Source organism: Setaria viridis, chromosome 2 (genome assembly GCF_005286985.2).
Source record: "Setaria viridis chromosome 2, Setaria_viridis_v4.0, whole genome shotgun sequence".
Classification (NCBI taxonomy): domain Eukaryota; kingdom Viridiplantae; phylum Streptophyta; class Magnoliopsida; order Poales; family Poaceae; genus Setaria; species Setaria viridis.
In genome coordinates, this window is record NC_048264.2 from 8,160,062 (window position 1) to 8,438,026 (window position 277,965).

General features: G+C 46.6%; 27 protein-coding genes, 3 long non-coding RNA genes and 4 pseudogenes across 45 annotated transcripts; 16 read left to right on the top strand and 18 right to left on the bottom strand.

Annotated features, from left to right (window-relative positions):
* Positions 1-9,846: 9,846 nt before the first annotated feature.
* On the top strand, positions 9,847-13,277 carry LOC117846231 (cadmium/zinc-transporting ATPase HMA3). The gene is made up of 6 exons (XM_034727359.2): positions 9,847-10,099; positions 10,200-10,814; positions 10,915-11,052; positions 11,140-11,467; positions 11,655-11,857; positions 11,963-13,277. The coding sequence occupies exons 1-6, from the start codon at positions 9,847-9,849 to the stop codon at positions 13,081-13,083; spliced, it is 2,658 nt and encodes an 885-aa protein (XP_034583250.1). The 3' UTR covers positions 13,084-13,277.
* Positions 13,278-14,414: 1,137 nt separating this feature from the next.
* LOC117842693 (zinc transporter 8) lies at positions 14,415-17,452 on the bottom strand. Its single transcript, XM_034723193.2, has 3 exons — positions 16,581-17,452; positions 16,053-16,202; positions 14,415-14,909 (listed from the first exon to the last, which is right to left on the bottom strand). Exons 1-3 carry the CDS (start codon positions 17,304-17,306, stop codon positions 14,604-14,606), a joined length of 1,182 nt encoding a protein of 393 aa, XP_034579084.1. The 5' UTR covers positions 17,307-17,452; the 3' UTR covers positions 14,415-14,603.
* Positions 17,453-26,694: 9,242 nt separating this feature from the next.
* LOC117846337 (cytochrome b5 domain-containing protein RLF) lies at positions 26,695-30,590 on the bottom strand. Its single transcript, XM_034727481.2, has 6 exons — positions 30,299-30,590; positions 29,935-30,022; positions 28,672-29,014; positions 27,486-27,620; positions 27,301-27,351; positions 26,695-27,013 (listed from the first exon to the last, which is right to left on the bottom strand). Exons 2-6 carry the CDS (start codon positions 29,971-29,973, stop codon positions 26,937-26,939), a joined length of 645 nt encoding a protein of 214 aa, XP_034583372.1. The 5' UTR covers positions 29,974-30,022; positions 30,299-30,590; the 3' UTR covers positions 26,695-26,936.
* Positions 30,591-34,050: 3,460 nt separating this feature from the next.
* LOC140221807 (uncharacterized) lies at positions 34,051-36,106 on the bottom strand (annotated as a pseudogene).
* On the bottom strand, positions 35,842-39,485 carry LOC117845718 (PHD finger protein ALFIN-LIKE 2). The gene is made up of 5 exons (XM_034726783.2): positions 39,284-39,485; positions 39,125-39,157; positions 38,794-39,016; positions 36,615-36,735; positions 35,842-36,513 (listed from the first exon to the last, which is right to left on the bottom strand). The coding sequence occupies exons 1-5, from the start codon at positions 39,384-39,386 to the stop codon at positions 36,268-36,270; spliced, it is 726 nt and encodes a 241-aa protein (XP_034582674.1). The 5' UTR covers positions 39,387-39,485; the 3' UTR covers positions 35,842-36,267.
* Positions 39,486-44,565: 5,080 nt separating this feature from the next.
* On the bottom strand, positions 44,566-47,186 carry LOC117845377 (MEIOTIC F-BOX protein MOF). Of its 3 annotated transcripts, none has more exons than XR_011897556.1 (4): positions 46,973-47,185; positions 46,181-46,364; positions 45,008-46,016; positions 44,566-44,758 (listed from the first exon to the last, which is right to left on the bottom strand). XR_011897556.1 is itself a non-coding variant. In XM_072292079.1 (3 exons), exon 3 carries the CDS (start codon positions 45,814-45,816, stop codon positions 45,103-45,105), a length of 714 nt encoding a protein of 237 aa, XP_072148180.1. In that variant the 5' UTR covers positions 45,817-46,016; positions 46,181-46,364; positions 46,973-47,186; the 3' UTR covers positions 44,788-45,102. The 3 variants fall into 3 exon arrangements, 1 of the variants encoding a protein (XP_072148180.1); XR_011897557.1 differs by having other exon boundaries at positions 45,008-46,042; XM_072292079.1 differs by lacking the exon at positions 44,566-44,758 and having other exon boundaries at positions 44,788-46,016; positions 46,973-47,186.
* Positions 47,187-53,252: 6,066 nt separating this feature from the next.
* On the top strand, positions 53,253-64,694 carry LOC117845694 (uncharacterized). 6 transcript variants are annotated; one of them, XR_011897562.1, is made up of 5 exons: positions 53,253-53,994; positions 54,174-55,610; positions 56,569-61,182; positions 62,375-62,464; positions 63,423-64,694. It is a non-coding gene; the product is annotated as an uncharacterized lncRNA (long non-coding RNA). The 6 variants fall into 6 exon arrangements; XR_011897561.1 differs by having other exon boundaries at positions 54,174-54,328; positions 55,521-55,610; positions 56,569-62,464; XR_004638116.2 differs by having other exon boundaries at positions 53,258-53,994; positions 56,569-62,464; positions 63,423-63,551; positions 63,724-64,694.
* Positions 64,695-73,337: 8,643 nt separating this feature from the next.
* On the top strand, positions 73,338-78,610 carry LOC117845263 (APETALA2-like protein 3). 2 transcript variants are annotated; one of them, XM_034726235.2, is made up of 10 exons: positions 73,338-73,957; positions 74,067-74,092; positions 74,188-74,218; positions 74,301-74,388; positions 74,512-74,657; positions 76,069-76,113; positions 76,208-76,317; positions 76,413-76,552; positions 77,025-77,126; positions 78,052-78,610. In XM_034726235.2, exons 1-10 carry the CDS (start codon positions 73,353-73,355, stop codon positions 78,283-78,285), a joined length of 1,527 nt encoding a protein of 508 aa, XP_034582126.1. In that variant the 5' UTR covers positions 73,338-73,352; the 3' UTR covers positions 78,286-78,610. The 2 variants fall into 2 exon arrangements, with proteins under 2 accessions (XP_034582126.1, XP_034582127.1); XM_034726236.2 differs by having other exon boundaries at positions 76,416-76,552.
* A 17,641-nt stretch (positions 78,611-96,251) lies between these two features.
* LOC117841973 (vacuolar protein sorting-associated protein 2 homolog 1) lies at positions 96,252-99,327 on the top strand. The gene is made up of 5 exons (XM_034722302.2): positions 96,252-96,470; positions 96,972-97,102; positions 97,551-97,655; positions 98,140-98,400; positions 99,021-99,327. Exons 1-5 carry the CDS (start codon positions 96,434-96,436, stop codon positions 99,156-99,158), a joined length of 672 nt encoding a protein of 223 aa, XP_034578193.1. The 5' UTR covers positions 96,252-96,433; the 3' UTR covers positions 99,159-99,327.
* Positions 99,328-100,566: 1,239 nt separating this feature from the next.
* LOC117846490 (cucumisin) lies at positions 100,567-103,604 on the top strand. Its single transcript, XM_072291782.1, has 5 exons — positions 100,567-100,617; positions 100,671-100,774; positions 100,894-100,988; positions 101,177-102,324; positions 102,414-103,604. The coding sequence occupies exons 1-5, from the start codon at positions 100,567-100,569 to the stop codon at positions 103,176-103,178; spliced, it is 2,163 nt and encodes a 720-aa protein (XP_072147883.1). The 3' UTR covers positions 103,179-103,604.
* Positions 103,605-103,986: 382 nt separating this feature from the next.
* LOC117846493 (THO complex subunit 4B) lies at positions 103,987-108,414 on the bottom strand. Its single transcript, XM_034727682.2, has 5 exons — positions 108,097-108,414; positions 107,811-107,978; positions 106,445-106,513; positions 106,164-106,348; positions 103,987-104,455 (listed from the first exon to the last, which is right to left on the bottom strand). The coding sequence occupies exons 1-5, from the start codon at positions 108,241-108,243 to the stop codon at positions 104,260-104,262; spliced, it is 765 nt and encodes a 254-aa protein (XP_034583573.1). The 5' UTR covers positions 108,244-108,414; the 3' UTR covers positions 103,987-104,259.
* A 2,677-nt stretch (positions 108,415-111,091) lies between these two features.
* Positions 111,092-129,702, bottom strand: LOC117846494 (ras-related protein RAB1BV). Its single transcript, XM_034727684.2, has 8 exons — positions 129,348-129,702; positions 112,583-112,655; positions 112,367-112,467; positions 112,211-112,276; positions 112,044-112,141; positions 111,753-111,815; positions 111,523-111,618; positions 111,092-111,439 (listed from the first exon to the last, which is right to left on the bottom strand). The coding sequence occupies exons 1-8, from the start codon at positions 129,424-129,426 to the stop codon at positions 111,350-111,352; spliced, it is 666 nt and encodes a 221-aa protein (XP_034583575.1). The 5' UTR covers positions 129,427-129,702; the 3' UTR covers positions 111,092-111,349.
* A 1,047-nt stretch (positions 129,703-130,749) lies between these two features.
* Positions 130,750-134,487, bottom strand: LOC140222039 (uncharacterized). 2 transcript variants are annotated; one of them, XR_011897563.1, is made up of 3 exons: positions 134,236-134,370; positions 131,414-131,700; positions 130,750-131,133 (listed from the first exon to the last, which is right to left on the bottom strand). XR_011897563.1 is itself a non-coding variant. In XM_072292080.1 (2 exons), the coding sequence occupies exon 2, from the start codon at positions 131,687-131,689 to the stop codon at positions 131,522-131,524; it is 168 nt and encodes a 55-aa protein (XP_072148181.1). In that variant the 5' UTR covers positions 131,690-131,700; positions 134,236-134,487; the 3' UTR covers positions 131,183-131,521. The 2 variants fall into 2 exon arrangements, 1 of the variants encoding a protein (XP_072148181.1); XM_072292080.1 differs by lacking the exon at positions 130,750-131,133 and having other exon boundaries at positions 131,183-131,700; positions 134,236-134,487.
* A 196-nt stretch (positions 134,488-134,683) lies between these two features.
* Positions 134,684-138,348, bottom strand: LOC117846492 (pentatricopeptide repeat-containing protein At5g04780, mitochondrial). Of its 2 annotated transcripts, XM_034727681.2 has the most exons (4): positions 135,603-138,348; positions 135,307-135,440; positions 135,120-135,217; positions 134,684-134,968 (listed from the first exon to the last, which is right to left on the bottom strand). In XM_034727681.2, exon 1 carries the CDS (start codon positions 137,959-137,961, stop codon positions 135,778-135,780), a length of 2,184 nt encoding a protein of 727 aa, XP_034583572.1. In that variant the 5' UTR covers positions 137,962-138,348; the 3' UTR covers positions 134,684-134,968; positions 135,120-135,217; positions 135,307-135,440; positions 135,603-135,777. The 2 variants fall into 2 exon arrangements, with proteins under 2 accessions (XP_034583572.1, XP_034583571.1); XM_034727680.2 differs by having other exon boundaries at positions 135,307-138,348.
* Positions 138,349-142,319: 3,971 nt separating this feature from the next.
* On the top strand, positions 142,320-144,131 carry LOC117845384 (glucan endo-1,3-beta-glucosidase). Its single transcript, XM_072292081.1, has 2 exons — positions 142,320-143,756; positions 143,843-144,131. Exons 1-2 carry the CDS (start codon positions 142,428-142,430, stop codon positions 143,930-143,932), a joined length of 1,419 nt encoding a protein of 472 aa, XP_072148182.1. The 5' UTR covers positions 142,320-142,427; the 3' UTR covers positions 143,933-144,131.
* Positions 144,132-145,033: 902 nt separating this feature from the next.
* Positions 145,034-150,071, top strand: LOC117845385 (protein RETICULATA, chloroplastic). The gene is made up of 9 exons (XM_034726412.2): positions 145,034-145,219; positions 145,315-145,924; positions 146,008-146,106; positions 146,202-146,422; positions 146,607-146,676; positions 146,773-146,852; positions 148,584-148,648; positions 149,414-149,631; positions 149,763-150,071. Exons 2-8 carry the CDS (start codon positions 145,349-145,351, stop codon positions 149,605-149,607), a joined length of 1,305 nt encoding a protein of 434 aa, XP_034582303.1. The 5' UTR covers positions 145,034-145,219; positions 145,315-145,348; the 3' UTR covers positions 149,608-149,631; positions 149,763-150,071.
* Positions 150,072-156,147: 6,076 nt separating this feature from the next.
* On the bottom strand, positions 156,148-157,151 carry LOC117842748 (uncharacterized). Its single transcript, XM_034723257.2, has one exon. The coding sequence runs from the start codon at positions 156,978-156,980 to the stop codon at positions 156,357-156,359; it is 624 nt and encodes a 207-aa protein (XP_034579148.1). The 5' UTR covers positions 156,981-157,151; the 3' UTR covers positions 156,148-156,356.
* Positions 157,152-160,116: 2,965 nt separating this feature from the next.
* Positions 160,117-163,448, top strand: LOC117842229 (UDP-glycosyltransferase 76B1). Its single transcript, XM_034722605.2, has 2 exons — positions 160,117-160,921; positions 162,472-163,448. Exons 1-2 carry the CDS (start codon positions 160,375-160,377, stop codon positions 163,347-163,349), a joined length of 1,425 nt encoding a protein of 474 aa, XP_034578496.1. The 5' UTR covers positions 160,117-160,374; the 3' UTR covers positions 163,350-163,448.
* A 7,246-nt stretch (positions 163,449-170,694) lies between these two features.
* Positions 170,695-185,660, top strand: LOC117844682 (DIMBOA UDP-glucosyltransferase BX8-like). Of its 2 annotated transcripts, none has more exons than XM_034725433.2 (3): positions 170,695-171,454; positions 171,561-171,627; positions 184,647-185,660. In XM_034725433.2, exons 1-3 carry the CDS (start codon positions 170,959-170,961, stop codon positions 185,464-185,466), a joined length of 1,383 nt encoding a protein of 460 aa, XP_034581324.1. In that variant the 5' UTR covers positions 170,695-170,958; the 3' UTR covers positions 185,467-185,660. The 2 variants fall into 2 exon arrangements, with proteins under 2 accessions (XP_034581324.1, XP_034581326.1); XM_034725435.1 differs by having other exon boundaries at positions 170,696-171,454; positions 184,650-185,660.
* Positions 185,661-187,935: 2,275 nt separating this feature from the next.
* On the top strand, positions 187,936-190,253 carry LOC117844681 (DIMBOA UDP-glucosyltransferase BX8). The gene has a single exon (XM_034725432.2). It carries the CDS (start codon positions 188,266-188,268, stop codon positions 189,691-189,693), a length of 1,428 nt encoding a protein of 475 aa, XP_034581323.1. The 5' UTR covers positions 187,936-188,265; the 3' UTR covers positions 189,694-190,253.
* Positions 190,254-192,664: 2,411 nt separating this feature from the next.
* LOC117843127 (DIMBOA UDP-glucosyltransferase BX9) lies at positions 192,665-197,323 on the bottom strand. The gene is made up of 2 exons (XM_034723688.2): positions 196,711-197,323; positions 192,665-194,141 (listed from the first exon to the last, which is right to left on the bottom strand). The coding sequence occupies exons 1-2, from the start codon at positions 197,237-197,239 to the stop codon at positions 193,159-193,161; spliced, it is 1,512 nt and encodes a 503-aa protein (XP_034579579.1). The 5' UTR covers positions 197,240-197,323; the 3' UTR covers positions 192,665-193,158.
* A 10,815-nt stretch (positions 197,324-208,138) lies between these two features.
* On the bottom strand, positions 208,139-210,136 carry LOC117846338 (UDP-glycosyltransferase 76B1). 2 transcript variants are annotated; one of them, XM_034727483.2, is made up of 2 exons: positions 209,447-210,136; positions 208,139-209,137 (listed from the first exon to the last, which is right to left on the bottom strand). In XM_034727483.2, the coding sequence occupies exons 1-2, from the start codon at positions 209,928-209,930 to the stop codon at positions 208,263-208,265; spliced, it is 1,359 nt and encodes a 452-aa protein (XP_034583374.1). In that variant the 5' UTR covers positions 209,931-210,136; the 3' UTR covers positions 208,139-208,262. The 2 variants fall into 2 exon arrangements, with proteins under 2 accessions (XP_034583374.1, XP_034583373.1); XM_034727482.2 differs by having other exon boundaries at positions 208,139-209,143; positions 209,447-210,133.
* Positions 210,137-213,250: 3,114 nt separating this feature from the next.
* On the bottom strand, positions 213,251-219,507 carry LOC117846226 (uncharacterized). 3 transcript variants are annotated; one of them, XR_004638258.2, is made up of 6 exons: positions 218,793-219,504; positions 218,522-218,652; positions 218,005-218,149; positions 213,870-215,581; positions 213,603-213,701; positions 213,251-213,481 (listed from the first exon to the last, which is right to left on the bottom strand). It is a non-coding gene; the product is annotated as an uncharacterized lncRNA (long non-coding RNA). The 3 variants fall into 3 exon arrangements; XR_004638256.2 differs by having other exon boundaries at positions 213,603-215,581; positions 218,793-219,507; XR_004638257.2 differs by having other exon boundaries at positions 213,251-213,701; positions 218,793-219,500.
* A 1,698-nt stretch (positions 219,508-221,205) lies between these two features.
* LOC117846424 (DIMBOA UDP-glucosyltransferase BX8-like) lies at positions 221,206-223,279 on the bottom strand (annotated as a pseudogene).
* Positions 223,280-226,467: 3,188 nt separating this feature from the next.
* On the top strand, positions 226,468-228,361 carry LOC117842762 (DIMBOA UDP-glucosyltransferase BX9). Its single transcript, XM_034723269.2, has 2 exons — positions 226,468-227,248; positions 227,418-228,361. Exons 1-2 carry the CDS (start codon positions 226,714-226,716, stop codon positions 228,299-228,301), a joined length of 1,419 nt encoding a protein of 472 aa, XP_034579160.1. The 5' UTR covers positions 226,468-226,713; the 3' UTR covers positions 228,302-228,361.
* Positions 228,362-228,870: 509 nt separating this feature from the next.
* On the top strand, positions 228,871-232,503 carry LOC117845765 (UDP-glycosyltransferase 76C2-like; annotated as a pseudogene).
* A 208-nt stretch (positions 232,504-232,711) lies between these two features.
* On the top strand, positions 232,712-234,866 carry LOC117843423 (DIMBOA UDP-glucosyltransferase BX8). Its single transcript, XM_034724011.2, has 2 exons — positions 232,712-233,743; positions 233,824-234,866. The coding sequence occupies exons 1-2, from the start codon at positions 233,110-233,112 to the stop codon at positions 234,708-234,710; spliced, it is 1,521 nt and encodes a 506-aa protein (XP_034579902.1). The 5' UTR covers positions 232,712-233,109; the 3' UTR covers positions 234,711-234,866.
* Positions 234,867-234,882: 16 nt separating this feature from the next.
* On the bottom strand, positions 234,883-236,133 carry LOC117844059 (putative disease resistance protein RGA3). Its single transcript, XM_034724836.1, has one exon. It carries the CDS (start codon positions 236,131-236,133, stop codon positions 234,883-234,885), a length of 1,251 nt encoding a protein of 416 aa, XP_034580727.1.
* A 3,172-nt stretch (positions 236,134-239,305) lies between these two features.
* LOC117843033 (DIMBOA UDP-glucosyltransferase BX8) lies at positions 239,306-240,986 on the top strand. The gene is made up of 2 exons (XM_034723591.2): positions 239,306-239,891; positions 239,991-240,986. The coding sequence occupies exons 1-2, from the start codon at positions 239,402-239,404 to the stop codon at positions 240,872-240,874; spliced, it is 1,374 nt and encodes a 457-aa protein (XP_034579482.1). The 5' UTR covers positions 239,306-239,401; the 3' UTR covers positions 240,875-240,986.
* A 575-nt stretch (positions 240,987-241,561) lies between these two features.
* LOC117843288 (FBD-associated F-box protein At4g13985) lies at positions 241,562-243,223 on the bottom strand. The gene is made up of 2 exons (XM_034723856.2): positions 242,040-243,223; positions 241,562-241,934 (listed from the first exon to the last, which is right to left on the bottom strand). Exons 1-2 carry the CDS (start codon positions 243,173-243,175, stop codon positions 241,811-241,813), a joined length of 1,260 nt encoding a protein of 419 aa, XP_034579747.1. The 5' UTR covers positions 243,176-243,223; the 3' UTR covers positions 241,562-241,810.
* Positions 243,224-244,302: 1,079 nt separating this feature from the next.
* Positions 244,303-257,435, top strand: LOC117844060 (UDP-glycosyltransferase 76C2-like; annotated as a pseudogene).
* Positions 257,436-260,255: 2,820 nt separating this feature from the next.
* Positions 260,256-270,382, bottom strand: LOC117845118 (uncharacterized). Its single transcript, XM_034726035.2, has 14 exons — positions 269,722-270,382; positions 267,942-268,983; positions 267,502-267,749; positions 267,199-267,402; positions 266,989-267,087; positions 266,812-266,916; positions 265,457-266,167; positions 262,454-264,632; positions 262,031-262,275; positions 261,732-261,935; positions 261,532-261,627; positions 261,350-261,463; positions 260,852-261,239; positions 260,256-260,741 (listed from the first exon to the last, which is right to left on the bottom strand). The coding sequence occupies exons 1-13, from the start codon at positions 270,130-270,132 to the stop codon at positions 260,871-260,873; spliced, it is 6,027 nt and encodes a 2,008-aa protein (XP_034581926.2). The 5' UTR covers positions 270,133-270,382; the 3' UTR covers positions 260,256-260,741; positions 260,852-260,870.
* Positions 270,383-270,391: 9 nt separating this feature from the next.
* LOC140222040 (uncharacterized) lies at positions 270,392-275,092 on the bottom strand. Of its 2 annotated transcripts, XR_011897565.1 has the most exons (6): positions 274,754-275,092; positions 274,564-274,655; positions 273,356-274,449; positions 273,050-273,170; positions 271,152-272,962; positions 270,392-270,998 (listed from the first exon to the last, which is right to left on the bottom strand). It is a non-coding gene; the product is annotated as an uncharacterized lncRNA (long non-coding RNA). The 2 variants fall into 2 exon arrangements; XR_011897564.1 differs by having other exon boundaries at positions 270,392-272,962; positions 274,754-275,090.
* On the top strand, positions 271,199-274,819 carry LOC117845119 (uncharacterized). The gene is made up of 2 exons (XM_034726036.2): positions 271,199-273,944; positions 274,029-274,819. The coding sequence occupies exons 1-2, from the start codon at positions 271,199-271,201 to the stop codon at positions 274,388-274,390; spliced, it is 3,108 nt and encodes a 1,035-aa protein (XP_034581927.1). The 3' UTR covers positions 274,391-274,819.
* Positions 275,093-277,965: the final 2,873 nt, after the last annotated feature.

The window sequence follows — 277,965 nt, forward strand, 5'->3', positions numbered from 1 at the left end:
ATTCGAGGAGTGCCCAGACGGGACCTTCATACTATTCAAGCATTGAAACATGCTATCCTTCTCTTCCTTGCTGAGAGTGTAACTGTTAGGATGTAAGTAGTGCTTTCTATTATCTCTCTTTTCCATATGTAGGTCATCTCGTTGTCCCATGGCTTTCAGGTCATGTCGTGCTTCCAATGTATCTTTCGAGGTCCCATAAACACCCATGAAGCCTAGCACGTTCACGCAAAGATTCTTCGTCAGGTGCATCATGTCTATTGCGTTGCGAACCTCTACGATTTCCAATAAGGTAGCTCCCAAAATATTGACTTTTTCTTCCACATAGGTGCACATCCATTATCGTCGTTCGGAACAGGTTGGCTACCATCACCCTTTCCAAAGACTACATTTCATCCTTTATCATCTCGAAGACACGCTTTCCATTACGGTGTGCAGGTTTTTTACGATGGTCTGGCTCCCCTTTGAAATGCATCCCGCTCTTTCTCAGCTGGTGGTGAGCAGGGAGAAATCGACGATGACCCATATAGATGACCTTCTTACAGTGCTTCAAATACATGTTGTCTGTGTCGTCTAAACAGTGGGTGCAGGCCGATATCCCTTGTTTGTCTGTCTCGTAAGGTTACTTAGTGCAGACCAATCATTGATGGTTACGAACAACAATGCTCATAGATTAAAGATCTCTTGTTTATCCTCATTCCACACACGTACACCTTCTTCCTTCCAGAGCTATAAAAGTTCATCAACCAACGGTCTTAGGTACACGTCAATGTCGTTGCCAGGTTGTTTTGGGCCTTGGATAAGCGCCGGCATCATAATGAACTTCCGCTTCATACATAGCCAAGGAGGAAGGTTGAACATACATAGGGTCACAGGCCAAGTACTATGGCTACTACTCAACTCACCAAATGGATTAAATCCATCAGTACTTAAACCAAACCTTATGTTCCTTGCTTCACTTTCAAAGTTCAGGAATGCTCTATCAATTGATCTCCACTATGCCCCATCTGCGGGGTGTCTCAGCATCTCATCTTCCATACGTTCTTTTTTGTGCCATCGCATCAACTTAGCATTCGCCTTGTTCCTGAACAAGTGCTTCAAGCGTGGTATTATAGGGAAATACCACATCACCTTCGCGGGAACTCTCTTCTTAGGAGACTACCCCTTGACATCACCAGGATCATCTCGCCTGATCTTATACCGCAGCGCTTCGCAAATGGGACAAGCATCCATTTTCTCGTATTCATCACCACGATAGAGGATACAGTCATTAGGGCATGCGTGTATCTTCTGAACCTCCAATCTGAGAGGGCAAATAATCTGTTTAGCTTCATATGTTGTGAACAGTAATTCATTATTTTAGGGAAGAATCTTCTTGACAATGTTCAACATCCTCTGAAATGCCTTATCGGACACACCATTTTTTGCCTTCCATTGCACAAATTCTAGTGTCGTACCTAGTTTTTTATGGCCCTACTGGCAATTCTCGTACAATAATTTTTGGTGATCATCTATCATGCGCTGCAACTTTGTTGCTTCCTTCTCAGTTTTGCAATCTTTGTGTGCATCTCGTAGCACCTGACTAAGGTCATCAGTAGGGCCATTTTTTGCAAACTCATCTTTATCAGCCTCGCCCATTGTAGTATATGCAAAAGCTTGGCCTGCAACCCAATCTGGAAAGTCATCTTTCTCAACTGGGCGGCACCGTACTTCATCATAGAAGAGCTTCGATTTTACGAGAAAGGGGACACAGTCTTCCACGATATCTGTTGTCGCTCTTTCTCGTAAAATCAAAGCTCTTCCTTGACGTCCGTTACTGCTCCACGGAGAACATGCTTACCGAGATGAACACGGTATGCCTGCAGAACTTGTTGAACTTCAAGACCATGATCATCTGGCGACCATGTTCTCAACTGGGCGGCACCGCACTTCGTCATGGAAGAGGTTCGATTCTACGAAAAGGGGACACGGTCTTCCACGATGTTCGTATCCACTCTTTCTCGTAGAATCGGACCTCCTCCTTGACGTACGTTGCTGCCCGGCGGAGAACATTCTCGCCGAGATGAACACGTTATGCAAGTTCAACAAGTATGAATTTGAAAAACCATATTGAATTTTGACAAGATAAACCGTCTAGACAAGGGTAGCATCATTTCTCAAACCACTGCAAGGATACATACTATATATGACACATCAATCTCCCTCACATTCTAGCTCAAAATACCTCTCCATTTTCTACTTCACATTCTAGCAAATAAACTATACATCTCCAAAGCATAAATCAAAGCGTAACATGAGGATGAAGTAGCAAACCTTCACAACACTTTGGATGAGTGAAATTCCCACGAAAATGAGGGAAAAAAATTCGGGTAGCACCTCCCTCGCTTAGGCACCACCGGAGAGTAGGTGAAGCTCAGCTCTCTATCTTTGTGGTGGACTGGCTCGGGCTGGAGGAGGAAGAAAGGCCTCTGCCTTGGTATATAATGGGGGATGAGTTTTTATCCCGGTTAAAAACTCCAACCGAGACAAAAAGGAACACCTTTTGTCCCGGTTGAAAGTTTACTCCCGGTTGGAGGCTCCAACCGGGACTAAACTTTTTACCCCAATTGGTGTTACCAACTGGGACAAAAGGTACACCCTTTTGTTCCGGTTGGAGCCTCCAACCGGGACAAAAGGGTCACGCCACCGACACCCCGAAACTAGCTGTTACAACTGGGACTAAAGCGGGGCCTTTAGTCCCGGTTGCAAATACTAACCTGGAGTAAATCTCCCCTCCATTCTTGCCTACCGTGGCGCACCTCCTTTTCTCCCGGGCCTACTTTAAACCGGGATAAAAGGGGGCGCATCGAAAGTAGTTCTCTACTAGTGACTCCTTCCTGGCGCCAACCGCTCCCACTATAGCTTGGACTAGATCTCAAATTCTTGTCCGTCGCCGTGGTGCTGGTGGTGGTATCTCAAATTCCCGTCCGTCGCCGTGGTGCTAGTGTCAGTGGTGCGCTTGGCTGGGGGAGTCGTCGCCACACCGCCACAATGCCACAGTACCAGGAGCTGCCATGCGGCGGGCAGGTGCTCGACATCGACACGGCGCTCAAGGATGGCATCCACGGGAGGGCGCTGGAGCCCGGGGATGCGGCGGCGGGGGACGTCGGGAAGCAACCGGTCGAGGTGAGAAAGATGATAGACGAGCTCGACGTCAGGAGGGAGGGCGGTGGGCGGCGACGGCAGCGGGGGCTGGGAGGGAGGGCGGCGGGCAGGAGGGCAGCGGCGGGAGGGACGGCGACGGCGGCAGACAGGATGGAGGCATCGGGCGGGAAGGAGCTGGGTGGGAGGAAGGGTAGTAAATGAGGAGCAGGGGCGTCCCCAACACCCTTTAGTCCAATTTAGTCCAGTTTTGTGGACTAGAGGACTATAGCCTTTAGTCCAAACTTTAGTCCACCTGTTTGAGTGTTTAAGGATTAAAAGTGCACCAAAATAGTGGACTACAGTTTAGTTCATGGGAACCAAACACCCCCTTAATCTCTATGGTTTCTTGCCTTGAGATCTCTGCTAGGAAAAATAGCATCTCACTATCTCAGTGGTGACGATAAAGTCATAATCAATTATAGGTGTGTATGCCTTGTGTCTCCTCCAGAAACAAATAAACATCTCAGATCGAACTTATCCTCCAACTGGAACCGGTGAGTATCTTGTGTCTTCAAGCGGCAGACTTAATCGGAGCACGTTCCCTTGAGATTTAGCAGAAAAAAAATACAGGCATCTCGTGATCAGTGTTTTTTGTCTTTGTAAGTACGAATACAGATGCAGGCTTAATCAATTTCGTAGCTGCCTGCCTTGACATGTTCGCCATAGAGTATGCATCTCATGATCGATCTGTTTTGTAGAGCTAGTAGCTACTACTTCTACTCCGAAACTACTAAAGTATGTCTACACTCGGGTAAGTTTGTTCTGAGTGTATTTTGGTGAGTGTTCTCGGCACCAGTAAGCTTTATAGTTCTATGGTAGTTTACAATTAACTAATTGAGCTTTGTTACAATTATTGTTAAGTACTAATTGGGTACTTCCAGGTACTTTTTAAAAAAAATTAATGACTGCTGATCTACAGAATGTAATTAAAAAATATTTTAAATTAGTATTGATCCCATTGTTTTTATACTTGGTTTCACCTATTTGATATTTCTTGGTGCTTTAGCTACCTCTATTACTTCATATCTTTCCACTCTACGATTTCTCTGAATAGATGGCTCTTATTTTTTTTCCAATCACCGTAAAAATCCTCTAATCAACAACATCAGACATAATCAATTTACTTCTTCCGATTTGAAATACATTATTGATCTATCAGGAAAACAGCATGGTCTACAAGGTGACACTTTGGTAGCAATATCTACATTATTTTAAATGGAAAATAGTTGTATATCTCTGAATATAAGGACTTCAAGGAATTTTTCAAACAAATTATGTTGGGGGTGGGGGGGGAGGGGGGGGGAGTCTTTCATGCCCCACACTAAAGCACCGGGTCAGCTTCTGATTGGGAAGCTTATAGTTTGATTAGCACAATTAATGTTTTGGCCTGCGCCTGATTTGCTTTATCTTGATTAGATACACATAAGTCCTCATATTTAATTAGGGACAAACTTCAAATGCCAGAAATATTTATATTAAGGGATTGATCGGTATTATGAATGTATCACTACTGGAAAACTGACTATTAGTCCCAATTGGTAGGCCTCAAGGCTCTCAAAAATCCATCCGGATAAATTTTTCGAGATGAAGGAGAGTTCTTTAATCCCGGGTCATTCAACTGGGACTAAAGACCCCCTAGCCCGTGATGTGCCTGGCAGGCCCCTTTACCAATCGGGACTAAAGGGCATACGTGCATGCGTATGCATACGCGCCTGCATGGCGCATGCACGTACCCCTTTAGTACTTAAGACTTTTTTTAGATTATTTTCCATATCAATATTGTATGCAACTCATATTAATATATACAATAATTTGTCCACTTCATTCCTAGGATCCTCCCGTTGTAGAAAATCAGTACAAAATTACTATGATTAGTAGAAAATTAGTATAATTTACTTCATATGCTTAGATACTTAGTATAATTTTGAATACATTATGTATAATTATTACAAATTACTATGTTTTAGTATAAATGTTTCAAAAATTAGAAATTTTTCGAAATGCTTAGACTTATATAGTATAAATGCTTAGTATAATTTTGTATACATTTAGTATAATTTTTAGTACAATACTATGATTTAGTACAAATTCTTAGAAAATTAGTAGAAATTTGTAGAAATTAGGTAGAAATTCTTAGAAATTTGTAGAAATGCTTAGAAATTAGTAGAAATTTGGAAGACATTCTAAGAAATTATAAGAAAATTGTAGAAACACTTCAAATTTGGTAGAAATGCTTAAAATTAGTAAGAATTAGTAGAAATTTGGTAGAAATTAGTAGAAATTTGTAGAAACAATTCAAATTTGGTAGAATTTAGTAGGAATTAGTAGAAACTTGTAGAAACACTTCAAATTTTGTAGAAATTCTTAGAATTTAGTAGAAATTTGTAGAAACACTTCATGTAGGATTCATTCAAGACATCTCGTGTAAGTTTCATTCAAGACTTTCATGTAAATTTCTTGTAAGTTTTCATGTAAATTTCATTCCATGTATGGTTTTATGTGTACATTTCAATCAATTTGTTTTTTTCATGGTTGTTCAATGATTTCATGTGTGTTTAAAGTAGTTGACATGACAGACGACGAGACCGCAAGGTATATAATAGAGCAGATTATTGCTGGTGGTAGTGGCTCCAACCTTCTCGTAACGTACACCAATGAAGAGGGTAGCCAGGCGGACATGTTCCTCAACATGTCCGGTGAGGGCAATGAAGAGCCCGAGCCCGAGCAAAACCTTGCCGTGACGGAAGGTTCCAGCGAGGTATATATCATTTCCATTATTTTATCCGATCTATAATGTCTTATTCATTATTACATGTACTAATTAACGAATCTTGAATTGTTAGCCCTCTCGATCGACGAACTGTCAAAAGCCCCGAGGTCGTACAAAGGTGATGGAGGGAAGGCTTATCATCACAGAAGTCACACAAGAGGGCAAGCCGATTGCTCCCGAAAATGTGGCAAGAAAGTCCATGAGTCAGATTAGGGCAATCGTAAGGGACAACGTGCCTATCAGCATCAGGGAATGGAAGGGCAAAAGTATTAATCCATACGCGCTCCTAGATACAGAAAAATGCTATGGTTAGATATGAAGAAATACTTCACATTTCCCGAAGGATGTAATGAAGATGATGTGAAAGCATGAACACTGAAGAAGATGGCCACACAATTCCAGACATTCAAGAAGATGCTAGATGCCACCTTCATCAAGAAGGGCCAAACTCCAAATTTCAATGAGTGGCCAAAGTTGAGGGACCACTGGGAGGTATTTGTCGAATACAAGACGAGTGAAGACGGTGGAAATAAGGTTCGCACCAACGTTGCAAATGCTAGCAAGGAGTACCATCATCGTCTAGGGCAAGGTGGTTACAGCACTGCAATTCCCAGATGGCGCACTATGGAACAAGGCCTGATCGATTGGGGTATCATACCAGCAACTCTTGAATGACCCGATCGATCAAAAAATTGGTATTATGCTCATGGAGGCAACCTGAGCTAAGAGAATGGGACATTGGTCTTCAATGAGACAATACGTCAGAAGGTTGAAAGGCTCTCAAAAATTCATCCAGGATAAATTTTTCGAGATGAAGGAGGGTTCTTTAATCCTGAATCATTCAACTGGGACTAAAGACCCCCTGGCCCGTGATGTGCCTGGCGCCCCTTTTGTCGGGACTACTCCCCAGACCCACGAGTAGGCTTCGGACGGCCCACTAAGGGACGTACTCGGACATGATCAGAACAAGGATGGGCATATCTTACTCGGACTAGTCTTGTATGTTTATGGGAAACTACTCGGGCCGTTACCGAGTAGATCTCTGTAATAGTACCCGACTAGGACTCAGACTTGTAACCCTGCCCTCCCGCGTATATAAGGCCGGGCAGGGACCCCCCTCAAACAACAATCTCAGGACCAGAACATACATCAATACAAACCAACACACAGGACGTAGGGTATTACGCGATCTAGCGGCCCGAACCTATCTAAATCGTGTTCCTTGTGTCACCATTGATTCCTTAATTCTCGACGACCCTTACCGCACAAAAGACCACCTAGGGTACCCCTAGGCGGGTTGCCGGTCTAAAAACACCGACACCTTTACCAACCGGGACTAAAGGGCATACGTGCATGTGTATGCATACGCGCCTGCATGGTGCATGCACGTACCCCTTTAGTACTTAAGACTTTTTTTAGATTATTTTCCATATTAATATTGTATGCAACTCATATTAATATATACAATAATTTGTCCACTTCATTCCTAGGATCCTCCCGTTGTGGTGTTGCTCGGTGCATCAATTGAACGTCCATCGTAATGAAATTCTCCCGCTAGATTTATCACCTCATCCACCAGGAATCCTATGAGACTTTCACATATTGCCCCTATTCTCTTCTTCTCCAAGAGTTTATGTTGAAGATTTCGCATCTGTAGTGAGCGAGGATGTCACGCTAGCACCGGCTGCCCTGTCCAACCATGCATCACTGCATCTTCGAGCTCCACAAGTGAGAATCTCATTTGTTTTCTCTGTAGTCCCCTCCAATTTTTTAAATCTACATCTGCTTCACCGGAGAGAACTCTGCTCAAGTTTATTACTGTCTATAATGGAGCCTAGTTATGCCTAGATGTGGCCACGGCCCCCATGCTACTGGAGTATTTCTTTAGCGAACAGTAAATTTCTCGGTGTATTGTGTTAGATTTGATATCCTTGTCTTACCCTGGCCGCTCTAGATCTATCTGCAAGGTCGGCATCTATATTTCTATGGTCATGGTACATTTTGTTCCTTATATCTAAGACAACTGACCAAATACTTATTGTGCAAGGCCTAGTACCACGTTCCTACATTTCAAGGAATAGCTGCTAGTTCACCTGAAAGCTAGTTGTATGCACAGTGTATATGGTTATAAATTGAAGAAATGGAATGCAGAAATTTATATGTTGTTAGGCCTGGAGGGGAATCTACCTCCCTATCAATCCCCAAGTTTTAGAAGCATCAGGATCCGTCAAGAATGACCTAAGCCGACTTTTGCCTCATTTCTAGACACATCTCAGGACAAGCCTGAATCTCACACTTTTTCATAAAGTAGGTTATGACTAATCAATGGGAGCTTTAACTATGTGAGCTCTTGACCATGAGCCTCGGCTATTCAAATAGTTTTTATAACTCTGCACAGAGGTGTACATTTTCCCCGCACGTTCGATCAGCCCATAACTTGATCATAGGCAGTACTGACCTATGAGACCTGCACCCACTTGTGTCTATTCGTAGAAAACCTTCCCTAACTCCGTCCACATATACGGTTGGGGTATAAACAAGGGTCACACTATGTCCACTCGTGGACTCTATCCCAGGAAAAAGATGCATCATAACTTGACAAACAATGTCAACGGGCAGGGGCAGAGCTAGGATTTGAGCATAGGGGGCTGTTTAAGCCAACAACAATAAATCATACATGATGAAATATATATACAACAAGAGTGCAAATAATAACCAAAAATGTTTATTGTACAATACAAAAGAAGGCCAAAAACCAGAATATGGGAACAAAATTTAATTACACCTTGGTGTCTAACCTCCACCAGTCAATCTAATTCTAGGATAAAAAAGAATCACGGTAATAATAAAGACAAAGGACATGAAATGAGAAGATAACATGAAGAATAATCCTAAATAAAATAAATGTCGTTGAGATAAATGTGAAGGGAGAATAAACAAGCATAGCACTGACTATATTTATTAACTAGTAAATTATTAGAGATTATCTAGCTAATGGAGGAGATACTGTGGGGGCACCAGATGTTGGGGGTGCCAGGCCCCCCTCAACCCCTCCCTCCCTCCGCCACTGTCAACACGCCCTATGGACCTCAACTCGTGACCCGTGCCGACCAAACGTGGAACTCTGCGAAGGTCCTGCTCCATTCTGTCTGTTGCCCACCGTGGCTACTTGGGACGGTTTATTAGGTTCAGTTGGTGGGGTGCAAATCAACGCCGGAATCAATCATTCACATGATGGCAAACTGCAGCAACGCGGTGAACATCTGGCAGAAAATTTCACAATGGAGCAATTTCCAGTTACCCAACAGAAATGCTCGGCAAACCATATGCAAATGGTGGCGAATTTTGACCAAGATCCCTGTTACTGATAGCAGCCAGCACCTCCAGGTGATCATCTATACCGCTTGGAACATCTGGAAAGAAAGGTGTAGAAGAGTATTCGGTAGCAAAACAATGGACTCAGAGCAGCTGCTGGAGATCATCAAACAAGATGTCCTGGCATGCCGGACGGCCAACAGGATAGTTCAGTAGTATATGATACAGATTTGTTCATAGCTTTTGACTAGGTTGGGTGGTGAGCTCCACAAACTCAATTTTTTCCTTTCCACTCCTTCCCTGGTCCGTTCCAGGAATGTAAAAATACTTTCTTGCTTTCTACTATAATGAAAAGGTAGAGCACCGTACCTACCATGTTTGCTCAAAAAAAAAAAGAAATCAGTCGGGTCTCATGAAAAGCACCCAAAATAGGAGTACAAGGAAAGAAGCTGAAATCGCGGGGCCCAACCACGCCTTGGATAAAGGAGCAGTCCTCCGCTAGCTAAATATTTGCCTGGCCCCGCGGGCGCACGTCGTTTCGCGTTTCCGCTTGCCTTGGTCCTGGCCCCTGGCCCTCCGAAATGCCGGGACCGGCCGTGGAGGCGGCGGCGGCCAGGGGCGGCGACCACGATGGCGACGGCGGCGGCCGCAGGACGGCCGGCGAGTGGGAGAAGACGTACTTGGATGTGCTTGGCATCTGCTGCACCGCCGAGGTCGCGCTCGTCGAGCGGCTCCTCTCCCCGATCGACGGCGTGCGGGCGGTCACCGTCGTCGTCCCCTCCCGCACCGTCATCGTCGAGCACGACGCCGCCGCCGTCTCCCAGTTCCACATTGGTAAACAGATCATCTTTCCTTCTTCTCGATCGCCGTACGTATCGATCGAATTCTTGCACAAATGCATGGCGTCAATTCTCTCTTGCCCTTTCCGGATCAGTGAAGGTCCTCAACAAGGCGGGCCTCGAGGCCTCGGTCCGAGCCTATGGCAGCGGCAGCGGCGCCGCCGACCGGTGGCCCAGCCCGTTCATCGTCGCCTGCGGCGTCCTGCTCCTCGCCTCCTTCCTCGCGCCGCTCCTGCCCCCGCTGCGGTGGCTGGCGCTGGCGGCGGCCTGCGTCGGCTCCCAGCCGATGCTGCTCAGGGCGGTCGCCGCTGCGGGCGAGCTCACCCTAGACATCAACATCCTCATGCTCATCGCGGTGGCCGGCTCCGTCGCGCTCGGGAGCTACACGGAGGCCGGCGCCATCGTCTTCCTCTTCACCGTCGCCGAGTGGCTGGAGACGCTGGCGTGCGCCAGGGCGAGCGCCGGGATGCTGTCGCTAATGTCCACGGTCCCCAAGAATGTAGTGCTCGCCGAGACGGGGCAGGTTGTCGGCATGTGCGACGTCGGCGTGGGCACCGTCGTCGCCGTCAGGGCTGGCGAGGTGGTTCCGGTCGACGGCGTGGTCGTCGGCGGGCAGAGCGAGGTCGATGAGAGCAGCCTCACCGGCGAATCCTTCCCGGTGCCAAAGCAGCCGCAGTCGGAGGTCTGGGCCGGCACCATGAACTTGGACGGTAAAATTAAGCTGCATTTGCAGATACCTTTACATGTAAACAACATTTGTTTCAATAATGTTCATACATGTGGTGAGCAGAATCAGCTTTGACGTTGCAGGTTACATTTCCGTGAGGACAACAGCTCTGGCCGAGAACTCGACGGTGGCCAAGATGGAGAGGCTGGTGGAAGAAGCGCAGAACAGCCGGTCCAAGACGCAGCGGCTCATCGATTCGTGCGCAAAGTACTACACCCCTGGTACGCCGCACGGTCACCTTCAGAAACGATCGTAGTCTGAAGACATAGAATTGACAGCAATTCAGCAGAAGCAGTGTTCTTTTGCAGCCGTGGTCGTTCTCGCGGCAGGAGTGGTTCTTGTGCCCTTACTACTGGGATCCCATGACCTCAGACAATGGTTCCAGCTGTCCCTGGTGCTGCTGGTGAGCGCGTGCCCGTGCGCGCTAGTGCTGTCTACACCTGTTGCCACCTTCTGCGCGCTCCTTCGCGCAGCAAGGATGGGGCTTCTCATCAAGGGAGGCAACATTCTTGAATCATTGGGTGAGATCAGGATCGCGGCATTCGACAAGACTGGGACGATCACTAGAGGGGAGTTCAGCATCAATGAATTCCATGTGGTTGAGGACAAGGTTGAAATGAGTCAGCTTCTTTACTGGTATATGAATTTAACATCTTCAACTTCAACATCACCTAATAATTTCACTTTCTGTACTGAATGGACATGAAGCATTTCAAATGTGTTATTTGTTTACCTTTTTTAATTGAACAATTTAATAATATGTTAGTACTGTTTCAGTAAACTATAATGCTGAAGCTCCTAAGTGTTTTTTTTTCCCTCACAGGGTATCTAGCATTGAGAGCAAATCAAGCCATCCAATGGCTGCTGCGCTTGTTCAGTACTCTCGGTCCAAATCAATCAGACCGGAGCCGGAAAATGTGATGGAATTTCACATCTATCATGGAGAGGGCATCTATGGTGCGATCAGTGGAAAACACATCTATATTGGAAACAAAAAGATCATGGCAAGGTCCTCCTGCCAAGCAGGTAAGCAAACCCCTCAAATTTGATTCATGCAATAAATTTCAGAGAATTAGCATCAATCATACTTGAACTGACTTCTGACATGACGAAACTTAAATCACATACAAGCTGTACCAGAAATGGATGATCTCAAAGGTGTGTCCACCGGTCACGTGATCTGTGATGGTGATCTCGTCGGGCTATTTTCACTCTCCGACGACTGCAGAAATGGGGCAGCGAAGGCGATCAAGGAGCTGAGATCAATGGGGATCAAGTCAGTGATGCTCACTGGGGACAGCGCAGAAGCGGCCAAGCACGCACAGGAGCAGCTAGGAGGCGTCCTGGAGGAGCTCCACTCCGAGCTCCTTCCGGAGGACAAGGTCCAGCTCATCACGAAGCTCAAGACGAGTGCTGGGCCCACGCTAATGGTCGGTGACGGCATGAACGACGCCCCAGCCCTGGCCACGGCGGACGTGGGCGTCTCCATGGGCCTGTCCGGTTCCGCGGCGGCCATAGAGACCAGCCACGCCACGCTCATGTCCAGTGACATCCTCAGGGTCCCCAAGGCCGTCAGGCTCGGGCGGCGCACCCGCCAGACCATCGCCGTGAACGTGATCTTCTCGATCGGCACCAAAGCTGCCGTCCTCGTGCTCGCCGTCGCGTGGCAGCCCGTGCTGTGGGTGGCCGTGCTCGCCGACGTCGGGACGTGCCTGCTTGTCGTGCTGCACAGCATGCTGCTGCTCAGAGACACCGCGGCGAGGCGGTCGTGCTGCAGAACGTCCAAGGCGTGCTGTGGGAAGGCCAAGTCGCCGGCGACGAGGTCTCAACTCACCGGAGCACCGAACACCGAGACCCCAAGTGTCAAGGGACGAGGCGAGAAGGCCAAAGACTCCCATTGCTGCCACAAGCACACCAAGCCGCATGAGCACGCCGTCGTGATCTCCATACCAGCACGAGCCTGTGAGCATAGAAAGGAGGCGACCGGTCACGCGACGGCGGAAGGCGGGAACAGCCTCACCGGGGGATGCTGCGGCGCCAGCAAAGCTTGCGGCTCTTCCACGGCGCCAGCCCCGATCCGCGCGCCGCACGGTGATGGTGAAGATGAGGTGTGCATTGTTGTTAGTGCAAGGACATCCTGTTGTAGCAAGGCAAGGAGTAGGTGCGGTTCGCCTAAGGATGCTGGTTGCAAGGATACGGTGTGTTGTTCTGGTGGTGGTAAAGATAGCAGCATCTCAGCCCTCGTGTGCTGACATTTTTGGGATCGCCTGGGATATATGTATATATGTATGTGTATAGTAGGTCAATTGGTCTCAGAGTGCTCTTGTAACGGTCGTTGGCCTCAGCCTCAGTTTGAAGAGAGTTGAGTCGCCAGTGACTAGGTTGATTATTCGTTGTCAGCCTTGTTTTTTGCAAGAACAGTCTCTGTGCGTGTTCAGTGCACCTGTTTAATTTACAGTACTGACAAGAGAATTAAATTCTCTCTTTCAGTTACAAGGTGACATGTGCAAGCAAATCATTTCGCACGAACACCGTGCTCGCGCGCCTGCAAATTTTGTCACACGCCACAAGTATATATGTCATTGGACAGTGATCGACAGTTCCCATAGGAATAATTCTCCTGTTAAGGGATGGGAATAAGATCAATTTCTCCCTCACGGTAAATAAAATTGTAAAATGCATATGTCCAAGTCGGCAGGACCGTGTCCCTCGTACCCATTTTCTACGTCACCAATATAGTAGGATACACGCACCTAAGCTTTGCTTATCCTTATTCTCACTAGAGCAACACGGTCTAGAGCAACACGATATAAACAATATAATACCCCGTCTATTCTCACTAGACGGTCTGTTCTCACTAGAGATACACAATATAATACCCACGTCTAGAGCAACACGGTCGCGTCTTTATCCTTATTCTCACTAGAAACACTGAACACCTCCCTGCTGTCCTTTGGCTCCGCGTCACCCTCGTTCACGGATCCTAGCCTCCATCCCCCATGTTTTAATTCTCCGCGCGAGGGGTATGAGAAAAAGAAATATCCCCCGAAAGCAGTGATGGGGATGGGGAACCAATCTCCGGGTGTGAACTCCCTATTGACATCTAACTGCAAATGCGCTGTCATAGGTCAATTTTTTGCCAGAATCTGTGATGATGAACTCGAAGCAGTTTCAAATCACAGGTCCTTACTCAAAGTCAAGCAACAAGTTACATGTCTGTGTGTCTCCGGGAGTCTTTATCCATGAACTGCCAAAGAAGTTGTAGTGTTTCGTACCACACCTGTCAAAGAAGTTGGGCGCCATCTGCATCGAGGCCCCCGCCTGCGTGTGTGCCGTGTCCTAAGTCCTAACAACTCCTTGACGAGAGCCCCCAGCTCAGATAGCGTTACAACAAAAAAAGTCTTGTCAAAAACGTCGGGCGCCATCGGCGTGACCCTCCGTGTGCACCGTGCGTACCAAAGGGTGGCGATAGAGTGTCGACATTTCCTTGACAATGTAGCAAGAGCGGCCGGCCACGGAGGAGCGAACTGTACGCATCCAGACTGTGATCGATGGAGAGCAAAAGAGGAGATCACACGTACGGTTGCTGTATAACGACATCGATCTCAATAATGTTGCCTACTCCAAACCTGCTTTTGGAACCGTTACAACAGCACAAAATTTTGGAAGGAAAAAAGCGTGATCCCTTTTTCCCTTTTTTTCCCCTCTCTTTTCTTTGCTGCAACAATTGATTCCTGACATACATAGTAGAACAAAAAAAACCTTGGTGTGACTAAGCCCATTTAGCCAGCATGGACATGAGGCCGGCGCCGACGAGCATGGACACGTTGATGCCAAGCTGGAGCTTCCCCCTGCTCTGCACCTTGGGGTTCATGAAGTCCTCGGCGAGGAGGTCGACGAGCGCCATGTAGACCAAGATCCCCGCCGCGACCGAGTTGAGGATTCCCTCAACGATGAGCGCCGTCGGGCTGTCCTCGTTGTACACCGAGGAGATGCCGAGGCCGATGAGTATGCCCACCGGTGTCGTCAGGCAGAAGAAGAGGATCATGGTCACGATGGACCGGAGCTTGAATTTCGCCTGCGTAGAAAACAACAGATTAGGGACGGAGCTAGAAAAACATTTGAAGAGAGGGGGGCATGGGTCCCCCTAGGTACGCCCTTGCAACAGATTGCTTATAGCTTGTTCGCATCCTCCGTTTATTTATTTGGAGAAAAGAAAAAGTTGTGCATGGCCAGCATGGATCATCCAATTGAATTTTCATAGCGTTGTTGAACACAGTCCTAGTGTAAGTCACTCAGCCTTGTTCACGAAACGTACGAAGAGTACTATCCCTGCCTGAGCAAACCGAATTTTCAGAGCCAAAAATCCCGATAACCTTACGTCTTAAGCAACCGAGCTATCCCAATCTTGATGGCTTTCCTTTTATCCCAATTGTGATGAAGCACTAGTAAAATCACTAAGGTCCTGTCAGATTTTTATTTAGAACCAAAAAAAAATTCTCCAACGAGGTAGAACATTAGTATGGAATATAATATTTCCGTCTCCAAACAAATGTGTGAAGAGTGAAGAAAAAGGTACCAACAATTTTCTTTTTTGGGGCAAAGTACAGACTATATATAACAGTCACGTCTGTTTGACTACATTAGTAGGCACAAGGAGAGGGGAAAGAAACGAAATCCAGTTTTGAAAAAAGTGCATCCAAGTGGCGTTCCTAACTTTGTTCGGTGCATGTCTCGGAACCACCCGAAGTGCTGTGCTCTTGTACTTTGTTCTCACAAAAGGGCATCGGGCACACTCTTTCTCAGTTCATGGTATATCATGTCATGCTTTAGTGCGATGGGCCTCTTCATCACCTCTCCTTTCCATTGCCCAAATCAAATCATGATGGTATTTTGGACTAGATCCGAGGATAAAGTGCTCCCGCCTTTTTAACAAAACAAAAAAGTAGCTATTCTTTATTTTTGGATGGGTTAGTCTACTTCTAGTAGGGACCATTATATCTACTAGATGCGCATTTTCCACCCTTCTTTTTTAAAAAAGATGATCTTAAAAATTGGACGATCAGTGTAGATGTGGGAGCAGATGGGTTAGGACTTAGGGGCAGGCTTCAATCTGGTTCACCAACATGGTGGAAATGAAGAGAAGAAAAAGGGAGAGGCGGGCGAGGAACAATATGAATCATGCATCTTTTCTGTTCTTGTATGAGAGATTATTAGGCACCTGAACGATGCAGCCGCCGAGGCCCATGCCCTCGAACATTTGGTGGAAGCTCAAGGCGACCACCAGGGGCTTGATGGTGCTCGGGTCCTCTGATGCGCCGAGTGAGATGCCAATGATCACCGAGTGCACAACGATCCCAAGCTCCAGGACCTATCCACAATGAAAACCACCGTTGTTCATCACAAGTTTCACGCAGACAGCGTAATCATAGTTGATTGTTTTTTGTTGCAAAGTGCTTGTTTCAAAGTTTCAAGTCATTCTACATATACGTGCTATGTGTCCTTTTAATAATTTTATTTGCAAGAATATCACTGAATAACTGTCACATTTTGGAGAATATCTATGTACCTTTCAGTGAAGGTAACTTATTTTTTAAAAATAAAAACTTCTGGTGTTCATCGCTATTATAGTTATTTTTCTTTAAGAAATGGTGATAAATGAATCCATGGTTAAACAGCTGTTACACTTAGAGGAGAACGCATCCGAATGCACCATGCAACTCCCGATTAACTGGAAGAAATTAATTACCTGCGCGATGACCCGGTGGCGCAGCGCGTGCTCCTTGTCGCCGTCGCCTCCACCGCCGCCGACGGCGGCGACGAGCGCCGTGGAGCCGTGCGCGTGGCCGTGCGTCGCGTGCGTGTGCATGTGCACGTGGCCCTCGTGGTCGTCGCCCCCTCCGCCGGCGGCGTGCGCCGCCGCCGCGGCCTCCTGCTGCTGCATCTCCTCGTCCCCGACGGCGGCTGCGCTCACGGCCGCGGCGGCGGCGCCTGCGGTGCCGGCGTCCTTAAAGTGGAGGCGCGTGAAGTATCCCGTGGCGACGGTGTCGACGACGAGCGTGCCGATGGCGCCGACCATGGCCCCGAACCCGGCGAAGGGGAAGTCCTTCCACGGGGCGTCGGGGAGGCACTCGGAGGTGAGCTTCTCGAAGGCGTCGGGGAGGATGTGGATGAAGCCCGTGGCGAGGATGACCCCCGCCGCGAACGCCTTCACGAGGAAGAAGACGTCGCCGTCGGCCCGCAGCGCCGGCACGCGGCGGCCCAGCACGGGCAGGCAGCACCCCAGCGCGCCGCACACGAGGATGGAGAAGAACGCCGCGATCTTGAGCGCCCTCGCCCGCGCGCGGTCGCCCTCCGCCGCCGCGCCGCCGGCCCCACACCCGTCTTCGGCGGCGCGCGCGGCGGGCGCGAGGAGGAGGAGCAGCAGCGCCGCCGACGCGACGGCGAGGGCGGGCACGGCGCGCGGTGGCCTCATTGCCGCGGATCGATCGGTGGGCGGCGCGAGGAGGAAGTGGAGGATTCGAGGAGGTACGAGGAGGGCTTGCAGCCGGAGCGACGTGGTTCTTTATAGGAGGAGAGGGTGGAGGCCTCGTATTTGGTAGGGTTTAATTGCTTGGGTTAATTGAAGATTTAGTAGTAGGAGACATGGTGACGACACCGTAGCGGGAATTGACCGTCGCGGGAATGGTGACGTGTAGTTTTTATGAACTCTAGTGTTGCAATTGGGTTTTGCAAGCTACTCCCTCCATCCTAAATTATAAGTCGCTTTGACTTTTTTGATACATTCACTTTGTTATGTATACAGATATAACAATATGTCTAGATTCATAGCAAAGTGGATGTACCAAAAAAATCAAAGCGACTTATAATTTGGAATGGAGGGAGTACATATTTTCTCTTAGTTAAGTTTTCTTCCAAATAATTTTGTTGTTGAGTTTTTCAATAAGGCAACCGCAGGTGCACATATGGCCAAGCAAGCAATGTACTCTGTTTTCTAAATCAATTTTTATGTACATATTTCTTAACAAGCCATCTTTTTTTTAGGAAACTGTGGACCCGGCAGAGATTGCCAGGTTTGTATTAAAATAATAAAGAAGAGAGTTACATGCCTAGGCAAAAACAAAACGAAAAAAACTATACAAGAATGTACAGGTGTGAGGTTAAAGAAGCGATCACTGCTCGATTTGACAAATATCTTCCAAGTGCCTTACTCCCGTTAAAATCCAACATCGTGAACCCTTATAATAGCTAAACTATGATTCTAGCAGATAAATATGAAAAAGTAGGAAGAAATGTTAGAAATCCTGGACTTTTTCCCCGACTCACCTCTAATGTAAGATCATTCGATTCTTCTAAAAGGAACCGAAATGCAGGCTGAGCTTCAATATGAAAAAAATTTCTAAACTGAGCTGGTACATTGTTAGTAGCAAGGAATCCTTTCTAGCTTCGTTCATAGAAGGGGTTTAATTAAATATTACAAGGTGATTTGCTGGAAAGAAGTGCTGGGTTCAGCAAAGTCTATAGAAAAAAGTTTTACATACTTCACTGATGAGTCAACGAGGATCCACCACGTGCATCTCAGCCAAACATTGCACATTTGCATGGCCAGATGTTTCTGCATTATCTCTTAACAGTAAAAGACCAGCGAGGTCGTCGTCCCTGCCTGACCACCACGCACGAGCCCACGTCGCGCCGGCCGGCCGGCCGGCCGGCGTGTCGGCGGAAGAATCCAAGACTCCGCTTGACCGTCATCCTCAGACGACCCGAAATTCTCCCTGCCCTTTTCGCCAGGCCCTTTTCCTGCCTTTTAATTTCTTAAACCTTTTCTTAGAACACCATTAAACGTATAACTCTAGCAAATTGCTAACCACCTAGGGCATTGTTAGTCGCTGTCCTGCTGTACGGCGGCGAGGCAGAACTGGGCTTCTACGGCTTGGGGTCTGCCGACGGACGGCGACGCCGGGGGCATGTCGCCAGAGTGTCGACACTGCCCGTGACCGCCCGGTGCCTTTCGGTAAATCAATGTAGTACTTACTATTTATGTATATGTAAACAATCGGAGCACACAAGTACAAGGGGTGAACAGTGACTGATTTGGCAACGACGTGCGGGTGGAAGGAAGTTTCAGAGACGACAAAAGCTGTGTCTGTGTGTGAGCAGTACCGGCGGTGAAACTTGACCGACGACTTGCGCAAGAGGTCCGCGCAGGACCACACACACAGCCGCATGTCAACTTCATTTTATTTTATTTTTTTGGAAAGCACGTGTCCATTTTATGAGACGGCAGTTAAACGGTTTGGAACCATCAGTTGGATTTTTAGATGCTCGAAAAGTTTGTTGTTACAAAATGATCTTATGTCAAACTGAGGTTAGCTTGCTAACTGTAGTGGTCCCTAGCTTGAAAAATTATGTAGCTTAGAAAATTACATAATTTTTTACGCAAAATACGTGCTCGACGGTGGAATTTGAAACCGTGACCTCAAGTTTTGCGTAACCGCACCTTACTGTCTCTCTCCATGCTTATATCTACGGCTATCAAACAATTCATTATATTGATCCTTTACTACCCAATCTTCAAATGCAAATTTTTTCTGCTAAATGGTCTTAAATGGAAAAAAAATCTACTAGAAAATTGTAAAAGATTTAGAAGATATAATTTTCATATAAAATTTATCCCATCTAACTTTATATGTTAAGATTTTTTTACTACGGACGAGATTATTTGTACATGAGGGCCTATAAGCGTCTGCATGTAGAATCATTATTTTTAGGTGACGGTTTCTGCCCGGTCTATAATCAATAGTCGTGGACTGCCTTTAAAAATGGGATAATTTATAGAGGCGAGCCTCCAAATCACTATTTTAATTTTCTTAGATGCACGCTTATGCGGTCCACCTCTGAATAGGCTGATTTACATAGATAGGTCTCATAAGTGTCAGCCTCTCTATAATTATATTTCATCAGTGCACATGGGCTCCTAATCTATACCTAATACTAATACTAAAGTATGGTTGTTTCTTCCAACCGTCGTGGTTGTTTTGCAAAAAAGTCTCCCAACTTTTTCGTAATCAACCCGCAGTCCTAGGAGTTAAACAGTCATAGTTCTTGACGATTTAAAAAAAATATCTCGCATTTATCGTAATCAACCCGCCATCCTACTAGGAGCATGAACTTCTTGTTGCGGCCCAGTCAAACGGCCCAGCAGTTCCGATCCATCTCCTCTGTTTCCCAAGCTCCCCACCGTGTCGCACCGGTGGCGCGACACGGAGCTCCGATCTCACTGTGCACGGTGTTGTCACCCACTGCTGCACTCGTGAGCGCCGCCCTGATCTAGCACCGGCCTTCTCGGAAGCGGTCCGCTGCAATCTCACATATAATCCACACAGCAACAAAGCATAAGCTGTTGTCGTAGCATTCTACCTAGCACAGACGCAAAGTGCGGCATCTCCACCCTGCTGCCTGTTGCCGACGCTGACCGCAGGCTATCACCAATGCCTGGCATCCGCCTGACATTACTGATAGACGCTGACCGCAGGCTATCACCAATGCCTGGCATCCGCCTGACATTACTGATACAGTGGTGCTGCCTGGAGTGCTTGTTGGTACTATGTGGCTCGGAGTATGCTCAAGTTGGTTCAGTAATTGCTAGATGAATTTGCATGCAGTGAAGTTTTAAATTTAGAAGTGGTCCAGCAAATTCTAATCAAGGGTAAGCATTTATTTAGCCTTGCAGTTTCTTTTCTTTTTTTATAGGTTGAAAGTTTTGTGGGCAATACATTTGTAATAACATGCTAATACATGAAAGCTAAAATTGGAGTTGCGTGGATACTGAATCTATATACCAGAAGTTTCAATGTATGTTTAAACCTGATGTTGCGTACATTATAAATTAAATAATGGCAAAACAACCTGGATAGCCTCAAGCCTGCTCTACAATCTTGCTAGCTTAACATCTTTAATTTAATCAAAATTGCTAATTTAAATTTTAACTTAGTGCTTATACAACCGGAGAAATCTGCATGGGATCAAATACAAATTTCATGGAGCACTCTAATGCTAAAATTGCTAGATGATTGGATCAACATACATTGTGATAATAAATTAATTGTGATTTCAATTATGCACACCAAAGTTACATTTTTTAGTGCAAAGATTATAGGAAATATGGCAGATAACTCAGGAATTAAAAAAGGTGACGAATCACAACATCCAGTGACATCTAGAACCTCCGTATTCTTGTGATAGCACCTGGTATGAAATCCATGAACTTTTCGATTTACTTCTTTAATTTTCATTGTGCAGAATTTAGGGAAGGAGAAGAAGAAAAGTGATATAGCACTATGAAACATGAATCGGGAATAAGCAAATAATTATTTTAGAGAGGGTAAAGACCTGTAGCAACGCACGAGCACTTCTACTAGTGTACTCAGGGGCGGATTTGGGCCCTGGGCTACAGCCCGGGGCGAGGCCCAAGAAGAGTGGAACAAGTTTCATAAAAATGGTATAAAAAGGCCAGGCAGCCCATTAGTCCACCCTGACGCGAAGTGAGCCCAGCAGGCCGGAATCCTAGCCCTGGCCAGATGAGCACGCCTCCCGTCCGCACTCGTGACACGCCGCGCGCCTCCCATCCCCACTCGTCACGCCGCGCCACCTCCTGGCCCTCCCCCTGCCTACCCTCATCATCGTCGCCGTCGGTCGCCAGCCCCGCGTCCCCGCCGATCGCACCCTCACCCCCCACAGCCTCACTGGTCGTGTGCCCACACCCACATGTGGCCACGCCCATGCCCCCACGTGACCACGCCCCTGCTGACCGCCGGCTAAGCGGCAGCGCGCCAGCTTGCCAGGCGCTGACAGGCAGCAGCAGGCAGGAAGCAGCAAGCAGTAGGCAGCACCGCAGCAGCCAAGCAGCAGCCAGCAACAGGCAGCACCGCAGCAGCCAAGCAGCAGCAGGCAGGTGAGATACTATGGAGAGATATTCATTACTTTGCAATATTCATTACTTCATTGAGTATTTGAGTCTTACTTTGCGATTGCAACATTTCATACCTTAGAATGGGAAGATACTATGCTAAACAAGATGCGTCAAAGAGTAGTGTTCAAACTATAGAGAGCTGGGTTGAGCAAAAAAGACCACGAATTGAACTTGATATGAGACATATAGTTGCTAATCCAGGAGATAGGAAGCCAATTGATGATTTTCATCATGACATTAGGGATCAGGCTAGGAGAGCACATCTACAAATAGGTCCATATAGGCCAACTGGTCATAAGTTTTCAAAAATGAAAAAAGATGGTAAAGGCCAATCAAGAGGATTTGTTGGACCATGGTTTGATCAATTTGATTAGTTAGAGTATAGTGTAGCCAAGGATGCAGCTTATTGCTTTTATTGCTATCTCTTTATGCCACAACAAACTGCATTTCATAGTAATGATACATTCACCAAAGTTGGGTTTAGAAATTGGAAGAATGCAAAGGATTCTTTCAAGAAGCATGCTCAACCAATTGATGGCTTTCATAGTAATACAAGAAAGTGTGCACTTGATTTTAAAAATCAGAGGCAAAGTATTCAACATGTGTGGACTATTACAAGTGCAACAAAAGAGGAGGCATATAAAGCTCGTTTAACTATCATGTTAGGCATTGCTAGATTTCTCCTTTTGCAAGCTCTAGCCTTTCGTGGACATGATGAGTCTAAAACATAAAGAAATAAAGGGAACTATATGGAGATGCTTGAATGGTACAGAAAGAAGGATCCTAAGGTTGCACTTGTGACCGATGAAAATGCTCCACGGAATAATCAAATGAGTAGTCCAATGGTTCAGAAAGATTTGGCTAGGGCTTGTGCAGAGGAGACAAGTGAGTTAATTAAAAGTGAAATAGAAGATTGTTGGTTTGCGGTGCTTGTTGATGAGGCTCGTGATGCATCTATTAAGGAACAAATGGTTGTGGTTGTGAGTTATATATCTCCTCTCCATTTGATTATTTTGTTGGTTTTGTTTTGTTGCTTTCAAGTAACACTCTTTTCTCTTTTCTCTTGTAGGTTTGTCAATGATAAAGGAAGTGTGATTGAGAGGTTTCTTGGCATTGAACATTTTTCTGACACCACATCACATTCACTAAAAGAAGCATTGGATACTATGCTTAGAAGATATGGTCTATCTATTTCCAAGATTAGAGGGCAAGGATATTATGGAGCTTCAAATATGAGAGGACAGTTTCATGGGTTACAAAGACTGGTATTGAATGAAAACCCATATGGCTTTTACATCCACTGTTTTGCTCATCAATTGCAGCTTGTGGTAGTTTCTGTAGCCAAGTGTTGTGGTTCAACTTTTGATTTCTTCAATTATATCACTTCAATTGTCAATGTTGTTACTGCTTCTTGCAAGAGGAAACATCAACTCCTTCAAAGTCACCATGATAAGCTTGTTGAGCAGTTAGATAGTAGTGCTATTTTTTCTAGGAGAGGAAAAAACCAAGAAAGTAGTCTTGCTAGGTTTGGTGATACACAGTGGGGTACACATCACAAAATATTGGCACGTCCTATAATCATGTGGTCCTCTGTACTGGAGGTGTTAGAGAATATTAGTGAAGATGGAACTGATGGGGAAAAGAAAACTACAGCCTCTGGATTGATTCAAAGAATGGAGTCATTTGAATTTGTGTGCATATTACATCTTATGATCAGAGTATTGGGGATGACTCAAGACCTGTCACAATGTTTGCAAAAAAAAATCAAAATATTATTCGTGCAATAGGATTAATTGGCTCTCTGATGAGAAATATGAATGAAATGAGGGAAAATAGTTTGGATGCTCTTTTTGAAGAGGTAAAGGAGTTTTGCCTCCTCAACAACATAGACATTCTTAATATGGAAGATATGATACCAGTTAGAGGTCGTTCGAGATATCGTGGTGCTAAATTAGTGAGTTACTACCATCATTTTCATCATGGAATTTTCATTGTTGTGATTGATCAAGTTTATTGTGAGTTAAACAATCGATTTCCAGAAAGATCAACTCAACTCTTGAGTTGTGTTGCTTGTTGATCTGAGGGATTCTTTTGCCAACTTTGAGGTAGAGAAGTTAGTTGAGCTTGCTAAGATTTATAAAGATGACTTATCTTATGACTGCATAAAGCTTGCGGGTGACCTTCCTATATTCATTGATGAAGTCACAAATGATAATAATTTTGGCACTTGTACTGATCTTGGTAACCTTGGTGAGAAGATGGTTCGGACTGATAGACATACAACTTTTCCTTTGGTGTATCATCTCATTGAACTTGCATTGATTTTGCCGGTGGCAACAACAACAGTTGAAAGAGCCTTCTCTGCTATGAATATTATCAAGACCGAACGAAAAAATAAAATGAATGATGATTGGATGAATAGTAGCATGATATGCTATATTGAGCGGGATTTGTTTGCATCGATTGAAGATGAAACAATTCTAAAGCGCTTTCAAGGCTTAAGAAACCGTAAGATAAATTTGGCAATCAAGGGCTCAAGGTGCGTGTCGTTTACTTGTATTAGCCTATTTCGATACATAACGTCATCTTGCTTTATAAAGAGCTGAGATTTTTAAAATTTTTATGTAGAATTGAGGATGTCGGTACAAGTGGTGTTAAATCATGAAGACATGTATGGTATTTTTTGTCATGGAAGACTCTTAATTTGGTACTTTTCTATCTTCAATGTTCTACGTATTATTTGAGTATATTGGTTGAACACTTGGAATCTAGGGAATTATATAATTATTTGTGTTCTTTGAAAAATATGTTATATCTAATAGTGTATGGCTAGTAAGATTTTAAGCCTTATATTAGTTAGCCCGGGGCGGAGCCTGTTTCTGGATCCACCACTGAGTGTACTACACAAGCGGATACCATTGCGGACCACCTACACAGAAAAAAGGGGGGCATTTTTCAAAAACTATTTTCTAGTAGTGGATGCGCTATGGTAACTTTGTCAATCTGAAGATCTACCGATTCAATCTATTGGAGCTCCTAATAGGGGTAATAGGGTGTGCATTTTATGTTTATAGTGATGTGTGTGCTCGCATGTATATTATGTTTTTAAAAAAATGATCCCACGTATGATCATACCAATGTGATCATAATGCAATTCTACATGATCCTAATTCCTACACTCAGAAGCATGATCTTTTGATTGTATATATACTCATGATTTCCCCGCTAGAGAATGTTGCATGGGAAAGGACACCTGGTAGTTTTGTTGCTTCAAAAGTTTAGCACAAGTGCACAACGATCATATCAATCAACTGCCAAACGCTAATTTATTGTAGTAATTTATTTGCCTATTGCTGAAAAGTGCAATTTGTTGTGCTAGTTGGGGAAAAGTTGATCGACTTTCCTTGGTTGCCGTGGAAAAGTAAGGCACTGAAGAAGTAGCAACCATCCATGTCCAAGGTTGAAGATGCCACCAAGCATTGGCCTCTCTTTCCAGCAAATGCCTTTCGCACACTCCCCACATCTCTGAATTCTCAAGCATCTTAACAATCGCCATTGACCATAAAGCAGAAAGCTAACAGAACAAAAGATACGGCGATTGCACTCCCTAGGGTTTTTAGAAATGCATTAAAAAACAAGAGCGAAAAATGCCATTTAGAATGGATTAGGTTTTGGCAAAGAAGATCGAGTGGACCAACGACGAGGGAAAAGGCATGAAAGAACGACGGACGGCGTTCGTGATGCCGCTTTCCCCCCTTTTTCGTTTGCTTTTAGCATCAGGTTCGGCTTTGGAGAAGTCATGTTTGAAAGCTCTAACGTGACAAGGTCACAAGGAATCAATGCATTACGCACGCCATAAGTGAAATAATAGATGATCATTGTCAAAAAGTATATTTCAGTATCTTAACTGGCCATTGTCGAATTTCCATGCGTTCCATCTGCGTGTTTGATGGCAATGGCAATATGGCATCTTCACCTCTACAGATGAGTAGAAAACAATGAAAAACCTGTTTCACAATTCTTAATAGTTCACTTTATCCTTTTGACCCATTTAATAAATCTTATTCCAATTTACTTCCATAAATTATCTCACGGGTCCATTTATTCCCTAATGAGATCTGTCTTTTTTATCGCCACTTACAATTTGAGTCTAAAGTTCGAATTTCTTTTATAGGGTGATAAAGAACATGAAATCCTACTGTACAAAAAAAAAGAATATTTCAGGGTGTACGATGATCAACTTGAATGAGAGAACACTAGTGTTATGTTAACTAAGAATGAGAGAACACTAAAAAAATGTTGTTCAGTAAAAATAAAACATTAAGAAAAAGATACAAACCCAGGAAGACTTCCACCCTCTGCACTTGTGCTGCTGGCTGTTTTGCTAGTGGGCATTTTGCCTCTAGCCTGGGGGTGGTCATTACAATCCTACTTCATCCTCTACCGTCCAAAATTGCCCACCACTTTTGTTCCAATGCGAATCTCGTTTGCCATGTTGTCCAGTCATATAGTTTGACCATTAACAATTGTAGATTAATTTTAAAATAAGTTAAGAAAAAAATCAAGGAAAACATAAATCAATCAGAAAGAATAATAAATAAACAAAGCAATTGTGACCACGTTTTGACAAAATTGAACTTGGTAATCCTTTTGCAAGTCGAACTGGATAGTTTTTGTGATGTTACACAAAAGCTTCCAGGTGAGAAAAATGAATTTGAAAACCCCTTATGCATATTATAATGCTCGAAAAGGTTATAGCACAAGCATATGTAAACAACTTGTTTTCTTTGTAGACATGCACATGCAATGCAACCACAATACCTCCAATTCCACGGGAGCAAGGGCTTGGCCTCATTTTGACGATGTTGTGATATGGCGCGTATTCATCAGGTGTTGAAATTTACTACCTCAGCATCTCATTGATATACCAGTATATCTCTGGATTTTCTCACATCTATAACAACAAACAGTCACTAATCTTATTTCCCTCTTTCTTTTTCAAATGAATCCCCGTACTCCCTTTGTGATACAATAGAACATTTACATTCTTAAATCCATTGACCCGTGTTTACAAATAGAATGGTCCTGAAGTGCAGAATTGATAAAATGCCAACCTGACACACACCTTGAGATCTACTCGTTGGGATCAAGGAATCCGACAAGGCACTTCTCCAAGAGGAACTCTGCATTTACCCAAGCATGGTATTTATCTATAGCAAAGTTAAGGAGTCATCAAGAATTATAAACAGCTGCACAATCGACAATCACAATAATGAGACAATTAATGATTAGAATCATCAGCAGGTCAATCACCAAGAGATTGAGATAAGGCTGCAAAAGCATGTGCCGTTTGTACGCCATGCCTTTGGTACCACACCAGCTTGCATGATAGAATTGTGTTCCAGTGTGAGTACGCAACAAGCAGCAAGATATTTTGAGCAACAGTGCAAAAATAATAATAGTAGTAGTAGTAGTAGTAGAAGAAGAAGAAGGATACTGAACAAAGCAGTGCAGTCCTTTCCAGCAGCTTTCATAAGCATATCAACTCCTGCAAACGGACCCAAATAGCAAGTTAGCAAAATAAAAGATGATACAGCACTTTAAGGAATAACTGAAAAGATTGTAAAGGGGGAGCGGTGGTTCTGAAACTCAACAGAATAACTCTGCATGAGCTAAGATTACCTCCAGGATGAAATTTCATGTATGGAGCAATATTGTAAACACGGCCTTTAAGAACTGTCCAAATACAATCTCCAGTTTTATGCTGCTTAACTTCTTCCAAAGAAATTAACCTTCGGTTTGACTGCCCCTTGAGCCCTATAAAAGAAAGGAAAGCAGACCTTGTTTTATTAATTACCAGTATGATCAATTGAGGGGCAAAAGGCACATTTAAGAATGTAAGGAAAGATGAGAAAACATGAACTCAAATTCAGTGCAAGTACATAGTTCTGGTTAATCTCAGACTGACATACAGAGGTTTACAAGATCTCAAAATGTGTAAAGCTAACCATTAAAAGGTTTTGTATTATGGAGTAAGCATGTCTAGCTGCCTATACAAGAAGGCATTTCTGACACCAATAACATTACCTTGTTTATATTTTGTTCTTTACATAAGTACTCAACAACCAACTTGTCTCAGAAAGATCATTAAGTTCAGACGTGCAAGTCCTAACCACTAGTACAATTACAAAAAAAAACATCCCATAGATTTGTCATTTAAGGCATTATCATTAGGAAACATAGCATCGTGAGCTCAAGCAAAAGAACAGCCTCAGACCCTTATGAATCCAGTGGACTTATTGTGCTAGAAAACATAAACATATAGAGCTAATATTCAGAAGAGCCATCAGCCATCCAAATTCAGAATAGTCCAACTGATGCAGCATATACCAAGGTATAAATGCCACACTACACAAAGTGTTAAATTAGAAAAGGCAATTTCTCTGAAGAAAAATGGCTGAGAGAAATTTTAAAAAGTGGAAGGTTCTTAATTTATTTGATTTGAACAACAAGGTAAGCATTGATTCTATCAAGCTGGCAATGTTTCTTTTATACTGATGGAACCCCTCTAAGGATCTAACAAGCCAGCACAAAATACAGGACCTTTCTTTCAGATGAAGTACACACCAGAAAAATATGGCACAGTAACTAAAATCACTACATAATTGCACAAGTTTAACCATTTTCGTTAATTGTAACACATCAATTAGTACAGTTACGACCACTTGACTGTCATTCTTAGACCCCCATAACAGGTCCTCTGAGAAGCATTAATTATGCAGCAGGATCAAGCTATCCACTAATAACCAGATAAACATAATTACCAAAGATCATCAAACAGCACCCACTAAAGTCTGTAACAACTTACCAGCTAGATCAGGATGCGTTTGTGTCAGCTTTAGCCAATCCATTTGGCTATAGCCCTTCTCGAAAGGAACCTTTTTCCGCACTGCAGGTTTCTTCGATGAAGGTTTTGCCTGTGATGACACATTTGATTCTGCTCCACCACTTGTTTGTATAGTTGGTTCTTTCATGTTGCTGTCTTGTGTTGATACACTAGCGCTGTTACCAGATCTATCTTTATCTGAGTCATTAGCTTTCAAGCCATCTTTCTTTGCAATTTTTGCAACATGAATATCCTCGAGCGACATACTTGCCACGGGAATGGCTTTAGGAGATCCTAATTGACCATCATTTTCTTCAGAAGTAACCTGAACAGATATAACACAAAAGTTTGTACGTCCTATTCAGAAAGTAAACAAGAAGCAACAAATTTACCACCTGTAAGTTTCTGAGTCAAGCCATTGGATGCTCTTAGCAACTCAACGGGCTGAGGGACAAATAGCCAACACATATTCAATAAAAGAGGTTTAGACCACTACCATAACAAACTGACAACTCATCAAGCAATTAAGTGCATTCAGTGAAAGTGAAGACAATAAATAGTTCTTAACTATATGGTACTTATATACTTGAGCGATATCCAACTACCAACCTAAAAAAGGGTAATGAAGTGAGTGCCAATAAAGATACACTAGCTAATTGACCCAATCCTACAGCATCAGCAACCAAGACATTAAAAAAACAACTAGGAGCAACTGTTTCAATGCATGCATTGAAAGAACAGCATCAAGTGCATTCCATACAGCAAAGAGAAGACAAACACAACCAGAGCCCTTCTCCCATTCTGTAGGATTAAACTTTCCATGCTTTCCCTGTTTCTTATTTCCTCCCCTTGACTTATTCGCATAGTGTTTGGAAATATAACATATGCGCTTATACTGATTTCAGAAATGAACATATACGGATGAAACCATATCCATGATTCCATGCTCATCGCCGATTACAAAGCAAGCCACACCGATTTATTAAGACTTCTGGTTAACCATTATTGTGTTGAAACAAATACCAGACACCTGATTATCTATGGTATGGTAAACATAAGGCCCATAAATCTGGCCGATCACAATCCATATGATAATCCCTCAACAACTAAGTGGTGTTTTTATGTTCATAACACTCTTTATCACCCACAAAACATGATCAGTTCAGTTTTCAGCACCAAGTTTTCAGTATCAGGAAAAGCACTGACATAGTAAAGGTACAAATCACTACAAAGCACCACACGTACCTTGCAGAAGGTGAAGTCAGATGAATCCCCATCATCCATGTCAGAGCCTTGCCAACAACGAATTTGCGAACGACACTCCTAATGTATCCTGGTTCGTGTCCACAAGATGGAATATGTAAAATACCATATGAACTGAGAAATCCCAACCAAATTCGTAATAGATTCACGATTTGCATAGCAATGTCTGATAAACAATAGCTACTGCTACAATTATCCCCCATCGTACAGCAAAGGAATTCGCAACAAACATGTGAATTGGAGTATCCAACCAGGAGAACTAGATTTGGATTTCATTGCCCGGGTGGGAGAAGACATGTAGGTGGGGGGTGGAAGCATCCGAGCAAGCTAGGTTAGGGCGCCGTACCAAGAACAGGGGAAGCCGATCCAATTCCTGGCGGATCCCACTTCCCTCCAGTCCAGCAGAGGAGCGGAGGGGGACCTCCAAGGTGGGCGGCGTGCCGCGCTTCTGTGGAGGGCGGCCTAGTCGCCTGGACCCTGGAAGGCGCGCGCGCTGGGAGCGTGGGCAGGGAGGGACGAGCAGGCCCCGAAGCCGGCGGGGGGAAGGAGGGAGGCGTCACCGGTGGCCTCGCCGTCGCCGCCGCCGAAGCAGGGGAAGGGGGAAGATGGAGGAGGAAGACTGGTTTGGTGGGGGACGTAGTGGGGGAGAAGATGGTATATTTGACGGAACACGAGAAAATTGACTCTGCGAGTACAAGTGTCAAACTTCCCCATACGATTCGTCATTCGTGATGCTGTTCAGTGTTCACACTTTGACTTTTTCTGCTAAAATTTGACAAAATACGATTCGTATGAGTCTTTGAAGGAATCTTTGAGAATTGAGAAGTACAAATAGAAATAGCCAAATAGCCTAGGGAGAAATGTTACATTGTTCTCGGGGAAAAAAAAAGTGTTACGCTGTTGGTTCTAATTAAAGAAAGCACCAAAGTAAAAATAATTTCAATTAGGGATATAGCTATATATCCTTTTTTATTTACATTGCCATTGTGCCTAATTTGTACATGGTGATGTGGTGGTATGTTTTATGGAGTTGATTTGTGAACATAATTTTTCAGCAAGGTGAGGATCACGGATGGTGTTTATCGGAGAGAACATGTAAATAATGGCGGACGTAACATTTCAAAATTAGGTGTACATAGTAACATAGATAGTCGAACAACTACCGGATAAAAAATAAAAGTCCATGAAAGAAACGATAGAGTATGAATACTTCCTTAAATCCATACTCCTACACATCTCATCTCTCAATTAGCTAAAGGAAAATTACAATTAATTCAATTGAGGAGCCTTTTGAAAACAAGAGATTACGTATTCATCAACAACATGTAAGAAAAAAAAATCCCTCTCAATAAATGTAGCAACCAACCATTAAAGTATTGATCTCCCATGTTATTTCTTAGCTTCCATCCAAACAAACTCACCATGTTCGGTCAATGACCAATTATTTAGTCAGGCAAGCATCGGCTGTGAACCAAACGAACCCTATGTGCGCAGGCTTGCATTCCTCAGGCCAGCACCAAGTACTCAGGTAGTCCAGCTCAACTCAGAGGGTAAGATCTTGCTGAGAAGCTGCTTAGAACACTTTGGAGCAAGCTTTTTCTTTTGTTTTGAGCTCAAATATACACAATGTGACCTAGATATGAAAATATACATGTATATGCATACTACATGTAGTTTTTTTTTCAAAGTTTTGGGTGTATATCTGTACACCCATGTCCATTAGCTGGGTCCGCCCCTGCATATAAGGGAAGTAAATTTGAGGACTCATGTTGGTGAGGTGTGTGAATGTGTGATGATAGTTTTTGCACCCTACTTTTATCATACGTGGGTTTGAACTTGAAGTGTTTCTTTTTTGTTTAGTTGATATATTGAAGTGGGAAAATCTTCAGCTAATATCCTCAGTTCTTTTTTGGTACAATTAAATGGTGGAGGTGTGATTTTTGAGACGTTTTTTGGGTCAAAGTTCTTCATGCTGGGCTCTATTTTCTTATGACTATCAGGTGGCAGAGAGAGGAGATCGTGAAGACGGAACGGAAAGGATGTTATGTTAGATGTTAGGTCTCAAAATAGATGTTCCTAGATGCATAAAAAGAATTAATATTTTTCAACGTGCAAAACACATTGAATTTGGCGGTGACAATAGGTGTGGACACTAATCGCGTCTAACAAATTCCTAGAGATTTTTAGAGAATTTATAAAAGCTAACGAAAATTAAATTTGGCCCATTTTGGTATCTTCACCAGAGAAGTTGTCAAAATGGTGAAGATTTCACTTTCTAGACTAAGGTTTATAGGAATTCTGAAAACAAAACTTATTAGAAAAAAAGATGGACATGATAGTTTCAATCACCAAAAGCTATCTCATTACAGAAATTGATTTAATTAAAAAATATGAAACAAAGTATAATCTTGTGGTGAGACATATTTCAGATGGTGTGCAGTAATAACCACACAAATGGTTTTCTTGAAAAAAAGAATGTCTCTGATGATTACATATATGGAAGAAGCTTGGTATGCTTATATAAAAACCAGCTATAATATTATTTAATACTATCTTTTTTTCTAAACCGCCTACTACCATACTAAATTTTGGCAAACCGTACACTGCACATGTGTTGAGATGGTTGGCTATAAATTCGCCATGCAACATAGGTAGTGTTAGCCTACACGGCCGACGTGCGAATGCTGGAGCGGGGTCCAGGGGATCTTTCTGAGATTCGGCCAGGTGCGGAACATACTGAACTCCCAGAATAGCACGGGCGCTGAGCACAGAAAGATTTTTACCTAGGTTCAGGCCTCCTGGAGGATAATAGCCCTACGTCCTGCTTGTGTGTATATCTTGTGGTAGAGTATGAACCAGATTACCACGGGGAAGAGCTCGTTCTTGAGCTATCGAGTCTTAGGGAAGAAGAAGCCCTCTCCCCCTGCCCCAGGTCTCCTCTTTTATACTCCAGGAGGGATCCCACACCAGGTAGCGTAGAGGACAATAAAGAAGTCTGACCCCACAGTTGATAAGACGTTGCATGGGTGCCGACATGCCACTGCCTGCCGGAGTATGCTGACCACCTCTTTCTTTACTGCATGCATGCATAGATCCCCTTGTATTGGAATCTTCACCATGGACCACATGCTCTCACCCCGGGTGAAAGGAGCAAGTGGGTAGATAGAGAGGGGGGAAGAGAGAACACATGGCTCTCACCCCCTCGTGACATATCTTATCCTTGGGATCACACCTTGGGATCTCATGCATGTATTGCCATGGAGAAGTTGTTTTTGTCTTATCTTGTCCTGATGTATGTCACTCTCTCTCATATCATTAGCCTGGCAGCACAACACCGTTTATTGCCGCTCGCTCTACAAGCTGCCAGAGCATTTCCTTTAGAGCGAAGGCACGCTTGCTCCCGGGATTCTTTCATAGTGTAGTACCCTGGAGCCTCCGGGCTCCCAGGACCTGATAGCCAGGAGGGCCCATTCCATGGACCCACCCCTCCACATGATGTGGCGGTCGAGCGCCTCCACGAATCATCTGAGCTGGGGATCCCCGTTCCCTTGGCGCTGACAACGGTCGTTTAGCCTGTTTACACACCGTATAAACATTACACGATGCCTAGCCATGTCCATTTGATTGCCCGTTTAGTCCATTTAATGACCGTTGAACCCGTTTAATTGGCCGTTTAGTCCAAATAAAAAGCTAAATGGTAGGTGGTCAACTGTTTGACATTTAGCGTTTAGGATAACATTGAGTATAGATCTACTGTAGATGGGCTTTGGTACATATTGCAATATCCTGCTGGTACTTTTAAAGTTGACAAACACGTTGTGCATAGATTTTTTGCATGCGTATAAGCTAGCAATGTATTGGCGATGACAACAAGATATATGCTGATACATTCTTCAATTTTACAAGGATTTTAGCCATCAAGATCAAAAAACACACCCAAGTTTTATTGCTCAAAGATGGAAACGGAATGACTAAACAAACCATAGGTTGGAACTGGAAGCCACCGCCCCTGCCTTTGCAGTGTTGTTCTGCCCAACTTCACTCGCAAAGTCTTGTTTTGCAGTCTTTTGTATAAAGATAGCAGACTCTGTAAACAAAATTACACTCGCGAGTCGTGTCATTAATGTTTTGCATAAAGATTCATGCATGCACACACCACCTTCAAACATGAGTTCAAACAAATAGTAGGGTTTTTGTTCACATTTCTGACGATGGCAACAGCCTCACAATGGAAGATGTCACTGCCACTTAGAAATCGAGAATTGCCCGTGGCTCATTAAGATGATAGGTTTAGCCTAATACAAAAGACATGCCATCCTTGAGACCTTAACCATTGTTACCAATGGCGGCCGTACACAAAGCCAATGACATTAGAAAACCTCCCCATGTCCGCCACGTCCGTGCAACCGCCGGTCATCGGATCGTACACCCGCAGCAACCCCTTCCCTTCCACCCAGAGCGCGATCCTCCCGTCATCCAGCACCGCCAATGGCTGCGCCAGGGACTCCCGGTCGCCGGCGGCAACCAGCTGGCCCCGCCGCCCAAGCTCTCCCGGCGGCGGTCCCCAGCCGCGCAGGACCGACGCGAGACGCAGGGAGTGCGTCCTCAGCCACGTTCCCTTCTCCAGGTCCGCCAGCAGCCACACGTCGATGGAGCCGCCCGGGTAGTCGTGGTGCACCGCGGCCAGGCTCAGGTGCGGGCGGCAGACGTCGGCCGCCGGCGCCGGCGCCGGAGGAGGAGGAGAGCGGGCCGCGGAGGAGGGACAGCCGCCACGCCTCCGCGCCGAGGTCGAACGAGGCGATGCCGTCGCCGCACCCGGCGCCGTGGTGGGACGACGGCGACGGCGACGGCAGGAAGTGCGCGACGCCCCGCGACACCGCCTTGTTCCGGTAGGCCCCCGCCGCGACGTGCGCCGGGGGGCTCTGCGCCGGCCGCCAGCGCGGCTGCTCGCCGCCGATGGTGAGGATCTCGCACGACTGGGACTGGCCGGGCGAGCCGGCGGCGTGGATGCGGAGCACCTTGTACTCCCCCGTGGAGGGGACTTGTCCGAACACGTGCGACGGCGGCGAGGCCCGCTGACCGTGTCTGTGCGCCGCCGCCGCTATCACGTCTCCGGGGGCGGCGATGACGACGTCGGTCGCCGCGCCGGTGGCTGGGTCGAGGACGCGGACGGCGGCTCTGTCGCCGCCGGCGCCGACGAGGCAGACCAGGCCGCCAGCCGCGCCCAAGTGGGCGCCGCTGCTGAGCCCGTCCAGCCGCGCGACGGCGGCGCCGGAGGACACGTCCACGAGCCTGACGCTGACGCGGGAGAAGTCGGCGGCGTCGTAGACCGCCGCGACGAGGTGGGGGCGGCAGCGGCTCGCGTGCGGGGCGGAGGGATGGACTGTGCCGCCGTCGTTGCCGGAGGCAATAGCCTGGGTCGCTTCAGCGCGGGGGATGTCGGTGGTGGCTCCATTGATGCTGCCTGCCCGAAACGAGATGAACTACTTGTTGCAGAGCTTCTGAGAACTCGAGACGATTCATCATGGCTTTGCTTATGACAACTCAATGCCGTAACTCGACTTGGAATTGGAATCTTGTTTGTTCTACCGTCCGAAACCGTTTTGATTCAAGACTAGTACACACTTCTGAGTAATAAAAGATCAAGAAAACACCGTTCGAGACCTCCTAAACCTTGTTGATCTGGAGACGTGACAGCTTTGGATCTGGGGAATTACCTCTTTGCTCGTGGCAAAAAACTTTGAATGAAAGGCCACGTGCCAAAACATGAAACGGCAGGTATTTCGATAAGAAATTGAAATAAATTTAAACAGGTGTCGGGTGTAACTTATGTGTGGCAGAGTGAACGTCCAAATAGACACTGTGACGTGACAAATTAAGGAAATCAGATAACAGGGGCAAAACGGCATATAGGATAAATAAACTGTAGGAAAAACTAACCAATTTTACAATCATCATCAAATGCCCACTCATGAGAGTGGCAAATCTCACATTTCGCCACGTGACCAAGTAGCTATAATCCACAACGCAAAGATTACCGAGTGCAACAAGCAAATACCACACCAACCAAGAGGTCCAAGATGGCATCAACAAATGATTTCTCAAGACTAAATGGCCAGTTTCCACATGTCAATGAAAACAAGCACAACAGCATTCGACCAGTCTATTAGACCAACTATCATGTATGTGTCCTGTTCCAGCACCTACCACAACAAAGACAATGCCTATGGCAATTCACATCTACAGCCAAACTGGAGAGTGTCGTTTGGTTGATCAGCTGAGTCAGCAATGGGAGGCCACAGCTCCAAGGTTTTATTACCTGCTTTTCTTGGAGCAATCAGGGCACTTGTACTGCTTTATCTGATCCGCTTTTGCTGGGGTTATCCTCACGCACTTGCCGTGGAACCACCGCTCACAAATGTCGCATGCGATCCAGAACTCATTCGAGTTGTAGAGACCCTTGCAAGTGCCGCAGAGGGTTTCGCTGTGCTCTTCGTCATCCTCATACCCATCTTGAACAACCGCTGATCTTGAGTTCTTCATCTTCCCATCATTTGTTCGCTGCATAACAAAGTAAAATGCCAGTCTGAAATCTCAAAGGCAGACAGCTGCATAATGTTTTGGCAAAGAGAAAATAAACTAGTATGGTGTGAACGTGTCACCTTTGTTGAGTGCCTGGATTTGCCACTGTTATCAACACCAGACTTATTCTCCCTTTGCTTCCGGTCAACCATTGCTTCATACACGGATGGATGATCATTGATCATGTTAAATAAGCGCTTCCTGACAAACAAAAAGCAATATACTGAGTGCAGGAGAAAAATTGAGTCAAGACGTTTGATCACACTATCCATTAACCGTGCTCACTGCATTCTCTAGAAAAGAGGTGTGGATGTTGTTGCAGTAATTTCAAATCAGAAGGAGAATCAAGGGCACTAGCTACTCCAAAAGTTCACATATGGAGTGAACTATGATTCTTGTCACCAAATGGGTCACGAAAATCTGAGACAATTTATAGTGCAGTATGATACCTGTACCCCAGTATTATTACTACTACTTTTATTATTATTGTCACCACCTTTATTACTTGTTTTACTATATTGCTACCACCTTTTTATTATTACATTCCTCTATTTTGTGCTTGGGACTAAACGGCTTTGTCGTTGTTGTATGATAATTAACCTTAACTGTGAAAACAGAGAGTGTAACTTTTGATATATAGAAGTGAAAGCTGTAATGACCTTATGGAGTAACTACCACAGAAGATTCCTGAACACTGTATGAAGGACAGTATCTAGCAAGATTGTATTCCCTTGTCACAAGATAGTCTGGAAACTATCCTAGATAAAATACCCCTTCATCCAAAGGCATAGACAAAAACATAGCCAACCATGTAATATACAATGAAATAGCCCCAAATAGCTCGCATGCTGATGGCATCCCTATGAAAACACATGGAAAAAGTTTAGAAATGATCGCCATTAAAACTTCAAATTTCCCAAGAAAGCATGGAGTGCACTTAAAGCACTACAAGTAGATACTGGCCATTTAGTAAATAATTAGTAAATTGTTTTGGCTGAAGTAAGATGAAATACAAATATGAGGAAATAGAACGATTTCACTCTGGAAAATTATTAGCCCAATACAGCAAAAGGAGCTAGCACAAAACAAATGGAAAATAACCACTTTTAAAAAATAAGAACAGAGTCAAGCTGACTGGCAGAAATTATAGGACTTCATTCATAAAGCACCTAAGCAAATTGATACAATGACTGACATGAATTAGCAGCCAAAGCTCAGAAAACCTATATGGGGAAGAAAGAGATTTTGTGAATGGATGATGAAAACAAAGATTATAAATCTTGCAATGGGCATGACAGTCAGCTATTCAAGTAGATCAACAACCCAAAAGTTACTGCATATGCAGGGATTTGTATGGTAAACCAAACTAATAAAATAAAATTCAAGGAGAATCGGAAAACTGTGACTAAATACAATGAAGAGATATGAAAAATGGAAATTTCAAATATCTTTCAAAGGATCCAATTAGCCTGAGGAATTCAAATTCATGGTATGCATATAAGAAAATTTGATTGTGTTTAATGGTTAGGGATGTCCGGATTTCAAGACCAACCAGTTTGGTCCCAGAAAGTTCAGTCTGTTCTGACGAACAGTTCGGTTTAAACATGAAAAAGGAAACAAAGTGGCATATCCAAGTACAAAATCGTTAGCAGTGAGGATCACCTTAAAATCTCATTCGGAGAGGTGAAATCATAAATTCCCCCCATTGTAGGGTAGCATGGCCTATCGCTATTTTCATACTACTTTCTAGAGTGCAAATGTGCAAGACAAAATATGGATGGCAACCACAATGTGTCCAAAACACCTAAATTTCAGAAGGATCCCGCAGGAAACTTCCAAATACCTTTTTCATCAACGAAGATAGAGAGATGTGGTACTATAATATTACAGTGTGGCCACAGTAGAAAACCATGGTACAAAGCATTAATGAGAATAAAGCAAGCACAGTGATAAACATGGCCCCATTGACAGCAGAAAGATAAGGGGGAAAGGTAGGGGGCAACGAAGCAAGCACAAGAACCATGTGCGCACACACATGCCGCAGGTGCAGTGAAATAAAATAAGCAATCCGTAAACCCCACGAGCACAGGAGCAGCATCTCCCCGCAGACAAGACAAGAATCGAATTCGACGGTTACCAGAGCCGAATTCTTGAAACCGAGACGACCAACTTAACAGAGCAAAGCGAGAGCGCGGTGCGCTCCATTCACAATCTGACGGAGGGGGGGGGGGGGGGGGGGGGGGGGGGTAGGCGAAGTACCTGTCGTTGCCGTTGAGGCGGGCGGCGAAGAAGTAGGCGACGGAGACGAGCCAGGCGTCGGAGTGGACGGCGACGAGCGACAGCCAGTCGCGGCGCTTCATGCCGTCCCTGGCGAAGTTGATCCCCAGCGCGGGCTCCGGCATCTCCGGCGGCACCTCCTCCGCCGGCAGCGACACCTCCCAGCTCCCGTTCGGGAGCCCGTACAGGCACAGGTTCTCCTTCTCTGCAACACAACCAGCCAGCCAGCCAAGCCAAGCCAATCAAACCCCAAACCCGAACCAACCATTGAACCCAACGAAAGCGCTCAGGGTCAGATCCGATCCGGTCGTACCTGGGTCACAGAAGGCGTAGAACTCGTCCACATCTGCAAGCAAAGCCAAGCAAAAGGAAGCCGCACGGGGGTGTGAGACGCGAGATCCGGAGAAGAGGCGGCGCGCGACAACGGCAGAGGGAGATGGGGAGAGAGAAGGGGGATATGCCCGCGGCGTACCGGAGGTGAGGGCGCGGACGAGGCCGGCGCGGCGCGCGGTGTAGTCCCTGTAGATTTCCCCGACGGTGCGGGGCGAGGAGGAGACGGGGGCGGCCGTCTCCATCGGCGGCGGCGGCGGCGGAGACCGGGGCAGTGTCGGCGGCGGCGGAGACCGGGGCAGTGTCGGCGGCGCCTGCGGTTGGGGAGAGAGGGGTTCAGGGTGAGGTCGGAGCTTCTGACACCGGGCCGGGATTTAAGGCGAGGGCGGGGCGGTGGGCACGGTGCACGGAGGGAGAGCACCGTGGGACCCGCGGGTCAGTGGGTAGGTTGCGCACGTGGAGGGGTGGGTCTAGGAAGTGGTCTATGTTGGGAGGATCGCTGCGCGGTGGGGCGCGACGGTTAGGCTGACCTGGCGCTGGCGAGGGTGGTCAGGATCTTCTGTGACAGAATTGTGGTGAAGTATTATTTTTTTCAAGCAAAGAGAGAGCTTTATTAATTGAGTAAAGTCCATTTTTGACTATCCAATTATCGCCTCAGTTCGGTTTCGACCGTGAAATACCAAAATCAGAAATCTTTGACCACCCAACTATCGAAACCGTTCATATTTGTGCATCGGGTTGTTTTGGTGGGTGGTTTTGCTGATGTGGATGCCACATGGCGATAAGGCTCGCATGTCAACCCAATCTTCTCCTTCCCCTCTTCTCTTCCTCTTCTCCCTCCAGGCCTTCACACCGCCGCCGCTACCCGCTGCCTAGGCGCTCTCGTTGTTGCCCTCCACCCCACAAGCCGACGTCGAGGGGACTCCACCGTCCGCCTCCGGCAAACCCTCCATGCTAGTGCCACGCTCTGCGGGCTTCAGATCGTGGCATCCTCCAGCTTGGCGTTGTCCCCGACGAATTGAAGGAGCTGAACCCACCCTAGGCGTGCTGGAACGAGAAGGACGCGCCACCGTCCGCGTCATCACCCGAGCCGAGCACGCCCGCCCCCTTCCCCTCCGCCTTCGCAGTCGTCGCCAAGGGGACGTTGTTGAGTGCGACGAAGCACACGTGCCGCGGCTTCGGCTCATGCAGCCGCCACCACTCTTCCCCCTCCTCCTCCCCACCGTCGCCGGTGCCGAAGTTGTCCCCCAGGACTGGGAGCATACGCTTAGAAGCTGAGGAGCTCCCGCCGTTCCCCTTCCTACCCCTCCTCCGCCCTATCCACCTCCTCCTCGTGCTAGAGCTCTTCGCATCCGACCCAGACCATGCTAGCCTCCTCCTACCACTACTCCTCTTCCTGTCACGCTGCAACCAGCAGCCCCACCTGCACCTCCTCCCGTGCTTCACCGTCGTCGTGCACCTCGCCACCGGAAGGAGGAGGAGGAGACGGCGGTGTGGAGTAAGAGAAGGCCCAACGCGGTGACGGGGCTGGTAACCTCAAATGCCAACTAGGTTCGGATGCCAAGGTGGAATTAAAGCAGTAGCTTGCAGACCGTCAGAGTGACTTCTGCAAGTCACTGGTGCTTCATGGCAGGTGAGAGATGGGAGGTAGAAAAAGAGAGTAGCAAGTACAAGAGGGTAAAAAGGTAGCAGTGGCTTTGATTGTGCATCTGGTGGTCTCAAAGCTTTGGATCTATGTGGAATCAAACTTTTTGTCTGAAGCCACCATGCATGTACGACCGTGTTGGGCCTGCCCTAATAAGAGGAAGAAAAAGAAGGGAAAGGAGAAGATTAAGTTGACATGTGGGCCACATCGTCATGTGGTATCCACGTCAGTAAAACCACCCACTAAAACAACTCGATGGTCAAATATGCACGATTTTGATAATTAGGTGGTCAAAGATTCCTGATTTTGACGTTTCATGGTTGAAACCAAATTGAGGAGATAATTGAATGGCCAAAAATAAACTTTACTCTTATTAAGTACTCCAAGGTTGTTTTTATTTTCTAGGTTTGTATTTTTTATTGTACATCTAGATATAATATATATCTAGGTGCATAGTAAAATCCATGAACGATTTATAATTTGGGATGAAGGCAGTAATCAATTATGTAATTAAGGATTTCAGAGAGAGGAACATGAGCTCATGAATGCGTTTATGTGTCTATGAATCCACGAGATATTACCGATTAATCAGTTAAAGAAGTAATTCATATCTGATGTGGGTGGACCATTCCAGACATTCATCTTAGCACGGTGAAACGGAGTAAATCAAAAGGACACCCAAAGAAAAGACACTCTGTTTCTAGCATCCCATAACGAAGAGTATGCCTCCAAAAATTATACTTCCTCTGTTCCAAATTGTAAGGCATTCCAATTTTTTTGAAGAATCAAAACATCTCAAGTTTGATCAAAATTATACAATAAAATACTAACATTCATGATACCAAATAAGTACCATTAATTTCTTCATTAAATATATTTTCATAGTATATCTATTCGGTGCTATAAACTTTTATAATTCTCTCTATAATTTTGGTCAAACATAAAATGGTTTGACTCTCTAAGAAAGTTGAAATGACTTATAATTTGGAACGGAGGGGGTACTGTACAAAGTTTCTTGTTCCACAGGAAATTTGGAGAAATACTAACACGGTCTTTATTTCCGTGGAAAGACTTTGGTGGCCGCCGTGTCCGCTCCTGTCTCTCATTCCTTTGTTTTTCATGTGTTCCAGCCAAATGATAATGTCCTTTCAGTATTCTATTTTACAAATAATTTCATAGTATCAGATTCTTGTGTTTCCTGTTTCTTTTTTACAATTGTGTTGCTACCAAATAGACATGATCCCATCCCTACGATTTTCAGATAGCTCAAAAGAGATAGTACTACGTGCGTGGTTATGTGCATGGTGATGCTCGCTTTGTGGAAGCTGTAGCCAACCAAGTCCATGCACTGATCAGAAAACTTAATAATACATAACAACATAGGGCTAGTTTGGTAGGGCTCCGACTCCTCCTAAAACGGCTCCGGCTCTGGCTCCTCTGGTGGAGCGGCTTCTCTGGTGTAGATAGAGCCGTTTTGGAAAGCGTTTGGCAAAACAACTTCTCCTGTATTTTTAGGAATGGATGTAAGAGGTCAGATGTCCTATATGCCTTTAGATATACATTTTTTAATAGATGTATTGAATGTTTAATATTAGATTATAATTTAAGTCTATTTGAATTAAAAAATAAATGAAAGGGACTCCTCTCTCCTTTCTTTTTTTTTTCTTTTTTTCCTTCACCTTTACTTTTTTTCTTTATTTTCCTTCTCCTTTTCTTTTTTCTCCACGTTCTTCGTCTGCCTTATCTTCCCGTCTCCTCTAGGGTTCCGCCGCCCTTCTCTCCATCGCCCGACTCCCCGTCGCCGTGCCGCCCAGTGCCCCGCCGCCCAGCTCCCCATTGCCGCGCCGCCTCAAGTCACCGTCAGTGGGCCATGGAACCTCCACCTGGAAGCACGTCGTCACCGGCAACACAGGGGCCCCACCGGGCCAAGCTCCTCCACCCACGCTCCTGCTCACCCGCTGACTTGCCATTCGCCTGCTGCGCTCGCCGTTGGCCGACCGCCGCCGGTCTGGGAAGGACCGCCGCCAGCCTAGATGCGACGCCTCCGCCGCCCCCAACCCTCGGATCGAGGTCAACCACAGTCGATCCGCTCGTTTCCCCGCCCGGAGCACCTTCCTGCGCGCCACCGGAGCTGGTCCATGGTGCCGCCGTCCTGCTACAAGGCGAGGCGACGCGAGGACAAAGGGAGGGGCAACACACTTCTGGTTGTAGTGGCAATTTGGGCGTAATATTGGCCAACTTGAGGGGCATTTTCCTAACCGTTGGCTAAGCGTGCGGGAGGGAGCCGCCGGAGGCAAAAAAAAAAATCGGCTCCGTCCCCACGTGTAAAAATGGCTCCGGCTCCGGATGGCTTCTCCGCAGGAGCCGTTTCATCCTCCCCCCCGTGTTGGCTTCACAAAAACAGCTCCAGGAGCCGTTTTTGGAGCTCTACCAAAGGGGCCTATAGTGCATTGGTCATATCACATCTGATCCGTAAATCAAACAAAAGCCGATACAAACCATGAGACGTAAATGTATATTGACTTCAAAACTCATGAAACACATATGAATCAACCATTCAACCTTATGTTCTTATCCATCATCACATTCACGTAAGTTCAATACAGGATGGAAGACCTAAGTCCGATTCATGCCCACACGCGGACGCACATACACGTCCACTCAATGCATTAGGAATTGTGCAAACACACAAATGCCTTACAGACAAGTTGTATACAAAGAAAAGGGCTAGGTGGAAAACCTCTCGAGTTTCTTAAGTTTGATGCTGGCATCCGGTTGGCTCCTCCCAAGGCGCCACACAAGTTCAATTAGTTGGTGATCGTGGTCGTGATTGTAGACGACTTCTATCAACTTCAGCTGTTGACACTGGAAGGTCTTTACTTCCTCACGGTGCAGAGTGATGATTTTCCTTTCCATCTCCCACTCCGAATCAGAAAACGAATGGAACTTTTGGCAGAAACACAAAGATCCGTGTAAAATATCTGAGCATGTGTTTGGATGGGAGACAATATAGTACGAGACGGTCCCATCCCAGTTTTGTGAGATCGAACGGTTCCATTTGGTTGAAATAGGATGGGACGATCCCGTTTCATTATTTGGTACGAGAGATAAAAAATGGCGATTTTAACACCATTAGATACAATAATTGGTGGGCCCCACCTGTCCGCTCGTCTCCTCCTCCCCATCCCCCGGAGCTCCCTTGCCGCTGACCCTCCCCGCGCCACCCCCACGACCAGCTCCCTCACCGCCGGCGCCCTCCCCGCGCCACCCCAGGCTGGCTCTCCCCACCGGCGAATGCTCCCCGCACCTCCCCAAGCCGGCTCCGCCGCGGAGGGCCGCGGAGCTCGCCCCCGCTAGCCATGGAGGACGTGCCGCGGAGCTAGCCCCCACTGGCCATGGAGGGTGCGCCGCAGAGCTGTCCCCCGCCGACCATGGAAGGTGTGCCACTGAGCTCGTCCCCGCCGGCCATGGAGGGCGCGCCGCGGAGCTTGCCCTCGCCGGCCATGGAGGGCGCGTCAGACAGCAGGCGACGACTTCACGCTCGCCATTGCTCCCTCGCGTCAGACGGCAGGGGACGACATTGAAGTGGGACGAGCCCGTCCGCTCGATTTTGCCGGACGGGGTCGTCCCGGATCTTGGCGGTATATTCCTTAGTAGGGATGTCTCCGTCCCACTTGTCTCCCAACCAAACGTGGGACGAAGTGGGATCGTCCAGTCCCGTCCCACTTCGTCCTTGGAACCAAACGCACTCTAAGAAAATCATCTGAAACATGATGCGATAAAAAAGACAAGAGCATGTACCATGCAATACTTCAAAATAAGCTTCTCCAAACAAGGTGCGCTCTGAAGAAAGCTCCCTAAAGCCTCTAATTTGTCATACAATTCATATTCATCAAGAAAGCAGCCATGAAGGTCCAAGGTTCGGATATTATGAAATATTGGGAATTTATCAGACTTCTCAATGAGCATCTCCTGAAATAAAGACAGAAACCAAACCAAGATTGAGTGAATGCATAGGTCATTAGCAGCAAGTGATGAGATAACAATTTGTTCCCCTAGATGAAATGAAGACTGTACAAGATTCATCTACCAAAATCAAATGGCAAATATCATAGGAAACCAAGCAGCAGTGGTAACTTATGTGCAATATTATTGTTCGGGCATCTTTCAGGAATAAGGAATGTAAAGGAGGACCAAGGGAAGCTCGTCAGGAAGATATACCTCCGCTCCAAAACCCACCAACTCTAAACTTGTCACATTGTATAGGCTACAAAGAAACTCACTCTCGGTCTGCTGAGATAAGGTTTCATATTCTGTTACATAAATCCATAAATCTTTGCTCTGACGAGAGAATCCATCTTGAATAAAGAAATACCAGCCTCATAGTATCCATAACACAGACAGAGATATGCAAGGCTAGGAACTGTGATCACCAATGGATAACCTGTGTTGTTCACACAAGACTCCAATTCCAACTTTTTCAGTGTGGGCGATGTAATGACTTGAGAAGAACTGCCAGAAAACTCGCAGTTTCCAAGCTTCAAATCTTCCATGACAGGGCATGCAGAACATAGCAGGTCCGCAAAATGGCTACCCAAATCCACACTGCAAAGACGCAGCATCTTAAGATGACAAAAATTTGAACCCACTACCAGAGGCAACTTGAAGCGACAATAGTTCAGTATCAGAATAATGAGTACAGAAGGGCAGTACTCAATGCCACGGTGAATCCATCGGTCCACATGACGCTGGTTATAGACGCGAGAAGAAAGCTGGAATTCACCCAAGGATGAGGTATTATCATGGAACAGCAGCAGGTTGGTGGCGAAATCCTCAAACCTTGCCCACTTCACCTCTAGGGCATCATCACGTTCGATCATCAGGGAGATCCTGAAGTCCTGCTCGTCAATGCTGATACGGGGCGCAGAGCGCCAGAGGCTTCTCCACCGCTGCGATAGCACGCACGTCTGCACGACTTTTGGGGCTGGAAGGAAGGACAGCACAGTGTGGATGAGCCCATCCGGCAGCATGCTAAGCTGGTCAACAGCACCACCGGCAGCGCGCTAAGCTGGTCAACAGCGCCAATGACATCCGAGCTACCGGCTTTGCTGCGCTTTGCCATTGGTTCAGGTTGCTTCACATCTGGTTCCTCCACAAGCGGTTGATTATTTTCACAGGGAGGTTAGGGGTCCGGTTCTCTGGATCCTGATGGCCAAGATTTGTGGGATGCCTATTCGATGTTACAGAAGTTATTCACTGCAGGTTCCCAATACCGTAAATTATAGTGCAAATATTCATAATAGATGCATCCAAAAGAATTTAAAGCGATTAGAAAGATAATTCGTGATCCAAATCTCAGTGCAGTAAGAACACTATCCCTAAGAACGGGGCTACCTGAGGAAATGGAGTTTACTGTTCAGGGTTGGGAACTCTTGGATCAAAGGTTTCCCTCTACAGCTAACACTCTTAGACATTTGGAGCAGCATGAAGCCCGTCAACACGCACCGCAACGCCTCCAAGGCTCCGTCCGGTCTTCGAATCGGCAAAGCTTTCACCCTACTTGTACACTGCATATATACTGAAGCAAAAATTTAACAACCAAGTAATATGTCAAACAACTTTTAGCATCGATAATTCAATATAACCGGAAAATGACCAAGCAACGATAAGAATAAGTCGATACTGGATAAAAGATAGTTGGCATTGATAAAATGTGTCACTAGTTAGGTTAAATCAAACTTAAGGAACCTACACTGGTTAAAAGCTACAAAGGTTGCAAAGGTACAGATTGAAGTGGTAACTGAAAGTCTGAAACGCTGTTTTGCATACCTCTGATTTATAAGAACACTATGCTACCTGCTTACTTTACAGGCAGATTTGTTTAGCATCGCATTCAGAACACTTGGTTATTATCTTCTCGAGAGAAAAAAAACACTTAATTATTGAACACAATGCTCCCGATGTAACTAAGTACAGGGCATCCCAGTCCCTTTATTGTTAGATCTAACCCTAGAGTAGAACATCACAAAATCAACCAACGTTTTCGAATGGAAACTATAAAAACTATTTACTATTCATCATTCCGCAATCGATCCGTCCCCAAAGGACAAACACGGCTCTTTGCTTGAACAAAATGGGGATTTATTCGAGAAATCTAGAACAAAAATGAAACAGGTAGTCAAATACCCGTGCGTGCTTTGCCGTTGCCGAGAGCCCGGGACAAGCAGTGGAGCGGGAGTCAAGCGCTGGAGCCTCGAGGCACCGGCGCCGGGCCTCCCTTCCCGTTCCCAGCTCCAGCGGCCGGTGAGGGAGGCTGCTAGGCAGGCTCCGGCGGACGGAGCCGGACGGCGAGCACAGGAGCACCACGAGAGAGGACTGAAAGCAGCGAGCCGGCTGCCGGCTGTTTTCTTGCTGAACTCTGTGTGAATGGGCTTTGGGCCTTTCGAGATGGGCCGATCCTCCCCCACAAAGGTGACGGCGCGTGTCGCCGCAACGAACGAACTGATTGGGTGGAAATGTGGAATGGATGAGCAGAGTCCCAACTTTCCAAACTCGGTCGGATTCTGATTCAATTCCCTTTTTCTGGTGGCGCGACTGTGAATGTGATGTCATCACTTCGAGGACAATTGATCCATTTTGCATGCAAAGTTGCATGGGAAATATGCATGAAGGCAGCTGGTTAGTGTGCTATTGACCTAGATGTTATGGTTAAAATCTTCTGAGAAAAGAACCATCTGTTTTATCATACCATGATACAAGCAGAGTGTGATGAATGCAATCCATTCGTTCGAAAATATTGATCCAAACCATGCCTTACAAACAGAATCAAACTCGGGAACTCATGAGTCACATCTGGCTTAGCTTATGCATCACAACATTAGTTCAACGCAAAATGAAGGCACATGCCACTCGCCCACTCGTGAAAAGCTGAGAACCCTGACGAGCACACTGTCCACTCAACATTCTAAGGAAACCCGCAGACTCGAACGCTGGAACATTGCAAAGAGAAAAAGGACTACAGAGGAATCATCTAAATCTTGGTAAGGCTGATGTTTGCATCCGGTATGCTCCTCGCAAACCACCACAGAAGTTCAACTAGTTGGTGACCATGATCATGCTTGTAGAGGACTTCTACCAGCTTCAGATGGCGAAACTGGGGAGCTTTTCTGCTCTGGCGCTGTAGAGTGATGTTTTTCCTTTCTGTCTCCCACTCATAATCAGGACATGACATAAACTTTTGGAAATACAGAATCCATGTAAGATATCCAAACAAATCATGAGAGACGAGGAGGATACATAAGACAAGAGTGTGTACCATACAACGCTGCAAAATAAGCTTCTCCAGAAAAGGAGTGTTTTGAAGAAAACTCCCTAACGCCTCCAATTTGTAATTCAGATCATATCCATCAAGAAAACAGTTATTAAGGCACAAGGTTCGCATATTACGGAATATCAGGAATGTATCAGACTTTAAATTGAGCATGACCTGAAATAAACACATAAATCAAAACAAGGATGAATAAAAGCATCAGTCATAGCAGCAAGTGACAAGAGAGCACTATTTTCAATTGTAGCCATGTGTAGTAAGTTTCCGATAATGAGAAAACAACTTATTTTTTTAGCCATAGATTAAATAAGGACTGTACAGATTCACACACCAAAAGCAAATGGCAAATCTCATATAAGGACATCCAGCAGAACTGATAAATACTTACGTGAAATTATAGAGATCGAGCAGGTATCTTTCAGGTATGTAAAGGAGGAAGGAGCCAGGATAAGCTTGTCTAGAAGCTATAGCTTTGCCTCAAAACCCATCAACTGTAAACTTGTTACATTGAACAGGCTACAAAGAAGCCCCGTTGCGCATTCTGGGATAGGGTTAAAGTTTCTGTTATTTCAATCATTGCTTCGACAAGGGATTCCATCTTGGATAATGTAATTCCAGCTTGGTAGCATCCATATGTGAGATTGAGACATGAAAGGCTAGGAGCTGTGATCACCATCGGATGACTTGTACTATTCTCACAGTAATTCAATACCAACTTTTTTAGTGTGGATGACGTAATGCCTTGAGAACAATTAATATTGCCGGGAAACTTGCAGAATGCAAGATCCAGATCTTCCATGACAGGGCAGGCTGACAGCAGGTCAGCGAACTGGCCGTCCAAATCCACATTGACGAGACGCAGCCTTTTAAGACGATGGAAACTAGAGCTAGCCATGGGAGGCAACTTGAAGCTATGACCATAGTCCGGTATCAGGACGTGGAGTGCAGCAGGGCAATACTCAATGCCACGACGAATCCAACTATCCACATGGCGCTGGTTCTAGACACAAGAGCATAACCAGAATTCATCCACGACTTGTTATCAAGGGTCAGAAGCAGGTTAGTGGCAAAGTCCTCAAACCGTGCCCATCTCTCACCCAGGGCACTGTGGGTCATCCTCCTGGAAATCCCAAAGTCCTGCTCATTAATTTTGATGCAGGGGGCGGACTCCACCGCTGTGACAGTAAGCATGTCCGCACAACCTGTGGAGCCGGGAGGAAGGACAGGATGGCATGAAGGAGCGCATCCGGCAGGGCACTCAGCCGGTCCACGGTGCTGGTCGGTCCACCAAAGCGCTTCATTGTTGTTTCAGGTTGCATCATCTCCGCCCCCTTCACAAGGCCACGATTATTCTCACAGGGCAGGGAAGGATCTTGGACTATGGATCATGCCCAGGTGACGCTAGATTGGACCTGGGTTCACCAATTCACACCACCTGTACACTGCATGTACATTTTCAAGAACAATTTAAGATACTAATATATCAAACACCTTTAGCATCAACAACTCAATATAACTGATGAGTGATGACAATGACATTCAACGAGCTAAAGAATCCAGCTAACAATATCATTTAAAGGAAAGTAAGGTCACACTGAATAAAGATAGGCATAGTAAAGGAAAAATAGATCATCAAATCTAAATGGTTGTTTTATTTATTATTATTATTATTATTATTATTTTGCAATGAACTAGGTCTTGGCAGTTGGCACCATGAACTACCACGATTCTTGTCACACCCGGTTTTAAAGGTAAAACCGAATGCTACCTATATGTATGCCAGGATCAAGTTTCATACATATAGTGACATCATTAGTGAATAACAACAACAGTATCACGTAAAAAGATACAAAGACTTACAAAACCATCAGAGATATACAACTTAATTATGGAAACGGAGGCTCCAAACTTCACAGGCAATCGACTGGGGGCTGCGTACGCCTAGAACTCAGCATCTTCTCAACTTCATAGCAGCTTCTTCTTCTGAGCAATGTTGGTTATAGCAAGGGTGAGCACTTGTCGTACTCAGCAAGTGTGAGGAGAATATGAATGCAAGGGTTAAACAAGGAAAGGTTGACTGGTTGACTGCATTAAGCATTTTTAGTTGGTCAAATTTTATTAGCACCTGATTACTAAGGTATAAGTATATACCAACCCACAATTAATAGAAACATAACCATAAGCCATAAGCACATGGCAGAAACATAACCATAGCATAAAACACGATTTTAGTCCATCTTCAAGTATATTAATCATGTGAGGGTCCAGGCCGCTCTTAACCGTAAGCACGGCTGATCGATCAGTTTTACACTCTGCAGAGGTCGCACATCTTTACCCACAAGTCGCGTAAAAGTTCAAAAGAACTTTAGACCCAACCACGCTTGTGCTGATCAGGCACAATACCACACTTCCGAGGTGTGATTGCATAGGGACGCTACGAGGCCTTTACAAAGATTCATTAGTCAGTGGTAACCCGCTAAGGTTTCGGTGTCTGACGTGCACAACCTATCACAGGCCGATAATGCAACAACTCAGTCCCCCCTCTTGCCTCATCACGAGTAAGATTACCCCAGACTAAAGTTTCTAATTATTCAGCCAAGACCAGAGCCATTTAGTCTTGTGGTAGCACTGTTTTCCTGGGTGGTCGCTCCATGTTCCAATTAAATATTGTAATCTTGTATTAACGAAAGGTATATCATAAATAGAATAAGTTCACCATGTTGTTCATTAGAACCACCATAACCCAAGTATAGCAGCTAAGCATAGCTATCCAATAGAAAGGTAAACCCAGGTTGGCAAGGAATAATCATAAAAACTAGGCAAACCTTAATAGGACCCATCAAATTTAATGCAAGCATATGCAATAGTGATTAAATAAAATTATTGGGACAAAAGCACAAGGACACACTTGCCTTTCTCCAGCGACAAGTTACTTCTTACTGCTCTTCGGCTCGACTCCTCCGCGGCGGTGGCGCTCCGGCTTTCGATTCACGGTGAGGAATGGCGAAACGGACGCGGCTCGTCGAGGTGAGGCTCCAGGAGCTGTCAGCTTCGTCCGGCGAGCAACACGCGCGGCGAAACGAGGCGGTCAAGGCCGGCGGCGTCGGCAGCTTGTCTGCACGGACGGCGGCGGCGCGGGGCGAGAGAAGGATGGGGCGAGGCGGCTCAGGCAGCAGAGAAAGGCAGGGCACTCGGCGCTCGCCCTTAAATAGGCGTGGAGCCCTAGGGTGCCGGCGTGTGGGGCGCGGATGCCTAGGAGGTGGCGGCGGCGGCGTGCACCTGGGAGAGGTGGCGTCGCCCGATGGGCTTTGGCGGGCCAGCTGCTGGGCCTGAGCGGGTTGAGCCCAAGGCTCGGCCCAAAAGGATTTTTTTTAGAAATATTTTTCCCGTGAAAGGAAAAATCCGGAATAGTCCAGATGATTCCATAATGTCACGAAAAATTCCCTAAAAATCCCAAAAATTTCAGGAAAAATCCCAGAGATAGTTTAGGGTACAAGGAGTCCAAATAAAATATTTGGAGCTCATGAAAAGGATTCTAAAGCCTTCCAAAAATTGGATTTAGCTCTAGGAAAAGGAGAATAATTTTTAGAAAAAGATGGAAAATTCTCACAAGGGTTTGGGCAATGTCTAAACGCATTTTCAAACTTTTGCACTCAAGAAAACATCAAGATGCAGCGACATGAATGCACAGACATAGAACGACAATATTTAATTAATAAAAGCAAACAATTATTTTTCCTATACTAAATTTCCTGTAAAGAAAATAAATATTGGGAAAATTTTAAAATTATGAGAAAATTATTATTTATTTATTCTTTTTATTCACATCCTGAAATTCAGAAATTTCAGGGTGTGACAACACTACCCCCCTTAACAAGAATCCCGTCCCGAGATTCGCAAAGACTAGCAAGAGACAAAGGTTTAGGTAGGTAGCATCCAACACTTATTAGCATCTTCCTAGATCGTTCATCCTTACGTAAGCTTCTCAATCATGCTTCTTTATGCTTCACTACATCACATAAAACACTTCAGGGATACTTAGTGTAATTCCTCTTTTAAGTATCCTTTTCCTTCCCTCTACTTCTTTGGCCCATCTTCGAAGAATTTTCTTCATTTATTGGTAAAGTGATTTGAATAGAGCTGAATTGCTTCCCTCTGGCTCGACTGTCACCCTTCAAGTCTTCATACACATCCTTGAGTCTTCTTATCCATCTGGTCCAAACGCTTCTTGGGGCATTGACTAATGAAATGTCCCTCTTCCTTGCAGTAGAAGCATATTTTTCTTGCTTTGGTATCTTGGAGACTGGATATGGTATGAGAGTTGGGCTTTGGTAACTGATGGCATTCTTTCCTGACTGAGGCATCTTGATCATTCGTCCTGACAAAGAGGCCAACTGATGTTGTCGGGTTGAAGGCAGGGCTTTTGGGTCCTTGGTCCTGGGGTTGATCATCCTTATCTTTTGCATACCGACTAATCAAGATGTCTATTTTCTCCACACTAGAGGCAATACAATTTGGCTCCAGCGGACTTGGTCGACTTATGCTTTATTGGACAGTTATTGGCATAATGGCCTTCTTCACCGCATCTGAAGCACAATACTTTTACACATCCATCTTGGTTTTCTTTCTGCTCCCTAGTAACTCTCGGTGGAATAACTGGTGCATCAGGATTCTTATTGATGGGGTTACCATGTGGATGGTGAACAACTTTAGGTTGTGGTTGGTAGAAACTAGGCAAAGTACTCTTATCTGCCAATGGTTGAGGTAACTCCATCTTCTCTTGACTTGCTTTACTAATTGGCTTCTTGGCTCGCCTACTCCTCCAGGGCTAAAATTCTTTGGAAGAGATACTCCAACCCTCAAGGTTCATAGTCTGAGTACTATCTTCATCTTGGGTAACTCCCTCTAGGGCTGGCCCTTGGGCATACAACCTCCTCTTCTTATTGATATCTAAATGATAATGTTGTCTGGCTTCAGCTGTCATTAGGCTATCTTCTTTCTGAAGACATGGAAGACCATGGTGCTCACAACATTGGTATGTTCCTGGAATGTCACACCCTGAAATTTCCAAATTTCAGGATGTGAATAAAAAGAATAAATAAATAATAATTTTCTCATAATTTTAAAATTTTCCCAACATTTATTTTTCTTTACAGGAAATTTAGTATAGGAAAAAAAAGTTGCTTGCTTTTATATTAAATAATGTTGTTCTATGTTTGTGCATTCATGTCGCTACATCTTGGTGTTTCTTGAGTGCAAAAGTTTGAAAAATGCGTTTAGACGTTGTCCAGGCCCTTGTGAGAATTTTCCATCTTTTTCCGGAAATTATTCTCCTTTTCCTAGAGCTAAATCTAATTTTCAGAAGGCTCTAGAATCCTTTTCATGAGCTCCAAGTATTTTATTTGGATTCCTTGCATCCCAATTCATCTCTGAGATTTATCTCAGATTTTTCGGAATTTTCTAGGTATTTTTCTCGCTTAGGAAAATGAGTCCAGCTATTTCTGGAATTGTTTTCGCGCAGATAAATAAATTCAGAAATTCCGAAAAACAAAAAGTCAACTCGAAGATATCTTTTTCCGAGTGTGGCGTATATATATATCACCGCGTTCGTCTCGACGCGAGGATTTCAGATCTGAAAACCTTTTCACGAGTTGCATCTCCTAACTCCGTAGATCTGAAGTCAAAGTTTGGTCTTCGTCAAACTCCGGCGAGCTTTTCCGGCGAAACCGTGGACTTCCGGCGAAAACCGACACCACCATGGAGTTCCTCTCTTCGAGCTCTACGCCGTGGTGTGGTGGATTGCATGAATCCGATGTCGGCTCCGTCGTCTTCCCCAACTTCGGCGAGCTTTTCGGCCGCCATTGTTCATCTTTGGCCGAAGGTGAGCACACCATCTTGTTCGCCTCGTCGATATCGTTCCATTTTGCCGTTCATGCGCGAGATCGGGCTTCGTTTCCGACGAGCCCCTCTTTCTCTCTCTTTTTCTTGTTCTGCAACCGTGAGTTCAAGCAACCGTAACTGAACTTGCTCTATCCGTGTGCCTTCTGTTTCTCCTCGTAGGCGGGCCCCTGGCCGAGCTGCCGCCTGTGCGCCATCACCGGCCGCGCCCTTGGCCCCTAGCCCGGCCACCGCCGCCTAGCAATGCCCGTGGCCGGCCCCTGCCGTTTTTCCTCTGATTTTGGTCATCCGTGATGCAGTCTGGAGGAAGAAGACAAGTAAGTTTTGCAAATATATCCCGGAAGAAATAGGTAATTAATTATCTTCTTCTTGTGTGTTGACAACTTCACAGAAAACCCCTCAATCTTTCCGGTTCCATTCAATTTAAACCGAGCCTCACAATCTTTTGGATCTAACCCTGTTATTTCTATTATTTGCGAGCACTATTCCTGGTGTCTTGCAAATTTTCCTTGCTAACCCCTGAGGTCTACGGTTAATTATGTTTAGGCCCCTACAACCTTGTTTAACCCATAGAACCCACGTTTTAATTCCGTTTTCGTCCGTTCAAGTTGCGTTAGATTCATAATGATGTAAATTACACGTTAGTGGTAATGTTTTCCTTCACACATGTTTTTGAAAATAAAATTTATATTAAAATTGATTAATGCCTGTCAAACGAGTTCTTCTCTAAATAAAATCTATTTAGTGTTAAACATCGTTTTTCATAATAATTGTTAATTTGATTAATGCCTACTTCATACCCTCTTCTAAATAAAAGCCAATTAGGTTATATATCGGTTTTTCATAAACTAAAGTTAATTGGATTAATGCCTATCTAAATAATTCTTCCAATTAAAAGCCACTTAGAGTTATACCTCGGCGTTTCATAAATTAAATTCAATTTGATTAATGTTTATTCAATTTGTTTTCTAAATAAAATCTGTATAGGTTATATCTCGAGTTTTCATAATTAAATATTAATTTGGCTAATATAAATATAAATGTGTTTTTAATTTAATCTACTTAGTTGAACTCGAGATGTAAAGCTATACGCTTAGATGTCTACATGTATCTTATTTTTTTAAATTAAATGTTTAATTTGCATAAATTGTACTCAAATATTTATAAATAAAATTGGACTAAGCTTTACACCATCTTTTCTTATGAAAATATAAATATGACTTGATTAATTCTAACTAAGGATATTTCTCTGAAATATCTTTACATTGCTTTTCTCAACTAAAATAAATAAAGCTTGTAGCTCTTATCTTTCTTTTATAATTCAAAACTCTCGATAGCTTTATCTTTTCAACCATAGTTCCGTTTTAAGCGTTCCTTACGTTCGCGTGACCTTAGATCGAGCCTTGTCGTTAGTACGCTCTTTTAAAGCTTTCCTTTTGTTTGGTGTACTGCTCTTAGTTGTATTTGTTTGCTTGCTTGTATGACTGTGCCGGTGATTGCTTCGAGTAGAAGGATCGCTGTTCGAAAGCTTTGAAGATTAAGAGTTTCAAGAGAGCAAGAGCCAAAGAGCAGTAAGAAGTAACTTGTCGCTGGAGAAAGGCAAGTGTGTCCTTGAGCTTTTGTCCTAATAACTTTATTTAATCACTATTGCATATGCTTGCATTAAATTTGTTGGGTCCTATTAAGGTTTGCCTAGTTTTTATGATTATTCCTTGCCAACCTGGGTTTACCTTTTTGTTGGGTAGCTATGCTTAGCTGCTATACTTGGGTTATGGTGGTTCTAATGAACAAAGATGATGAACTTATTTTATTTATGCTACACCTTCCTTTAATACAAGATCACTGTGATTAATTGGAACATGGAGAACCACCCAGGAAAACAGTGCTACCACAAGACTAAATGGCTCTGGTCTTGGCTGATTAATTAGAAACCTTAGTCTGGGGTGACCTTACTCGTGATGAGGCAAGAGGGGGGACTGAGTCGTTGCATTTTACCTGGGATGGGTGGTGCACGCCAGACACCGAAACCTTAGCGGGTTACCACTGACTAATGAATCTTTGTAAAGGCCTCGTAGCGTCCCTATGCAATCACACCTCGGAAGTGTGGTATTGTGCCTGATCAGCACAAGCGTGGTTGGGTCTAAAGTTCTTTTGAACTTTTACGCGACTTGTGGGTAAAGATGTGCGACCTCTGCAGAGTGTAAAACTGATCGATCAGCCGTGCTCACGGTTAAGAGCGGCCTGGACCCTCACATGAGTAATATACTTGAAGATGGATTTAAATTGTGGTTTATGCTATGGTTACGGTTGTGCCATATGCTTATGGCTTATGGTTATGTTTCTGCCATGTGCTTATGGCTTGTGTTTATATTTATATTAATTGTGGGTTGGTATATACTTATACCTTAGTAATCAGGTGCTAATAAAATTTGACCAACTAAAAATGCTTAATGCAATCAACCAGTCAGCCTTTCCTTGATTAACCCTTGCATTCATTTCTCCTCACACTTGCTGAGTACGACAAGTGCTCACCCTTGCTATACACAACATTGCTCAGAAGAAGAAGCTGCTATGAAGTTGTTGTGAAGATGGTGCTGAGTTCTAGGCGTACGCAGCCCCCAGTCGATTGCCTGTGAAGTTTGGAGCCTCCGTTTCCATAATTAAGCTGTATATCTCTGATGGTTTTGTAAGTCTTTATTTGTATCTTTTTACGTGATACTGTTGCTGTTATTCACTTATGATGTCACTATATGTATGAAACTTGATCCTGGCATACATATAGGTAGCATTCGGTTTTGCCTTTAAAACCGGGTGTGACAGAAGTGGTATCAGAGCCGTATCGACTGTAGGACGTAAGCCTAGATAGCAATGGTCACTTCCTAAGGTCTGTTTTACTATATAAACAATTCCTGCCTTATCCTTGATCTTTCTGAAAAATATTCTCACTCCGTGATCATTTTCTTTTCTCAATCCTCCTTGATAACTTGAGCTCTTTTCATTTGCACTTCTTGTCTTGCAAATGTTAGACCCTCAATCCTTGTCTATTTATTTCCTCTCTCCTTGATCACTGCTTGATCTTGATCATGCATCTCCTTCTTGATGAATGATCTTACCTATTTGATGCAATACACCTCCTTGATTTCTTAGTGATATTGCTACTCTCTAATCCCCTGTTCATTTATCTCCTTAATGTTTCCCTTACTTACTTATCCTTGTAAACCTATCTCTTCCTTAACTTTATTTTCAGTATATCCATCTTCCCCATTGTACCTCTCGTTGCTTTTCAAATAAATGCTACCTTGGAATCTTTTCCTTGACTTTTGATTCCAAAAATGTCTCGTTTTATTCAAAAATATCTAGATGATCCATGCCACCTGTCTTAAAACCTGTTCAAGACATCTGAAGAATGGAGTTACCGGTTCACCATTAGAAGTCAAGCCTGAGCAACTGAAACGTGCACCAAACAGCTGGAGTCAATGCTGGGCAAGCTGAAGGATGCCTACATCAAGCACGTTGAAGCCTTACCAAACAACCCTTGCTTAGGAGTACCCCTTGCAGCCTTATTAACAACGTTTAGCATCGTTTCTTGACTCTGTGTTGACTGGTGGAATTCTGTGTTTGCATGATGATGCTTGTCTTTATGAAATTGTCTGATTTGTTTCTTTGTAATGATTGTTGGTGTATTGTGGGTCTTCTATCTACAATGACATCAGTTGCCTAGCTGGGTTTTTCTTTTGAATCTCCCATATCCTTGTCATCCATTCCTTTCTACCCGAGCCAATGAAGGATATCAGAAAAGAGGGAACTAAAGTCAACACCAACGTCAACAAGCAAGAGTTAACATCACCACCACCGTCTCGCTAGAAGCAAGTTGAAGAATAGAAGGCTTTACTCTGATCTCCATCTTACTCTAATGATGATTAAAATAACCAAGAAGATGAAGAAAGCAGGGAGATTCTACTCTCGATAAGCAAAGATGGAAGACTATCCACTCTACCATAAGGAACTTGTTGTCTCCCACCTCTTTGTTTTCTTTTCTCTCTTCGAATCTACTTGTACCTCCCACATCCTTGTTATTTTTCTTTCTATCTCCCAATTCTGATGGACATCAAGAAGAGAGTGAAGGCAACACCAATGCCAACAAGCGGAGGCTATCGCCACCATCACCATCGAAATAGAAGCAAGCCGAAGAAAAGAAGGCCTTAGCCTAGATTTCTTGCCACCTCGCTACTTTCTATCCTTCCTTCTACCTTACTCGGATGACGACCCAAGAAAAGACGAAGATATCATGAAGTGCTCTACCTTGTTCTGCAATTTTATCCATGCTTCTGACCCTATCTTTATCACCCAACCAAATGGCGAGTCCCAATGAAAATCATGAAGATAGAGCCAATGAAGGAGATCTTAACATTCCACCTGTAGCCGCATCATTCGAACGCAAGATGTTAGAGTATATGGCAACGCAAACCCAGGTTTTACAAGCAATGTCTCAAACCATGGTCAATATCCATCAGTATATCACAGAGCAAGCCTCACTTCCTCAGAACCACAACCCTATCACTAGTAATGACCATCAGGTTCCATCTGTTCCACCACCATTCGACAACGAGAAGCTATTAACCATGTAGGCTCAAGTCTTACAAGGAAGGATGCAGACTGACACATCATCCCCTCATAACATGGAAATGACCAAGGCTGGAATTTCTACTGGACCACTGAAGAGGCAAGTTGCTGAAGCATGGAACCGTCAAAGGAACAAGCCAAGCCGTATAGCGCCAGAGCTGGAAATGGAGAGGCAACATGAGGATGTTAAGATTCCGGGAACATGCCAATGTTGTAAACACCATGGTCTTCCATGTCTCCAGGAAGAGGATAGCTTAATGACAGTTGAAGCTAGACAACATTATTATTTGGACATCAATAAGAAGAGGAAGTTGTATGCCCAAGGGCTAGACCAAGAGGAAGTCACTCAAGATGAAGATAGTACTCAGACTATGAACCTTGAGGGTTGGAGTATCTCTTTCAAAGAATATCAGCCCTAGAGGATTAGGCGAGCCAAGAAGCCAACTAGTGAAGTAAGTCAAAAGAAGATGGAGTTACCACAACCATTGGCAGATAACAGTACTCAGCCTAGTTCCCACCAACTATAGCCTAAAGTTGTTCACCATCCACATGGTAACCCCATCAATAAGGATCCTGATGCACTAGTTATTCCACCGAGAGTTACTAGAGAGCAGAAAGAAAACCAAGATGGATGTGTAAAAGTATTGTGCTTCAGATGCGATGAAGAAGGCCATTATGCCAATAACTGTCCAATAAAGCATAAGTCGACCAAGTCCGCTGGAGCCAAATTGTATTGCCTCTAGTGTGGAGAAAATAGACATCTCGATTAGTCGGTATGCAAAAGAGAAGGATGATCAACCCCAGGACCAAGTACCCAAAAGCCCTGCCTTCAACCCGACAACATCAGTTGGCCTCTTTGTCAGGACGAATGATCAAGACGCCTTAGTCGGGAAAGAATGCCATCAGTTACCAAAGCCCAACTCTCATACCACATCCAGTCTCCAAGATACCAAAGCAAGAAAAACATGTTTCTACTGCAAGGAAGAGGGACATTTCATTAGTCAATGCTCCGAGAAGCGTTTGGACCAGATGGATAAGAAGACTCAAGGATGTGTATGAAGACTTGAAGGGTGACAGTCAAGTTAGAGGGAAGCAATTCAGCTCTATTCAAATCACTTTACCAATAAATGAAGAAAATTCTTCGAAGATGGGCCAAAGAAGCAGAGGGAAGGAAAGGATACTTAAAAGAGGAATTAGACACATTATCCCTGAAGTGTTTTATGTGATGTAGTGAAGCATAAAGAAGCATGATTGAGAAGCTTACGTAAGGATGAACGATCTAGGAAGAAGCTAATAAGTGTTGGATGTTACCCACCTAAACCTTTTGTCTCTTGCTAGCCTTTGCGAATCTCGGGACGAGATTCTTGTTAAGGGGGGTAGTGTTGTCACACCCTGAAATTTCCAAATTTCAGGATGTGAATAAAAAGAATAAATAAATAATAATTTTCTCATAATTTTAAAATTTTCCCAACATTTATTTTTCTTTACAGGAAATTTAGTATAGGAAAAAAAGTTGCTTGCTTTTATATTAAATAATGTTGTTCTATGTTTGTGCATTCATGTCGCTACATCTTGGTGTTTCTTGAGTGCAAAAGTTTGAAAAATGCGTTTAGACGTTGTCCAGGCCCTTGTGAGAATTTTCCATCTTTTTCCGGAAATTATTCTCCTTTTCCTAGAGCTAAATCTAATTTTCAGAAGGCTCTAGAATCCTTTTCATGAGCTCCAAGTATTTTATTTGGATTCCTTGCATCCCAATTCATCTCTGAGATTTATCTCAGATTTTTCGGAATTTTCTAGGTATTTTTCTCGCTTAGGAAAATGAGTCCAGCTATTTCTGGAATTGTTTTCGCGCAGATAAATAAATTCAGAAATTCCGAAAAACAAAAAGTCAACTCGAAAATATCTTTTTCCGAGTGTGGCGTATATATATATCACCGCGTTCGTCTCGACGCGAGGATTTCAGATCTGAAAACTTTTTCACGAGTTGCATCTCCTAACTCCGTAGATCTGAAGTCAAAGTTTGGTCTTCGTCAAACTCCGGCGAGCTTTTCCGGCGAAACCGTGGACTTCCGGCGAAAACCGACACCACCATGGAGTTCCTCTCTTCGAGCTCTACGCCGTGGTGTGGTGGATTGCATGAATCCGATGTCGGCTTCGTCGTCTTCCCCAACTCCGGCGAGCTTTTCGGCCGCCATTATTCATCTTTGGCCGAAGGTGAGCACACCATCTTGTTCGCCTCGTCGATATCGTTCCATTTTGCCGTTCATGCGCGAGATCGGGCTTCGTTTCCGACGAGCCCCTCTTTCTCTCTCTTTTTCTTGTTCTGCAACCGTGAGTTCAAGCAACCGTAACTGAACTTGCTCTATCCGTGTGCCTTCTGTTTCTCCTCGTAGGCGGGCCCCTGGCCGAGCTGCCGCCTGTGCGCCATCACCGGCCGCGCCCTTGGCCCCTAGCCCGGCCACCGCCGCCTAGCAATGCCCGTGGCCGGCCCCTGCCGTTTTTCCTCTGATTTTGTTCATCCGTGATGCAGTCTGGAGGAAGAAGACAAGTAAGTTTTGCAAATATATCCCGGAAGAAATAGGTAATTAATTATCTTCTTCTTGTGTGTTGACAACTTCACAGAAAACCCCTCAATCTTTCCGGTTCCATTCAATTTAAACCGAGCCTCACAATCTTTTGGATCTAACCCTGTTATTTCTATTATTTGCGAGCACTATTCCTGGTGTCTTGCAAATTTTCCTTGCTAACCCCTGAGGTCTACGGTTAATTATGTTTAGGCCCCTACAACCTTGTTTAACCCATAGAACCCACGTTTTAATTCCGTTTTCGTCCGTTCAAGTTGCGTTAGATTCATAATGATGTAAATTACACGTTAGTGGTAATGTTTTCCTTCACACATGTTTTTGAAAATAAAATTTATATTAAAATTGATTAATGCCTGTCAAACGAGTTCTTCTCTAAATAAAATCTATTTAGTGTTAAACATCGTTTTTCATAATAATTGTTAATTTGATTAATGCCTACTTCATACCCTCTTCTAAATAAAAGCCAATTAGGTTATATATCGGTTTTTCATAAACTAAAGTTAATTGGATTAATGCCTATCTAAATAATTCTTCCAATTAAAAGCCACTTAGAGTTATACCTCGGCGTTTCATAAATTAAATTCAATTTGATTAATGTTTATTCAATTTGTTTTCTAAATAAAATCTGTATAGGTTATATCTCGAGTTTTCATAATTAAATATTAATTTGGCTAATATAAATATAAATGTGTTTTTAATTTAATCTACTTAGTTGAACTCGAGATGTAAAGCTATACGCTTAGATGTCTACATGTATCTTATTTTTTTAAATTAAATGTTTAATTTGCATAAATTGTACTCAAATATTTATAAATAAAATTGGACTAAGCTTTACACCATCTTTTCTTATGAAAATATAAATATGACTTGATTAATTCTAACTAAGGATATTTCTCTGAAATATCTTTACATTGCTTTTCTCAACTAAAATAAATAAAGCTTGTAGCTCTTATCTTTCTTTTATAATTCAAAACTCTCGATAGCTTTATCTTTTCAACCATAGTTCCGTTTTAAGCGTTCCTTACGTTCGCGTGACCTTAGATCGAGCCTTGTCGTTAGTACGCTCTTTTAAAGCTTTCCTTTTGTTTGGTGTACTGCTCTTAGTTGTATTTGTTTGCTTGCTTGTATGACTGTGCCGGTGATTGCTTCGAGTAGAAGGATCGCTGTTCGAAAGCTTTGAAGATTAAGAGTTTCAAGAGAGCAAGAGCCAAAGAGCAGTAAGAAGTAACTTGTCGCTGGAGAAAGGCAAGTGTGTCCTTGAGCTTTTGTCCTAATAACTTTATTTAATCACTATTGCATATGCTTGCATTAAATTTGTTGGGTCCTATTAAGGTTTGCCTAGTTTTTATGATTATTCCTTGCCAACCTGGGTTTACCTTTTTGTTGGGTAGCTATGCTTAGCTGCTATACTTGGGTTATGGTGGTTCTAATGAACAAAGATGATGAACTTATTTTATTTATGCTACACCTTCCTTTAATACAAGATCACTGTGATTAATTGGAACATGGAGAACCACCCAGGAAAACAGTGCTACCACAAGACTAAATGGCTCTGGTCTTGGCTGATTAATTAGAAACCTTAGTCTGGGGTGACCTTACTCGTGATGAGGCAAGAGGGGGGACTGAGTCGTTGCATTTTACCTGGGATGGGTGGTGCACGCCAGACACCGAAACCTTAGCGGGTTACCACTGACTAATGAATCTTTGTAAAGGCCTCGTAGCGTCCCTATGCAATCACACCTCGGAAGTGTGGTATTGTGCCTGATCAGCACAAGCGTGGTTGGGTCTAAAGTTCTTTTGAACTTTTACGCGACTTGTGGGTAAAGATGTGCGACCTCTGCAGAGTGTAAAACTGATCGATCAGCCGTGCTCACGGTTAAGAGCGGCTTGGACCCTCACATGAGTAATATACTTGAAGATGGATTTAAATTGTGGTTTATGCTATGGTTACGGTTGTGCCATATGCTTATGGCTTATGGTTATGTTTCTGCCATGTGCTTATGGCTTGTGTTTATATTTATATTAATTGTGGGTTGGTATATACTTATACCTTAGTAATCAGGTGCTAATAAAATTTGACCAACTAAAAATGCTTAATGCAATCAACCAGTCAGCCTTTCCTTGATTAACCCTTGCATTCATTTCTCCTCACACTTGCTGAGTACGACAAGTGCTCACCCTTGCTATACACAACATTGCTCAGAAGAAGAAGCTGCTATGAAGTTGTTGTGAAGATGGTGCTGAGTTCTAGGCGTACGCAGCCCCCAGTCGATTGCCTGTGAAGTTTGGAGCCTCCGTTTCCATAATTAAGCTGTATATCTCTGATGGTTTTGTAAGTCTTTATTTGTATCTTTTTACGTGATACTGTTGCTGTTATTCACTTATGATGTCACTATATGTATGAAACTTGATCCTGGCATACATATAGGTAGCATTCGGTTTTGCCTTTAAAACCGGGTGTGACATGGAATCTTAACATCCTCATATTGCCTCTCCATTTCCAGCCAGATGCCTCTCCTTTTCCAGCTCTGGCGCTATACGGCTTGGCTTGTTCCTTTGACGATTCCATGCTTCAGCAACTTGCCTCTTCAGTGGTCCAGTGGAAATTCCAGCCTTGGTCATTTCCATGTTATGAGGGGATGATGTGTCAGTCTGCATCCTTCCTTGTAAGACTTGAGCCTACATGGTTAATAGCTTCTCGTTGTCGAACGGTGGTGGAACAGACGGAACCTGATGGTCATCACTGGTGATAGGGTTGTGGTTCCGAGGGAGTGAGGCGTGCTCTGTGATATACTGATGGATACTGACCCTGGTTTGAGCCATTGCTTGTAAAGTCCGAGTTTGTGTTGCCATATACTCTAACACCTTGCATTCAAATAATACGGATACAGGTGGAATGTTAAGATCTCCTTCATTGGCTCTATCTTCATGATTTTCATTGGGACTTGCCATTTGGTTGCGTGATAAAGATAGGATCAGAAGAAAATAGGAAATGGATAAAATTGCAAAACAAGGTAGAGCACTTCATGATATCTTCATCTTTTCTTGGGTCGTCATTCGAGTAAGGTAGAAGGAAGGATAGAAAGCAGCGAGGTGACAAGAAAACTAGGCTAGGGCCTTCTTTTCTTCAGCTTGCTTCTATTTCGATGGTGATGGTGGCGATAGCCTCTGCTTGTTGACATTGGTGTTGCCTTCACTCTCTTCTTGATGTCCATCAGAATTGGGAGATAGAAAGAAAAATAACAAGGATGTGGGAGGTACAAGCAGATTCGAAGAGAGAAAAGAAAAAGGTGGGAGACAACAAGTTCCTTATGGTAGAGTGGATAGTCTTTCGTCTTTGCTTATAGAGAGTAGAATCTCCCTGCTTTCTTCATCTTCTTTGGTTCTTGTAATCATCCTTAGAGTAAGATGGAGATCAGAGTAAAGCCTTCTATTCTTCAACTTGCTTATAGCGAGACGGTGGTGGTGATGTTAACTCCTGCTTGTTGACGTTGGTGTTGACTTTAGTTCCCACTTTTCTGATGTCCTTCATTGGCTCGGGTAGAAGGGAATGGATGACAAGGATATGGGATATTCAAAAGAAGAACTCAGCTAGGCAACTGATGTCTTTGTAGATAGAAGATCCACAATACACCAACAATCATTACAAAGAAACAAATCAGACAATTTCATAAAGACAAGCATCATCATGCAAACACAGAATTCCACCAGTCAACACACAGTCAAGAAACGATGCTAAACGTTGTTAATAAGGCTGCAAGGGGTACTCCTAAGCAGGGTTGTTTGGTAAGGCTTCAACGTGCTTGATGTAGGCATCCTTCAGCTTGCCCAGCATTGACTCCAACTGTTTGATGCACGTTTCAGTTGCTCAGGCTTGACTTCTAGTGGTGAACTGGTAACTCCATTCTTCAGATGTCTTGCACAGGCTTTAAGACAGGTGGCATGGATCATCTAGATATTTTTGAATAAAACGAGATATTTTGGAAAAAGTCAAGGAAAAGATTCCAAGGTAGCATTTATTTGAAAAGCAATGAGAGGTACAATGCGGAAGATGGATATACTGAAAATAAAGTTAAGGAAGAGATAGGTTTACAAGGATAAGTAAGTAAGGAAAACATTAAGGAGATAAATGAACAGGGGATGAGAGAGTAGCAATATCACTAAGAAACCAAGGAGGTGTATTGCATCAAACAGGTAAGATCATTCATCAAGAAAGAGATGCATGATCAAGATCAAGCAGTGATCAAGGAGAGAGGAAATAAATAGACAAGGATTGAGGGTCTAACATTTGCAAGACAAGAAGTGCAAATGAAAAGAGCTCAAGTTCTCAAGGAGGATTGAGAAAAGAAAATGATCAAGGAGTGAGAATATTTTTCAGAAAGGTCAAGGATAAGGTAGGAATTGTTTATATAGTAAAACAGACCTTAGGAAGTGACCATTGCTATCTAGGCTTACGTCCTACAGTCGATACAGCTCTGATACCACTTCTGTCACACCCGGTTTTAAAGGTAAAACCGAATGCTACCTATATGTATGCCAGGATCAAGTTTCATACATATAGTGACATCATTAGTGAATAACAACAACAGTATCACGTAAAAAGATACAAAGACTTACAAAACCATCAGAGATATACAACTTAATTATGGAAACGGAGGCTCCAAACTTCACAGGCAATCGACTGGGGGCTGCGTACGCCTAGAACTCAGCATCTTCTCAACTTCATAGCAGCTTCTTCTTCTGAGCAATGTTGGTTATAGCAAGGGTGAGCACTTGTCGTACTCAGCAAGTGTGAGGAGAATATGAATGCAAGGGTTAAACAAGGAAAGGTTGACTGGTTGACTGCATTAAGCATTTTTAGTTGGTCAAATTTTATTAGCACCTGATTACTAAGGTATAAGTATATACCAACCCACAATTAATAGAAACATAACCATAAGCCATAAGCACATGGCAGAAACATAACCATAAGCCATAAGCACATGGCAGAAATATAACCATAGCATAAAACACGATTTTAGTCCATCTTCAAGTATATTAATCATGTGAGGGTCCAGGCCGCTCTTAACCGTGAGCACGGCTGATCAATCAGTTTTACACTCTGCAGAGGTCGCACATCTTTACCCACAAGTCGCGTAAAAGTTCAAAAGAACTTTAGACCCAACCACGCTTGTGCTGATCAGGCACAATACCACACTTCCGAGGTGTGATTGCATAGGGACGCTACGAGGCCTTTACAAAGATTCATTAGTCAGTGGTAACCCGCTAAGGTTTCGGTGTCTGGCGTGCACAACCTATCACAGGCCGACAATGCAACGACTCAGTCCCCCCTCTTGCCTCATCACGAGTAAGATTACCCCAGACTAAAGTTTCTAATTATTCAGCCAAGACCAGAGCCATTTAGTCTTGTGGTAGCACTGTTTTCCTGGGTGGTCGCTCCATGTTCCAATTAAATATTGTAATCTTGTATTAACGAAAGGTATATCATAAATAGAATAAGTTCACCATGTTGTTCATTAGAACCACCATAACCCAAGTATAGCAGCTAAGCATAGCTACCCAACAGAAAGGTAAACCCAGGTTGGCAAGGAATAATCATAAAAACTAGGCAAACCTTAATAGGACCCATCAAATTTAATGCAAGCATATGCAATAGTGATTAAATAAAATTATTGGGACAAAAGCACAAGGACACACTTGCCTTTCTCCAGCGACAAGTTACTTCTTACTGCTCTTCGGCTCTTGCTCTCTTGAAACTCTTAATCTTCAAAGCTTTCGAACAACGATCCTTCTACTCGAAGCAATCACCGGCACAATCATACAAGCAAACAAACAAATACAACTAAGAGCAGTACACCAAAATAAAAGACAGGCTTTAAAAGAGCGTACTAACGACAAGGCTCGATCTAAGGTCACGCGAACGTAAGGAACGCTTAAAACGGAACTATGGTTGACAAAAAAACTATCAAAAGATTTGAATTATAAAAGAATGATAAGAACTACAAGCTTTATTTATTTTAGTTGAGAAAAGTAATATAAAGATATTTCAGAGAAATATCCTTAGTTAGAATTAATCAAGTCATATTTATGTTTTCATAAGAAAAGATGGTGTAAAGCTTAGTCCAATTTTATTTATAAATATTTGAGTACAATTTATGCAAATTAAGCATTTAATTCAAAAATAAGATACATGTAGACATCTAAGCGTATAGCTTTACATCTCGAGTTGAACTAAGTAGATTAAATTAAAAACACATTTATATTTATATTAGCCAAATTAATATTTAATTATGAAAACTCGAGATATAACCTATACAGATTTTATTTAGAAAACAAATTGAATAAACATTAATCAAATTGAATTCAATTTATGAAACGTCGAGGTATAACTCTAAGTGCCTTTTAATTGGAAGAATTATTTAGATAGGCATTGAACCAATTAACTTTAGTTTATGAAAAAACGATATATAACCTAACTGGCTTTTATTTAGAAGAGGGTATGAAGTAGGCATTAATCAAATTAACAATTATTATGAAAAACGATGTTTAACACTAAATAGATTTTATTTAGAGAAGAACTCGTTTGTCAGGCATTAATCAATTTTAACATAAATTTTATTTTCAAAAACATGTGTGAAGGAAAACATTACCACTAACGTGTAATTTACATTGTTATGCACCTAACGCAACTTGAACGGATTAAAACGGAGCTAAAACGTAGGATCTATGGGTTAAACAAGATTGTAGGGGCCTAAACATAATTAACCGTAGACTTGAAGGGTTAGCTGAGAAGATTGGCAAGACACAAGAAATAGTGCTCGCGAAAAGGTTAAAGGACAGGGTTAGATTTGCAAAACCGCAGGGGCTGGACTGGATCTAGGGAAACTAATAGATCCAGGGGGTTATCTACTAGTTTGCTAAGACACAAAGAAAAGAGGAAAATTACAAAGTTCTCCAGGGGCTAAATCGAAAAGCACCGGGTCTTCTTCTACCTCTCGCCAGGGACTCTGGTCGGGCGAGTTGCCGGCGCTCCGGGCGGCTGGGGCACCGGCGGGCGGCGCAGGAGATAGAGGAGGCGGAGGGGGCCTTGGGGAGATGCTCACCGGTGGCAGGGACGCGGCGTCCCGGCCGGAATCAAACGTACAGAGGAGCAGGCGGCGGCCGGCTCGACTCCTCCGCGGCGGTGGCGCTCCGGCTTTCGATTCACGGTGAGGAATGGCGAAACGGACGCGGCTCGTCGAGGTGAGGCTCCAGGAGCTGTCAGCTTCGTCCGGCGAGCAACACGCGCGGCGAAACGAGGCGGTCAAGGCCGGCGGCGGCGGCGACTTGTCTGCACGGACGGCGGCGGCGCGGGGCAAGAGAAGGATGGGGCGAGGCGGCTCAGGCAGCAGAGAAAGGCAGGGCACTCGGCGCTCGCCCTTAAATAGGCGCGGAGCCCTAGGGTGCCGGCGTGTGGGGCGCGGACGCCCAGGAGGTGGTGGCGGCGGCGTGCACCTGGGAGAGGTGGTGGCGGCGGCGTGCACCTGGGAGAGGTGGCGTCGCCCGATGGGCTTTGGCGGGCCAGCTGCTGGGCCTGAGCGGGTCGAGCCCAAGGCTCGGCCCAAAAGGATTTTTTTTAGAAATATTTTTCCCGTGAAAGGAAAAATCCGGAATAGTCCAGATGATTCCATAATGTCACGAAAAATTCCCTAAAAATCCCAAAAATTTCAGGAAAAATCCCAGAGATAGTTTAGGGTACAAGGAGTCCAAATAAAATATTTGGAGCTCATGAAAAGGATTCTAAAGCCTTCCAAAAATTGGATTTAGCTCTAGGAAAAGGAGAATAATTTTTAGAAAAAGATGGAAAATTCTCACAAGGGTTTGGGCAATGTCTAAACGCATTTTCAAACTTTTGCACTCAAGAAAAACATCAAGATGCAGCGACATGAATGCACAGACATAGAACGACAATATTTAATTAATAAAAGCAAACAATTATTTTTCCTATACTAAATTTCCTGTAAAGAAAATAAATATTGGGAAAATTTTAAAATTATGAGAAAATTATTATTTATTTATTCTTTTTATTCACATCCTGAAATTCAGAAATTTCAGGGTGTGACAATTCTGAAGGTAAAAGTTAAAGTAGTTACTCAAAGCATTGATTTTGTGTAACTTCCACGGTCAGCTCGTTATCGATAACAATGCTTCCAGTACTGTAACTAATTACACAGGTCATCTCATTTATCTCTAGATCTAAACCGACAATTCCACAGTTTGATCCGAAATTTATCAAATAGGAGCTCTGAAAACCATCTACGAATGATGATAAAATTGAACCCGTCCCTAAGTGTACAGGTAGCTCTTTCCTCGCATGAAATGGGAAGAAAAATTGGAAGATATACCCCGTGCGTTGCAGGGAGAGATCCAATACCCGTGCGTTGCAGGGAGAGAGCAGTCGATGGGGAGTCAAGCGTTCAAGACTCGAGCCGCCGCCGCCAGCCCGCTCCACTCCGTCCCCCTGCGGCTGCCGGCGGTCCGGCGACAGGCGGGTGACGGCTGAGACTGTGATGGGGACTATCGGCGTGACTGCCGGCTGCGAGCGGGCTGCTTTTGCTTAGCTGCATATGTGCGCCTTTTGGGCCTTTAGATTTTAGAGCTGGGCTGACCGAGAAGGTAGGTAGGTGGTGATTCCCTCCATTTTGGACCTTTGGACTTTGGATATGGGGAGTTCTCTTTTCTTTTTTTATATCTTTTGTATACGGCTCAACAACACATCGACTAAATAATCAAATAAATCTGATGTTTCTAAAAGAAAATGAAAAACACCAGGACTGAAGTGCTATGTCACAATAATCAATTGCAAGTACTGAATGTCTGAATGCACCTCTGCAAAATTAGTATTGGCTAAAGGGTCCAAACGATTGCTCTGCATCTCTTCTCAAGTTTCAAGATGTTGTATAGGCTAAGGCCCTTCTGGAGTGGTAATAACGGGAAAACGCATGAGCAGCCATGCCAAAGTGGTGCCTACACCTTTCCCGGTTTGATGAGCTAGCTGAGCACACTATTTCGGTCGTCGCCGTCCCTGTTCTCGAAACAACTGATGATGTACGAGCTACCATAGTACCATGCACCATGGCCCTACACGCTGATGAACAGTAGTAGTGCACACAGTAACAGCCAAGCATCTAAGCCTCTGTGCTCTCCACTTTGGAAATACCCATCCATCCAGTTTGGGAGCTGGCACCAACAGTATCTCCTGTAGCCTAGTGGCCAGCGAGTATAGTGAGGTCCAAGTCATGCCATCGGTGACACCCAAGCAAGATGTAGTAGCCTATTAACGAAAGCTTAGGTACATGATGCCCCCCTACACACATGAGATTCCTGGCCCTTGCATTCTCCAACAGCTATCGGCTCCAACAGAGATTAAAAAAAAAACAGGCATTGGCTCCAAAGCTATCTAGCTCCCCCATTATAGGAAAGAAAGCTTTTTGTAAGTGTGTGAGTCAATTTACATGTCATTTTCTTGCTTGCTATGGATGTGATGGTTAGAGGATAAGATTAGAAGGCCGTTCTGTCCCAATTTGGGTCAACTTGCTTGAATACATGCGTGTATGCTTTGGTCTTTCCTTGTGTTTTTGTTTTGTTTGGTCGTTTCACACTTCAGTTTGATCAATGTTTTGCTATTTTCTCCTTGCGTTGCATGTTTTAATTTGTTTCGTTCTTCAAGTTGGCTGATGCTCGTCCCTTGAGTTCAAAAGGAAAATTTGAACAGTTTTTTTATCTTCTAAATATAAATTTACGGAGCTATCGATGACTATTGCTGTCCTGTTAATATAAGAAGCCTGAACTATGTCCTAAATTAAAATACAACATGGAAAATCCTCAAATGGCATTGCAGACTTGTGTCCTATTTGTTCCATCTTCGGTTGTTTTCCAATGATTAAGACAGATGGAAAGACCAATACATCCTTATACTCTTCTTCCTCTGGATTGGGAGTGTCACCATCCTTCTCCAATCTTCTTCCTCTACTAAGGTCATCTTACCTTTTTTCCAGTAGAGCATGGCATTCTGTTAATCTGTTTAGTGATTGCCCACACATTTGACATAGTTCATAAGGTAAGAGGACCTTAATTCTCAGTGATTTATATATAATTAAGCTCATAAGGAAGGGTGCCCCAATAAATCCTGGATAGCTCTAGGTACCTTATCAACTCTGAATATAAACAAAGCATTACAAAAAAGGGACATCCAAACAAAATAGAACAAACAAAGCAATTGGCATGCGGCCCTGGTACTTGTGCGAAAGGTCCCCAACGCCTTGGAATACAATATAGTTTTTTTTTTGTTTCGAGAGAAGGAATACTGTACAACCTGTTGATACATATAATGTGGCAATTCATAGAGAATATTTCATCCTCTCGTCTTCTTGTGTGGTTTCTGTTGTTCTCTTCTATGACAATTGGTATGCATGGTAGTTCGCTGAGTAGTATTTGGCCTTCCCTAAGAGCTGAAACAGCTCTAGCTTTCATTAGCTAGATTGGAGAAAATCGCTAAGGACTACTCCCTCTGTCCCTTTTTATCTGTCTCTAGAAAACCGTGTTTCCTTCACAAACCCGCTTCCCGAGCGACAAATAATAAGGGAGGGAGGGAGTAGCTGAAAGAAAGCACAAATAGTCACTGTTGAAACAAACTCTGTCTCCAATCTTTGTTCAGGAGCCGTACCAATGTCTGTGTAAAAAGCTCTTGGTACGTCCAGCCATTAGTCATCTGTAGGATATTGTCCGTGGACAACCAATGACAAACTAGGCTGTTGGATATTTTCCACCTCAAAATGCTACGCGAACAACCATCATTGAACACAATGTTTGAGTCAAACTAATGCGAAACAGAGTGCTCTGTCACTACCTTTGTTCAAAACATTAAATAAATCATATACTCCTTCCGTACCAAATTACTATTCATTATATATAGGTGCATAATATATCTAGAAAAGCCAAAACGAATAATATTTGGGATGGAGGGATTATTGTTTAAGAATTAGGCAATACTCTAGAAAGTAGACATGATAATTGGCAAATAAGAGAGGAAAGCATATGATGTGTACATAGACCGGCTAAGTTGCAAGGACAATAGGCTCATTTTGCATCTCATTCTACATCAGATTAGCTAGGTCTTGCATGAAATTGAGCAAAGTAGCACATGAATAACATGTTTTATCTCTCCTATGGCAAATAGCAACAACTATAAAGCAGTTGTCATTTAATTTGAAGAGAGTCCATCCAAGATAATGGCGAAAGGTTAGTTTCTCTGTGATTTAAGAATGAAAAAATAGCAATAATCTCAAAATATAGAGAAATATCTACTTGAAGACTAGAGTAACATGCGCATTGATGACAAGTTTAGATGTGTATCACATGTTGGAGAAGTATTGCTGCCTAATAATCACCACTCTAACATGATTGTAGCTTTCATATTTTCTTCTCTTAAGGGGAGGTTGTGTGATAAGGGAGAAATACATGTGAGAATGAATGATGAAAGCAATGAGATAGAGATCGCATTACTTACCGGCCTTGATTAGGTAGGTGTAGAGTGTAGTGGGGCTAATGATTCGGTCGGCCATCATGAACTAAAATGCTTGTAACGCTAGTTGTTAGTGCAATCAGATAAGTGATAACGTTGAAAAAAAAGAAACTTAACCTAACACTAACAATAGCTCTATCGTGTAAGTGAGCTCTTCGTTCCTCACTTTCAGTTTTGAACGCTGCAAAAAGACCTTTACCAAATACTAACGGTAACTCTGTCTTGCAAGCGAGCTGCTGCACTCCTTACTTTCGAGTTTTGAACCGCACCTGCCGCCTCCAAATCAAGGTGATCCGTTGCATGAAGGCGTAAGAACCACCTTTGTAGTGTGGTGGAGGAGTTACGAGAAACAACTTCATCCATCATGGTGTTCAAAAGTATCCGTGAATTACATACACGCTAGAACTTTCGGCGCCAAAAAGAAGCGCGCTCCTATGTGCGTGAGTGTGTGCTCATGAATCAACCATACTATCCCAAAAAAAAAAAATCAAGGCCCCGTGTGCGCGCAGCATTTCCTTCTCGGGCTGAAGGCGTGGGTCTCGAGAGCAGCTTAAAAAGCTTTGCACTAAAATGGCTTCGCCTTCGATACCATTCGTCCCCCTCACGTCCCATCGCGCCGTCCCCTTTGCCCTGGGGACGACTCCTCCATGGCCACCGCCCCCGCGCCCCGACGCTGCTGCTGCTAGGTTGCTACAGGAGGAGGAGGAGGCCGGGGTGGGCGGCTCGCGAGCTCGATCGCCTGCCGGGCTCGAGCTGGAGCCTATGGTGCTGGATCTCAATGCCGAGTCGCCGACGGCCGGGTCGGCCTCGGCCACCTCGAGCTCCAGCGGCGTCGCTGGCGGCGGCGGGGGCTTCTTCCGGTTCGACCTGCTCGGCGGGAGCCCCGACGAGGAGGGCTGCTCGCCCTCGCCGCCCGTCGTGACGCGCCAGCTCTTCCCCTCGCCGCACCCGGACGCCGCCTCACCGGCGTCGGACGGGTCGCCGCCGCCTGGGGTGGCGGGGGCGTCGGCGCACCGCGCGGCGGATCTCGGGGCGTCGGCGCCGGCGCCGGCGGCTGCCGCGCCTTCGTCGCCCGCCGCCGGGAAGAAGAGCCGCCGCGGGCCCAGGTCGCGCAGCTCGCAGTACAGGGGCGTCACCTTCTACAGGAGGACCGGCCGCTGGGAGTCGCACATCTGGTGAGCGCTCTCGACGACCGCTATTACCACCTCTCACCGCTTAATCCGTGCTTGTTTTCACTGGAGCTTCCACTTAGTAATCTCTCGTTTTCATCGTCCAATTGGGCAGGGACTGCGGGAAGCAGGTGTACCTGGGTGAGCTCAAATTCTAGTTTCCCCTGTTCAAGCTGCCGTTAACTTTCAGTGTGCTTAGCTTTGATTCTGTTCTGCTGGTGCCGTTTCTGTTTCAGGTGGATTCGATACGGCTCACGCCGCAGCAAGGTTTGGACTGAACACTGATGCATTCATATTTGACTGCTAGTGCAAATTTGTCTTGTTGAGATTACTGGATTGGATTGTGCAGGGCATATGATCGTGCTGCGATCAAGTTCAGGGGCCTCGATGCAGACATCAACTTCCATCTCAAGGACTATGAGAGTGACTTGAAGCAGGTATGCTAGACCAGATGTGTAATCCTGAGTTGTTTCTGTTTTGACTGCATGCCTGTTTTTCGCTATTCTAGTGTGTGTGAGTGTGATTGATCGATCCTGTTTGTTTGGTATGTGTGCTGTTAGATGAGGAATTGGACCAAGGAGGAGTTTGTTCACATACTCCGACGTCAGAGCACTGGGTTTGCCAGAGGGAGCTCAAAGTACCGGGGTGTGACTCTGCACAAGTGCGGCCGGTGGGAAGCTCGGATGGGTCAGCTTCTTGGAAAGAAGTAAGCTTCCTGACATCTTGCTTTGGTCTAGTTATTATAGCTACTTCAAATAGTTTCTAGATTAACTCAGGCTTATTTGACACTAAGAGATAGCTTAATTCCCTTTACGACACTGAAAATTTCTTCATTCCTTATCTAACACCGAGTCTAACTTTTATGCCTCACTTGACACTTCCGTTCATTCCCTTTCACCTCCGTCCAAGATCCATGTCAGATTATATGTGGATGGACCAAAATGCCATTGACAATGCTCGCCGTCCGTCCGGCGTCACCGCATCGACCCAGGGTGCTCCGCAGTCCGCCCTCAACACGTCATTCTCAAATCTCAGCCCCTCTCCCTTCTCGTCCCTTTCCCGTCGTCCCTCCCCAAATCCAAATCCCGGCTGCCGGACAGATCCTATGGAAGGCGGCCTGGGAGTTTGCACGCTGCTCGACGGCTGCCGGCGTGGTTCTCGGGGAAGGGCGGAATGAGAGCTGGTGGGGTGGCCCGAGATCTGCTGCAGTCGCGCAGGTGGCGGCCCGACACCGGCGCCACGAAGTCGCCTCCAAGCTACAGCGCGGAGTTCACCGGCGGGCAGCAGGCAGCAGCGTCGTTTGCGGCGTCGAACGACCACGCTTCCTGGGATTGAACAAGGCGGGCCTTGAACGCGCTAATCTTGGACTCCAGGAATGCGCCGCCAGTGTCGACAAACAGGATGGCAACGAATCTCGGCGGCTGAGGCAGGTGTGGGCGTGTGGCTTCAGGATTAGTAAAAGATTAAGAAGCTAGCACAATCGAATGGATATTTCATTCATGTTCTAGACTGCCCGAGTGAAATGTGCTCTGAAAAAGAAAACTCAAAGGAGCAGACATCTTCAGATAAACGCGCCGTCCGTTTCAATACAGACAACTCATGCTGATGCCTATACCCAAGGGGCAAAATTGACTTTCCAAGTGGCTGTTAAAACCGTTAGTAGGTAAATTGGATGGAAGTGTCAATTGAGGCATAAAAGTTGGCCTCGGTGTCACGTGAGGAACGGAAAATTTTCTAGTGTCATACAAGGAATTGAGTCATCTTCTAGTGTCAAATAAGGAATTTTCTTTCTTTTTCATGACACGAACAAAAACTGTGTCGAGATGAACTGCTTCAACAGAACTGGCAGTTATTATAAATGTAGGTACTCCATATTTGTAGCTGCTATACGGGGAAAGAATGTTAAATCTGAATGATACAGTAATGTATTTGGAAGGAGCATGTTTATGCTTTCTTTGGCATTGCATCCTAACTCTGATGTTACCTGTAAAAGGCTGCATTTCTCATTTCTTAGCTATTCTGGCAACACAGTGATTGAAAACTGCAATCCATGTGCAGTTTGGCTAATATCACCATGTATCACTCTGTATTTACTAAGAAGTGATGTTCATGTGCAGATACATCTACCTTGGGTTGTTTGACAGTGAAATTGAAGCAGCAAGGTTCATTTAGCGCATTTCTCGTTTTTTAATATATATTCACGGATGCCAAAAACTTGAACCCTCACTCACTTTGATCTGTTTCCCGACTATGCAGAGCATATGACAGGGCAGCCATTCGCTTCAATGGTCCCGATGCTGTTACTAATTTTGATTCTAGTTCCTATGATGGAGATGTTCCACTGCCACCTGAAATCGAGAAAGATGGTACTCTTGGAACAATATATTTTAGTTCTGTCCAGTGTCCACTAGAACAAATGAACAATCCTCTACAAAATCTTATCAGTGTTGATTTTTCTTAGCAGTGGTTGATCGGGACATCCTTGATTTAAATTTGAGGATTTCACAACCTAATGTGCATGATCCAAAAAGCGATGGTATCCTGACTGGATTTGGATCAAATCGTGATTCTCCTGAAGCTTCAAGTTCAATTGCTTCTCAGGTAAATATGTGACAATATTATGCTACAGCTTTATAGTTTTTTCCACCGTCTAAATTCTTAATACCAGTTAAATGAGTAGCTTATAACTTAGCTTTTTATTGGTAGCTTAAAAGTTCACTTGTCAGGTAGTTGCATGAGAATTTCTGTACACCTTTGGTCATTTTGGGAACCATTCTAGACACTATAAAAAATATGCTTGCTGCTGGCCTCTTACATTCTTAACCAAAACTGCAAACCGTAGGATACGTGTTTCCTCTGTACTCCCTGCTAATTAAAATCATTGAAATTGGTAAAAAAAAAAAAACCCTACAACTTGAAGAGGTCTGCTAGCAATTTTGTATGTTTATGTGCTTATTGCTTAAAAGATACTTCCAAAGCCATAACCCTCGTTTGCTCTGATTCTACTCGTGCTACTTGAGACATTAAGGATCTAAATCTTATATTGGACTCACTGGATCTTTTTCTGTTGTAGCCAATAAGACCTCAGTGGCTTGTGCATCCCCATAGCACATTGGGTTCACCCCAGCAGCCACAGTTGCACGCATCTCCTCCAGGGTTCTTTGTGAACCTCAGGGTAAATCTAACATCCTTATTTTGTATTCTGTCTCAAGTGTGGTTATATAGTTACTACTGAATCCAGAATGTACAATTTTCAAGCACAAATCCGAATATTACAAATATTAGTCCAAGTTGAACTTTGCATATCAAGTATGGTCTTGTTTAGTTGCCCAAAGTTTGGAGGTGCAAAATTAATGATATAGTACTGTAGCACACTGTAGCGTTTCGTTTGTATTTGTGAATTATTATCCAAATATTGACTAATTAGGCTTAAAAGATTCGTCTCGCAAAGTACAACGAAACTGTGCAATTAGTTTTTGATTTCGTCTACATTTAGTACTCCATGCATGTACCGCAAGTTTGATGTGATGGGGAATCTTCTTTTTGCATAGTGTTAAAGTTGGGAGTTTTAAGGGAACTAAACATGACCTATGTTCCACACCGTAGCCTAATACGTTTGTGTTCTTTCATTGATGCTTAGATTTTTAACTGCCACTCACATTTATCATGCAAGTAATGTGGACACTGTTTGGCTTGTGAACTCCCGTAGTTCAATCAAAATGAATCCCTGCTAGCCTGCAACTTTGCATTGAGCCATAGCTGTCAAACTTTGCACAGTCGATGGTGGCGCAGCGATTGACATATCTTAGTAGTACTTTGTTGTTGCATCCTGCAGCCTTTAGTCCTGAAGATGCTATAGGTTTACATGAATGCTCACCAATACTACCTGCCCTCAAGCCAGCACCGCACTGCTCCCCTGCTTCTGCTTAGCCGCTCAGTTCAGCTCTGCTCTGCAGGAGCAACAATTGAAAACCATAAAACTAGTAGCAACTTTTATTTAATATCTGCTGAGATGTTTTATCTGGGTGTGGAGCAAGGATTCAAGTTTTTTTTGAAAAAAAAAAGATCAAGGATTCATGACTGATGCTTCCCGTCTGCAGGAGGCTCCAGGTATGGAGAACTACCGGACCGTTGAGCCGGCCCCTCAGGCGTTCCCTCCTTGGGCATGGCAAATGCAGGGCTCCCCTGCGCCGTTGCTCCCTGCTACTGCAGCATCATCAGGATTCTCTACCGCCGCCGCAGCGGCCACCGCCGGCGTGCCGCCGCCGCCGTTAGGCCCCGGCCCGTTCGCCGGCCGCCACCACCACCAGCTCCGCTTCCCCCCAACCGCCTGACAGGTCGCCTCCCCCTGCCCAACTGGAGACGGGCGCCTAGCCTGACCGGTGGCCGGTGACCGTCCATGCTTCACTGGTCCGTCACAGTGGCGGCCATTGGTTGGGGGATATTGGGAGAGGCAGAGGCTCCCTCCACCGTGTGGGATGATCTCTCTGCCTCTCTCCCGGGCTGGTGGTAGCTATCGTGAATCGTCGAAGCTTATGGTTCACTTTCCAAAATAAAAAAAGAAGCTTATGGTTCTCCCAATCTTCCTTTGAGGGCGCGTGAGCGTGTACCAGCAAAAAAGAAAAACTTTGATGGAATAAATAAACCATATTTATGATACTTCTTTGGCAGGCTGAGAGTGCCCACAGCCATGTTGCTCTGCTCCCGTGCTACTGGTGCAGAGTTGTTGTGGACAGTGGGTTCCCGGCGGTATTGCAGCAGCAGCAGTGCAGTGGAGCCAGTGGGCTAACGCCAAAGGGGGCCTATCGGGCCATGCCTTTTCCTCGCTACCCAGCAACTATTCCTTTGCCTGCCCGCCATTGCCATTGCTCTCTGCTGCAGTTCAGTGCGTGTCAGTGAGTGAGTACTGTTGCTCTGGCACAGCTTCTGAGTTCTGATGGAGATCCCTCCTTCCCATACATGGGGTGTGCCATGTCGCTGTCACCTTGCCCTCCATTGGGGCTCTCAGCTTCAGGTCAGGCTTTGGGCCAGTGAGAATAGAGAGACGGTGGCCATGGCCTGCCAGAGTGCCAGCGCCAATGCCACTTCCAAAGTGGGGGGTTGGCTGGTCTCTGTGATGTCTCTCGTTTTGGGAGCGGTGCGCGTACGGCGATAGGGCAGGCCTGAGACGAGCCTTTCCCCGGATAGGGTAGTTAAAGAAAAGGGGCGTTAAAAGCTACCCGGTCAGGCTGCTGGCTCTTTGATTCTTTCTTTATTGGTCTGACGATGATCGACGGCTGCCGCTGCTGTTTGCAATGGTTGTGGTTGGGTAACTTGGGTGTTTGTTTGTTCGTATGAACATGGCGCGGCCCACCGGGCATGGCCGCATGGGGGCAGTGTATGGTGGTCCAGGCTCCAGACGCCTTTGAGGTTGAGCAGACTGGTGTTCAGTCGTGTGCTGCCAAATGGTCCATGCTTTGGCATACTATACGACTTGACTGTTCTCAAACCAAGCCTACAGTGTTGTTGGGAGCGTCATCCGATCCCTCGACTTCATTGAGCCTGAAAACTTTTCAATAACATCGACATAAACGGGTCGGGCCTATCGCTTTTTAAGCCTTTACTACATGTAGTGTTGATCTGGTTGGTCTCAGGTCTCTCCTAAACGTGTGAATCTTTCATGTCGGGTAGGGTAGGATGACATCGTAACATATCTTTACATATATAACCGCACTTCAACGGTTTCTTCCGTCCGCCATTGACGATTGACCAGTCGCATAAAACCACAGGAGAACATACAAAATCTTAGGGGTGTTTGGATACACTTCGCACCCATCACATCGGATGTTTGATACTAATTAGGAGTATTAAACATAGTCTAATTATAAAACTAATTGCACGGATGGAGTCTAATTTGCGAGACGAATCTATTAAGCCTAATTAGTCCATGATTTGACAATGTGGTGCTACAGTAACCATTTGCGGATTAATTAGCCTTAATAGATTCATCTCACGAATTAGACTCCATCTGTGCAATTAGTTTTGTAATTAGCTCATATTTAGTCTTTCTAATTAGCATCCGAAAATCCAACATGACCCTACTACCCCCTAGGAAAATCGGTGTTCACATGTAAAACCATAGAAAGCCGGCACAAAACCGGGTTTGATGCAAAACCAGACGCGAATTGGAACCGGAGAAAACCAAGGGCGATATGGAATTTGTTACCTCCTAACCAATAGTTCACGACCAATACGGTCCAATACCTTGCCCACGCTATTTAACTATGCTCCCGTGCACACATGGTCATCACCGAGTTAAGTATTGTCTCCTTTTCAAAAGAATCGGACACATATTTTATCTCAAACACGTCTAACAAAGCTTGAGCAGATATTATGGTTAATCCCTAACTTGACTTATCAATATTAAAAATATTTTTATATTGAAGTTCGTATTCACTACCAGAAATGTGTTGATCTATGACAAAAATTCTATGATACATTTATTCTTGTCATAGATCTATGACGTTTCTGGAACCCTAAACCCTGATGAAAACGTCATAAAGTTTGATATCCGAGCAAATTTAGTGATAAAGTTACGGAACGTCATAAAATGTGCCACTGCAGCTAAAAAGAAATCGTCGCTTCCTGGTGGTTTTGTGACAATATAAGGTCCGCGAAAACGTCGTAAACTAACCAGGATCCCACATGTAAGTTTAAGCTGATAAATAGAGCAGTAAAATAAAAAGGACAGCGTGCTCCTCCCATGGGTCGAACCTGTTACTGATCGAATGGGAAGTTTTTACCGCAACCGGGTCCCACATGAAAATTTCAGGTGAGTTGGTGGCAGAAGTTTTGGTAAGTTATGTTAGTCTGAGATGAAAAAAGAAAAGGAAAATAAAAAAGAAATAGTGTTGATAGCAAGACTTGAACCTTTGACCTTTTGAATGTGCTGAGACAGTACTACCATTAAGATATGAACTATGTATGTTTTTATTAAGGACATATTTTATAAATTTGGGTTCTAATAAGTGTGGTCCATATGCCAGTTGCAGGCTCAAGCCTGGGGTATATTTCTCATTTCTCGACATGGCGTACACTACTACAAGAGACTCGCTGGCACAATGCTCCTGTTGGTTGTGGCAAAGACTAGAGCTAGCGTCGGTGTGCAGATCTGCAACCACTCGCGGCGGGAATGGCGAATCCTAGAGGACCTAGCGGCGAAGGGAGGACGAGGAGGAGCTCCGGTCAGCTTAGGCCCTTTTTTGTGCCGCTACGTTCCCCTATCATCCTAGGGAAGGGGATTTCTAGATTTGGGGATCTGGGTTGAAGATCTTAGATTCTGATTTCATCGTACCCTTAGATTTGCATTCCGATTGGTGTTAGAGCAATTCCAAGAGTTCCCTACAAAATTTTTCCCCAAAATAAGGTATTGGGGACTATGCTAAAAAATTTTCTTCCAAAAATATATCAGCTCACAACAGAACACTAAAAACTAGCCCCCAATATTTCAAAACAGGCCACGTCATCGTATTGAGTCCATTAGTTGGGCTGCTCACCTGCCCACCTCCCCCTCGCGATCTCCAGCGGCGCCACCAGGAGCTCACGTCCTCGAAGATATTTTTGATGGCGCCACGTCCAACTCCCCACCGCCGTCGAGCCTGATGCTTCCGGATCAGGTCATTGGCGTCACGATCAGGTTGCTACCGTGGAGCTCATCCTCTACTGAAATACATAGTTGCGTCACGATCAGATTGCTTCTAATTTCTGAACAATTCTGAATGGCTAATTTTGTTGAGAAGCAGGCAACTCTGGACATGATGATGGGGAACAAAATGTTCAGAAACAGGATCTGGCAAGAAATGGTCAAGAACTGAAAACTATGAAAAATAGCTCTGAAATGGTTCAAATGTACAACACACCTTAATCTAACAGATCAACACACCTAAAATCACCATCAGTCCATTATTTATTTTCTAAAACAAATCAAGAAACTAGTACCATGTCCTTATTCCAAAAATAACAATCAACAAAATCTCCAAAGCAAAGCCAAACAAAGAAGAAGATGAGCAGTGCAGTAGTTTAGAGCAGAAAACCAGCCTATGCGGTGAGGATGGGCGGGAGGTAGTCGGACTTGGTGCTGAGCACCCGCGCCTGGGTGTCCGTGAAGAACTCCATCCCCGGCAGCTGCATGATGACGCCGTCGGCGGTGACCCCGATGGGGTAGGTGAGCAGTTGCCCCGGCAGGTCTCGCTCGGGCTCGTCGTCGGCGTACAGGTCCTTGTACATGTTCGCCATGGCGTTCGCCTTGCGCACGCACTCGAGGCTCTCCGGGTGGGTGAAGGGATTCGTCCACGATGCCGGGGTGCTCGTACCACAGCGACATCCGGGAAAGGAGCCACTGCCCGAAAAGGAGCACCTGCCGCCGCTGCCGCTCGGGAAGGCCTGGCGCCACTGCTCGGGCCGCCACCTCTCTGGAAGGGCTGGCACCGCTGCTGCTGCCGCCAGGGAAGGCTTGGCGCGCGTGGAAAAAAAGATGCGAATGGCAGTCGCAGGCCCGCATGGGCGGATTAGGAGAGGAGGAGTGCCGCGCAAATTTGCGGGTGGAATAGCTCCAGATGCGGGTGGACGCAAATTTGCGGGAGGTTTGAGGGATCTGTTGGAGCAACTTTTTTTTTCCTATTTCCTCCTAATTAAGGTTTTAGGGGTAATTTAAGGGAGCTCTTGGAGTTGCTCTTAGAAGTTGATAGGCTATAGTTTATAAAGTGATTCTCCATCCTGATTTTAAGAATTTATGCTAGAGAATTAAAGAGAATCACTTTCAGCTAAAAATCACTTCTCTTAGAGAATCAGTTCCCATAGGTGCATAAAAAAAATCATGTATCTAGAAAAGCCAAAACGACCAACAATTTGAAATGGAGGGAGTAGTTTATAATTTGATAGGTTCATGTATTTATTAGCTTCCACAAGTGCTTGGAGTCACTGATGGCTACAGCTCGCCGTCGTCTGATCATGATGTTATCATTGTGGATCATGAAAACAAGTGCAAGCATGGGTTGCCTTTCTACGTGAGGTATAATTGGACATTTGACAACCCTGGGCGCCGATATGCATGCTGTTGTAAGGTAAACAACAACTTGTTTCAATTCTAATAAACCTTGCTTCTACTTTTGATGTTAGTGTGGTAAATGGCGAATTGTATGAACGTAATTGGTGTTTGCAGAATGAAGGGATGAAATGCACATCATTTAGGTGGGTTGATCCTGAATGGGATGCTAGGACCAAGGGTGTGCTGGTGAAGCTGATGAAGAGGAAGAAAAAAGCTGAAGAGAAAACAAGGTCATGGGAAGAAGCATGAAGAATTGCAAAGAAGGAGGCCAATGACACAACCTATGAGCTGCACTTGATGAAGCGATACTTTGGGGAGGCAACCAATTTCCTGATGAACACGACGAAGAAAATGAGAAACGATGCATTGCTGAAGAAAATGGAAAAACCCTTACAGTGATTATGATGCAAGGAAGTAGAAGGAAGAATATGCAAAGGCTAGCATGGAGCTTGAAGAGACTGCCGCTGAGCTGCAGAAGGTGAAGGGACACTTGGAACAAGCCACCAATGTGGTGAAGGGGGTCAAGCAATCGATGTTGGAGGCTAAAAATAGAAGGAAACTCATCAGGGACGATTAAAGGCACAATGTCACTCATTAGGCCAAATTATCATGAATGGCTATAACATGCCATCTTATGAAACTTGTTGCTTTTGTGATGTTTGTTGCTTATTTCTGCTGTGAACTTTGTAGTGATGAATGGATATAACATGCCATCTTATGAAACTTGTTGTTGCTGTGATGTTTGCTGCTTGTTGTTGCTGTGAACTTTGTAGTGATGAATGGCTATGACATGCCATCTGATTATGCCGCTTTGGTTTAATCTACTTTCAATTTGATTCCAGCCTATTTACCATTTAGAATTCAGATACGCTGCATAATAGAGGAACACTAATAATATAGATATTGGTAATGAAAGATCTAATCTACTCATAGCCAGGCAACAACCATGTTCCTCGCGAAAGACAAATGATGAGGGAGTGGAAGCGGTTGGCGAAGGTCCGGTGTATTGATGTTTTATAGAAAGGACCTTCTTGAGTAATAACTACATCTATCTGTTCATGTACACCGGATCGTCTTATTTAACTATTGTTTACCATACCAGAATTTCCTATATAACAATGATATTTAGCTATTCATAAGCACATTTATCGCTTGTTTAATTGCTATGGCTTGTATGCCTTGGAAACAAAAAGCAATGAAACTTTGCATTGTGTGGAGCAGTTAGTTTCTATAAAATAAATGTTATCACAAAATGAAATTAATTTATTGGAAATAGCACGATGATGTGGCACTCATGGAGAGATTGGAGGACCGCTTTATGATTCTACATTTCTTTGCGGGGCAACAGAGGGACAATCTCATCCATGTTTATATTGTTATGGTATTATCACATTCTCTTCCCTTGTTAAGTAAGCTACTTCTTTATTTCTGCAACCACAAAAACCCCAGTCTGATAGCGCACCTTTTCCTCTCCCCATGGAGCCATCGTCTCCTAGAGCGATGGCGTGTGGCACATCCTCTGATGAAGAGGAGAAAGCTCCAAGGCTGTTGGATCCAGAGCCGAGCGATTCGTTGTCTCCTAGAGAGACAGTGGACACATGCTTTGATGATTTAGAGTATGTGGAACAAATAAAAATCATCGATTAGGTGCCTCTCCGACGTCGCACCATCCGCAAGTCAGCCAGAGGTGGCCATGGTTAGGGGCGCGGAAGCACCACTACTCGCCGGGGAACCACCGTCCCCAAGCGCGGGACCTGAGGAGGCAGGAAGGGACCGCCACCATCCTCATCGGTCTGTGGCAGTCGATCTCTACCATCCTCGTTGAGCGGCGGCCATGGACCTCCGTCATGGTCCTCGACTGGCAGCCATGGAGAGGCACCAACGTCCATGGGTGGCGGCAATGGAGGGACGGCCTCATCCGCGGGTGGCGGCCAAGGAGGTCCACCATCTTACACATGCGGCGGCAACGGAGGGACGGCCTCATCGGTGGGCAGCTGCATCAAGGCCCTGTAACGACCTTGGATAATCAGCCGAGCTAATCTTCAACCGAAGTCCTAATCCCACTGACTCAGCTTTCCGGAGCTTAAGCGCTCGAAATCCAGTTCTCAGTCCCGACCCCTGGAAACCCAACCTAAAACCGCCGGCTCTTTCTAAGTCCAAAGGCAGTGTTCCTTCCAATCTTGGAGTAGTGGAGAAACCGAGACTGACTGGTGGACCCGCAATCTTTTTCCCCGGTTCTCTCGAGACAGACGCGCCCGAGCAGCATGCGCCATTTCAGAGCTCCCCCGCCGCTTGGCTTGATCTCTCCGACGCCCGCCACCTCGCCCAGTCGCCGGCCGCGACAGGATGGATCAACGCGCCCTCCTCCCCAATTGCAGCGGAAGCCTCCTGCAACCCTCTCTGCCTCACCTTGTCTCGCTCACGCCCTTGCTGGCCGCGCCAAAGTGCCCCGTCGCCGCCGTGGCAGAGTTTTGCCGCTGCTGCGTCAAACCGCCTCGCGACTCGCGCCCATCATCTCGCCCGGATCCCCGGCTGCAAGCCCCGATGCCTTCCGGTTTTTCCGCCTCTCCACAGTTGCGCCGCCTACGAGCTCGCTCCACGACGATACCTTCTTCGCCAACCCCGACTCTGGCCGCGACAGCTCCTTTTCCCTCCTCGCCAGTAATATGCCCCGGCAAGCCGCTGTTTCGCGCTCGCCCGCGCCGCCACTTGCCCTGTCACTTTGCCTGCTGCAACCTCGCTGGTAGCACCTTCCTCCCTGTCACACGCCAGTTAAATCCGCCGCTCGACGCGACCAGACCACGCTCGCCTCCGCCAAATCTAAATCCCGGCAAAGCCGTGCCTGCGCCAACCTTGTCTCCAGTGCCCAATAGCCGAAGACTCTATCTCCGAGGTCCTATTCCGCCGCCCATTGCCGCTCAATCGCCGCCATGGCAGCGCACTCCATCCTTTTCTTCCCGATCTTCGTGCTGCTCGAAATCTCTCTCTTCTGTGCAGCTATAAAAAGGCATACCAGAGTCCCACCGGAGTTCCTTCGCCATCGCTGTTTTGCCGCCCCTCCTCTGAGCGCACTTGAGCACTCCTGTTGAGCTCTTGAGAAGTTTTCCTCTCCGCTCAAACCCACTTCTCCCCAACCCACCAGCCGTCTGCTCCTCCACGCTGTGCTAGAGCTTTCTTGTTGCCCACAAGAAGCTCCGTCGCCGCCGGAGCACCGTCAAACCTCGCTGCCGCCCAAGCCTTAGTGCTTTAGTCTTTCCGCCCAAGTCCGTTCCTTCCCAACCCCAAAGCTTCACCAATAGACCTGACGGTAAGCTGCCGACCCCTTGCCGGTTTGCCCGACCCCTTTTTCCGTCTCGCCCGACCCTATCTGTTCGCCGACCCTTATCCACCTCGCCCGAGGGCTCGGCTGTATCTTTTTTCTTGACCCGAGGGTATCTGTGTAAAATATCGGGGACTTCTCTGCGTTAAGTCTGAGGACCCCGGCACAGTTATTTCTTAACTTTAAGGACCGATCACAGGTTGACCCCATCCGACCCTTTTATCCTGTTCTCCACCAACTAAAGTTGAACTCCCCCACCTTTTCTGTAGCTTTGCTACAAGTGTCCGAGCCTTAACCTGTAAGTGTTGTTGAAATAACCGTCTATACGCTAACTCCTGCATTGCATTCGTGTAGAGTTACATCTCGCCGACGGCACCTACGAGCTACACCCGGCGCCCGAAGACGGAGCTGTAGCAGAGCCGCCAATCCCAGAAGCTGAAGCAACACCAGCCAAAGACCAGTTCCCCTCCACTCCGCTTGAAGGCAAGCCCCGAAGCATGCACCCAACTTTCTAAACTTGCACATGCCTTCCTTCTCATGAATGTGCATTTACGTATAGGAGTTGTTTGCAACCCTAGATGCATGACATAGTTCCTTTGATCTGAACACTAGTTATAGGAGTTGGATGTTCTCTTTTGTTTACAACTATAAGGACAATGGATGGGGCAGAGTTTTGGTGAACTCTTTTGGTGGTCGGCTGATCGCCCCATCTGTTTACTCAATCTGTTAAGGCCCGACAGTGGTGGTGTTCGTGATCAAGTGTTTGAAAGTACTAATCTCATACCCATTATGGGATGGGGAAGCCTAGTACCTGATTGAAGCTAAACGTGAGCGGTTCGATCCACTGTCTCTGGAACGAAGTTCCCCTGCGGCCGCACGTGGTGGCAAGTGTGGTCACAGAACGGCAGAGGCCGGGTCTGTGGAACCTTGCACCAAGGGAAGTGGGCCCGACACGGGTTAGGGGATTGATGGGGAAGGCCGACACAGGAAGCAACCCTCAGTGGTGCACAGATGTCGTGAGGTTAGGTTCACCATGCATGGTTAAAGAACTCGAATCAATTCGTCTGCCTCTCACAGTTTGAGACTGCTTGATCGCTATGCTACACTGAGTAATGAAGGAGTCTGATGATGATATGGTTTTGATGTTGAGCTTATATACATAAAGTTGGATCTATGATTGCTTAGTGTAAGTTGCCAACATAGATGGGTTAATGAACTTAGAATCTGAGCTAAAACTTTGAAAGCAAGGATCTAACATAGTTCCTTTTGGCAAACAAAACCCATCAGCCAAAGAGCCTTGCATGTCTAGACGTGTTGGAGTAGTTTTTTTTTCCCACTGGTCGGTTAAGTCTTGTTGAGCTTAGAAGCTCAGCCTTGTTGTGGCTTTTCTTTTTAGGTGAAGTTGAAACTTCAGAGCTTGCTGTTGGCACTTGGCCGCCCTAGCTTCCTCCTCGGTGGACGGTCGAGTGGGTTCCTTCCTCGGACGGCGGGGAATGGGATCATTGATGTCCTGTCTGACCTCACCAGGGACATCCGACCCCAACGATAGCTTCCGCTACATTTTGCCTTCTGTTGTTTCCTTCGAAAACTTGTAAAATTCTGATTTTCAACCAGTGTGTCATGAAATGTTAATCAATTGGTGGATCTGTTGTATTCTCTGGAACCACTCACCTTCGTGTGAGCTATGCTAACTCGGTCCTGTTAAGTGGTTAAATCGGATGAAATCCGACGGCACATCGAGTTAACTTGATTAAGGCATGCGGATCGCGTGTTAAGCGACTTAACTGTGCTTTAGTTGAGTTAATCCGAGGTGTTCCGCCACAGGCCCCGGATGCACCATCGATTAGTGGTAACTGGTACTAGTAGTAGAAGAAGAATAGTAGGAGCAGCAGCAGTAGTAGAAGAAGAAGTAGTAGTAGTGGTAGTAGTGGTAGTAGTAGTAACAATCTGTTATCATCTTAGATCTAGATCCCGAGTAGATCCTATTGTGATGTGGTTTTATCTTCGATCTTGATCCCATTGTGATGCGGTTTTCTCTTTTCGATCTAGATCTAGTTGCTAATGTTTCCTTTTGCTAGTAAGATGGGTTTAATAAAGTAGCATTATTATTGGTAACACTTTCATCCGCTCAGTTCAAAAATATAGCAACGGTTTCTCCCCCTTCATTCGGTCAGTTCGAAAATAGAGCAATATAGCAAGAAGACCTACTGCTTGTGCTATCATCCAGTCTGTTAGAAATTAGGGAAATAGACTTTCCCACATTAGAACAAATGTGTCTTAGAACATATTGAAACATGACCGTTTTTATTACAAACAACACACTTCAAGTACAAACGACACAAATGCATACGTAGGCATAGATCCACTGTCGGTACAAGTATAACGACCACTCTAACAAAGGAATGAAGGATACTTAGGCATACATCCACTGTTGGTACGATGACACACTCTAATGAACGAAGCACGACAACACATAGGCATAGAAGTGGTGCACCGACGACATACTACTACCATCACGGGCTCATGGCAACCCCGCAGCAGCACGGAATTCAGCAAAACGGTCATCCTGGCGTAGATACTCTTCTAAAGCACGATGCCTCGCCCTAGTATCCCACACTCATGTAGGTGAAATGGTGATGGTATGCTCATAGAACACAAGGTCACGAATGGTCCATTGCCTGTGACCAATCTGGCAAAAAGGGCAGACCCACATACCATGAAGATGAACACAGTTGAGCCTAGATTGCTGAAGCCAAGCCAACACAGGCCATTTCAGCTCATGAGATTCATTTGGTTCGATGAGAACTGGTCGCAGAGGTGGCATTTCAATGGGAAGCAGCAGAGGTGGAGGCTTGGGCCCCAGGTGAAAAGGTGGTGCCATGAGGTTCAGCTGATACTAAGGTGCCGTTGCCAGCGGCTGAATCGGAGGTGCCATGCGGACAGGGTACTACTGAGGTGTCATTGCCAGCGGCTGAAACGCAGTTGCCATCAGAGCCGGCTGCTGCTGAGGTGCCATAGGGCAAGCTGCTCCTACTTCTTCGATGTCCGGCCATTCTCCACTACATACACAAATGAAAAACAAAGAAACCATTCGCTTACAATACTAGGCATATCAATACCATGCATATATAGTAAATGAGATAGATAAGAAAATAAGATCACGTACCTCCAATCGAACAATACAAGACGGTGAACCGATGAGTGTAGGCGTTGCCTTGCAAGAACATTGTGCACCCGCCTATTTATTGAGCACTACGGCAGGCACGCGAGCTCAGTGTGGCAGGCTAAATTTGCAATGAAAAATATGAGTTGCTCAGAATATATTCAGGCCTAAGCTTGCCATGAATCTAGGTTGGAATTTTCAGTGTTGCACATCGGTTACATGTGTGCATGAGGGGCGCCATGGGATGAGCCCAACGTGTGCATGTGTACATTTCACTTGACTATCCGGCATACAACACAAGACATTCCTGCGAGACAAATCATGTATGAGTGATAGGTTCCTTTTGACGGTGAGTTTTATGTAAGAAAGATGTTGTCACCGTTCATTTATCACAGTTATATGCATTAACTCCATTTGTTGTCATCTTGGATCTAGATCTCTTTGCGATGCGGTTTTCTTATGCTAGTAAGATGGGTTTAATTAAATAGCATTATTATCGATACCAACTTCATCTGGTCTGTTCAAAAACTAAATAATGGACTTTTCCCATTGTCGAACCTAGCAGAACTATTTTGAGACTAAGAAGGCCTATTTCTTGCACTTTCATCCGGTCAGCTCAAAAACAGAGCAACTGACTTTCCCCTTCCTTAGAAAAGTTTTTTCCCTTATGGATGTTTTACACAACTGTTGTGAGACCAAAAAGGACTATTGTTTGTTCTATCATCTGGTCTATTCAAATGCCTCATAACGGACTTTCCCCCTTGTCAAACTTTACACAACTGTTTTGAGACCATGAAGGCCTATTTATTCGGCTTTCATCCGGTCAGAACAGACGTTCCGTCTTCCTCAGTAAAGATATCTTGGGCAATGACAACGTACCAATCACAAATGAACAATTGGTGTTAGAACATAGATAAACATGACCATTCTTGTTACCAACACCACATTCATAGGCCACAACATACATAGGCATATATTCACTGTCGGTACAAGTTCAACGACACGCTCTAAAAAAGGAATCCAGCATACATCCACTATGGGTACAATGCCACACTCTAACGAATGAAGCACGACAACACATAGGCATACAAGTGGTGCATCGACATACTACTACCATCATGGGCTCATGGCAACCCGTGGCAGCATGAAATTTAGCAAAATGGCCATCCTAGCGCAGATACTCTTCTAAAGCACGATGCCTTGCCCTAGTATCCCACAGCCACGCAGGTGAAATGACAATGGTATGCACATGGAACAAGAGGTCACGAATGGTCCATTGCCGGTGACCCATGTGGCAAAAAGGGTAGACCCACAAAGAACAATGCAAGACGGTGAACTGATAAGTCAAGGCCCCGCCTATTTATTGAGCACTACGGCGGGCACGCGAGCTCAGTGTGGCAGGCCAAAGTTGCAATGAAAAACGTGAGATGCTCAGAATATATTTATGCCTAAGCTTGTCACGAATGTAGGTAGGAATCTTCAATTTTGCACATTGGTTACATGTGTGCACGATGGGTGTCACGGGATAAGCCCGACGTGTGCAGGTGTACATTTCGCTAGACTGTCCGGCATACAACACAAGACATTCATGCGAAACAATTCATGCGAGATTATGAGTCATAGATTCCCTTTTGAATGTGAGTTAAATGAAACAAGTTGCCACCATTTATCAGGAGAAAGAGAATAATTGTTGTCATGTTGCTCAAATCAATAAGGTCGGATAGTGCTTATGTTGTCAGATGCACAGTGCAGGATGTCATGAATAGCCCAACTCATCTGTGGTGCATGGCTGAAAAGGTCTGCTAAGGGCATAGATTTGCACTAGATGATTCTCGCATACCAGTGGAGCATGAAAAACGTGAACTGGTCAATGCGACTAGGCCTAGGCGGAATATGGCGGAACAAATACCGCAAGAGGGTGGGAATTAAGACTGGTAACGGGTGTCCATGACCGCCACTATTGGTATGTGACAATTCAAGACTGGTAACGGGCGTTCATGACTACCAGTATAGGGACGTGTTGATTCAAGACTGGTAACGGATGTTCACGAATGGCCATTTCGGAACGACACACTCCCACCTATAAGAGGCAGTGTATCCACAACTCTATCATTGTCATTTGCAGTTATGGCATTACACACTACCATGTTCTCGACATCGCAAGTCGACTTCTCAATCTCAAGCGCGGAAGCAAAAGAAGAAGGAAGTATTGGGCAGTACAAGAAATCCAGTACATTCATGATCGGAGGCCATCAATGGATGATACATTGCTACCCTACGGGTATTCATGATCCGTGGTACCCACCAGCAGGACCAGAAGGAATTTCTGTCATCCTCATTCTGATGAACAACGCGCAAAAGGTAGGTGTCTTGTTGCTATGAATACACATGCTCACATATATGCTCCAATGATCAACCCTGTGAATGCTTGCACGTAGGTATGAGTCTTGTTTCGTGCAATGGCTGGAGACGCAACAGATTATGATGATACATTTCGAGTTCAAGATTTAAACGAACTTGAATTCAGGAATGGGAATCTAGAACATGGCTTTAACTGCCTTGTGGGGCATCATGAGATTGAGCGTGTGTGGGACCATTCCGGTTGCGTAAACATATCCACATTGTTACAGTTTGGAGGATGACTACATTGAAGTTCCACCTTCATTAATAGGTAGAAGCATATGCACAACAATTGCAGCCCAAGCCTTTGTGGACGTCATCTTCGACATAGGCAGTCGAGTGATTCGAGCAAGACGGGCCGATGTGGCGGCACTATCTCGTGTGATAGAGGTATTGCTCTATGGCAGTGGAGTGGGGTCAAAGTCAGAAACTATTTCAATTAAAGACACTAACCCTACTAGCTTCTTGCTGCTGATCAAAGACGCCTGCGAAGGATCACTCCCATAGGAGGCAGATTTATGGGACAACCATGTTAATGCCTAGCCTGTGTTACTCTCACTCGCTGACATGTATTGCGTCGAACGGTTGAAGCTGCACTGTGCGTTAAAGATGTGGGACATGGCATGTGAGAAAACTGTGACCACATTTCTACGATGGGCATTTGAAACTAGCTGCACCCAATTGCAAGAGAAGTGCATGTCTCTCATAGCGCTAATCTCACCAGATGGAATTCTCACAGGATTTTGTGTTTGTATGTTACCACCATCCCGAAGTTATCAAGAGGATCCGCGTGATTGCTTTAAAGAAATTCAAGTAGAGATTAGGAGGCCGCCGCCAGGGTCTGCTATAGTTTTAATGTATTATTTAAGTGTATTTTATCATCAACAAAGTCGAAATGGTACATTAATTTGTTGCACTAAAGTACATTTATAATGCAATAGTCGGATCATCCTGCAGACATGAATCTACCAAGAAGGATCATCCGTGGAGTGCTCATCAATGCCATTATGCCACGAACTATCCTAGACTCCCTTCTGAAACCGCTCATCTATGTAAGGTCACTGACGCTTGGGTCCGAGTCCCAAGCGGTCCAACATGCCAGTGACCCAGGTCTCGTGGTAGTTTCAAAAGAGTTTTGTTTCCTGCTACTGAACACAAAGCCAGGATCTAAAATTTTGAATTCCCCACTCCTCCTTCAGGTCCTCCCCCATTATATATAAATAAAAGAGGGGAGTCAAGCCTCCCACATCCCACCTGGTAATTCCAAAATCACTCCCCTCTCCTCTTCCCGCCGAATAGCCCTAGTAGATCTGCGGCCTCGGCTGCGCCGTCAAGCTGGACTAGCAGCAGGCTACCTCGTCTACGAGCGGTGGGCTTCCTCGGCAACGGGCTCGAAGCTACGAGATGGTTCGAGGCCATCGCTCTATCGGCTTCCCTGAGGCTGCCACCAGTGGCTGCCGTGCTCGACTATGTGCGACGAAGACCGAGGAAGCGACACATGCCTGGGCTACTCCATCGAGGTGGCATTCGGCACCTCCTTCTCTTCATGTTCGTCAGGTCAGCGGTCTCCTCCGTGTATTGCTAAATTCAGTTATTAGATTGCTTCCCCAAGCTCTTTGGCTTTCAATATTGTAGTCGCATGCTTTGGTGAATGTGGATCTGTTGTACCCTATTGCGAGAGTAGGTGAAAAATTAATGCTTCACCAGATCCCCTTTATATTTCACCTTTTCCAATAATTATTTTTGTACCAAGTCAAATCATTTATGTGGTTTGTATAACTTAATAGATGCAATTATTAGATTGCTTCCCCATACTCTTTGACTTTCACTATTGTAGTTAGATTGGGAAATGTGGATTTGTTGTACCTTATTGGTAGAGTTGGTGACAAATTACTACTCCAATAGATCCCCTTTTATCTTTCACCTTTTCCATAATTATTTTTGTAGAACTTAATAGATGAAATTGTTTTAGTTTGCAGTTATGCTTGGTTATTTGTCTGTTCTTAATTTATACTTAAACAAATGCATCAACTGAAGTTTGACTATATCCTATTTCAGCCAACCAAAGGGTCAACATCTGTAGTCGCTCTTGTTCAGTCCATCTCCAGGGTAACAAACTAAACACATGATGATTATTGATATTCCTTCTTCCTTAGTTTAAATCAATTACAAGATCACAATCTAATTTCCGATCCACCGTTGCTAGATGGAAGTTCTCAAATCAATGTTGCTTCTTGCTAAAAAAACCCTGATGAGGTAGCGGAGTACTCAAGAAGCTCTACCAAATCCTTATGTACCAGTGTTGATGGGGAGCAAGTTGATGCCGACAAAGAAGATGGGGTATAACTTTGACAACGGTTTGTTGCTCACCAGGAAAAGTTAGCTACCTTGAAGAAGAAGATAGAGGAATCAAAATCAACTCTCAAATTGCAGTAAGCCGAGAGTGAGAAATTGAAGAAGGTAACACAAGATAGTGAAGCACTCCTTCATCGATTGCTAATCTATATAAGAGGTTAAGATCAAGGCTCTACTTTGTCTCTTGAGATTATGACCTGGATGTAGCTATGTTAATCTTTGTTCTTTGTGAGACAGTTATCTTGTAATAGTTTGTGATATGTGATGAACAATATAGTAGTGGTTGTCTCGATGGGAACAATAATTTGTTTTCTTGTATACATAAATATGTGTGTTATGTTTATTATTTTGCCAATCGGATTGGAATTGAAATGAAATCAATTATTTATCGAGCCTGATTGTTTAAATTTATGTTTGTTTTAATTGGTCATAGCTTGCATATAATTAGGCCAAAAGTCAATTTCATCCATAAATTGGGACTAAAAAGGCCGCAAACAATTTGCACAACTTTGAGGCTCGACTCGACAACAAATAGGCCTACCGGAATCAATTTTGGACTATGTGAACAATATTGGCCTTTGGGAACAAATTTGGGCTCGATCCAATAATAAATGGGCCTACCAGAATCAATTTTGGGCTATCTGAACAACATTGACTTGTGGGAACAATTTTGAGCTCGACCCAACAACAAATGGGTCAAATTCATTTTAGGACGAAACAATTTGTCACAATTGTCATGCCACATCAGATTATGTCCATCGTGGCAAAATAGTAGGAACTAATTTATGATGTTTCTGTTTGACGATTCGTAAGTGTCATAATTTTTGTGACGGAGCGAAACAAGGAACGTTACTGGTCGTGGTTTATGATGCTCGAATCACAGTTTATGATGTAAAAAATACGTTTGTGATACTTTTATGGTTCGTCATAGGTCGGAAGATTTCTGGTAGTGATTATTTTATTATTATTTTCTAATAATGTTGATTAATTGGGCAAAACATACATGGTTATGTAATATCAGGCGTTCTTATCAGTGAACATAACAGAATTAGTATTTCTTGGTACCAACGCACGTTGTGCTAGTATAGCATAAAGGCTCATGGTACGGTAGGATGAGATGTCAACCGAGGCTTGTTTTGGTCCTTCAATTGTCTAGCTAAGTGGATATTTTTTGGAAACCTTCACGTTAATAATCATTATAATGTGCTAGAAAAAAAGAATCTTCTAAAAATTTGATTTGCTCGATGTTAAAGAGGTTCTCTTGAATATTTAGCATGTCACGGGATGGGAAAAAAACCGTCGATTTGCCTATTCGACCTATAGTGGTAATAAAAAGCAGAGCAGAGCAGAGCAGAGAAGCTAGGGCGTAGGATGCATCCCTAGGCCCTAGGAAAGGAAAGATGAGGATTCCATTTCGATAGATCGCAATCGGTTCATCGGCTGGTTGCATCGTACGTACACATGCCCGTGTACGCGAGCGCAGCACAACAGTAGACGTACGGAGGTGTCCCTGTGCACTCTGTCAGCTCACCAGTGTGCCCCCGGCCGAAAGTACTCTGCACTCGTACTGCTACTTTAGAGAAGCTGCTGTACTCTATACGGCTGTAGGCGTACGGACGGACTCGCGAGGCTTGGTCTTTTGTCCGTTGGGTTTGGGTGGGTCGACGCCGTGCAGCACTCACCAGCTCTGGGCTGGGCTTTGCTTGGTGGGCTCTGGGTACCGAAGAGACGAAAGAACATGTGAATCCAGTTTGGGGGGCTCAAAAAAAATGTGAATCCAGTTTGGCCCATAGCCTTTCTTGTGAACAGATTTTAGGATAAGGAGGCCTGTCCAATTCGTTTCTCGCCCTAGTTTGGGCCAACGCGCTGCAATCTGGTGGCCCATTATAACCTTTTGCGGACTCCGGAAGCCCAAAAGCATATTTTCCCTTTTCTTTTTCCTTTTCCAGTTTGGCATCAGAAGAACTCCAACTACTTGCGTTGGCATCAGGGAAAGGCGGAGGGGGAGGGGAAAGGGGGGCGCGATCCAATCATCACTCCACCGGCTTCCCTGAGAGGCGAAGAGCTTACCACCGATCCGACCGAGTTCTCGGGGGGAGATTTCCTCGCAAATCGCTCCAATCGGAACCCTAGTAGCCGCCACGAACAGGAGGATCCAAGATGAGTTTCTTGTTCGGGAAGCGGAAGACGCCCGCCGGTAAGACCACTTCTTCCAATCCGGAAAGGTTCGCCTTGGAATTTGGTCGGATCGATCGGTCCTAAGCTGCTGGTAGCTTTGTTTTATCCTTGTTTGTCGATGGAGGGGTTTCTTGAGATGCATAGTCATAGACACCAGCCAAGTTTTGTGTCGATCGGCCGGTTCAGGCTCGGTAGGATTTCTTGGCACAGTTCGTAAGGGAGTAACTTATCGGAGAATGGCAGGAGGTTGAGATTTGAAACCGTGTGGCTCGGTAGTAACCTTTTCTGTTAATAATTAATATGCCGGAGTTGAACTGGCAGCTAAACTTTACTTCAGTTTAGATCTGTTGAAGCCTTCCACCTCTTTCAATTCCTGATCAGATTCAGTGTGTTTTGCAGTTCTTTCTAGTGACATCAGTTGCTTGTACTTCAGTTCGTATGTTTTGAATGAATAATGGTAGAGTTACATTCCGTACCTTATAGCTTATGGTTTTTTATGTTTATTTGTTCTTTCTTTCAGAGCTCTTGAGAGAGAACAAGAGAATGTTGGATCGATCCATCAGGGAAATTGAGCGAGAGAGGCAAGGATTGCAGGCCCAGGAGAAGAAGCTCATCACTGAGATCAAGAAAACAGCTAAAGAAGGCCAGATGGTATGGATTATTGGTAGTTTTTGGAACTTCAAAGTCACACTCTGATTCTGTTGTTTAGCAGGCTTGATATTTGGAATAGTTGAAGGCAAATTTGCTTTTTTGCCTGCTGTTTGTTTGGTTGACACACACAACTATGGTGTACTACATTTTCTTAGAACCCTGTCTCGCATAGTCACATACTCACATTTCATGGACTCATTTCATTCCCAAGCTTGTAAGATCCATAGCTTGCTCTTTAAGGTCAGCTTAGGGCTCTAAAACTTTTATTCTAAATTATCAAGTATTTACTTCAATAGCCTAGAAATATTTACCTAGAAATCCTTGCTGTCGATGTCTTTCATCTTACAATTTATAACACATAAATGTACATGGAAGTTCTGTGTGCATGTTGCAATTTCATCCATCTTTTATGCAGTGTTTGTGTGCTGACCTTTTGTTACTGCTATAGGGAGCTGTCAAAGTAATGGCCAAAGATCTTATTCGTACCCGGCATCAGATAACAAAGTTCTACCAACTTAAATCTCAGCTCCAAGGAGTTTCTCTAAGAGTTCAGGTAATCATGTGTTTGGTCTTATCCTCTATTTATAATGTTGCCTCAATCACCTTGTCAAATATCCATGTTAGGCTGCGGTAAGTCATCTTTAGTTTATGTTGTTCTAGTGATGTACCAGTGTGGAACTGGCCATCAAAATCAAGAGAGATAAGAGATTAACTTTTGCTGTCCAACTACCATGTGCTTTCTATAATCATTGTATTGCCCTACTATGTTGTTAGTTACCTGTAGAAAAAAAACTCGGGAAGTCAGGATAAGTGCATTTTTTTTATTAAATCGATCTGGAGTAGTCACATTTTTTATTCATTAAACCTTATGAAGTAGTGACTTGGTTTCATATGGAAATTATGGCTTATGATACAATTCCAATATTCTAAGTGAAGACTGTATATTCTGCATTCTGGCTATTGCATTGCATCTTAAATTTTGTATTGCATCCATTTTCCCTTCTCCTTATAACATTTTATTTGTGCAACTGTTGTAGACGCTAAAATCAACTCAAGCTATGGGTGATGCCATGAAGGGTGTTACAAAAGCAATGGCTCAAATGAACAGGCAGCTAAATCTGCCAGGATTGCAGAAGATAATGCAAGAGTTTGAGCGGCAAAATGAGAGGATGGAGATGGTGAGCGAGGTGATGGGGGATGCCATAGATGATGCTTTGGAAGGAGACGAGGAGGAAGAAGAAACAGAGGAGCTTGTGAATCAAGTACTTGATGAAATTGGCATTGATATCAACCAAGAGGTGAGTTACTATGGGTCTTTATCTTCTCGTGAGTGCACACTGGAGGTTAAAATGTGGATTGGTCTTCTAAATGCACAACCATTGATTAAGCTAAGAGGTTGCATAGGATAATATCATGAATTTATGGTCCTCTGTTGTGCCTTATAGTAGCTAGAATGTTTCTGCTCAACCTTTTTAAACTCAACTATCTTCAGGATAGCTTAGTATCACTATCCCAAATTTTGCTTACTCTTATCAGGAGTTACTGTAATATTATTTTTTACTACCCTTATAGTTCCTGGTTGTATCTTTGAAACAAATGTTCCGTGCCATTGTGCATTTTTTTATCTGCTTTCCATTATTTTAGATTTTCCCAATATTTGCTCAATAAATACTATATGTTCATTTTTTTGAAACAGCTGTGCCATTTTTTTTTTTTTGAGAAATTCATTACATCCAGAATTGGATTAAGCTAGAGACAAAAGGAAAAAAGGAAAATCAGAAGTGTTGTGATGCTAAATCTGACTTTAAAAGTATCGCCATTGCCAAGTGCTTGATCGAGACTGATGTTTCTTAGTCTGCATGGACAGATGTTTAGTGGGAGAATACTGTATATATAATCATCTTGTGTATATTTGCAGCTTGTTGGAGCCCCGTCGGCCGCTGTTGCTCAGCCAGCTTCCGCCGGAAAGGTTGCCCAGGCTGAAAGTGCCGGGGCCGCTGATGGCGGAATCGACGCCGATTTGCAGGCAAGGCTGGACAATCTAAGGAGAATGTAATTGGTGCCCGATGCTGCGTTAAAAAGAAGAGTAGTGCCTTGTAGCACCTTTTCCTGTGAATGTGGATGAATACAACCTACCGAAACAAAGTTTACAAGCCAGCGTGTATGTTGAAACGAATGAAGTGTTCAATATGCCGGTAATAATAACAAATGTATATCTGCGAGTATGTTGTGCTTGGAAAGTCCATGATCAATTGTCGAATGCAACTTCGTCCCCTCTGAATCCATGAAGGATTGTTGTCTGCGCATGCTGTATGTCAGGTTGCGCATAAACTTTTGAGTCCAAAAGAAGTGATTTGCGAAATCCTGTTTAAATGCAACGCCAGCAATTTACAGCAACACAAGCTAGAGTGCCCTATTTATTGTTGATTCGGGGTTGTTGAGAACGAAATTATAGGAGGTATCTGATCAAATAATGGTGTACCGGGAGTGATCAAATAATGGTGCAAAACGATCAAGTTTGGATGAAGCTTTCAGCAAGGGACCAAGGGTAATTCGTCATCCTTTGTCAGCCTCGTCCAACTTGCAATTACTCCATAGAGCCATTATTTGACTCAGGGAACTTGGTGTTTCTCCATAAGAATTCGAAAAGGTATTAGGCTGCCGCCGCCAACCTGCATCCTCCAGCCTGTTCGCTTCGGTTTATCAGCAATCGAATAATATTTTTCTCTCACAACAAATCAGCCATTTCAGCTTTTCAGCCGGTTTATAAATCCAGCCGAACAGGCTCCTCCATGGCTCGTCACTAATCACCGGTGACAACATTTTGATGAGCCTTTCACCTTTCGCGAGTCATTGTAGGGCTCCATGTATGCCTGTCTCCTGTGTGGTGATCTTTTCACGGAAGAGGTTCCTCTAACTTTGAGTCACAGACATGTGGATCCCATCGTGCTTGGGCCCACGTAGCAGCCTTTTGATGGCACCTTTAATTTTACCCTGTTTTACTTTTACGTAGGTGTATGTATATAATGCCTACGAGTACGGGGCGGTGACGTTTCCCGTCCACACTGCACCCACGGAGACCTCAGCTGCTGGTTTGTACCGTGGCAGCAACTCAGGAGAAAGAAACAGACGCCCGCAACCAGCGGCGACGCACGTGCAACAAGATAAGCGAGCGAGGGGGGGCGATCGGTTGGGTTGTTGAGAAAATATCGTACTTATCCGCACGCACGCACAGGGCCGGGGCTACTATAAATACACACACGTGCATGGGCAACCATCATCACCGCTTCAATCATCGTCGTCAGCAGCCCGCGCCGACGAAATGGCGTCCACCAGGGCCTCCCCGCCGCTCCTCCTCCTGCTGGCTGCCGCCGCTCTCGCCGTCTTCTTCTTCTCCCACGCCGCCGCCATCCACACCGGAGCGAGCCTCGACGCAGCCGCCGCCGCCGCCGCCAGCGACGGCGATGGCACCAAGGTCGGGTTCATCAGCGGGTTTCTATTTCTCATTATTTCGGGTTCGCTACCTGGCACGATCGTATCTCATGCATGACGTGATGCACGCGCGCAGGTCTACGTCGTCTTCACGGAGAGGCAGGCGGCGCCGGCGGAGCTCTCGTCGGAGCGCGTCGCGTCCTTCCACCACGACCTGCTCACCGGCGTCATAGATGACAGGTCAGATCAGCGTGCATGGATGTACTACATGTCTACTTCGTGTGTGTCTATAAATCATGAGTTGTCAGAGTACTGATCGATCAATCTGCGTCTTGGTGCATGCGTCTGTTATCGATCAGTTCCAGCGCACCGGACCGGGTGGTCTACCACTACTCGAGGACCCTGCACGGCTTCGCCGCCAGGCTCACCGACGACGAGAAGAACAGGCTCGCTGGTGATAATCACTCTCCGTTCTTCAATAATGTTGTTAGATCGATATTATTAGATGCAAATTCTTCATCTTAGTTCTAATCCATTTTGTTCGGTATTTGGATCACTTTGCCAAGTGTAGATTAATCTACCTAATTCACCATCAAGTCGTTTCTGTCTCTTAACACTTGCTGGTTCAACCTAAAATGTCAGGCAAGGACGGCGTCATCTCTATCCACGAGAAGGTGGTGTACAGGCCCCAGACGACGAGGTCCTGGGACTTCCTCGGCCTTCCCCACCGCAACGACCCCACCCGGCTCCCCTTCGAGAGCGACGTTATCATCGGCATGGTCGACACCGGCATCTGGCCGGACTCCGCCTCCTTCTCCGACGCCGGCCTCCCACCGCCTCCGGCCAAGTGGAAGGGCGTCTGCTCCAGGAACTTTACCTCCTGCAACAACAAGATCATCGGCGCGCGGTCCTACCGCGACGGCAACACGACCCTTTCCGTGCTCGACAACGAGGGCCACGGCACGCACACGGCGTCCACGGCGGCGGGGCGCGCCGTCCCCGGCGCGAGCCTCGGCGGGCTCGCCGGCGGCACGGCGCGGGGAGCGGTGCCTGGGGCTAGGATTGCCGTGTACAAGGTGTGCTGGGAGGACGGGTGCTCGTCGGAGGACATCCTGGCGGCGTTCGACGACGCCGTTGCCGACGGCGTGGACGTGATCTCGGCGTCGCTGGGTTCGGGGATCCCCTACGACTACGCCGCCGACCCCATGGCCATCGGCGCGTTCCACGCCGCGCGGAGCGGCGTCGTCGTCTCCGTTTCGGCGGGGAACAGCGGGCCCGAGCTGGGGACCGTCTGCAACGTCGCGCCGTGGACCATCTCCACGGGGGCCGCCCTCACCGACCGCCGGATCGTCACCGAGGTCGCCCTCGGCGACGGCAGGAGCTTCGAGGGGAGCGCCATCACCGTCTTCCCGCACCTCGGGAAGCCGTCGCTGCTCATGGACCCCGGGTCCTGCGACGACGACAACCTCGCCGGGAAGAGGTACAAGGGCGCGGTGCTCCTCTGCGGCAACGGCGATTTCGGGAGCTCGTCCGCCATGGCCGCCACGGGCGCCGACGGCGCCATCGCCTACCGCTTCATGGACCACGACATGGACACGGCCTTCTCCTTCGATCTTCCACTCGCCATCGTCAAGCAGAAGGAGTACGAGCACATCGCCGACTACTACAACAGCACCAGGCACCCCGTGGCCACCATCAAGAAGAGCGTCACCGTCAAGGACGCGGCGGCGCCGGCCGTCGCCCAGTTCTCCTCCCGCGGCCCTAACATGATCACATACGGCGTCCTCAAGGTGCGTCACGATCGATGATCATATTATCAATTTTCGCTAGTGCTTATTAATTAATGGTGAATGATTAAATTAACGCGTGACGTGTGCAGCCGGACCTGAGCGCTCCGGGAGTGGACATCCTGGCGGCGTGGTCGCCGGAGGCGCCGGTCTCCGGCAGCACCGACGACAAGCGGAGGGCCAAGTACAACATCATCTCGGGCACGTCCATGGCGTGCCCGCACGTGACGGGGGCGGCGGCGTACCTCAAGTCCGCCCACCCGGGGTGGTCCCACGCCGCCGTGCTCTCGGCGCTCGTGACGACGGCAACGCCGATGGGCTCCGGCGAGCCGGAGGCCGAGCACGCGTACGGCGCCGGTCAGGTGGACCCGCTCCGGGCCCGCTACCCTGGCCTCGTCTACGACGCCTCGGAGGCCGACTACGTCGCCTTCCTCTGCGCGCAGGGGTACAACTCGTCGCAGCTGGCGACCGTGACCGGCAGGAGCTCCGCCTCGTGCTCTGACGAGGCCAGGGGCGGCGCCGTCGGCGACCTCAACTACCCGACCATTGCCGTGCCGGTCCTCAACTACGGCGTGGGTTTCGCCGCCGAGTTCCCCCGGACGGTGACCAACGTCGGGCCCGCCGACTCGGTGTACCGCGCGACGGTCACCACCGTGCCCGGCGTCGACGTCACCGTCACGCCCGACGAGCTGGCGTTCAGCGCCGGGACGAAGAAGTTGAGCTTCAAGGTGAGCGTCTCCGGCAAGCTGCTGCCGGCGAACGGCACCATGGGCGCGTCGGCGGCCATCGTCTGGTCCGACGGGAGGCACCACGTCAGGAGCCCCATATACGTGTTCCCTCATAAGCACGTCATGTAAGGGTCGGTTAGGGAGAATTATGATGCCATTAGAGAGAAGTCATAGGTTAGGTTTTGGTAAGAGTGTGGTGCCATTAGAATCAGTTCTTTTAGATTCAATTTCCTCTGTTTAGAGTCACGTTGGAACGATTAATTTGATTGTCACTTCCTGAGTGACAAAAAGTGGTTTCTCGATTTTACAGTAACTAGTACCTTGTTTTTAGGGATCATTTACCAGTAAACTCCAGTTTTTCCATTTGGTTTTATTGGTTTGTTTACCGTGTTTTGTTGCAACTCCAACAAAAACTGGAGTTTTTCACGCCGCAATGGCTCTGGTAGACCGGGGAAAGATTATTGATTCTTGTTACCTGTGAATCTGTAATCTTTCCCATCGACTACCAGAATCCTGTCACGTGATCTGTTACTCTTTAATGAATTAGTTCAAGCTTTTCTGCAAGGCATAAGCTTAGGGCCTGTTTGGTAGAAGTGGTTCTTATTGTGTGCACAGGGGAACAAGAGGGGAGTGAGAAGCTGTTTTTCTTTTCTATCTCCCAACATCTTGGTTCATTTCAGGGAATCGATTACAAACTGCCGTAGTGCCGTTTGGCCTGGAATCGCTCTGAGAGCTTTTTCAAACAGATCACCCTGATATAAATAGAACAGAAAAGGATAAAATTCGTAAAACGGAATTAAAAAAGGAACACAATGGTTCGGGATCAACTTTACGACTTTGCTACATGTCTGGCTCATTCCCAGAATCTTGCAAACAGAAAGGCTAGCTAAAATACAGCAGAACAGATCCACAACCAGGTTAGAGCCAGAGCAAAGCAGAGTTCGAAAATGCTCTCAACTGTGCCTAAAAGGCCGCAAAAATGTGATCATGCAAATTAGCACCACTTACATACTGGACGTCACGTTAACTGGACACTCAATTATGGTCCACTCAAGAATCGTAGTGCATAAATAAGATATCTGAATGGTTCTATCACTGCATGAAAAATTATCTAGTACAAAACACTATGGCTAGGATAGTAACAACTTCAAACTTCTAAAACAAAGCAGCTCAGCCTTCCCACCGGTACAATAAACAGAATGCCAGCACCTCATTTCTCTTTCACAGCTGATGCATGGTAATTGTCCAGTTCAGCATCAAGATCTGCGGCAGATAAGGGCGTGCGGTTCCGGTCCTGTCCTCGGCCTTTCCCCTGCCCACGGCCGCCACTGTTCTGAATACTGCCTCCACCACGACCATTGCCTTGAGGTGCTTTTCGCTGACCACCTCTTTGGTTTTGAGGTACACTGCAAACAGAATAACCAGAATGTTATGACTACATGGTAGGAATAAAATTGGTGATGCATGCAAATATAACCAGAGATGGATAAGGCCCATTGTGTGTTAATGCCAAGATTGGAACAAACAGCAGTAGGTAAAAACAAGCACACCAGAGTAAAATTGGCTGTGCTGTAGAGTCATTGGACACACACTTGCGTAACCAATATATAGCATCAATGCATTTACTTAATTTTGTTGCGATAACTCCCCACGTCAACCAGGTCCAAGCTACCAAGGTCCATGCCATCACTAATATAACAATATAAGAAGCATCACAACAGCTACCACAGGAGGCAAGCACTTCTACAATGCAATCAACATGGCCTATACAGGGAAGCTACCTAACAGTATTCATACTTGTAACATCCTTAACCAGCACACAACTCCCAACTAGATACAGGTTGACACATATAGCACAAACATAGTAAATGTGCAGGGTACCAGGGATAGTACTGTTTGCTCTTGGCAAGTTGAATATTTCCTACATGAAGTAGCTGCTACAGAGAATTTGCATGGTGTACCAACACTACTGACCTGATAAGAATGAGCCCACCTGTGGTGTTTGACAGTTTTTTTTTTTCATTTGGCTTGAGATGGTGCAATGGGGCAAGTTGTCAGAATAGAAAACTGACGGAAACAAATATTGCTACTGCAGGAAGATGTCTTGTGCTAGTGTGGTACTGCAACTGTAGACCAAATATATGTTCTTCAGTGGACAAATGGAGCAACAGTGGTACTGGGTTTGGCATATATTTGGTGGGAGGACATGGAGAAAAGCTGTGTATCATTGTGCATTTCTAGTTTTCAGCCTTAGAAGGGGATGCATGTTTAAAGCATTTCACAATGTAAGAAAACAGTTTAAAATCCAATAATACAAATTTCAAGCAAATTCACACAAGATGCAGAATTGTACAGGTGATTCAGAACAAGTTGCACACCTAAATAATTTTATAACACAGCGGTGCACATACAAATAATCCATAGGTTGATCAACATATTCAAAGCAAATGACTAGTTGTATATACCTCCTGAACAGATAGCCAAGCCCCTTGGTTCTAACATGGACTTTACTCTTTAAGTATTTCTAAATATGATCTGATTTGACTAGCTATGTTACAGACAACAATAGCCGCATGGAAAACATTTAGTTTTTTTTTTTCTAAATATGGTTTGCTTGTCTGAACAAAAACATGAGTTTAGAAACTGTTGACCTACAATTAATCTTGTAGAATGAAAACTGGTCTTACAAAAATAATATCATTGGATTTGTGTTTAAAAGTATTTTCATATGGCTATGATTTTGTGGCTAAAAACATTATAGTATAGAAGATATTAAGAGTCAAATGTTAGTATGGGAGACCGTGCCAAGTTTGACCGCACCTTATATTTTGGGATAGAGGGAGTAAAATTGATCTTTAGTATTACCAGATAAAATGGCAAGTACTTTGGCGAATTTCCAAACATCATTGAGTGCGTGGGAGTTTAACATCTATTTCTTTGTGATTCACTCACTCCCTAATTTGGCCAAATTGGTTTAGATGCAGCAAGCTTTTAGTAATATGAAGCATTCTTAGTGACAAGGCCAAGTTTTTGCATCCCCAATTCAAACCATACAATGCAGTAGTTAACAGGGATTAAATGATGCATAACAGAAAGAAATTGGTTTGGACCAACCTGCTATGGATATCATTATAGTTCTGCAAAGGACGGTTCTGTATCAACGGTGGCATGGAAGGTCGTTCCGCATTGCTTCCAATGAGATCTATATTCATTGGCTTCCCATCAAGTAGAACACCATTGTATTTCTTGATAGCATCCAAAGCATCCACTTTCCTTGCAAAGACAACTTCCGCAGTTCCCTAACAAAATAAATGTTTCATAAATGATACAAGTCCACAATAAGGAGATGCTAATAGTAGTGAAAGAGATAGTACAGTCAACATTCAACAAGCAACCTTGGATATCCCATCTTTGTCATAGTTCATCGAATAACGTTTGAGCTCACCAACCTCCGAGAACAGTTCCTGATGAAACAGAACGACACAATTAATCAGCTGCAATTACGTCAGTTGAGATTATGTGCTCATAGAAAAAAAAATCCAAGATTAGGTATTGCTCCCTCCATTATGCAAACTTGAGCAATCAATTTTTTATCACAGGATAACAATGAATTTGCAGAAATTACATTAGTATGATATTAAAAAGTATAAGTATGATGAACGTATAAGTGCTATTTTCATGCAACTGATGTAAGCATTTAGAATGTTTAATATATTATTGCTCAACGACCAGAAAGACCCTAAGATCTCTAACAGGGAACAGCAAGTTCTTAGATCAATGTTATGAACACTATTAAATTTACTTGCATATTGTGAACACTAGAATCATTGAACTTGGTCACATAACTATGGACTACTATGTTTGTTTCAAAAAGAAAAAGGAATTATGTAATGCTAGGTGCCAAAACTTGGTATGCCAGGAACCTTTCACCCATGGATCAATTCCATCATATAACCATTAAGGTTATGTTTTTAAAGAAGCCAAGGCAAATAAGTCTGGTATCATATACATGATTCATGTATTGCCAGCAATCATGATAGTAAGAATCTTATATGCGGAAGAATGGCATCCATAGGTCTGTATGACCACAAAAATTGTCAACTCTGTTCTTCAAACAAAGGCTCAGAAACCTTTGGATGCAAAATGTTTCTTGCTAAGTATTTACCAAAATAAGAATTCCAGTAAAATTACCCAGTAGACCTCACCTTGAGATCTTCATACAAGCATACTCAAAGGGAACAGACAGGCATGAGCCATACAACCACCCAACCAAGAGTTAAGAGCTTTATGTACCAGAATACAATAGGAAAGAAAATGAGAAAATTCATTTCAGATTCCTCTCTACTCTCCCGCACGGCTGCACATGTTTTCCTTCATCTTCACCCATTCCCCAACCCCAAAGTCAACGCACTTTATATGGAACAAGCCAACCCAATTGAAAAAGTTTCATCTAGCATCACCAAAACCACAGGAAATTAAAATTAGCACAGTGCCATCATTCCATTGACTGAATGACACCAGAGATTCAAAACAAAAGCATTACAACAGACAGTTATATAAGACAAACAATCAAACAGAATTTGGAACTGACAGGAATTAGTACGGCTAGATTTGTTCACAAGAAAGTACAGCATCTCTGAATTCACTTAATTACAAAAACAGGGAGCATGTCCTTCAAATAGCACAAATAAGACTGAACCAATTGCCGACTTGCTCAGTATTCAGTTAATTGCCGAGCAACAGGAGAAAAACGGTTAGCACCTGGACATCCTCGACGGTGACGCCGGCGTCAAGGTTGGAGATGTGCAGCTTCGTCCCCGTCTCGAGCGACCTCGCGGTGGCTGGCGGCGGTGGCGGCGCGACCGCGGCCATGGCGGCGATGTGCTCGGAGTAGACCCCGTAGGGCGACTCGGCGGCGGCGCGGTGGGCCTGGGCGGGCACGGACCGCCGGCAGCGGCGGCGGCGTTAGGGTTTTCAGGCGGAGGTGAACCCGGGGGGGGGGGGGGGGGGGGGGGGCAGGGAGGGCGCGGGGCGCAACGCGGCGTACCTTGGTGGCGGCCGGCGGGTAGGGCGCCGCGCGGGTGGCCGGCGGCACGCGGCGGGCGGGCCCCGACGAGGAGGCGTGGTTGGACTTGGGCTTGGATTTGGACTGCTTGATGAGGTCGTCCAGGGACATGTCCAGGCCGCTCGACATGGTCCCCGGCGGCTGGGAGGGAACCGGCCCTGCGGCGGCGGGACGGCGGCGACGTCGCTGTGCTGCTGCGGCGGCTGCGGCGGCGGCTGATGTGTCGTGTGAGTTTTTTTTTTTGAGAGTGATGTGCCGTGTGAGCTGCGGGCGAGTGCGGGTGCGGCACGAGCACGAGCACGAGCACGAGCTCCGTTTCTGGCTATTCGTATTTTTTTTAAAGATGCTATTCCGATTTTGGAGTGAACGGGGTTTGTCGTTTGCTCACGTGCCATTTCAAAACCACACTAAATACTATCCATTTTTTGTCAAACTTTTAGATGTTATAATTTCACAGAATCCTTGCATAATTTTTATTAGGGACAAAAACGAACAGTTGCTATTTGGACTTTGTTGTAACCTAGAGTACAGTTCATTCGTTTCGTGTAATCCTAGAAGTGGTTTCATTGGTGTGTCATCAAACATATACACACGAGCGGCGTTTTAGAAAAAAACGATTTTCCATATAAGAATAAATTTTGCTATTATACTGTTACTGCAATTGTAGTTATCTACTCTTAGGCTATTTCTATCCATTATATTATTTTATGTTAGTCAGAAATATTATGAGAGAAATGATAGAACTCTTACAATGCAACAGTGTCAAGATGTTATTTTTTAAGAAGCACAAGTCAAGAATTAGTGCCTAAATCACGTCTATGACAATAGGTCCAAAACATGTGTGCAGATTTCAAAAGTTGGTCTATGATGAGGACATCTCTTTCATGTATACAACCATGCCTATTGCATAGCAAAGATCAATAACTCGTGCTCGAGCACGACAACTCAACTATAAGATAAAGTTGTTTCCTCCTGTCTAACAAGTTCTTTTTCAAATGGAGTACTACTAAAACCTTATGATAATTTCCTTATGCTTAGGAACATGGGAGAAGAACCATATGGGTGCAAGAGTAACCAAGATAACCATCAAGTGGATGCTATTGTAAACAAGAGAAACAGACCAAATGTTCGAACCGCACGTTTGAACATCCAAGCAGCATCAAGTTGATTTGATCATAACTCTTCACTCCGAATGATGCTGAAGGTTCATGAGTATTTGGTGGAAAAATCCCAATCTCTACTTTCAGAGGGATCCAACCTCGTCGCTAAATTCCCTAAGCTGGTTAGAATCGACAGAGAAAACGTTCATACCTCTAGTCATGGGCTAAGATCCTTGTATCAAGTTAAGCCCACCAGGAACCATTCTAAGTTAGGGTTTACACCCTCTCACACCTTTTTGGTTGTTCCCCATGTATAAATATGTGTAGCGGGTCCACGAAGAAAGGGTTTTTTGTTTTGATGCAAGGTAGCTTCAAATACTTCCATGTAAACGTCGATCAACAAATTGCACACAACATCGATTCTCCACCATGCAAATTGAGTTATCCCCACTCTCATCAAAAGATTGGGATTAGCCCCCGCCATATCAATTCATGTGCCCAAGTTGTATCTTTATGGAGATACCGCTTTCATCTCCGTGTTTTTAAATTATTTGCCATGTCACGAAATTATATTCTATGTGGCACCCAATTAATGACTAGGACACTTATCCATTGGGACTAGACTTATTTGATATACTGGGTGACCGCAGTTTAATGGGATAGAGTGACAAGTTACTTGCAAAAGCAAAGAAATGAGCAAGATGAAAACAACATGCAATGAAAAAACAAATGTATAAATAAATAAATATGCAAAGTATTAGCGGAAGGTCGTGGGCCCCGCATGCAATGTCTTCCTCGTCCCCTTCCTCTCGATCGATCTCTGACGATGATCACGCGCCCCTGCATTCTGTTTCGGCCTCGCACCCGCGCGAGTACGTGTTGGCGATGGCGCCGGGGCGGAAGAGCGCGTGGTTCTTGCCGGGCACGCCGTCGGCGCCCATCGCGTGGTAGCTTATGTCGGCCTCGGCGGCGGCGGCGCTCAGGAGGAGGAGCGCCACCAGGGACAGGCCCAGGACGGCGGTCGCGTCGAGCTTCTTAGCGCTGGCCATGCCTAGATGCTGCTGCCGGTGCTTCTTCTTGGTCTGCTTGTAATGGCTAATGGTAAACGGAGAAGAGATGGCTGCCCTGTCTTAAGTAATGGCGCATCAGATCATCCTGCGAGGATGGGTGGAGGAGAAGGTATTCAGGAGGCTCGTAAGAATGGATGGATGCGTGTGTACATACAAGGAGTGGCGGCAGAGATGTGGAAAAGGAGGAACTTCTCTAAATTTAAGCTCTCCGTGGAAGGAACGAGAGAATGTTTTGAGCAAGACCCCTCTTAACCACCCATGAGACAAATTAACTCACCACCATGCCATGTATGTAGAATGCTGCTCACATTTACTAGCACCGAACTAACACGAGTAAACATAGGAGCTCTGCATGCAGTCCACTAATCTAATAGAGGCAATATGTATCTTTTCCGAAGCGGGTCATACCTAAGAGCAACTAAGAAAAAAACAAACTCCAACCGTCCACTCAAACCTTCCATTTTTAGCAACGCTAAAAAAACAGCCTACCACCACGTATATTTTAGCGAATCCTGATTCTCGCATGCTCGCGCGTCCCTTCTGATGGGCCCAATACGATGACGTGGCCTATTGGGAGCTATTTATTAGCGATCTGCTGTGGATTGATATGTTTTTGGGGGAAATTTTTTTTGGAAGAACCCCCAATACATAGTTTTGGGGAATAATTTTTTGAAGTACTCTTGGAGTTGCTTAACACTAATCTTAGCATTTGTTTTTTTTGGAAAGGCAGCATTAGCATTTATTGAGAATAAACATCAGTGTGTCAAACGAACTGTGACAATTCAGCAAGTATTTTCAGAACCAGCAGGATAAAATTATGTCTATACATTGATTAGAAATGAAATGGTCTCATAATAGATCTGCAGTTTTGCACACGCCAGAACATTGACTAAGACCATTTGCATTTCTACCAGAGTTACAACTAACATCGTTCACGGTGAAACACAGAAATCTGAACCCAAGCAATTGCGATTAAACGATAGAAGAGGCACAAAGATGAGAAAAGGGTAAATTACAAGCATTGTATCACCATTACCTTATCCTCCGTGTGACAACGTAAACCACTCACGATCCACAGCAAGCTGACTTCTGTTGCGTCGAAGTGTCACCACCACCCTCAGGTCTGTTGATAGTGATCGTGGTGCTCTCCCAAAACTATAGAACAACTTAATCGTTAAGCTACACCGCTGAAGCAGCAAGTCGTCAGTTTAAAAGGAAGGACAAGATTGAAGTTCCACCTCTGGCTGCTTTGTATTAGTTTCCACGAACCTTTGCGTGACATCTCTTGCTATTGAAAAGAAAACCTGATTCACGTTCAGGTTGGTCTTTGCACTCTGCAGAAACAATAATAATCAAGAGGCATACATGCACGATTTAAGGGCATTACACACATCAAGAAGCTTCTTCCTTCCAGCTAGAACAGATGTAGGGATACCACCCACAGCACAAGTGCCAAAAACCAACTAACCGTTTCAAAAAACTTGATGCCATACTCGTCAGCAAGAGCCTGCCCTTTAGAAGTTGGTACAGCCTGTATTCAGACAATAGGACCATTAAAAAAGAAAGTACATTAATAAACTATCATGAACAACCATTCGAGGTGCACTAGTTTAACACATCATGAAGTTCTATGCCAGAACTAATGCAAGCACCAGTAAGATTTTACGTTTTCATTTTAAACTGAACATTAAAATGCACAATCGCAAATAGGATGTCAGCATAACATGGACAAGAGACAATAAAGAAGAACAGAACATACCCGTTTGCTTTCATCCATGTCTGCTTTGTTGCCTATCAAAATTTTGTTCACATTGTCGGAAGCATGTTGCTCAGTGTTCCTAATCCAGTTTCTTATATCTGCCAATGACAACAGCAAGGTCAGTTGTGGAAGCCAAAGTCAGTTGATTGAAGTTGAAGAATACGCACTATTGAATGATGACTCGTCAGTAACATCATACACAAGCAAAATGCCCATTGCATTCCTGTAGTAGGCTGCATAGTCAAAAGTTTGTAGATTCAGAGTAGTTTCACATAAATAGTTAAAGAACCTACTCCCCACAGCAAACGAAGCATATTGTGTACCAGTTGTAATAGTTCGAAAACGTTCTTGGCCAGCAGTATCCCAGATCTGCAACTTTATGCGCCAACCATCAAGCTCAATTGTTCTTACTTTGAAGTCAATCCTTTTTGAAGAATAAAACAGAAAGGTATTTTAGAACCACCAAGATAACAGGATTCATATGATAATAATGATGCACTCGAAAACAACTCTTTTTATACTTTATTAACAATGCTTACCCGTGGGTGGTTATAAAGCTAGTGGTGAAGGAGTGATCTGAGAACTGTAAAAGGAGACAAGTTTTTCCAACACCTACACAATGATTACTTTAAGTTGATTAGGTCATTTGTCTCGAAGATTAGAAACATAGAGCAGTGTAGTATTTTTTTAGGACAAACAGAGTAGTGCGTGTGAATCCATTAACAAGCAACAGAATAATTACATATGATAGGCCAAAAAACCACAGCAAGGAACATTATAAAGAAGCTACAGGCTACAGCGATAAACAACACGTATGCATAAATATTGCAAGGAAAAGGGAACAAAATTATTATCAAGTAGGCAAGGCAAGAAGGTATCCAACATCAGGCTACTATTTGTACGCAAGAAATCAGAACTCCAAAACAAAATGAGTTATCGAGTGTTTGATACATCATACTAAGACTGGTCATGTTTAGTGTCTAAAATCACATCAGATTCAGCACCAGTCACCTGAAATACTACAGATGAAATGTTACCTGTAGAACGATACCACTCAGATAGCCATAATGTGAACACTCTGTAACTTCCTCAGGAATGTTGCTTTCTGCCTAACCATACTTTCTAACAACACTAACAAAGTTGAATACTAAACTTAAAATGTTATCAGGACAACTGGTAAGGGAAAAAAAATCCCAGCCATTATGCTGGACATGGAATGTCGGTGTATTAGACCGGCAACCCGCCTAGGGGTACCCTAGGTGGTCTTTTATGCGGTAAGGGTCGTCGAGAATCAAGGAATCAATGGTGACGCAAGGAACACGATTTAGACAGGTTCGGACCGCTAGATCGCGTAATACCCTACGTCCTGTGTGTTGGTTTGTAGTGATGTATGTTCTGGTCTTAAGGATTGTGTTTGAGGAGGGTCCCTGCCCGGCCTTATATACCCGGGAGGGCAGGGTTACAAGTCTGAATCCTAGTCGGGTACTATTACAGAGTTCTACTCGGTATTGGCCCGAGTAGTTTTCCATAAACATACAAGACTAGTCCGAGAAGGATACGCATATCCTTGTTCTGATCTTGTCCGAGTACGTCCCTTAGTGGGCCGTCCAAGGCCTACTCGTGGGCCTGGGGAGCATGCCCGACAAGCTCCCGAGTACTTTGTAGTCGTGCACCACATTCTTGGGTACTGCAGGCACCATCCGAGTAGCTTGGTCGTAGAGGTAGATTGAAGTGCACGAGTACTGTCGCGCGGCTGGAAGGTACTCTTTTTGCTTCTCTGAGTTGTTTCCGTCCCGAGTAATTTTTATATGGTAGTGCGATGTCAATCGCACTCCATATGGAGTAGCCCCCGAGCCTTAGGTTGAGTCGAAGAGTCAGGCTTAGGGTCAAACCAGCTTTTGTCCATTTTACCCTCGGAGATCTTGAAAAAGAAAAAACTGACCAACGGGTACGGTACCCGCAGCCCCCGAGCACTTAGGCGATTTCTGTCGTTGAAGTGGTCAGTAGTCCGTTGAGTAGAGTAGCCGTTGGGTGTTTAAGGCGATTAATACGCGATTAATCTGTCCGTTGCGTAACTGACGCGTCGAAACCGGAGCTGGCGGAGATAAATCTGGAAAACCCCTTTTTGGTTGCTGTTACGCCGCACGGGCATTAGATCTGTTCTTCTTTTTCCTCTGCTCCTCCTCTCCGCATTTTGCCTCCGTGAAAACCGTCGCCGCCGCCATAGCCCCGCTTTTTGGAGAAAGATCCGAGTGTGAGCCCCCTCTTATCTTGAGGTTGAGTCCATCGAATGCGCACCAAGAAGATGGGCAAGAAACCCGAGAAGATCCAAGGCAAGGCTCCGGCGACGGGGCAAGGTCAAATCCAAGAAGGGGAAAGAGTTGGTGCTGCCGGCGCCGAAAGTGGGGCGGACGGACCAAACTGCGCCGCCGCCACCTGGGGTGACTTGGCAACACTCGGTGATGAAGGAAGAAGCTGTTCAAGCACTAGTTGATGCCAAGCTCCTTCAGCCGAAGAAGATCCTTGAGTGGCGCCCTGCGTTTCCCAATGCGTGGCAGTTTGAGGAACATCCTGCCGAGACGGTGATGCTTGCTCATTTTGTGGAAAGGGGACTGGCGGTGCCCACCTCCGACTTCTTCAAAGGTATTCTCGAGTACTACAATCTTCAGCTCGTCCACTTGAATCCTAATGGTGTACTGCACATGTCTATATTTGTACATCTGTGCGAAGTTTATCTGGAAGTACCTCCAAGTCTTGAGTTGTTTAGGAAGCTGTTCCGTTGCAAGCCTCAGCCGAGTGCCCAGCGGACGGAAGTCTTTGGAGGCGCCGGGTTCCAACTCAGGAACTCGAATGTGTATATTGAGTATAATCTGACCGACTCCCATGGGGATTGGAAGAAAAGGTGGTTCTACATCGGGAACCATGATCCTCGCTTGCCCATGATGACTGGTCACGCGTCCAAGCATGCGGAAAACTGGGTAAGCGAGCCCGAGGATACCCCAGAGCTCGATCACCTGATGCAGCAGATTACCGAGTTGAAAGTGCTCGGTTTGACTGGGATCAACGTGGCGGCCAGCTTCCTGAAGACAAGGGTCCAGCCACTTCAAAAACGTGCTCACTCGGGAAGTGAGTACGGAGGTCTGAAGGATCCATCGCGTATGTCTGATGAGGACATATCTGATGATGACGTAGAGGCGCTGCTGGCCAAGTTTTTTAGGAACTATCAGGGAGTACCAGTAATCCCTGCAGCCCTTCGTCAGTATGACGCCTGGTACGAGCCAGAAGTGGTAAGTATTTTCCTCCTGACTTCTTCTTCTTTAACTTGTGATTCTTGTTGCTGATACCGATTTGTTGTTTGAAGTCCCGAGTTCTTGCCGGCTACTTGGTGCAATCGGAAGAAGAGTCGGAAGCCGTTGTCGAGGAGTCGGAGGACGAGCCTTCTCCTCCTGTCAAGAGACGTAGAGTAGTCCGCAAGATATCTGCGGCTAAGTCTACTTCAACCCCTGAGAAGTCTCGGGTATGTAGTCGGTAATTTGTGTATTACTCACAAACTTGAAATTCGTTATTGATGCGGTGAATCTTGTCTTGGTTCGCGAAGGCTGTAGATGAGGCTGTTTCTGAAGAAATGGCCATGTCCGACCCTGAAGTCGGTGATGCGGCTGTTGACACAGTGCCAGAGAGGCTGCCATCAACAGAAACTGTGGTAGCCTCCGGGTTAACCGCGCCAACTCCGTCGGCCGCCATGCCGCCCATTGCTGACCAGGCGGTCCTGGGGCTGCCCGCTGGAGTAGCGGGTACGGCGAAGGAGGTGTCACCAGTATTTGCTACTGGTACCTTGCTGTCCAATGTGATCGCCAGTGGTAAGCGTTGTCCCTTCCGATTGTAGTCATTTGAGTAGTACTGTAGTCTTGACTTCGGTTTTGTAGGTCTTGGTGAGAAGACGGTGCCGGCGGCTATTCCTGCGGCTCCTAGTACGCGGCCGCCTGTCGTTGAGAAGAAACGTGTGCGACTGCCGCCACGCTCAACCCGGTGAGCTTTTATTTCTTTTTGAATGACGTTGGGTTTGTCTTGGAGTCATGCAGTGACACTTTGTTGGTGCAGGGATGCAGAGGAGACTATCCCTGTAGAGACAGGGATAGTGCCGAAACCTTTGACTACAGCATCTATTCCTCTGGAGGACTTCATTGTTGAAGAGGTACCTGAGGTTGACGTCGGCCGTCTTGGAGCTACTATGTCAATGCTGCAAGACGTAATTCGCTCAGTGGAGGTTCCTGCTACGGCATCAGGTTCAGGAAGCGTTGCTTTGTCATCATCTACTGGCGGATCGGTGGCCGTAGTAGATGTTGGAAAAGCCAAACAGGCGACTGCTCCTGGTAAGTGCCTGTAGTCTGTTTATTGTAGTCGTAGTTGGTAGCTGACATGGTGAATGTTGTAGGTGCTGCTCTGGGTACGATTCCTCATCTTGTGGAGAGTACCCAAAGGCCGGTACTCAGTCTACCTTCTGACTTGGAGTTCCAGAGGGCCATTGATGTTTTCCGGGGCTTCCAGGTAGATATCCCTGTTGATGTTGTTGCATGACACGAGTTGCTGTGAGGCTTAAGGCCCTGTTTGTGTACGCTTTTCTGGAACTCGCTTATCTGGCAAGCAAGCTTATTTGATAAGCCTGCTGCCTGGAGAATCTGCTGTCTGAATAAGCAGGGTGTTTGGCAATCCTGATTATTTTGTGTCGATTGTCTGTCCAGTTGGTAAATTGACCTGAATGCCCCTAAAGTTGATAATAGCTCATTTTTATTGTGAATATGAGGGGCTAAGCCCGGCGGCGGGGGCTAAGCCTGTCGACGAGGGCCAAGCCTCCAGGGGCCAAGCCCGACGGCGGCGGCCAAGCCCGGCGGCGGGGGCACGCCCGGCGGACGGTATCCGGCGTCGGTTGCAGGGGCGGCGGCGGCGGACAGGAGCCGGCGGCGGGGGCCAAGCCGCCAGGGGCCAAGCCCGGCGGACAGCACCGGCGTCGGTTGCAGGGGCGGCGGCGGTGGACGGGAGCCGGCGGCGGGGGCCAAGCCGCCAGGGGCCAAGCCGCTAGGGGCCAAGCCCGGCGGACGGGAGCCGGCGGCGGTCACAGGAGGCGCGAGGGCGGCGGCGGCGGACGGGAACCGAGCGCCGACACCGGGATCTGCAGGCGGCGGGACCCGACGATGGGATCTGGCGGCGAACGGGATCGGGCGGCGGACTGGAGCCGGCGGTGCTCGCGGGAGGCGCAGGAGCGGCGGCGGCGGTGGGCCAAGCCTGGTGGCGGGACCCGGTGGCGGTCGGGAGGCGGCGGCAGGCGAGGGAGGCGGCGGCGGTCGCGGGAGGCGCGGGGCGGATGACTGGAGCGTCGGTGGTGAGGGGCAGCGGGGGGAAATTTCCTTCGCTTATTGGAGAAGCGTCTCCCGGCCCGCTTACACAATAAGCCGGATGCTAGTTGTTTCCCAGCTTGTGCACTAAGCGGCTTACGTAGCAAGCGGGAAATAATCAAAGTGTTTGGGTGGGCTTATGGCTTATTTCCACCGATAAGCGGGAAATAAGCGGATACAAACAGGGCCTAAGACTCACCATACCCTACTTGGATGTTTTCAGGAAAGAAGCCATCAGTTGGAGCAGGAATGTGCCCGACTGACAGAAGCTCTTCGGGTGCATGAAGTCGGGGCGAAGTTCTTTGCCGTGGAACGCGTGGATCACGCGGTTCTGCAGGAAAAATTGGAGAGCCGCTACAAGTCCTTGAACAATAAGTATCAAGGTAAGCATTGCGACTACTTTGGGTGTGTCCAACTGTAGTTGGCTGTGGCCTGAGTTCTTTGCTTTGTAGAGCTCATGAAGCAGGAAGCGGCTGCAAGGAGCCAAGTTATTGATTGGAGGAATGCTCATGACCGAGTGGCAGATGAAGCCAAACATCTTGGGGCCGCGCTCACGGAAGCTCAGGCTGCTTGCGAGCATCAGCGGGACCGAAAGATGCAGAATGGCGTGCTGCTTGCCATGGCCATGGTGGCATGCAGAGATCATGCCCAGACCTTCGGAACGCTTTGGGGCGAACTCCGAGAGTTGTCTGGAGCGGTCGAAGACTTGTTGTATGCCATAGCCCCCGTGGAGGAAAGCGCAGGACCGCAATCGCTAGTAGAGCGACTAAGAGCTGCCCCGAGTAAAGTGGCGGGACTTTGCAAGACTGTTTGCAAACAGGTGCTTGCGGTTGTGAAGTCCTACTACCCGAGGGTAGACTTGGCGGCAGCAGGTGATGGCGTTGCTCGCAACTGCACAGAGGAGGCCTATGCGTGGTACCTCGAGGAGGCGGAGCCTATTGCATCCAAGATGTCGGAGTTTGTCTCCTTAGAAGAGTTTTAAGCTGCTTGTGTAATCTTGTATCCGAGTACATTGATATTTTGAAATGCCAAGCCTTTGGATTTGTTGTCGTTGTCTTGCAAAGAGTAGTTTTTACTCCATTTTGTCGAATCCCGAAGTATTGCACCTCTGCCGGGCCCGACCCTCTGGGGAGGGGATTCGGCTCGCTCGACCCTGAGTTTTTGGGTCGGCTAAATCTGACCTTGTCGAGGGTAAAAATTCCGTCTCGCCCGACCTCGAGTCCTGGGGTCGGGAGAGCCGGACCCCTGAGCGAGACTCCGCGTCGTCCGACCCCGAGCGAGACTCCGCTTCGCCCGACCACGAGGCCTGGGGTCGGCGGAGCCCGACCCTTTGGAAGGGTAGCTCCGCCTCGCCCGACCCTGAGTGAGGCTTCGCCTCGCCCGACCGAGAGTTCAGAGTAGTCGAAGCCCCCGACATGTAGGCTGTGCTTGGCTTGGAGTCCCGAGTGTCGAGTAGTTGTAATGCTGTTTGAGTACTCGTCTTTTTGGGGGACACGGGTGTACTGTACTCGTCTGTCCTTTGCGAATGTACGGGTGTACTGTGCTCCTTTGTCCTTTGCGGATGCACGGGTGTACTGTGCTCTTTGTCCGTTGCGGCATGAGTGCAGTCACATGGGCAGAGTCAGGAGTTGTCAGACTCATTGATCACGGGTGCACAGTAACTCTTGGGCCGGTGGTAGTTGTGGCTTTCGGCTATAAATAGGGCTATCTGGTGGGCGAACCAACTCAAGCTCCTGAGTAGCGATGGATTGCCTGCGGTTGCTTCTGTTTGAGTGTAGAGAACCATCAAAGAGTGCATCGGTGCTAGAAGATTCCTCGTAGATTGAGGCCACCTTCGCTCCACAGACTCCTGCGCTCGTAGGGATAGCCGCGATGCTAGAAGAATCCTCGTAGGAGGTTTCATCGCACGCCTCATCTTGCAGCTCCTGATCCAGTGGAGTACGCGCTGGAACTCGCGAGTGATGGGTGATGAGTGCCGCGGTCTTCATCCCGCTCTGAAAGAGGTGGAGGTGCGGCCGTAGAGTAGATGGGCTTCGCAAGGCTAGCAAAAGAGCAGCCTTGGTTCCCTCTAGGCGCGTCTTGCCGGATTTGGCGTTGCGCTGTCCAGGCGATGGCGGTGATGGAGTATCTGGCAGTGCCTTGGGTAGGATACCTGGGCGTGGCTGCGTTTTGCGCAGCTTCCTTGCGTGTAGGCCCTTCGTGCGGTCGGCAAACCTAAGTGGCTTTGTGATATAGTAAAAGCCTGAGGCTTAAATGCAGCCCGCCAGTAGGCAGTTGCTTGTAGTCTTCGTGTAAGCCGAGTCCTTGTACTCGTATGTAACTTGATGTACTCTTGTTTCAGTAAAGATTGATATGAAGATTTTGTATCAAGGTAAGGATCCTTGTTGTACTGATAGCTCGTCGAAGCGAACACCCCTTGACGCCGGTAATCGGGTGGTCGTCCCGAGTAGTTGCCTTGAAGTGAGTACTTGAGTGTTGCTATCGGTAATAGCGACAGAGGTGTTCTATATTCCAGGAGTTTGGCACCTGTTCTCCTGAAAGCTCTTGGAGTCTGTAAGATCCAGGTCCTATAACCTTTGATACGATGTAAGGACCTTCCTATGGTGATTTGAGTTTATGTAATCCAGACGTGTCTTGAATACGTTTAAGAACCATATCGCCCAAGTTGAAAGATCTTTCCTTGACGTTGCGGTCATGATAACGCCTTAAACCGTCAAGGTATCTGGCAGATTGCACTAGTGCTGCGCATCTTGTTTCTTCCAAACTGTCTATATCCGTTCGCCGCGTTTCTATTGCAAGTTCTTCGTCGTAGTGCTCAACGGATGGTGATTGCCACATTATATCGGCGGGTAATATGGCTTCCGAACCCTATACCAGAAAATAGGGTGATAGTCCCGTAGTCTTGCATGGTTGGGTACGTAGGCCCCACAAGGCATTGGGTAACTCTTTGAGCCACCGGCCGCCTTTGGTGTTGCCGACGTCATGTAGTCGTTTCTTCAGAGCGTCGAGTATCATGCCATTAGCTCGCTTGACTTGTCCGTTGGCTCGCGGATGAGCAACCGAGACATAGCGGACGTCAATGCTGCTGTTCTCGCAATATTCCCAAAAGTCGTGATTATTGAAGTTTGACCCGAGATCTGTGATAATCCTGTTGGAAAAACCATAGCGGTGTACGATTTCATCCAAGAAGTCGAGGACTCGGTCTGCTTTGGGGCAAGTGACCGGTTTGACCTCGATCCATTTGGTGAACTTGTCAATTGCAACGAGTACTCTGTTGAATCCTCCTGGTGCAGTTGGTAACGGGCCAATCATGTCAAGCCCCCAGCAGGCAAATGGCCATGTTGGAGGTATTGTGACTAGCTTGTAAGCCGGCACATGTTGCTGTTTTGTGAAGAATTGACAAACTTTGCATTTCTGAACCAGTTGTTTAGCGTCGGCCAAAGCCATTGGCCAGTAGAAGCCCGCTCTGAAACCTTGCCAATTAGTGTCCTTGAAGATGCGTGGTTGCCGCAGATTCCTCTGTGAATCTCTTCTAGGATTTCTTGGCCATCTTCTCTGGTGACGCACTTTATGAGTACTCCAGTTGATGCATCTTTCCTGTAGAGCTTGTCTCCGACTAGAATGTAATTCTTTACGCATCGGGAGATTTGCTCAGCTTTATTCCTATCGGATGGGAGCTGGTGATCTTTGATGTAGTCGATGAAGGGTGTCCTCCAGTCGACTTCTATCATCATAATTTCTCGGGAGACGTTAGTAGTCCGTCAGTAGTCGGGACTACTGGCTTGCGTAATTTGTGTACGAAAATTCCTGCTGGAACTTCTGCACGAGTTGAGCCCATTTTGGATAAAACGTCGGCGGCAACGTTGTTGTCGCGAACGATGTGATGGAACTCCAAGCCGAAGAATTTGTTTTCCAGTTTACGGACTTCTTTGCAATAAGCGTCCATGTTGTCCTTGTTTCGGTCCCACTCATCATTGACTTGGTTTATAACGACTAGGGAGTCGCCGTACACCAGTAGTCGTTTGATGCCGAGGGAGATTGCGAGGCGAAGGCCGTGTAGCAGAGCTTCGTACTCGGCTTCGTTATTAGATGCTTCCCAGAATATCTGCAGTACGTACTTGAGTTGGTCTCCCTTGGGGGAGATGAGTAAGACGCCTGCGCCGACCCCTTCAAGTTTGAGGGATCCGTCGAAGTACATTACCCAATGTTCTGGTCGTTCAACTGGAGTTGGAACTTGATTTTCGGTCCAGTCAGCTATGAAATCGACCAAAGCCTGAGACTTGATGACCGTCCTTGGCTTGAAGCTCAAAGTGAGAGCTCCGAGTTCGACTGCCCATTTGGAGCTTATACCCGTGGCATCTCTGTTATGGAGAATTTCGCCGAGCGGGAAATCGAAGATGACTGTGATGTTGTGCTCTTGGAAGTAATGGCGCAGCTTCCGGGAGGTGAGCAGAATAGCATATAGGAGTTTTTGTATCGGTGGATATCGAGTTTTAGAGTCCGAGAGTACTTTGCTGACGAAGTAGACAGGTCGTTGGACCTTGTAAGTGTGGCCCGGTTCAGACCGTTCGACTACTATTGCCGTGCTGACAACATGAGTAGTAGCAGAGATGTATAGGAGCAAGTCCTCGTTCAGCGAGGGAGCGGTGAGTACAGGAGGCTTTGACAGAAAGTCTTTGAGTTGTGTAAATGCCCTCTCTGCCTCTTCCATCCATTTGAACTTGTCCTGGCGTTTGAGAATCTTGAAGAAGGGTAGTCCCTGTTCTCCAAGTCTCGAGATGAACCGGTTGAGAGCGGCCATGCAGCCTGTGAGTTTCTGCACATCTTTAATGCTGGCTGGTGCCTGCATGTTTGTGATGGCAGATATCTTCTCCGGGTTGGCCTCAATGCCGCGATGGCTAATGATGAACCCGAGTAATTTGCCGGAAGGTACTTCAAAGACGCACTTAGTGGGATTGAGTTTCAACGGAAAGCGCGGAGACTAGAGAAAGTTTCCTCCAAGTCGGCAATGAGTTCCTCCCGGTGTCTTGTTTTGATGACGACGTCGTTAACATAAGCTTCGACATTGCGATGAAGTTGCTTTTCGAAACACATCTGTATAGCCCTTTGGTAAGTTGCTCCTGCGTTCTTGAGTTCGAAGGACATTGTTTTGTAGCAGAAAGCTCCACAGGGCGTGATGAACGCTGTTTTGGCTTGATCTTCCTCTTTGAGGCTTATCTGATGATAGCCGGAGTAGCAATCGAGGAAGCATAGCAAGGCGCACCCGGCGGAGGAGTCGACCACTTGATCAATCCTGGGTAGTCCAAAAGGATTTTTCGGGCAGTGTTTGTTGAGGTCGGTGTAGTCGACACACATTCTCCATTCGTTGTTTTTCTTACGAACAAGCACAGGATTGGCGAGCCAGTCAGGATGGAAGACTTCCTTGATGAATCCTGCCGCGAGTAGCTTGGCTAACTCTTTTTTTATGGCTTCTCGTCTGTCCTGAGCGAACCGGCGTAGTCGTTGCCGTTTTGGAGTAGCTTTGGGATCAACGTTGAGAGAATGCTCGATCAGTTCCTTGGGCACACCTGGCATGTCAGCCGATTTCCAAGCGAAGATATCATGGTTAGCCTGAAGGAAACTGACGAGCGTGAATTCCTATTTAGAATCCAGCCCTGTTCCGATCAGGGCTGTCTTGGAAGGATCACCGGTCTGGAGGTCGATCGATTTGAAGTCTTGCTCACTGGCGGGTTTAACCTTTGTGGAGCCCGACTTGTTTTTCGGGATCTCTAGTTTGGTGGGATGGAGTTTCTTTGAAGCTGTGAAAACTTGCTGCATGGGACTAGGAGATTGAGTAGTCGCAGCAATTTCCACGGCTTCAGTGTCGCACTCGTAGGATCTCCGGACATCTCCCCGTAGTGTGAGTTCTCCTTTGGGACCTGGCATCTTGAGTACCAGGTAGACATAATGTGGTATGGCCATAAACTTGGCTAGTGCTGGCCGTCCGAGTATGGCGTGGTAAGATGTCTCGAAGTCGGCGACCTCGAATCTGATGTACTCGGTGCGGTAATGTTCCTTAGTTCCGAAGGTGACTGGAATTACAACTTGTCCCAATGGTATGGCCACATTTCCAGGCACAATGCGATAGAAAGGTGAATCCGTTGCGGTAAGCATTTCAGTGACGTCGAGGCACATTTTCATTAATGTTTTGGCGAAGATAACGTTGAGGCCGCTCCCACCATCGATGAGTACTTTGGTTAACTTTGAACCTGCCACGACTGGATCCAAGACTAGTGGAAAACGGCCTGGTTCTGAAAATTTCGTCCATTGATCTTTTCTGCTGAAAGAAATTGCAACTTCCGACCACTTTAGCGGTGTGGGGTCTGTCGGCTCGATGGCCATGATCTCCCTGAGTACGAGTTTGTTAGCTCGCTTGGATGCAGTGCCGGGAATGTTGCCAAAAATGACGTTGACGGTTTTTGAAGCTGGTTGGAAATCGCCGTCCTCATCTTCGTCGTTGCGGGCTTTGTTTTTACCCTTATCTCTATTTTTGGCGTACTCTTCAGGAGTTGGTGGTGCGGGTAAGTCTTGCATGACTCGGCGTATGTTGTAACAGTCTAATGCGGAGTGCTTGCTAGTCGGGTGCCATGGGCACTGCTTTTTGAGTAGCTCCGTGAATGTTGGTCCGTCGTCGTTTCTGCGATGTCCCTTTTTTCCGGAGCTGGTCATGGCAGCAACGGTGTTGTCGGGTTTCCTTTTGCGATTGTGGTTACCCGGATAGGAGTTCCGAGCATCATTGTGCCGAGTCTTATCTGGTTCATTGTTGTTGATGTTGTCGAGTCCGCGGTTACGGTGGGAACCGAACCGTTCTCGTTCTTTGTCTTCTTTATCGGCCCACTGTTGCACCATGAGTTTGAGTTCTTTGACATCGGCTGGTCGTCGGCGACCGAAGTCTTGGTATTTTCGTCGATCATAGAGTCCGTTTTGGAAGCACTTAATGACGTCTGCTTCAAAGATGTCCACTATGGTAGCCTTTTTTTTGAAGAACCATCGCAGATAGTCGCGCAGGGTCTCGTCCTCTTTCTGCTTAATTTGTCTTAAATCGATCTTGTTAACTGGTCTAGCCATGGAGCCGGCGAAGTTGTTGGTAAAAGCCTTTGTCAAGTCTGCCCAAGAGTCAATGAACTTGGGTTTGAGTGACTCGAGCCAAGTCAGTGGTGCGGGTTCCATGCATATGGGGAAATGAATGACTTTGGTGTTGTTGTTACCCCCGGCTGCTTGGACGGCTAGTAAGTAACAACGTAGCCATTGAACTGGGTCTTACTTGCCGTCGTACTTGGTAATGCCGGTTGGCTTGAACTTTTCGGATAATTTTATTTTCATTACCCGGTTTGTGAAAGCGGGGAAGTGGTTGTAGCTGTCGACTTCTCGTTCGCGCCGACTGTTGAGGATTTCTCGTAGATCGCTGAAGTTGGACATCTCGCGGATCTTCCGGGTAGGGCGAATACTTTTCACCGAGTTGGTGCAGCTGACTTCACCCACATCCTTCTGTTGAGTAGGAGCTTTATGCTTGCTTGGACCTTGGCTGTGTTGCCGGGGTTGGTTGACTGCATCATCGTTTCGCGGGGCGACATTTTTATCTGCAGCCCCCCTACTTCCGTCTTGATGCGATGTAATGCGAGGAACGGACGGTATTGGTGATTCTTTGTCAAGTAGCTTGTAAGCTTGCTCCGCGAGTTGTGCAATTAGTCCGTTGCCACGCTGCTCGAGTTGAGCTGTGGCTGCGTTATCCTTATCTTGAGGCATCAATGTCGTTAAGAGGTTGATTGAAGCGATAGCCGCAAGTGAAGTATTGTGCTCCTGAGCCTGGATTGCGTTGAAAGCCCGTTCAAGATTTGTAATAGGAATATTTGTAGCCATCGACTGTCGTCGCTCAGCTCGAGTGGCATTGCGCGCCCTTCGTTGGTTGCGCTGTTCGGGAGTTTCATTGTCGATTGTAGACTCATCTTCAGAGATGTTGTCGACTTGTGCTAGTCGCTTGGGGGTTCTATTTTGGCTAGTACCCGGATTGTTATTCTGAGTAATAACAAGTATCTCCCTGTCCGGGTAGTAGCTTCCGGAACTTGATGTAGCAATCTCTGTATAGCTTTCTTCGTGGTTGGACGTAAGTGGAATGCCTTCTTGATATGGCAGGTTGTCTATATGGGCGACGAGGCATGAGTCGTAGTCACGGTCGAGAAAAGATGATCGCAATCCTGGCCAGTGGACGAATCTGCCTTGTGGTGTCGAAGTTATTACCAACCCTTGGGCTGGGCCAGATAATGGTATCTCTGGTGAGTAGGATGAGTCGGAGTCAACGTCCTCGTCCTGCCCGAGTTCAACTCGGGTTCGAGCAAGAAAACCTTGGTAGAGTTTTGTCGCGTTGCGGAGTCCGTGCGGGAATCGCTTTGAAGTCGAGACTGATTTGGATGCTGACTGGGGCCGCCGAATCCGAAGCGAGTCCGACCCTGAGTCCAGGGGTCGGCTGAGCCCGACCCTTTGAGGGAGTAGCTCCGCCTTGCCCGACCCTGAGTGAAAATCCGCCTCGCCCGACCCCGAGTCTTGGGGTCAGGAGCGCCGGACACTTCGGAGGAGTAGTTCCGCCTCGCCCGACCCCGAGTCCTGGGGTCGGGAGAGCCTGACCCCTGAGCGAGACTCCGCCTCCCCCGACCCCGAGGCCTGGGGTCGGCAGAGCCCGACCCTTTGGAAGGGTAGCTCCGCCTTGCCCGACCCCGAGTGAGGCTACACCTCGCCCGACCTTGAGTCCTGGGATCGGCGGAGCCCGACCCTTGAGCGAGATGTTGGAGTAGTCCGAGGCGAAGTCGAATCCGACGCGTAGTCGAACTCGAGCTTGTTGACTTTGAAATCTTGATTTTTTTCTGGTCAATTCTTCTGGTTTCTTCTCCTGAGTGTCGACGATCTAGTGCCGGAACGATCCCGAGCCTTCGGCGACGCAGAGCCAGGATCCAAAAACGAAGGTGGCGCCGGCTTCGATGAAGAAGACGGGCCTGATGATGACTTTCGCCATTGAGCTCGCGCTGAGAAACTCGACGAGTCCCCCTACCTAGCGCGCCAGCTGTCGGTGTATTAGACCGGCAACCCGCCTAGGGGTACCGTAGGTGGTCTTTTATGCGGTAAGGGTCGTCGAGAATCAAGGAATCAATGGTGACGCAAGGAACACGATTTAGACAGGTTCGGGCCGCTAGATCGCGTAATACCCTACGTCCTGTGTGTTGGTTTGTATTGATGTATGTTCTGGTCTTAAGGATTGTGTTTGAGGAGGGTCCCTGCCCGGCCTTATATATCCGGGAGGGCAGGGTTACAAGTCTGAGTCCTAGTCGGGTACTATTACAGAGTTCTACTCGGTATTGGCCCGAGTAGTTTTTCATAAATATACAAGACTAGTCCGAGAAGGATACGCCTATCCTTGTTCTGATCTTGTCCGAGTACGTCCCTTAGTGGGCCGTCCAAGGCCTACTCGTGGGCCTGGGGAGCATGCCCGACAGGGAATAAATAAATACATCACCGGGCAAGTTTTTTTACTTTCTTCTTCTAAGTGAATGCAATGTGATAGTACTAAGTCCTTAAACAATGCATGCTACGGAAATTTCATAGCAACAGATGAGATACCCACCTAGCAATCAACTAAATGTTTTATTTCACTGAGCAATGTTATTGAAACATCAAGTGTTAGAATTGGGAGCTCATAATACTGTAGAACGGTACCAATAACAAGTAAGGACATCTTATCCAATTCAGCGTAACTACTAAATTAAAGAGTAAGTAAACAATTGTCTGCAACAAATTTGCCAAAAAGTAAAGGTTTTGTGCCTTGTACCATGTGCAGACGATAATAACAACATTTTATCAACAAGAAAAAATTTGGACTGCAGACTACAACAAAAGAAAAGGCACCAAAAATTTTCCCTTAGATATTTCGGACAAATCAACAACATAGCCATCACTAGCTAATAGTAGTAGCTACAATTTCGAGTTGAGTGAGAAACTCACAACCTATGCCTATGTGATCATATCATATGCTCATTGACTCATTTTGGTTCAACAGCATAAGTAACTCTTTCATGGTATTCCCCACGTGCATAACCAGGTAAAAGCTAAAAGAGGAGGGAAAAAATGTGCAGGTGAACAGCCAGACATGCATAAAAGACGGCTATAAAAATTTGGTACTTCCACTACTGAATATCAAAGCCACTAACTATCTCAGGTAAACTATTACAAAGGGATGCTTTGCCATCAAATGAAGCACTAGACAACAATCAAGAACCATCTCGAATGGAGCTATCTCAATCCTTGATCAGTTTTACTGCAGTAGCTAGACTAACTACTAAGATATAAAATCCATGGACATGTTTTGCATTTCTACTAGCACGGATGATGAGTCAGTTCTAAATTTGTCAGTGTGTTTACCAATTTAGCCCTCAATCAGCAACTACTAGGAAGCAGCCATCACCCGAAAGCAGGTTTTCAGCACTCTGCAGTCATTTCTATCGGGATCGCACGATCCACCGTTACGTAGGAATGCAACTCGCTACGTCATTCAATTCGTAACTGCCACATGGTTGCCGACGAAACATCGTGGCTTTTAGCCAGTTCCCTCGGTCCCCCCCCCCCCCCCCCCCCCCCCCCCCCCCCGCGTGCAGATCCCCCGTCCCAGGCCAGCCTCCACAAGCAATCCCGCCAAATCAGAATGAAGGCGGCGTTTGGATAGTCAGTGGGTTTGGGATAGGGAAATGTGCTGGGTTATGAAGGGTTAGGTTAGGATTAGGGATACGAGAATCCAAACCCAATCCATTGTTTGGCTGAAGCGGGTTTGAGCTTCGATTTAAGTGGGTCATGCGAGATAAAAAAAAATAAAGCACACGGGACGGCTCATTGACTCACCGAGTTAGCCTTATCTGCATCTCCCTCTGTTCAGCTCCTCCACACAAACGCGCGTACGCGGCAGCAGGATGCTTGCGAAGCAAGCGCGGCTCCTGCGGCCATGCGTGCTGGGCGAGCGCGCCAGCAGCTCGATGCGTGCGAGGCTAGGGCAGCTCTGGCGCGGCGCCGCTTGCGTTTCCATGTGGCCGCGCGGCAACTCTTCACATTCTTGATCCTCCGTCCCGTCTCCTCCCTCCACTAGGCTGCCCGCTTGCTCGTGAGCCTGCCGAACCGATGGCCTCCACCCTTCAGCAAGGCAGCAAGGGAGTAGGCTCTAGTTTGTTTGCATCGGTTTCCATGGTGTCTGAATCAAATTCCGTTCTGCCTAGATTCACGTTTTCTCTGCTCAAATCAATCTCCCCCTCCGAAATCCACAATCAGCACGAATCGGACTTTCGATTCTGCGCCCCCGCGATGGCCTTCGGGTCTAGCGGTCGGACAGCGTCTCATGTGGCACAAATATGCAAGGCAAGAAACGACTCCGCCGGCACGGCGGCCTGCGGGCGGACGGCGGGCTCGCACCACGAGCGGCAGGGATCTGACAGCCCGCGCGTGCGGGGTGGCGGCGACTCCGACGGCCTGCGCACGAGGCGAGCGACGACTCTGGCAGCTCGTGTGTGCAAAGCGGCGGTAGCTCCGGCGGCCTGCATGGCGAGACGAGCGGCGGCTGCTACGGTACGGTCTTCGTCGGCCCACCCCTCTCGTTGGGATAAGGTCTCTGGGAGAAGAGCTCCTTGTTTCCCTATCCCAATCCACATTCATTTCCCTATCCCGCTACCCAAACATGGGATGCAATCTATCCCACCCCTCATTTCCCTATCCCAGCCCCTATTTCCCACTTCCCAGACGCCACCTAACTGAATTGCGCATTCGGATCTCGTAAAATCGAGCCGGATAGCGAGAGTGGGAGCGAGGTTGGGGGGTAGGGGGCGGGGCGTCTGAAGCCACTGACCGCTGTCGCCGATGAGGAGCAGCTTGGCGTGGTAGTCGTAGTCGGGCCGGGGCGGGGGCCTCTTCGGCGGCTTCCCCATCCGCGAGCCCTAACGGCGACTCCGCACCTCCCCGCGCGCAGCCGCGTGAACCCCCCAGCGAAGCACGGAGCAACCGCCCCCGGCAGCGGCGAGCGAGCGGCCGTCAGATCCGGACGGGCGGCGCCGCGAGCCGGATCGGGGCGCGTCCTCGGCGGTCGGAGCGGACCGGCGCGGCGGCGGTGGAACGGGGGCGGGCGGGCGGCGGAGCGAGAGATTGCGGGATCGGGTGCGGCGTGGTGGGAGAGAATGGAGGAGGTGTGGGGGCGGCGCGGGGTGGACTTTTGAGCCGTGGACTTTTTGAGCCAACCGCGTCATGGCCACGTGGGGAAGTGACTCCGTTCGTGTTCCACACTTCCGCTTCCACCTTTCAAAATAGTAATAATAATAATAAAAAGCAGCGCTGTCGCTGGGTGTGCCGAGCATCTCGCCGCCGCACACAACGCCTCTAGCAACGCCGGCCGCGGCTCGCTCGTCGCCGTCCACGGCCGGGCCGTCCACTTGCTGTTGTTAGCCTCCTGTGGAAGATTATGTGCAGTGTTTGCTCTTCCTCTTGCGGTGGTGCGAGCACATGAACATGGCCGGTTGACTTCCCCGTGGTAGTGTGGTGGTGTGGCTGTGGCCGTCGCTGGGATCCTCGACGGCGGCGGCGGCGGCCCATCGGAACCCAAAACCACTCCGCGATAGCAGACGGCAGGATCCAGATGACGGAAATGAGCGAGGTGCGGTGGTGTACGGCGGAGAGCGAGGCGCGGCACTTCGGCGGCCGTGGACGGTGACGAGCGAGCCGCGGCCCACGATGCTAGAGGCGTTGCGTGCGGCGGCGAGATGCTCGGCACACCCAGCGACAGCGCTGCTTTTTATTATTATTACTTTGAGAATGACGAACAGACGCGCAAGGATTATTTGTGTATGTGCTGTACGTAGGGACCAAATCCTTGTTTCTCGATGTGAACGTCGGATATTGAACGAACGGCCAGCAGCAATCTACCTCACTCTGAGGTAGCTTCAATAACTTCAGAGGAACTGGATCCTTTCCAAGCGCCTGCGTGTGTTTGGCCTAACTCATTTGAATCACTCAACACCTTCTTCTGCTGTATTTTTTTAAAGAAAGAATCATTCAGACGATTTCTTCTATAATTTGTAGCGTTTTGACTTTTCCACGATCATAGATGTTTATATGCACCTGAATGTAGGATACGCCTAGATGCATACAAACTTCTACACACCTAGAAAAATCAAAACGACCTATACAATTTAGTTTAGGATGAAGGGAGTAGATTGCTATAGCCTATAGGCATGGGAAGCAAATACATATGGAACTAGTGGTCACACCATGAATTCGAATTTATCTAGTTTTCTTTTGGTTTAATTCACAAAATGAGAATATATCCATGTACGCACCAGTCTCAAACTGGCGATTGCTCATATCTACGCATCACAAAAACAGAAGTGCGCGTGAACCTTTGCTTCCACCGTACATGCGCAAAGAAATGTGTGCGCAATGCTTTTGGTCATAACAGATCAGCAATACAGGTGAAGAGAACAAACAAGCGCATGAACAACTGCAACGTGTTCTCGATAACGTGTTCACATGTTCAAAGTCTCCTAAATTTCAGCTCCGTTTCCCAGGTGGCAAAAAAATCATTTATTCCGCCATTCCCTCCATTTCAGTAGCAGATATAAATTCCATCATCCATATCTGTAAATCTGGAAGGAAAAAAAGAGAGGCAATTTTAGAAAATAGAGCAAATCTAAATTCAACTAAACATATCATCCCAGCCCATGTTAACTTGACAAACACACTGATATGATGCTGAGATATCCATCGCCACACTTCAGCTACAAAGTTCAGTGCATTTCCCAGGCACAGGAACACGACCAAAAGGGAGTGCTCGTCTAGATATACATGGTCTAAACTGAGCAAAAGCTTTTACAGCAACTGAATTCCACAACTAACCAAGATAATCCACCATAGTTCAAAACTCACCGATCACCAAAATTGACTTCACCATTTCAAAAAAGCATTTTTCCCGTATCACGTTAGCTGTACTTTCACTTTCCCAGGGCATAAACAGGGAAAACCAATGTAAAAGGATCAATCGTCGTCTTTCTTCGGCTTCCGGTAGGTTTCCTCGATGTGCTTTGCCAGAAAAACGTAGGTGTTGAATAGCTTCTTGACGTTCGGAACGTTGTAGTTCTGAGCTATATAGACACCGCATCCCATTCCCACCAAGAGAGTGAAGCTGCCCCTGAATAACCCCATTGCGACGAAACCTATCAACAAGAATAAAATGGTTATGTACAGTCAAAAACTAGATTCCAATGTAAAACATAAATGGCTACCAGAAAGCAGAACACAACTGAAAATGGTTGTGATCATACAGCAAGAGCAACCTATTTGCTGTAGAAGGTGCCACAAAATGGTATTGCTGTCCAAAATGGCAGGCTAGTTAAGCAAGCTATCACAGTGACAGACACAGTATCTCCAACAAAACTAGAAACATAACCTATCCAAGCTTTAAGCTAGATCAAAGAAACTTAAACTTTTTCTACAGGCACGATTTCACAAGCTTTCTAGAATGACACTTCATATCCAAGATTTGAGACCTTCCATAATCGACAACTGTAAGTATCCATAATGCATTCAAAGGACAGTCAAGCTTGAATTGCCAAGGCCAGGCATGTTCTGCCAGACTGCCAGGGTGGGTATTGCAGAGGAACACACCCAATCTTGCAAGGGCACCAAATTTGCACTCTCGAACCAAAGGTATGCAAAGTAGAGCTGCTTGGCAAAAAAAATAGAGTTCATAATCAAATGCAACTCTTGCAACTGAAACTTTTAAGATATCTTAGGAAAGATGGACTACATATACAGACAACAAGTGCCACTAACCATGCCTATCTTGCAAGTACACCAAATTTGTACTCTCAAACCAAAAAGTATGCAAAATAGATCTGCTAGGCAAACATAGATTTCATTATTAAAAGCAACTGTTACAACTGAAATTTAAAGAAATCTTAGGAAAGATGGACTGTATAAACAGAAAAGTGCTTATTTCTCAAATTACCTAAGATTCAGGACACAAAGTGCATCAGTCCAACATTTTCCTACTTACAGCATCACAATCAAGAGGAAGAACACTAGCTTTTCAACATGGACAATTGCAGTACCCAAAATGGTCTTTGTAGTTATACAACTTGAAATGCAATGAATGTCTGCTCCTAGATATCCAGCTGCCATTATCTTTGAAAATTGAAAATCCACCATACATCGCATTTCAATCAAACTAAGATTTTGAAAAGAATTCATAGGTTTCAAGCCGGTGTTTTTTTGATAAATATTCTTCTGTGGTACAGTTTTTCCCTATAAAATGATGACTTCAAAAAATGAATTTCTAGTTATAGGGGTTGGAAATTCTTTTAACCTATTCCATGTGGTTATACCTGTATATTATTATGGAATACTCCATCGCTGTATACCCATTTTAATATAGCTGCTGTAAACGTCATGCTAACTCTGTAAAAGTTAGGCACATGGCATTTCTTAGTTTTAGACAGACAGTCAATATCATGGTAATCAAACATCAGGCATCAAATCAAGATCAAGCATTGAACTGTTACACAATAATGTTTTTAATTGTAGAAAGACAACATCATTTTAACTCCAAAGACATAAGGCATCTAATAAACCAATAAACACTTTGAATGACAGGATTACTCAGCACTACAATGAAACCCATAAGGATCTCAAAAGAAAACAAAGCATGGACGTGGTGACCAAATCTAATGGACGGATTTCAATAGTGGATTGAAAGTAAATGAATCCATGACTAAAAAGAATATTCGATCCAGTAACTAACACATTTTTTGCACTAATTAGACAGAAGAGTATAAAAAAGAAGATTCTGATTTCATTGCTCAAAAATACCCCAAAGGAAATTTAATCAAAGTGAAACCAATCCAATTAGTTAAGGCTTTCTTGCCAGCAAAAGAAAGCTATGGATGGATCTCCTGTCCTTTGTAGAGTCTGACAAGTTTAAGGTGGTGCTTTGGTGGAAGGTGGCAGGATGCCTTTCAGCAGCACTCGCAAAGATCAAGTCAGTGGAGATTAGTAAGCAAGGCTGATATTGGGGCAGCCAGGAATTGAGATTGAGAGGCAGCCGTTTATTGATTTAGAAGTCCATCTACCGCCACATTAAATGAACTTTGCCCATCATGGTGGAGTTGGCTAAATGTTAGAACTCTTAAAAAGCACCACCATGCGATGACCACAAATATGCGTGGCCTTGTAATCCCCATAAATTCCAGTGTGTGACTTTGATACAGCTACTTTCTATCGTCAGAACAAGGACCAGTCTAAACTTGGTTCAACAAGAGGACCAGCAGAAGAACCCAAAAATAAGCAAATGCGGAGAAATTCACAAACCCAACCACTACAGGGTTCTCAACTTTCAGGACAGGTAGCAATGCGCATCTTCAACATGGGGAAGCATAACTACGAAAAAGATTCGCACGATCTCTAAATCCCCACCAAGCCTCACCACCTCTTCAGTCAAATTGGATGCTGAAAATTTAAAAGTTGAACCCCAGATTTTCTAGAAAATAAACTGCGGTTGCACTAGTATAATTGATCCTGCGCACGCGGAAGGGAATGAATAGCCCAACCAAGCCTCGGACGAACGGATTGGATTTCTAGGGCGCCACCCAGTCCACAACTAACTGAATAGAGAGTAAGAACGAGGAGATTCGGAACTGGTCCAGGACTAAACCAAAATCCTACAGGGTCAGAGCAAAGCTTGGATTACTCACCGGCAGAGGCAGAGTGCCGATCTAGGTCAGCGTGGACGGATCCCCGCGCCGCGCAAGCCCAGCACCAGCAGAGGGTGGGGAAGAGGATGAGAGCGACGCCAATCGACCGGAGAAGCCTTCGGTGGGAGCGGAACGGCCGAACGGGGCTGGGGACGCTCCGCCGTCTCGAGTCACCGGCGAGCGGCAAGGCGACGGTGACGCTGAGGCGCAACTGATGTTGGGGGCGACGGTCCGGTTTGGGAAGACGTTCGAACCTTCCCGACCCCCTTTTTGACGGCTCGTCGACTGGGTGGTGGGTCGAAATCTCCAGCCCAACTCGGCCCGGCCTAATATTATCAAAATTTATCTCATGATGTACGGCCCACTAGGTACTGTAACTGCCCATCTGTGTCTCGTCTTCAACCCATTCATTCCTGACTGCACATCGCGAACAGACAAATTCACACGATGATTTTAATCGCACGTGTACTTCAACCCTGGGATCCATCCATGCAACGTATAGAAAGGGGGGCCATAGTTCATAGTGCATTCACCCCTAGTTACATACTTACATCATACACAAATGACAAACCGCTAGTGCTACGCTAAGCTGCCACGAGTCAAATGTAGTGCAGTGTAGCGTCCTCCGATGATGCACGGATCGAGGAGCTTCAGTTCATCCAGAAGAGAGAGCTTCAAAGCTGCTGCCTTTTGGTTTTCCTCAGAAAGGTACAAGGTTCTCTTGAGCACGTCCCTGCATGAGAAAAATCACAAAGTCAATAACTGTGGTGCAACAAAGTTATTAAAGAGTTTGAAGCAACAAAGTTTCCATAAGCAAACTAGTTTCCTATTCGGATTGCTGAAAACGAAAGCAGAAGGGGCCTGCCATCCACGGAAAAATGCACCTCAATCTTGTCAGTAACTCTGTTTCGTGAGCAGCCATATCGTGACCCCATCTTCTTTGAGTTTCTGCCCGCTTCTCTGCTTCTCAAGCTCTTTCTGGCTGGAAAGTTTCAAATGTAAATAAGTGGCAGCAAGACATACCCTATAGCTTCACAAAAGATGAACGGAGGCATGCCCGCGACATAATACCTCGAGAAGATAATTAGATATGCCCTGTAGCTGTAGCAAGAAACTGAGTCATCTGGGACAATGACATAGCTCGGTGCAAGGAAAGCTCGACATGCATCACATCTCTCTCCAATCTTGTCAAACCGCACATTAAGCTTTGGGGCAAGAGATATTTTGATCCATGTAAGTGGACATAGCAGGGAAAAAATAAAAAGAAACAAAACATGTAATTGTTCAGATGGAAAGCAAGACAGTTATGCAAGTGATCCTCACAAAGGAAGGAGATCTCAAATGTTCAGGAAAAAAAATACATATACCTGACCCTTCAGCGATGATGGTGCACTGAAGCTCTCCGCAAAATCGTATCTTGAGCTAGCTGAAGATGCAGATCATGGGATAATCTTAAAGGAACGCACTAGTAGTCAAACATTTGTCAGGTGCTATCTCTACAAGTTGCGCAATTTGTCACCAGAAATCATTAGAGCAAAACTTTCACCAGAAATCTTCACAAGAACAACTACCAGACTTGAAATGATGAAACCGATACAAGTCTCGAACAACTATCTCTCTATCTGCAGCTCGGCTTATAAACTTGATTGCCTCATGGCAGTCCTCGCAAACACGCAGATTCTTGAAGATCCGAAGAGGCATCCCAACCGGGTGGCTGATTATCCCAAATGCAATGGCAAGCCTCTCACTGTGGAACTTCAGAGTTGTTTCTCTCTGTTCCTCCTCAACATCATGTACAACAAGATCAGTTCTACTTGTGTACCCCATTTCCTTCAGCCTCTCCATCAGCTTATCCAAGTAAGCATAGATTTCAGCCGATCTTGGGTGCGACACGTCCCCTGCAACAAATGTATGCACAGCATTCTTCAGATGGATCCAAGATTGACCTGGCTGCTTCTTGACTTTTCTTTCCTGCATTAAACTTCTTAGCTTGAATGTGTCAAGCCATTTGCTGTTGGTGGCATACATGTTTGACATCAGCACATATGATCCAGCATCACATTGTTCTAGTTGAACTAACTTTTCAGAAGCCAATTTTGCGTAATCCATGTGCTTGTAAAGTCGACAGGCTGACAGCAATGTCTTCCAAACAATAGCTTCATGGATGTTGTTTTCCTCAATGAAATTCTTTGCCTTGTCGAGCAGTCCAGCTCGACTGTAAAGATCAACCATGCAATTGTAGTGCTCGGTGCTTGGAACAATTCCATACTCTTCTTGCATAAGCTTAAAGTAGTGCTCTCCGTCACTGACCAATCCACTATGGCTACAAGCTGATAGAACAGCGACAAGGGTTACCTCATTCGGTGTAATAGTTTCCGCTTTCATTCTATTGAAGATCTCTATAGCCATTCTTCCTTGCCCATACGATGCATAGGAGCACAACATTGTAGTCCAGACAGCAACATTCTTGGCCTGAGCACTGTGGAATATCCTCAAAGCATCTTCAAGGCTACCACACTTCGAATACATGCCAATCATGGCAGATGCCAATGGTGCGTCAAATCTGTGGCCCAGCTTCTCAACAAATCCGTGCACTTGCCTACCTTGCTCAACCATCCCTGCATTTCCACACGCTGCAGCTACACTGGTGAGAATGAACTGCTCCGCAGGAACTCCTTCACGTAGCATCCTGCGGAAGAACTCAATAGCTTCCTCCTCCCTGCCATTCTGAACATACCCGGCGACCATCGTGCTCCATGCAAATTTTACGTCTCCTATGAACCATGACCAGCAATCAAAGATTAACAGAGCAGCCTCCATTTCACCACACTTGCAGTACATGTCCATGAGAGAGCAGCAGACAAATGCGTCATCCTCCAGCGCAGCCATCACCAGGCGACCATGGAGCTGCCGGCCCAGGTCCAGCAACGACAGCATGCCAGCCAAGGCAAATGCTGTGGAGTACGTATAGTGATTGAACACAACCCCAGCTCGCACCATTTGCTTCAGACGATCCAATGCCTCAGCTGCGCACCCGTTCCGCATAAGGCCGCTGATGATGGTGTTCCAGCTCGAAGCATCCTGTGACGGCGACTCGTCGAACAGCCGCATAGCCGCCAGAACGTCTCCGCCCTGCAGGCACGCGCTGAGCACGATGTTCCAGGAGACGGCGTCCTTCTCGGCCATCGCCCCAAACGCCCGCCTGGCGCGGTCGTGGTGACCGCACTTGGCGTACATGTCGAGGACGGCGTTGCAGAGCACCACGTCCTGGCGCACGCCGCTCCGCAGCATCCACCCGTGCACGCGCCTGCCGGACTCCACGTCGCCGAGCCCCGCGCAGCACCGGAGGACGCCCGCGAGGACAAAGGCGTTGGGCGCGGCCGCGCCGCCTCCGCCTCCGGCCAGCATCTCCGCGAACGCGCGCATGCCGTCCGCGTGCCTGCCGCCGCGCGCGCAGCCGGAGATGATCGCCGTCCACGCCGGCAAGCTCCTTGCAGGTGTTCCGTCGAACGCCCTGCGCGCGTCGTGGAAGCCACGGGATTTGGCGAGGCAGGCCAGAGCACAGCCGCGCGCGCGCTCCCGGGGCGTCCCATACAAGGCTGCTTCTTTCGCCCTTCCGAGGAGGTCGCGGGCGCGCGGTACGAGCCCGCCGGAGGAGGGAGAGGAGAAACTTGGCGGCGGCGAGAGCGGCGCGGCCGCAGCAGCTTTCCTCGCCGCGCGGGCCATCAGCGGATGCGCCTCAGAGAGTTCTCCGCGCCATCGACGAGGTAGGGCGCCATTTTTTCCGGCTTCCAACAGCCGCCGCACCTCCGGAACTCACGCACGGCCGCCGGCGTCGCGCCGCCTTGGTCTCGGTGGGAGAGTTGTGCTTTTCCGAAGCGAAGGGGACAAGGTGCGGTGTGGAGAAGTGCGCTTCGATTGAGGGGCCTATGTGCAAAATGGAAGAATGCATCGCACGGCTCTGGAACTCTGGTCATCTCTGGCCGTTGGATGCTACTTTTCGTAATAAAAAGAAAAGTGAGGGGCTCTTTTGGTAGTTGCTCCTCAACGCCAGGCGCCAGCGTTGCGTTGTATGTCGCCAGAGGCGATAAAAATCAATGATCTCGCCTACAGAAACGGTCCAGCAAGCGACCCACTGCTGACCCACCAGGACGTCATCTTCCTCGGTGTCTCTTCATCGCGTGACGCCGCCAACCCTTCGTCCTTCCCAGCGCCACCTCCTTCTTCGTTCGCCCCGCGCCGCTATCCTACCTTGTCTCCGGCACTTCCGTCGCCGGATTCGCTATCGCCGCAGCCCTAACCCGGCTCCTTCTATACCCATAGTCTCATCGGAGTAGCTCAGATCCAACAACCCCAACAACCCAAACCCTAACCGGCGATGTTGAGCTGCTACAACGTATGTGGACGTGTGTAGAAGATGATACGCAGAGTAAGAAGATGGACGGCTGGAAGTATCGTTCGCGCATGTCCCACTTAGCAGCTTGCCTAGCGCGCGTAGGCGACCGATGATTATCTGTCGCATGTACAGTCGCTGACGTGTTGCGAGCCCCTTACACATGAAGAAAAAAACCCACGAAAAAAAATCCCCTCGCGTTTTGTTCTTCGCCAGTGTCGATTCCTCGCCGCTCTCTAATTGTGTCGTCGCCGAGGCTGCCACCCTCGATTCGTGCCATCTCCTCCAACGTCCAGTCGCGGCGTGACGAACCCGCGCTGCTGGATGATGCTCCCCGAGGGCCGCTGCCTCCACCCCCACCAACCCGACCTCCGCAGCTACACCCGCTTCCTCAACCTCGACCCGGGGGCCAGGTTCGCTCCCGGCTCCCGCTCCTTGAGGACCACTAGGCCATTGACTACGTCAACAGCCTCCTCCATCCTTTCACCGGCAACATCGCCGAGCTCCCGCCGCTGGCGACCCATTGGCATTCCAAGGCAAACTATACGACAATGTACACCAGTTCCTCCAGATTGACCCACCTGTGCAGGCAGTGATGAACGCAGCCCAGAAGCTATGGGGCTCATCTATCGTCTTCTTCCTTCTTTCCTTCCTCTTTCTCTTCTTCTTCCTTTCTCTTTTCTTCTTCCTCTCTCTTTGATCAAAAAATATTAGGGGACCTTGGGGGCCTCCATGGGCTGTGAGCCGGTGTGCAACCTCCACAGTTGATCGACACAATCCTTGTATCCAAGTTCCGCGATCCTAAATATCTGGTAGAATGCGATTGAGAGATCCTGGTGCTTAGCTACAGAGGTGCATCTATGTCGCGAATCCTAATTTGCAAACTCACGGACCTTGTGCTGCAAAGGTTTATCCCAATAAGAAGCATAGGAGACAATACCTTGTTGGTGGGAGAAAGACGCATGAGCGTATCTTCTATGGTACTGTCTACGTTAGGGGTGACAATGTTGTCTGCACTCATCCAAGAAAAGGCTATCTTGCACAGTACCAACTCAGCAGTGGAACCAGGTCACCGGCACTCAATGATTGCAGCATGTACGCTCGTGCACAAGACCCTAGTAGCCTGGTCCACTATGTCGGCAGGCGTATTTACTTCATTTTTGCACATTGCTCAATTGTTTCAATTTTGGGCTGCCTAGTAAATTTTTCTTTTGCATTATGTGATTGTAGGAACAGAGGAATAGTGTTGAGAATGAGACCACAGGTTCGTATGCATGGTTAAGATAATATCAGGTTTCAAGATGAGGTCGGTCCACATCCCTTGTTTTCGGCACCAGTATGGCAGTATGCAGTACGCAAGCCAGGGTCTGTTTGTTCGCTTCAGCTTATAAGCCGGCTGAAAAGCTGAAATGGCTGATTTGTTGTGAGAGGAAAACACTGTTCGGTGACTGATAAGCCGGCTGAATAAGCTGAAGCGAACAGGCCCTTAGATTAGAATTTGCAAAATATTTTTCACTCGTAGTCACACTGTAATTTTGAGTTATTTAGTCTTTGCTTTGGAGAGAGAAGCAGGCTACTCTTCGCCATAGCCATCGTGTGGAAACGACTCACATGTAACCAAAAGCGCGATGGACGAAGAAGGTACTAAGCCCGCGCAACGTATATACATAGCAACCGGATGGCGGACCTGACCCTATTCATGTATAATTACACATTCATGCGTTGTTATCCCATCTTGCAAACCCTCACGTAACCAGTGGCGGACGCAGGCCAACTACTAGGGGGCTCATGTACCCATCCTTCTTCCTCCTCCTCCTCTCCTTGCTCTTTCTCTTCTTCTTTCTCTCTCTTTCCTTATCCTCCTCCTCAGTCTATATATGGTCAAAGAATGTTTGGTGTTAGTGTGTGTGGGTGGGTGGGGGGGGGCGTTTGAGCTCCCCCTAGCCCGTGTGTATCCACCCTTGCACGATCTCGTCCATGCACGACCTTGCGATCGCCACATTATTACACGAGAGAAGAATATGTCACATCCATTCACAAGTTGAATCATGAACGGCCCTTATTAGTACTAGTTAGGGCACAAATTTGAGCTCTTTCAATCGTAAGGGGCAGATCTAAAGGGGAGGCTAGAGGCACTATCGACATAAGTTGGCTAGTGTTGGAGTAGGTATTTCTTCAACCTATAATCTTTCTGCATTTGGTTCTGTACAAACGCGCACTATGCTACTATGCTGCAACTATTGACACATTTTGCCTATTTGAATTTAAAGGAAGTTAATTAAAGAAGGGACGTGGCTTTGGCAACTCTTGAATTCATGGATGTATCTTTTCCCGGTATAGAGCTCAATGAGAAATCCAACAAATCGAAATTCAACTAGTGAAGATTTGTAGAGGAGGTCAACTGTTGAGTGCGGCTATTCAGCCAATAAGAAAATATTTTTGGGATAATTTCCAGTTGTTAAATATCAGAAAAATCAGTATATATTATAAATGGGTGTCAACTAACGTGTTGCCTTGAAGATTTTGAGATTGTCGAATTAAGGAATGTCTAGTTTGAATGGACTTAGGACCCGTTTGTTTGAGCTTCTTGGAAGCTTCTCAACAAAAAATTCAGAAGCACAAACAATAGCGAATTTCTAGTGCAGCTTTTGAAAAGCTAGGAGCTTAGAAATACTAAATTTTTACAAAAAACTGGAAAGCTCAATTTTAAGAGCTTTTCGTAGCTTTTTGAGCTCAGAAAGGGCCTGTTTGTTTGAGCTGCAGCTTTTGAGCTTTTCTAAAAAGCTGTTGCTAGCTTTTTTTTTATGAAAATCCAACATTAGCTTTTAGAAGATGCGTTTAGTTTTTTGAACTCAAAAAGTTACGAAAAGCTCATAAAACTGAGCTTTCCATATAACTCAGCTTTTCTAGGCTTCCAGCTTTCCGGAAGTTGCACGAAAATTTCGCTGTTTATTTGATCTTCTAGCTTTTCACGTTGAGAAGCTGCCAGGAAGCTCAAACAAACCGACCCTAAAGGTTGATCATGACGTTGTACAAGTTATTGAAGCCCATGATAAAGAAGCCATCCTGATTCAAGAAGTGGCACTGCCTGTACTGGACACAAATGCATGCATACGAGGGTGTTTATTTCTTTAGTCGCTTCTAAAATTCTTATCACATCAAATGTTTAGAGACTAATTAGGAGTATTAAACATAGACTAATTACAAAACCAATTACACAGATGGAGACTAATTTGCGAGATGAATCTATTAAGCCTAATTAGTCCATGATTTGACAATGTGTTGCTACAGTAAACATGTGCTAATGATGGATTAATTAGGCTTAATAGATTTGTATCGTGAATTAGCCTCCATCTGTGTAATTAGTTTTATAATTAGCTCATGTTTAGTCCTCCTAATTAGCCTCCAAATATTCGATGTGATATGAATTTTAGTCCGGACTAAAGATCCAAACACCTCTATGTAACCCTCGTTTTTCTACAAGTTTGCATGTACTACAAACTATGCAGGCCAACACATCGATTGGGTTGTTAGATGATCTCAAGTTTGGTCCATGTGCGTGTACCGTTCCAGGAAATGTTTTGGTCTGAACGCCTGCTTGCGTTTTCGGTATTATAGCCTGTGAATATATAGTTACCATTCAGAAAAGTGCCAACGTGAATGGAATATTGTACTCGCAGTAAGCAGCCAAGCCATAATTAGCGCATAGCAACCACAGCCAGAAGTTCAACTCCGAGCACCCCTCACCACCCCCTGTTCGACCGGAGTCCGGCGCGGCCATACTCTCTCCTCCACCGCCATGGCGCCACCGTCGTGGCAAGGGCACGCAGCTGCCGCCGTCCTCTCCGCCTTCCTCCTCGTCATAGCACCGTACGCCGCGGCCATCGGCGTCAACTACGGCACCAAGGGCGACAACCTCCCGCCGCCGGCGAAGGTGGCGTCGTTCCTCGCCAACCGCACCCGCATCGACCGGGTGAAGCTGTTCGACACCAACGCCGACATGGTCCGCGCCTTCGCCGGCACGGGCATCGCGCTCACGGTCACCGCGGCCAACGGCGACATCCCCAAGCTCGCCACCAAGGACGGCGCCGCCGCTTGGGTGTCCGCCAACGTCGCGCCCTACTACCCCGCCACGGACATCTCCCTCGTCGCCGTCGGGAACGAGATCATGGCCACCGCCGACAAGACCCTCATCAACAGCCTCGTCCCCGCCATGCGGGCGCTCAAGGCCGCCCTCGTCGCGGCGGGGTTCCCCAAGATCCGCGTCTCCACGCCGCACTCCCTGGGCGTCCTCTCCGTCTCCGAGCCGCCGTCGGCGAGCCGGTTCCGCGACGGCTTCGACCGCGCCGTGTTCGCGCCGATGCTCGAGTTCCACCGCCAGACGGGCTCGCCGTTCATGGTGAACCCGTACCCCTACTTCGGGTACAACGGCGGCACGCTGGCGTACGCGCTGGCGCGCCCGGGCGCCGTCGGCGTCGCGGACCCCGGCACGGGGATCACGTACACGAGCATGTTTGAGGCGCAGCTGGACGCGGTGTTCTCGGCGATGAAGAGGCTCGGGTTCGGCGACGTGGAGATCGCGGTGGGGGAGACCGGGTGGCCGTCCAAGGCTGAGGACGGGCAGGCCGGCGTCAGCGCCGCCGAGGCGGCGGAGTACAACCGGTACCTCATCGGCGAGGCCGCCGGCGGATCGGGCACGCCGCTGATGCCGAAGCGAACCTTCGAGACCTACATCTTCTCGCTCTTCAACGAGAACCTCAAGCCCGGCCCCGTGGCCGAGCGCAACTTCGGGCTCTTCGAGGCAGACCTCACGCCGGTGTACGACGCCGGCCTCATGAAAGACGGGGCGAAGGCGGCAGCCGAGCCGGCGCCGGCGGCTACCCTGACATCCGCCGGATCAGGAGCGCCGGAGCCGGCGAAGGCTCGCAATGGCGGCAAGGCCGCGAAGAAACATGTCACGGAGGCGGCGGCGCCGGCTGAGACGGACGCGTCGGCGCCTGCAGAGACGCCCGCGTCGGCACCTGCGCCTTCGTCGTCGGGGGACGCCGCTTCGCCGATGGCCACCGGACCGTCACCGTCGGGGGCGGCGCCGGCAGAGGGCGATTCGACCGACGATGAGAAGACGCCGGTTCGTAGCTCTATTTCACACAATCTGATGATGATCGTGTGTAGGCAGGTGTCGAGGGAATAATTTCATCTGAATAATGCGTGCAGGAGGAGGAAGGAGGCGATGCTCCGGCGGCGGCCGCCGGCGAGTCGTCGGAGGCCGCACCCAAGGTACGTGAAACATGCATGACGATGTAACATTTGTCTCGCATGACTTGACTCTCGTTTTGCGTTGCGTGTAGTCATGCATGACCGGAAAATGATCACGACGCCTTCATGCAACAAACATGCTGGCAATGCATAGGGTTGCCATGAAGTCATGAAGAGCATATAATCTGCTTTGATTTCGATTAGCTTTTGTTTAACCTTTCATCAGAAATCACTCACTAATGTAGTAATGTCTAATGCTTTTCGCTTTGTTGATGAAACTACTGGTCAGGACGGTGATGCCGCCGAGGGAAGCACGGAGAAGAAGGCCGACACATCGCCGGCGCCGGCCGGAGCGGCTTCAGCAGCCGCCGACATTCTCGTCCCCATCTCTTCCATCCTCACGGCTGCTCTTTCCCTAGCTCTTCACATATAGCTCTCCACAGTCCTGTTATTGTACTAAAAATTAACGACTATTTGAATTAGCTGGGGGCATGTTGTATGAAAAAAAAATTGTTGACATAGTGTTCGCCCCTTCTTCAGTTCCTCCCTCCTAAATGTGTATCTTTTTGTTTCTTCTGGGCGTTACATTCGTCAAGACGGGAGTTTTCACTCGTCCTGCTCGACGTCAAGTCCAACTCGCATTAGACTCGTACTTCCTCAGTTTCGTTTCTAAATTTTGCTACGAATCTAAAATAACTTATATTTTGAAATGGAGGAAATATATCCTAAGCTTGAGAACTCCTACGAGGTTAGGTGAAAGTATTATATTTGAATTCAAGTAACAATAGGACGCCACGGCTTGAACGACTGATTTGCACGATGGAGGTTAGACCATCACGGCCAAAGTAAGCTAGATTTAGAAAACGTGAAGAACTTGTAATTGCACTGACAATTGCAGTTGCAGCTCACTTATTCAAATAAACCGGCTCAAAAAGGAATTATTAAGAATCGAACAGGTAAAAAAAGAACAAGAAAAACACACGTGCACGATTGACCAGAAGTCAAAGAAGCCGTGCTAACGTCTGATGTCGAGCGGCCCCACCTGTCATTAGCGCCCCTGCACAACGGACAGAAACATGGGCCGGACTGTCCATGTCACGGCCCGTGCGCCCTCCGGCCGCCCCCAAAAGCCAGCAGCCTCCTCCCCAACCACCACTCCTCAGCCCGCACCGCACGCACGCTGCTGCGTCTTCCCGCCGCGCCGCCACCCCACCAATCCCCCCCACCAACTCCTCCGTCCTCCTCCCTCCTCCAATCCTGCTATTTCCCACCCGAATCCATCCAATTCCCCGCCGGAATCTCTTCGATCCACCTCCGCCTCCATACCCTCTTCCGGTGCGCTCCCGCTTCCCTCCTCTCGCCGCGCAGGATTTTTCCCGCCCCCAATCTGACCATTTCTCTCTCTCCCCCTCCGCGCGTGCGGGTCGCAGGAGGAGCGCGGCGCGGCGGCGAGCGGGACCGAGCATGAGCATGGCGTACTCCTGCGCGGGCGCGCGCCTCCACGGCCGCGGCTGTATTGGCGTCGCTAAATGCCGCCCCGCCGCCGCCCTGCTCGGGATGCGGGGCGCCCGCCTCCGCCCGACCGTGCGGGGGTGGGCCGCCGCCAGGGGAATCCGCGCCGACCTCCCTCCGCCGCCACGGGCGAGCGCGGACGGCGCGTTCACCTCTGGCCCGGCTGTCGCCGTGCCCGAAGCGGGGGACGCCACTGAGCAAGTGGCCGCGGCTGCTCAGCCGGCTGCGCTTCCGGATATGCACGATAAGGCCGGTGGCGCTGATGTTGATGATGGGGCGGGTGGGAATGGGAAGTTCCCGCCCGGTGGCGGTGGTGGGGACGGGGATAATGGTGGCGGTGGCGGCGGCGGTGGGGGTGACGGTGAGGAGGGGGAGGACGAGTTCGGGCCCATCCTGAGCTTCGAGCAGGTGGTGCAGGAGGCGGAGAAGCGCGGAGTCAGCCTGCCCAGCTTGCCCGCGGACATGGTCGAGGCGGCCAAGAGCGTCGGGATTCAGAAGCTGCTGCTGCTCAGATACTTGGACATGCAGGTAAGCAGTTTTCTCGTTGTTGATAAGGTGGTTCGATTGGGAATCCGCTGACATGAGTTTGCTTTGTTGGTTGGACGTGGAAGGCGTCCGTCTGGCCCCTGGGTCCTGCCATTAGGTCCTGCGCGCTTCTCCGGAACAGGATGCTGGTTGATCCTACATTCCTCTTCAAAATCGGGACGGAGGTAGGTCTGGTTTATTTGTTTTGACTAGTGTTGTGCATTGATATTGATGATTTTTTGTCGATATGACTTTGAGTGTTCTATGGGATATGCTGCAGATAGTTATCGATACGTGTTGCGCGACATTTGCGGAGGTTCAGAAGAGAGGGGAGGAGTTTTGGTCAGAGTTTGAGTTGTATGCAGCAGATATGTTGGTAGGAGTTGTTGTTAATGTAGCATTAGTCGGCATGTTAGCACCATATGCTCGATTCGGTGGCAGATCTGCATCAGAAGGTCTCCTTGGGCGTGTTAGGCATGCTTATGATGCCCTCCCAAGCAGGTGAGTTGTGAACAATAACGATTTTGTTTTATGTACACAGTTATTTACTTGGCATAAGTGCCATATGTTGATTTGTGACTTGTAGTTTCACCACTGTCATATGTTGACAATGCCGTTCATTTTTTTCTCATTAATGCTTTATACCGTTCATTTGAGTAATGCTCACTGAAGCTGATTCTTGCAGCGTTTTTGAAGCTGCAAGGCCAGGATGCCAATTTTCTGTACAACAACGGATTGGAACATACTTTTTCAAGGTAACTTTATGTTTGGTGCAATACTTACTAGTTTCACCAGAAATGTTAGCAACCATCTGTCTCTTCTAATGCCTGAGGTATTTGCTTCGAGAACAGGGAATTTTATATGGTTGTGTTGGATTCTTTTGTGGTATTGTGGGACAAGGGATTGCTAATTTGATAATGACTGCCAAAAGGTAATTTTATTCTCCATGTACTATATTTGCTATCATGCAAATTCTTATCTTGTTCATGTTTTTGCTGTCGCATCGTGTTGTTCTGTTTAACAAACACATGTGGGCTAGTTTTTCTTCTTTTGTGCCAATGGGACATACTTTAGTTGCATCCTGCCTTATGGCATTTACTTGCATGACCATTGGTAATCTGTTCAAGTAGACTGCAAATATGTGTGGACGGAGACGGACTAGGTTATACTAAACTCTACATTCTACATCTAAAGAGGCTCTTTTTGCTTGCTTAATCAGTGTTTTAACTATTACCTGCTTTCTTTTCTGTTACTCAATTGCCAGGCGATAGCTATATAGACTGTTAGCACAAGGCATATTTAGTGTGCTTTCTGCACCTAATTGAACTGCAGTTTGATATAGTAACTAGCGATTAATGATGGTGCATGGGAATTGCACCTTTTAATGGAGCTTGGTTGGGAGCTTGACAATATCATGTGCCTTTTGTGTTTTTCATGAATCATCTATGTGTATAAGTCAGACTTTTGTCCATAATAAGAGATTCAGGAAGATAATTGGAGTCAATAAGAATTGCCATACAGATGCAACTGTATAATGCTGAAAGGACATCCAAACATTGCAGGTTATGTCATCATGATTTAGGTTCATGCAGGACAGATAAAAGAAAGATCAGTTGCACATCCAAATGGAACACCTAGCTAATTTATTCTTCAGATTCTGGTTTATTATTTAGTCCAAAAAGGGTGATTGTGGGTGCAATTTTGTTATCAGTTTCAGGGGTACCTAATCAATGTGAAATAATTTAAAAATTCTGATGATATACTGCTCAATATAATCTATGCATACATTTTGAAGTTCAAATTCGTAATGTTGAGAGAGTAACCAAAATAAGAAAAAAAATCTGAAAAATGATAAATCAAAAGTAAGATGAAAAGTATGAGAACTAAATGCTGCTAGAATGCTCCATAGACCACAATTTTTTTTTATGAATTTTGTCATGTTGATTTGTTTGCTCAAACCGTAAGAGAGTCCTTGGTCACACATCTAATGGTGATGGAGGTTGATATCTCCCCAAAACTATCAGATGGACATATCCAAATGCCGGTCATGTTGATTTGTTTGCTCAAACCGTAAGAGAGTCCTTGGTCACACATCTAATGGTGATGGAGGTTGATATCTCCCCAAAACTATCAGATGGACATATCCAAATGCCGATTTCAAACGTAGATTTGTTGTCTTTGTTATATAGGAGGTGACTACCACTTTGATTATATGGATACAGTAAACAGGAGGGATCACATGGCCTCTTAAATAGTTCATTCAATGCTCATGTAGGCATTTGCGTTAACTTACATTATATATCTCAGCTATATATTTCATTAAATCACTACCAGTTGCAGTAAGTTCTTACAATTGCTAGTATGATACCAAGTACCACCATGGTGTTTATGAACTATGTGAACCAGCTTATATGGAGTTTTCATTTGGTATTCATTCTGATATACAAGGAGACTAAAGTAAACTGATCTTTTCTGAACTTAGTTTCCTGATTTTAAACATACACAACCGTAATACTTTCCTCAAAGAACAAAATTCTTTTATCTTACTGTCCTTATAAAAATTATGATGTGTATGGTGATCAAATTTACCAATCTCTTCTCATTGTTTGTGTATTATTTGTGAATCTCAGACTTTCTCATTTCCTTCAAATTTGTACCGCAGGAGTGTTAAGAAGTCAGAGCATGATGTACCTGTTCCACCTCTTCTCAAAACTTCTGCTTTGTGGGGTAAGGGTGACCAGTCAGTTGGCCTATCACTATTTCATATCTGAATTATTTGCAAATGCATATTACTAGATTTATGCTTCTCTCATCCCTGTGAGGTTAAATAAAATATATGGAGGTTTCTGTACATAATTCATGAACTGAAATTACATATTTTGGTTCCATGGTCATGCACAAAATTTAGTTTCTTATGAATATATGGGTGTTAGTAGTATCGAGGTCGTCTCTTAAAAAGGAAAAAAAATGATGATCTGTTTCATTTAGAGGACCATCCCTGCACTCGCGAAGCTCCTGAATTTGATTGGCTCTTGTGCTGTATTTTAAGTTTTTCAAATGCTTATTTGTTTGTTTGAATGACTTTCTTTTGAACACTGATAGTGAATTAAGACTTGTGAAGTTATAACGAGATGTATTTTTGATCAAAGCCATGTGGTTTCAATACAACCACAACAATTGATATTTAGTTGGTCTCTTTAGTCAATGCCATTGTTTCACTGTTGACATTCATACGCATCTGTTTAAAATTTCCTGTGATTACACGGTTACAATTTATTCATATGCATCTGTTCAAAATTTCCTGTAATCATATGGTTACAACTTTCTGCTTTAGACTTGTACTAGTCTAAATATGCAGTTCAGTTAAGGAAGCTATTTTGCTGGTTCTTACTGAGGTGTTCTCATAGTAATAGGATTTGTTTTTTGACATTTCCTGATTGCATTTGCATCTAGTAAAGCTTTCTAAACAATGAATCGTTCTGATTGTTTCAGGTGTATTCCTTGGTGTTTCTTCCAACACACGTTATCAGATTATCAATGGACTAGAGCGCTTGGTTGAGGCATCACCTGTTGCCAAGCGTGTCCCAGCTGCTTCTCTGGCATTCACTGTCGGCGTGCGCTTTGCCAATAATGTGTACGGAGGAATGCAGTTTGTTGACTGGGCGAGAATGACTGGTTGTCAGTGAGGTGCAGGCTTTCATATTTTCATGGTGAGATATTATTCCCTTTTTCTTTTCATAAATGCACGCGTGTCTTCTCTTGATGTAGCCAATAAGCTGTAGATGTATATTGCATGTAATGTGCAACTCCATGCTGAAAGCTCGTATGCTTGTTATTGCAGTCACCATTCGCAGTGATGCTGCCGCGTGCGGTCTGCTGTTTGTGTTCCACCCAAACTCGTCGAATTTTCACCATCTCAAGTCAAATATACATGATATCAATAATTGCTTCGGGGTGCAGAAGATCTCAAAAATAAATGTGGTAGCTCCTCATAGTGATTCTGAGATTGAGTGGGAGCTAGCATTAGGAGTGTGCTTATGCAGGGTAGAGCCAGGAAGAGATGAGATTGTTTGTTTTCGTGCTGAAGATGTCGCCATCTTGATTTGGATAGCTGGATCTGTTTGATTGAAATGACTTTGTCTCCATAGCATTTGATGTGTCTGGCTATATATCTTTGGCAACATAGGAATCAAGATTTCTTCCTCTGAACAGGTGGCCTCGAAGGTGACTAGTGTCGAGTAAATAGAAAGTGAATTTACAACAGCTCCTCTCCTGCCGTGGTCGCCTAGAAACTACGGTGTGGCTGCCACCGACGCTCGTGTTCATGCCGAGTGTGGCCGGCTGCTGGCCATTGAAGTAGATTGATCCGTATGAGGACGCTGACCCCGCGCTATACAGACGCCGGTGGGAGCTTGAGCATCCCAAGCGGATGAGGAAGGTGATTTTTTTATTTTTAAAAAAGATATTTTTAAAAATAACTTCTCCCTAACTTTATTTGCTCTGCGTGATCCTTTTGGTCATGCTGTGCGCTGTGGCGCGGCAGTTAGCCACTGCCACGCCACATGCAGTGGCGCCACGCTGGCGCGGCGAGGCACATGCACAAGCTTGTCGTGCTAGACCGCCTGGCACGGCAGAGGCTACGTCTAGACCATCGCACGCCCTTCTCCTTCCCTCTCCCTCCTTTCTTCCAGCTGTTGCCCCTGTTCGAACCGGTCCTCCTCCTTACCATCCCCTCCCCTCCCCGCAATCATCCGACGTTTTGGGGTGGGATAAGTGGGGGAATCGATCCCCGTGTCCTTAGGAAGGTATTCCCCCACTTTTTTCCTTATTTTACCTTGCATTGCATAGATATTTGAACAACTAGGTTAGGCTAGGGTTAGGGTAAGATGTTGAATGTTGAATCAATGCAAATTCATGTTGATAGATCGGAGTCGCAGTACACTTGTAGGTATCATTCTGCCCCTGGATTTGACGTTTAGAAAATGCAACATATGCTTGATTTGAGATTTTGATAATGATTTAGTTGGAGGCATGCAATATAGATGAATAACGTAGATGGATAATGTAGATGAATGATAGAATTGTTGTTATCGTGGTTAGCCCTATTCGTTGGCAACACAATGGTATTGTTGAAAAATCTTAATTCGTGTTTGGTCACTTGTTGTGTAGGTGTGATGTCGACGATCGGGTATGAATACAAGCGGCGCATGGGCTATATGCAGTATCCAAGTGAGTCGGATAAGGATGCTTCCATACCTCCAGCCCTTCCTGTTCCAGATTGTAGACGTAGCGTGCCAGCCGAGGTGAAATAATTAAGACACCATAAAATCGGAGGAAGAGCCTACTATGTGTGCAAGTGGAAGTTTGATCCTATGCCTGCAAGCCCTTATTATTTTTTCAATAGATAGATGGATCCGAGAAATATGATCCTAGGATCCGCCTATTCCATACGACAGAACGAAGCTTGAACCATACTATCAGTTCAGACGTTGGGTTCCTCCTCCACCAAACCCACCTCCAATGATTGAAGAGGAGAAGCAGGAAGCTGCCTGCAGGCGTGTGAGGGATCGTCACTTGTGCAAGTGTAGAGTTGCTGCTAAGCTTATGCGTCCTAACATAGGGGTTCCACCTAAGTTCACTCCATTTTTCCGATGCTCGCTAAAGACACATGCAAGTTTTGTACCATAATGTTACAATCTTCTGCAAGTCGCACTTATATTTTTTGAGATGTAGCATGTAATCTTGTCATTCTAAGTGATTTCAATGAGTACATTCATGGCCCTAGGCCGTTGTGGCTAACAAAGGAGCAAGTGCGGGAGTTCGAGAATGGAAAGGCACCATGGCCATGTGAATCATATCCTAGTGATAGATACAAGTGTGGTATATTGGCTACGCAAGGTGTGGCGCCTCCGAGCTTGGCTATGGTTGGTTCTGTAGCAATGCATATGGCGAGATTTCTAATAGTTTCAAGTATTTTCACAGGAGGGAAGGACATGTGATTAGGAAGACTTTTATGGTCGCCATGATCTAATATTAAAGTTGGGTCGTACATCGGAATCATGGAAGTCAAGAGAAACACAAGATTTGAGAGATAAGATTAGGTCCAAGTATGATGTGCCTATACCTGACAGTGACTTGCTATGGGGGAAAATATACCAAGATATGGTTCGCGAGACTGGAGTGAAGCCTAAAGGACTTTATGCGTCAAAAACTCTTATTAAGTATTGGAGATGAAATAGAACCAAGTATCCATAGCCTCTAATTGAAGATGAGAGGAGAGAAAAGAGGAGAAAGTTGCAGGATGAGAGGGAGTTGGAGATACAGAGGTTGAGGGAGGAGCGCGCTCGCACATGTTTTGTTGTTCCTAAGGGTTCATGGGAAGAATATTTTCAGCAGGTTGAGGCAAGGAAGAGGAGGATTAAAATAGAAGAGTTACAAGAAAGGGCAGAAAAGGCACAGATATAGGCGATGAAGACACTTGTTGCTGACTTACCTATTGGCATGGCCTTTAGCAAGCGTGACAAGTGCAAGGATGGAGAAGAAGAGAGGGCAAAGGAGGTATAGATGGAGACAGTCAAGGCACTTGTGAGAGAGCTACCTCATCGAAAGCCTACACCCATTTGTCCTTATCCTCCATTTCACCCTTTAACCATTGTTTAACCTCATCGTTCAAGTCCTTCACAAGGTCTTCTAACTTCTCATCAAATTCTTTCTCCGTATGTACCATGCATAAAATCTTCAACTTCCCAATTACTTTCTTGTTCCTTTGGCGACGCCACATATTGATGGCAAAGTGCCTCGTGCACCACCTATGCACAAGCGGTGGAAAGCCACCCATGTGGCCATTTGCACAATTTAGGAGGCCATGGTGACGATTTGAGATCATACATACTTGCTGTGACGGTCCAAGTACGTATCGGTGAACGAGTTTCATGAACCATGACTAACTATCGTTGTTCTCACTCTCAGCCAAGGCAAAAGCTAGAGGCGCAAGCTGCTATTCTGGATCAACAACAACAACCATCATTAGTGTACCCTTATACTTCCCGGTCAAGAATGTAGTGTCAACAAGTATCATAGAATGACAATGTTGGAAAGACACATGAGAAGCACAAAAAAACCCTTTGGAGGACGTGCTTATAAACACCATTGTCAGGTCGCATCTTGCCGGACGTTTAAGAGAACCATTTAATCCCGGGATTGTAGTAGGACATACCGGTGAGGATCCTAGGAACCATGCCATACGATTCCTTCCAGTCTCCCCAAAGCAGTGCAACGACATGTTGTTTCGCACACCATGCCTTTGAATACTTGACACGGTATCAACTAAAGACAAATATGAACTCCACGAGAGATGGCACCGATGTCTCGCTGTCGACACGGACAATGCTTAGGATGTGCCGCCCAAGGTACGTAGCTGTGCACTGTGCGTGCACTCGCTTCGGCTGAGAAGAACTGCAAGTATGAGGTTGCACAACTTTTGAAATTCTCCATTATCCCGTGCTTCTAATTAGGCGCGACCATACATGCCACATGCATCCTTACTTGCACATGACATCATACCTTAGGTTCTTGTCAGAGTGAACTACACTGAAAGACCTATGTAACCTCACTGGGTAGTCAGCCAAGAAAAACTTGAGCTCCTCAAGACTGTTGAACTTCATTCCCTTCTTAATTATTGGATTCTCATTATAGGGTATCCCTTACGAATTCACCATAGTAGATTCACATATAGCTTTGTGGACCATGCTTATGTCCTTAGCATTGGGAACGGATGGGAGTTCGACATGACATTCCTTCAACAACTGCGACTCATTAGGGGTGTAATCAAAACATTCGTCCACACGATCAATGTACTCTACACATTATGCACGTTTGTAGTGTTAACTTGCGGCCCATCCTCCTCAGACTGTGACTCATCCTCCTCAGATTCAGGCCCGTCCTCCTCAGATTGTGACTCCTCCTCAAAATCAGGCCCATCCTCCTCAGATTGTGACTCCTCACATTCAGGCCCATCTCCGACTACTATATCTTCATGTGCGTTGGCCTGAATATCTTCTACCCCATTCTCCTCATCAAAGTCATCATCTTCAGAACATAGAGATATGTCATCATCATCTATGTTTGCTTCTTCCCACTCAAAAGTATCATTGAAAAAATCATCATTTGCAATGGCCAAGCTAAAATCAGATTGGCTTCAACCTAAACCATACTGTGAAATTGTTGACTCTTGGGTACCATTCTCAACCACTAACTGGACTTCATCTCTTAAGGCAACATTTGCGCTAGGTCTAGGACAAATATGAACTACCACATCCAAACATACAATATTTGCATGCTCAACTACCTCCTTATATTACTTCCAATTAGACTCGGATGCCAAGTTCATAAGAACATAATGAGGTCTAGCTTTCCCACAATCAAAACGGCCTCTCAATGTCATCTCATCCACTCCACATCCATACTTTCTCATTGCACAGTCAACTAAATCTTTAAAACTTGGATGAGCATCGAACAATTCCACTACCTTATTCATATTCTCAAACTCCCCATTCTCTTTCACAATCCCATCATGAAACATACAAACTAAACGATCCATCTACAAAATACAAAATATAGCTCATTTACTATGAACAACAACAATAAACTATATTAATTCGATATTTTAGACAAATAAACCTACACATGCCATGTACACTACACAAATACATCAGCAACTATATAAATCGATGCATGCAACTACTTCTACACGTTAAAATCGCGGGCAGAGAGTTGACAAGTAAGCATCCATTACTTAGTAATAAACTTGTAAATCATGAAAATTTCAAACGAAATCCTAAACCTAGTTCACCTAAATACCCTCCGATCTACTAAATAAAATGGTAAAAAAAGAAAAAGGTGGGTACCTTCCCAATGACGCGGGATCAATTCCCTCTACTTTTCCCACCCCGAATCGCCGGATTTCGAGGGGGGAGGGGGGGCGAGCAAAGGAGGCGGCTCAGGTCGGGCTAGAGGAGGATGGAGAGAGGAGGAAGAGCCGGCGCGCCTGTCAATACTGCCGCGCCAGACGGTCTGGCTTGTCGCGCCAGTGCATGTGGCGCGGCAGCGTCTAATTGCCGCGCCACAGTCCGCGACGCGACTAAAAGGGTCACCTAGTGCAAATAAAGTTGGGGAGGGGTTATTTTAAAAATATCTTAAAAAAGTTAAAAATAAAATAAAAATTTGGGGAAGGTCGAGGACGTGCACGTCTCAACATTGACCGTGAAGAAGCATTGGCAGATGCGCGTCGCTGTTGAGCGATACAGAGGCTCTGCATTTAAAAGTAAACTGGAATGTGCAGGGATGACTGAAAACATTACGGTTGAAACCAAAGTAAAGCCATTTCCTTTTTTTCCGGTTCATACAGTTAACAGATCTTAAACCATTAGATCATTCGAATACTCTTACTTTCAGACACATCATGATGCTGGGTTTTGTCATACGATGTTCAAATCTTACAGGTGATGGCGGCGAATTCTTGTGATAGTGCAGACAGTGAGCCTTTATATCGAATAAATCAAATAAAGTTTCTCTTTCTAACTGACATCGTGGGAACTTCAAGCGGCAGTATTTTGTGAAATCAAGCAACATTGTTGATGTGCAAGTCAACTAACTTTTTTTTTTAGTCAGCCGTAGTTCCTGGAAGAGGAACCAGCTGTCTCGCTTCGATGGCAACCTCCCCCCGCAAGGTTTTTCTCAAAAGCAACGTGGGTGGCTGCCAAATCAAACACTCAGGTCAGGTGATTGGGGTTTCATCACCAGAGATCATGATGGGCAATGCAGTGGAGTGCGGAGGAGCAGGGCACTTGGCAAATGCACAGGGTGCTCTATACAAATATACAATGCATTTTTCATTAAAAAATGCATACAAAAACAACAGAATTTCATTTGATATTCCATTTCACATCGATGAAAGGGATAACTAACCCCAGATTTTTGTACCTTCCTGCTTCAGAGTTCAGACAGCCTTACACGATGCAGATAATGACAAGCTCAGAGTTTGGGACCTGGACAATTGCAGATTTAGCTGAGATGCGGGACAATTTCATGTCCAGCTGAGATCGACCAACCAGCAGCTGAGCTTCATTGTTGCTTCACTCTTGGCACATCTGACTAACTTCGCAAGTACACTCCATGAGCAACTTGCAGATGAAATTTTGCAGCAGAATCACTTTGCTCACCTCAACTCAAAATAAGCACACTAGAAAACACAATCATAGGCATTACATTTTTTAATTTACAAACGTCAGCTGCATTGTACCTCTGGAGGTCTCTCAGCGGCAGCGCAGATCACATAGAAAGATTGAAGGATTTGACAGCCAAGATCTGATTCAAACACCAGATTCCGCTGGATCTAGCTAGCTACCGGGTGAGATTTGGCGCTTCTTGATCTGCTCTAGCGGGTGAAGGCGTAGAAGACGATGCCGATGTAGATGAGCATGGCGGCGGGGACGAGCGTGACGAGCGGCACGACGGCGGCCCACGCGGCGGACCCGCCGGCGCCGCAGCCGAGGCGGCCGAGCTTCACCTGCACGACGTTGACGAGCGCCATCATGAGGAAGCCGCAGCCGGCGACGGAGCCCACGGCGGACGCCAGGATCCCGACGCGGAGCGCGGCGCGGTTGATCCGCGCCGTCCGGCCGAGGACTGCGCCGCCAGCGGAGGAGGTGGCGCCGGGGGTGCCGCGGCGGTAGTGTGGCGGGTAGGTGCGGACGAGCTGCTTGAGGCAGAGCGCGACGAGGCTGGAGAAGAGGAAGCAGGCGAAGGCGAGGACGTGGAAGGAGACGAGGTCGGACTCGGCGCGGTCCCCGGCGGCGCAGGGGTTGCCCGTGCGGTCGGCGCCGCCGGCGAGCCCCGGCCCGTCGGAGGAGGGCCGCCACGCCAGGCCCAGGAAGGCGGCGAGGGTGAAGAGCGAGTTCACGTTCACGATGCCGTCCAGCGCCGTGACGTGGATGCTCGTGCCACCGCCCCCGCCGCTCCCGCCGCTGCCGCCGCCGCCGGCCGCGATGTCCCCGTCCATGGCTTCCGCTTGTTCGGGATTGGATTGGATTCTTGGCTGTGCCTCTGCAGGTGGGGGGATCGGGCTGGAGAGGTCGGCCGCGGTCGGTGAGCACGTGTGTGCATATGAGCTGAGGTGTGGGGCCGTGGAAGAAAGGAGAAAGCGTGTGGGGTTTATCTCTTCGCGTTTTCTCCCCTCTGTACTTGTTCTCCAGCATTCCCATCTTCCATGAATGTTGCTAATGTACTTGTGCCACTTCTCATGTAATTAGGTTTTCGTGTGTGGAATGGCTCCATCTTATTCCTGACTAAGACTTCACATCTCTACTTGTATCCACCATTTTTTTGCGACTGACTGAGAAAAAGAATTTAGGTGTGACATGATCTAAGGACCTGTTCGCTTCAGCTTATTCAACCGGCTTATCAGTCACCAAACAGTATTTTTCTCTCACAACAAATCAGTCGTTTCAACTTTTCAGCTGGCTTATAAGCTGAAGCGAACATGCCCTAAAATGCAGGAGAACTCTTCTTCTCAGTCAGTCAAAAGGAATAGAGACGGGGAATAGAAAAATAGGAGCCCGAAGACCCAGCTTGACACGATGAAAAGCCCGGCCCAATTTGGTCTTGTGTTTGTTGGCCTACGCCCACATAGCTTAAAAGTATTGCCTTTTCAGGCTCAGTTAGACCACAAAGTGTCCAAACATTATCACACACCCTTCTCCTCGAATGCAGCGGTGCCATGTATTGGGATATGTCTTTCTCGTGTTTGATTTCGCCGTACAGACACAAACGCTTTGCATATATAAACACATTTATTTTTATATTTTTTCGAAGAATGTATTTTTATGATAAGTACATGTATGCATATCCTACTTTACAAATACCTAGTGGACCGATAAACATTTTTTTTCAATAAGAGATAACAAGCTATGTGCATTCTTTATTTATTCATATTATATTTTTCCTACTAGGCCTCTGGAAGAAACTTTTGACGAGTCATGCAGGAGCATGGCGTTGCTAAAGTGTGATTATGGAAGTGTTGTGAAATCGGCTATTTCCAACTCTGCAAATGAGTTAGAGTGAACTAAATTAACAAGTTTCAGTCCAATTAATTTCAGTTCCATGCTTTCAACACTTGGGCTAAAACTCTAAAAGACATGGTGTTCTTTCAACTAGTTTCTGCATATGCCACTTTGATTAGATGCTTAGGATGTCTAGTGAAATCTCAGAAAGGTGTAATTCTGCTGTCATTATCAACACCGTCGAAGATCTTGAGTGTTCTGAGCACCGGAAGATCACCAATGGGCTCGGTGTTCCAATCTATGCGATGGGGCCATTTCATAAGATTTCTTTGGGCACTGAAACTAGCTTGCTAGCCCAGTGGACAAGCAAGAGGCAAACTCTCTGTCCTTTATGTGAGCAGTGAGCTTGGGAAGCTTGGCATCTATGACTAGGAAGAGGAATGACCGACCAATAGGAACATGCACTTTTTGTGGGTGATCGGACCAAACCCAGTAAAATCTATCGTCGTCACAGCAGGTTTGTTTTGTTGAATAAACTTTTATGGTACTTGTGATAGATCAAACTGTTTCCTCAAAATGAAGGTTTTGTTTTTTAAACAATTTAGAAGGAAGCTATAGATGCTACATCTTTAGCAGGTCATGGGAAAAAAAGGACAAGGCATAGCCTAATAATGTAATGACGAAAGGAGGACCCTCCAAAGTTTTAACTGATTTGGCTGTGAGAACCTTGCAATATTATAACATGGATTTCTTTATGTGCCAGTTGCGGATTATATTTTGGTACCCATAGATTAAAACCATGCAATATACAATATATGTAAAAATATGGGTTAATATTAGTCGCCAAGTGGTGTGTATGATCCATTAACAATGAAGTAGCCGCTCATCATTCTGTCCAGAGAGGAAGACAGCCTGGGTGGCACCTATAGATTTCCCAAGATCCCGTGATGAGACCACACCATTTATTACCAAATAAAGATGTGGTCTCATGGGAAATAAAGTATATGGTTAGCTGGAGAGTCAACAAGCATTTATGATGATAAGATAATCTTTACTTGTGAGAATTAAATGATGTTTAGTTGGAGCATCAACAAGAAATTTTATACCGAGCATGATATATCGATGTTGGTAGCGCTGATTTGTTTTCAATTGGGTGTATGCATTGTTGTGGTTAATGTAGGCTATGGTGTCATTATCTTTCATATCACTGTATTAAAAATGTGAAAGGACTCTCTCACCACGGTGGGTAGAGATAAGAAAAACGGACTTATTTAAAATATAAATAGTACTGCATCCGTTCTCAAGTACTCCTAAACGAGAAAGGAGGGAACAAGAATCAACATAAAAGACGATGGGCTTGTTCGATGGGACGCTGTGTTCTTTTGGATCACGCTTTTCTTTGGGAAGGGATTCTCAAATTCTTTCGGTTGCATCCATGCATTTAGGGTGCGTTTGGATGGCAGAATTAATCCGTTTGTGGGTAGAAACGGCAGAATATGTGCCAAACACAATGTAAGCAGAAATATTTCCATGAGAATTGGTCATAAACATTTCTTCATTTCTTCTTTTTGACCTACAAGAGAAATACGGCATTCTAGAAATACGGCATTTTAGGTGTTTCACCTGATTCTAGTTAAATGGTTTTACAAAGTGATTCTGATTCACTGAGAAAAATTTCGAAGAGAATCTAGATCCGAAACGAAAATCTTTTTTTAAATAATTTCTACGAGAATTTAGGACTCTACGCACCCTTAGTCTTATTTTATTCTACCCAATGATTTTCTCTGGAACGTCGCCGACAGCTTCATTAACTCGCTCATTACGACATGTACAGGCACTCAGCAAACAATTGTCGCACGTGCCAAATAATGCTTCCTACAATACTGTCAGGACAATACTGTTAGGATAGTAACACCGTAGACTGTAGTACTATACTACAGTGTAAAAAGAGTAAAACTGTAGCATAAGCATGGTGTAGAAAAAAAGTACTACTACTGTAGTGTAGTATTACAGTACAGTGTATAGTTCAGCAATACGACGCGACAGAAACGTGAAAAACAGCCGTCCAGTCCTTCCCTTTTGCCTGGTAAAAGGCAAACGGACAACAGTGCCTCCAAATAAAGGCTCTCTGCAAGCTTTTGCAAACCCACGCATTTCCCAAACTGACCTCTCAAATCGAATCCCCTCGACGATCTCGCGCATCCTTATCAATTCCATCTCCGTTTCAGCAATCATTCGAGTATTCGGCCCTATCCCAATCGCCTCAAAATCAAGTCAAACTTCTATAAGACGCACCCCAGCTGCTGAGCTGCTCACCAGACGCCAAGATTCGTCGTCCTCCCTCCGATCGCCAAAGCTGCAGGGCCGGCCGGCGAAGCTAGTTCTTGAGGAGCCATGGCGGCGGCGGCGGCGGCCGCGTCGGCCTCTGCGGCGAGCTCCGGCGGCGGCCGGCGCCGGCGCGTGCTGATGTTCCCGCTGCCGTTCCAGGGCCACCTGAACCCGATGCTGCAGCTGGCCGGGGCGCTGCACGCGCGGGGCGGCGGCCTGGTGGGCATCACCGTCTTCCACGCCACCTTCAACGCGCCCAACCCGGCACGCCACCCGCCGGGGTACCGCTTCGTCCCCGTCGGCGAGGGCTTGCCGTCGGCCGACCTGATCCCGTCCGGCAGCGACGCGGACTTCGCCGGCGCGCTGGGCCGGATCAACGACCGCCTCCGGGAGCCGTTCCGGGACCTCCTGCGCCAGGCGCTCGCCGATGCCGAGGACGACGAGGCGGCGGCGTGCCTGGTGGTGGACTCCAACCTGCGCGGGATCCAGCTGGTGGCGGAGGAGCTCGGCGTGCCGACGCTCGTGCTGCGCACCGGCGGCGCCGCCTGCCTCGTCGCCTACATGGCGTTCCCGGCGCTCTGCGACAAGGGCCTCCTCCCGCCGGCATCCCAAGGTGACTGATCGATCACTGTTGCTCTGCAATTGCAGCCATGGCCTTGTCACCATCACCTCTCACAATCTCAATCAACGCTACGCATCATGGCCATACGGGCTTCCAAATCCTCATAAGGTACGGTGCGAGCCTCCTGATAAGGAGGACAGATTAGAAAGCATACAAAAACGCCGTGCATGAGAAATGACAGGTGGGGGCCACGAGTCTCTGGTTTGTGTCGGGTGTACGATAAAATTGCCGTTTTCTGGAGAAGCATGCGAATGTAATTAATTTGGGCTTTTTTTGGCTTTGTTTGCCACAATGTTTATGGTTTTCCCCCTTATATTACCAAAACTTTATTGCTTTGCGAATCGCGACCCGTTTTTTTTTTTGTTTTTGAAGCAAAATGGTAGGAGCTTTGCCTTTCATTATAGGTAGGAAAGCAAATCAGTCCAAATTACATCAGGCCAAAAGCATTTAGTAGCCTGATCTCCGTCCCCAAGCAAGAACCTATAAGAGCTATACTAATTGTTTTTTAGCTATAAGAGGAGATCACAAAGGACGTTCTTGCCAAAAAAAAAAAAGAAATTCACAAAGGATGACCCAAGAAGGAGAGAGAGAGAGAGAGACAGCCATTGCCAAGGCACGTCTTCTTTGTGTAATGTATGATGTGTTTCCTTGGTTTGTGTCCTAGCAGCAGCTTCCCACCAGTCAGCTTACGAAAGAAAAGACGAGTTCACCGGCTCCACTTACGAGACCTTTTTAATTTGACATTTCGATAACATCCTTAAAAGAACTCAACTTGTATTGCTTTGACATGCATATTTCCTTCATACCAAATTGAAAATATCTGAAATCAAAATTCTATTTATCGAGGTATTGTGCCCACTAAAGGTAAACTAATTTATTTTTACGCATGCTCTGGATCATTATTTCTAGGTGTCTCTTGCTGTTGCGATTTGCCACCCAACCGATGGATTTATCAGCCATAGCTTTCTTTCAATTAATTCCTGAACTGAGAGATCACAAAAAGATGTGTTTTTTTTAGCAAAACAACCGCTCCTTGGCAGATGATGATGCAAGCACCATCAAAGTGGATCTTGCTTGCCAGGTACCAGGGATTTTGTACGATCCTTGCTAAAATTAAGTTCTTGTGGGGGTTTATTAACGACAAGTCATCAGAAAATGTATTATGCTGTTTGTTAGTTAAATCTCTTAGATTACATGCATGGAGAAAATATGACCTCTAAGATGGCACTGCACTACTGTAAGGTTCTTTAGGCATTACTGAGATGCACACATACATGCAAGTGATCCTTTAAAGGCTTGCGAAATTCATGAGCTTCTAAGAAGTTTGTCGTGCAATCTCATAGTGTAAATAGGAATAAGGTCCAGACTCCAGAGTTTTCTGAACTGCATTGTCCTGTTAATTTGGCAGCCACAAAAGTAAAGTTGGAGGTCATAATATAATATTAATTGTATGTTCGAATCTAGAAGAAATTAGATGTATACTTCCAAATTGTGTTACCTATTGGGCATGCTGATCATTTCCTTTCAATTTTGAATTACAGATAAGGTTCAGTTGGACATGCCATTGGATGAGCTTACACCACTACGGCTGAGAGATATGGTGTTCTCGCGCACTACTACGCATGCTAATATGAGAAGATGCCTACAAGATTTATTGGATGCAGGAAGTAGTTCTTCCGGTATCATCCTAAACACCTTCCAAGACCTTGAGAATTCAGATGTCCAAAAGATCTCCAATGGCCTCGGCGTTCCGTTGTACACGATAGGGCCACTTCACAAGATTTCTTCAGGCACTGAGGGAAGCTTGCTAGCACAAGACCAGACTTGTTTAAAGTGGTTGGACAAGCAAGAGGCTGATTCTGTTCTCTATGTGAGCTTTGGGAGCTTGGCATCTATGGATGAAAAGGAAATGTTGGAGACAGCATGGGGCTTGGCCAACAGCCAGATGCCATTTCTGTGGGTGATCCGTCATAACATGGTCAAGTCCTCACACCAGATGAGCATTCCTGAAGGCTTTGAGGAGGCGACACGTGGAAGGGGAATGGTCGTGACTTGGGCTCCACAGCAAGAAGTTTTAGGGCACCACGCAATTGGTGGCTTTTGGACTCACAATGGATGGAACTCGACTCTGGAGAGCATTTGTGAGGGTGTTCCAATGATATGTAGGCCCCAATTTGCCGACCAGATGATAAATATGAGGTACGTTCAAGAAGTGTGGAAGATAGGGTTTGAGATAGAAGGGGAGTTGGAGAGGGGGGAGATCGAGATGGCTATTAAAAAGTTGCTATGCACAGAAGAAGGTAGACAGATGAGACTGAGGGCTAAGGATCTTCAGGACAAAGCTGTTAAGTGTATCGAGGAAGAAGGCTCTTCCAAATCTGCAATGGAGTCGCTGCTGAAGCGCATAATGTCATTTTAGATATTTTCCGTGCATAAGAAGAAAGTATTGCTGTTAGATGTGATAAGTGCTTCCCATAAATTGAGAAGGCAGTTAATAAAGCCGTGTATTGACATGTAAGCTCCATTTTAATTTGAGCAAATAAGTCGTCAACAGGGAGGAACCATCAATGAAGAAATCCGGCTTTCAGAAAGCTGCCTCTGCCTGAGCCATACGAAATCCAGGTTTCGGAATAGCTGCCTGAGCCGGCTGCGGTGTTAGCTTGCCATAGCCTCCCCCTCGGGCTCAGCCAGTCAGCCAGATGGAGTGATGATGGAGCCAGTCCCCCACCTCCTTCCTCCTCCTTGGGCTCGCCCGCACACGCCTGGCCAGCAGCGGCGGCGCAGTGTCGACAACGCGACGGCTATTTCCCCCACCCCGGTGACTACCCCGTGAGCTCCTCTTTATCTAGGCGCACCCTCTCCCCTACTCCTTCCCCCGAAACCCTAGTCCTCCCACGACGAGCGGCGGCAGCACTTCGGCGGTGAGCGCGAAATCGAGCGTGGAAACTCAGTGGAGATGACGAACTGGCGAGAGCTTGAGGGTAAGAAGCTCACCGGAGTTCGATTTGTATGGTTAGTTGGGCAGGATGAGGCCGGGAAGGTAGGCGTCGACGGTGAGGTGGGTGGTGGTGGTTGGCGGCAATGGCGGGTGTAAGGGCTTCAATCCCTAGAGCCAGAGGTCATGGCGCAGGTCAAGGAGGGTGGAGGAGGTAGCTGGATGGGTGTAGGAGCTGTGGGTGGCGTCAATTTGCAAATGGTGGAGGGGAGGGGGTGGATTTAACCGGCGGGTGGAATGGCTCGCTCGGCTCATTTCCGTTTTGGTTCTTGGCCTCCTCACCACACCATCGACGCACCCGCCGGCCTCTCCGGTCCCGCTTCACCATCGGCGACCCCGCTGGCCTCTCCAGCCTCACGCCGTCGGCCTCTTCGACCCCGCCTGCAACACCTCGCTACGCGCCGGCGGCCCTCGACCCAGCGTGCACATGGGAAAAATAGAGCGCGGGAATAGATCAGCACACGGGAAGGAGCAGTTCAGGGGCGATTGGGGAAGGACCGCACTCGCGGATATATGCGGGGTGACAGAGGTGTTTTTTCTCGTCCGCGCATTTTTACGGGAAGGATGGGGGAGCTGTTGGAGGTAAGTTTTTTTATTTTTTCCCTAAATAAGGTTTTGGGGCAATTTTAAGGGAGCTCTTGGAGTTGCTCTAATAGGCCCAACTTCTAGATAAAGAAATTTAACATTTCGGAAGATTAGATTCAACATTTTCTAAGAAATAAATCAACATTTATAGATACTACATTCAACAATTTTCACCATCTATTTCAACATTTGGACAAACAAGATTCAACATTCTAATTTTTCCTCATCTTCTTCCTTGAGCACAGGGCCAGCCGATGGTGGCACGCGGCCAGCATGCTCGAGGAGCGGCGGCGCGGCCTAGGGTGGTGGCGGGGCACGCACGACCGGCGTGCCCGGGGCGGCGACGCTCGCGACTGGAGGCGCGCGCGATCACGCCCGCGGGGTGCCGACGGCCACGTGGGGGGCTGTGTGGGAAGGAGGGGTAGCGTGGGCATCAGGCACTGGCAAGCTCTTGGGTGGCGGCGCGGGGTAGGGGGTGGTGGTGGCGGGGCAGGGGAAGACAGTGGAGGTAGTTAGGGTTGCGGAGTGAGGATGCATCCAATGGATATTATTGTGTGTACGAATCTTAAATACTGGAAAGTTAAATAACTAAGTAGATACCGGAAGTCATGTAGGATCCACGCAGTCCAACAGGCAAGATGAGGTAAGTAAAAGGCCCAATCCAATGGGGAATGCAGCCCAACCCAAGCAGAAACGGTGTATTTTACAGACATGTTTGGCTCTAGGGTGCTAAAGTTTAGCACTCGTCACATTGGATGTCTGGATACTAATTAGGAGTATTAAACATAGCCTAATTATAAAACTAATTGCATAGATAGAGTCTAATTCGTGAGACGAATCTATTAAGCCTAATTAGTCCATTATTTGACAATGTGGTGCTACAGTAACCATTTGCTAATGATGGATTAATTAGGCTTAATAGATTCGTCTCGCGAATTAGACTCCATCTGTGCAATTAGTTTTTTTAATTATCTCATATTTAGTCCTCTTAATTAGCATACAAACATTCGATGTGATACTGCTAAAATTTAGCACCAGTATCCAACCACCACTAGTTACATATAACGTGTACGGCCCACCAAGGAAAGCAGCCACGTCCCATCCAGACACGCGGCGCAGCACAAGAGGCTGAACACTGCACAGGTGCTCGTAGGCTTTGAAAACTTTGGGCATGTTCGCTTCAGCTTATAAGCCGGCTGAAAAGCTGAAATGGCTGATTTGTTGTGAGAGGAAAATACTGTTTGGTGGCTGATAAGCCGGCTGAATAAGCTGAAGCGAACAGGCCCTTTGAGCGATATGTATCTAACTATGACAACATACAGCTAGATTTTTTATGATTTATTAAATTTTAATATTTACTTTGAGTTGCAGAGGCGAGAGGCACCATGCTATTGGTAGCTAATAAATACGAGTACAATTTTAATATCAGAAGGTGATGGGTCAATTTTTTAATGTGAAACTACACTTAATAATTGGTACCAAAGTATAAAGATCAAAAAAACTTAGGACTATATCATGGCTGGACCTAAATATTTGAGTAGAGTCCCACATCAAAAATTAATGGCGGAGGAAGTGATCGTCTCCTATTTGCATTTGCATGTAATGTAACTTATACTAAAGGTGTAAGTATTGTAAATGCATGTGTCACTGCAATATCTTTCCTCAAGATTACTTCACGTATATTATTGAATCAAAGTGGAATAAGTGGACTGTCATCTCTATCTCTAAATACCATTCCTAGATAAACAGTTGCTAGGTTGCGAGTAGGCCAAGAATTTTACAAGCTGGGCCGGCAAAAAGCCCGGTTTGTTCCGGGCACAAATTTTGTGCCTAAGACTGCCCAACGGGCAAGTGATTGGCCTACTATTTTGGGCTGTGGCCGATTTTGGCTTGGCCCATCCAGTTTTTAAGTCAAAATATAACTTAAACAATTAATTCAAGTTAGGCACGGGGCAGATTTCGTGAGGCCTAGTTTTGAGGGCAAGTACATCGGTGTCGTCAGGTGGTCTCATGCATTGACACGTAATCTTAAGATGATTTGAGGGCAAGTACATCGGTGTCGTCAGGTGGTCTCATGCATTGACACGTAATCTTAAGATGATTCAATAGACAACTCGTACAATGGGTTGTTCTATAAGTTGTCTCGTAGTGGTATATAATTCCTTAATTTGTGCATAAGAAAAATAAAATATTATGAGTTGCATGGCAACAATAACTTGTACAATGGTTGTTAAGTTGTCTCGTAGTCCTACAGTTTAGCTCATGAGGTGGTTGTTTCGCGAAACAACGACCTCTTTCTCTCTTCTCGCTCTCTCTCCTCCACATCATAAAAAATTCTACGTGACACTGCATGAGATGACCTATGAGATCGCTGACGTGTAGCAATGTACTTTCCGTGAGGGGTGTCGTGTCGCAGATAAATAAAGAAAAAAGTGATGTTTTGCGAAAGGAAAAAGGTACTGCGCGTCGGTCGCGCTTGTCTTGAAGCGCGCGACTCCTGTGCCCCACGACCTGCAGCTCGTGAAGCATGCCAATGCATCGTGGCCCAAAAGCTAGTAAGCTTTTGTCTTTTTACAGCATCTCCAAGAGTTCCCTATTTACCTTCCTAATACTTGGTTTTTAAGAAAATGAGAAAAAATCTCTCTCCAACAGTTTCTAATCCATCCTCCTAATATTTAGGCACTTGGGAAATCTCCTCCCCGCGCGCGTAACTTTGCGCGTCTCGTTGGTCACGCGGATTCACCTTCCCGTGTGGAATCCATCCTGGCGCGCCTTCTTTTGCTGCTGGTCTATCCTTCGCGTGCTCGTCCATCGTTCGTGGCGGTCGTACAGGAAGGAAGCCGCTCCTCCATCGCTCGCCGTCCAGGTCAACGAACGACACCGCCACAGACGTAGTGACCTAGTACATACTCCGATCTATCGTTTTGCCATGGGCTTGCTGTGCTGCCGCCAGCGCCATGGCTTCCTGTCGGCCACCGCCGCCGCTAGGTTTCCCTTGCCCGCCACAGTCCGTCCGTCCCTATGTTTTGCCGTGGCCGTGCTCTTTTGAATCTGCTGCGTTGTTGTATCACTGGATCAGAAGCCGTCCCTATGTGCTTGCCGTGCTAGGTCATGGCTGTATGCCGCCTCTTTGCCAGGCCATGGCGGTTGCCTTACGTGCGAGGCCGTGGCACCCTGTGGCCGGTCGTGGCTATCCGCTGGCCGCCAACTGCTGCCGCTGTGCGATGCCGCTGTGTGCCTGCTGCCGATGTGTGCTTGTTGCCGAGAGGGTGCCTGGCTGTGGCCGGCCGATGTGTGCCTCACGATGTGTGCCTGCCGATCTTAGTATTGCGCTAGTGCTTTAGCCAGATAGGCAGATACAATGTAGGAGCGTAATGGTATATGTTGGTACTGAAAGCATATAATTGCCTGATTGCCTGCTGCCTGATTGCGTGCTGGTTGTCGGCTGGTGCTGCCTACTGCTTATTGCCGATTCCTGCATGGTACATGCACTGCTGTTGGCCGCTGCATGGTACTTGTTGGGGGAAAATATTAATGACCTCCTTATACCTCTTAAACAACAATCATAAAGGTCCGGACCCACCTGCGATAATAGCGATTCCCGCCGACCTGGCATGGGCAAGGAACATTCCACTCCGCCTCGCCCGACCCAAGGTCCCGGGGTCGGACACGCCCGACCCCTCGCTGGCGAAACTTCGCCTCGCTCGACCCACAGTCCTAGGGTTAGATGCGCCCGACCCCTCGTCGCAAGGCTCTGCCTTGCCCGACCCCAAGCGTAGGGGGTCGGACTCATCCGGGCCCACAAGACAAGGATCCGCCTCGGGCGCAGACCAGCAGACGAGGGCGCGGATCTCGTGGGTCCCCACTAATCTCGCCATAAATGCGCCGCGGCTGTGGCGCGTAGAAAGGCGCCCGCGCTCCTTGACGTGATCCGCCACAAGTACCCGGGCGGAACACACAGGTTACAGCGGCCGCGGCCTTCCCTGTTCACCGTAGGGCACTCATTACGTGCGTCCCCTAGCACAGGAGGGAGCGCCGCCCGCTTTCACGCTCAGTCCGGCGACAGAGACACGACGTCCGTGCTCCACAGACAGTATGCAGGACTACAGGGGTCAGCCATCCCCCACAACATGCACGGTTGTGGCGGCCGGACATCATCATCATGCCTGGCAACGATGGTGGACTGGAGGATCGACGACAGGATCCGACAGAAGCCGCCCCCCTTCGGCGACCACGCTGACGGGAGAAAAAGGCCGGAGAGGAAGGCGGCGACCCGGGGACTCGGTCCTTTTCCCTGTATTCGACTTTACTTAGCTTATCTCTTTTACTTCTCCATATGCCTAGCTCACCTGTAATTCCTGTGCTCTCCTTGCGCTATAAAAGGAGGACGAGGGGCCCCGAGACCGGGAGGACTCTCAAGTCAACAGAACCCACACCCTCTCCTCACGAGCATCAGTGCACACCCAAGAGACTTGGGACCAGCTCCCTCTCTCGCCTGTTTATAACCCCTACTACAGACCTTGCGTGAGTAACACGAGCAGCTCCTCATACTGGACGTAGGGCTATTCCTGCCCGAACCAGTCTAACCCCGTGTCCTCTCACGCAACCATCCGAGCCTTACGCGCATAAAAGAAATTTACTTGCCATAGTCTTGATCCGCTAATCTTGACAATGACAGTACTGTTATTGGAGTACTTGCCTACTGCTTGCTGCTTCCTGGGTGGGTATTCTGGGACTGGATAGACATCTACACCTTACCGTGTAGAAGCAGTAGTAGTACTCATGTCGCTGGCTGGAAGGAGGCGGCAGCCGGTTGGGTGGTGGCTGCGTTGGCTGGGACTTGGCGGCGGCGGTAGGGAGATCGTGGGCTCAGGGTACGGCACGCCGATATGTTTCTTGTGATAAAAAAATAAAAAAAGTCGGAAAAAGTGACGTGGGCCTTAATTTGATTTTTTAGATGTCATTTATTAGAAACTCTTGGAGATGACTATCTTTTCCCCTCCCAATTAATATTTGGGAGTTGCCAAACTATAACTTTTTAGGAGAAAAAAGTAGGAAACTCTTCGAGATGCTCTTACTATGCACACACGGGTGGATATAAATCTAGTTAGCTTTTTTATATCACGGTTCCTTTTAGTTTGTTTTACAGTTTTAAAATGTGATAATTTTTTTTTCTGAAGTGTCCGTTTTAAATTTCGTTTACACCGTTACATCCTTTACGGTGAGTTCTACAAAACTAGATCCATGATTAATATATTTTATATAATTTTTATATGCCCGGAAACTTATGTATGGTAGGTAGTTAGTTCTGTATTGATTGTCGAGCAACTTATGAATAAATTATATGCATAACTTGCTACAAAACTATTTTATGTGTTGTTATGTATCTTAAGTACCTAAGTAAATTGTCACATTTTCTTTCAGATAAAGTGATACATATCCCTATATAAGTTGTTCCATTACCTCTACATAAGTTGTAATTACATAGAAGTTATCACATGTTATATACATAAGCTGAAACTAACTAGTTGATACAAGTTCTTATACATAAGTAAATACGCTACTCGCACGGCATAAGTTACTATATGTTCCTGCTTAAAATTCTACTGGACAAAGAAGACAACTTTCTACTTCTAAAAATATTACATAAAGTACTAGATCATTTGAATATAAGTTACTACTATATGTACAAAATATCTACATAAGTTGCTAATATCACTATACATAAGTTTAGTAAATATAAAATCACTTCAAAACCTATGGAAAGTGGATCTTGTTTCGTAGATAAAATTATAAGGATTATAGTAGTGCAATCCGATTTAAAAATTGATGATTATTGAAAAAGTTATCGTAGATCAAAGAAAATGGAACAAAATATATACTAAACTTGCTACGAACGTGACAAAGAAAATGGAACAAAGAAAGAGTTATTGCCTATCTTATTCCTTCCAAATGAATTGCTAAATTTGCTCTTCTCTCGGCGTTCCATTTGCATGCACGCTTGTTGGACAGGGGTATTCTGCTCGCATTTGCTCCGTGCAGGGTCGCGCAATCACTTTAGGCGCGACTAACGCGGTCCTTTGCGAAAGTAAGAGCGGATCTGTGTGATATATTCGTCGTTTCATATCACTTCATTTACTTGAAGCTCGTATACAAGAACCACAGGTCCTGGTGCTACTTCAACCACAGACCCAGCCCGCCACAAGAACCGTCGATGGGCTCCGCGGGGGACACGGCCAGCGGCGGCGCGTGCTGTTCTTCCCGCTCACGTAGTGACACGTACCAGGGCCATATCAACCCCATGTTAGGATGGAATCTGTGGTAACAAAGACATCCGATGAACAACGAAGTCCAGTCTAATCTCCCAGCCTTACATTGTTCATATCTTATCCTCTAGCTCGGCCCCAACCTGCTGGCGACCACTGAAGCCAAGAAACCCATCCAAGCCATGGCCACCGCCGCTGCTGGCGGCCGGCGGCGGCGCGTGCTGTTCTTCCCGCTCCCGTACCAGGGCCATATCAACCCCATGTTCCAGCTCGCCGGCCTCCTCCACGCGCGCGGCTTCTCCATCACCGTCTTCCACGCCCGCTTCAACGCGCCCGACGCGTCCGCCCACCCCGCCTACGACTTCGTCTCCGTCCCCGACGACGGCATGCCGGCGGACAGCCCGGACACGGTGCAGGCGACCATGGACCACATCCTCGCCGTGAACCGCGCGTGCGAGGCGCCGTTCCGAGAGCGCCTCGCCGCCCTGTTGGAGCGGCAGCGAGCCCGGGCGGAGGACGTCGCGTGCCTCGTCGCCGACTCGCACCTGCTGACGCTGCTGGGCGTGGCGCGGGGGCTCGGCGTGCCGACGCTGGCGCTGCGCATGGGCAGCGCCGCCTGCTTCCGCTGCCTCACGGCGTTCCCCATGCTCTGCGACAAAGGCTACCTGCCAGTTCAAGGTACACACCCACACACATCTATGAGTGAAAGAGAGCATGCCAATAACGTGCCGTGATATTGATCTCACTTGCTTACGCCCTGCGTCGCCGGCGTGTTCGGTGGCAGAGTCGTCGCAGCTGGACGCACCGGTGGTCGAGCTGCCACCGTACCGCATCTGCGACTTGCCTTCAAGGTACTAAATAGCTTTCGTAGCGCTCGCAATAGCGGCCGCTATAGCGGTAGCGGCAATAAGGTAGCGGATCCAAGATAGCATGTTTGGACTTAGCGGCCGCTATTGTTTGCTATTGCCTACTATTGTGGCCACTATTGCTCATATTAGACCGCTATTTGCTACATTTATGATTCAAGATATATGAATATGAATCAAATGGTAATAATAATGTTTAAAAGAATTATGTAGGTAATGATGAAGGATTATGAGATGAAAAATAATTTTTTTATTTATTAATATGAGAACTTAATGTTAATATATATCCATACATCTTAATTATATATATTTATTTGTGATTCTTATCATAAATGTAATGGCTAACTTAAAATTTTAATTTTTTTAAAGTCAATTTGATGTTAATATTCATATATGCTCTAAAATTGTGACTATTTTTTGAATTCTGCTATTTGGACTTACCGTCCGCTTTAGCATCTGTCGTCAATATATCTATGGGTTCACCTGAAGGTTTGGACAGTTCTATATAAAGGGTTGTACACCGAGATGTGTCAGACATGGAGACTACGGTGCAGGACGGCGTGGTCTACGTAGAGGATAAGAACTAGTCGAGGATTAGGAAATTACTCGTAGCAATTAGAGTAGGACTCACTAGTCGAATCGGACTAATATTCTTGTAAACAATCGACCTGTAACCCTGCCCCTGGCAATATAAGGCGAGGTAGGGACCCTCTCCAAACAAGTTCAATCCAATCCAATACAATAAACACGTAGGACGTAGGGTATTACGCTATTCAGCGGCCTAAATCTGTCTAAATCGTGTATTCGAGTTCACCTTCGAGACTCTGATCTCAGCGAGTCCCACGCATAAAACACTACCTCGGGCACCCCCTTGGTAGGTTCCCGGGCCTAAACACCGACAGCTGGCGCGCCACGTAGGGAATCTCGCTGAGAATCCACTGGCGAACTCGATGGGTTAAGTCATCATCAAGCCCACTGTCGTGTTCGAAGCAGGCGCGATGTTCATCTTTGGCTATTGGGTTTGCATCGCAGACGGCGCTGGAAACTTCCACCGTCACATTGCACCAACCCTGGAGAAGAAGCAATACGACATCAACCTTTACCGTCAAGCTCTGAAGGATTTCATTGAAAAATTCAACGAAATTTTTGACCTATTCAGAGGCTTGGGGGACGAGTCCGAGTACAACTCGACTTCTCCCACTAGTCGGATTGGTTCCCACGAGCTGATGCTTGAGCCATCGTGTGAATTGGTCTACAATACAAGACGATTCCCGTTCAGACTCCGAAACTCAGGTGCTGCCTACCAAGCTATCCTGTCCAAACCACAATTCAACTCAGATTTGATTGAGGGCCTTGGCTACTACTCGGATCCAGACGAGAAGACTCCATTATCAGGTCCAAAACAGGGCCTGGTCATTACATCAACTTCACAAGGCAGATTCGTCTACTGGCCCAACATGAAGCCACCCGATCTCGCCAAGAATGATGAGTCACGCCTTGTCGCCTACCTTGACACCTTCCCGTATCAGGAGGGAACCCCTCTGTCGCCCATCTATGAAGAAGATGGCTCCACAGAGATCATCAGGTCAAGTTCGGGTAGTTTTTCTCCGGAGCGGGAACTCTTCGCCTAGAAAGATCCACCAGAAAGAAATCCACGACATGAATGTTACCCAGATGACGTCTCGCAGGATGAGCTCACCGCCAACATAGAAGGAGAAGAAACTGAAGCTCAAAGGAATCGACGGCGAGCAAGAAACGCTACAAGGGCAGAGTGTCACTGTCGCCTTGCAGCTGACCTACCCATCATAAACTTGGATCATGCGTTTGAAGCAGTTCAGACGCGTCAATATCATACTCCTCTCGCCACCATTGCATCCATTGATCTGATTACTCGGGAAATGCCGCAAACCAAGTACACCAGGCAACTAGCTCAGCTGGTGAAACGCGCGTACGAGCAACTCGATCAACAAAGCCCAATACACTTGGTTCGACACACCTCATCCCAGCGTGGCAGTAGCCATAGGCGACCAAGTCAAAACGAGGGTGCCAGAATTGAGGGTGCCAAACCGAGTCAAGCCGGAGCAGAGGGTAGTCGGATGGAGCCCTCGGGAGGCCGTGGCCACCGTGGGTCCCACCTAGAGCCTGAACCCACAGTACATGACCTCCGTTAGAAGGTCAACAACAGCAGCGACGCCTGTACAATCATTGAGGGACACCGTCGTGAACGTGAACAAGAAGTCGAGTACCTGGAAGATGATTCTGATGGGTTCCCCACTTTCTCAAAATGAGTACGGAAGACAGTCCTACCCGACAATTTCAAACCTCAGGGTATCAGTAAGTACGACGACAAGCAGGACCTAGTCCAATGGCTACAGTGCTACTCGTTGTCAGTCCATGCGGCGGGAGGAAACGACGACACCAAGGTTCTCTACTTCCCCATCTACGTGGAGGCAGGGCCACTCACATGGCTCGAGTCATTAGAAAAGAACTCTATGGACACGTGGAAGCACCTCAAGGCGGCATTCACAAACAACTTCGCAGGGGTAATGCAGTGTCCTGGCAACAAGATTGACTTGTCTCAAGTCAAGCAGCAATAAGGCGAGACCCTGCACAGTTACCTACACCGGTTTTTCGACAAGAAGGCCACTATCATGGACATCACGGAGTAGGACATCATAGATTGCTTCCAGAACAGTCTCTATGACCGTTGGATGTTCCAAGATTTTGGCATGAGACGCCACGAAGATATCAAGTCTCTCAAGATCATGATACAAGCCTGGGCGGATGACGAACACAAGAAGATAGAGAGGTTTGAGTCTAGTCGTAACAGGGGCTAGAACAACAACAACCAGAGTAACAGCTAATGCAACGACAAGAACCGTGATGATCGACATAATAATGACAACCGAGGCAACTACTCGGGAGGTCAAAATCGCAAAAGGAAGACAGACAATACTGTCGTGGCGATGTCCCAGTCTTCCAAGAAAAGCAACAAGAATTAAGAAAGGACTCCGTTCAGTGAGCTTTTGAAAAAGCAGTGCCCATGGCACCCACACCATAAGCACTCTGTGATGGATTGCTATAGTCTGCGCAGAGTCATAAAAGATCTATCGGAACCTTCGGGAACAAAGGTCAAGGGCAAGACCAAAGAAGACGAAGACGATGGCGACAACGAAAAATTCCAAAACCCATCCAACACCATCAACGTCATCTTCAGTGGCACAACGGGTACTACTACGAAGCGGTCCCAGAAACTAGCCCTCCGAGAGATTATGTCCATTGAACCAGCAACACCTACGTTCCTCAAGTGGTCCGAAGTGCCAATCACATTCTGTAGGAAGGATCAGTGGACTAGTTTCTCCGACCCAGGACGCTACCCTGTAATCCTAGACCCAGTAGTTGTAGGCTCTCAACTTACCAAAGTACTCATGGATGGCGGTAGTGGTCTCAACGTACTCTTCGCTAAGACTTTGAGGAAGATGGGCCTTGACGTTACGGATATGCTCACCTCGATGAACTCTCCATTCTACTGGATTGTCCCAGGCAACGCGGCTGTACCCCTCGGTTAGATGGTTTTGCCAGTTACCTTCGGGACCAAAGAACACTAACGGATAGAGTACATTTGGTTCAAGGTAGCTGATTTCGGAACATCGTATCACGCTATCCTTGAAAGACCTACCTTGACCAAATTTATGGCCACCCTTACTACGTGTACCTGGTACTCAAGATGCCAGGACCAAAGGGAGTACTCTCCCTACGGGAAGACTTGAAAAGATCATACGACTACTACACAAAAGCTGTAGAGCTAGCAGCGACTACTCAAGTGCCAAATTCGATGATGCAAGTCTCCGCTTCTTCCAAGAAACTATCCCCGTCAGAACTCGAGATTCCAGAGAACAAGTCAGGGGCAACCAAGGTTAAGCCGGGAATTGAAGTCGATATCAAAGCCACTAACCTTGAGACTAGTGATAGCTCCAAGACAGCCTTGATTGGCTCAGGGCTGGACTCCAAATAGGAAGACGCGCTCATCAGCTTCCTCCGAGCCAACCGAGACATCTTCGCATGGAAGCCATCAGATATGCTGGGGGTGCCTAGGGAGTTGATCAAGCACTCACTAAATGTAGATCCCAAAGCTAGGCCAAAACGGCAATGACTACACCGATTCACCCAAGATAGAAGAGAAGCAATTAAAAAAAAGTTGGCCAAACTACTCGTGGCAGGCTTCATGAAGGAAGTCTATCATTCAGAATGGCTGGCCAATCCCGTCTTGGTATGGAAGAAAAACAACAACGAGCGAAGAATGTGTGTCGACTACATAGACCTCAACAAGCACTGTCCAAATGACCCCTTTAGGCTCCCTAGGATTGATCAAGTTATAGACTCAACGGTTGGATGCGCTCTCCTTTGCTTCCTCGATTGCTACTCGAGGTATCACCAGATAGCTCTCAGGGAAGAAGATCAAATCAAGACCACGTTCATCACCTCTTATGGAGCTTTCTGCTACACTACAATGTCCTTCGAGTTGAAGAACGCAGGTGCCACCTATCAATGAGCAATACAGGAGTGCTTCAAAAATAACAACATCGCAACATAGAGGCATACGTGGATGATGTGGTCGTAAAGACTAGAAATCTCAACGACTTGATTGCGGATCTGGAAGAAACTTTTGCAAGCTTGCGAGAGTTTCAGTGGAAGCTGAACCCAACCAAGTGCGTGTTCGGTGCACCCACCGGAAAACTACTCATGTTCATCATCAGTCACCGAAGGATTCAGGCTAACCCGGAGAAGATCTCTGCCATAACCAATTTGCACGCCCCATCGTGCATCAAGGACGTCCAGAAGCTGACTGGATGCATGGCAGCCCTCAACAGATCCATCTAAAGGCTTGGAGAACGGGGACTACCCTTCTTTAAACTACTCAAGCAGCAAGACAAGTTCTAGTGGACCGAGGAGGCTGATCAAGCCCTACAATAGTTGAAGGACTTCTTATCAAAGCCACCGGTCCTCACGGTGCCAAATCCCAATGAAGACCATCTGCTCTACATCATCGCGACTACCAATATTGTCAGCACAACGATCGTGGTCGAAAGACCAGAAATAGACCATGTATACAAAGTACAGAGGCTTGTCTACTTCATCAGCGAGGTGTTGTTGGATTCCAAAGTTAGGTAACCATCACTTGAAAAGTTGCTATACGCAATATTACTTACCTTGCGGAAGCTACGACACTACTTCTAGGAATACAACATCTCCGTAGTCACAGACTTCCCCTTGGGAGAAATCCTCCACAATCGAGATGCAACAGGAAGAATATCCAAGTGGGCGGTACAACTCAAAGCTTTGTCCCTACAATTCAAATCAAGGACTGCCATCAAGTCACAAGCACTAGTTGATTTCATGGCAGAATAGTGGGAAAGTCAAGTACCAACACTGGCAGAGCGCCCAGAGCATTGGTTCATGTACTTTGATAGACCACTCAAGCTCGAGGGCACTGATGCAGGAGTACTCTTAATCTCTCCCAAAGGCAAACAACTTTTATACAAATCTTTTGGGAGGTGTCCAACAATGAAGCTAAATATGAAGCGTTTCTGCATAGGCTCCACCTGGCAGTCCCGCTAGGAATCAAGTAATTGTTGGTCTATGGTGACTCACTGGTGATCATCAATCAAGTCAATGACGAGTGAGATTGCCACAAGGACAACATGGATGCGTACTACCTGGTAGTACGCAAGCTGGAGAACAAGTTCTCTGGTTTGGAGTTTCATCACGTGGCTCACGATAATAATATAGCCGCGAACGTCTAATCCAAGCTTGGCCCTACTCGTGCTCAAGTTTCGGCCGGGGTCTTCGTGCATGAACTACACAAGCCATCCATTGTGGAGATGGCGCCATCAAATATCATCGATTGAGGTCACGACGCACCAGACCGGGAGGTTATGATCATCGATGTAGACTGGAGAACCCCCTTCATCGACTACATCAAGGAGCACAAGTTGCCTCCAGACAAGACAGAAGCAGATCAAGTCTCACGGTGCGGCAAGAACTACGTTCTAGTCGAGGACAAGCTCTATAGAGGAGGCGCATCATCTGGAGTACTCATGAAGTGCGTCTCACGACAAGATAGCAAGGGCATTATGGAGAAAATCCACAAAGGCATCTGCGCCAACGACGCATCATCAAGAATGATCGTGGGCAAGACTTTCAGAATAGGATTCTATTGGCCTACAGCTCTTGCTGACGCTGAAGAACTAATCTGCCGATGGCAAGGGTGTCAATTTTTTTTCAAGCAACAACACGTCCCTGCCTACAAGTTGATTACCATACCACCCTCTTAGCCCTTCGCTTGCTGGGGGCTAGACATGATTGGCCCACTGCCTATGGCGCCTGGAGGGTTCAACCGAGTACTTGTGGTGGTCGACAAGTTTACAAAGTGGATCGAGGTGAAGCCAGTAACCTGCCCAAAGGCAGGCAGAGTACTCGACTTCCTTGATGACTTCGTCTATAGCTACGGCTTCCCCAATCGCATCATCACAGATCTAAGCTCCAATTTCAACACCCACAAGCTATGGGAGTACTATGAGAACAACGGGATTGACGTCCGGTACGTCTCTGTCGCTCATCTGTGGGCCAATGGCCTGGTTGAGTGCCCCAACGGGATGTTACTGGAGGCTCTCAAGAAAAGACTACATGACATTGGAAACACCAAAGGTGGCAAGTGGCTCAAGGAGCTACCCAATGTCCTTTGAGGGCTTCGCACCTAGCAATGCAAGCCTACAGGGTACTCACCCTACTTTCTGGTCTATGGATCAGAAGCCATCCTCCCCGCCGACGTCTCTAGTAGTCGAGCAATACGAGTAGGGCGCGACAGAAGAAACAAGGCGTCTAGACTTAGACAGCCTCTAAGAAACTCATTGTGCAGCACTCATCCAATCAGCAAGATACCTTAAAGGAATGCGCCGCTATCACAATCGCAGCGTTAAAGAATGTTCGTTCAACATAGGCGACATGGTTCTCAAGCATATTCAAGACACCAAGGGGCTGCACAAGCTGAACTCGCCATGGGAGGATCCTTTCATCGTCTCCAAGATCACTGGACCTGGGTCGTATAGGCTACAAACTCTCTCTGGCGAAGAAATCAACAACTCGTGGAACATCGAGCACCTGTGTCGATTCTACCCATAGTTTACATATTCATGTAAATTGGCCATCGGCCTCAGTTGTATATTTACAATTTCAATAAAGCGGAGTTATTTTTTCATCATAAAACGACTACTCGCAGAGCTATTCAGCTCCTCGGGTACTATCGCCCAACTTGCACCTTGTAGTCACAAGCCCACAAAAAATATTTTTGAATTACTCAACTCATTGGACAAAATTATCCACATGCGGCTTGTAGTAACAAGTCTGCACACACACTTTTTCAAGTTTTTTAACTGCTTGGACGAAATTGTCCAGTAGCGACTTGCAAAGACAAGCCTGCACACAAAATCATGAGCTAATAAGCTCCTTGGACAAGCCTGTCCATCGACGGCCTTTAGAGAAGAAGTCATCAGTAATTTGGGAGTTATTTATACTTCCCGAGCTCTTATCTCGACAAATCTGTCTAGTCGCAACTTGTAATAATGAGTCTCTAGTTACAGGTTTAGGAGCACAACATTAGAACAACCTAGAGAAGTTGCAAAGATAGGCTCCAGCTTTTGAAGTCCTGAAGAGTCTACTCACCTTCAAGAGTTCGACTACCCAGATGCTCTGAGTACTCACACTCTGCAGGAACGAGTTGCATAGTAAACGTACTCTACACCATGTATCTAAAGAGGCTCACAAGAGCAGCCTTGTGTGCAGACACTCACGACTACCGTACGAGATATTATCAGGGTAGTTCAGGAGATGCTCTAAAACAAAAACACACAAGTCGACAGCACTGAAATTTGCAACAAGACTTCAAATAATTTACAATTCATTCATATGATGTTTATATTACACTGATTTGATACCTACTTCTTTACATACAACTACTCAAGGTCTATTTGACTAGCTACTTCCTTGGAGACAGGAGCCATCTCTTGCAGGTACTATTGAAACTGCTCATCAGAGCAGTCTCGTGCAATCCCCTTTGCAAATGGAGCCAGGTCAGCTTGCGGGTAGAAGGAGTTCACCATTGCCAACAGCTGCTTCGAGATTGACTCCGCCATCTTCTGGATATAGCTGGTGATCTTGGTAGGCACCTCTTTGAGTACTTCCGCCAAAGGGAGGCTCCACATCTTCCGCTGGGGGCTCCACCATATCAGCGATGGGCTGAGCAGCTTCTGTCAGCTCCTTCAGAGCAAGCTTGGTGGCTGCCAACTCAGTCTCGTGCTCTTGGATAGTCCTCATGGTGTTTACTAGATCAACTTCCCCATCGGAGCGCATGTTCCGCTTCTTCTACAGGCGGTGCTCTAGGTTCTCGTATAGAGCGGACAACTTATCATGTTGCTCCGTTACTGTATAGAACGAGTTCTGCCAATTAGTGACTTGACCTTGGAGATCTTCTTTTTTCTGATGGAGCGCTACAAGAACACCACAAGAAACGATTCAGTATCAGCAAGGGCAATCGGTACTCAAAGACCAACAAGAGAACACAAATTACCTTCCAACTGTTGCTTCAACATCTTGTTGCGCTTCTGAAGACGATCCTTATCCTCCGTGACTTTCTAGACAAGATTGTGGTACTTGACGGCTTTGCCGTCATACTTCATTAGTAGCCGGGAGGAGTACTCCCGCTCCTTGGAAAGCTCTCGCTCAAGTGCTTGAGCTCGAATCGCAGTGTCTCCATAAACTTGAAGCATCTCCGACTTCCGGTAGGAGCATTTTATTGCATCCTGCAAAATAGAGCAGGTACTCGTGTCAAACATACAAGTACTAATTTTTAGTTATGGACGAAGCAGAAGAAAGCTTACCGCTGCATATTTGCCTACATGGTGGTACATCTCCATTATCGTGGCTTCCATCTCTACATCGAGGAGTGGGTCGTCGAGTAGTTGAATCTCTTCAAGAAAAGCCTCTGAAGGATTCCATGGCTCATCATGTCCTTCAGCAATAGATGCACCAACAGGAACCAAAGCACGGCTGGTCGACGGTCCCGCTTCAGAAGACAAGATGGAGGCCATGGCGTGGCCAGTAGACGGTCCCGCTTCAGAAGGCGGGATGCATGCCAATACTTGGAGGACTCCAGCAGCTTCAGCCTCTACTTCTGGCTCGGGGGCTACAAACGTAGCCACGATGCCAGAAGTAGTCGCCTCTGCCGCCCCGGTCTCCGCCTCCGGCTCGGGGGCTACAAACGCAGCCACCACACCAGAAGTAGTCGCCGCGATCAGCTCGGCTACTGGAAGCTCAGAGGCTGGCACTAAAGTGACATTCAGTGATGTAATAACATCATGCATAAGTGTTGCAACAAGGGATACAGCAACTGGAGCTACTTCCGGCGTAGGCTGCTCCTCCTGTGGTGGAATTGCAGGCGCCGGGACGAGGTCTTGGGCCGACCAGCTGCTGCCATCGGGTACAGACTTCGGGCTCGAGCCTCCAATGTCCACGTTGGTGGATTTCCTAAAAAAGATAAGTTTCAAGACACACTACAAGATAAAGTCAAGTCACAATCAGTACTTGAGTGACCCTCTAGTACTTACTTTGTGGACCTCTTTATGTTCAAAGAGGGCTTCCCTGCCAAGCGCATGGGCTTGAGTGTGGGTGACAGCTTCTTCGGTGCTGCTTGTTGGATCACAGTCTGATCCTCGCTAGCCTTGGCCACTGTCTCCACTTCTTGGGTAGTTTGTGCGCTGACAAGGTTCACCCTAGCGATGGGAGGGCCTTCGTCATCTTCGATTTCGATGACCTCCACCATCACTGGCAGCTCCTGCTGCACGACTTCTGTAGTCGTCTCCTCCGCCTCTATCTCCTCCCCGACTACTTGCAACCCACCAATATCATACTGAGTAGACATAGCAGTATGGAATTCACTTATGAGTGCTTGATCCTTAGGATCTTGTCCTTTTTCGAATGTGATTATCAAAGGAGGGACGTCCTCGGCGGTGCGCCTCTTCTTTGGCGGTAACACTAGTCTGGCCTCTAGGTCGCCTTCAGGGGCGCGCTTGGATGACCCGGAAGAAGACCCAGCCTTGTCTGACGGCCGGACCTTGATCACGAAATCTTTAGCAGCTTCTGAGTCAAAGCTATTGAAGGAAGAGAACCCTTGCGACTTCTCCTCCTCAACTACTATATGTATATCAGCAGTCGTATGTACACGAGGAGCGGCGTCAGAGCCATCCCACCTGAGTGTAGGATAAGCGGAGCAAAACAAGTGAACGTCTTCCTGCATTAGAAGACAAGTCAGGAAATCAACAAAGTACACAAATTAGTACTCGGGGGGCTGAAGCCACGAGTACTTACACTATTTAGCACGTTCGCCGCGCAGTACTCCCGCACGATCATCGGGATCGCGCTCGCATGCTTGAACAGGCACCTCAAACGCGCCATGACGTCGTCCACAGAGAGGTCATCTGGTGACATCCGGGATGGATTGTTAGGGCTAGAGTAGTCATACCCCCAAGTGCAATGCAGTTGCAGTGGTTGGATCCGCCTCTTCATGAAATTAAATACTACGCCTACTCCTGTCAGCACTTGCGACTTGAGTACGGCAATCTTCTCCAGGAGATCAGGTAGTTGTAGGCTATCTCCATGGGTCGGCTCATCCAACCACCAGTTGTTCCAAATTGAGCGGTGGCCTGTCACCTTGGGTAGTCTGGGCTCATGATTCCCGATATAACACCACCTCTCTTTCTAGCCCGAATGCATGTCAATCAACTCGTACTCCAAATATAGGTGTTTTGCCTTCTCCCGCAATTGGATCCCAGCCCCACCGAGTACCTCTGTGTGTGTTCCATCTTAGGCTGGGGCTTCACTCTGAAGATCTTCTAGAACAGCTGTAAGTGCGGCTGGATTCTGAGAAAAGCTTCACAAAGATGCACGAAAATTGCTATGTGCAGAATCGAGTTGGGGTTGAGGTGGACTAATTCCAACTTGTAGTACTCCAACAACCCGCGGAAGAAGTACGATGTGGGCAAAGCTAAACCATGCTCAACAAAATGCGTGAAGATTACCATTTCATGGGTGTAGTTCTCTATTGGCTAGGGGTTGCCATAGGCAGCCCTCCAGTTGATGAAGTCTTGATCTTGGAGAAGATTGGCTACCACCAACATCTGGATGTCCGCTTCTTTCAGCACGGATTTTTTCCAGGCACATGCCTGATTTGGCAGGGATGTCTGGTCTATCTTGCCATACCAGCTGGATCTCCTTGTTTTTCTCTGCCTTCTTCTTCTTGCTCTCCACCGCCTTGCTGGATGTCGCTTTCTTCCCCATTCGTGATGCCGTGAGGATCTTCTTGCACATATGCTTGGGGGCTCAGCGGTGGGGGAAGGTGGCGCTTGAGCTCAAGAATCAAACAACGGCGACGCTAGAGCTATAATATGGAAGATGAAAGAGCAGATGACTCAGGTGAAATGGAAAGGATGATTTCCTCCGTTATTTATAACCGCAGCACAGTTAACACAGTGGCGAGATTAACGGGAATATTCCATTTTTAAATGCCCAAAGTTATCTCTTGACAGTTTCTAATTTTTTTGGAAAGAGATAAGGTTATTATTAGCGAACGATCACGTTGACAAGTGGTTGACCCTTCTACCCAAACTAGTCGTGTAACGGCTCGGGGGCTGTGTACCACGTGCCTATTGGCTAAAAAGTATTTTCTTTGGGTTTTTAAGAAAAAGAGATGCCTGATTCTTTGATTCAACCTAAGGCTCAGGGGCTACTCCATATGGAGTGCGATTTTCATCGCACTTTCATATAAAATTCAAGATTGAAGATTCAAGACCAAGTTAAATGAGGCTTGAGCATATTCTAGCCGTATGGCAATACTCAAGTACATTTGGAGACTCAATCCGATGGAGTACTCGAAGAGCACAAAAAAACTAGTCGGAGAAGCCCACAAAAGTACTCAGGACTACCGCATTTGACTAAAAAGTACTCAGAGGCTTGTCGTCCATACATCTATGGGCCCACCTTAAGGTTTGGACAATCCTAGATACAGGGTTGTACACCAAGATGTGTCAGATATGGAGACTATAGTGCAGGACGGCCTGGTCTATGTGGAGGATAAGAATTAGTCGACGATTAGAAAATTACTCGTAGCAATTAGAGTAGGACTCACTAGTCGAATCCGATTAGTATTCTTGTAAACAACCGACCTGTAACTCTGCTCCAAGGCGAGGTAGGGACTCCCTCCAAACAAGTTCAATCCAATACAATACAACCAACACACAGGACGTAGGGTATTATGCTATTTAGTGGCCTGAACCTGTCTAAATCGTGTGTTCGAGTTCACCTTCGAGTTCCTGATCTCGATGAGCCCATGCATAAAACACTACCTCGGATACCCCCTCGGTAGATTGCTAGGTCTAAATACCGACAGCATCCGCTATCCGCTATACTGACCCTAATCCACTACCGTACCACTAAACGTTATTCAGTACCTTGCTTGCCTGTAAGCCTTTCAAGGACCTGCGGTAGCTCGACTGGCCGTATACGCTCAACTCGTCTAGACGTATACGAACTAGCTGCAGCAACTTCAAATTTCAGGACCAGAGCAGAACACGAAAATACTTTGCCCAAAGGTACGTGTCGTACCTACGTTGTTTCTGTATTTCTCAACATTTTTCTGATGATTAGAAATGACGCAGTACCCCTGCTTATATTTGCTGGGACTTGACCTGAACAAAATCTAGTCGGACTCCTAACTCAGCTGCAGTTTAGCACATACAGTACTCCTATTCCTAAACAAACTCCTATTCTATTGGACAACCTGCAAATAAACAAGCTCCCAACTCACGTGTACTTAACACGTGCATGCAAAACTAGACTCCAACTCCTAACACTTGCCTAAAGCAAGATTAATTCCTAACATTGCCGTCCGCCAGCAGCGCCGCCGCACACGGCCAGCTGCGAGAGGTGCTTTCCCGGGTGGTGACGGCCGTGACGACCTCATCGGGCCTCATCCTCGACACGTTCGACGCGCTCGAGGCCGACGAGCTTGCGGCACTCCGGCGCAACCTGGCCGTCCCGGTGTTCGACGTCGGCCCGCTCCACAAGCTCTCGCCGGCGGCGTCGAGCAGCCTCCTGCGGCAGGACCGCGGCTGCCTGGACTGGCTCGACGGGCAACCCCCGGCGTCCGTGCTCTACGTCAGCTTCGGCAGCCTCGCCAGCGTGTCCGCATCCGACCTCGTCGAGACGGCCTGGGGCATCGCCAACAGCGGCCGCCCCTTCCTTTGGGTGCTCCGGCCTGGCCTCGTCCGCGGCGCGCCGCCGTCCTCGATCTCCCTGCCCGACGGCTTCGACGCCGCGACGCGCGGCCGGGGCGTGGTGGTCAGCTGGGCGCCGCAGGAGGAGGTCCTGGCGCACCCCGCCGTCGGCGGCTTCTGGACGCACTGCGGGTGGAACTCGACGCTGGAGGGCGTGTGCGCCGGCGTGCCGATGCTGTGCCGGCCATTCTTCGGCGACCAGATGGGGAACGCCAGGTACGTAGACCACGTGTGGCGGACCGGCGTCACGATCGACGGCGAGCTCCAGAGGGGGAAGGTGGAGGCGGCCATATCGACGCTGATGGGGGCAGGCGAGCCCGGTGCCGGGATGCGGCGGAGGGCGCTGGAGCTGAAGAACAGCGCGGCGGCGAGCATCGGCGAGGCCGGGTCGTCCTCCGTCAACGTCGACATGCTCGTCAGTCTGATCCAGTCGATGTAGCTGTAGGAATTTCGTAGACAACAGGGGCAAAAAACTAATGGCCAGAGCTCCGGCGCAGAAAAGGGATTCCGGTTCTTGTTGTCCTATGTATGACGAGATAAGTTAGTGTCAAATTGATGGTCTGATGGAGACACGAAACATGGAGTATTGTACTTGTCCTTGTGCTTTTTTCTGATGATCCTGTCGTTTCTATCCGGTGGCTGACTAGTAGCTTGATGGGTTTAGTGGATTCTGCCGTGTCCACAATTTCGTGTCCTCAGCATCTTCAACAATTTCTAATACATGTTCTTTAAAATAAAATTTTTGGTGTGACGAGAAAAAGATCTTGTAACTTTTCTCAGAGAACCATTCTCCAACCGTTCAAACTTTAGTCATTTTCTAAAAGTCAGTAAAAAGATGTTCAACTCAATTAAGCAAGAGAAGGAAGATCAAGGAAGGGAAAAAAAGGAGATATGTATGCATTGTAGTGGAAACTTTATTATCACTAGTGGAAAATTTTTCATTAGTCCTGATCCAAACCCCCTTTATGCCAACGATGATGCATGTGTTGCCTGACGCTTGTTTGGGGAAGGAAGGCAGCCTGCACCTGAGTCGAAGGAGTAGAGAGGATAGGAAAGGGCAGAACAACACGAAGGGACAAGATCAAGCACGAAAACATAAGCATTCCTCATCCTCCTAATCCCCGTTACTTGTCACGAGTTTGAGAATTTTAAAATACATTTTGAGAGTTTATGAACTCGATGTTACCCCGGTCACAAGTTTGGGAATTTTAAAATATATTTTGAGAGTTTATGGACTCGATGATACCCCAAAATTAGGGGACTTTTAGGGACCCGAATGACACCTTGAGACAAGTTTGGTGATCTAAAAATGCATTTTGAGAGCTTAAGGATCTGGATGACACCCCTTAATAGTTAAGTTTATGGACCGCCCTTTATTTTACTTTAGAGTAAATTTTGAAAATTTTTGTATTTACCCAAATATGTGTGACATCGAATATGTCTACCTATTATGTTAAACTTGTGATATATTGTCATATTTATTTGTTCTTTGTTTAGAAAAAGTCCAAATTACTGCCCTGAAGTATAGCCGAAGTTCGTATAACTCCTAAACTATTTTTTAGTTCAATTTACCTCGCTTTTGGTTCAATTTATCGTAACATAATTTTTATTTTTTATTTCTCCACACATAAGTTGAATTTCAATTTATAATTTTATAGGTGGTAGTGGACATCACAATGCATCTCAAAAAATATATTAAATTTTTTATTAATTATTTTTCATATAATTTATATCCTAATAATAAATTTTTTATTAACTATCATACCTTCTCAAAATAAATAAAAAAATCATGATGTATTTTTCTAACCTGTCTTATCATGTCTGCTATCATCTCGGAATTGTTTTTACTTATGACTCCACTCATGCACGTAGAAAAAAAAGATAAATTGTGTTATGGGTAACTTGAACCAAATAGCATAATTTAAGAGGCAAAACTAAACCAAGAAATAATCTAGGGGGTTATTTGGACTTTGTTTATATTAGTGAAGTAATTTGAACTTTTTTCCTGTGTTGATGTGGAAGGGGATCACGGCAAATACTTCGACACATCACGTGCAGCGTGTGGAGGAGCTCCTTGCAACGCCTCTGCACAAACTGATTAGACCGGTTCTGCAGACTGGTCAGACTGGTTCGCCAAGGCAGCCCAACGATGGACCAGCTAACGCTCGCTTGAGAGGGATCCCGTCGGGGCAAGCGCACGTAGGGTTACTCTAGGTTTGGCAGGTCACCTAGAGCGTCCTCAATCACCATTGATATGAAGGAGGGACAAGTATGAGGATGGAAAAGGTTGATACGAAGGAGGGACAAGTACGAGGATGGAAAAGGTAGGGCAGGAGAAAAGGTAAAAAGATAGTAGATGTGGTTTTGATCGATTAGATTACCCTCAATCGGTCATGTCCTTTTACATTTATAGGAGGGGAGGTCTTGCCCCATAAGAAGTCGAAGCCCTTACAAATTTTGTGTTGAAATACAACTCCTAACTCGGACTACACGTGCCAATCCTGTATGACCGACCTGGCAAATCGGTCTGACCGATTTTCTGAGGTACAAATCTTCCCGAAGTCATAACTCTCTCATCCGAACTTCAAATCGAACATCCTATATATGCATTTTGATCTTCTCGACGAGGACAATGCAATGGTGAAGTCCAATTTGCAATTTGAGAACTTTAGCTAAACCAGTCTGACCGGTTTTAGAGACCAGTTTGTCCAGATTTATCAATTTTGGTCGTCAACACCTTGTTTTTATGATAACTTACAATAATGTAAGATGGTTTAGGGACCTTATTTTTATAATGAAACAATCCACCAAAAATTAAGAAGAAATGATCAAATATTACCTTGATTTCATATTTATAGGTAGGGTCCGATAAATTTTATTTACAAATTTGAATATGCCCGACGACGCCGCCCGTGATGGCCGGAGGTCAGGAGTGTCCATGCACTCAGAAGTTGAAGCAAGCAGAATGGAGCATTGGGAGGAAGAAGATAAACACTTCTTGCAATCTACTACGTTGTTGGATCACCAATTGATGGGCAATAACTTTCAGCTGAAATAAATAAAAATAATCAGGCAAGCATCAGCCTCTGTAATTTGTAATTTAGAGTAGAATGTATGTATCTATGTTGTTTCAAACCCTCGTGGTTATGCCACCCCGAAAAAAAAAAGTAACGTTTCCTCTCGTTCCGTATTACTTTAAACGCCAAGCCCATACTCCTGAGAACCATATCCTGGTGGCATGTTCACAACCACTGAACCATCTCCCCAAGAATCGTCGATGGGCTCCGTGCACACCTCCACCGGCGGCCGCCGGCGCCGCGTGCTGTTCTTCCCGCTCCCATACCAGGGCCACCTCAACCCCATGTTCCAGCTCGCCGGCATTCTCCACTCCCGTGGTTTCGCCGTCACCATCTTCCACACCCACTTCAACGCCCTCGACGCGTCCCTCCACCCCGCCTACGACTTCGTTCCCGTCCCCGACGGCTGCCCGCCGGCGGACACCCCCGGCACGCTGCAGGTGACCCTCGAGCGCGTCCTCGCCGTGAACCGCGCGTGCGAGGCGCCGTTCCGGGAGCGCCTCGCCGCGCTGCTGGAGCAGCAGCGGGAGGACGACGTCGTCGCGTGCCTCGTCGCCGACGCGCACCTGCTGACGCTGCTGGGCGTGGCGCGCGGGCTCGGCGTGCCGACGCTGGTCCTGCGCACCGGCAGCGCCGCCGGCTTCCGCTGCTTCACGGCGTTCCCCATGCTCTGCGACAAGGGCTACCAGCCGGCGCAGGAGTCGCGGCTGGACGCGCCGGTGACGGAGCTGCTGCCGTACCGCGTCCGGGACCTGCTGTCGACCACCGCCGCCGGCCACGCCGTGATGAGCGAGGCGATCTCCCGGATGGTGACGGCCGCCGCGACCTCCTCGGGCCTCATCCTCAACACGTTCGACGCGCTCGAGGCCGCCGAGCTCGCGGCGCTCCGGCGAGACCTTGCCGTCCCGGTGTTCGACGTCGGCCCGCTCCACAAGCTCTCGCCGGCGGCCGCGAACAGCATGCTGCGGCAGGACCACGGCTGCCTGGACTGGCTGGACACGCAGGCCCCGGCGTCCGTGCTCTACGTCAGCTTCGGCAGCCTCGCCAGCTTGTCCGCCGCCGACCTTGTCGAAATAGCCTGGGGCATCGCTAACAGCGGCCTTCCATTCCTCTGGGTGCTCCGGCCGGGCCTCGTCCGCGGCGCGCCGGCGTCACAGGACCCGCCGCCGCTGCCCGACGGCTTCGACGCCGCGACGCGCGGCCGGGGCGTGGTGGTCAGCTGGGCGCCGCAGGAGGAGGTCCTGGCGCACCCCGCCGTCGGCGGCTTCTGGACGCACTGCGGGTGGAACTCGACGCTGGAGGGCGTGTGCGCCGGCGTGCCGATGCTGTGCCGGCCATTCTTCGGCGACCAGATGGGGAACGCCAGGTACGTAGACCACGTGTGGCGGACCGGCGTCACGATCGACGGCGAGCTCCAGAGGGGGAAGGTGGAGGCGGCCATATCGACGCTGATGGGGGCAGGCGAGCCCGGTGCCGGGATGCGGCGGAGGGCGCTGGAGCTGAAGAACAGCGCGGCGGCGAGCATCGGCGAGGCCGGGTCGTCCTGCCTCAACGTCGACAAGCTTGTGAGCCACATCATGGGCCTGTAGGCGTTTCTTTTTCTTTGATCAGAAGAAAAGATTCTCTTGGACAATGTCACGGTGGGCAGTGACTTTGTTTGGTTTTCTTGTCCTATGTATGGTATGATGCGATCCGTTTCAAGCAGTCGCAGAACAACGTGGATTTTGCACGTGACCTCGTGGCTACAAGTCTTATCCTAATTTTACATTGAGATTCATGTTACAAGTGGTAGGTAGTAGGAAAACTCTTTGATTTTTTGAAAAGAATCGACGGTTGAATGAATATGCAGGAGGAACGAAGGCAAGTGTTGTTCAACTTGCCCATTCAACTCTTCGATTTTCCTTGTCCTTTTTATGTCAGCAAACGGGTAGTAGGTTGCTGAGTTTGATGCATCATGTTGTTTGTAACCGGTTGTGATTGCAACCATCACCACCGTTTGATGACAAGAGCAGAGTGTGGTGGCAATAAAGATCCGCTCAAGGCACGATAGATTGGCGGCAAAAAGGAGTGGAAAAGAGACACTACAATCTGTCTCCCATTTTACTACAAGGAAAAGAGACACTATAGAAAAATTGAGAACATGAACCTATTCTACAGTTCTTCACGCCCTTTCAGCTTCACTATCTACGAATGCTACTCTATCTCCGTATTGTTAATTAGAGGTTATTATATCACATCTGTGGATGGCAATCATTTGCGTTGGCTTCATCAGATTATTTTTGTGAGCTCATTTTTATGAAATCAGTCTATTAACACAAACATAGAATGAAGAACTCAGCAGTAACTGCCGTGACACATATCAACTCCTTGCCTCACAAATGCAGCAGACACAGAGAAGACAAATACCGTGAAACAGAGGTAGTAGTGACATGGAGTGATCAGAAACCGAACCGTCCCCCTGCGTCGCCCCTCTCGCGGGCGACACGGGCGGAACTCCGCCATCCACCTCCCAAGAGAGCCTCGCCGGAAGCCTGTCGGGGCTCGAGGAGGGCGGCGGCGAGGCGCCGTTTCCCCCCTCCCCCACCCATCTCTCCTGCTCGTGCTCTGGCGGTGGATGATGTGGTCTGCGGGCAGCCTGATCTATCTCCTCTTCGCCTAGATCCAGCATCTCCGATGATCGATCTGATGGATCCCGGCCTCGTTGCCCGGCGGTACTGTCCCCGAGGCTGACGGCGTCATGCTGTTGTGGCTCGAGCATGGCTGGATCTGGGAGCCCCGCGGATGCGCATCGCACTGGTGGAGCGGACGGTATGCATTGTGGTTGGTAGGTGCGTGAGTCCTGCGGCGTGCCTGGTCTTTCGTGCCGGTGGCGGCCGAGATGACGTGCCTGGCGTCCCCGGGCAGGAGGCATCCAGCCATCCAGGCGCCCATGTGCAGGCGGTGACTTGGTCACCGGTGCGATGGAGTGGAGCTGTCTGCAGCGAGCTAGCAAATCGACGTGCTCCCGATGCATTCATTCTTCAGGCCTTCGCGGCCGGCCTTGGGTGGTCCTAGCAGTAGGCCTTCAGTGGTCATGGTGTGTTGGGCGCCTCTGGTGGACCGCAACTGTACGTGCAGAATTACCAGGCGAAAGCTTTCCTCGGTACACGATGGTGTCGGTAACGGTGGTGCTGTCAGGCATCATTTTCCTTCTTGAAGGCATTTTCATGGTATTGTTGGATCTCCCGGTGAAAACCCTATTCCGATTGGTCGGCTTTTGATTGGCTGATTGTGCGGCGGCGTGTCTCCGACATCGTGACCTTCTTGGAGGTATCGTTTGGGAGTACGGGTTGTTTCCCTTACCATCAATAGTTCTTACCATCGTGACTTCTCTTATGCTGGCGATTGTGTTCAGTAGGGATGCTGTGGGGTGCTTGAGGATGATTCTAGCATCAAAGTTTTTAAAGTTTTTAAGTAGACGAGTGATGTGAAGGATGGTTGATGCACGCACAAAACAAGTTTGAAGCAAGGACGTAGAAGAAGTTTCAAGCGTAGTCTTTCTAGCTTTCTTTCTTAGTCTTCTAGCATTCTATCTTGTGTTTACTTTCCTCAACTTTGAGGTTTGGAGTCTAAGAACTCATGTAACTAACTTTTAGCTATATATATCGGCATGTGGATATAGGGGCTGGATTTCTATTCTAAAAAAGTAGTGACATGGAGTAGCAACATTTTTTTTAAAAAAAAGGAGTAGCAACAATTGATTTGTTAGGTTTCAACTATCTATATATTGCAAGTGTGAGCTGTTCCCACACTGGCCCTCATCAGGAAGGAAACCAAGCATAGCTCGGTACTGTTGGCTAAACCACAATGGTGCCTGCTGGCCGGGGTTGGGAAACGACCATTTCTACCGGTCCTTAACCCCCTTTAGTATCGGTTGTACAATCGGTACTGCTATATCGATACTAAGGGGTTCTTTAGTACCAGGTCAAATAACTGGTACTAAAGGGTACTCATTAGTAGCGGTTGGTGTTACCAACCGGTACTAATGTGTTTTTCGCCTAAAAAATAAAGAAAAAAAATCTGACGAACAGCCGGGAGCCGCCCGCACACGCGCATCGGGCTCCGTGGATTTTCATGCGTAATATGTGCGTGCGTGCTCCGTGGGATTCGAACTTACGACCTCAAGCCTCGTGCGAGCTTAGATATGCTTTTCTTTTGAAGTAACCTTTAATACCGGGTCATAATACCACCCGGTACTAAATGGTCACTTTTAGTACCGGGTCAAAACGCAACCGGTAGTAAGGTCGAGGACGAATGCTCATAGTTCTAGTAGTGCTAGCACCCACTAGCCTTTCATGAAGGCCAAGTCTTTGTGTATCCTTTCAAAAAAAAAACAGTAGAGTCTAGTACACCCACCTTACTTGAAATTTTGTTGGAAGGAAGAAGAGAAAAAGGGTGATTCTTTAGCTCTTTTTGGTTTCCAAAAAGACAACTAAAAGAATCAAAACCAATAAGATAATTTTAGGAATGACAAGACAAGTGCATCTATAGCCAAATGGACCTTGATGCTACATGAATAGATGCTTCCAAGAGATCGACATAATTAGGGCAAACAGAGTAGGGGAACAAGGTTGGTTGGTTATTTGGTGAACTATACCTATTGATATATATGGTTACGATAGCCCAAACAAGTAGTTAGGGGTCCTGGAGTTGGAATGAATTGTGGCCTAAAGTGTCCAGTACATTTCATTCAAGATTCAATACAAGACCCTTCCGTCTGAGTATTTATAGGCCTAGAGGGAGCAGAGCCTCCCTGTTTTACTATCCTATACCCTCAGTACGTATTACGGAAGGTATAGTAAGGCATATTCTTGCATATCCTATAATTCTTATGGTCATTACGTACACTTCCGGCCTAAGGCTTCGAAGCACCGAGGTGCAATCTTGAGGGACACCTATCCTGCTGCGTGGCCTTCTCCCCTTATCTTCATGCATGTAAACCGAGCTTCGCGTGCCATGGATAGCTTCATCTGACCCGGAAGACTTTCCCCCTTCCGGCCCTGGCCTAGGGGACCTCATCTGACCGGCACACACGTTCTCAAACCTTTCGGTCCTCTGCACGGAGAACCTTCAGCACCTCTAGACCCTGTAGGTCCGGCTTCCTGGGACTGAGCCCAGGAGTGGGTGTCCTCACTTCTAGCTCTCCTCAGCAATACCATACGGATGAAAATACATATTTTCAAGCAGTCTGTCGCTTCCTCCTTTAGCTCCTTTGCTTTTTCCCTCATCTCATCTCCCTCGGGCTCCTCCATCAGCTTCCTAATGGCCTTCTCAATCTTTCCTCTTTCCAACACTCCTTCCAGCTCAAATCCTACGCCCCATCTCTTCTCCACGTACCGAGCGTTCATCATCTGATCAGCAAACAGGGGCCTACATATCATTGGAACTCCCTCACTGATGCTCTCTAATGTCGAGTTCCATCCATTGTGTGTCCAAAACCCGCCCACTGCATGGTGAGCCAGTACCTCCTGCTGTGGCGCCCACTTAACTACCTTGCCCCTGCCCTCAACGGCATCCCCAAAGCCATTTGGTAAATCTGGACCGTCCAAACCCTGTACCATGCCTGGCCGAACCACCCATATAAAAGGATGGCCACTGTTGGCCAAACCCCAAGCCACTTCCAAGAACTCATTGGAGTCCAGGGAAGCCAAGCTACCGAAGCTGGCATACAATACAGATTTTGAGGCTTGTTTATCGAGCCACTCGATGCAACCAAAGTCTTGCTCCAATAAGCTACTTCCTGTACTCCTAGAGGAAAGCTTGTGAAGAGGTCCAGCCGCGATTACTAGAGGTATGTTGAGCTCTTCACGGATCCTCCCTAGCTCGTCTGCCTCCAGAGCATCAAATGTGTTGATCACTAGACCAGCGGAATTTTTCACTGCTTCTACGGATCGAGCAATCATTTTCCTCATTGTTTCTTGGTAGCTCCCGGTTGCATAGAAGAGGTCTTTTACCCGCAGTGGTGGCAGCTCCTTCACCGGCGTATAGAGTTCCAAATCTAAACAATAGATTGCATATGGTTAAAATACGAACTATAGTGCACATCATTCGCTTTTTAATCATCAAAATATACTTGCTTAGATAAAAGCACATTCCTTTCGTCAAATTAGCAAATTTCCTAAAAAATCAGCTGTACAAAATTAAATTCCACTCTTCCCGGTTTTACATATTTGCAATTGCACATGTTCGGCTGATGCAAATTTCATTTTTAGTGATTATTCTGTATATAATGTTTTTAGAGAACGTGCTGAGCACGTTTTACATTAAGTAGAAGAGATAGTTTACAGTAACAATCCGATAAACGACCAAAGGAAAGAGCAAAATTCGCCCAATGATGGAAAAAAAGAAAGTACAACGCGTGGAGCAAAAACGCTCACCGCCTTGATGCCTAACAGAACATCTAATCCTAAGAATCCTGCGGAAGCCTAAGTCCTTGCCTCCTCCAGTATGTCAGGAGCCAGCGCAATGGGCTGAAGTGCTGATCGCTCGTGAACCCTCCTGTTTCTCTCATGCCAAAGTGACCACGCGACCAACCAGACCAAGGTGTCGAAACCTTTTCGCCTAGCCTTCAACACCTGTTTCCTTGCCTGTAACCACCAACTTGCGAACGCACATTCCTGTTGCGGGACCAACATTTGTAGGTTGACGTAGCGAAGAATGCGAAACCATGTCTCCTGACTATGGACACAACCAGTAAGTAGATGATCTAGCATTTCGACCTCCTAAGCGCATAGGGCGCAGTCATCTCCATCCCACGGTCCATGATGTCGTAGATGGTTGGAGGTCTAGCAGTGACCGTGGAGAACCAACCAGCCAAAGAAGCGGCATTTACCTGACACCTGAACTTTCCATAGCTGTCGAGCTCCCAGAAGATGTGACTGTCCTAGGAAAAAGGGCCTTATAGGCCAAGGCGGAGGAAAACTCTCCCGAAGTCATCCAGCGCCACACGAATCTGTCCGGTGTTGGTTAAGGGGCTAGTCGTGAAGGAGATCCCAAATCCATAGGTACTGTAGAAGGACCTACATTGTGAGTGCATGAGAGATGTCCCGAACCCAGTGGTGGTCCGTCAAGCCCTCTCTCACTGTGCACTTGTTCCTTATACGGGCATGCACTGCTTCCCAAAGATTCGGGGCAAGCGCTTAAATGTCGCAACCATTTATCCAACGATCCGACCAAAACAAGCTTTTATCTCCCATGCCCACCTCAACCGAAATAGATGCATTGAAGAATGCTGTGACGAGCTGGTTGTTAGGAAAATGATAGCCCGCCCAGGTTCTAGCGCCATCAACACGAGCAAGCCACAGCCAACGCATCCTCAACGCCATTCCCATCACTTGAAGGTTGGGAATGCCACGACCACAAAAAATTGTCGGGTAGGCGACATTGACCCAAGCGACCGCACATTTTGCACCTGAAGCGACCTCACTGCCGCACCAAAGGAAACCTCTGATCAGGGTTTCCATTGTCTTGATAGCCCAAGAGGAAATAGCAATGGAGATATGGACTGGGATTGCACAAAGCATAGACTTCACCAGAATCAATCGACCACACCTGTTGAGGAGCCTCCCCTTCCACGCAGGTAGGCGCCTCGCAACCTTGTTGATTAGGGGTTACAGAGAAGTGATTATTGTAGTCCCCTGATCTCCCTCCAACCTACCATTTTGAGGTTATTGGCACAACCAAGAACCAACTCTCGCACCACTTTATTATTTTTATAAAACCCTCCAATCGCTTTATAATCCAAGGATCCAAACGGCCTATAGCTATTTATAATCTATAGCCACTATCGAGATTCTCATATTATAATCTGTAGGAGATTCAAATGGGACCTACTTGTTAGGGCAGCCGGGTCGCTACATACTCTCTATAGCAGAGCCATGTCAGCATTTGCGAATAAAAAAATGAGAAGAGAGAGAAACTGTTGCTACATGTAGCGAGAGCCGCTAGCACGTGGTTTGACACCGAGCAGGCCCCACACCAAGCGGAAGAACGTGGTCACGAACCCGGACGGTGCGGAGCCGATGCGCGACCGCTAGCGCACGTGGAGACACGGCGCATCCATTAGCGCGAACGAAGCCGGCACGTGGCTGCCGGCGCCAAGCGAGTCCAACGCCACCAGGCGAGTCCGGGTGAGGTGAGGCCACCGCCGGGAAGACAGCGCCAGGCGTGGTGGAGCCCGGCATGGCTACAACGCACCGGTCTGCCGGCGTCGGGGGCTGGGGCTCCGCGGGCAGGGTCGTCGGAGCATGGCTGCCGCCGCAGGCAGAGGAGGAGCAGGCAGTGGGCAGGAGCGAGCGAGCTCGGCCTCGGCGCCATGAGGGAGGAGCAGAGGCCGGTGGCGGCGGCAGCGTGCTTGTTGGACAGGTGGTCTATAGGACTATCGTGGACATCGTTATACAGAGTGGTTTACTAAACTATATTGCGGGTGCCCTTAGCAGGGTGGGCTGCTAATAATAGACCTGTCTATATATGCTTGCTAATTTTAGATTCTAATAACTATTAGCACTAGTGCATCTAAACAAAAGATTAATAAGAAAATTTCATGTATCCTCTGAATAAATTGTCACCTCTTGGAGGCAGATAGCCTTTTTCATGAAGCATAGGGTAGGCCATGAAGCAACAGAGGCATGCCGTGCTCCCGGTGCGCAGCACCAGCGTCTTGAGGCCGAGCGCCGTGGCAGCCCTGGGCACGGCAAGGAGGTTGGCGTCGAAGATAATACAGGCGACCGGAGAATGCCCCTCGTCCCCGAGCACCGACGCGAGGACGCCCCGGACGGCCGCCGACGCCTCCGCCTCCATGGCCGCGTTCATGGCGTGCATGATGTCGAGGGCGTTCCCGGACGCGGCGAGCTCGGCGGGGACGCCGTCGGGCACGGGCACGAACTGGAACTCCGGGTGGCGCGCGGGGTCCGGTGCGTTGAAGTGCGTGTGGAGCACGGTGACGGCGAGGCCCCGCGCGTGGAGCGCGCCGGCGAGCTGCAGCATCGGGTTGATGTGGCCCTGGAACGGCAGCGGGAACACCAGGACACGGCGCCGCCGGTGCGTTCCCTGGCCGCCGTCGCGGCCGCCGGTGCACGGTTCCTGGACAGCGGCCATTGCCGTCGGCTACTCAGCTAGCTCGCTGGGCACAGGCGCACAGCACCGGCAACCTCTTTGTAGTGGGTCAGAGATGACGAGACTGATCCCTTCTCGCAGAAAAGTCGTTCATGTTAGGACAAAGAAGAGGCAACATCTCATGCTGCGCTAAACTTTAGCATGTGTCATATCAGATATTCGGATATTAATTATGAGGACTAAACATAAGCTAATTATAAAATTAATTGTAGAACCCTTGAGCTAATTCGTGAGATGAATCTATTAAGGCTAATTAATCCATCATTAGCAAATGGTTACTGTAGCACCACATTATCAAATTATGAACTAATTAAGTTTAATAGATTCGTCTCATAAATTAGACTCCATTTGTGTAATTAGTTTTGTAATTAGACTATGTTTAATACTTCTAATTACTATTAAATATCTGATGTGACAGGTACTAAAGTTTACATGCGGAAATCAAACACCCACTAAATCAGCTTACGGCCGTAGCTCTTGGTTTATACGTCACGCCTTGGAATTTGTAGGACACGAGAGGACATGCATGATAGATGCTGTCCACATGAGAGGAAAAGAAATGCTTGGTGATGATCAGCTCTTTTCTTCATGATAGATGCTGTCCACATGAGAGGAAAAGAAATGCTCGGTGATGATCAGCTCTTTTCTTCGGTGGACATGGGAGGAAAAGAGGATCTACAGGAAAGAGTTGTGCAGAGATGGGTACAATCTTCGAGGGTATTTGGATACTGGGTGCTAAACTTTAGCAGTGTCATATCAAATGTTCGGATGCTAATTAGGAGGACTAAACATGAGCTAATTATAAAACTAATTACACATATGGAGTCTAATTCGCGTGACGAATCTATTAAGGCTAATTAATCCATCATTAGCAAATGGTTACTGTAGCACCACAATATCAAATCATAGACTAATTAAGCTTAATACATTTGTCTTGCGAATTAGACTCCATCTGTACAATTAGTTTTATAATTAGTCTATGTTTAATACTCCTAATTAGCATCAAACATCCGATGTGACAGGTGCTAAACTTTAGCACCCTGGAGCCAAACAGACCCTCCATAAATACATGTCGCTGTGCGTGGTCCTGCTTGTTGGTGAGCGAGTCTCTCGGAGCGACTACCTCACGCGACGTGTCGTGGCTTTCCAGGACGCCGTACCTGGTGCGAATGCGACGGATCTCCTCTGATCTCCGCAGTTGCATTGATGTTATTTCAACACTGGTCTCATGCATTTACACCTAATTTCGAGATGATTTAATATATTCATATAATAGGTTTTTAAGTTGTCTCATAGTAATTCTATTTTTTTTAATTAATGCATAGAAAAAAAGAAATATTGTGAGTTGCATGCTAATCATAACTCGTACAATGGTGGAGTAGTTGCCTCATAGTTCTAAAATTTAGCTTATTAGACGGTTATTTCATGAAACAACTACCTCTCTCCCGCATCGGCAAAAATCTTATGTGGCACTGCATAAGACAACCTATAAGACTGCTGAGGTGTAGCAATGTACCTGTCTTAGCATTAACAAGTCTGTATTTTTCTAGGTAATACTTGAGTAGTCCATGTTAGAGCAACTTAAGTAAGACCCTAAAGAGAGCCTGTACTACAAATTTAGAAATCGAGCCCAAACATCAAACACCAGCAGTATCACTACTACAATCTTCATTTTAGTGAAGCCTTCAAATTCCACCTAAATATCCCCATCCCCCCCCCCCCCCCCCAGCCTCCATCCGGTCATTTATTTCAGCGGATCTCCATAGTTTTAGCATTGACTACTCTGTTTTGTTTTTTAAGGCAAGACCGAGTACTTGACTAGTCCGTGTTAGAGTAGCTTGTAAGACCCATAAAGAGAGCTTCTACCATAAATTTCCCAAACATCAAGCAACAGTCGTATCACCAATACAATCTCCATTTTAGGGAGGTCTTGAAATTCTACCGTCCTATTAGTTATTTTGCGAGCAGAGATTTCCCCGCTTTGCCGCCCATCCTGCCTTGCGGCTCTAACGCTAGCAACTACAGCTAGTTCTACCCTCTAGCCCTAAGCCCCATCACCTTCCCTTGCTCCGTACCATAGCAACCTAAGGTGCACTCTAGGTCAAAGGTACGCACTGGTTGGAGCTATGCCGCCGTGCACCTCCGCCATCTCCTCACCAAGGCTGGTAGGCGCAGGGCCCCCAAATCCCAGGGGCCCCACCCAGGTGCAGGCCTGCCCAGGTGTCACGTACACGTACGGGACTGTAGGACGTACTCGAGTGTTTTGGCCTTTGGGCCGGCCGAGCGACGTAATTAGCGTACGCTGTGCGCAGCAGATCGCACGCAGCAGATCGCACGCAATTAGAGCCTCCTGGTACCGCAGCGCCGCCGCCGCACGCGGCACGCCGCACTACCGCAGCGCCGGCCAGGGATGCCACCGCACGCGTGCTGCGCGCCTGCGCCCGCGCTCCCAGCGTATGCACGCGCGATCCTCGTCGTGACTCGTGCCGTCGTGCGCGTGTTGTTCCTGTTCGACTGCGTCAGCACACAGGTACGCTGCTCGATTACCAATTCCCCAATTCTCCATATCATTAATTATTAATTCACAAGTTATTTAATCTCAACTGATTTATAACTATTGTATATTTATAATAATTTCAGCACCGTGGGAATTGGGATATCATGTCGTCTAGAAAATATGAATCAGGCTGCGAGAAAAGGAAAAAGAAAAGACGTGTGGATGAGTTGATAGAATCACAGAGAGGAGCTATGGATAAATTTTGCAAGATTTATCATGGCTCTAAGAGTAATACGGGCGCCTCGACAAACCCAGATGAGTTGGCAATAGTTGTTGCGGATGAACCAACTAATGGGAATCAGGAAGAAAATGTTAACATCAACGTCAATGATAACAATGTAAGTGACTCTCAGACCACAGTAAATGCATCAGGTGCACATGCACAGTCTGCTAATGTTGATGAGGAACCAATTTACACTTCAGATATTTATGATCCAAGAAATTGGGATAATCTTGATAATAAAGCAAGAGACATATTAGTCGAGAAAGGGCCTATAAGAGAAGAAAATATCAAATTTCCTCTAGATGCTGCCTCAAGACATTTTTCATATGCTCATTATTCTAGAAAATTAAGCAATGGAGAGGTACACGATAGAAAATGGTTAGTTTATTCAAAGCATGTTGAAAAAGTTTTTTGTTTCTGCTGTAAGATCTTCAAGTCTAGCACTAGCAAGAGTCCTAGTTCCTTAGCAGGTGATGGGTTAAGAAATTGGAAGCATATCAGTGAGAAGCTTAAAGAACATGAAAATAGTGTTGAGCATATTAGTAACATGAATAGTTGGAATGAATTAAGAGCTAGACTGTGGAAAAAGGAAACAATTGACAAAGAATTGCAGCAGCAAATCACAAAGGAGAAAGAACGGTTGAGGCAAGTTTTGTTAAGAATAATAGCCATTGTGAAATTTCTTGGTAAACGCAATTTGGCTTTCAGAGGAAGCAGTGAGCAGCTTTATAATGATAGTAATGGTAATTTCTTAGCTTGTGTTGAGATGATTGCAGAATTTGACTTGGTAATGCAAGACCACCTTAGACGTATTCAGAACAAAGAAATTCATTATCATTATCTTAGTCACAAAATTCAGAATGAGTTGATCTCTCTTTTGGCTTTTGATATCACAAGTTATATCGTAAAGGTTGTTAAAGAGGCCAAGTATTTCTCTGTTATCCTAGATTGTACCCCAGATGTCAGTCATCAAGAACAAATGACTTTATTAGTTCGATGTGTTAATTTGTCTGATGGCAAGATAAAAATTGAGGAGTACTTTTTGGGGTTCTTGAAGGTGGATGACACATCTGGTATGGGGCTTTTTAATGTATTGCTTGAATCTATGGAGTCCTTTGGCCTAAATATTAGTGACATAAGGGGTCAAGGATATGACAATGGTTCTAATATGAAAGGAAAATACAAAGGGGTAAAAACACGGTTACTTGATATCAATCCAAGAGCATTGTATATGCCATGTGCGTGCCATAGTCTAAATCTTACTCTTTGTGATATGGCAAAATCTAGTGGGAAAGTTGTTTCATTTTTTGGAATTGTTCAACACATATATGTGTTATTTGCTGGTTCTACGAAAAGATGGAATGTTTTGCTTAAACATGTTCCTAGTCTAACTGTGAAATCATTATCCAATACTCGTTGGGAGAGTCGAATCAAAAGTGTTACAGCAATAAGATATCAAGCTACTGAGTTAAGATCTGCTTTGTCTGAGTTACATCATGATTCTGACGTTGAACCTAAGGATAGAAGTGATGCAAAAAATTTATTGGATGCACTTGGCAACTTTGAGTTTCTAATTGGTATGGTTATCTGGCATGATATTTTATTTGCTGTAAATAAAGTGAGCAAGAAGTTGCAATCACCAGCCATGTGCATTGACTCTACTTTGAAGCAAATACAAGGTATAATGCAATACTTTGAGAATTATAGAGATGAGGGGTTTTCTTCTAGTCTGATCATCGCCAAAGGTATTGCAACAGACATGGGTGTGGAGGCATCATTTCCTGAAAAACGTCGTGCTACGAGGAAGAAACAATTTGATGAAAGTAATTGCCAAGAACAAATTCTTGAAGCTGAGAAGGCTTTTAAAGTTGAATATTTTTTTGTTTTGGTTGATATGGCAATCGCTTCTTTGAAGAACAGATTTGAAGAACTCATGATGTTTAAAGATATATTTGGATTTTTGATGAGCTCAAGCACTTTGAAGTCATTAAATGATAATGAACTTGAAGAATGTTGCATTAAATTTGCAGAAACCTTTTCTTTTGATGGTTCATCTGATGTTGAGGTATATGATCTTATTTCTGAATTGAAGATTATGAAATTCACTTTGCCAGATGACGTAATGTCTGCTATGGAGATTTTTGAGCATGTCAGAGATGTGGATTGTTATCCTAATGTCTCCATTGCTTACCGACTCTTATTTACTGTGCCTGTGACTGTCGCATCGGCTGAAAGAAGCTTTTCAAAGTTGAAGTTATTGAGAAACTATTTGAGGTCAACAATGACTCAGGAGAGGTTAAATGGTTTGGCAACATTATGCATCGAGAAGAAATTATTGGATGAGATTGACATAAACTCTATCATAAGTGACTTTGCATCGAGGAATGTTAGAAGAAACTTTTAAGGTAATACGTATAAATAATTTGATATGAATATTGCTTTTAGATACATTTAATTATGTATTGGTAATATTTTATATATATTTGTATAATATTTATATTAAAAGGCCCCAAATTTTACTTTCGCCCCGGGCCTCCCAAATCTTAGGACCGGCCCTGGGTAGGCGGTAGGGGAGAGATGAGAGGGGGAGGGGGGAGGGGAAATAATCGAAAGATATTGTTGCTTGCCTGTCAGACTCCACCAATGGTAGGTCATGGTCCAAGTCATAGCGCTGCCTCCCTACTTGGCCCTCGGCACCGTTTCCCTCCTCACTCGTAGCAACCTGCTTTAGAATCTTCTCGCGCTCGTACATCTATGGCTCTTCCACATGGATCCAAGCTCCCCTAGGATCTCCTCTCACTCGGGACTCACAGGTGCCACCGCGCCATGCGCGTGTAGCTCCTTGCGCCACCCAGGTGCTGGAGCAATGGCGCCAACTCGGCCATATAGCCTCAAGGTAGAGATGAAGTGCAGCAAAAGGGAGAGGTAAGGTGAAGAGAGGAAGAGGGAGGGAATGCGGGTGCCACATGCCATAAGTGTATAGTGGCTAAAATTTTAGGGCTATTGCTGGATAAATGCCACATGCCATAAGTAGGGTCCTTGATTTAGGGGCTCATTGCTGAAATTTCTCTTGCTCTACATCGCTCATGTACCATTCTAGGCCTACATATGCCAAGGCTCGGAATTGAAATAAAATCAATTATTTGTCAGGTCAATTAGTTAAATTTATGTCTATCTTAAGTGGGCTTAGCCCACATATAATTAGACTAAAAGTGTATTTCATTCATACATCGGAACAAATTGCCCACCGGAATCAATTTTGGGCTATCGAAACAAGATTGCCTGTGGGAACAAATTTGGACTCGACCCAACAACAAATGGGCTAAATTCATTTTATGACAAAATAATTTGTCACAATTGTGATGCCACATCAGATGCTGTCCATCGTGGCAAAACAGTTGATGTTTATGACATTTTTGTTGATGTTTCGTAGGCCTCATAGGTACAATGATGCAACGAAATAAGGAATGCCATTGCAGTTTATGACACTCAATTAATGATGGAGGGTTTTCGTCATTCGAGCGTCACAAATCACGGTTTATGACGCACAAAATGTGTCTATGACATTTTTGTGTTTGTCATAGATCGGAAGATTTCTTGTAGTGTTGGATGAAGCTTTAGAGTTAATTTAAGCTATTTTCCACACAAATGGACACACTCACCTCCTCGGACGCACGCACCCTACCTCTATGAGCATCATTGAGTGATTGCACGAACGAATAATTTTATGATTGACGAAGTCACCAAAGGTGCCTTCCTAGGTGGATGCACATGTCGTTTGCTATCGGGGATAGATCCCTAGTACTCGCAAGGAAGGAAGAAGACAGACTCCTACTAGGATTCCTCTATAATCTTACTAGGACTCATACCATGTAATCCTACTAGGACTCCTACCTTGTAACCAACTAGTAATCCTGCCCCCGGAGTATATAAAGGAGGGTAACGGTCCCTAGATCGGTAGGCGAAGACATCATGGAACCTCAATAGAGGATCAAATCCTCAACACAAAACAACACACAAGCGTAAGGCGTAATATACAACACCCCAAACAGGACGTAGGGTATTATGCTACTCTAGCAGCCCGAACTTATATAAATCTGTGTCTTGTGTCCTCGCATTTACCTTCAAGTTCAAGGTCTGACGATCCCCCACCAACCAATCTACTACCTTGGGATACCCCTCGGTAGGTTGCCGGGTATAAAACACCGATATCTGGCGCGCCAGGTAGGGGTGATCATCGAGATCATTTGGGCGAGCTTGAAGGACCTCATCGTCAAGATCAATCTACTCGACAAATAGCAAGTCGCCGAGTTGGAGTTCCGAGTAGACAAATCTACGCTGAGATAGAATCACTACGCTCCATGTTCCAGTCGAAAACCGAGTCGGTTTCCGCCGCAGGCTGCTGCATGCGGCTCATCGATCAAGGCAAAGGCAAATCCGATTCGAGTTAGGAGATCAGACGGACCGAGGGAACCACACCATAATTCCCAATATGATAAAGATTTGTTACAGTCATGCGCAGATTGAGGCAAATAATCAGCTCCGACTATTTTTTGTGAAAAGCAATTTTGAGGGATTTGTGCTACACACACATGGAAGGCTACCACAAGATCTCAAAATCATAGCCTAACATACATAGAAGATGTACGCGAGCACTACTACCCCGACATCCGACCGCATCAAGTCACCAACGACTACTTCAACTACTCATCTCGACTACAAAACTAGTTGAGGGCGGGTTCCACGTGATTAGAAACTAGTCGGAATTGACTCCGACTAGTTGGCTTCATCAACAATCAACACGGCTTCATCGACAATCATCTACGAATCAAGCTAAGTAACTTTTTTAATTATTTCATATAACTTTTTTCAGCTTGTTTTTTGCATGCAGGGCAATGCGCCGAGTACTTTTTGTGTACGCCTCTCGACAAAAATTACCCTCCAGAGCTACACTTTTCCAATTATTCCTGGGGCATGTTGACTGACAGCCATGGGCTTGGTACACCAAATTACAGAGACTATCACCACAGGTTTGGTGCACTGAGTTCCGGAAGCTCCGCCACAAGCTTGGTACACAGAATTAGGAGGCTCTGCCATGAAGTTTGGTGCATTGGGTGCTGGAGGCTCACAGCGGCTACACCCTAGTAAGGCACAAATCCAATGCGCACCAAACACGCGCTCTCCTCACCAAAAAGATAGAAAAGTCTCAATGACTACTTTACGCGCAATCACGCAGTTTTTTATCGCAATGCCAACTACTTATTTTAAATGTCTTCTCTTAGCGGTTGTTAATGTCCTCGAGTAGAACACACCTTAATTCGTGAAAGCCTTGGATCTTTTTTCATGCCTGAATGCTAGGACACATACATGAGATAAAGATCTCAGACGCATAAGCAGTAGTGCTAGTATGCGTACATGAGACAAAGATCTCACACGCAGTGGCAATGGCTAAACAGAGACTCAGAGCCTAAACATAATAGGTGAACTACTCGGGAAAAATATGGACGAAACAAGAGCATAACACACAACATTTACATTACATTCATCACTGAATAAATTTCAGTAGTTCCAAATTCTACAATATGCTACATAATGTATGCATCTCTTTTTGCAAGTCAAGCTTTGGCCACGACTCTCCAGGACGCTTAGCGTACCTCTAGTGGCTCCGCTAGCTCCCAGGCTCAAGGGCCAAGCGCTAATTACTGCTCAGAATATTTCCAATGGCTAAGCTAGCTTCCAAGCTCGAGGGCTAAGCATCAATACTACTCGACGTGTCTTCTACGAGTCACCTGGCGCATAAGCTCGGGGGCTGGATGCCGCAATACAACTCGGATGATGACTTGCGTGAAGACTAAAGACCCTCGGATTGATTATTTAATCATTCCAAGGCTCAAGGGCTGATAAGCTACACCCAATAGTTGATTTTTTCAAGATGAAAGAAGATTCAAGATTTTATTGACCCTCAGCCTGATTCTTCGATTTAACCTAAGGCTCGGAGCTACTCCATATGGAGTGCGACTTACGCTACCCTCCATACCACATTCAAAAGATGAAGATTACAAAATTAAGATGATCAAGGGCTTGAGCACAACATAACCTCATGGCAACTTTGAGGAACTTTGAAGATTGAGCCAGACAAAGTATTCAAGAAGCACTAAACTACTCGACGAGGATCTCAAAAGTACTCGAAGACTGCTACATTCGACTATGAAGTGCTTGGGGCTTGTCGGGGATAGATCCCAGTACCCGCAAGGAAGGAAGAAGACAGACTCCTACTAGAATTTCTCTATAATCCTACTAGGAATCATACCATGTAATCCTATTAGGACTCCTACCTTGTAACCAACTAGTGATCCCACCCCTAGAGTATATAAATCCGTGTCTTGTATCCTCGTTTTTACCTTCAAGTTCCAAATACGACGATCCCACACCAACCAATCTACTACCTTGGGATACCCCTCGGTAGGTTGCCGGGTATAAAACACCGACACCTACCACCTGCACTGAAAGAATAACGTTCTCTATTACTAGAATAAATCATCAAAATTAGATATAGGTTTAGGATTACTATTGAGTATTTTCATAATGGGGATGTACATATTTAGATGGTTAATTTTTACGACTAGAATGGGTAACTTTTAGAAAAAAATAAAACAAATTGAGATATCATTGTTAATGGTAATTAGAGTCTACCAAATTAATGGCTGAATATTTTAAATGTTTTCTAGAATATCTAAGATTTATCTTTTTTCATAGTGTCTTTCTTGAGAATTAAAATAAAGGGCTTAAGAAGTTGCCAATTAGTAATAGTAAGTTTTTTCCATTAACTTGGCTTGGTGTCATCATAAAAGAAGTATGGCCATGTAAATGAAGTTCCATTACTCATCAATCTCAGGGTGCGTTTGGCGGAGCTTCCAGAGCTGATTCTCTGATGATTCCAGCAGGAGCTCTACCAAACAGTTTTTTAGAGAGAAGTGATTCTCTGCTGATTCTGTGAAGTGATTCTCTGAAATGAACTAAGAGGCTGGGACCTGAAAAAAGTTAGCTTCTTCTGATTCTGTGAAGTGATTTCATCTTCAAAAATGATTCTCTTTGCAGATTGGACAACAAGGAATGATTTCATCTTCAAAAATGCAGATTCCAACCCTATTGAGAGCTACAGCTAAATTTAAGCATGAATTTTCCTTGCTTAAACATAGAGCAAAGAAAAGTTATTCCCCCTTTTTCACATCTGGCTAGACAGTTTACTATAAATCCTTTTTCTGCTTTGTAAAGGACTTTTCTTTTTCTCCTGTTCCTTAAAAAAAATCTAGAAAGTTGGAGTTGTTTTGAAGCAAATCATTATTGGAGTCCTTTTTCTGGCCGAAGTTGCTTTCTTGTTTGTCACAAGGGTCACCTGAAGTGAAGGAAATCATTATTAGCTTCTCCCACGACTTTTGGTCCCACAAGGAGGGACACCACAGTTGGAGTTGTTTTGAAGCAAATTCATGGTGGGTGCACATGGTTTGTATGAGCAATCGAGCCGCCTGCTGAAATGTCTACAACTATTAACTGACCGGATGATTTGAGTTCCTACTAATCGAAATAATATAGTTCGGATGACAAAACAAGGAAAATAAGACGCCATGCACTTGAATCTAAAAGGAAAAAATAGTAGCAAGGGGGGAAAGGAGTATAGGACTATGTGACTCAAAAAAAGATGAATCGGTAGAACATCTTTTTCTCAAATGTCCATTTGCCCTGGAATGCTTGCAAATCCTACTCTTACATAACCCCCAGTTTCTGACACCTTTTGAAGTCCTGGATGAGCTCAAGCGACAAATTCAGAAGCCCTTCTTCATAGAAATCATTATCTTAATGGCGTGGAGTATTTGGCAAACATGCAAGGATACATTTGCAGACACCAACAAACTGAATTGGCTTTAGTAAGATCTCTTCAAGCAAGAATTCGCAATGGTTATCCATCGGGCTCTGTAGTTTTTTTTTTTTTTTGCGTTCTTTGTTTCTCTGTATTCTTTGTACTCTGTAAATATTTTTATTTTTTAATACATAACCAGTAGGGGTGCAAACCCCACCTGTTCCCAAAAAAAGGAGCATAGGATGAGGTTTCATTGTTCTATGTGGAATTTAAATATAATACGGCTAAGAACAAAACTTACACCCTTCAGTTACAAGGTTGCCTAATAAATTGTAGTAAGTTCACAATGTTTCTCGAAAAAAAGGGTTCACGTAGCAAGTAAGTAGTTCACCAACTTGTCAATGGCAATCTGAGAAGACCCACCAATTTTCAAGCAGTCCTCCACTTTGTTCTTTAGTTCCTTAGCTCTTTCCCTCATCTCATCACCTTCTCTATCCTTCATTAGCTTCCTTACGGCCTTCTCAATTTTTCCTCTTTCTAGCACGCCTTCAAGCTCAAACCCTACACCCCATGTTTGCTCCACATACCTCGTGTTCATCGGCTGATCTGCGAATTGAGGCCTACACATCATCGGAACACCCTCACAAATACTCTCCAATGTCGAGTTCCATCCATTGTGGGTCCAAAACCCACCCACAGCACGGTGCGCCAACACCTCCTCTTGTGGGGCCCACTGAATCAGCTTGCCCCTGTCCTGAACTGCGGCCTCAAAGCCGTTTGGGAAATTGGGATCATCCAAATCTTGCAATATATCTGGCCGAACCACCCATAGGAAAGGAACGCCACTGTTTGCCAAACCCCAAGCCACCTCCAAGAACTCCTTGGAGCCCACTGATGCCAAACTCCCAAAGCTGACATACAACACCGATTTCGAAGGTCGCGTTTCCAGCCACTCGATGCAACCATAGTCTTGGTTCAGTAAGCTGCTCCCTACGCTCTTGGAAGAAAGCTTGTGGAGAGGGCCTACAGGGAGAACCATAGGGATGTTGAGCTCATCACGGATCCTCTCGAGCTCGGTTTTCTCCAGAGCATCAGATGTGTTGATAACTAAACCGGATGAATTCTTTACTGCTTGCGTGGCTCGAGTGAGCAATTTGGTCACCAGTTCATTGTCAACCCTTCTTGCGTAGTAGAGGTCCTTTACCCGCAGTGGTGGCAACTCCTTCACTGGCATGTCTAGATCTGACTCTACAAGAAAACATGTATGTTAGATCACACACTAACAATAACAATAACAAAGATGTCAACTATACAAACAATGTAACAAATTTACTTAAGTCAAAGTGTCACGATCATGTCGGTATTTAAAATATAGGGAGTTTAGATTCTAGTGATCAGAGTTTGAACAAAAGAATTGATCAAGTTGATAGCAATTTATGACCAACGACTTTCATCAATCATATAAAAGCATAAATATCGAAATTGACCTACGCCTTTCAAAAGGATTAAAGAACTTCATATGTTTTCAGAAAGATACACTTGTGAAGTGACCTTGCGGAGGCAGATAACCCTTTTCATGAAGCATGGGGTACGCCAGGAAGCAGCGGAAGCACGCGGCGCTGGCGGTGCGCAGCACCAGCGTGGGCACGCCGAGGCCCCGCGCCACGTCCACCATCGCCAGCAGGTGCGCGTCGGCGACGAGGCACGCGACGTCGTCGCCCTCCCGCCGCTCCAGCAGGGCGGCGAGGCGCTCCCGGAACGGCGCCTCGCAGGCGCGGTTCATGTCGAGGATGCGCTTGACGGTGTCCAGCAGCGGGTGGCCACCCTCCGGCATGCCGTCGGGGACGGGGACGAAGTCGTAGTCCCGATGGGCGGACGCGTCGGGGGCGTTGAAGTGGGTGTGGAAGATGGTGACGGCGAACCCGCGCGCGTGGAGGAGGCCGGCGAGCTGGAACATGGGGTTTATGTGGCCCTGGTACGGGAGCGGGAAGAACAGCACGCGCCGCCGACGGCCGCCAGCAGCGGCGGTGGCCATGGCTTGGATGGGTTTCTTGGCTTCAGTGGTCGCCAGCAGGTTGGGGGCTTGGGGCCGAGCTAGAGGATAAGATATGAACAATGTAAGGCTGGGAGATTAGACTGGACTTCGTTGTTCATCGGATGTCTTTGTTACCACAGATTCCATCCTAACATGGGGTTGATATGGCCCTGGTACGTGTCACTACGTGAGCGGGAAGAACAGCACGCGCCGCCGCTGGCCATGTCCCCCGCGGAGCCCATCGACGGTTCTTGTGGCGGGCTGGGTCTGTGGTTGAAGTAGCACCAGGACCTGTGGTTCTTGTATACGAGCTTCAAGTAAATGAAGTGATATGAAACGACGAATATATCACACAGATCCGCTCTTACTTTCGCAAAGGACCGCGTTAGTCGCGCCTAAAGCGATTGCGCGACCCTGCACGGAGCAAATGCGAGCAGAATACCCCTGTCCAACAAGCGTGCATGCAAATGGAACGCCGAGAGAAGAGCAAATTTAGCAATTCATTCGGAAGGAATAAGATAGGCAATAACTCTTTCTTTGTTCCATTTTCTTTGTCACGTTCGTAGCAAGTTTAGTATATATTTTGTTCTATTTTCTTGATCTACGATAACTTTTTCAATAATCATAAATTTTTAAATCGGATTGCACTACTATAATCCTTATAATTTTACCTACGAAACAAGACCCACTTTCCATAGGTTTGAAGTGATTTTATATTTACTAAACTTATGTATAGTGATATTAGTAACTTATGTAGATATTTTGTACATATAGTAGTAACTTGTATTCAAATGATCTAGTACTTTATGTAATATTTTTAGAAGTAGAAAGTTGTCTTCTTTGTCCAGTAGAATTTTAAGCAGGAACATATAGTAACTTATGCCGTGCGAGTAGCGTATTTACTTATGTATAAGAACTTGTATCAACTAGTTAGTTTCAGCTTATGTATATAACATGTGATAACTTCTCTGTAATTACAACTTATGTAGAGGTAATGGAACAACTTATATAGGGATATGTATCACTTTATCTGAAAGAAAATGTGACAACTTACTTAGGTACTTAAGATACATAACAACACATAAAATAGTTTTGTAGCAAGTTATGCATATAATTTATTCATAAGTTGCTCGACAATCAATACAGAACTAGCTACCTACCATACATAAGTTTCCGGGCATATAAAAATTATATAAAATATATTAATCATGGATCTAGTTTTGTAGAACTCACCGTAAAGGATGTAACGGTGTAAACGAAATTTAAAACGGACACTTCAGAAAAAAAAATTTATCACATTTTAAAACTGTAAAACAAACTAAAAGGAACCGTGATATAAAAAAGCTAACTAGATTTATATCCACCCGTGTGTGCATAGTAAGAGCATCTCGAAGAGTTTCCTACTTTTTTCTCCTAAAAAGTTATAGTTTGGCAACTCCCAAATATTAATTGGGAGGGAAAAAGATAGTCATCTCCAAGAGTTTCTAATAAATGACATCTAAAAAATCAAATTGAGGCCCACATCACTTTTTCTGACTTTTTTTATTTTTTTTCACCGGAAACATATCGGTGTGCCGTACCCTGAGCCCACGATCTCCCTACCGCCGCCGCCAAGTCCCAGCCAACGCAGCCACCACCCAGCGGGCTGCCGCCTCCTTCCAGCCAGCGACGCGAGTACTACTACTGCTTCTACACGGCAAGGTGTAGACGTCTATCCAGTCCCAAAATACCCACCCAGGAAGCAGCAAGCAGTAGGCAAGTACTCCAATAACAGTACTGTCATTGTCGAGATTAGCGGATCAAGACTATGGCAAGTAAATTTCTTTTATGCGCGTAAGGCTCGGATGGTTGCGTGAGAGGACATAGGGTTAGACTGGTTCGGGCAGGAATAGCCCTACATCCAGTATGAGGAGCTGCTCGTGTTACTCACGCAAGGTCTGTAGTAGGGGTTACAAACAGGCGAGAGAGGGAGCTGGTCCCAAGTCTCTTGGGTGTGCACTGATGCTCGCGAGGAGAGGGTGTGGGTTCTGTTGACTTGAGAGTCCTCCCCGGTCTCGGAGCCCCTGGTCCTCCTTTTATAGCGCAAGGAGAGCACAGGAGTTACAGGTGAGCTAGGCGTCTGGAGAAGTAAAAGAGATAAGCTAAGTAAAGTCGAATACAGGGAAAAGGACCGAGTCCCCGGGTCGCCGCCTTCCTCTCCGGCCTTTGTCTCCCGTCAGCGTGGTCGCCGAAGGGGGGCGGCTGCTGTCGGATCCTGTCGTCGATCCTCCAGTCGACCATCGTTGCCAGGCATGATGATGATGTCCGGCCGCCACAACCATGCATGTCGTGGGGGACGGCTGACCCCTGTAGTCCCGCGTACTGTCCGGGGAGCACGAACGTCGTGTCTCTGTCGCCGGACTGAGCGTGAAAGCGGGCGGCGCTCCCTCCTGTGCTAGGGGACAGACGTAATGAGTGCCCTACGGCGAACAGGGAAGGCCGCGGCCGCTGTAACCTGTGTGGTCGTGGCTACAGTGTTCCGCCCGGGTACTTGTGGCGGGTCACGTCGAGGAGCGCGGGCGCCTTTCTGCGCGCCACAGCCGCGGCGCATTTATGGCGAGATTGGTGGGGACCCACGAGATCCGCGCCCTCATCTGCTGGTTTGCGCCCGAGGCGGATCCTTGTCTTGTGGGCCCGGATGAGTCCGACCCCCTACGCCTGGGGTCGGGCGAGGCGGAGCCTTGCGACGAGGGGTTGGGCGCATCTGACCCTAGGACTGTAGGTCGGGCGAGGTGAAGTTTTGCCAGCGAGGGGTCGGGCGTGTCCGACCCCGGGACCTTGGGTCGGGCGAGGTGGAGTGGAATGTTCCTTGCCCATGCCAGGTCGGCGGGAATCACTATTGTCGCAGGTGGACCCAAACCTTTATGATTGTTGTTTAAGAGGCATAAGGAGGTTGTTAATATTTTCCCCCAACAAGTACCATGCAGCGGCCAACAGCAGTGCACGTCCCATGCAGCAATCGGCAATAAGCAGTAGGCAGCACCAGCCGACAACCAGCACGCAGTCAGGCAGCAGGCAATCAGGCAATTATATGCTTTCAGTACCAACATATACCATTACGCTCCTACATTGTATCTGCCTATCTGGCTAAAGCACTAGCGCAATACTAAGATCGGCAGGCACACAAGGAGAATCACGCCTTGAAAAAACATTTAGGCTATATAGGCACAGGTTTTTCCTTTTCTGCAGAAGAAAAAACATGGTCATGCCTTGAATGGACAAACATGTCTGTTGTAATTATCAATAATGATCACTACATTTCATTCGCAAGAAAAGGGGGATAAAAATGCTCAGATCAGTTATATGAATATGATCACTTCACGTAAACATCAAATCAAGATCATCATCTCTAACGAAATGGGCTATATGAAAACAATAGCATGGATGAGGCTATGCTCAGTTGATCACTCCATGGTGGCTGCAGCAGAACTGTCAACTGAATTTCTTCATAGCTCTACACTTTGGAATAGTAATGCATGGAGACAATACTCTTGTTCAGAGTTCAGGTAAACCTACTCATTGAATGGGAAGATCGATCATGTCATTCACATTTGTGCATGGAGATATCATGTAGGAAACTAATTTAAACAAAAATTACTACACTACCAAAGTACGAAAGGAGTTACAGCACACCTTTTTATCCTCCACAAAATCACTAGCTTCTCATTTCAAGCTTTCAGTTGGCCTACACCTATGGTCGGCTCTGATATCTGGTACAACATCTTAATAGCTCTGCAATTAGTAAACAGAAGAAGATCAACAATCGATATATAATCAGAAAAAGAGTTATCATAGCTGAATGTCAATAGAATACAGGATTGGAGGATTCCTCGAAAAAAAAGAATACAGGATTGGAGCATAACACATTAGAAGGACTATATACTATAAGGTGCCATCAACCTCAGTGCCAAGAAGGACTATATACTATAAGGTGCCATCAACCTCAGTGCCAAGGGGAAAAGATGGATCATGTAACTTGCAATAAAGCAGCAATCTGGCAAGACAGCTTTATTTTAGGTCTATCCAAAACCTGCTTTGAGAACATATGTTAGCAGAAAAGTGGCCAAGAAATAGAGATTGTTGTTGAGGGAACTATAAAAGATCAATATATGAATGCATTGCTCAGGCAAGAAAATAAACCTTTTGAGATAACCTGCACACTAACAGAGTATATGCTATGTGGGTGGTTAACTTGATCCAATCACATTTTAAATAAAGAAATCCTATCAGTAATGTAAGACCTGCCAAGCTAGAGCAGGACTAATTCCATGTATAATTCACCAGGCCGGTCTTGATGGCAATTAGCACGCCAGTTTGAACTGCAAGCGCACGGATCAGCTGTAGCTTTTCCCTTAGAGTATTCCCCAAGGTTTATCAATCCGTGGAAATAAGATCGCAAGATCTAAGCTAACTAAGCATCAGGAAACATGATTAGAGTTGCAAAGTGATTGTGAATAGGCATGAATAAACATGGATACCAGATAAGAAGCATGAGCAGATATGAACAAGAGGTAACTCATCTAGAGCAAAGCCTAGACTATGCATATGTTGTAGTTCTAGCTAGATGGCAAGCAAACACATGGTTCTCATTCAAAGCATCTTTAAACCACCACCTCCGGTTAGACTCCCGAAAACCCTCGCCTTATACAGTATTAGACCCCATCACGATCCTACCTATCAGCGCAGGAAGTCTAAGGGCATGAACATAAAACACACGTCTACCTGTTATGATAGATCAGACATGCAAATCTAGTCACTATAACTATAAGAACACCCTATGCAATCTACAAGCTTTATAGATTGGAACAAGCAAACTCATAACAGTAGAAATCATAGAAGGAGGCATATGGATCGCTAAAGAATCGGAACTCATCTATTACTTCACCATGAATTATTGTTCATCACAAGATCTCCACCGAGGCCATACCCACGACTTGTGAATCCTAGCTCCAGAACTCTAGCGTGGATCTTCCTCACAAGGTGATCACGCCGGCAGAGCCTAGCCTAAGCTATCCTCCGGACAACTGCATAGCCCTCAACTCTCCATCGATGGTTGTACCTCAAGTTCCTCGGCTTCTTCTACTTTGAATCTGATCTCCATTCTGCGTGCTCGATGAAATATCGAGGTATTTATAGTCTGGAGAGGCCGTGATTTAAATTGGAAGGCAAACGGGCGAAGGAAAGGGTCACGCCGATCGGCCTGGGGGTCCAGGCTGATTGGTCTGGCCCTTCCTTTTACCCCCTCGCGCACAACTTCATCGCCAAGTCTTCTTCGATGTTCTGAAACCTTATTTTTGTATGCATGTAGGCCTAGCTTGACGATAGCCTCGGGATAAGGTTGGATCTTGATAACTTTCCAAAGCTCTGCTTGCTTCCATCCTTGATCTTGAAGTAAACTTGCCATATCTTGTGAAACTTAGCCCCTAAGTATTCTTGGAGGAGTTCTCGCCGAAGATGAGCATGAACGAGGCCTAGGGGACCCTAGGCGGATCGGCCTGGGCTCCATAGGCTGATCGGCCTAGGCCCTTTTGGGGGCCTCTGGCCTTCGTCTTTCTCTGGAACGTCGCTTGTCCTGAGCCTCATCCAATAATGCTCCAATTAAGTCCAATTTCCTGCGAAAACAGAATGTCCTTCAAAATACAATGCATATGCAAAAACGGCCCAATTATTGAGTATGATCAATAGTTATGATATCATTTGTATGTCAATATTGAAGATAAACAGAAGTAAAAGTGTGTAAATAACGAGCGTCAACAGTTAGCAAAAACTATATGAGATGTGCAAGCAAATTGGTTAACTGGCAATAATTTTAGGCTTGAAGGTCAAATGAATCCATGGACCACAGAAGGGATCTAAGAAAATCCCAAACAAATATTATAGAGAGCACCCTAACCTTTAAATAGAAAAAAATGATCGACTACTTAGTTCATTATTTGTAACCTCATTCATGTGTATCTTCATCCTCCTATTTTAGGGGGACAAACAACCTTGTTTTTCAAGTAAAACTCAACTACATGAAAAGGAAATTATTAACTTTACAACTAAATTAAATTCTAAGTTTAGACAAACTCAACATATATATTTTAGATTAGAGAAACAAGTAGCATTGTTGTCTGAAGGAAAACTCAGCATACATCAAGTAACAACTATCATCCCATCAAAAAATTAATAATGTTCAAGTTACTACCTTGCTGTAGCCAATGCTAAAGTTGAAATAGGATTTTTTTTCATTCTTTGCAGAAGAACTCAAGAAGAACACTCAGATGATATACACTTAATAAGTAATGTGTTTCTGAATGTGAGCTATTTGTGGTTGATGCAGGGGTATAGTTTCTGGATGAAACTGTAGGCAAAATTAATAATTAGTGTGCCTAAACACATGTCAATGAGATTAATGGGATAACAAACGTTCACCTACTGAGATTTGGTTAGCCATGCATTCACCACATGTTAGAGCCAGAACCATGCACTACTGGGGAATGTGCCATTAGTACCGGTTGGGAACCCTCTTAGTACCGAGTTCGCAACCCGTACTAGTAGTTCGGTACTAAAGGGGCCCGTTAGTACCGGTAATTTACCGATACTAAAGGGGTATTAAAAATTAAAAAAAAATCCCCCGCTGGTTACGCCCCCCGCCGCCCTGCTGCCGACGGGCAGCCCCCGCCGCCCTCCCCTTCTTCCCTCCGCTTCCGTCCCTCTGCCCCCGTCGTACCCGCCCTCCGCCCTGCCGCCCTGGGCCCTCCTGCCCCGCTGCCTGCCCCGCCTCCACCCCTCCACCCGTCCCGCCTCCGCCTCTGCCCCGCCGCCCTCCGTCCCTCCCTGTCGCCCTCCTCCTCAGCCCTCCGTCCCGCTGCCGCTCCCGCCGCCTGCCGTCGCCGTCGTGCCCCAATGGCCGCCACCACGCCTCGCCCTGATGGCCGCCACTGCCGTGTCTTGCCCCGCCGCCGCTCCTCGCCTCAGGTACGTGGTGAGGGGCGAGCGGAGGGGGGAGAGGGGAGGCCGGGAAGGGAGGGAGGGGACCGGTGGAGGGGGAAGGAGGGGCTCCTAGAGGGAGGGAGCTGAGGGAGGGTGAGGAAGGCGGAGGGAGGGAGAGGATAAGGCCAGCTGCCTAGGCGTGTGGGAGAGGATAAGGTGAGGAAGGAGAGAGCGCTGAGAGGATAAGCTGCACGCGGATGGCTTTAGCCCACTCGGTACTAAAGAACCTCAGGCACATTAGTACCGAGTGGAGCCTCCACCCGGTAATGTGTACCCTTTAGTACCGGGTGGTGCCCCCAACCGGTACTAAAGGGGTCACGGGGAGCTCCTCGGGGACTATCTGTTAGGCTCGATACTAGTGCTCACATTAGTACCGGATCAAAATGCAACCGGTACTGAGCTTCGGGACAAATGCTCAGTTTTCCAGTAGTGATGGATGGATCAATAAAATTCCACCGTGCAGGAAATGAACCCGGTACTTAATAACTGTATTTTCACACACTGGAATGAATCATATTTATAGGTAGCGAAAGCAACAATTTTTCATGGCCTCACTCGTGCATATAATAAACGAAGTAGATGACACTAAGGAGGGGGTGCAGAAGTACGAAAAGGGCCCGTACAATCAGCTACAAATATCAAAGTTCTCTAAAAAAATGTAAAATTTTAAATATGCAAAGAGGCACACAATTTACATGTACAAATAGGAAGGCTCATCATCCATGAAAATCAGTTTGGAGCCCCTCGTACTATAAATCTCCTTGACCATTTTAACAAACAACTACAAGGAACAGAGATTAGATAGCTGCAATCTTAATTAAGATATTCAGAAGTTCATATACACACAGCTACATCCATTACTCTTTCGTCAGTGAAAAGTGAAAAGGTAAATGGGGTTGTAGACTTTGTTTGGTTGTATTGTAGCTCAACTGCTCAAGTGTTACCAATAGAACATAGTATAATTTACTATTTTATCATGCTGCCACTAAGTACTTGAAGGACTGATTGGTTGGAAAGTTGTATTGTAGCTCATTGTAGTAATGCTGCATTAATCACTCACATTTTCACCATGAAGCAGGTGGCAACATCTTCAGATGGCTTCAACTAATCAAAGAGTAGGCCTGAAATGGAGTGCAATGCCAGTTGCCACCATCAATACTAAAGATGCCCACTCCAGCATCAGATTCAAAATGAATTTCCATGTGCTGAAAGAGATTACCACAATTTAGAATTTGCTCTTCATCACCACAATTCAGAATGGCTATGCTAACAAAATTCATAGCTGCCCTGTTGGCACAAGTCAGACTGTTAATGCTAAAAAATTGAGAGTTTCAGAGGCCTTGTTGTCACAATTCAGACTATCAGTGTTTAACAAATTCAGAGTTTTAGAGATATTGTTTCTGTATGTATCATTATGTATGCTTGCACAGTGGTCCTACCATTAACTATATGAATGTATTGCAGTTCAGATGCATCTTGCAGTTGGAGGGAGATGAGAACCATGTTATGAAGACAGGAGCTGATGCGCCATGGATCATCCTCACAGCATGAATTATGTTACTCCTCTACGTACTTACACTAAAGGTGTCGGATGTGGACCCACACCGACTTGGCTGATGGGCAGGACTCACGCCGGCTTAAGATTGCATTGTGATGATGGCGGACACGGCCATTCGCTTCTACTAGCCCGAGACAAGGCACACGCCATCTGATCCAACAAACAACAGTCTACCGTCAGAACGGAAGAGCACATCTTTCTCCAAAAAAAATCCCAACAATCTCCCAACAAAAATCTAGAACCAATCAACAAAACTCCAAAAAAAACAAGAAGCAATCTTTCTCCCTCACCTTTGTATATGTAGAACGCAGGTTCTCCTAATCTCCCAAGATCAAAGGGACACCTTCCCCTCTCAATTGAAACTCGAATCAAGACCAGAAGAACGAACAAAAGCATAGTCACGCTGGATCTGAGGTCGTGCTGAAAGGAAACGAAGACGGAGACCCGCTTGTTTCGAAACCGCTATGGAGGAACCGCGTAGGAGAAGTGCTTGACCGGAGGAGAACTCGAGGAGTCGAGGGTGGCGCCGGAGGGGAGCTCAGGACGGTGCCGGAGCTTGGAGGGGACCTCGAGGGCGGTGCTGATGTCGACAGCATGTGGGAGGAGCTAGCGGCGCAGCTAGGGGAGCATCCGCGGCGCAAGTGGCTTAGGAGCGGAGCGGCCCTAGGGACGGAAGAGGTGCTCCCGCAGGATGCCGTGCCATGGGATGTGCAGGAGTAGAGGGAGCTGGAGCCCGGAGGAAAAGGAGACAGGGATAGAGGGCTTGAGTTCACTAGAGTACAGAGATGATGGATCGAGCCGTCGTCTTGGGAGCTTGGCTCTCATGGCGACAAGAGAGAGAGAGAGGTGGCTGATGGACCCGAGGGGCTAGGGAGGAGAGCTACAGGTGAGAGTTACATGTGTCCACTGCCCGGCCACACGTCGAGGAGCTTCAGCTTTGGCTTTGGATTTGGATGAGTATACGACAAAGAAGAAGAGTGAACGGATGAGAACGACGAATGAAGAGGATAGAAAATTTGAGCATGCAAGAGATCAATTTGGATTTATGGTTTGTCCCACAGTAGCTAATGGTTAATGAAACCCGAACTGAGACTTTACATTAGTATGCAGCGGATGGATCAAACCTACATGTATTAATGTTCCCACATGTAAGAGCGTATAGAGACAAAATATACGGATTAGACCATAATTACACTGATCACAAACTTATTTTTATCATTACATGATTTTTCTGATTCGTCGATCACTGTATGGAAAGATGATGCACCCTTATAGTCTAAATAAATTAGATTAGTGTATACTTTAAAATTTTCTATATTCTTCTATATTCTAAATGTCCATTCCTACACAATTCTGATTTTCATTTCCTCTGTTTTCTCATCCCATTCCTATACAATTCTAATTTTCATTTCCTCTGTTTTCACATTATTATTGTTTTGTTGAATGCTCCGTATATTACAATATAAATATTTTGTTGCCTATAGTAACGCATGGGCACGATCATAGTAAGTATTTAATTCAATGTCAGGAAAAGGGCTACGGCCTATGAATAGGTTTATTATAGAAGAATCACAAGTGTTATCCGATAATTAGACACTTGATCATGGTTCTATAACTGAATGATCCTATAAATGGTTAGATAGACACCAAAAATAATTTTGAGGTTCAGCAAAATCTTATTGACAACACAAACGTGCAAATATTGGTGATAATTTGAATACTTCTATTGCGGACGTTGGAGATTCTATTTTACTAGCCTACTGTATCTCCCATTTTAGAGTTTCGTGCAGGGCTTCCGTTTATATCAGGATGGCCCTGGTAACTAGCAACTTGGTCATGTCGACTTGTTAGCAACAGAGGACCTTGGTAGACATCATTGGCAATTGTATCTTGTTATAAATGGATTATCATATAGCAAACTTGATAATCTTTCATGTTCCTGGAGCTTGAATTTCTCCCACGTTATCATGGATTACAAACGCCCATGCTCCTGTTTTGTTTGTTTCAGTATGAAAGATCCAATTGATATTCATCTTTAGTATATCAGTCGGAGGACACTTCCATTTTACCTGACAAGTTTCAATTCGAGCTGGCTCTTTCTTCTTTAACTGATCAAAATCCGACAATAGGACTGCAGGTCGGTGTATATATACCTCCAATTAATATCCATGCTCTCTTCCCCCCAGTTTACTTTGTTTCTGGCCGATCACCATTACCCTAACAGCATACATGTTTTGTTCTGCAGATTGTGCTCTAGGGATCATATTGTTCTTAGTAAACCCGTGGCAGATTGGGCTCTAGGATCCATTAATATTTGTTTTATCCATAGCAGCACATGTTTTGATATTAGAAACCTTCATATGTAGTGTTAAATGTACTGCATATACTCCATCCAAAAATATAGTCAACTTTTTATACTAATTTCCTTAAATTAAATTAGTTTAACTAGAATAAAATTTAAGCAGTGGACACACTTGTCGATGTCCGAAACTGCTTATAACTAATTTGTTATAACCCAAATAACCTACTGAAAGGTCCACAACAATTAACCTACTGGATTGAGTAACTACTAACCCACATAATATAGTTCTACTTCAAGTGGTAACACACTTTGTTCAAGCAGAAATTTTGATGAGAAAACATAAAGGAAAATAAGTTCCATATATTGTTTTGTGGAATAAACACAATAATACGGCTAATAACAAAAATTTGGTATTCCCTACAAATCTGCCTAGCTAAGAGTTTCACACAACATAAAATTTACATAGAATTTTCGTCCGCAGAAAAATAGTCACAAACAAAGTATATGATGCACCAACTTATCAATGGCAATCTGAGAGGACCCACCAGTTCTCAAGCAGTCTGCTACGTTCTTCTTTAGCTCCTTAGCTCTTTCCCTCATCTCGGCTCCCTCCCTTTCCTTCATGAGCTTCCTAATGGCCTTCTCTATCTTGCCTCTTTCCAGCTCACCTTCTAGCTCGAACCCTACACCCCATGTTTTCTCCACGTACCTTGTGTTCATCATCTGATCTGCGAACTGAGGCCTGCATATCATTGGAATCCCCTCGCTAATGCTCTCTAATGTCGAGTTCCAACCATTGTGTGTCCAAAACCCGCCCACTGCACGGTGGGCCAGCACCTCCTGTTGCGGGGCCCATCGAATCACCTTGCCTCTACCCTCAATTGCAGCCTCAAAACCATTTGGGAAACCTGGACGATCCAAACCCCGTACCGAGTCCGGGCGAACCACCCATAGAAAAGGATGGCCACTGGTCTCCAAACCCCAAGCCACCTCCAAGAACTCATTGGCGTCCAAGGAAGCCAAGCTCCCAAAGCTAACATACAACACGGATTCCGGGGCCTGCATGTCCAGCCACTTGATGGAATCGTAGTCTTCATCCAGTAAGCTACTTCCTGTGCTCTTAGAGGAGAGCTTGTGAAGAGGCCCGGGAGCGAGTACCATAGGGATGTGGAGCTCTTCGCGGATCCTCTCCAGCTCGGCTGGCTCCAGAGCATCAAGTGTGTTGATCACTAGACCAGACGAATCGTTCACTGCTTCAATGGCCCGAACAAGCAGGTTGCGCATTTTTTTCTTGGTCGCTCCAGCTTGAATAGAAGAGGTCCCTTACCCTCAGTGGCGGTAGCTCTTTCACCGGCATGTGCATTTTTTACTCTAAAACAGAGCATATATAAAGTTAAAACATATGACCACAGTACATGTTTCATGCTATGCTAATAATAAGTTAAGGGGAAAAAACGTCTCCAAAAAGTTGTTTCTCAAATTTGAAATTCTCCTAAAAACTGGTCTGTATAAAATTGACTTAAAGGCTATGCCATTTGTCTCCTGTTTTTGGTTTGATGCACATTTGCATTTGTTGGGCTGATGCACGTTTAAATTTTCATTTGGCTGATCCTAGTGATTGACCAAAAAATTACTGTAGTAAAAGAACTTGCGGCTAAAACATAGTAAAGCTGAAACGTACTTCCCAAGGTAATTAAGGATTAAATAAAAAAGACAACTAATACACTTGCGCCAATGCTCTAGTAAACTGACCTTGTGGAGGCAGGTAACCCTTCTGGTGAAGCATTGGGTAGGCCATGGAGACTCCGAAGCAGGCGGCGGTCGTGGTGCGCAGCACTAGCGTCTTGACGCCGACCGCCGCGGCGGCCCTGGGCACGGCGATGAGGTTGGCGTCGAAGACCATGCACGCAACAGGGGCCTGTTCGTCATCCGCGAGCACGGACGCGAGGACGTCACGGAGGGCCGCCGAGTCCTCCGCCTCCATGGCGGCGTTCATGGCGTCGAGGATGCCGATGACGTCCCCGGACGCGGCGACGTCGGCGGGGACGCCGTCGGGCACGGGCACGAACCGGAACTCCGGGCGGCGCGCGGGGTCCGGGGCGTTGAAGTGCGTGTGGAGCACGGTGACGGCGAGGCCCCGCGCGTGGAGCGCGTCGGCGAGCTGCAGCATCGGGTTGATGTGGCCCTGGAACGGCAGCGGGAACACCAGGACACGGCGGCGCCGGTGCGTTCCCTGGCAGTCGTTAAGGCCGCCGGCGCGCGCTTCTTGGACGCCGGCCATTGCCGTCTCGGATCGTCACGGCAGACAACGAAGCTGCACAGCAGGAACTCGCGCGATTTATTAAAAGCAAAGTATTCCCGCTGATCGATCTGCCTTCCCAACGAAGCTGTCATCAGTAAGCAATCAAGAACCGTTATTTCTTTTTTGCGATCATGTCATGCATGGGTGACGTTTTTGTATTTGTTTATACAGGCAAGTGGAGCTCATCAAAGCTTGCAGGTTCTCCTGAAGAAAATTATTGTCCCACTCAGTGTTCAAGCTACCGGACGGGCCAAAAAAAAAATCAAAGGGGACCAGTAAGACCGTAGATCAATTCTTGGTCGAAACTTTAAAAATATGGCCAACTTTTGACTGAAATTTGAAATTTTGAACAAAAACGGACTAAACAATTAGCTGCTACCGAGAAGCACAAAAATGAGATTATTTTTCGCATGCGCGGAGCCAAGTCGAGGTGGGCGTCTTGCATCGGGAGATCCTGGCTCCGCCATTGCCCCAGCCAACTAATCACCCATAGATCGCATCCCGAGAGCCTGGTTGAGCAGAAAACCACCCAATCAAGATTATGCTTTTGAGACGGTTGTTTCACAAAACAACGATCTCTTTTTCTCTCTTTACCGTTTCTCCTCCACATCAGCAAAAAATTCTACGTGACACTGCATGAGATGATCTATGAGACTGTTGAGGCGTAACGATGTACTGCCCTTATCATCGATGCATTCAAACAATCGTCTTTGAGTAATCCATCCATACCAACGAACAGTGCATGCGGGCCAATAGTATATCATTACGTGCGCGCAGAATGGATCAAGATCGAACTAATAACTAGCCATGTGCATCCCGTGGGCAAGGGCAAGCCAGTCGATCTACAATATCCTGCTTTGGAATTAACATGCCAATATACTCTTACGAAAAGAGAAGACAGGCTCTGTAAAAGGAGCGCGGCAAATGCGATCTACAAATAGGCACGGACGTCGCAGTGTTAACAGTAAGCACACAGGACCGGAAATAGGCAGGACATGAGGAAGGCACAGACCTTTCCTCGCCGCCGCCTTGATCATATTCCGATTTATTCGTCTAGCACGATTATCATTTGAGTCGGCCTGCGGCACCAACGGACAGTAATGGTCTCCTATACATGCAGCAGCAGTATAAGCCTACTGAAAAGAGGCAATGCCGTCCTAGCTAGTAAAAGAGAGGGAACTAACGAAGAACAATGCCCCATGACGGAATGACACCTGCTACAGCAGTAGCACAGAAAGCAATAAGAGGGTATGGACAAGCATAGGTGGAATATCGAAATAAAATGAGCAGCGAAAGAGCAGACAAACCCAGCAAACATACAAAGACGAAGCAAAGCAGCACAGCACGCAATGCAGCAGCCTCAACCAGGAGGACCAGTAAAAGAACACGGACCTGTGCTTAAGAACGCAGCAGCGAGAGCGAGAGACCCCACTCTGCACACAGCGATGACGCCAGCTACCCCGAGCAACTGCAGGCGCGGGAGCGGCACGAGCAGACAGAGCACTACGGCCCGACGCAGCGGACACAACACGGCGAGCTGACCGGGTACTCTTTTGTTTCCTAGGAGGCATCGAAACTCAAATGGACATGACTGTGCAGGCTTGACAGAGGCTGGGACACTGGAATAACCAACAGAGAGAAGAGAAGCGGAGCACGATGAGCGAAAAGCAGGAATAACCATGGTCCAAGGTAAAGTTGAGACGACTGCTAGGCCATTATGCAGTAGACGACGGGCCAAAAAGACAGTGCATCGCGGAGCATGTAATAAGGCAAGTAGTAAACGCACCCGAGGACATGATCAGTTCTAATCGGAACACATCATGGAAGACACATAACAATCAGTGTGGACGCTAGCATGTGTCATACGTCTGATGCAAAGAAAGGAACAACTAATGAAAAATGAATGCTAAATATGTAGCACAAGCTAATATTGCCGGCGAGGAGGCCTATGATCGGACGCACTGATAAAGCAATGTACAGTTCGAGCTGGTGGCAGCAGGCCAGCCCAGGCAAGAAATTAGCAAAAAAAAAACCTACGTAGCACTGACCTACGAGATTGGCAGACTGCTAAGGTATAACGATGTACTTCCCTTATCATGCATTCAACCATCGTCCTGAGTCATCTATCCATCTATCCATATCAACGAACAATGGCGGGTCAATACCACCTCTATCTTCTCCCCCATCGTCTCCCACCCCGCTGCCTCGTCCACCATCCCGGCTGGTGGCTAGCTCACCGCCGCGCCACCTGCCACCGCCAACCTTCGACCTCGCCCTTCCTAATCCGGCATTCTTCATCGCCCCCACCGCCAACCTCAGGCCACCGGAGGTCCAGCCCTTCCTCGCTGGTGGTGCTCCTGCGCCGCCTTACCTCCGCCGCAGGCCGAACCACCACCACCAGGCCACCACCGTCCTCCTCCTAAGCCGTCGGGCATTGAAGCCCCCTGGAACCTCAAAGCCCTAACCCTAAGCACCACTATCCTCAACCTCCACCCCGGCCGACAGTGACCTCGCCGCCGGCCACCCCCAACCCCCACCCCTCCTCGGCTCTCACCGGCGCGTGCTCGAGCGGCGGCGCAGACGACCCAGCGACGGTGAAGAAGAAGGAGATCGTGCGGCTCTCATTGATCGCACAAATCTGAAACATCGGAAGCTAAGTTGCTTCTGGGCTTCCGGAAGCCAGATAGGTTTCCCGGTATAGGGGGAGTGAGTACTAAGCTGATCCATATATAAACAAAAATCTTTGATCTGCTTCAATGAGGCCTCCATTGGCAAGCCCCTCCCCACATGAGCCCATCAACGATGTGTTCTACGCCTTGGCCTGGCCCAGTGGCTCGTGAGGGACGACAGCCCATCACGTCGACGCGCGCGTCGCGTGAGCTCAAGTGAAGACTGAAGAGCACTGGAGAGCCAGCCATGTGATTGGAATTGCTGCTACGAGTTGTTGACGGCTGACATGATTTGGGAGAAACATCGTTTTGTTGTCAGCAGCGACCTAGCTTGTCGTGTTTGTTTGGCCACCGCATGCGATCGGGCGATTGGCTTGCTCCAAGACTTTTTTGCGATTGATTTTTCTTCGAATAAAGAAAGACTTGCATTGTGTCATTGTGTTGCTCCAATGATCAGACGCCTGACAAAAACATCTCCAGGCAGGCCAGGCTTCCTCTTTCTTTTACTCCAGGAGTCCAGCAGGGCCTTCCAGTTACTCGTCAGCAACAAGCTGGTCCTTTCACAGACGTACCCCATCAAGCCCTGACCAGTTTACATCTGCCGCCCGGACAAATAATGCAAGCTACGTAACGTCAGCAATGACGTGGAATCGAAGTGCTAGAAGCTAGCCGGCGCTTCAAACGCGACATGGGCGCATGGTTGCATAGCCGCCGGGCGCCGGGCGTTGGCACGTTGCAACTCCAGGACAAATCGGTTGCAACGCACTCGGTACTACACGACACATAAAGCTGCCTCCCTCCAATGATGCAATCTGGTACGTGTCGTCACGTCCAGACTTGTTTGGGGATCGAGCAGTGCTCATCGCTCATCACCCATCAGTAGCTCGATCGCTCCACCACGAGAGCACGCGCTCAAGGCACACAGCTGGCGAGTAGCGATGGCCGGCGATGATGGCGTCCAAGGAGTGCGCGACGGCGGCGGCGACCCGCGCCCGCGCCGCGTGCTGGTGTTCCCGCTGCCGTTCCAGGGCCACATCGACCCGATGATGCACCTGGCCGGCGCGCTCCACGCCCGGGCCGGCCTCGCCGTCACCGTCCTCCACACGCGCTTCAACGCCCTGGACCCCGCGCGCCACCCGGAGTTCCGGTTCGTCGAGGTCCCGGACGGCGTGCCCGCCGGCGTCGCCGCGACGGGCAGGATCATCGACGTCATCCTCGCCATGAACGCCGCCATGGAGGCGTCGCCGGCGGCCGTGCTGGGCGCCCTGGCGTCCGCGATGATCGCGGAGGACGAGGACGAGGAGGCGCCCCGCGCCGCGTGCCTCGTCATCGACTCCAACCTCCTCTCCGTGCAGCGGGCCGCCGAGAAGCTCGGGCTTCCAACGATGGTGCTGCGCACCGGGAGCGCCGCGTGCTTGAGGTGCTTCCTCGCCTACCCCATGCTCCATGACAAGGGCTACCTGCCTTCCCAAGGTCAGCAACTCACAATATAATCATCAAAGAATTCCAAATTTTAGGAAAGAAATTGCGACCCCAAGCATTCTACGCATCAGTAAATTTGGAACATTTTTTGCTAGTTACTACTTGAACTTGATTGCTGCGTTGTTGGGTTTGCATTCTGAGCTGTATGTTCCTGCTGCAGAGTCACAGCTCTACATGCCGGTGCCGGAGCTGCCACCTCTCCGAGTGAGAGACCTCTTCCAAACCAAGATCAGCAGCCACGAGATGGTCCGCGAGGTCATCGCCCGGATCACCGAGACCGTGAGGAACTGCTCGGGCCTCATCATCAACACGTTCGAGGCCCTGGAGCCAGACGAGCTACAGAAACTCCGCGGCGAGCTCGACCTCCCGCTGCTCCTCGCCGCCGGCCCGCTCCACAAGCTCTCCTCTAAGACCACCGGGAGCAGCCTCCTGGACCAGGACTACAGCTGCATCGAGTGGCTGGACACCCAGCCCCCGGGATCGGTGCTGTACGTGAGCTTCGGGAGTCTGGCCGCCATGGATTCCGGCGAGTTCGTCGAGGTGGCCTGGGGCCTGGCGAACAGCGGCCACCCCTTCCTCTGGGTCGTTCGGCCCAACCTAGTGCAAGACACTGACATCGCGCAGCTACCCGATGGCTTCGAGGACGCCGTCAAGGGTAGGGGCATGGTGATCCAGTGGGCCCCGCAGCAGGAGGTGCTGGCCCACCGGGCAGTGGGTGGGTTCTGGACGCACTGCGGGTGGAACTCGACGCTGGAGAGCGTCGGCGAAGGGGTCCCGATGATCTGCAGGCCCAACGCGGTGGACCAGATGATGAACGCGAGGTACGTGGAGGAGGTCTGGGGTGTCGGGTTCGAGCTGGAAGGCGAGCTGGAGAGAGGGGAGGTCGAGGGTGCTGTTAGGAAGCTGATGGGTGGTGGGAGGGAGGGAGCTGAGATGACGGAGAGAGCAGAGGTGCTCAGGAGGAAAGTTGCCGAGTGCTTGGATGGGTCTGGGTCTTCTCGGACCGCCATTGACAAGTTAGTCGACTACATGCTGTCTCTGTGAACCTTTTATTTGTTATATCTATGGGGCAACATCGAGTACAAGAACAAGTAATTTGCTTTACAGAGTGTTGACACATTCAATAGAACCTCCTCCGGATCCACAAGATTGTATAGAAAACAAAAAAAGATCCGTCAACCGTTGCCCATTTCTACCTGTCTGGACAGTGGACAGTGGCAGTGACCTTTGACCAATCCGTCAATTTGATATGATATCCTTGTGTCTGCTTCGAGAGCACGCACGTCCGTGGCTTACGAAGTTTCCTCCAACCAAGCTCCCAGTATATGGTGAAATATCTGATGAGGCCATGAATGATAGATCATGCTTGCCCCCAGTCCATCAACCCGTGCTCCCGTGCTCCCGCACGAGCTAATATTTTTAGAAGCTATTGTATTTAAAAATTATTTAGAAATTAAACTTCCAGCTACTCTCTTATTTTTCAATACTTCAACATAATACTTATATAGATATGTACCTATATTTGTCCAGTTGTGATTGATTTTTAATTAATAATTACTCGATGCACGTTTTCATCCATATTCGTACTTTTTTCATTTTGTATCACACCTCCAATCCTCCATACATTATGTTTAGCATAAAAATGAATATTTTTCATCGATTCCTCACATACATGTATAAATGGTCTAAATGGTGGCACTCATCATGTGTATATACTTTAACTTAGTATTTTTAGATTAAAAATGACATAAATAGGTAAATTAGAATCATATATTAGTTTACTTTTTAATATTTCTGTATGATGCACATGAAGATAATTAGATTAATATTTATGTTATTTTTAATAACGCCACACGTGGGTAACATAGATAAAATTTTAGAATGATATTTTAAGTTATACTTTTATAATTATGTGTATTAGTAAATTGGATGAAGATTATAAGATTATTTTAGATTTTTTTATAATAGCTGAGCACGGTAATTTAGATACAGGTTTAGAGCCCATTTTTGAATATTTTCACAATGACAGTGGTGGGTAACTTTTAGAAAATATAATAGATCAATGGCTATAATTATTAGAGTTTACAGGATTGGTGTTTGATGTTTTTAATTTTTATGAGAATTTGTCTTTTTTTCTAGCTTGTCTCGTGGGAACTAATGCGGAGTCTTCAGTGAAAAAAAATAAGACTACATTGCTACAAAACTATTACCATAAGCTACTTCTCGTTTGTTAAATATTCGAACACAATACTTATGTAGATATATACTTAATATCTTCATCCAATTGTGTTAGATTTTCGTTACTAATTACTCTATAATATTTTCATCCACATGTATAATCTTTAACTTTTCATTTTGCATCGCAGGTATGCGCTTGAATTTGTTTAATGAACCCTAAGTTTGAGATACAATTTCAGCATAGAAATCTATATTCTCATCACTTTATATCCTTATAAATGGTGATACACATAATGCGTATAGACCTTAATTATTATATCATATACCAATAGTGAAAGATATCGATGATTTAGAATCGTATATTGCTGTATATTTTTAATTAAGGTTATTTAATTCAAATGTAGGGTTACCTCATGTAATTTTTAATAATGGTATGTGTGGGTAATATAGATGCAAATTTAAGGGTTACTTTAACTTTAAGTTTTTTAAGTAATAGTGGTAGGCAATTCAGTTGCAAATTAGGGGGTTATTTTAAATATTGTTTATAATGGCATAAGTGGGTAATTTGGATGAAGATTAGGGGGTTACTTTAGTTTATTTTATATAATGGCATAGGTGGGTAATTTATATATAGATTTAGAGGGTTACTTTAAGCTATTTTCATAATGGTATAGGTGGGTAATTTTTTAGAAAATATAATAGATCCAATAACTGATGATTTGAATCTATCGATTGATGGTCGGATGTTTTGCTTTTTTGTGAGAATTTCTAGGATTTCTCTTTTTTTAGAGTGTCCACCTAGATATCCTAGGTGGCTTACCTGAAAGCTACAAAAGGAGCCTCCAATTAGTACTAGAAGAGGCTGCTAATCTTACCCCCAATACCTTTTTTAGGAAAAAAGAGAGAAAAAATGAACTCCAACAATCCACCTAAACCTTCCCCAATTTTTTAGCGACGCTAAAAAACAGCCTGCCACCGCGTATATTTTAGCGTTGGCGTTCCTCCCCCAATCCTGATTCCCGCACGCCCGTGCGTCCCTTCCGATGGGCCCAATACGATGACGTGACCTGTGTTTGAAATATTGGGAGCTATTTATTAGCGATCTGTTGTGTACTGATATGTTTTTTGGGAAATTTTTTTAGAAGAATCCGGAAATTTTTTTTTAAGGATACTTTTGGAGATGCTCTAAGATAAGATTATATATAGCAACTCCAAGCTCTCAAGCCGGAGCACCGACTGGAGGAATCATCGAACCATACTATCCAGCCGGCGAGAATGGCCGTCGCCTTAGGAGGAGCGGACGGCAGAAGCGCCGCCACCGCCACCCGCCTCACGCTGTTCCCGCTGCCGTTCCAGGGCCACATCATCTCGATGCTGCAGCTCGCCGGCGCGCTCCACGCGCGGCGGCTCGCCGTCACCGTCCTCCACACGGCCTTCAACGCCCCGGACCCCGCGCGCCACCCGCCGGGGTTCGCTTTTGTCGCGGTGCCCGACGCCGTCCCGGACGCCGCCGGCGGCGGCATCGCCAAGATCCTCGCCCTCAACGCCGCCATGGAGGCCTCGGGCCACGTCCGCGACGCGCTCGTGTCGCTGCTAAGGTCGTCGGAGGAGGGGGAGCCCCGGCTGGCGTGCCTGGTCATCGACTCCACCCTCACCGCCCCGCAGAAGGCCGCCGCCGGCCTCGGGTTGCCCACGCTCGTGCTGCACACCGGCGGCGCCGCCTGCTTCCGCTTGTTCAGATCCTACGACATGATCCACGACAAGGGCTATCTGCCAGCGACAGGTTAGCAACAAGAGACCATACGGTGCCATCTTCTTCTGTTTCTAGCTCTGTACAACGGTTTCAAACGAATTTCCCCTGAATAAATCTTGATAAAGATTAAAACTTTCAAGTCAGTTTACTTTTACTAATGGGCAATTTTTCACTACATAGGACATCGTTTTACATTGCTTTTATATCGTTATTTCAGAGTCCAATCTGCACATGCCGATAAAGGAGCTGCCACCACTGCAAGTGAGGGATCTGTTCGACCCAAGCAAGCTCCCCATCAAGGAAATCGGGCAGAAAATCCTGAATCTTGCCACGGAGACCACAACAAACTCCAACGGTGCAGTCCTCAACACATTCGAAGCTCTCGAACCACACGAGCTCGGGATGATCGGGGACGACCTTGCCCCCAAAGGCATACCGCCCTTCGCCGTCGGTCCACTCCACAAGCTCATCGCGTCCAACCATGGCGGTGAGACCAGCCTACTCAACCAGGATCGCAGTTGCATCGAGTGGCTGTATATGCGCAAGCTCCCGGTTCTGTGTTGTATGTGAGCTTCGGTAGTGTTTTTCATGTCACCCAAGATGAGTTTACGGAGATCGCATGGGGTTTAGCGAACAGTGGCAAGCCGTTTCTATGGGTCGTTCGGCGCGGTCTCGTGCTTGGGGTGGAGAAGCAGGAGCTCCCGGAAGGGTTCGAGTCGGCGGTGGAAGGTAGGGGCAAGGTGATCGAGTGGGCACCGCAGCAGGAGGTGCTAGCCCACCCTGCGGTGGGCGGCTTCTGGACTCACAACGGACGGAACTCCACATTGGAGAGTACTACGAGGGAGTGCCGATGCTATCGAGGCCCACCTTTGGAGATCAACAAGCGACCGGAAGGTACGTGGCGGATGCATGGAAGATTGGGGTTTTGCTATAGGGTGTGCTAGAGCGAGGGGGGGATCGAGAAGGCGGTCAGGAAGCTGATGGAAGAAGATGAGGGAGCTGAGATCAGGGGAAGAGCAAAGGAGTTGAAGGACAAGGTGAGGATGTGCCTTGAGAGTAGCGGGTCTTTTCAGCAGGCCGTTGATAAGTTGGTAGATCACATACTTTCCCTTTGAGTTCTTTCTTCGTAGCTGTAGTGTCAGGTATAAGGACCATGCATGGATGTCTGGAATTGTTATGCGCCTGCATGGTTCCAGCTGAATACATCAACTACTGGGTTTATAATTGTTGTTTCCCATTACATTGTGAACTCATCATCTTCGATTTGAGGATGTTGAAGCTGGATTACTATCCATTATCTTAAAAAAAGACATGGTGTGCTATGTTGCTTTATATTAGGTTCAGCCTGGAGTATATCTGTGCAAAATGACCATCCAACTAACTCGCGCGTAGATTAGTTACAAAAAAAGAACTCTTGCGTAGGAATTCGAAGATTATTACAGAACACCCATTCAAAAAAAAGATTTGTAACAACGGCGACTGGTGAATGAATCAGTTAGGATCTTTGAACTGTGAGTGTTTGTAAAGATGGACGGTGACTATTGCACAAATGATGCCTACTGCTCTTTAGTCTTAGAAGTGATATAGTGGAGAGTGTCTCTGAGATCTTGGACCGGGGATAATTGAGCTCCTCGATCTGTTGGATATTTTATAGCAGGCGCCTTGCTCCAATCAGATTTTTCTTTTCTGTCCAATTTTTTCTTCTCTACCTGTGCCAGGAGTCAACACTCTGTATCGGGCCATGGGCTCTGTTTTTGCAGCCATCCTGGGCTCTGTTTTTGCTATGGTCCTCTGTTTTCAATAAATAAATTGGCCATCCCACAGAATTTAATATGAGATGAGATCAGAGCCGAAGACTTTGGCACACAAGCCCATTACAAAAGCTTTACCCTAACATCTCAAATTGATCTTTCTGTTTTTGATGCATTTTATTGAAAATTTGAAATCAGCAAAGGTTCTCTACGCTACTCCTGCTCCATACCAATCCCGCGTCACCATCTGCAGACCTCTCATTGCCACCACAACCACTCTCCGCCGTCCGGAGCCGATGGCCGGACAAGAACAGCGCCGCCGCCGCCACCGCGTCGTGCTGTTCCCGCTGCCGTTCCAGGGACACGTCACCCCGATGCTCCAGCTCGCCGCGCTCCTCCACTCCCGGGGCCTCGCCGTCACCGTCCTCCACACGGCGTTCAACGCCCCCGACCCCGCGCGCCACCCGGAGCTCGCCTTTGTCCCCATCCGCGAGGCGCTCCCCGACGAGGTCACCTGCCCCGGCGCCGACATCGCCAGGCAGCTCCTGGCGCTGAACACCGCCTGCGAGGCGCCCTTCCGGGACGCCCTCGCGTCGCTGCTGCTGCTGCGCGGGCGCCGCGGCCAGGACCAGGACCAGGGCGCCGTGGCTTGCGCGGTGGTCGATGGGCAGTGCTACGCCGCGGTGGACGCTGCCGCCCAGCTCGGCGTCCCCGTCGTCGCGCTCCGGACCGACAGCGCCGCCACGTTCCGCACCATGCTCGCGTTCCCGCGGCTGCGCGACGCCGGCTACGTTCCCATCAAAGGCAAGGCCGTCGAGCTCGCTCTGGATCTTGCTCTTGGAATGCACATGTCGCTGATTAGCTCGTAGCTAACGATCCTGCAGAGGAGATGCTCGATGAGCTGGTGCCGGATCTCGAGCCGCTCCGCGTGCGGGACCTGATCCGCGTCGACGGCAGCGACGCCGACGCGCTGTGCGGCTTCATCGCCCGCGTCGCCGGCGCCGTCCGTTCCTCGGCGTCCGGCGTCGTCGTCAACACGTTCGAGGGGATCGAGGCGCCGGAGCTCGCCAAGATCCGGCGTGAGCTCTCTCTCCCGGTCTTCGCGGTCGGGCCGCTACACCTGCTGTCCCGGGCGCCGGCGGAGCAAACCACCCTGCGCGCGCCCGACGGCGGCTGCCTGGCGTGGCTGGACACGCGCCCGCCGCGCTCCGTGCTGTACGTGAGCCTGGGGAGCGTGGCCACCGTCGGCCACGCCGCGTTCGAGGAGATGGCGTGGGGGCTTGCCGGCAGCGGCGTCCCGTTCCTGTGGGTCGTCCGGCCGGGCTTGGTCGCCGGCGGCGAGGAGGAGGCTCCGCCGCCATTGCCAGATGGGTTCAGCGAGGAGATCAAAAACAGGGGGAAGATTGTGACATGGGCTCCACAGAGAGAGGTCTTGGCGCACGCAGCCATTGGCGCGTTCTGGACGCACTGCGGGTGGAACTCGACATTGGAGAGCGTCTGCGAAGGGGTGCCCATGCTCGTGCAGCCGTGCTTCGCGGACCAGACGGTGAACGCGAGGTACGTGACGCACGTGTGGGGGGTTGGGACGGAGGTTGGGGAGGTGATCGAGAGGGGAATCGTCGCGGAGGCGGTGGCGAAGGTGATGGTTGGGGAAGAAGGAGCTCGGATGAGGGAGAGGGCACACCGTCTGAAGATGGAAGCATCTGCCGCTACTAGTTTGTCCATAGATAGCCTAATTCATTACATATCGTCCCTGCCAACTGCAAATTAGTCATGCTCAGCAAAATTATCAAATAATGTCTAGAACAAAATGAGTTGAATCGTGGATGTCTGATTCATTACATGTCCGACGTTCTAGGAAACTGACTCCAGCAATGAAATGTTGAAAACCACCGATGAACAGAGACAGTTACATTGTGTTCGTATCTGCAGATGATTTTGAATCACATCATGGAGTGAGGCCGCTTCTTCTTGGCCATCAGATTTGGCGCCTCCATCTCACAGCTCATCAGGTAGCTGTGGTACGGGGGTATGCGTGATTTCCACACTACGACTTCAAACTTGCCATGAGTTTCAGCACCTCCAGTCTGAACATCAAGCAGCGTTATCTTCGGAACCTCATGATCATGATAACGCTTTTCACGATAGTGAACTTTGAACCACATGGCTCTGTTGGACATAGTCCAAAGATAAACAGTCCGGTTTTTCTGAAGAAGACTATGCGGATGTTCCCCGAAACGGAGGGTATTCCTCTCTACATGGTTCCTCTGCAACGCGAGGATCTTGCGCCAAAACCGGGCATCAAGATTAGCTCTCAGCATCCCACTGACAGTGTTAGCGCCCAAGAAAGATCCACCAAGCATTTCTGCGACTTCCATAGCTATGGATGCTAGCTCTGGATGCTCCTCTGGATCTGTGCTCCCAAAAGCCAACACCTTGAAGAAGTACCAGTAAGCTTCTTGGGGTAAAAAATTCAGTCTGATAGCTCCTGCTGTTCCAAGTTTCGCGATATTCTCCGATCGGCTTGTGATGATAACTTTACTTTCTGGTGGCATGTGCCTTCCTGCAGAGCACAACTTCTTGCACTGCTCGTCTAGAACAAAATCATCAGCAAGCTCCACGATAACAAGTGACCTTCCATGTGAATCATGGGTTTGTTCCTTCATGACTCTGCCGCCTTCCGGAGCAGCAGGATATCCATTGCATAGGATTATGGAAGAGAAGTGGTTGCGCACCCTCTCGTCGTAACAGACATGCTCCACAAGAGTGCTTTTGCCAACTCTTGCTGGACCAGCTATGGGAAGCACCTGCAGACTTTCCGTGCCGGGTGGATCTTGTTGTAGCAAGAAGTTGGTAATTTTCTCCATCTCCACCTGGCGCCCAAACATGCACTTCTCGAGAAACATGTACTTGCTGTATGGCTCTCGGCTGATGGGAGGATATGATTTCAGGAAGACGATGAACTCCGCCATGTCGTCGATGACGCCACGCAGGCTTCCAAGCATCTCCTGCACCTCCTTCACCCCATCACCTTGACATGGCGTGTTCACCCTCCTGGAACAGAAGCACACATGCTTTGCTGGACCTAATTTGGGCAGGGCAGATGATGACTGACCACGAGATTTGTAATTGGTACTCTCTTGCTGCAGCATGCGGTACATGACAGTATCAAGCAGGTAGGAGCCTTCGTACATCGCTTCTCTCAACATCTGGAGCTGCCGGAGCATGGCTTGGTTTGTGATGCGCCGCCCCTCAGCCTCCTAGACGATGAGCTGGATGCGCAGCAGCAAACGGCGCAGCCGCTGCAGGTTCTCCGCTGCGCCCTTGTGCCGCCGGTAGTATCTTTCGACGACGAAGGATACTGATCTGCTGACGAGGTCGCCAAGGACTGCAGAAATGAAGGTCTCCATGCTGAGCCTTTTCGACAGGGGAAGATGAGGATTGTTGGTTTGGCTAGAGTTCATCAGTTGTCTGTAACTATATAGGCTGAGGCAGCGAGGTAGATTGAATGCTGAATAAGGAAACGTCCTCACGCTCACGCGTTGCACATTTGCAGTTGCCGGCGGCTATGTAGATGCAAACGTTTCCACAGTAGGTAATGTGCTCCATTATTGACCCAACGGTTGTTGCTTCCCGTTGTTGACCAGATGATTATATTATAGCTGTTTAGTACAAATTTCGTCTCTACACGACAAGACAAAATTAGTATACTTTCTGTTCATTTTTTACATGGAGTAATTTGGCCTGGCATGATCTTCCTCTTCGAGGATAAACTTTGATCAAAGAGTTCCTCCCTCAAACTAATTAGGAGATTAAGAAATGGTATTAAGAAATGGAATCCTAAAATGGCCCCTTACATCTCGGCAAAGCGCAAAGGTACTCATATTACAAGAACAGCTCGTTTTTTATCGGAACATTGTGATTTAGTTTTTATTTAGATTTTGTATTTTAATTGTATTTTAATAAGTAAAACAAGTCAGTTAATTCATTAAGGCTATGCTTATACCGTGTATCAATGGTCAATTTTGAGTAGAAGGTTTCATCGGAATAATTATTATTTATTTCAAGCTATTTTGGCTCTTTCTTAATCTTCAAAAAGAAATTAATTTCGTAATGGTAAGACAAAAAAAATAAAAAGTAAAAAGGAAGTGTGCAAAAAATGACAAGAACATAATTTGAAAGAGATGATAGAAGTGGGAGTTCATTTTTCCCCAGAGTGCCGCCACAAGGGCTGGCCGCGCTGCTTGACGCCGTCCCCCTACCACCTGGTGAACTCCGCCGTACGGCTACCCTCCTGCTTCTCTGGATCATCTAGAAGAGTTGTAATCGCATGATTTTTTTATAGGATCAACCAAGATCGCATTGCCTTAGTGGCGGCGATGATCAGCCACGCATGGCTCTGGGCCGTCAAAGCCCGCCGCCGCTTTGATCTCTTCCTTCTTGAAGACTGGTGCTCTGCTCTATCTATGTAATCCGGTCCTGTGTAAACGTTTACCCTTCCCCTCCCTCTAATGTACCCTGACGCGCCACGCCGGTGTTGTAAAAACTCGGGCTTACGCCCTAATCAATTTGAGTTCAGGTGGGCGATCTCCACCCACCATTGCCGTCTCAAAAGAAACACTAATTAGGAGATCATGACTACAAAACTAATACTAAAATGATCACTTTTGTATCAGTAAACATATAAATAATTAGTCTAAATTGGAATACATATTCTACATTTTTGAACTGATAAGTAGTATTAAGATGGAAATGTTAGTTCAGAAGTTGCACATTTGACTCTGAAGGCTCTTTGTGGCTCTGTTCTTCAATGACCATTGAATTCATACAGAGAAGGTTGGTGTACGGCTTTGGACCGTTGGAATTTAGATACAGTCCCCTGATGAACATACTTGAGCTTGAGCACGACTGAAACGAATGGTTGCAGTTAATTGGTGACTCTGTTAGCTGAGAAAAATACAGAAACGGTGGGTATGCGGCACTCCAAGATTAAGCAAAGCAATCCGCTTATATAATTTGGTGCTTTCATGGAAGGAAGTACATTAACAACAGACAAACTATATCATCTCTATCACAAATCCCGTCGAGAACCATAAAATTGAACCACATCCCCACTAAAAGTCCATTATTTCATCGTATCGTCCAACTCTATTTTAGACTTTTTTAACACAGTACAAAAGGAGACACTCATATATACGCATGCACACTAAATATACGCACGCAGCCCCTATTCCAATAAGTACCTCGTAGAAACTGAGCCAGGAGATCCTCAAAATTGATGAAGTTACCATTAACGAGCGTCTCGCTGTGACAGGCATATCGCCAACCACTAAAAGAATAGGAAACTCTATCTATTTAAATAATATATTTTATGTATATTACTAGTCAAAATGTCGCATTAGAAACCGTATTGTGGTCTTGGTGGTCTTAAACTTTGATAAGGGCATCACACTATTATATAACTTAGCGAAGATCAATAGTTTATGCACATCTTATCTTACTATTCCTAACTAGAGACTCCATTCGCAGCCTTTTAGATAATTCTCATGAGATACGCCATCAATTCGGTAGTTTCTAATTATTATTGATAATAATAGTCTATGATCTATTTTACAAAAGTTATCCAGCTACCATTATAATAGTAGTTTATCATATCCCCTGTAAATATGTGTATCTAAACTACACATAAATAGTAACAGTGTAATCTTCATCTAAATTACTCACCTATACAATTATAACAATAATCTAAATTATCTATCTAAATACGCATTTTAAATACCCAACCTGCCATCATAACAATAATCTAAAGTAACTCATAAACTCATCCAAATTACCCATCTGTGTGACTATGAAAGTAAACTAGATTCACCCTCTAAATTTATATTTAGAATGCACATCTCCGTCATCATTAAAATAACCTAAATTAGCCCACAAATACTCTAGATTAGCTATATCCTTATATATGCATTGTGTTATAATATGAACGGATGAGAGAGAGAATATTAATTAGATAGGGGATCCACGCCATTTTATTTAGGGGGCATGGCATGGCATGAGTCAAGTTTTTCATGCAAACAGCTGACTAGCATCTTGAGTCACGCTAAGTTATCTAAAAATTTAATTTTGGACACGCTATTCTTAAATGTTTAAAATAAAATGTTAAAAATTGCCTCGAGTGCCACATTTATTCATGGATTACTCCACGAGCTAGAGCACGAGTTATTAGACTAGCACAACTAGATACCGTTTGCAAAAAAAATATTATCCGAGGCCCAACCTTTGGACCGATTATTATCTGTCTCCTTGCGTAACCATTCGTTTTTAATCTTAGCGTACTGCTCTGACGAGCCTGGTCGTTGTGCATCACATGCGCACAGTTTTTGCACACAGACAAAGAGCAGCTCTGCGACCTCCCGGCCAGCCAGTCACTCTGGAATTGAGCAGCCACTCTGCTGGCGGCAAATGGCCGGAGAAGAACAGCTCCGCGACGGCGGCCTCCACCGCCGTCGAGTCGTCGTCCTCTTCTCCCTGCCGTTCCACGGCCACCTCAACCCCACGCTGAAGCTCGCGGCGCTGCTCCGCGCGCGGGGCCTCGCCGTCACCGTCCTCCACACGGACTTCAACGCCCCGGACCCCGCGCGCCACCCTGGGCTCGCCTTCGTCCCCATCCACGAGACGCCGCTCCAGGACACGGCCGTCTCCCCCGACTCCGACATCCTCGCGAAGCTCCTGGCCCTGAACGCCGCCATCGCGGCGCCCTTCCGGCAGGCCCTCGCGTCGCTGCAGGACGCCGTCGCGTGCGCGGTGGTCGACGGGCAGTGCTACGCGGCGATGGACGCCGCCGGCGAGCTCGGCGTCCCCGTCCTCGCGCTCCGGACCGACAGCGCCGCCGCGCTCCGCAACATGCTAGCGATCCCGCGGCTGCGCGACGCCGGCTACCTTCCCTTCAAAGGCAAGCAAACTAAGAGTGTAATATTTTTTGTTTTTTTTCTCACATTGGATCTTGGAGCGCAGAAGCTGATGAGCTAGTTGCAAGCAAATGTTCCTGCAGAGGAGCAGCTGGATGAGCCGGCGCCGGGCCTCGAGCCGCTCCGCGTGCGAGACCTGATCCGCGTCGACGGCTGCGACACCGACGAGCTCTGCGGCTTCGTCACCAGCGTCGCCGACGCCGTCCGAGCCTCGGTGTCCGGCATCGTCTTCAACACGTTCGAGGCCATCGAGGCGCCGGAGCTAGCCAAGATCCAGCGCGAGCTCTCCCTTCCCGCGTTCGCGGTCGGGCCGTTGCACTTGCTGTCCCAGACACCACCGCCGGCGGAGCAGAGCTTGCACGCGCCCGACCGCGGCTGCCTGGCGTGGCTGGACGCGCGCACGCCGCGCTCCGTGCTCTACGTGAGCCTGGGAAGCTTGGCGTGCGTCAACCGCGCCGCGTTCGAGGAGATGGCGTGGGGGCTGGCCGGCAGCGGCGTGCCGTTCCTGTGGGTCGTCCGGCCTGGCATGGTCACTGGCGGCGCCGCTGGCGAAGAGGCTCCACCGCCGTTGCCGGACGGGTTGGAGGAGAAGATGAGGGGCAGAGGGAAGATTGTGACATGGGCTCCGCAAAGGGAGGTCTTGGCGCACGATGCAATCGGCGCGTTCTGGACGCACTGCGGGTGGAACTCGATATTGGAGAGCATTTGCGAAGGTGTGCCCATGCTAGTGCAGCCGTGCTTCGCGGACCAGATGGTGAACGCGCGGTACGTGACGCACGAGTGGGGTGTTGGGATGGAGGTTGGGGAGGTGATCGAGAGGGAGAGGGTGGCGAAGGCGGTGACGAAGTTGATGGTTGGGGAAGATGGAGCTCGGATGAGGGAGAGGGCACGCCGTCTGCAGGTGCAAGCATCTGCTGCTACTAGTTTGGCCTTAGACAGTCTAGTCCAGTACATACTGTCCCTGTGAACTTTCAATTAGTTAGGGATGAGTGGTAACTTGTATGGTAATCCTGATTCCTGTTCCTGAATTCCTGATATGTTTGCAAATTTGTCAAATAATGCAATGTGTTGCTTTCTCATGTCACGAAACTGAATCCCCCTCTCATCAAATGAAATACTAACATTTAGGAAAAATCCAAAAACAAATCAAAATTAACTATTCATTGTTCGAAATTATCTTCTCTGCTAGTATTTTGTGAAGATTTATAGGTACAATTCTTATCAGCAAAAAGGCAGAACAAAATTGATTAGGATTTAGAGCATTGCTAAGAACTGCACTACAAGCATTTTGTTTCAAGAAAAAGCACAGCAGTGCAAATCAGTGGCCAGAACCAGATAACATGGTGCAGGGAACATCAAACATCTTTAAACTCATCAGGGAAAATCAGGATTCTTTCTACGAAAAACGGAATCAACATGCTAATCCAATCACACTTATGCGCGGTCAGTGCAGCAGATGACAGATTGAGGTCCAAAGTTCAGACTTCCACCGGCCCTGTTTCTTTTTTAGAAGCACCTGCAATTGTTTCATTATGCGAAAGTATCTTCGCTGCACTCTGCTAGTGTTGTATTAATTGAAGAGTTGCAATTGCATTTCTTATCAGGAAAACATGCAGACGCAGAACAAATTGATTAGGATTTATGAGCACAAACATGGTCAAGAACTATTGGGCATTTCATTTCTAGAACAAGAACGGCAGTACAATTCATTGACAAGATAACATGGTGCAGGAAACATCAAATATCTTAAGATCATCAGGCAAAATCAGGTCTCTTTCTAAGAAAAAGAAGAAATGAACTTGCTATTCCAGTCAAACTCATGCACAATCGGTGCGGCGGTCCAAAGTTCAGAATTCCACTTGTCCTGCATCTTTGTTAGAAGCAACTGACACGCCAATGGTGTTCAGTCCTTTAGCGACGACATGATGGCATCGAGGTCGCAGGCGAGCCTCTCCTCGGGGATCATCTTGCCGTCCTCCACAAAGTCAATGCCCTCCACGGTGTACTTGTCGAGCGTCATGTGAGGCCTGCATCCAACAGCACAGCAAATTTAGCAAGGCTCACATCCCAGCAGTACTCAGCCAACACACCTCGCAGTGGACGGCAGGATAAACGGGCATGGTGTCCCTCACCTTGCAGCGTCGGCGACACGCTCCGGCGACAGCTCCGGGATGAGGCCCTCCAGCATCCGCATCATCTGTGCCTTGTAGCTCTTCAGCTCGCGGCAGCTACTCTCGTGATTCCACTCGAACTGGATCTTCCCCGCCGTGACGCTGCCCGGGCTGCCAACATCGATGGCCACGCGCTCCGCGAACTGGTTGTGCCAGTACAGGTAGCGCAGCATCGGCGCCCGCAGCGTGAACGACTTGTACTCGGCGGCGCAGCCAGCGATGCAGTTCACCTCCAGATCCTCCAGCCTCGGAGCGTCGACGGTGATGTCTCCGAACGGCGAGCCGATGGAGTCGCCGTGTGCGCTGACGTCGACCAGATCCAAGTCAAGGCTCTTGAGGAGCGGCAGGCGAATGTCGACACGCGCTTGCTCGATTTTGGAATTGAAGATGCTCAGGTACTCGAGCAGCGGGGACCACGCGCCAGGTGGGAGCGGCGCCTCGACGGTGACGGCGTTGAGCGTCAGGGAGCGCAGGGACGGGAGGCACGGCCACTCGCGGAGCACGACGTGCTCGAGGCGGAGATTCAGCAGGGCGGCGGCGCCTGGCCCCGTGATTGCCGGCGAGAGATGGCCGAACACGGCGACGTCCAGGTAGCGCGCCGCGGCCGGGAGGGCCAGCGTCCACGCGTCTCTCGAGGTGCGGCCGTTGTAGGGGACGGTGACGCGGATCCTGCGCGCGTCGACGAGGGCGATGATGCGGTCGGCGTGGCGCCTCATGCGGCGGTCGTCGACGGCGTAGGCGATCCTGAGGGCGTCCACCGTGCACCCGGACCCCTCCTGCGCACGGCGGCGGAGCGCGACGCGGAGGCCGACGAGGAGGCCGTCGTCGACGACGCCGGGGAGGGCGTCCTCGTCCCCCTCGTCGAGCATGATGTCGTCGAAGAAGAGGAACTCGTCGAGATTGAGCTTGACGACGGGCGTGTAGTGGTGGATGTGCATCCAAGGCCGTGACAGCACCGAAAGCTGGACGATCTCCCGGTACGGGAGGAAGGAGACGATGTGCGCGCGGAGCTCGATCGGCAGCGCGGTGAAGCGGTCGGCGCCGGCGCCGTCGGCGATCCTGGCTTCCTTGCGCGCGCTTCCGCTGGGCCTTCCCATCTCCGGAATCTCTCGTCTGCTTGGATGAGGAAGGTGGATTTCAGAAATGTTTTACGCTTTCCCACCGAGATTTTGGAGGGAAAACACCGTGCCCCTCCATTTTCTTCCCGCCAACAAGTTCGCGCTCTATGGGCATGAGCGCGACAATAGGGCCACTGCTGCGAAGCCTTTGGGACCAATTTTCGCAGGCCTAATGAAGTTAACAGACGGCCCGAATATAGATTTTAGGCCCATAAGAAATTAGGCTTTTTTTTCATATCAGCCCAAAAGATACCCAGCCCGCAAAATGCTCAACTCCTATATGGACCTATGTTTTCCCCGCGGTTGTCGCCGCGTCTCATTCTTGCATTCACACATGACTATTGGCTCCCCCTCAAAAAAAAACATGACTATTGGCTAAAACATTTTGTAGGTGTCATGGCTAGTGTTTATATAACTTCTAAACTATTTTATGGGGTGAGCATTAATAGTTCATGTGCTTAGTCCCCAAAATTTATGCATGAACCCTAAAAATAAGCACCGCACCCATCACTTTGATTGAAAAAAATAATTAAGAGAATTGTCCTCAAGCTTTCGACTCAAATAAATGGATCTTTGCATTAAAAAAATTGAGCTCTGAGTTACAAACATGTACCTCTCTCTAGCTCTCATTCTTAGAGTAACTCTAAGTCATTCATCTCTGTCTTTGTGCACAAAGTCAGTAACATTGGTAAAGTTTGGTACATAAATTAATGTTTTAGTAATATTTTTCTAAAGTGACATTTGGGAACAAAATTTTCATAGTGACATGAGTTGTGGTGGTAAAAAATTTAGGACTTCTTTCTCTTTTTAGTTTTTCTGGCAGATCGGTCGCGCAAGATCTTTGGTCCTCCCCGAAACTGATGAAAAAGTGGGTTGCTCCTTATGGACTTGCTCAGAACGATTCTTCTCTATCTACAGTTCAGGGCCTATTAGAAGTCGAAGGTGCTCCGGTGCAAATTATAGAGATGCAGGCCTAATGTAGTTAATGAAAACATGTATTTTTATGAGGAGTAGGGGCGAAGACCAACTGTGCACAGTGACCGTTTTGGTCATTGTGGTGTTTTCTTCAGTAATACCACTCACACGCCAATTGTTGGCAAATTCTACCCGTTCGGACAGTGGCCATCACTTTGACCATATCCTTGCTGCTTTACGAAGTTCCCTTGAAGCTTCAAAGATAATTGGCATTGCCCATTCCGAACTGCAGCATAGAGAACCCGAGAAATCCTACATCTTTGTTATTGTTACCCTTAGCTAGTAACGGCGCCGCCGGCCAACGAGAATGGCCGGAGCAGGCAGGCGCGCCGCCCGCGTCGCGCTGTTCCCACTGCCGTTCCAGGGCCACGTCAGCCTGATGCTGCAGCTCGCCGGCGCGCTCCACGCGCGGGGGCTCGCCGTCACCGTCCTCCACACGTCCTTCAACCCGCCGGACCCCGCGCGCCACCCGGAGTTCTCCTTCGTTGCTGTGCCCGACGCCATCTCGGACGCGGTCGCCATGATCGAGGACGGCATGGACAGGGTCCTCACCATGAACGCCGCCGTGGAGGCGCCAGCCCTGGCCGAGGGCGTCCGCGACGCGCTCGCGTCGCTGCTGAGGTCGGGCGAGGAGGAGGAGGGGGAGCCCCGGCAGGCGTGCCTGATCATCGACGCCACGCTCACCGCCGTGCAGAAGGCGGCGGCCGGGCTCGGGCTGCCGACGCTCGTGCTGCACACCTGCAGCCAGTGCCGGCCCTAGGGGTGGGGCAGGAGGTGCGATGGCCCAGGGCCCAGGCAGGATGGGGCCCAACTCAAGTATAGAAGACCAGAACCCATACGGCCATACGCGGTACGCCCATACTTGATCGGCAGCGCTGCAGCGGCTCCTTGTCGCGTGTGCGTGTCGCCTCACCTCCTGAGCCGCAAGGCGCCAAGCCAACGCGGCAACGCCACAGCCCCGAAAGATGGAAAGAGATCGTGGGCGAGACGGAAAGAGATCGCAGGGTGCCAGGGTCGTAGTCGCAGGCGAGACAGCGTCACATGCTCACGGCGATCGGGATTCCGACGACTGCGAGACGGCGATCAGGATTCGGGATTGGGCGGGCGATCACCATTGACCATTCACCAGTTCTGCAGTTCACCGTGCAACACGCCGCACGCAAGTCAGTCCAGGCTGTCCAGCGAGGTATGAAAAAAAAACTCGAGCTAGGCAATTAGGCTGCATGCCTGCATGACTGCACTGATATATCATATATTCATATATAACCTATTTTGTTTATTGAACCACACTTTGTCTAGGCCCTAGTTTTTTTCCTTGTTCAATTTGTTCAATTTTTGTCTAGTACTTTGTACCCATATAGTCATATTTTTCTTGTAATTTAGGTCAGGTGTAAGAATTTTAGAATGTTACGTAAGAAACATTTGTCAGGGGCTGCGAAAAGAAAACGAAAAAGATAAGAAGAACAGTTTGTTCAGTCACAACAAGGTGATTTAGATAAGTTTTTTTCAGCTTCAAGTAGTGCTGTGCATGATGACAACCCTATAGATGCATCTGATAATCAAGAAGAAGAGCAACAACAAGTTAATGATAATTTAAGTGAACAAGTTGATACTATAGAGAATGAAAATTTACAACCTTCCTGTCAACCTGAAAATTCAATTGATGATGTGCAACCTTCTATTCATGATGTCTTTGATCCCAGACTTGAGAGAATCTTGATAATAAGGGTAGAGATAATTTGATTGAAAAAGGACCCGTGAGAGAATTGAATCTTGAGTTCCCTGTAGATGCTCACAATAGATATTTTTCATATGCTTACTACTCCAGAAAGTTAAGCAATGGTGAGGTGATTGATAGAAAATGGTTGGTTTACTCTAAACATGTGGATAAAGTTTTTTATTTTTGCTGCAAATTGTTCAAATCAAATCAGAACAAAAGTTTGGTAGCACATGATGGATTGAAGGACCGGAAACATCTTAGTTTAAGACTCAAGGAACATGGAATAGTGTTGAGCATATAAGAAACATGAATACTTGGAATGAATTTAGGCTGATTTTGAGCAAAAATAAAACAATTGATGATGATTTGCAACGAGAAATTGCAAAGGAGAGAGAGCGTTGGAGACAAGTTTTAGTAAGAATCGTTTCTGCTGTCAAGTTTCTTGCTAAACATAATTTGGCTTTCCGAGGGCAAAAAGAGAAACTATATCAAACTAACAATGGTAACTTTCTGGGCACAGTTGAAATGATGGGTGAATTTGATCCTGTGATGCAAGACCATATTAGGCGGATTCAAAATAGTGAGATTCATCATCATTATAGAGCTTCCTGTTGACCGGTTCATATGGGTCAAATTAAAATAGAAATTAGTTTCCTACGTCATTTACTTCTGCAAGGAGATGCAGCATTTTCTACTTCATTTCAGAGTCCAGCCTACTCTTGTTGATGCAGCATTTTCTATTTCATTTCAGAGTCCAACCTACTCTTGCCAGTGAAGGAACTGCCACCACTACAAGTGCGGGACTTGTTTGACCCAAGCAAACTTCCCAACAAAGAAATTGGGCTGAAGTTGTTGAATCTAGCAGCCACCGAGACCACAGCAAGGTCTTCCGGCGCAATAATCAACACATTCGAAGCTCTTGAAGCCCATGATTTTTGCCATAGGTCCACTTCACAAACTCGCCTCTATCGATGGCGTGGGGACTAGCCTAGCTACTCAACCAAGACAGCACCTGCATCCAGTGGCTAGACACACAAGACTCAGGCACCGTGCTATATGTGAGCTTTGGTAGTGTGGTTCATGTCACTCAAGATGAGTTTACGAGGTCGCATGGGGTTTAGCGAATAGTGGTAAGACGTTTTCTATGGGTGGTTCGACGCGGCCTTGAGCTTGGGGTGGAGAAACCAGAGCTACCTGAAGGGTTTGAGAGTGCGGTGAAGGGTTGGAGGAAGGTGATCGAGTGGGCCCAACAACAGGAGGTGCTAGCCCACTCTGCCATCGGTGGCTTCTGGACTCACAGTGGATGGGACTCTACCCTAGAGAGTATCTACGAGGGGGTGCCGATGCTATCGAGGCCTCACTTTGGAGATCAGCCAGCAACCGGAAGGTATGTGGAGGACAGGTGGGAGATAGGGATTTTGGTAGAGGTTTTTTTTCTTAAAATGGATAAATATCGAGCCTCTGCGACCGCACACAGCAAAATTTTACAGTATTCAATTCTCAGCATATCAACTGATCACACAAATAATGAAATAGTACGGAAACGACATAAAGAAATCAAAAGCGAAGTCTATTATTGCTTCTCCATTCATTCTTGGTAAAGATATCCAGGGCGACGATCTCCAACACCTTACTTACCAAACAGATGGTCTCCCTTGCTTCCTCACGCTGCAGCAGGGACCAATATCGCAGCCAATATGCTTCCCTGAAAATAGCCTCCATAAAAGAGGTTAACCGTTCTTTTCAAAAACTAGATTGTTACGCGTACACCAAATTGCCCACGTCAGAGCTTCAACCCCAACGAAAATTAAATTTCTATATTTTTTATTCATGCCTTTTAACCAATTTCCAAGCATGTGTTGTATTGATCTTGGTGGGGTTAACCCAGTAGCTATATTTACAACCTTCCAAATTATCTTAGCATGTTGACAATCAGATAAGAGATGCTTAATTGTTTTGTTACAATCACATAAACGGCATTTTGACTCCCAGTCCAATTCCTTTTAGCTAAGTTATCCGTCGTTAATAACTCCTCCCATTGGAGATACCAAAAGAAGATCTCTATTTTTAGAGGAATAGATTTCATATAAATTTATTGATGAAAGGAGTACCAGATATTGATACATAGTATGAACAGTAAATTTGCCTTATCTATACAAATCCTAGGTAAAATTATCCCTCCCATCAGAAAGCTGATGAGTGGCTACTTTAGCTACAAGATTATGCTAGGCAGTCAGTTTATCTCCGACTAAAGCTCTTCGAAATGATATATTTAGCTATATTTGTTTCATGACATTTGCCACTGTTACGTGGAGATAGTACACTATATTATATAGTGGGAAATTGCACTTTGAGTGGTGTAGAGCCTACCCATGTATCCTCCTAGAATCTAGTTTGGACCATCTTTTATCTTGAAGGTCCCACAACCTAAAAAATCTTCCCTAACATTAAGCAAACCTTTCCAAAAGTGTGAATTACTAGGTTTAATTTTAACCTGGGATAGGCAGTTCGTAAGTAGGGTATGCCATGTGCTATCTTCGTTTAGCAATTTAAATAGCCATTTGCTAATGAGACATTTATTGTTAATATATAAATCTGCTATTCCCAGACCCCCTTGATCTTTCAGAAGATATCGGGGATAGATCCCCAGTACCCGCAAGGAAGGAAGAAGATGGACTCCTACTTAAAGGGGTACCATGTAATCCTACTAGGACTTCTCTGTAATCCTACTAGGACTCGTACCATGTAATCCTATTAAGACTCCTACCTTGTAACCGACAAGTAATCCCACCCCCTTGGAGTATATAAAGGAGGGTAGGGGTACCTATATTGGCAGATAGAGAACCACAACAAAGGACAAAATTCTCAACACCAAACAACACCCAAGCGCATGGTGCAATATACAACACCCCAAACAGGAGGGTATTACGCTACTCTGGCGGCTCAAACCTGTATAAATCTATGTCTTGTATCCTCATTTTTACAATCAAGTTCCGGATCCGGTGATCCCCTGATAGGGTTACCACCGGGACGGCGTGGCACGCGGTGGGCACGGCCTCGGCGGTCGCCATCGTCCTGGTCCGAGTCACCACCATAACCCTGCTGCAACTCGGCGACTGTTGTGTGCAATGCATCGAGTCTAGCCACAACTGAGTCGAGTGTGGCCTTAGCGGCCGTCTGTGCAAGGTCGAGCTGGTCACACCGCTCGGTCGTCGAGGAGATCGTCGAGTCCAGCCGTTCATGAATCGTCTGAATGTCGGTGACAAGCCCTTCAACTTGCGCCCGTATGCCCTGCAGCTGGTTAGCCCCCGCGTCGACATCATCTGCCATGGTTAGCGCAAATACAAGAACAAAAGCAACGACAAAACAGGGGTGTAACGGCTCACAAGGCGCTCACACTAGTGCTGTTATCAAATTCTTATCCGTTCTTACCACGCACACAGGGGCGAACTGCAACCAACCGGTGGAACCTGTGAAAGATTGGAGGAGCGATTGCCTGGAGAAACAAAAGCTGCTCGTCGTAGAACTATGTGGATTTTTGGGAAGGCTGCACTCAAATGAAGGATTAGCACAATCAAACAATAATTCAAGGTTGAATTATAGTGCCAAACACGTAACAAGTGTTGCTGGTAACAAGGGAAATCGAAAGAACAGAGGCAAAGGTGGAGAGGGCGCACCTCTTTTTTTTTTATTTCTGTTTTTTTTATAGAGGGTGCCCCAAAACTGATAATATGAACACAGAGGATCTCAAATATCAAATTGCGGCACACACTTTTTCCGAAATGACAGGGGTATTCCGGTAAAAAAAAGATACTCTCTCTCTCTCTCTCTAGAGTAAGGCGAACCTCAGAAAAATGTACCAAGAAAGAGGGATATGGATATGAAAAGTTGGCACGGGATGCGTGGGGAAGGGCGTGGTATGCGTGGGGGGGGGTTACGGAGTTGCCCCGGAGGGTCGTGACCCAGGGGGGTTCACGGCGCGCGCAAGGAGTTTCCACCGAAACAAAACCGGATCACCTTCCTTCTCCCTGTTGGACTCTTTTTTTTTGTTTTGCTTCTTTCCTTTTTTTTTTGCACTCTCCTTTTTTTTTCTGATTGCTTTCTATCTTTCTTTTTTTTTTTGGATAGGGGAGGGGGCGATCGGAGGGGTGGGATGGCGCGGCGCGGTTGTCGCGAAGGGGGGCGGTGGGCGTGGCGTGGTAGGGTTGGCGAGCAGCGGAACGGCGGCGGCGGCGAAAACTAGGGTGAGAAGAAAAACGAGAAACAAGAGATTAAACACAAGTAACCAGCAACAATTGAACGAGTAGGCACACAAATTCAACAAAGACACTTATTGAAAGAATGTGCGAGGCTAAACGGTTGCTGGGACAAGGATCTAACCTGAAAAAATTTCTTTTGGTTTTTGTGGACTGTAGGAAGGGAAAAACACTCGGTAAAACTCACCGATCAACCTGGAAAGCTGATACCACTTGATAGGGTCAGAGTGCCCGATCTTTCGGTGAGTGGAGATAAATTCGACTTGGTGGAAGTAGACCCTCACGATCCGACTACGACGAGCGAACCCGAAGCGCCAATGCAATCGCTGAACCAACTCCCGATGGTTACCAACCTCGCCGGTGCGAGATCAGCCTGATCACGAAGATCGATTCCTGTCCGCAATCGAAGAACGAACAAGAAAAAGAGGCGAGCAATCTAAATATCACTCGAAGGTGGAGTTCTGAATCAACAAGGACAGCGCGTATTTGCGCGTGTTCAAGAGTAGCTAAAGCTAGATGTAAAACAAAACTCAAGTCGTAAACAAAAGGACTCGGACTAAATAAAGGGGGCGCAGCCCCTGGAGTCCGAAGGGGTCACGGCGCCCAACCCTAGGCGCCCCACCTGGGCTGCCCTGTTGGGCCATCTTCTTATTCCGATGGGCCTTCGTTCCTTAACAGCATGATGAAGTTTAATTCTCTCGCACGGGCTCGAGTGATTGGCCCAACTGGATGAGCAACTATAGGCGCCTGAGGTGGATGAGCAACTGGAGGCGCCTGAGGTGCTGCTGGTGTAGATGTACTCGTGGTGTCCTCATCATCCCCTACCAACCAATCTACTACCTAGGGATACCCCTCGGTAGGTTGCCAGGTATAAAACACCGACATCTGGCGCGCCAGGTAGGGGCTATCGTCGAGATCATCGGACGAGCTTAAAGGACCTCATCTTCAAAATCAATCTACTCGACAAGAAGCAAGTCGCCGAGTTCCAATTCGAAGTGAATACAAGAAGCTTGCGGGAGATCAATCGGTTGTCAGCTCATCTGCATGCAAAAACCTGCAGCACTGGTTGCACTGCTATAGCTGATCATCTTCCATGGCTCCATGCGTCACTCAAGGCTAATGATCTGCTATTGCTCAATGCTCGTGAGAAGGAAAAATACTGGCAGAATTATTTTTCCGTCTCCAAGTCGAAGTCACCAACGATGCATTTTAAGCTAATTGCCTCCAGTTGCCGAATCCTATACTGAAGCAATGAAAGCCAATCAATATTCCATCTACTGCTCGTGCGTGGATCAAGAAAACTATCAGCTCGAGTACTCTTCGTGCAAGGCTACTTTTCGGAGTTTCAGTACACGCACAAGGAAGGCCACCAAGAGATCTGTTCCTCTTCACTACACATACTCAAGAAATGCATGTGGGACTTCAACATGCATGACTGCGCTAGCTTCACACTCGGCGACACAATAGAGACTACCTAAAACTTCTCGTCTCGACTACAAACTAGTCAAGGGCCAACTAGTCGGAATTGACTCCGACTAGTCGGCTTCATCAACAACTGTCACGGCTTCACGACGACCGCCACAGCTTCGTCGACAATCGTCCACGAATCAAGCTAAGTCACTTTTTTAATTATTTTATACTCTCGACGAAAATTACCTTCCAGAGCTACACTTTGCCAATTATTCCTGGGGTATGTTAACCAACAGCCATGGTCTTGGTACACCGAATTACGGAGGCTATAGCCACAGGTTTTGTGTACTCAATTCCGGAAGCTCCGCCAACAGGCTTGGTACATTGAATTTCGAAGGCTACAACCACAAGTTTGGTGCACTAAGTGTTGGAGGCTCGCAGCGGCTACACCCTAAGGAGGCACAAATCCTATGCGCGGCAACACACACTCTCCTCGCTAAAAAGGCAGAAAAGTCTCAATGACTACTTTACGTGCAATTGCGCAGTTTTTTTATCGCAATGCCAACTACTTATTTTAAATGTCTTCTCTTAGCGGTCACTAATCTCCTCGAGCAGAACACACCTTAATTCATGAAAGTCTTGGATCTTCTATCATGCCTAAACACTAGGACGCGTACACGAGACAAATATCTCAGACACGTAGCAGTAGTGCCAGTATGCATACACGAGACAAAGATCTCACACGCAGTGGCAATAGCTAAATAAGGACCGGGAGTCTAAACGTAACAGGCTAACTACTCGGGAAAAATATGGCTGAAACAAGAGCATGACACACAACATTTACATTACATTTATCACTGAATAAATTTCAGTAGTATCAATATTCTACAATATGCTACATAATGTATGCATCTCTTTTTGCAGGTCAAGCTTTGGCGACGACTCTCTAGGACGCTTAGCGTACCTCTAATGGCTCCGCTAGCTTCCAGGCTCGGGGGCTAAGTGCCAATTACTACTCAAAATATCTCTAGTAGCTCAGCTAGCTTCCAAGCTCGGGGGCTAAGTGCCAAATAACTACTCAACGTGGCTTCTACGGCTCACCTGGCACATAAGCTCGGGGGCTAGACGCTGCAAAACTACTCGGATGATGACTTGCGTGAAGACTAAAGACCCTCAGATTGATTATTTAATCATTCCAAGGCTTGGGGCAGATAAGCTACACCTAACAGTTGATTTTTTTAAAGACAAAAAAAGAAGATTCAAGATTTTATTGACCCTCAGCCTGATTCTTCGATTCAACCTAAGGCTCGGGGGCTACTCCATATGGAGTGCGACTTTTGCTGCCCTCTATATCACAATCCGAAGATGAAGATTACAAAATACGATGATCAAGGGCTTGAGCACACTATAGCCTCATGGCAGCTTTGAGGAACTTTGAAGATTCAGCCAGACAAAGTACTCGAAAAGCACCAAAACTACTCGCGAGGATCTGAAAAGTACTCGAAGGCTGCTACACTCGACTATGAAGCTCTTGGAGGCTTGTCGGGGATAGATCCCCAGTACCCATAAGGAAGGAAGAAGATGGACTCCTACTAGGACTCATACCTTATAATCCTATTAGGACTCCTACCATGTAACCAGCTAGTAATCCCACCCCCTAAAGTATATAAAGGAGGGTAGGGGTACCTAGATCAGTAGATAGAGAACCGCAACAAATGACCAAATTGTCAACACCAAATAACACACAAGCGCAGGGTGCAATATACAACACCCCAAACAGGACGTAGGGTATTACGCTACTCTGGTGGCCCGAACTTGTATAAATATGTGTCTTGTGTCCTCATTTTTTCCATCAAGTTCCAAATCCGGCGATCCCCCCTCAACTAATCTACTACCTCGGGATACCTCTCAGTAGGTTGCCAGGTATAAAACACCGACATACAACACAAGATATCCCATTTAGCTAGGCGATATTTTTATTTATCACTATTACCTTGCCAAAAAAATCTGGATCAATAGATATCCAGTATCTTTAGGATACCTTTAGGGATTTCAAAGAAAGACATAATAAACATAGGAAGGCTACTAAGGATGGAATTTAATAAAATCAGCCGACCCCCATAGGACAAGTGTTTAGCCTTCCATGTACCAAGTTTGCGTTTGAATCTTTCCTCGATAGCACTCCAATCTGCATTACGGAGTTTGTTGTAGGCATCTACTTGAAAGGGTACGATCCTAGTTCACAGTCAAACAATTGAATATATTCTTACTTATAATGTTTAACTTCTCTATAGCAAAAGGCTTCACTTTTATAAGAGTTAATCTTCAAGGCTGACAATTGTTCAAAGACAGAGAGCAAAATCTTCATATTCTTAGCTTGCTCTAGATTGTGATCCATGAATATGATCCTGTCATCTGTATACTACAAAATAGATAATTCTTCTTCAACCAAGTGAGGAATGACTCCTTTAATTTGGCCATCATCCTTAGCCCCCTTAATCAAGATGGAGAGCATATCTGCCACAATGTTGAATAGGATAGGTGACATGGGGTCTCCTTGCCTAGGACCTTTTTTGTCTGTAAGTAGTGCCTAATGTCATCATTAATTTTGATGCCCACACCACCTCCCGAGACAAAATTTTCAATCCATGAACACCATTGTAGGCAAAATCCCTTCATTCTGAGTGTCTGCTGTAAAAAAGGCTATTTTACTTTATCATAGGCCTTCTCAAAGTCAATTTTGAGAATAACGGCATTGAGTTTCTTAGTGTGTAGTTCATGGATAGTTTCATGCAAAATCACTACTCCCTCCATAATATTCCGACCGGGCATAAATATCATTTGGGAGGGTCTAACTACATAGCTAGCCACTCCCATGAGTCTATTAGTAGCCACCTTAGTGAAAATCTTGAAACTCACATTAAGTAGGCAGATGGGTCTAAATTGTTGTATTTTTGTTGCTCCTTTTAATTTGGGAAGGAGAGTAATTACTCCAAAATTGAGGTTGTGTAGAGGTAGACACTCCTTATAAAATGATGTGAAAAATACCATTAGGTCTTTTTTTATAATATCCCAGAATACTTGATAAAATTCTACTAGGAAATCATCAGGGCCTGGGGATTTATTTTGCTCCATTTGGAATACAACCTCTTTTACCTCTCTTTCTCTGTAAATGGTGCTGTGAGGATACTATTTTCATCTGCAGTCACCTCAGGTATGTCATGGTTTTGATGCTCCACCATGGTAAAATCATTAACCTCTGGTGGTCCGAACAAATCCTTATAATAGTTTGTGATATAAGCTTTTAATTCAGCATCACCCACTATTATGCCATTTTCTTGTTCTAATTTAAAGATGCGTTGTTTTCTATGCTTGCCATTAGCGACCAAATCGAAATATTGGGTGTTGTCATCACCTTCCACTAGGTCTTTAGTTTTAGCTCTCTCGTACCATTTAATTTCCTCTTCCCTCAATAAGTGAACTAATCGTTCATTGAGGTAGTGTTTCATATTTAACTCATGGCCAGAGAGCACCCTTTTCTCAGCTATTTTATCTAAATCATCGATCATTAGGATTAATTTTTTCTTCTCCTTTTTATTATGGCTAGCTATATTTTTGGCCTAGCCCCTCAAAAATTGTCAAAGAGCTCTGATTTTATTCTACCATATATCCATAGCAATGGTTCCTTTGGTTTCGGATTGCCATTTATTAGCAACCAGATCATAGAAACCATCTCTAATAAGCCAGCCACATTCAAATTTAAATAATAGTTGTTGTTTGTTGTGGGAAGAAGCACATGTATTTAATATCAAAGGTGTGTGATCTGAGTTACTTCTATCTTTAGCATGTACTGTTGTGAGGGGAAACTCATGTTCCTATTCTGTACTAACTAAGACCCTATCTAGTTTCTCAAAGGTTGTATCATCCCCGCTACTCGATCAAGTATATTGACGATCCGACATTTCTATCTCTCTGAGATCAAGAGTTTGAATGACCATGTTAAATAAATCTGGTTATTTTGCATCAAAGTTGTCCTTGTTTTTATCTTCAGGATGATGCATTATATTAATATCCCCACCAATTATGTACGGTAAGGATTCTTTGTTACATATGTTGGCCATCTCAATTAGGAAACTTTCCTTATGTTCCTTTTGAGTAGGACCATAAACTACAAACAATGCTCACTTGTAGCCATCATTTTTATTTCGGAGTGTGAACTTAATATAAAAGTCCCCCTCATCGATGGATCCAATGTCAAACACTGAAAGGTCAACTCCAAGGAGAATGCCCTTGGATCGACCATGTGGTGCCATACAGTGCCAAATAAATTCTTTGCCACCACAAAGTTTTTTAAGGGTCCCATCTGAGAAGTGATCCCGACCCATTTCCATCAGGGCAACGGAATCTATTTGCTCCTCTTTAACCAAATCCTCCAAGTACCCATCTTTAGCCTAGTCCACAAGACCTCTGCTATTCGAGAAGATCCCTTTCATTTGAAACTTAGCTTATATGGTGTTATTGGTTTTTTAGCTGATGAGACCACCTTATTATTCTTTTTTCTAGAATTGGATTTTTTTTCATGCGGGTGTAGCAATTAGATCGTTACAAATGTGGTCTAGGCCCTCCTCGTGCACACTCTCATCAAAATCCCCACAAGCGTGGTGGAGCTATGCATTTAAGTAGTCCTCTTCTCCCTCGTCCAGATTAATTTTAGGAGAGGGAGACCTATTGCTACCAACATTTAATTTAGCTGCCACCTTAAGTCTATCAATTTCTATGTTTTTAAGAAGTAACAGAAGATATAACACTATTATCTCTACCCATAGAAACACCTAGGTTGGCAATTCTAGAAACAATATTGGAATCTGAAATAGAAGGAAAAGATGGGCAATTACCTGGTTGAAGTGAATTTTTCTTGGCCACCAAATTAATTGCCTTTTCTACCATGTTTGTGTCATCCATTGTAGAAGCCCTTCTACCGGATCTTTTCATCAACTCAATACCCCTATTATTTGCAGTAGAAATCACTTCTATTCCATTGATGGTGTCAAGAGCTTGGAGAGCATTTGCCATTGCCACATTGATGAGATTAGCCCGTTTCCATTCTTTTTGGAAAGTGCTTGGAGCATGTGTCGAGGTAATCCAAGAAATTTGTTAGAGGGTGTGCTTCAACGAGAGAAAATTAGGAGGGCAATCACTATGCTGATGGAAGATAATGATAGAATGGAGATAAGAGAAAGAGCAAAGAATTTGGAGACAACGCTGATGTGCCTTGAGAGTAGTGGGTCTTCTCAGCAGGCCGTTGATAACTTGGTTGATCACATACTTTCACTTTGAGTTCTTCCTTAGTTCCTTTGTAGCTATGGTGTATGACACAGAGCATGCGTATATCTAGAAAATATTACTATGCATATGGTTTCAGTTGAATAAATCATTTACTAGTCTGTATTTGCTTTTTTTTCCCCACTGTATGGTCTACTATGTTGAGCAAATTGGAGGAACATCCAATCAGTCCGTGGTGATTTCCAGCTATTATGAAGATGGTCTGAATAGTTTTATTGGAGAGTTAATTGTGGTTTTTTTAATATGGAAGAAGGATACAGTTTTATGGTATCACTCCTTGAAAACAACAGTAGGTCCCACAGATGAAAAAGATTGTAGGAATTGGAAGTTCAGGAGTTAGATAGTTGGAGGTTTCACTTGAAAGGAAGGACAGCAATATCAAACTTTGGTTTCTTGAACAGAGATTCGGGATCTTCAGAAAACGGGACAAAGTTTGATTTCAATCAACATGGAAAATTATAACAAGTTAATTCACATTCATAGCATAAACTCATCCAGCACAATTCCACTGCCAGATGACACAACGGCAAGCCAAGTCCCAAATTCGCCCTGTCTGTTTCTTCATTTGAAGCTCCTGGTCACGATTTACTAAGATCAGAATTTCAGAATTACAAAGATGGTCTGAAATAAGATTAATTGTACATTTTACGTTGAGTAAGAATATTGTTTAATATGGTAAGTGACTCGTTGAAAACAACAGCAGGTCTCGCGGATGAAAAATTTTAGGAATCGGACATTCAGGAGTTGGCTGGATGTTTCATCACTTCAAGAGAAGGACCTAACATCAAATTTTGGTTCCTGGAACGGATATAATTCAGATCTTCAGAAAACAGGACAAGGTTTGGTTCCATTCAACAACGAACGCAATCCTACGAGTTTATCCATGTTCATAGCACAACTCCAGCCAACACAATTGCACTGCAAGAGAAGCCCCAAATTCCGCTTGCTCTGATTTCTTCACTTGAAGCTCCTGGTCACAAGGGCAAGCCAAGTCCCAAATTCCGCGTGCTCTGTTTCTTGATTTGAAGCTCCTGGTCACGATTCATGGAGATCAGAGTTTCAGACTACAACTCTGCAGCTGGAGGGCTTCAACATCAAAAGGGCACAGCAGATCAGGCTTTTAGTGATGACATGAGGCCGCTGAGGTCGCAGGTGAGCTTCTCCTCTGGAATCGGCTCGCTGATGTCAGGGTCCTCCACGGTATACTTGTCAAGCGATATGTAAGGCCTGCATTCAACCCAACAGCACAGCAAGATCACATGTTAGTACTAAAATGATTCGTAACGGAAGTCAGGACAAACGGATGGAGGTATGCATGCCCTGACCTCGCGGCATCAGCCACGCACTCCGGTGGCAGCTCCGGGAGGCGCGCCGGCTTCTGCCGGGCCCCGCCATCTTCACTGTCGCCACCGCCACGCGCTCTCTCGTCCCCTCCGATTCCGATGAGAAATTTCAATATTTGGGTTCCAATTCGCACACCATTTGACACTCAATACGTATGCTTTCCAAAATTACGCGAATTCTTTCAGTTCAGGTGTTTTCTTCTCCTTTTCTCTATTTTCTTTCTTCTTTTGAACTTCCAGCCCATGTGAGAAGTCAATTTTGCCCCTACCTTATCTTCAGAAGCTCCGCTCCTCTCCTCCGTTGTGCTGTCGCCGGCAAAGGTCCCTGGCGGCTGGCGCGCCACGGTTGCGCATCAAGGACCGCTTCGCCCGCTGCGAAGGCCGCGAGCCCTCGGCGGAGAAGCAGCCCAGCGCTGTGTGTGTTGGCCTTTGGAAAATCCAAATCGCCTCCGCTGCTCCTTTCTCCAAAAGCTAGCACCAAAATCCAAGTCCCTCCGCACCAAAATTCAAGCTCAATTCCTATCAACTCTCCCTGCTTCTTCCATGCACGCAATTAGCAAAGCAATACATGAAGCAGCTGGACAGCATCCCATCCTCACGCAAGTGTGCAGGAGGATGACCGACTTCAGCCCACGCGACATTGCATCGAGGGGGAAAGGGACGGGAGGCGCCGGCGGCATTGCTAGGCAGCCGGCGAGCCTTGGGCAGCGGCAAGTCTTGGCACCGGCGGCGGCGACGCTGTTCTTCACGGAAGAAAGGAGATGCACACCGAGTCGCTCGATCCGTTCCGGTGAAAGGATAATCGGCAGGGGCAAAAGAGTCCTTGAAAAGAAAAAGGAAAAGAAAAAGAAAGAAAGAAAATGAAGAAAAGAAGAGAGAAACACCTGCATTGAAACAATTCGCATGCTCGGTGTCGAATTCTGGGAGGCATACGAATTGGGTGTCAAATTTTGGAAAGCGTGCGAATTGAGACCCGATTCCGATGAGGTGGGTGGATTTCAGATTTGTTCCGCTCCTCCAGCGGTTCTCGCGGGAAATATCATTTTGTTCCCGCCATAACGTTTCATGATGGAAAAGTTCCCGCCAACCTGCTTAGCCCGCGCAATTTCATCGCCAAGCTGTGCTATTGGGCCAGGAGGCCCAAAAGGCCAGGCGATGATACTCGCCATCGTTAGCTTTTTTTTCTAGAGAAAATTAGGGCATGCATAAATGTAATGTTTAGACGTGTGTTTAGGTAAGAGAACTATATGCTTACCAAATGGATACGATGCATAAGTTTGCTCTAAGTGCTTAATGTGTAATTAACAAGATAATGGAGCCTATTTAAATGCTAGTTAGCATATGAGTGATTAACTTTATACTCCCTCCCCTCTCTCCAACATATTTTAGTTTTGATAATCGGTATCTCTTTAAATATCTTCAAATTAGCTTTCGAAATATATTATCAATGTGTTCGATTAATTTATGGTCAAAATGGTATCTTGGTGGCCATGTCACTGTTTCTAACAAAACTATTTGAAGACTAGAGGGAGACAAGTCATCAATGGTGTTGTTTAGTCATAATTTGTTATTGGAGTATGCTATATACTCCCTCCGTTCTTACAAATTATAGGTTGTTTTTTACTTTTCTAGGTTCATAGATATCATTACGCATCTAGATATAATGTATATTACGCATCTAAATATAATGTATGTCTAAATCCATAATAATATCTATGAACTTAGAAAAGTCGAAACAAGTTGGAACGGAGGGAGTATAGCCTTGCGCTCACCCTGCTTATTGATGATGCCCGGAGGCTAGAGTAATCAGATAAAAGCTCTGCCGATGTGAGATCTAGATGCATAGCAGGTTTCTAGCTTCTAGGGTTTAATCTAGTCAGCTGCGTATGAACTGAGGCAAAAACACTTATTCAGCCACGAGTAAGGAAAGGATTCTGACCGTTTTCAAGTAGCTGAGGCCGTGACAACCAAGCCTGGAAGGCAACAGAAGCATGACAATTGACAACTGAAGGTACGGTGAGATGGAGGCAAATACTACCATCATCTAGGACCAATTTGAAAGGGCTCCAGCTCCTCCTAAAAGGAGCCTGAGCCGGAGGAGCCACTTTTTTTTAACTCCGGCTTCTCCATATAAAACGGCTCCGGCTCCTCTAGTGCTTTAGGGGTGGAGCTGTTTTTGACCAAATTGTTTGGTAGGGCTTCACTGAAGCCGCAGGAGAAGCTGGAGCTGGAGCCCTGCCAAACCAGCCCCTAGTCAACATCCAGTTTGCATGTTCACCAATAATCAAAACACCTGGTTACCCATTCAGAACCATAACTTTCAGGTACTACCAATTTGCTTGAGTGCATCTTTGGTGAAAATGCCTAGATTCTGACCGTTTCAAAAAGTGATGCATTTCACCAGTCTACAAAAACAGAGAGTGAAGTCTTTGAACATTCTGTGGTCTTCTTTGGTTCTGGATAGGCTTGTCTTGGAAAAAGACACAGGGTTGCACTGTCTGCACAATAATCAACAATAAACATGTTAAGGTCTTGGCAATTACAGAGAGAGGAAACATCAAAAGTGATCCACTTCTAACGTGGCTAACAAATAGTTGAAGTTCAGTACCTGTGGATAGCTGGGAGACCTAATGATTCACGGGTTGGTTCCTCTGCAGATCATCAGTTGACATCCTCCTCCTGTCTTTCACACCACTACTAGCTGGACTCTTCGCGCAGGCCAGATCCTCCTGAAGCTTCCTGTTATTTTCTTCCATTTCCATCATCTTCTTCTTCAGTGTGGCCGCCTCCTCCTCTGCATTCCTTTTAGCCGCATGAGCTAGCCTCAAAGACACCTTGGCAGCTATCTTTCCACGGAGCTCACTGGTGCAGGGCACAGGTCCATAAGTTCGCTTCGTGTCCCTTGTGTCTGGACCGACAATTTTGGCAAAGACATCATCCATAGAACCACTTGCCGAACCTTCTTGCCTCTTGTGTGCTTCTTTGCGAAGGCAAGACTTCAGGGAAAAGTTAATACGTGATGGGTGTAAGTGACAGGTGATTTAAGGAGCAACATGATGAAGCATTTCAAAGTAAGTTTCCTTCTTGAGTGTTTTATCAGACTTACAATTACATCAGCTGTTGTTTGATCAATGGGTCTCCCTTTCCCATCTTTTGGTGTATGAGTCAATATGAATATATCTGTGCGGCTTGGTTCCTCCTTGTTTGGTCGTTTTTGTCTCTGTTGCATGATGAATAACATAATCAAGGCATCTTCTAGGTGAAAACAAAGGAGTAATCTAAACTTACCTCCTCCTCGCGTATCCGCGCATAACTCTTCGACCCTGCTCTATGTTTATGAACAGGTTGCCTTGCTCGCAAAGCTCTACAGCGAGCACTTGCAGCCTATAAAACAACAACACAGTTAAGTAAATAATCCAAACTTGACTCAAAATATTCCTAATTGGTTTTCATATTGTTGACATATTAGATAGAATGTTGAACACTACCTTGGCCTTCTCAGTGCCCCAATATGCTACAAGACATTTCCATTGTTCTTCTGGGACACGAGCATCTCGATCAGCAAGACGTTCCTCATCTGTCTCATGGACATCATACCGTTCATGTTTTAAGGTAGCTCTCCAGTCCTTCCACTTTTTACCCAAAGCTTTCATAGCCCAGATTTCACCAATTGGAGCGATGACAAACTTGAGCTGCACCAACAAACACAGAATGGGGAAAGAGCTAGTGAAAGACCCACGGGAGAACATGTATAATCTTTTCATGGTGGAGGCACAATTATGCTTACGTTAACTAAATGCCACATGACATCCTTGTTTTTCTCCGGAAAACCCCTCCAATCTGTATATGTCAGAGGTGCCAATGTTACATCTCGTGCAATTGTGCCCAGAAAGTAACTCAAGGTGGCTGCCTCGTTTCCAATAGGTTGACCGAGATCATTCAAGGACACCGGAATCCTGACACCCTCAGGCATAGTCCAGATTTTGAGGCACAATGTAGAACCACGACCGCGTCTTCTCTTTTCCTTGCCACCTACAAAAGGAGAGATGAGCTATACAACCGATGATGACCTCTTAATTCACTCACATGTCCCAACTTTTTCTAGCTACTTAAAATCTATGTATAAGAATTCATCAGTTTCTTCTAGAGTCAGCTCATCAGCCATTGATATTAAACAGCCAACAACACAGGAAAATTGTAAACACCTTACCGGCATGCAAGTAACTAGAAGGGCTCTGATGTATGAGGCGCGGCTCAAGCCATACATTAGAATTCCTTTCAAGAGCCCTCCTAACCTCTGGAGGGTATACTTTACTGTAATAACGCGCAAAACTCTCAGGATCAGACATGTCAGGAATTGAAGAAGCAGACTGCATGGTAACACTGTCTGCTTCATTTGAGCTTCTTTGAGGTGTATCATGCTGAGGCTGTAAACTAGAGGAACTATCATCACTAGCTCGGCCAATGTCTAGAGAGTTAGAAATACTTGGAGAGGCAGCCTGACTTTCCTCAGAATCACTTTCTGGAGATTCATAGTATGTAGTGGCAGCTGATTGTTTGGCTAAACGCTTACTACGCCTATGCTCAATCCCTTCATTTAAAGAAGACACCAGATTTCTCTTCATGCTCTTATGAGTCAATTTTGCACTCAGTTGTCCCATGTCAGGTTCGTCCTGATGCATCGGGATGTTATCATCAGAATGTTCTGGCTCCTGTTCAATAGGGCTAAGCAGTTTAGGAGACCCTGCCTTTCCCTGTCTCTGATAAATTAAGGTGGATTCAACTTCAGTTCTTGTTTTGTCCATGCCATGCTCTTCGATGACCTCATTAAGAGACTCCAGATATGGATCTGAAGCAGGCAATGCAGCTACATTAAAAGGTTCTGACTCAGTAGAGTGTAACTGAGGCATCTTGAGCTGAGGGGATGAACCAGGGCAGAGATTGGCAATGATCCCATCTATATCTGGAAGGTCAGATCGATTTTGATATGGAGAAGCAACCTGCTGTTCTGGAGGATAAGTTTCTAATGGCCCAGTGTCAACTACAGCATTTGACTCGGGGGTTAAACGTTTACTACGCCTAAGCTGCAGCCTGTTGTTTGAAGCTGCCGTCAATAGCTTCTTCCTCTTTTGAGTTCGTCGAGGAGCCTGCTTCCCCAAATCTGGTTCAATATGTTGTGTCTGGGTATCATATACTGAAGGTGCATGTCCCTGTTCTTCAAAAATGAGTTGTTCAGCAGGGATAGTCCATTTTTGCTCATTACAAGTTGAACCAGGTTCAGCTCTAGTTCCAATTTTTTTATTTCCATGCCGAATGACACCACTATTTGGAGGCTCAACATGCTCCTGTGCTTTATTAGAAATATAATATGCAGGCTGTTCTTCTGCCTCATGCATTGCCTGCTTCAAGGGCTCTACATATCTATCTTCCATATTACTGTTTCTACAACCAGTTAAGTGCTCACTTTGCCTATTGTTGTGCTTTGCAACACTACCATTTGTTTTCTGCAAGCATTCTTCCCCTCCATAAGTGGCATGACACATATGTTCTATCATTTGATCTGAATGATCTGCTACAGTGTGTTCTGCATGAGCCCTATTATCAACATGCTGCTTTGGCATCAGATGTGTGGCCTTGTTCACTACGTCTATCTGTCTTTCCTTTGACCTAATAGCTTCATGGCTAACTGAGTGTCCAGTTATGCAATTGCCATCCCTTGCGCTGATCCTATCACTCGGCTGCATATGCACATTGTCCCCATGATTGACAGGATCTATTTGAGACTCTTGCAAATAAATCACCTGATCCTGATACGGGACTGTAGCATACTCTGCACATATAATGCTACGGGAAGAATACTTTTGTACGTCCTGTGTGGTCTGATTCGATGCTGGAGCCTGCCTCTTCTCCACAGTCACAGATTCAGGGTCAATAGCGGTACCGTTTACCTGGTTGGTGTGCCTTACAGCAGTTGTTTCCTTAATCAGCCCAACATGCCCCACAAATTTGCAAACTGCATGATTAAGAGATTCATTATGTGCCTCCCGGACATGAATTGTATGCTCTGGATGTTCGGCGTGAACTGAATAATTGGACTGCTGCGAGTGCACCTGATATGTGACATGATTTAGAGCTTCCACCTGCCTCCTCTTTGCACCAAAAGTTCTAGAAGCAACTGAAAATCCGCTCCTGTGGTAGTGCCTTGCATTAATCTCGTTTGACACTTCAGTATCTATATCATCTCTGCCAGTATGAGCATCAGGATACTCCGAAAGTGCCTCTGTATTTCGACATCTTATCTGTGATCGCTCTACATGAACCAGTCGATTATTTGGATATCCTTGAATATGTCCTACACGAACTGCAGAATCAGGATATTCTTGCTGTACCTGCACACCGCGATAAAAACAAAGCAAAAATAAGAAGCACAGTGTCTCAGAAAAAGAGTACAGTCATTCTTGACTTTTCTGTCTCTGATGCAAACATTAACTATGGTTGCTTAACATGAAGTGCTAGCAACAATTATAGTCATATATTGAAGTGCTAGCAGTGATGATAGATATATTTAGCAAGATAATCTAGTAACACAAATTTTAGTTATGTAGTCAATTTACATGCTTTAGCGTATATCGATGGTCAAAACAAGGTCATCAGGTTTATCTTTACCCTCTCCACACACTGGGAACATAGCCAGAGTATAAAGCAAGTTCTAATGTTGGGAGAAAACCATGCGTCATGGATAAAGACACTGAGCTTCACATTATGAAATGCAAGGTATCCAGCAAACCTAACAACCCAAATCAAAAGAAATAGTATATGCAACAGGAGCTGCGTTATCATATGGTTGACTGCAAAATACATTGCATCTCAGAATTTAGTACTACTCCAATGGAACACCAAAAATAAAAAAAATAAAAAAACTTGAAATTGGTGCAACTACATCCTCAGACACGTCCTAGTAGATCAAAAGGAGTCAAAGAGGCTAGCTGCATTTGGCCATTTGTTCACCTGATTTCTGAAAATTTTCCAAGGGCCTCAATGTCCACCGGAGAGCACAAAATTGGTGCCCCGGAAGTTATAAGCCAACTCGGCCACACCACATTAGCAGATTCTAACTAGACACGATGGCGAGTGGGAGCACAATCGTGCAGCTAATCTAGAGATCCAGCGGGGACGAAGCGCGAGGCGCAGGAATGAAAAACATCGGGGGCACCTCTCGGGCCTGGAAGGACGCCGGCAGCGAGACCGGCACGAGCGGCGGCGCGGCGGTGGCCGCGAGGTACCGCCGGAGCCGCGCGGCGTCGACGGCGAGCTCGGCGCCGCAGACCGGGCACCCGCACCGCGCGAGACCCGGCGGCACGCTCAGCAGCGCCCCGCAGGCCCCGCACGGCAGCCTCGCGCCCGCGGGGGGAGGCGCCGCCCGCGCCGGCGCCGGCGCGGGCGGGATGGGAACCGCGCGGCGCCGCCGTGGCGGCGGCATGAGCTCCGGCGGGAGCGCCTGCGGCGTGGCGCAGTCCGGGCAGGCGAACTCCGTCAGCCCGCGCTCCACCTCCAGCGTCTCCCCGCACCCCGCGCACCGCACCTCCAGCAGGCCCTCCTCCTCCGCCGGCGAAGCCATCCGCGGACCGCGGCCTCGGGGCGAGCCGTGAGGTGTGGTTTTTTTTTTTTTTCTCGCGGCGAAATGGCAATGCACGACGCGTGAGAGCTGCTGCCGCCTGCCGGTGACTAAAAAAAGAAATAAAAAATGAGATGAAAAATTCAAGCGAAAAATATAAATGTGCCAGGCACGGCCCAATTTGTCACCCTGTGGGCGAGCACGCCGCGGCCTGGTTCGCCAGGCCCGGCCCGGTTCATAACCCATGGCATGGCCCGTGCCATGGCGGATCCGCTTCCGGCCACACGGCCATGCTGTCACTCTGTCAGTTTAGCCAGCACTACATAGGACCAGAAGAGCGTCGCGCCGTCGTCACAGAATCAGAAGCAGATAGTATAGATTGCCAGGCCATTTTTTTCAGGCTTTTAATACATGGCAACCCCCTAATTTTATGGTACTTTGCAGGTTGCACCAAAAACAAGTTTGCAACAGCGGTTAACTGCAGATGCAGTAAATGCTAGATGTCACCTAATCAACTACTGGTAATCACAGTAACTACAGAACGTCACTAGTTAGCTAGTGAACATTGCATAGAGCCTAGATTGTCATGGAGCTACATCTATACGATCCCTAGTCCCAAGATACAAATCACAGTCAACGGGCCATAGGTGATAAGGTGAAGCACAACAGCAAAGCCACCAAAATGCAGGGGTCCTGGTAGAGTGAAGCTACAAAACAAAGCAGAGGTTACTCGTCTTGGTACATTCAGAGTTGTTCGTCAGTTCTGGGTAATCTTTGCGTTGGCTTCCTGTTATTTTCTTCCATTTCCAGCATCTTCCAAAGTGCGGTGGATGCTAAAGCCCTTTAGTTCAGCCTCTTGAGCTTGCCTCAGACACCTTAGCAGCTGCCTTTCCACAAAGCTCACTGGTGGAGAGCACACGTCCATAACCAAAAGGTCACTGGTCTGGACTGACGACTTCTGCAGAGACATCGTCCATAGACACGGGTCTGCCTTCCCGATCTTCGGGTATGGATGTAGCTGTGACGCTTGGTTCCGCCATGTTTGCACGCTTCTGCCTCTGTTTCATGACGATTAACAAAATCAAGGCAACCCCCTAGGTGAAAACAAAGGATTTTTTGTCCAAACTTACCTCTTCCTCCTGTATCCGTGCGTAACTCTTTGATCCAAGTCTAGGATGATTACGACAAGGATGTTGTTCCTGAGAAGCTTTACATCGAGCACTTAGAGCCTATAAAGCAACAACAGCTAAGCAAATAGTCCAAAACATATTGTCAAGATTTGAATATTCGTAATCAGTTTTTATGTTCGTGACAGATTCAATATAATGTTCGACACTAACCTTGGCCTTCTCAGTGCCCCAATATGCCACAAGGAGTTTCCATTGTTCTTCCGGGACACGGAAATCCCGATCGGCAAGACGTTCCACATCTGTCTCATGGGCATCGTATCGTTCATGTTTTAAGACAACTTTCCAGTCCTTCCACTTTTTTCCCAAAGCACTCATAGACCATATTTGACCAATTGGTGGGAGGACAAACTTGTGCTGCACCAACCATAAGAGGATGGGGAAATTACAAATTAAAGATCCATGGGAAGATATACATCATCTTTTTCAGGGTAATAAAGGCACAGTTATACTTACATTAACTAAATGCATCATTGCTTGCTTGTTTTTCTCCGGAAAGAACCTCCAATCTGTGTATGTCAGAGGTGCCACTGTTCCATCACGTGCTATTTGTCCTAGAAAGCTACTCAAGGTGCGTGCTTCGTCTCCGATAGGTTGACCTAGATCATTGAAGGACACTCGAATCCTTACACCCTCAGGCATGGTCCAGACTTTAAGGCAGAGATTAGGACCACGATCGCCGCGTTTTCTCTTTTCCTTGCCACCTGCAAAAACCAATAATGATTTAATGAACTCAATAACTGATAGGTGATCTTTGAATTTGCTCGCATGTCACAACTCTTTATATCTAAATAAAATCTATTGCATAAGAATATCATCAGTTTCTTTTCGAGTCAGCTCATCGTCCATTAAGATATTGAACAGCCAACACCACAAGAAATTGTAATACACCTTACCTGCTTGACCTAAAATAGAATTCCTTTCAAGAGCTCTTCTAACCTCTGGAGGGTATGTTTTACTGTAATAACGTGCAAAACTTTCAGGATCAGACACGTCAGGAATTGAAGCAGACTTTGTTGTTGCATGCGGATTGTCTGCCTCATTGGATCTTCTATGAGGCTTATTGTGCTGAGGCAATGAACTAGAGGAAATATCATTGCTGACCCCATCAATGTCCTGAAAATCAGATATAGTTCGACTTGGAGAAACAGCCTCATTTTCCTCAGATTCATTTTCAGTAGATTCGTAGTATGTAGTGGCAGCTGATTGTTTGGCCAAACGCTTACTACGCCTATGCCTTAACCCTTTATTTGAAGATGTCAAATTCCTCTTTGTGCTCTTACGAGCCAATCTTGCAGTCACCTGGTGGCCCACCTCAGCTTCATCCTGCTCTGCCTGAATGTTATCACTGGAGTGTTCTGGGTCTTGTTCAATGGGACTAGGCAGTTTTGGAGGACTGGTCTTTTGCAGTCTGTCCCGTGTGATCTGTTTCAAAGTTTGAACCTGCCTCTTCTCCACACTTACGACTTTGGGGCCAATAGCGGTACCAGTTACCTGGTTGGTGTGCCTTCCCACAGGTTTCTCCTTAATCAGCTCAACATGCCCCAGACCTCTGTGAATTCCATGATTAGCAGACTCATTTTGTGTCTCACCAACATGAATCGTATGGTCTGATGGATGTTCTGCATGAACTGAATGATCGGATTGCTGTGCATGTGCCTGGCATGTGACATAGTTCAGAGTTTCAAGTTGTCTCACCTTTGCACCAACAGTTCTAGAAGCAACCGGGAATCCATTCCTATGGCAGGGCATTTCATTAATCTCATTCGACATTTCAGTATCTATATCATCACTATCAGTACCAGCATCAGGAAACTCCACAAGTGCCTGCGTATTTTGACGTCTAGCCTGTGATCGCTCTAAATGGCCCAGTTGATTACTTGTATGCCCTTGAATATGTCCCACACGAACTGCAGAATCAGAATAGTGTTGCCCTCCCTGTATCGCAGTAAAAGCAAACCAAAATTAAGAAGTGCAATGTCTCAGAAAAAAGAGGTCAGTTATATTTGATTTTTCAGTCTCTGATGCAAACACCGATTATGGTTGCTTAACAGGATGTGCTAGCAATAATGGTAGACAGAAGTATATAGCAGGAAAATATAGTGACAAAATTTTAGTTATTCAGTCAAATCTAGTGACATACTTTTACATATATTGCTGAGAAAAGTTAAAAAATGATTAAAAGATCATCTTGTTTATCTTTTCACTCTCCTCACACTGGAAACATAGCCAGAACAGAGAAAGTTGTAATATTGGGGATAAAAACCTGTTGCAATTCATGAATCTAGACTCTGAGTCTCAGAGCTTCTTATAGTGAAAATTGCAAGGTACAACAAAAATACCTTGACCATTGGTGATACTACATTCCCCTGCACCGACTAGTATCTCAACAGGGATAGGAGGCTAGGTGCATTTGGCCATTTCTTTCCCCAATTTGGGCAACAGCATAACCGCAGGAGCTGCTCCTACATTTCTGAAACGGAGCCTCAATTTCAAGGGACTAGCACTAAATTAGCACCGTGAAGGCTACAAGCAACATTGTCCAGACAGGATTACCTATTCTATTGGACGAGGTAGCAAGTGCAAGCACAGTAGCGTAGTTAATCTAGAGATCCAGCGGGGGAGGAGGAAGCCTGAAGCCCAGGACGGCAGGAATGGGACATTTTCGCATAATACCTCCAGGGCCCGGAAGACCGGCGGCAGCGAGACCGGCACGAGCGGCGCGGCGGCGGTGGAGAGGAGGTACTGGCGGAGGCGCGCGGGGTCGACGGCGAGCTCGGCGCCGCAGACCGGGCAGCCGCAGCGCGCGAGCCCCGGCGGCACGGCGAGCATCGACCCGCAGGACCCGCACGGCAGCCTCGCCGCGGGCGAAGGGGGAGGCACCGGCGCCAGCGCGGGAGGGATGGGCAGCGCGCGGCGGCGCCTCGGCGGCGGCGGCATGAGCTCCGGCGGGAGCGCCTGCGGCGTTGAGCAGTCCGGGCAGATGAACTCCGTGAGCCCGCGCTCCACCTCCAGCGTCTCCCCGCACCCCGCGCACCGCACCTCCAGGAGGTCCTCCTCCCCCGCGGCTGCCGGCGGCGGCGCCATCCTCCGCTCCGCGGCCTCGCGGCTGGGTGGATAAGGGTTCACTCGCGGCGGTTCGCTCGAGTCGATGCGGCCGGGCCACGACACGAAGCGTTAAGCGGGTGGCATGGGCGAGGCGTGAGACGGTGAGTCGCGGACGGCTGCGCGCGTTTCTCCGCTTTCCCGCCGGTTGGAGGAAAGGACAGCCGGTTCATGTTCCTGGGCTTTTACAGTGTTTTTCCTCCGCTGGATCGGACATGATATGATGCATATCCTGAACAGGAAAACACAAAGGATTCTTACAGACATGTTGCCAAGCGATAAAGTATAAAAGGTTTGAATGTCGTTGTTCAGGTCCCCCATTTTTTTTGTCTAAAAAACTATAGATTCACTAAATTTTGTAGCTCAAATGCAGGAGCTTAACGGGAAAAACAGATATTTCTGTAGTATGTGATTCAGTTCATAGCATTGATAGCACATATTAGGGTGTAATCTTGACACCAAGTCGCTGCTATGCGAATCTCCGTGCTCCGATCACACCTGATATCACTCTCAGTCCCAGCTGGCTGGCATGAAAATGTTGAATTGTCAGCAACTTTTGCAAGCATGGAAAGTTCTGCAGGCTGAAGAATTGCCATTGGTCGCTTCAAAAGCAGTGTGTTCTGCAAACTGATGCTGTATGCACAGCTTTCTCCAAACGGGGCCATATCCTCTTTAGTGACGGAGGAGCATCGCAGAATTTCTTTCACGTTAGAAAGAGATTGCAAACGTTCTGCGATGCTGTACAGGGACGACGCACCTTGACCAAATGAAATGAAGGACAAGATCCTTGTTCTTCCAACTGCTACCAAGCTATCAGATGCGGGGTACACAATAAGAGGATCTGGACTCTGAAAGGTGAAAAAGAAAAGGCGTAGCAAACAGGGCCAATAAAAATCTAGCTTTTAAAAGTCATCAATGAAAACCGAAGCAACAGAAGCTCAACTAAGTCAGAGAAGGAAGGCTCCAAATTTGACTAATTGAAACACGCCATCACTACTTACGTGGTGTAATTGTTCACCTTCACGTACCAACCACCAAGCTCAGAACAATGGGGGTCTTGAGCTGGCTTCCGTCTCTCATGGCCATCCTGATCATAATCCCCACGGTGAGCGCCAGCGATGAGGCTGTGCTGCTAGCTCTGAAAGCGCAGGTTGCCGCCGGTGGCTCTGGCTCCGGCACGCTGGCCTCCTGGAACGGCAGCGCCAACTTCTGCAGCTGGGAAGGCGTGACCTGCAGCCGCCGGAGACCAGAGCGGGTGACGGCACTCAACTTGTACGGAAGCGGGCTCTACGGAGCACTCTCCCCAGCTGTTGGGAATCTGACTTTCCTGCAGACGCTCAACCTGAGCTCCAATGGGCTGTACGGCGAGATTCCAGCAAGCCTCGGTGGCCTACGGCGTCTCCAGAAACTCGACCTTAGTGACAACTCGTTCTCCGGCACCTTCCCTGCTAACCTCAGCTCCTGCATCAGCATGAGGATCATGGTACTACACGACAATAGGCTTAGCGGTCGCATTCCAGCTGAGCTCGGTGAGACGATGGTGTCCCTGCAAGCAATCTCGCTGAGGAACAACAGCTTCACAGGCCCCATCCCAGCATCACTAGCCAATCTGTCTCGTTTACAGTACCTCAGTCTCTCCAGCAACCAGCTCGACGGCTCAATACCACCAGGGCTCGGCAGCATTCAGAGCATGTGGCGCCTCGACCTCTCTACAAACAACCTCTCCGGTGTGCTTCCACTCTCTCTGTACAACTTGTCATCAATGGCCAGCTTTCAGGTAGGGGGAAATCTGCTGCATGGAAGCATTCCTGCTGATATTGGCAACAAGTTCCCTGGCATGCAAATCTTAAGCCTGTCCAACAACAACTTCACCGGAACAATCCCTTCGTCAATATCCAACCTCTCCGATCTCACAACACTTCTTCTCGGAGGAAATAGATTGAGCGGGTATGTGCCTGCTACTTTGGGGAGGTTGCAAGCTCTGCAGGAGTTGTACTTGACTGGAAACATGCTTAAAGCAAATGACAAGGAGGGATGGGGATTTATCAGTTCTTTGGCGAACTGCAGCCAGCTACGGTGGTTATTACTTGATGACAACTCCTTCGAAGGACACTTACCAGGTTCAATCTCAAACCTCTCAAGTACTCTCCAGAAACTATACTTGAATGACAGTAGGATCTCTGGGAGCATCCCTGCAGACATCAGGAATCTTGTCGGCCTAAACTTACTGTTGATGGTGAATACTTCCATGTCAGGAGTGATTCCAGAGAGCATAGGGAAACTAGAAAACTTGGTTGACCTTGGCCTATATAGTAGTGGATTATCAGGTCTCATACCACCATCTATTGGAAATCTCACCAAATTAACCAGGTTCCTTGCATTTTACAACAATTTGGAAGGACCAATACCAGAAAGTCTTGGGAAGCTGAAGAATCTATTTATTCTTGATTTGTCAACAAATTACTACCTAAATGGTTCAATACCCAAGGCAATTTTGAAGCCTTCGCTTTCATATTACTTAGATTTATCATACAATTCTCTGTCAGGACCCCTTCCATCAGAAATTGGTACCATGATCAACCTCAACCAATTGATCCTGTCAGGAAACCAGTTGTCTGGCCAAATACCAAATAGCATCGGAAATTGCATAGTTTTAGAAAAACTGCTGCTGGACAAGAACATGTTTGAAGGAAGCATACCTCAATCTCTGAAAAACTTGAAAGGACTGACTGTATTGAATCTGACAATGAACAATTTGTCTGGTGGGATCCCAGATGCCATCGGTAATATTGGATATCTGCAACAGTTGTACCTAGCACACAACAATTTGTCAGGGCCAATCCCAGAAGTTCTAGAGAATTTGACATCACTATCTATATTGGACGTATCTTTCAATAACCTGCAAGGCAAGGTGCCAGATGGAGGTGCTTTCAGAAACCTATCTTACAAATCAGTCGCTGGAAATACTGAGTTGTGCAGCGGAGCACCTCAACTTCACTTGGCACCTTGCTCTACAAGACCTATAAAAAAGAGCAGAAAAAAGAAGTTCAAGTCTCTTACAATTTCTGTCCTAACAACTGTAGCAGTCTTATTGTCATTTTCAGTAATTCTTTTTGTTTGGATGCTCCGTAAAAAGCTCAAACAAAATCAGAAGGAAAGAGTGCAATCTCCAATTGCTGATGAGCAATATGAAAGAATTCCATACCTTGCATTATCCCGAGGAACTGATGGGTTTTCAGAAGCAAACTTGCTCGGAAGTGGCAGATATGGTGTTGTTTATAAGTGTGTTTTTGACAATGAGGATAAAACCTTCGCTGTCAAGGTCTTTAACCTTTCTCAGTCTGGATCTTCCAAGAGTTTTGAGGTGGAATGTGAGGCCATGAGAAGGATACGACACCGTCGTCTCATAAAGATCATTACTTGTTGCTCGAGCTTTGACCTCCAAGGTCAAGAGTTTAAGGCATTGGTTTTTGAGTTTATGCCTAATGGTAGCCTAGATGTTTGGCTTCATCCAAAATTTCATAAATTCGCTACAAGCAGAACACTCAGCCTTGCCCAGAGGCTTGATATTGCTGCTGATATCATTGCTGCAGTAGAATATCTTCACAACAGCTGTCAACCACCAGTAATCCATTGCGATCTTAAACCAAGCAACATCCTTCTTGCTGAAGACATGAGTGCTCGAGTTGGAGACTTTGGCATATCAAAATTCCTGCCGGAAAATACAAGCAGGAGGATGCAAAATTCATATAGCATAACTGGAATAAGAGGCTCCATTGGCTATGTTGCTCCAGGTGACTCAAGTTCTATATAAGTTCTTTTGTATTTTGCAAACAAATATGACATGCTAACCAACATTTTATTTTGCTCATCTGTAGAGTATGGTGAAGGCTCTGCAATCTCAACAGCTGGTGATATCTATAGTCTTGGCGTATTGCTGCTTGAGATATTCACTGGAAGGAGCCCAACAGATGACATGTTCAGAGATTCACTAGGTCTGCATAAGTTTACCGAGGATGCTCTTCCTGATAGAACCTTGGAGATAGTGGACTCAACAATCTGGCTGCACATAGAACCCAAGGATAGCATTACAAGACGTGGAGTCCAGGAGTGCTTGATCTCTGTCTTCAGGCTGGGCCTATCCTGCTCGAAGCAACAGCCTCGGGAGCGACCATCGATAAGAGATGTAGCAGCAGAGATGCATGCAATCCGAGATGCATACCTAATGTTTGGCAATTAGATTCCAGGGGAATACGAGACAACAGAGCTGCTTCGATCAACAAGCTGGTAGAAATAACCCTGAAATAGACAAAAATAAAATCCAAACATGCTGTTTCAGGTTAAAAACTGCTCCAAGAGCTATGTTTCTTTATGTTATGGAGCCGGTATCAGATAATGTACAGCAGATTTCACCTCAGGTTATCAGCCTGAAGTTCCAGTTCTGCAATAGCTACTTGGCTCGTAGCCTGGTACGAATTCTGAAGGATCCATAAACCTGATGAAATCTGGCAGTGCGACGACCATAAGTACACAAGCAGGATGAAGTCATTGAATTCAAGCGAACAGCGGAACAGTAGTCAGTAGACACGATTCAGAATCTCACTTGTCATAGTGCCCACAGCCCACATGGGAAAACACCGAGGAAAATGGAGCGATACTTATTCCTGAAGTGTAATCTCACGTTTCCAGTCACTACAGCTGAATGCTGCGAACTACTACCAACAAGGTTAGCCTTCGACGGCGAGATCGGCGCCGCAGGACCGGGCAGCCGCAGCGCCCGAGCCCAGGCGGCACGCTCAGCGCATCCCCCCGCAGGCCCCGCACCTCGCCGCGGGGAGGAGGCGCTGCGCCGGGCCGGAAGGAGGGGCGGCGGCGGCGGCGGCGGCGGTAACGCGTGTTTTTTTTTTTTTTAGGGGGGGCGGGGAGGAGGGGGTTAACGCGTGAGTGGTAGTGGTAGTGGCAGCGAGCAAGCGCAGCGCGGTTGTCGCTGCAACTGGGCCGGCTCATCCGGTCCGCTCGTCCGGAGGGGCCGGATCGGCTTGCTAAAACCGCCCCGGATTTTTTTTGGCCACCATTGTGTTTTCCGCTTTTCCAACCGATAAATGGTCATCTCCAAAGAACGAAATAGGGCGGGAAATCTCTCTTCTTACTGATACACGTCATCACCGTCTATTTGGAGCTCCTGTCAATTTTCAGCAATCCCATATCCTGAACGGCCCATCTCCTGAACAGCACTGCTTCTTTTAGACTAAGCCCGCTATAGCTAGATCTCTCGGAAACACCCTACTCCGGTTAAGGCATTGTGGTACAGTCGGAGGGATAAAAATCACTTTCCTCTTCGCATCCGGCCCCTCCTCACAGCCGCAGCGGTTGCTGCCTCCCTCCTTGCAGCTGCGCCCACGTAGACAGCGAGGGTGAGGCAATGCCTAGGCAAGCACGGTGGAAGCCTCCGCATCTCCTGCCGCTATATCGACGCAAGGGGTGTGCATGGGTGGGTTTGGACAGATCTTGTTCAAATTTCAATCCACCCATGATGGAATCGTTTAGATGGTTTTGGATTGGGTGGCTCTCTCGTGGGTTACATGAGTAACATTTAAGTTAGATATAGACAGTAACAGGTAACAGCCGGTGGCATATTGCTTTTATCTTCACGCTTGCCGGGCCGGTTGCACGCCACCGCCGCTGCTGTCACCGCGCGCATGGCTGCTAATTGTTGCATGTTGCCGTGGTCGAGCCTCCGCTCCACCACCGGAACCACGAATTACATTGGCGGCCTAAAATCGTCAAGGTAAAGCAAAGCCTGTCAAGCATAGAGAGCCAATAAAACTAATATACTTGGCAGCTATAATTATTTCTTTGGCCATTTAGCCGTCAAGGTAACGTCCAAAATTTCAATGCGCCATGCGTCATGGAAAGGGTACACCCGCCAAGTAAACATCTTTTCTTAGATGCCGTCCTTTTCCTTGGCTGCTTTCGACTGCCAAGTAAGCTCCTTTTCTTGATTGCCGTTGACAGCCAAATAAACTCTTTTCCTTGAATTCCTTCGACTGCCAAGAAAGCTCCTTTCCTTGGCTGCCTTCGCCAAAGAAGCTTCTTTTCTTAGCTACTTTGGGCAGTGTTGGTGTTTTATACCCGGCAACCTACCAAGGGAGTACCCGAGGTAGTCGATTTGTCGGTGGGGGATCACCAGACCTGGAACTCGAAGGTAAAAGGGAGGACACAAGACACGGATTTATACAGGTTTGGGCCGCCGGAGTAGCGTAATACCCTACGTCTTGTTGTGTATTGCGCCCTGCGCTTGGGTATTGAGTAGCCTAGTTATTGGCTATCAATGATGGTTCTACCGATCTAGGTACCCCTGCCCTCCTTTATATACTCCAGGGGGCAGTATTACTAGTCGGTTTACAAGGAGGAGTCCTAGTAGGATTGCGTGGAATCCTAGTAGGAGTCCATCTTCTTCCTTCCTTGCGAGTACTGGGGATCTATCCCCGACAAGCTCCCGAGCGCTTCATAGCCGAATGCAGCAGTCTTCGAGTACTTTTAAAATCCTCGGCAACTAGTTTTGGTACTCTTCGAGTACTTTATTTGGCTGAATCTTCAAAGTTTCTCAAAGCTGCCATGAGGCTATGGTGTGCTCAATGATCATGTTGATATTGTAGTCTTCATATATGGAGGGCGGCGAAAGTTGCACTCCATATGGAGTAGCCCCCGAGCCTTAGATTGAATCGTAGAATCAGACTGAGGGTCAAAATCTTGAATCTTCTTTCAGCTTGAAAAAATCTTAGGCGGTAGCTTATCAGCTCCCGAGCCTTGAATTGATTGAATAATCACCTTGAATCTTCACTCAAGTCATCATCCGTGTAGTCTTGCGACGTCAGCCCCCGAGCTTATGCGCCAGGTGAGCCGTAGGAGCCACGTCGAGTAATTGGTGCTTAGCCCCCAAGCTTGGAAGCTAGCTGAGCCATTGGAGATATCCCGAGTAGTAAGTGGTGCTTAGCCCCCGAGTTCGGGAACTAGCGGATCCACCAGAAGTACGTCCTAGTACTGATTGGTGCTTAGCCCCCGAGTTTGGGAACTAGTCTGTGCCTTTGGAGGTACACTTAGCGTCTTAGAGCGTCGTCACCGAAGTTTGATTTGAAATAAAAGATGCGTATATTATGTAGCATATTTGTAGAATATTGAACTTACTGAAATTTATTCAGTGATCAATAAAAATATTGTGTCATGCTCTTATTTCGGCTATATCTCTCCCGAGTAGTTAGCCTGTTACGTTTAGACTCTCGGTCCCTATTTAGCCGCAGCCACTGCGTGTGTGAGATCTGTCTCGTATACGTGTACGGGCACTGCCATTTGCACAGCTGAGATTTTTGTCTCGTGTATGTGTGTTGGCACTTAGGCGTGACAGGTGCGCCTGAGGCTTTCATGAATTAAGGCATTTTCTGCTCAAGGAGATTATCAATGGCTAAGAGAAGATAAAAGTAGTCAGCATTATGACAAAAAGAGAGCGCTGTTGTGCTTAAGAGTTTACTGCCCTCCGGCGAGTAGTCGGCAAAGTGTAGCTCTAGAGGGTAATTCCCGTCGAGAGACGTACACAAAAAGATAGTCGGCGTAGTCGGCGTGTTGCCTTGCATGCGGTGAACAAGCCCAAAAATAATTAGAAAAATAACTTAGCTTGATTCGTGGACGATTGTGGACGAAGCCGTGACGGTCGTTGATAAAACCACGATGGTTGTTGATGAAGCTGACTAGTCGGAGTTGATTCCAACTAGTTGTCAACGATGTGAAATTTGCCCCGACTAATTTTTTAGTCGAGAC

Coding starts and splice junctions, on each gene's coding strand:
- LOC117846231 (XM_034727359.2), top strand. CDS start 9,847: ATGCCGGGACCGGCCGTGGAGGCGGCGGCGGCCAGGGGCGGCGACCAC. Junction 10,815..10,914: donor CGGCACCATGAACTTGGACG/GTAAAATTAAGC, acceptor TTGACGTTGCAG/GTTACATTTCCGTGAGGACA. Junction 11,468..11,654: donor ATGAGTCAGCTTCTTTACTG/GTATATGAATTT, acceptor TTTCCCTCACAG/GGTATCTAGCATTGAGAGCA.
- LOC117842693 (XM_034723193.2), bottom strand. CDS start 17,306: ATGAGGCCACCGCGCGCCGTGCCCGCCCTCGCCGTCGCGTCGGCGGCG. Junction 16,203..16,580: donor GCCACCGGGTCATCGCGCAG/GTAATTAATTTC, acceptor CATTGTGGATAG/GTCCTGGAGCTTGGGATCGT. Junction 14,910..16,052: donor TCGGCGGCTGCATCGTTCAG/GTGCCTAATAAT, acceptor TTTTCTACGCAG/GCGAAATTCAAGCTCCGGTC.
- LOC117846337 (XM_034727481.2), bottom strand. CDS start 29,973: ATGGATGATGGGGATTCATCTGACTTCACCTTCTGCAAG. Junction 29,015..29,934: donor CTGACTTCACCTTCTGCAAG/GTACGTGTGGTG, acceptor ATATCTGTTCAG/GTTACTTCTGAAGAAAATGA. Junction 27,621..28,671: donor AACGCATCCTGATCTAGCTG/GTAAGTTGTTAC, acceptor TTTCTTTTATAG/GGCTCAAGGGGCAGTCAAAC.
- LOC117845718 (XM_034726783.2), bottom strand. CDS start 39,386: ATGGAGACGGCCGCCCCCGTCTCCTCCTCGCCCCGCACCGTCGGGGAA. Junction 39,158..39,283: donor CGTCCGCGCCCTCACCTCCG/GTACGCCGCGGG, acceptor CTTTGCTTGCAG/ATGTGGACGAGTTCTACGCC. Junction 36,514..36,614: donor AATCCAGGCACTCAACAAAG/GTGACACGTTCA, acceptor TTTGTTATGCAG/CGAACAAATGATGGGAAGAT.
- LOC117845377 (XM_072292079.1), bottom strand. CDS start 45,816: ATGCTGCCGGATGGGCTCATCCACACTGTGCTGTCCTTCCTTCCAGCC.
- LOC117845263 (XM_034726235.2), top strand. CDS start 73,353: ATGGCTTCGCCTTCGATACCATTCGTCCCCCTCACGTCCCATCGCGCC. Junction 74,389..74,511: donor ATGAGAGTGACTTGAAGCAG/GTATGCTAGACC, acceptor GTGTGCTGTTAG/ATGAGGAATTGGACCAAGGA. Junction 76,114..76,207: donor AGTGAAATTGAAGCAGCAAG/GTTCATTTAGCG, acceptor CCGACTATGCAG/AGCATATGACAGGGCAGCCA.
- LOC117841973 (XM_034722302.2), top strand. CDS start 96,434: ATGAGTTTCTTGTTCGGGAAGCGGAAGACGCCCGCCG. Junction 97,103..97,550: donor CAGCTAAAGAAGGCCAGATG/GTATGGATTATT, acceptor TTACTGCTATAG/GGAGCTGTCAAAGTAATGGC. Junction 97,656..98,139: donor GAGTTTCTCTAAGAGTTCAG/GTAATCATGTGT, acceptor CAACTGTTGTAG/ACGCTAAAATCAACTCAAGC.
- LOC117846490 (XM_072291782.1), top strand. CDS start 100,567: ATGGCACCAAGGTCGGGTTCATCAGCGGGTTTCTATTTCTCATTATTT. Junction 100,775..100,893: donor ACCGGCGTCATAGATGACAG/GTCAGATCAGCG, acceptor GTTATCGATCAG/TTCCAGCGCACCGGACCGGG. Junction 100,989..101,176: donor CGAGAAGAACAGGCTCGCTG/GTGATAATCACT, acceptor CTAAAATGTCAG/GCAAGGACGGCGTCATCTCT.
- LOC117846493 (XM_034727682.2), bottom strand. CDS start 108,243: ATGTCGAGCGGCCTGGACATGTCCCTGGACGACCTCATCAAGCAGTCC. Junction 107,979..108,096: donor ACCCGCCGGCCGCCACCAAG/GTACGCCGCGTT, acceptor GTGCCCGCCCAG/GCCCACCGCGCCGCCGCCGA. Junction 106,514..107,810: donor TCACCGTCGAGGATGTCCAG/GTGCTAACCGTT, acceptor CTGTTTCATCAG/GAACTGTTCTCGGAGGTTGG.
- LOC117846494 (XM_034727684.2), bottom strand. CDS start 129,426: ATGGGGAAGCCGCCGAAGAGGCCCCCGCCCCGGCCCGACTACGACTAC. Junction 111,619..111,752: donor GCATCAAGTTTTTTGAAACG/GTTAGTTGGTTT, acceptor TTGTTTCTGCAG/AGTGCAAAGACCAACCTGAA. Junction 111,440..111,522: donor CTAATACAAAGCAGCCAGAG/GTGGAACTTCAA, acceptor GTTGTTCTATAG/TTTTGGGAGAGCACCACGAT.
- LOC140222039 (XM_072292080.1), bottom strand. CDS start 131,689: ATGGGGTTATTCAGGGGCAGCTTCACTCTCTTGGTGGGAATGGGATGC.
- LOC117846492 (XM_034727681.2), bottom strand. CDS start 137,961: ATGGCCCGCGCGGCGAGGAAAGCTGCTGCGGCCGCGCCGCTCTCGCCG.
- LOC117845384 (XM_072292081.1), top strand. CDS start 142,428: ATGGCGCCACCGTCGTGGCAAGGGCACGCAGCTGCCGCCGTCCTCTCC. Junction 143,757..143,842: donor CCGACGATGAGAAGACGCCG/GTTCGTAGCTCT, acceptor TAATGCGTGCAG/GAGGAGGAAGGAGGCGATGC.
- LOC117845385 (XM_034726412.2), top strand. CDS start 145,349: ATGAGCATGGCGTACTCCTGCGCGGGCGCGCGCCTCCACGGCCGCGGC. Junction 146,423..146,606: donor TATGATGCCCTCCCAAGCAG/GTGAGTTGTGAA, acceptor TGATTCTTGCAG/CGTTTTTGAAGCTGCAAGGC. Junction 146,677..146,772: donor TTGGAACATACTTTTTCAAG/GTAACTTTATGT, acceptor CTTCGAGAACAG/GGAATTTTATATGGTTGTGT.
- LOC117842748 (XM_034723257.2), bottom strand. CDS start 156,980: ATGGACGGGGACATCGCGGCCGGCGGCGGCGGCAGCGGCGGGAGCGGC.
- LOC117842229 (XM_034722605.2), top strand. CDS start 160,375: ATGGCGGCGGCGGCGGCGGCCGCGTCGGCCTCTGCGGCGAGCTCCGGC. Junction 160,922..162,471: donor CCTCCCGCCGGCATCCCAAG/GTGACTGATCGA, acceptor TTTGAATTACAG/ATAAGGTTCAGTTGGACATG.
- LOC117844682 (XM_034725433.2), top strand. CDS start 170,959: ATGGCCACCGCCGCTGCTGGCGGCCGGCGGCGGCGCGTGCTGTTCTTC. Junction 171,455..171,560: donor AGGCTACCTGCCAGTTCAAG/GTACACACCCAC, acceptor GTTCGGTGGCAG/AGTCGTCGCAGCTGGACGCA. Junction 171,628..184,646: donor ATCTGCGACTTGCCTTCAAG/GTACTAAATAGC, acceptor GCCGTCCGCCAG/CAGCGCCGCCGCACACGGCC.
- LOC117844681 (XM_034725432.2), top strand. CDS start 188,266: ATGTTCACAACCACTGAACCATCTCCCCAAGAATCGTCGATGGGCTCC.
- LOC117843127 (XM_034723688.2), bottom strand. CDS start 197,239: ATGGCCGCTGTCCAGGAACCGTGCACCGGCGGCCGCGACGGCGGCCAG. Junction 194,142..196,710: donor AGGCTATCTGCCTCCAAGAG/GTGACAATTTAT, acceptor TCTATTGTTTAG/ATTTGGAACTCTATACGCCG.
- LOC117846338 (XM_034727482.2), bottom strand. CDS start 209,930: ATGGCCACCGCCGCTGCTGGCGGCCGTCGGCGGCGCGTGCTGTTCTTC. Junction 209,144..209,446: donor GGGTTATCTGCCTCCGCAAG/GTCACTTCACAA, acceptor GTTTTCTTGTAG/AGTCAGATCTAGACATGCCA.
- LOC117842762 (XM_034723269.2), top strand. CDS start 226,714: ATGGCCGGCGATGATGGCGTCCAAGGAGTGCGCGACGGCGGCGGCGAC. Junction 227,249..227,417: donor GGGCTACCTGCCTTCCCAAG/GTCAGCAACTCA, acceptor TTCCTGCTGCAG/AGTCACAGCTCTACATGCCG.
- LOC117843423 (XM_034724011.2), top strand. CDS start 233,110: ATGCATTTTATTGAAAATTTGAAATCAGCAAAGGTTCTCTACGCTACT. Junction 233,744..233,823: donor CGGCTACGTTCCCATCAAAG/GCAAGGCCGTCG, acceptor ACGATCCTGCAG/AGGAGATGCTCGATGAGCTG.
- LOC117844059 (XM_034724836.1), bottom strand. CDS start 236,133: ATGTACGAAGGCTCCTACCTGCTTGATACTGTCATGTACCGCATGCTG.
- LOC117843033 (XM_034723591.2), top strand. CDS start 239,402: ATGGCCGGAGAAGAACAGCTCCGCGACGGCGGCCTCCACCGCCGTCGA. Junction 239,892..239,990: donor CGGCTACCTTCCCTTCAAAG/GCAAGCAAACTA, acceptor ATGTTCCTGCAG/AGGAGCAGCTGGATGAGCCG.
- LOC117843288 (XM_034723856.2), bottom strand. CDS start 243,175: ATGGGAAGGCCCAGCGGAAGCGCGCGCAAGGAAGCCAGGATCGCCGAC. Junction 241,935..242,039: donor CGTGTCGCCGACGCTGCAAG/GTGAGGGACACC, acceptor TGTTGGATGCAG/GCCTCACATGACGCTCGACA.
- LOC117845118 (XM_034726035.2), bottom strand. CDS start 270,132: ATGGCGCCGCCGCCGGCAGCCGCGGGGGAGGAGGACCTCCTGGAGGTG. Junction 267,403..267,501: donor CAATGATGCATTTAGTTAAT/GTAAGTATAACT, acceptor TGGTTGGTGCAG/CACAAGTTTGTCCTCCCACC. Junction 261,936..262,030: donor TCATGTGGCATTTAGTTAAC/GTAAGCATAATT, acceptor TTGTTGGTGCAG/CTCAAGTTTGTCATCGCTCC.
- LOC117845119 (XM_034726036.2), top strand. CDS start 271,199: ATGGGGGTCTTGAGCTGGCTTCCGTCTCTCATGGCCATCCTGATCATA. Junction 273,945..274,028: donor CATTGGCTATGTTGCTCCAG/GTGACTCAAGTT, acceptor GCTCATCTGTAG/AGTATGGTGAAGGCTCTGCA.